The sequence below is a fragment of the Crotalus tigris genome, unplaced genomic scaffold (genome assembly GCF_016545835.1).
Source record: "Crotalus tigris isolate CLP2741 ecotype Arizona unplaced genomic scaffold, ASM1654583v1 scf7180000017582.600645, whole genome shotgun sequence".
NCBI lineage: Eukaryota > Metazoa > Chordata > Lepidosauria > Squamata > Viperidae > Crotalus > Crotalus tigris.
The window spans coordinates 1-287,542 of NW_024096492.1; the positions used below are offsets into that span (position 1 = coordinate 1).

Sequence of the window (287,542 nt, forward strand, 5' to 3'; positions counted from 1 at the left end):
ATTATATAAGTACTAAATATTTTCTAGAGAAGACATTGACTTTGAAGATAGAGTGAACTGTTTATTTCACACTGTGGTAGGAACCAAATTCTGGGTATTCACAGGGACCATTTTCAAAACAATGCCAGATACCACATCAATAATAGCAGCAACTTAATCATCGTCTTGAAGATTCTTGATCTTGTACTTATGACGTTCAATTTCTTTCTGCAGACGGTCTATTTCTTTCTTATGGTGACTTATTTCCTCTTCATGATGTTTTCTAAGATTTGCCAACTGTTCTCTCTCTTTCTCCCTGCAAAAATATTAGGATAATATATATTATTGTCATTTATTCAAACCTCAGCTAAAATATCATGAAAAATAATGGCACAATTATTCACTTCAAAATGCAGTCCTTACAGCATCTACTAAATGACTACCTCACAGGTTATCCCATTGCTAATCAGCAAATACATTAATATAAAGATGGCCTGGCTCATTTATAAAGGTAATAACATGATTTAAGTTATTTGCTATTGAATATTCCATCTTTCCTTTTACAAACTCAAGACTCATTTCACCCATTCCTCACAACTTGTTAATGCAAAACATTTTGTTTCAAGTTTGCTGTTCAAAATTCCATGAAATATTCTGCTTTAAGCGTAGAATTGCTTTTTCAACATATCAAGCATTCAGGGATTTAGCTAGGGGAATATTTGGCCAGATGGACCTGAAATGCAATAACTGGAGCATGAGGTGACCTCCAAATCTAACACTATAAATTTGTATGATTATCCTCTGAAACAGGGAGAAACAAATAGGAAATGTGGAGCTAAAGTAGTATGAATAGTTACAATCTTTCACTGCTTTCAGGTGTTTAAAGCAGTTCATGTGCATATTCTAGAGCAGGGGTAGGCAACCTTGGCTCTTTTATGACTCGTGGACTTCAACTCCCAGAATTCCTGAGTTGAAGTCCACAAGTCATAAAAGAGCCAAGGTTGCCTACCCTGTTCTAGAGTCTAGAATTTATCCTTAAAATAAATCCATACAAATAAATTGATATTATCTCCCATATTACAGACAGTAAGTATTAGGGATAAGATGCCTGCAATTTTTTTATAGCAGAAACCAGGTTCATAATTATTGAAATTTATGAATTTAGGTACCATTTAGTAATTACAGGAATAACTGGTTTTTTCCTCCGATGAGATGAAGTCAGTTTATATATCTCTTAATCCCAATTTTATCACAACTGTGAGATAGGGCTGACTGGAAGATGTTTGGTTCCAAATTAAAGTCCAGTGTCCCCTTGAGATAAATTATCAGTTGACTATCTGGACACATCCATATTTTCTTGGCAACATGGAATTAGTTTGCCTACTCTTTCTTTGCTGTTTCAGAGCTAATCCCTCTCACTTCACAGCCAAAGGAATATGACTATCTGCATATCACTATTACTAAAGGAAGACTTGACTTTGGGTCCAGCATCTTCTAACTTGCCTTGTCACCGAAAATATTTATATATGAGACTCTTGTGCAACGTGAGAGGGGAAAGACAGTTGTGGAAAAAGGAAGAGAGACCCAGGTTCGAATGTGTATCACACCAGGGAGACACGTGTTCAAATGTGCTATCAGTCACAGAAGAATCCTGAGTGAGTTTGGGCCACACATTCTCAGCCTTCCCCATACAATTCTTATTACTAAGAAAAAAAATCAGAAATGGAAAGGCAGTTCATACCATCTTGAATTTCTGAAGGAAAAGCAGGTCAGAAATTGAAAATATGTCACTAAATCTAAAAAAAAAGTCATTTACTAAATGAGTGAATTGCAGAATACCATAGATGAGGGTAAAACGGAAGCCCAATCAGTGTTTCAGCCTGTGTTTCTCAGGGTCTTATGTTCAACTCTAATCTATTTTTTTTGTTGTTCTGGCGTGGCATTCCACGGGTAAATCAACTTGCTCGCTAACTCGTGTTTAATGTAATGTGTGAATTCAGACATAACATACCTGAAGTAGCGTTCCTCCTCAGCCGCTTCCCGTTTTCCAAATGCGCCGCCAGCTTCACGGATGGATCCGCCTCCACCCCCGCCTTTTCCAGCACCTCTGCCGAGGTCACCCAGCTCAGGAGGGGAGGGAAAAAGGAGGCATACATTTTAGACGCTACCGCCTTTGCCTCCAGCACCAATTCAGACCCGCCCGCCTCCCCTTCTCAGCGAAGACCTCCCCGAGGCCCTACTGCACTGGAGGCTCTGCAGCCGAACCACCGATACCGACGCTACCTGATCGGAGCCCGAGCTCCAGGCCCGCTGCTGCTGGGGCAAAGCCATCGCTCCTCGCAACCCTGATCTGAAAATCGCACCAACAGCAGCCATCTCAGCTCTGTCCTTGGAAGTGGATGGGTGGGTGTGTCTGACTGCTGGAGGAAAAGGAGGGGCAAAGTGAAGCGAAGGCCAATCGGAGAAGAGGGAACGAACTAGGCCCAATCAGATCCATGCAGGAACTATAGAGGCCAATCGTTCACATTTTGAACTTCCGTCGTCTCAGGGAGCTCTTCTAGGCACGTTTGTATATGGAGAGGCGTGACTTAAAGGATCCGCCCCTATTCTTGGCTTTTCCGGGATACTTTTCTGACATTGACTGTAAACATAGAAATATGTAGCGTGTGGACTTAGACTTACCATGCTGGCTGAGGAATTCTGGGAGTTGAAGTCCACAAGTCATAAAAGGGCCAAGTTTGAAGACCCCTGTATTAAAGGATCTTAATCTTTCCTCGTTTTTGAACGATGAGAAAGATTGATTTCAATCTCTGAAAAATAATTAAATTAGGCTTGTGCGGTCTGCTTGCAAGGGATTGTCTTTTTGTTAGCAAGTCGATCTTTCCTCGTTTTGGGTCCTGGGAATTGAAGTCCACACAGCTAAAAGTGGATGAGGTTGAGAAACACTAGTGCGGAGGATAAAAGAAGAGAAAGGAGCTGACTATGGGTCAGCTTTTCTTGTTCCAAAAAAAGCAAAGAAAAATAAACCAGAAGTTTTGTTGTGCCTAAGCGAGCGGGAGTAGAACTACAGAACACAGTACCGGCTAAGACACAAGAAGGCCTCGGCGCTTTGGTCCTTTAATAGCCGCCCCGCCCTCCCGCTCGGAAAGGCAGATGTTGCGGGTCACGTGTCAGTGCCCATGCGGGATCGGTCCGGATCAGGTGGAAAGGGCGCGCGGCCGGTCACGTGGTACCAGAAATGGCGGCTCCGGGCGAGCGAGAGGCGGGCGGCGGCGCTGAGGAGGCGTTTCTCACCTTCTACACGGAGGTATCGCGAACCGGTCTCCGTCACTGCAGCGCGGAGGGACGCCTTGTTCTTCTGGCCCGGGTCACAGGGCTCGTGGCTGTAGTGGTTTCTTCCAGCCGGGTTGGGCTTCTCCCTTCCGGCCGATTGCTGAAGGTGCCGGTGCCTCGCGGTCCTTCTTGCCAGCTCGGCCGTTCTTTCCCCCTTCCTGGTCCCTTCGGATGGAGCGGGTGGGGAAGCGCTGCCTTGCGGGGGCGTTGGGTAAAGGAGCCCTTCTCGGCCTCTCGTGCAAGGCGCGGTATGTACCGGGGCCAAAGAAGCTAGCTTGTCACCTTTGAGGGCTTTTGCCTTCCTGCCACTCGTCGCCATTTGTTGCTCTGGCTGGGGCACATGGAAGCTGTAGTCCGAAGGGCGCTCGGGGCCGATCCCTGCGGTGGCTACAGTTGGCACGGAGCCTATTAATGGAAAACTAGCTAGAAAACGAGATGGGGCAGGGAGCCAAGGGAATTCCATCGCTTGAGTGTAGGAGAGGAACAGCACTGATTGCTAGCCAGTTTTCTTATTTTTCATCAAATTATTATGTGACTTATATGTGACTTAACATATTTAATTATTATTAAATATGTTAAGTCACATATATGTGATGACATGTTAACATTTGCTCTGCAATCACCTGTGCACTTATATGTCCTCAGGATTTGGGCCCAAACTACTGTGATTACAATGTTTTCAGTGGTTCCCAGCTGCAAAATTTCAAACTCCTAAGATTTTGGTCCTGATCTTCCTGCTCCTAAACTTATTCCTTTTCTATTTTCTGCTGATCCCTTACATATATTCTTTATTTTTGTTCATTTTTTCTTTCAAATCAAATCCCAGTTGATTGGTAATACAACTTTAGGATTTTGTTATAACTTTATCACTTCATCAATTGTTACAGCTATTAAAGAGAACAGTATCCAGGTTATTTGCTTTTGAGATATCTTCCCATTCTGTAAAATGGTGGGTTTTCAAATCTTGGACCGTTTGTATGGGGCTAAATGTAAATTTACCTAGTTGTTGCATTTTGCCCTATCTTGTTTGTGGTTATTTGTATAGTATCAAACATTATACCAAGTTCAACCAATGCTGCTTCTTAGAGCAGCTCTTTTCAACCTTTTCACCGATTGTACCACTTTTAGGATATGGCAATATTTGAGCAAGGTGTCAAAAACTTGATGACCAAAAAAACCCAAAACTGTTCAATGTTGCAATTGCACTGAAATGACATGACCATTTTTCAAACTTATGACTATTGCAGCATGCTCAGGGTCATGTGATTTATATTTGGATGCTTGGCAACTGATTCATATTTATGATGGTCACAGTGTCCCCTTTTGCAACCTTTTGACAAGCAAAGTCAATGGCAGGGTTGCTGGTGGCCAAGTGCTAAGGCAGGACTTCCCTCCCTCCCTCTTTCTCATTCCCATCTCCTTCTGAAGGAAGAATTTGAAACCCCCCCCCATATTTTCCCTCTTCCATATATTCATCAAACAAGGGAAAGCCTCCAGAGATAGAAAAGACAAGCAGCTGAGGGAACTAGCTTTAAAAGGTGCATTCCCCTTTAAGAATTAGCTACCAGCTAGAAAGGAAAGTTAAGGAGCCAGCAGCCAGCAGTTAAGGAAGAAAAAAAAATGTAGTAAGTACTGGCTGCTGGCTAAGTCAGCCTCCCCAAATGGCTCCATAAGTAAAGGAATGCTGCAGGCAAAATCAATTCAGGAGAAAAATACTTCAAAATCCCTTGCAGCAAAACTTACAGCTAACAATAGTAGAGCAATAGAATCTAACAGGAGACATCAGCCATCAGCCAAATAGAAATTGCCAAACACTCCTTAAGAACACAAAGCCCACATTGCACAAATCCCAGAACTTCAAAGTCACAAAAGAACATGGAGAATTCCACTCTCCATCTCTCTCCCTCCATGCCTCACCTCCAGCCGATGCTGCCTTTCTTCATTCCTCTCCCCCATTGCAAGTTTCTTACCTGTTTGTTGCTGCCACAGAAGTTGTAAATCAGCTCATGGCCGTCCTGCTTGATCTCCTCTCCCCCCCACCCTCCTCCTCCTTCTTCTTCTTCTTTCCCTTCAGTGCACCTAGAGCTGACTCCAGCTCCTCCCAAGGTTGCCTCTTTTTTTTTTCTCTCCCTCTCCCACCCAAACTGCCTCCTTTTATAGCCTCCCCTGTCTCCACCCCCTCTTCCTCCTTTCTCTTCTGGTGAGCTAGAAGTGAGCCTGAGGCTTTGCCTCGCCTCAGCCACTGCAGCTCCAGAGGACTTTCTCACAATTAAGTCCTGCGCTGGCTTGTTCCCTCCCCCACTACACTTGGTTGGGCAGGGCTGCATACCACCTGCCACGTGCTACTGTACCACAGGTGGGACATGTACCAGTGATTGAAAAGCCCTGTCTTAGAGAGCTTCAGAAGAGGAGAAGGGCACAATTGTAATAACCAACATTTTTTTTTATCCTGTTGCATATATAATATGTGGATTTGGGCATCAATAGGTGGTAGCAAAGAGTTATCTTTCTCTCTGCTGCCATCTAGTGATTCTCTGGTATAGAAAATGGCATCCTTATTGAAATATAAAATAAATTGAAAATGATGTGATCATGCACATAAGTGATATTATTTTGTTGTGTTTATTCAACAATTTAATTCAGTTGGGTTTATTCAGCATACTTAGTTCACTGAGTTGCTTTCAATGAAGTGTACATCATAATCTTCCCTAACAGTGTCTTCCAAATGTGTTGAGCAATAGTTCCTATTATTTTTAGCATTTTCCTGTGGAGTTTTAGGTGTTTATGTCAGTGTCCCCCCTAATCTAATTGACTTTAGCTCAGTTCACAAGATATATTGCCATAATTAATTGAGGCTTTTTGGATTAACCCAATTATTATTTGTATCCCATCTTTATTATCCAACAGATCTTCTGCCTCCTATTTTCCCTACAACAATTATCTGGTGCAATTCTGGTTATTAATCATGTGCTAATTTCTACAGGTAAAGCAAATCGAAAAGCGAGATTCTGTTTTAACTTCAAAAAATCAGATTGAAAGGCTTACCAGGCCTGGGTCCTCCTATTTTAATCTGAATCCCTTTGAGGTATGTTTAAATCTGTTTTCTTTATTCATTGTCCCACCACTGCAGGTTTTTTTGTATAGATCCTGTTACTTGAAAGAGATATGCAAACTAGCAGGGTTCATTCCTGGAACATTCTGGATATGTACCATTTGGCTTTGCACACAACAATTTATTTGCTTGTGTCATACCACTTGTGGTAAACTTTTATATTGGCATGTTAGTTGCTTGCTCTCATAGTGAATCATTTCATTAAAGTATTTGAGAATCCTCCAACGTTTTATTTTTGAACCTAAGGTTTACTCGTTCTTTTATACTACAAATGGCATCACTCTTGATCCCCTCTAGAAATGAGTCAATGAATTAATAAGAGGTAACCTAGTTATTTAGGCATTCACTCTAGATTTGAAGTACATTTTGCAGCAGAGTAAGAATTCAGCCCATCCGTTTAAATTCATACATGCATTTGTGTCTTCTTGATTCACTATTGGAATTTTAACAAGTGGCAGTATAAAACGGTGCTTTTCAGAGTGCCAAGAACCATATTTTCTGGTCCTTTACCCTTTTTGCTACTTTTCCATCTTCATCTTAGTGTTTGATAACCACTGAGCATGCCTAATTGTTGCTGGATGGTTTTAGAGATTACTCCCTGAAGAATTTCCCTACTGAAGGATTTTGGTTCTGTACTTTCTTGATGATCTTAAAGTTTCTGGAGCATGGAGATAACTCGTTTCATGAATAGTGCTGTTTGTGTGTTTTCTAGGTACTACCTTTATTCTGACTCTGTAAACCGCTTAGAGAGGGCTGTAAAGCACTCTGTAAACTTTAAGTGCTATTGCTACTTTTATTTTATTTTTTAAATGTCACTTTTGGACTTTTCCAGGTACTACAGTTGGATCCTGAAGTCACTGATGAAGAAATAAAGAAAAGATTCCGTCAGGTATATGGCTTCTATAGTTTGCTAAACATGGAGAGACCCTCTTGGCAGTTGTAGGGATCAATAAATTTATTTGAGAACTGCAGCTTACTGTTTCATTGAACATATGCAGCATGCAAACTTAAATTTACAAAGTGCTTTGTAACTCTATATAAACATTCATGTGTTTGGAGTTATCCCAATTGCTCTAATTTAAGGGATTAAATTGTTTCATTACTTTGAAAGACTAGTAGTCAATGCAGCATGACTATGCAGAAGGTTAGATAGATAAGCATCGGATATATAATAAAAGATGAAATCAAAGAATAATTCGCCAGGTTATGATTTGGCAAAGAATTATGTTTGGTAACTATGATGCAGAGTTTTGGTTTGTTTCTGTTGTATTTTTTATTGTGTATTTTATTCCCAGATATTCCCAGAGTAGCAACCAATTAGAGTGGCCTATAAATAAATATGCAATTCAATTCAATTCAATCTTTATTAAGGTCACAGACCAGCACAAAAATAAATATGCAAATTTTCTCCCTTCTCCTCATTCTGTTTCCCAAACAGTTAGCAATACTGTTCTGATAGCTTTCTTGAGGTATGACAAAATTTCCTCCAATCTAGAAACTTGTGTCTGAATTTGGATGTTTTGTACTGAAATCACAAATATGAGTACCTAAATACATTTTATAGCTTATGTTTTTTATCAGTGTTTTATCACTTTAAAATGTTTAATAAAGAGATTGTTAGAACATTCAGTATTATAATATTGAATAAATCACACATTTGTGTCCTTTAAGAAATTAATATGTCAATAACTCTGAATAGTACTTGCTACACTTCCCTGGCTATATAGCATTGAAGAAATTGGCTCAATGAGATTGAGGAATGTTTGTTTATTATAACTGGAAAGAAGGGCTTGGTTTATGTGATTATTTCATATATTTTGATATAAGTCCATGTTCTTTAATTATATAGTTATCCATATTGGTCCATCCTGACAAAAACCAAGATGATCCTGACAGAGCACAAAAAGCTTTTGAAGGTACTTCCCTGTTGTTTCTATGTTCAAGATTTCAGGCATTAGCAGTGTATCCAATAGGCAATTCTGATGTTAGCATGAAAAGATAAATTACATGTTGCCTTTTTTGCTAGATTCCTAAAAACAAATATGTCTTTATGTTTTCTCTAGTAGTATAGATTTTTCAAGTTGTATGAATGTGCTGATAGAAATGTTTGGTTTGTCAGCTGTCGACAAAGCATACAAGCTATTGTTGGACCAGGAGCAAAAGAAGAGAGCCTTGGATGTGATACAGGCTGGAAAAGAATATGTGGAGCACATTGTAAGTATCGCACATGGCAGCCAGCCTGTGATCCAAGGGGAGAGGTGTGAACTACAGCAGTTGGCATCTGTCTGTGTATTGCTTAGACTGAAAATTATATATGTTTAAATTATTCCAAAGCTTGCCTATATTTTAAGCAATTTGCGCCACAGCTTTGATGAAGATTAACTGTGATGATAAAGAGAAGGGGCGTTGTCTTACCTGAATGCCTTTTCCAGCATGACGATGGAGAATCCACAGATGGGTTGATCTTGCCTTTATGCCCTAGACCACAGGTCGGCAACCTGCGGCTCCGGAGCCGCATGCGGCTCTTTGAGCCTTCCCCTGTGGCTCCCAGCCTCCTCTGCCTTTGCAGAGAGAGACAGAGACAGAGAGAGGCAATTGCGCTTCCTTGCCTCTCTCTCTCTCTCTCTCTCTCTCTCTCTCTCTCTCTCTCTCTCTCTCTCTCTGTGTGTGTGTTTGTGTGTGTGTGTGTGTATGTAAAAGAGAGTGCACTCACAGTGTTCTCCGAGGAGCTGAAAAGCTCACTGGGCGGAGCTCCTCCCTTTGCTGCGTCTCTGCAGGAAGCAGGAAGGCTGACTCAGGAATTCTGGGAGTTGAAGTCCATGAGTCATAAAAGAGACGAGGTTGCTTACCCCTGAGCTTGTTGGACAACAGCTTGAAGCTTGCCAGGTGAGCAGCAGATGGGGGGGCGAGAAAGAGAGAGAGGGGGGGGAGGGGGGAGAGAGAGAGAGTGGGGGAAGAGGAGTGGCAGACCAAGGGCAGATAGAGAGGGAGGGAGGGAGAGACAGAGAGAGACCCTTTTGACATTTAAAAGGAAGATAACACTGCATATATCCTTTTTTTTACCTATGTGTGTATGTAATTTTATTCTCTTAAAGCATTCTCTTGATGATCATTGTTTTAATAGTATGGATATTCCCAAGAGCCATATTTTTACTTTTATTTTTAATGTGTGTGTGTGTGTGTGTGTGTGTGTGTATATATATATATATACACATACATACATACACACACACACACACACACACACACACACCTATAATAAAGGTAAAAAAGGATATATGCAGTGTTATCTTCATTTTAGATATCAAAAGGATTTTGCGGCTCCCGGTGTTTTTTTTTTTTCGTGGGAAACGGGTCCAAGTGGCTCTTTGAGTATTTTGGGTTGCCTACCCCTGCCCTAGACCACTAAGTCAATCAACCTTTGCCACACTTCTCTCCTTCCGGGTAGGATTCCCCAGTCACGACGAAGGCACAGCAGTTGATGATTGTACAATGTGGTGGTGTAAGGACCCACCCCACTTTGCATCTTAAGAAGATAGAACTCTTGGAATAGTTCTTCCAACAGACATCCTTTATTAAGAGAAAATGGTTGCAGGCGTTCTAGACAGGACTTGGGTTCCAAGCTCTCCCATTCAAGGTTTTAAGGGGTTCCCAGTAGCCCCACCCAATCACCCCCTTCTTCCAGCGACAGTCTCAGGCATTACACTCTCACCCCCTTTTCCTTACTGCCGACTGGAGGGAACCAGAGAAGGCAGAAATGGGGTTTTCTATAGTTGATAACTAGAGATGAAATATAATTGGATTCTGACATCTGGCTCAAATTCCCCTGACACAGGACCAGATGGACCCAAGGGGGGAATGGATTCTCCATCGTCATGCTGAGAAAAGGCGTTCAGGAAAGACAACGCCCCTTCTCCAGCATGACGAATGGAGAATCTACAGATGGGACATACCAAAGCCTCACTGTCACTATGAGTGGGAAGAAGTCTGGGCCTGTGTCCCACTATCTGTTACTGCCCTTTGGAGAACTCTCCTGCCAAATGAAGCGTCAACTGAGGCAAACTTATCTAGCTTATAATGCCTCACAAATGGGGAAGGCGACGGCCAAGTCACCGCCTTGCATATCTCTTTGATGGACGCCTGTGTCGCCCATGCCACCGAAGTTGCCGCACTGCGAGTGGAGTGTGCGGTGATTCCTCTTGGAACTGGCAAGGAGTGTGTCTGGTATGCCCTTGCTATGCAAGCCGTAATCCATCTGCCGATAGTAGAGGCAGTCACCTTCTGACCCAGTGAAGACGGGTGGAATGAAATGAATAGGGCTTCAGATTTGTGAAAGGAGGCAATTCGCTTAATATAGCGATGCAAGGCTCTACGAATGTCCAAGGTGTGCCACTTACGTTCCAAATCGTGGAACGGCTTAGGACAAAAATCCGGCAATACAAGCTCCTGTGTCCTGTGAAACAATGAGTTGATCTTGGGGACAAAGGAGGGGTCTAAGCGTAGGACCACCCTGTCGTTATGAAAGATACATAAGTTCTCTCTAATTGAGAGTGCTGCCAAATCCGAGATGCGCCTAGCCGATGTGACGGCTACTAGGAAGGCGACCTTGAAAGTCAAGAACCGTATAGTAGAGGTTCTAATGGGCTCAAATGAGGTAAAGTGAGAGCCTGTAAGACCTTGGACAGGTCCCAAGAGGGATATCTGTGAACCACGGGTGGTTTGCTGTTGATTGCTCCCCTGACAAAGGAACGCACCATGGGGTGTTGAGCCAAAGGCTCTGAGCTGCCATGTGTTGTGAGCACCGTGGACAGAGCAGCAACTTGTCTGCGGATAGTGTTGGGTGCTAAACCCCTCTTAAGTCTCTCCAGTAAATAATCCAAAATTCTTGGAATAGTAATTGTGGCTGGATCTAACTGTTGCCTCCCACACCAGTTACAGAAATTCTTCCATGTGGAATCATAAAGTCTATTTGTTGCCGGCCTCCTTGAAGCCTGAATCATGGTAATCACGTCTGATGAGTAGGACTCCTTTGCTAGGAGTCTCCTATCAAATGCCAGACAGAGCCACTGGGGCTCTGGGTGTTGTAGAACCCCCTGACTGAAGGAGATTCAATCTGGGGGTATCCTCCATGGAGGAGAGATTGAGAGACTTGGCCAGTGCAGAGCAACGAGTATCACCTCTGCCCATTCCTGCAGTATCTTCTGGAAACTAACTGGATCAGAGGGAGAGGAGGGAACATATACAGTGGCTCTCTGGGCCATGGGCTGCGGAGGGCATCTACCCTTTCTGCCCCTGGAGATGGGAACCAGGAGAAAAATCTTGGGAGCTGAGAATTTGCCGGGGTAGCAAACAAGTGCAGCGCTGGATGACTGAACCTCTCTGATATCTCCCTGAAGAGATCCGGGTGCAGGTGCCACTCGCAGTGGTCCACTGTTGCCCTGCTTAAGAAATCCGCTTGACGATTCGTCTCTCCCGAGATGTGCTCGGCCTTGAGAGATAAGAGGTTGGTCTCTGCCCAGGTTCTCAATAATTGAGCTTCGGCCATGAGGGACCTGGAGTGGGCACCCCCTTGCCTATTAATATGGGCTTTTGCCGCCATGTCTGTGAGGACTAGGACGTGTTGCCTCGCCACTGTGTTACAGAAGTGTCATAGAGCCAGATGTACAGCTCTGAGCTCCAACAGTTTATGTTGTGCTTCAGATCTGATTTGGACCACTGACCCTGGGCCAGCTTTGATTGCAGGTGCGCTCCCCAGTCGAACAAACTGGTATCCAATATTAGGATGAAACAGTTGGGCTCCTTGAATAAGGTTCCCCTGGACATCGCTGAGGAGGCCCACCACTGGAGGGATTTTAGGGTTTGTCACGGGACCCTTACCCTATGGTTGGAAGAACTGGTGCCTAGTCTCTGGAATGGGAGCAAGAACTATTATAGGGTTCTGAAGTGGAGTTGAGCCTAGGGAATTACTGCTATGCAGGATACCATCTTTCCTAGCAATTGAGAAAGAGTCGCTAGGGCAGTGGTTCTCAACCTTTTTAATGCCGCGACCCCCAACCGGTCGTAAGTCGAGGACTACTCAACTGGTGCAGCACCATTTGCAGAATGGGGCTTTTGGCGGGCTCAGCAGGGCAGAGACAGCCTGGACAATTCCAATTGGCTTTTGAAAGCCAATAGAATTAGACTCTATTCAAGAGAGTCTATTCTATTGGCTTTCAAAAGCCAATAGAACAGTGGTTCTCAACCTTTTAAACGCCGCGACCAGGAAGGATGGGAATGTGTAGGTAGGTCTCCGTCAGGTCGATGGACGTCAGGAAGTCCCCCTTCTGATGCCTGATAATATGGATTGGAACGTTTGCATCTTGAACTTCTTGTATGTCAAGTGGATATTTAATTTCTTTAAATCTAGGCTTGCCCTCCACCCTCCCGAGGCCTTTGGAACGATGAACAGAATGGAGTAAAAATCCCGTCCCTTCTGCCCTGCCGGTACCGGTTCTATGGCCTGGATCTCCAGGACAGATGTCAAATGTCCTCTTTCATGAGGCTTCTTTTGCCCAGATTCTTGGATGATGGGCAAGAAACGAAATGTCTTGGGGGCGTGGAGTTGAACTCTAGCGAGAGGCCGAATCTGATGGTATTGAGAACCCAGAGATCTGAAGTGGTGTTCTCCCATTTGTGTGCAAAGAGGGCCAACCTGCCCCCTTAGGGAAAGGCACCCTTGTCACTTGGACCGTCTAAAAAGACGGCCTCCCGCGCCTCGAAAGGGCCGCTAGGCCTGAAATTGCTGTCTGGACCTATCTCTGTTGCCAGATCTGTCGAATTGGCATTCTGGTCTGGGAGGATAAGGGTGGGAGTGATGAGTGAATTCCAACCCTGTGTCAGTTGAGCGAAAGAACTGCGTGCGGGCATAGGGGGTAATTCTCCTGTCTGCCCTCCTGACCAGATGGGACATGACTTTGCGCTTATCCTTGTTGTCAACTAGATAAGGGTTTAATGCCTCTCCAAATAACTGGCCTCCCATGTAAGGGGCTGAGGCCAACCGCCATTTGGACCTAGCATCTGCTCTCCACTGTCTGAGCCACATAAGTGGGAGAGGTAACATTAGATGCTAATGCCCAGGAGGAAAATCTGGCTGCATGCAATGAAGAATCCATCATGTATTCTGATGCAGCCACTATGTAAGGACCCACCCCACTTTGCATCTTAAGAAGACAGAACTCTTGGAATAATTCTTCCAACAGGAATCCTTTATTAAGAGAAAATGGTTGCAGGTGTTCTAGACAGGACTTGGGGTCCAAGCTCTCCCATTCGAGGTTTTAAGGGTTCCCCAGTAGTCCCACCCAATCACCCCCCTCTTCCAGTGACAGTTTCAGGCATCACAATCCCACCCCTTTTTTCCTTTCTGCCGGCTGGATGGAGACTTCAGATAAACTACATGAAAGGTAAATAGCCTCCTTTGTTATGATAAGGCCTTTTGATGCTATCCACATTCAAACCCTTTGAAGTTGTACCGAAGGAAGTGAGGGCCATAAAGCCCCTTTGTTCACCCCCCTCTCTTTCTTTATGACAGAATCCAGAGAGGGCAAAAATGGGGTTTTCTATAATTGATAACTGGAGATGAAGTATAATTGGATTCTGACATCCGCCCCCCCCCCCTTAAAAATAAGAGAGATCCACCTGAAAGAAAACAAAACAGGTATAAAAGTTAGTCAGGCTTGTTAGGATACTCTGTGTGAAACTTCTTCAATAGCTTCAGGGCTCTGACATGACGTTTATGGACCCACTCATTTTGTGAGGGAGGGAGGTGTTTCCAGGCAACTAGGTACTGAGTTGCTCCATGATATCTCCTAGAGTCAAGGATTTCCTTTATTTCAAAGTGTTGTTCGCCTTCCACCATGATTGGAGGTGGGGGGGGGGATTTTTGGCCGTAGAGGTGACTGATGCTCTCTTTTCAGCAAGCTGCAATGAAAAATTGGGTGTATTTGCCTGAGATTTTTGGGTAATTCTAATTCTACTGTTACTGGATTTATGATTCTTTTAATTGGAAAAGGTCCTATATATTTTGGTCCAAGTTTTTTTACAGGGCTGTAGGGACTTTAGGTATTTTGTAGATAAGTACACCATTTCTCCTATAATGAATGGTGTAGGCTCAACCCTTTTTTTTTAATTGAAAAATTTTTAAATTTTTTTTTTAAAAAAAGTTCCCTTCCCCCAACCCTCCCAACCCACCCCAACCCTCCCCCAACCTTCCCAGAGCTGAATACAGGCTTAATTAAAATTTAAAGGAGAAAATTTTAAACACAAATAAACCATATACAAATTTGGTTACAATAATTAAACAAATCATAAAATACTTTAACACCAATACTTAAAAAACAAAAAGAAAAAAAAGAAACAAGAAGAAGAAGAAAAAAGATCTTAAACTTTAAATATAAATTATTCAAAAACTAAATAATATTTTTATATCATACTTATATTGTATAAAATTTATCCATCTTTTCCATACCAAAAGGTACTTCTCTTGCGATTGATTTTTCAAAAAAGCCGAAATCTTTGCCATTTCCGCTAAATAGGAAACTTTAAGAAACCATTCTTGCAAAGTAGGCAAAGATTCCTTCTTCCAACATTGCCCTACTAACAACCTAGCCGTTGTAATTAAATTTAACATTAATATAGTTTCTTTACTATCACAGTTAGAAACAATACCCAACAAAAACAATTGTGGAGTAAATTTTATCCTTCTTTTAAAAATTCTTTGAATATTCCACCATATCTTAATCCAAAAAGCTTTTATATTTTTGCATAACCACCAAATATGATAATAAGTAGCATCCAAGCAACCACATCTCCACCATTTAGGCTGCAAGTTTGAATACATACGAGACATTTTTTGTGGATCAAGGTGCCATCTGTAAAACATTTTATAAAGGTTTTCCCGTAGGTTTTGGGCTTGTGTAAATTTAACATTCCTCACCCAAATAATCTCCCAAGTATCTAATGGAACCGGTTCATCAAAGTTTTGTGCCCATTTAACCATACAGTCTTTAACTAGTTCTGCTTCTGAATCCAGTTCCACTAACACCCCATAAATTCTTTTGATATGGGTTCGTCTTTGATCTTTTATTTGTTTTAACAAATTCTCATCCTCTCTAAGCAAACCCACCTTACAATCTATCTTCCACCTTTCCAATAATTGTCTATACTGAAACCGTGAAAAAATAATATTTTCTTGTGTTAAATCCTCCATGGATTTTAATTGCTAATTTTTACCATCCCATCTAAGTAATTGTATATAAGAAATACTATCCATCTTAACTCCTCTTCTTATCCCTTCTATCGCATGCCATGGAATAGCCCATAATGGAATTCTTGAATCACTTCTATAATATTTCTTCCAAATCCAAAGTAAGGAAGTTCTTAAAATATGAGACTTAAAACCCTGTCAACCTTCTTATTAAAAATTAAATAGACATGCCATCCAAAAAGTAAATCCCATCCCTCCAGGAGGAGTACATCTACATTTATTAAGTTAACCCAATCACTAATTAATGTTAACACCACAGCATCATAATACAATTTCAAATTCGGTACCTTGAGTCCACCGGCTCAACCCTTTTTTTATTGGCTTGTGCTTTGTATGCCTGCCTAGCTTCATCTAGTGCTTTTCTAACTATTGGCCAGGTGTTTTGTAATTTTTCCATCCATTCTTTCAGTGAAGGGATCGTTGGTTCGTTTGGGGTTAACTCTGGCATGGGGTTGAAACTTTGACGGTTGGCTATTTGAAAAGGAGTGTAACCTGTGCTGGAGTGGACTGCATTATTGTAGGCAACTTCTGCAAAAGGGAGTAAGTCCGCCCACTCAGTCTGCTGGAAACTAAGAAAACATCTTAAATATTGCTTAAGTACGGAGTTCATTTTTTCAGCCCCCCCATTTCCTTGAGGGTGGTGGCTAGATGTCAGTCCCTGAGTGGTTCCTAAGAGGGAGAAAAATTCCTTCCAAAATGCAGACGTAAATTGCACCCCCCTGTCAGAGATGATGCGTTGGGGTGCCCCATGCAATCTGTAAATGTGCTGGATGAAAAGTTTTGCTAAGGCTTTTGCAGTAGGAATCTTTTGGCAAGGGATAAAGTGCACCTGTTTGGAAAACAAGTCCATGACCGTCCAGACCACAGTATTCCCATTGCTTTCTGGCAATTCCACTATAAAATCGATGGCTATTTCTCTCCAGGGGGCTGAGGGACTTGCCACTGTTTGCAATAGTCCTGGCGATTTCCCTTGCAACCTCTTTGCAGTGGCACATTTTGGACAACTGGCTATATAACTTTTTATGTCCTTTTCCATGGATGGCCACCAAAATTGCCGTTTAATTAAATGTAAAGTTTTTACAAATACAAAATGCCCTGCTGATTTTGTGTCATGGCAAAGCTGCATGAAAGTGACTCTTTGAGTTGTTGGTATATATAATTTTTCCCCTACCCAAGGTAACCCGTCTCTCATTGTGCACACATTTTTGTTTTTCTGGAACCATTCATCTGTTTCCAAACTTTTTCTGAATTCAATTCCAGTTTGGCTGTCCAGTTGTGGTTTTAATTTGGCTTGGGTTCTTGTGGTTACTGGTGCTGCCAGTTGTGACTCTGCCATTATTGGTCTAGAGCACAGGTCGGCAACCTGCGGCTCCGGAACCGCATGCGGCTCTTTGAGCCTTCCCCCGTGGCTCCCAGCCTCCTCTGCCTTTGCAGAGAGAGACAGAGAGAGGCAATTGCGCTTCTCTCTCTCTCTCTCTCTCTGTGTGTGTGTGTGTGTCTGTGTCTGTGTAAAAGAGAGTGCACTCACAGTGTTCTCCGAGGAGCTGAAAAGCTTACTGGGCGGAGCTCCCCCCTTTGCTGCATCTCTGCAGGAAGCAGGAAGGGCAGGAGAGAGCTGGCTAGCCTAGCTAGGCTGACTCAGGAATTCTGGGAGTTGAAGTCCATGAGTCATAAAAGAGACGAGGTTGCTTGTTGGACAACAGCTTGAAGCTTGCCAGGTGAGCAGCAGATAGGAAGGGGGGGAGAAAGAGAGAGAAAGAGAGAGAGGGAGGGAGAGAGAGAGAGAGAGAGAGAGAGAGAGAGAGAGAGAGAGAGAGAGAGAGAGGAAAGAGAGAGAGAGAAAGAAGGAGAGCGGGGAAGAGGAGTGGCAGACCAAGGGCAGATAGAGAGGGAGGGAGAGAGAGAGACAGAGAGAGACCCTTTTGACATCTAAAATGAAGATAACACTGCATATATCCTATTTTACCTTTATTATGGGTGTGTGTGTGTTTGTGTGTGTTTGTGTATGTGTATGTATGTATACATACATATACATATATACACACACACATACATACACACACACATACATACACACACACAAACACACACACACACACAAACACACACACACCCATAATAAAGGTAAAAAAGGATATATGCAGTGTTATCTTCATTTTAGATATCAAAATGGTTTTGTGGCTCCCAGTGTTTTGTTTTTGGTGGGAAACGGGTCCAAGTGGCTCTTTAAGTGTTTTGGGTTGCCTACCCCTGGTCTAGAGTCTGTGGTTCGTGCGCTGTTATATTGAGGCATGCGAGATAGTGCATCTGCCAGGATGTTCTTTCTTCCTGGTAAATGTTTGAGCTTAAATTGGAACTGGTTAAAATGCTGGGACCAGCGGGCTTGTTTGGGATTGAGTTTCCTGGACGTTTTCAGGGCTTCCAAATTTTTGTGATCAGTCCACACCTGGAAGGGGATTTTGTTGCCTTCCAGGAACTGTCGCCACGTGAGTAATGCCCAACGTATCCCATAAGCCTCCTTCTCCCATACGGGCCAGCGCTGTTCTGTTTCCGTGAGTTTCTTGGATGTATATGCACAGGGTTGCAATACTCCATCATCATTTTCTTGTAAAATGATCATCCTCTGCACCAGCAAGCCACCCAAAAGCAACTTACCCAAAGAGGAACAGACAGCACTACGTAACCTGAAAGAAGACACCAGCATAATAATCCTACCAGCAGACAAGGGCAACGCCACGGTGGTTATGAACACATCTGACTACCAAACCAAATTAACCAACCTACTCCAAGACTCCACATACAAACCCCTAAATACAGATCCCACCACCTACCTGGAAAAAACCACCAGATCCAAAATAAAAGCCTCCCCCATTAGCGAAGAGATCCAGCAAAGAATCATTCCCAGAGAGAAATCATCCAGATGCCCCAAACTCTATGGTCTCCCCAAGATACACAAAGAAGGAACCCCACTCAGACCTATAGTCAGCTCCATAGGCTCACCTCTACAAAACCTAGCCAAATTTCTCGCCAAACAACTACAGCCCTATGCAGAATCCATCACCTCACACGTAAAAAACTCATTCCAGTTTATAGAGATCATAAAGAAACAAAACTTACAGCCCAGTGACCTACTAGTGAGCTTCGATGTCATATCCCTCTTCACCCAAGTGCCTATCAAAGAAGCCTTGACAGCTATTCAAAACAAATATAACCCCCCCAAACACATCTTAGATCTGACCAACCACTGCCTATCCAACACATACTTCATCTATAATGGACAAAAATACAAACAAACAGAAGGAGCACCCATGGGATCACCCCTCTCACCTGTCATTGCCAACCTCTACATGGAACACTTTGAAACCCAAGCTCTAGAAAAATCGGATCACAAACCCAAATTCTGGCTCAGATACGTAGACGACACCTTCATAATCTGGCCACATGGGAAAGAAAAACTGGACAACTTCGTCACACACCTCAACAGCCTACACCCCAAAATACAGTTCACCATGGAAACAGAAACTAACAACCAACTTCCCTTCCTGGATGTCTTAGTCTACAAGAAATCCAATGGCTCCCTAGGACACACCATCTACCAGAAGAAAACACACACAAACCGCTATCTGCACGCTCTCTCACACCACCACCCAGCACAGATCAACTCTGTAGCCAAGACACTCATCTCCAGAACAAAACGCTTAGCTGACGAACAACACCTAAAACCCGAACTACACACTCTCACCAATGTACTAACATCCAATGGATTCCATAGAAATAAGATTACAAACCTAATCCAAAAAGAAACCCCCACTAAAATCCAAGACAAAGAACAAGAAAACGGCAAAGCCCTCCTCCCATACATAAAAGGCACCACAGACAGAATCAGTAAGATCCTCCATAAACACAACATCAAAACAGCATTCTGCACAAACAGAAAAATATCCACCATCCTTAGAAACCCCAAAGATAAAATTGAATTAGAAAATCAAGGAGTATACGAAATCCCATGCACCACTTGTCCCACCACATACATCGGACAAACCAACAGAAGAATAAGTGCACGCATTGAAGAACATAAGAACTCAGTCAAAAAAGAGGAACCAACATCTTCCCTGGTCCAACACCTTAAAGCCACAGGACATGAAATTGACTTTAAAAATACCAGAACCATTGCCAAAAGTGAACATTTTAATAACAGAATAATCAGAGAAGCCATCGAGATAGAAAAACGCCCACACAGCATGAACAAGCGAGATGATACCTCCCGCCTACCAGCCATTTGGAAACCCGCCCTTATTGACAAACGACTCCCTAACACAAAAAATGATACCAGACCCACACTCACAAAAACCACACAGGATGTCACCACCACACATCCACGCAAAAAACAAACCCAAAGCCACACCGATGACGAGGCACGACCACAAACCAGAAGCCAGACCACAGCTGCATCATTAGCCACTTTAAACCCCTCCAATCCATACATGAAGCAAACTGACACCCTCCATGAAGAGGAGGCACGACCACGAACGCGAAGCCAAAAAATAGCAAGGCAGCCCAAAATCTTAAACCCCTCTGCAACTCAGACTAACCTGAGCACAACCAAACGGAACACTCCCCCAGCCAATCAGAGCACAGCCAAGCCCCTAACCATTCAGAACACACCTCCACCCAATCAGAACACAGCCAAGCTCCCACCCAATCAGTTCATACCCCCACTCGCAGTTAAAAGGAAGAAACAGCTAAGACCACACATTGCTGCTCAAAGCACGAAGCTGAAAACACCAGCCTGAAGATGACGAATGGGACTTCGTCGAAACGTCGCCAAGACACTTCCAATTTTACATGGGAGAAAACCCGAACGACCAAAGACCTACATACAAATACCCGCGAAAACCTCAGTATGTGTGTATGTGTATATATATATATATATATATATATATATATATATATATATATGTATGTATGTATGTATGTATGTATGTATGTATGTACGTACGTACGTACGTACGTACGTACGTACACACACACACACACACACACACACAGGTTAAAAAAAGGATATATGCAGTGTTATCTTCATTTTAGATGTCAAAAGGGTCTCTCTCTCTCTGTCTCTCTCCCTCCCTCTCTATCTGCCCTTGGTCTACCACTCCTCTTCCCCCACTCTCTTTCTTTCTCTCTCTCTCTCTCTCTCTCTCTCTCTCTCTCTCTCTCTCTCTCTCCTCTCTCTCTCTCTCTCCCTCCCTCTCTTTCTCTCTCTCTTTCTCCCCCCCCTCTCCTATCTGCTGCTCACCTGGCAAGCTTCAAGCTGTTGTCCAACAAGATCAGGGGTAGACAACCTCGTCTCTTTTATGACTCATGGACTTCAACTCCCAGAATTCCTGAGTCAGCCTAGCTGGGCTAGCTAGCTCTCTCCTGCCCTTCCTGCTTCCTGCTTCCTGCAGAGATGCAGCAAAGGGAGGAGCTCCGCCCAGTAAGCTTTTCAGCTCCTCGGAGAACATGTGAGTACACTCTCTTTTACACATACACACACACAGAGAGAGAGAGAGATTGAAGCAGGGAAGCGTAATTGCCTCTGTCTCTCTCTCTCTGCAAAGGCAGAGGAGGCTGGGAGCCACAGGGGAAGGCTCAAAGAGCCGCATGCGGCTCCGGAGCCGCAGGTTGCCGACCTGTGGCTTAGCTGAAGACTTTCCGGATTTGTTGATTGGGGATCTGTCTGGGTTGTGCTGGGGGGCTTTGGAGTGGCATTCTACAGCTCGATGCCCTTCTCTTCCGCACTTGAAACACCCCATTTGCTTCTTGGCTGTAGCCGATGATTTCACCGGTTTGTGTGTCAGCTCAGGCGGGGGGCTGCTCCATTGTTTTCCTCGGCGGTGTCTCTTCAATATGTCGATCTCTGCTTCCTCTGCCAAGATGTACCATTCCTCAAGTTGGTGTGGGTCCCCTCGGGGCAGGCAAGCATCATATAGATCATAATTTAGTCCGTCTTTGAAATGGCTAAGGAGGATGTCTTCTGGCCAATTCAGTTTGCTGGCAATGGCCCGGAATTCTTGTGTATATTCAGCCACCGGGCGTTTGCCTTGCCTCATTGTTTTTATCCTTTCACGGGCTTTGCGATCAGCCAGGGGGTCTTCAAATCGTCTTCTCAGAGAGGACATGAAACGGTTGAAGTTACTGAGTTCTGGGGCATTGGAGTCATGCAAGTTCACCACCCAATCTGCAGCCGGTCCATCCAGGGCAGATTGCACATCCGGATGCGGGCTTTGTCGCTGGGAATGTCCTGCCCGTATTCCTCCATGTAGCTGAGGACTTGGGTTAGGAAAAACCCCAAGCGTGTTGGCTCCCCTTTGAATTTCACCTCCAACGGTGGACGTCTTGGAATGGATCGGTGCCTCCGTTGTGGATGGTAGTGCCTTCCATTCAGATTGCCATCTGTGGTACGGTAGGGGGTGGGGACTACTGGATCAGCAGATGTCCCTGGGGTTGCAGGTTCCACGTCCCCCTCGGTGTCTCTCCCTTTGCAGCTCCAGGAGCTGGGCGGCCGTAGGGCTCAGGATTCTCCTCTCTTAGGGAGCTGAGAGTTCTCTCCATCAGGTCAATACTTTCTCTAGGATCCAGTCTGAGTACGGTGCCCAGCTTTCTCCCTCTTCACCTGCGTGCAGGGATTTCTCCATCTCCTGCTTCCATTCTGGTTGCTTGGTCCCCCGTCTCAGGGTCACCTTTCTTGATTCCTTTCCCCACTCACTTTTCTTTCCAACGCCCATTGACCAGCGAGGCTTGTGGTCCCGTGTCTCCACCACTTCTTCTCCTGAGGAATCTGACCTCTCGGATCCAACATCTGGCAAGGTTCCAATTGGGTCAGCGGCTCTCTTTCCAGGGAGTTTTCCCCCTTTCTTGCTCCATTGTCTGACATGGTAATTTTTTGCAAAATCCCCCGGCAAGGGTCTCCCTTCCAGGTGGATTAATTTTGCAAGTCCTGTCTAATGTAAGGACCCACCCCACTTTGCATCTTAAGAAGACAGAACTCTTGGAATAATTCTTCCAACAGGAATCCTTTATTAAGAGAAAATGGTTGCAGGCGTTCTAGACAGGACTTGGGGTTCAAGCTCTCCCATTCGAGGTTTTAAGGGGTTCCCCAGTAGTCCCACCCAATCACCCCCCTCTTCCAGTGACAGTTTCAGGCATCACAATCCCACCCCTTTTTTCCTTTCTGCCGACTGGATGGAGACTTCAGATAAAATACATGAAAGGTAAATAGCCTCCTTTGTATGATGAGGCCTTTTGGTGCTATCCACATTCAAACCCTTTGAAGTTGTACCGAAGGAAGTGAGGGCCATAAAGCCCCTTTGTTCACCCCCCTCTCTTTCTTTATGACAGAATCCAGAGAGGGCAGAAATGGGGTTTTCTATAATTGATAACTGGAGATGAAGTATAATTGGATCTGACACAGTAATTTGTTTAAGTCTTGGTGCATCCGTACCTCTTCTGGTGGGACCCTGGCCTGCAGTTGGCGAAGCCAGAGGAGTGAAGTTCTAGCGAGAAAGGAAGTAGATGCAGCTGCCTTTTTTGCCCATGCTGAGGCTTGATGGGTCCTGTGGAAATTAAGTTCTGCTTTTTTATCCTCTGATTTTAAAGCCTCCGCTATATCTCCAGATACAGTGAAGGAAGAAACCAACGGTGCTAAGGGCTCATCTACCATGGGGACTGCTAGCAACTCTGACAGTGCTGGGGCCACATTAAACAACTTTTTTGTCAATCCCCCCAGGGATGGAAAGGTACCAGGTGTCCCCCATTGTCTTTGTACTGTATTGAGGAAAGGGGGAGGACATGGAATGTCCTTCTGGGTAAAGGTTGGTTCTGAAAAAACCTGACTGGTATGTCCCTGGCTGGTAGAAGGTTCAGCTTGAGGAACCCCTTCAGACCCAATTTAAGCCATGCTCCTGGCCTTGTGATGTAGAGACTTAAAGAGGGCTGGATTAAACAGACCTATGAAAGGAGGGGGATCAGGGGATAAGTCCTCATCTTCTATTTCTCCAATGCCTGGTGCCTCCTGCTTGCTTCTTTTTCAGCAGCTTTAGAGGACCTTTTGTCAGAGATGGCTCTGGATCTGAGTTTCCCAGCAGCCTTCTGTTTGGCTGATCTGGATTTCTTGTGCCTGGGAGAACTACTGGAGGCACCTTGAGATGTCTGATTTGTAACTTTTATCTGCCATTGTAAATGAGTGATACCACAGTAATGGAAATCTGTATTTGTAACAGAGAGGTGATCCCAGCAGCAAGGAGCCAAGTTGTGGCTAAGGTGGTGGCAGCACAACCAACTTAATGGGATAGCCAGCGCACTCACAATCCTGATAGTGGCAGCCACGCCCTGAGCGTTTAGAAGTTGCTTGGACTGATTGAACACATCCGTAATGGCTGGGATGCTGGAGGCTGATGCTGTAGCCTGATTGCAATGCAGCTAGCTGCTGAGGAGCCTGAATCGAGAAGCAGCACTCTCTAAATACTGCTCTTAAATCCTGACCTTCAGTAAGTTGCTTCACTTAGTTGCTTTCAAAATGGTGGCTGCTATAAAACGAGCTCCTGCTCCGTCTGTGACCGAATTAGTAAATGCAGCCGTTGCTTCAATGTTCAGGCTAACAAGACCGCTGGCTGAAATTTGGCCGAATTGATCCTATTTAAGGCTAAACGGCCCTGCTGGAAAGGAGGGTCCCCCCCCCCCAATCCAGGAACAGCAAGGACAGCGCGCAAAATGGCACCCGCAATACCTCTGTCTGCTTGGGAACTATTAAGGCTTCAGCCAAAGCCTATAAAACGGTTTAAAACGGAGCGCTGAAATCAGCGCAGAGAAGGGAAGGGTACAACCTGAGAATCCAATGTGTAGTCTTTCTGCTAAAACCTAGAACCAACCTTCACCACATGTCTCTTGGGTTAAGACTAAGTCGTGACTGGGGATTCCTAGCCGGAAGGAGAGAGGCATGGCAAAGGTTGATTGACTTAGTCTCTAGGGCAGAAAGGCAAGATCAACCCATCTCTGGATTCTCCATTCGTCATGCTGGAGAACCACACATTGTAAAGAATAAGTTGTGAATGTTAATATCTGCTTCTAAACTTTTAGAATTCAGTGAATTTAGACTGGAAGATAGATGAAGGATTAATAAAGTAATTGGTCTAATAATGTAAACTTATTCAAAACTTTCTCTTAAAATTCTGCTAGAAAGAAATGGAGTTAGGAATGTCGAAGAAAATAAATACATTTTCAGAGTTGTAATATATTTCACACAAACTATTAATCTTGGAAGTTGCTTAAATGTTTATATATCTGTAGCTTCGCTTTAGCTTGCCTGTATCTTTTTGTTGGTGGTTTCCAGCAGGAAAGTGACTTATCAACATTGTTTACTTTCTTGCTATTCACATGGGAGAAATAAAGCTACTGGTCTTCTAGTGCTGCCTTGTTGCATTCCTTTTCAGTTTGTGGCAGATGTGTTTATTATCTTCCAAAGCCTTTAGTAATCCAAAGATATCCTTATAGGTGGAGGAGTGGGTTAAAACAATAAACAAATGAGAAACTGTCTGACACAGAGCTTGATGCTTTTTTACTTCAGGTTTCAAGTTGCATACTTGCATCATATGTAAGTATGAATATATGTATGGCAACAGGAGCAGTTGCTCCTCTTCCAGCGGCAGCATACACATCTGGATAGAATTAAGTTCCACCAAGAATCTTTTTTCCTTATAATACTGGGAAAGTGATCATGTAATGTATTTCTTTTTACAGGCATTCAGATCCTACTAACAAGTCAATAGATCAGCAAAAATTATGCTTATGAGAGTAGCAGTGCTTTGACCAACCCTTTTGCTGTTAGAATGTGCCAGCACAATACTGCACTATGAAGTTCTCACATGCTCTGCAGTTTATGTGTTCCTTACTCGTGAAATCTTTTTTAGGTAAAAGAGAAAAAGAAACAGTTAAAGAAAGAAGGCAAGTCAACCAATGTAGAAGAAGATGATTCAGAAGTAGTAAGTTGACCAGTTCATATTTCCAGGAATGACATGCACCTAGTCCTAGACAATACCTTCCTTTATTTGGATCAATATTGGCACCAACTTTTGAGGAGCTTTGGTTGATTCTAGACCCATAAATATATTTGCTATCCCCCTCTCTTGCATTCTTTGTATTATATTTGATTATGCATTTAGCTATCAGTGCCAAACTAGAACATGTTTATGTTCTTAACATTAATAATCCTGCAAATATTTATACAATATTTATATAACTTATTCTGGGATGCGCTAATGATATAATGTCCCAAACTTCTTGGATGAGAACAAGGAAAAAATGAAGTCCAGCTAACTTTTGGAAAAGCACCTTTGGGACAACTATGAGCTGGATGTTGAGATTCTCCATAGACATTTAGTGATATGATGGTTGGTGGCAGGTATACCATAAGGCAGGGCTCTTCACACTTGGCCCTTTTATGACTGGCTGAGGAGTTCTGGGAATTGAAATCCACAGGTCATAAAAGGGCCAAGTTTGAAGACCCCTGCCATAAGGGCATAGTGTGGTGCTCTAGAGTTACTCTAGCAGTTCCCAGTTGCTTCATGGTAGCTTGATTACATCTAGTATACAACCTCAAGCCCAGCCTCTGGATTAGTATTAGTTTATTGTGATGTGTTCCTGGAAGACAGCTGGTCTTTTTATCTAGGCTCAGGATTATGTTTTATTGAATTGTAGCTGAGCCTCAACATAAGTGCTAAATCTCTTGTTCCTTACAGTTCAAACAGGCAGTGTACAAACAGACAATGAAACTCTTCGCAGAGCTTGAAATTAAAAGGAAAGAAAGGGAAGCAAAGGAAATGCACGAAAGGTAGGGAGCAGTGCTGGATTCTTGCGGCTTGTATTGAAAACTGGGGCTAGACGTTCTGGTATACATAAAAGAGCTCGATTATTGACAGTGACAGAAGAATGCTTAAATGGAATTCTTACTTTATCGTTATGCTAAAACATAAACTTATACAGTGAAGTATCTGGGGAGGCAGTCTCTTACTGAGGCTTGGGGCTGTGAGGGAACAAGCTGTGAATGGCTTGGATTGGGGTCTGCTGTTGTTAAGTGATGCCATGTGACATTGTACTTTCGACTGCATCATTTAGTGATGGAAATTCTGGTCCCAATACCATAGTCAACTTATACTCACTTTGTAGCACATGTGAGAAATAATAATTCTTCCATGTCTAGGTTAAACTTTAAACTTCCTGACTTCATGGCAAGCAGTGAGATCAAATAGATACAAAGTGCCAGATAAACAAAATGACCATTTACAATAAGAGTAAATGTAGCACAGTGTTGTCAGCTCACAAAGATTGTGATCATCTATTGCAGATATGTCAAACACAAGGCCCGGGGGCTGGATGCGGCCTGCAAAGTGGTTTCATGTGGACCGCGAAGCCATCTCGGAAATAGTGAGGGAATGGCCACCGCTGCCTTGGCCCTGGCCCAGGCCGGCTGGGAGGGAGCCAATGTACAATTTTATGGTGGCCATCTATGCTGAAACGCATTCAGTCTTAGCTCCACAAGGCCATCTGGAAACAACGAGGAACCAGCCCCTGCCGCATCAGCCCTGCCTCTTGGGTGCATGCTGGGGAGGTGTCACCCTTTGTGAGGAATGAACAAATGCACCATCGCCTGGAAGTGGCCAGCAAATGGCCCTGGCCTACTTAACATATTTGGCTTGATGGGCTCCGGGGGAGGGGTTTCGGCAGGCAGCTCTCCTCACAGCGCTGAGGCTGAGCCAGGTGGCACGAATCTGTTGAGAAGTGCAATGCTGCCTAGCCCCCAGCCTGCCCAGTTTCAGCAGGCAGCAAGGTACAAAGCTGGCGAGCTTCACACTGCCTGGCTTAACCTTTCAGCACTGTGAGGAGAGTGCCCCGCTGCCTGCCGAGACCGGGCAGGCTGGGGGCTGGGCGTCGCCGTGCTTCTTTTTGGATTTGCACTGCCTGGCTCAGCCTCTTGGTGCTGTGAGGAGAGCACCCCACTGCCTGCCGAAACTGGACAGGCTTGGGGCTGGGTGGCATTGCGCAGGTAACGTTGACTCTCATGCTGCTCATGGCATCCCCTTCCTCAGAGCCCACCAAGTCAGATATGTGAAGTATGTGAGGGCCATGTGCTGGCCACTTCCAGGCGATGGTACATTTCTTCATTCCTCACGAAGGGTGACACCTCCCCAGTTGTGTTTCTTGCCTGTTTTTCTCCCTCCCTCATCTCAAATATTTTCCCACGACTCTATTCTTAGGAAGGAAGGAAGGAAAGGAGAGGGAGGGTCTGAGGGAAGTCCTGCCCTGCTGCCCTTTCACCATCCCCTTGCCCCCTCCTTCTGGCCTATTCTGGGGGTCTCCCATCCTATTGCCAAGGAAGCTTTGGATACAAAGCCGGGTCTCCTCCCATGGAGAGGGAATGGGCCTCCCTCTGACTTTGCCCTCGTACCCATCATGAACAATTTGGCTAAGGAGAGCAAGCACAGCAGTAGCAGCCTTGAGGAGGAGGTAAGTGCAGCTGGGTGCCCCCTTGGGGAAGTGGGGCTGGGCTTAGTGCCGCGGGTGCTCGAGGGCCAGGCTGGGCATTTGACCTCTGCTGACCCAGGGCTCCGGGCAGCCCATACCACCATCCAGCCCCCCCCCCCATGGCTTGAGAGGAACAGTGAGGCTCCTCCAGTGGACCATGGCTTGGCACTTGCCCTGGTCCCACCCCCTTCTGCCAGAGACTCTCAGATCTGCCCCACTCCTGCCCAGGCCCCCATAGGCACCATTAACGCGAACGATGTAGAGCTGGCCACGCCCACCCAGTAGGCCACACCCACTCCATCCACACCCACCCAGTAGGCCACACTCACCCGGCCCCCCAAGGGCAACCACAGTGCTGATGTGGCCCTCAATAAAATTGAGTTTGACACCCCTGACCTATTGCTAATACATTGTTGAATGGCAAGTGTAGTTGTACAGATTGTCAGGCAGTTTTGGGTATAGTATTGTGCCCCATGCATGCCATAGGTGTTTGGTAATACTCTTTACAGATTTCCTTCCTTTACTTTATTGTGGGCAAATTCTGTCTTAAGAAATTCCTTGAGGCTTAAGGTAATATAAGACTCTTTCATTTGTGTAATGCAACTTCCTTTAAGAAATAGAAACTTTCTTTGCAGCCCACTGAACAAGAGTTTGGAAATATATATTGAATTGTGGTCTCCTTTATAGCGCCTCCATAGCTACATGTTGAAAAATGTAGTAATGAAAGTTGAGGGAGGGATTGAATAGGAGGAAAATACTTCTGTTAAATGTGTTCACATTATAGTATCTAAATATTGGCTCCAGGGGGTGATTTATGTCTTTAGCCCTGGGAGGAGAGAATTCTTAGTTTCAGTTCTCCAAACCCTTGTTCTATGCTCTTCTTAAATTCTTAGTGCATCCTGTCTTTGGCCAAAACCAGCCAGGGAAGTCCAAAAAGCCATTATCTGCTAGCTAACATGACAGCTGTAATCTAAAACATAGGCACCAGATTGGAGAACACTAGATGAAATTGATTTGTGATCTCTTCTGCTCTGTCCAACAAACATAATGCTAACTTTTCCTCCATGGACTTTTGTCCTAGAAAGAGACAGAGAGAAGAGGAAATAGAAGCCCAGGAGAAAGCCAAGCGTGAGCGAGAGTGGCAGAAAAATTTTGAGGTAATTACAGCTGTGGAGCCTTTGGGGTTCCATTGGAGTTTCAGCAGTCTAATTTTAAAACATATATAGTAGTACCTTGTCGACAATTCATTCCAAAAGATATATTGAATACTAAACTCAATGGTTAGCGAGAAAGCCAGGTGACTTACCAGGTGACCTGCTATTTCGGCCAGAAGAAATAGCAAGTCACAAGGCAGCTGACAGCAGCAAGTTCTTCCTTGCCCGTGGACAACCGGGAGAAAGGCAAATGCTGGGAAAAGGTTTCTGCTTCAAAACACATTGAATACTGAATTCGAAGAGTTTTGAAGCAATCAAGTGCTAATATATGACTATATTTTATAAAAAGTATTACACTTTGCCTGAGTAAAATGTTTGGGATTAGGTGATTGGGGTTCCCAAAACATGGGAATCGTTAGGCATATTTTCAATCATGATCATGCATTGCCGGCTCACATCGGGAAGTGAGGATTGCTCATCCTTTGCGCAGTCAGCCACAAACATCCTGATTGCAAAAGCCATCTGTCTAGTAAGGAGTTGCCTTATACGGAGATGGGTGGCATAAAAATGTAACAAATAAATAAAAATAAAGGTAAAAGAAAAGCGGTATGTTCAGGAATTTAATGCAAAGCAGAAGCAGGTCCTGAATTAAGTAGCAATTTTCTTTCATACGCTGATAAAGATGAGAAAACTCAGCCATAAATGCAGTTGCAGAAATGCCAAATCACATACTTTGACTCAGCATGAATGCTCTTGGTATAACTGCCTGGCAATTTTTGCTGCAGCAGCAGTAGGAAGTGTCAAGTTAGTTCTTTATGGAAGGATCTTAACAGAAGCTTCTGCAGCTCTCTGGGGTCTATCTCCAGCTCACATTGAACATTTTGAACAACGTGCTGGAGGTCTAATGTATCCTAAACTCCTGTGAAAAAGCTTTAAAAAATTGGTTGTCAAGTCTGGTATGTAAAGAGCATGCGTATAAACTAATAGTACTCAGTTATTTCAATGGAGTGATTTAAACAGATGTGGAGAAAATGGGCATAGTACAAAAGTGATATTAATTGTCTCGGGGACTATTCATTTTGAGACAAGAGATCAAAAATAGCAATTTTGTTCTGGGGATATATGAATTTTCTTTCAACAAGCTTTTTACTAAGATAGAGACATCTCTTCACCTTCTTACATTATTTGTGGTTCATGAGGAGTACAAGTCGTCCTTGACTTACAACCATTTGTTTAGTGACCAAAGTTACACTACTGGAAAAAAATGAGTTATGACTGTTTTCACACGTAGGAAAGTTGTAGCATCCTCATGCTTGTGTGATCAAAATTTGGATGCTTGGCTACTGGTTCATATTTATGACGGTTGCAGTGTCCCGGGGTCATGTTATCACCTTTTACAACCTGACAAGCGAATTCAATGGGGAAGCCAGATTCACTTAACAACTGTGTTACTAACTTAACAATTGCAATGATTCACTTAATAACTGTAGCAAGAAAGTGGCTTAACAGCTGCCTCACTTAGGAATTTTGGGCTTAAAAGTTGAGAACTACCAGTACTTTTGAACCAGAGAAACGATACATGACACTAACACAGAGATTGGTTTTGGGTTACAGTCCCTCTATAGATTTATGCAAGTAGATATGTGATTGGGCACAAAGATATTTGCTTGGATAAGAAAACATGTACCTATGTAGTGAGATAAGAGGGGCAATTAGATGGCAACTATAATGGGGCGGGATTATAAAGATAATGATGTTTTCAAAAATAAAGAGGCAGTATTCCATGAAAGTAATTTTTCTCTAGAGAATTACTTTGTGTTGCTTTCACAGAGCTTTGCTTACCTCCCAATATTTTATCAATTTTCCTTAGCCTTCTAAATTTTTATGGCTGAACTGACAGTTTCCCTGGGGAAGCACTGTTGGTTTAGGGGCTTTTAATTGAAAACTCCCCGCCTCCCACCACATTCTTCATGCAGGGACATTTTCTGTTAGGATATTGAGAGGAAATGATAGCTGTATTCTCATTGTTGCTCTTCTTTTCCTGCTCATCGTCTTTGTATCCAGGAGAGTAGGGATGGACGCGTGGACAGTTGGAGGAACTTCCAGGCAAATACAAAAGGGAAGAAAGAGAAGAAAAATAGGACCTTTTTGAGACCACCCAAAGTGAAGATGGAGCAGCGTGAATAAGCTGGCTATTCTAGGCTCCTGTGGACACTTGTGTATTACCATGTTTAAGTCTCTCCTTGCTTTTCCAGTAGAATCTTTGTTTTCAGTTTGATTGATTGAATCTTGATCAGAATATTCTAACCTCTGCTTGATTCCCTGAGGTTCATGGCTGAATTTCCAGGCCAAACCTCCTGCTGCTTTTAGAATCCTTGGCTAACTTAGACACCACCATCACATATACCTGTAATCCCTGTAATTTAATGTTCTGTATTTCAAGGGTATTGCTGTTCAACTGCCATCAGGCCTATAGCTTGTGGAAGCATCCATTCAGTATTTCCAAAAGGCAGATACTGAAACTGGCCTAGTGGCTCTTCCTGCTCACCTCATCCAGCAGACCATTTTTCATCTCCTTTCACTTGCTCTGGTGAAGTCTGGAACCTAGAATTGAGTTGCCTAGCTAAGCTTCAAGAGGAGTTCTCAAGTCAGCTGCATGGAGCTGATGTTTTTCCCAGCTCTAATTTCCAACTGTAGTCCAGGATTGTAGCTTGGTGAGCAGACAGTCTGATTACTAGAACCACCCCCACCCTCTGTAAATAAAGAAATGAATATCTTGCATTGTATATTCAGTTAGTGGCAATGTTCTCTATGTAAAATAAATTTTTATCCAAAAACATTTCATGGCAGTGCTCAGTTATTCCAAAAACATGCAGTTCATCTTTCTGGTTGAAAGAAACATGTTTTCTCTGTATCTTGGCATTCATGTTTGTTTATTCGTGTCAGAAGCATCACAATTAAAATAAGGCATACCATATTACATAAAATTTAAAATACAAGATTGAAATATATACAAATTAAGCAGATCTTCTCCAGAAACTAGCAATATTGTGTTCTGTTGCACTGTGTTAATTATTAATTATTATGTAGGTTAATATTAATCTACATAATGAATTACAATCTTAAATTGAGACCTTTCAGATTGGAATTGCTGCCTTGTACGATAGCTTTAACTACATTATGTGCTAACTATAAATAAGCTTTTTAGTCTTTTTGATCTGTCGTCACAACACAGCAAATTAAGAATAATACATATTTGTTGGTTGATGCCCATTTTGGCATGTTTTCCAGCTGCTTTTGTGATGGCCTAGCAGTGAACCTTTCCTGGGGTTGCCACCTTTTTAAAAAATCCTTTTGTAAAATAAAAACCAGGGCAAACTAAGCTATCCTTACTCTGAATAAATTCTCAATCTCAGAGCCCTCCCCCCCCAATTCTGTGTCCAGAAGCTGTAATAGGATTAATTAGGATGAAGTTCCTATCTGAGTCTGGATGACACAAGAAACGAGATTTATAAAGTTTTATAAAGCAAAGACACAAAAGTATTACCTTAATTACAGTTTGGTCTATGGTCTGAGTTTATGTGATATGCCCAGTACAAGAACACTATTTGTTCATGTATCGCAAAGACGAGGCTTAATTCTCAAATGCTTATTCTAAAAATTGCTGTTCTAATGAGGAGGATATTATACTGCTTGAATATTGATGCTTTTCAGGATGAAAACAAAGTTTGCTGAAATCCTAGTTTCTGTCACACATCAAGCTCTTGATCACTAAGGCAAATGCTGAGAGTCACCCTCAGACCGACAATAGAACGCTAAAGCATATCTAAAAATTCTGCCAAATATTTATGAGCTTTTCATGCTTTCTTGGAACACTACAGATCTCTTGGCCACTAACCAACATGCCACAAGAGAGGCGGCTTTTGCAATCATCTGAAGTATCTAGAAGAGGCTGAAAGTTATATATGATTCATCCATTGCCATTTGGTAAACTTGAGGGATTTTCATTTTCTGCTAATATACTATGCAGCTACTTGCACATAAGATTTCAGAGGAAGATAATGAACTGGCTGATAATCTGAAGGAAGGAGTAGGAGGAATCCAATTGTACCCTTATTTTACATGGTAACTAGAAAAGTGGGTTTGTGTAATACCCTGGGCCACAAACCACAATAAGTCACATTTTAGTCAGATTTTGTGCAGTCCAGTCTCTGGTTCAGTGTCATAATAACACAGCTAAGGATGATGCTGTTTTTCCACACTGGTCTATCTAGGATAAATCAGATTTCAGTGGGGAGGGGTACCCGGGTTGCCATCAGCAGCTTTGCCAGTTATGCTTAGCTGTCCACCCGATTTGAATGGATTCAGAGTTATCAGCTTAAGCTGTGGTTTGGTTAATTCTGACTAAATCACAGCTGTTTGGATTTGCCCAACATGCTAAGCTGCAGTGTGCTCCCCACTGTCATTTTCATACCACATATAACTTTCTGAGAAGTTATAACTCGCTCTTCCCCTTCTTCGAGCCTTAATGAGCTTTCCTGTCCAACTCCTGGACCCTACCTGATTTTTCTCTGCACCATTTTGTCTTTTTATGCAATGTCCCCACTTTCCTTTTACAATATCACTTGCAAAAAGGCACACAGACAAAAGTTTGTTTTTTACAAGTTTGAAGAAAATCTTCTGTCACTTTGGGAAAATAAAACTCCTGTTTTTCTACTGACAGCAAAGTCAGCAATAGTTCAGCCTTTTGAAGTTTTCTTTACACAATCTAAAAGCAGCCTTAACAAGGTGATGAATTCAGCATACCTTATTGTATAGCAGAGGGTAGGTAAATTGGATCTTTCTGCATTGCTCCCAAGTGCAATAAAAGATCTGTAAACACTGAATTGCTCTGATCTTTTCCAAGCTACTACCTATTGAAAATATCTGTTTTTCCATATTTTTTTTCTAATTCTTAAATATCATTTTCCTCATGCAGCTGTATCAGAATTCATTTGGTACTTTCGAAAAAGATGTTACATCAACTGATTTTGTAGGTAGCTAAAAACTTGAGATTGTGGATATTTTGATGACCTCCATGGAGCCTTAAAATGCACTTCTTTTTGCTTTTCTCAGCAACAACACATCATTAATACAAGAACTTATGACTGAACCGTGTGCTCTCTGCTTCCCAAATGGGAAAGTACACTACAGAATTTAGTTTCCTTTGGTAGAAAAAGAATCAGGAACATAAAGTATAAATAAAGAGGGTTTTGTTCAAGGCAGAGAATCCCAGTTTTCCAAGCTTTAGCTAGCTTGTTTCTCTTCTCTCCAATTAACCAAACTGGAGAGAAATTTCCAATTTCTGAGGAGAAATTTCCTGACAGTTAGAACAATTAATGAGTGGAACAACCTGCTTCCAGGTTGTGAATGCTCCAACACTGGAATTTTTTAAGAAGAGACTGGACAGCCATTTGTCTCCCTAAACTGGGAGATCAAAAAATATCTCCCTACCAATCACACTGGGCCAATGTGGTAGATTATAATCCATAATCTTCAATTTAGAAGACTTCATTCTAAAGTGGATTGATTTGTGCTGATAATTACATGTGTTCGTGGCCAAACTTAGTTTATTCTATAAACAAATGAAACATGTTTAAGTACTCAGTAGGTTATTAAGATAGTTTTAATAATCAGGAAACTACTGTATATACAGTATGTCCAGGAAACAACCAGTAATTCTCCTTTTAAACAACAATTTCTCTAGCAAAAGATAGCTGAGAGCCAGCCTGTTTCCAAATTCAGAATGAACATATAATTTGATGATAACATAATAAACTGTTGATTGAGGTGGCATAAAAAAGTGTAGTCTAGCTTAAGCCATACAAATAATTTTCAACACATGAAAATTTGGATGGAAGCAACATCAGCCAAAACCCCAAGATTTTGGCATCCAGCCCAGTATTTCTGTGCATTCCAAGTTTCTCAAGTGACACAGATGGAATGTACAGTACTCAGAGGTCCCAAGCCTTAACCAGAAACTTATTAAAGTGTATTTGTTTAGAAGTCTGAGCTCACAAACTGGAAACTCTTTAAGTCAATTGAATATAACCAGAATGCTTATTGAGCAACTCACAATCATTTCTTCTTTTGCAGCATGGACACAATTTCACCAGTTGTCATGGGCACTTTATTAATCCTTTCGTGTGTAGCATATTCACGGGCAACTGTGGGGAAGAAGGTGAAGGGGAGCCAAATAATGACACATGTAATAATGACATCACTTAAATGTTGCTGTGTGTAATTGCATTGCTGAGTGATTGTCACGTCATTTTGCCTTCATCACAGTTTGCTATGCATATTGCCAGACACTGACGCCCTGATGCAAAGCCGTATCTAACATGTCACCACATGTATAGGGCCAGGCAGACATTCCCTAGGGAAATCTATTGTTGCTTCTAAATTTTGAGCCTTTCCCCAAAGAGCATGAAAAGGGGCATTGTCTTACTTGAACATGATGAATGGAGAATCCATGAATGGGTTAAATCAGCTCTCCTGCCCAATTAGACCAAATCAGCCAAGTTGCCACGCCCTGCTGGGCTGGGTCACGCCCTCAGTTTCGAAAAGGGCGAAGCAAATGACTGTACGATGTGTTGGCTCCCAGATCCCTGACACTGGACCTGACTGTGGACAAGGGATGGGGGTGGATTCTCCACTCATCATGCTGAGAAAAGGCGTTCAGGTAAGACAGTGCCCCTTCTCTAGCATGAAGAATGGAGAATCCATGAATGGGACTTACCAAAGCCCTCTAGTCCCTATGGGTGGGAAGCAGGCTGGGCCTGTGTCAGTGCCACCGGCACTACCTGCTGTAACATCCTTTGGCCAAAAGAGGCCTCTGCAGAAGCAAACTTATTGAGCTTGCAATACCACACAAAAGGGTAAGGTGAGGACCACGTCGCCGCTCTGCAAATATCCTGTATGGACGCTTGCGTTGCCCATGCAGCAGATGTAGTGGCACTACGGGTGGAGTGTGCTGTCAGATGACTTGGAACCAGCAAGAAGCGTGACTGATACACCTCTGCAATACAGGCCTTGATCCACCTGCCGATGGTGGTAGAAGAGACCTTCTGACCCTTAGAGGCGAGTTGGAATGAAACAAAAAGGGCTTCCAATCTGCGAAAGGCAGCTGTCCGTTTGATGTAATAATGCAATGCCCTGCGGACATCCACAGTATGCCATTGCTGTTCCAAATCATGAGACGGGTTAGGACAAAAGTCCGGTAACATGATTTCCTGTGACCTGTGAAACATGGTACTAATTTTAGGAATGAAAGATGGGTCCAACCACAGGACCACTCTGTCTTGGTGAAAGACGCATAAGTCGTCCCTGACAGAATGGGCTGCCAGCTCTCAGATGCACCTAGCCGAGGTCACCGCAACCAAGAAAGCCATCTTGAGAGACAAGGAGCGTAGGTTGCAAGTTCTGATGGGTTCGAAGGGTGACCCGGCAATAGCCTGTAGGACTCGCGATAACTCCCAAGTGGGATACCGATGAACTACGGGTGGTTTGCTGTTCGTGACCCCCTTAATAAAAGAACGTACCCTGGGGTGCTGGGCCAATGACATCGAGTTGTCACAAGTGAATACCGTGGAGAGAGCCGCCACCCGTCTGCGGATAGTGTTGGGCGCTAGGCCCTTGTCCACACCCTCCAACAGATATTCTAGGAGCCGTGGAATAGTCACCTCCGAGATGGCTAAGTGTTGACGCTCACACCAGTGGCAAAAAATTTTCCGTGTGGCATCGTAAATGCGATTCGTCACCGGCCTTTTGGCGGCCTGAATCATTGAAATAACCCGATGAATATGACCCCTGTGCTAAGAACCGGCGTTCAGATGCCAGACGGCTAACTGGAGCCACTGTGGATCTGGATTTTGTATGACTCCCTGTGATAGTGCTATCTGACCCAGAGGGATCCTCCACGGAGGAGCTATGGCGAGGCTCACAAGATCTGTGAACCATGGACGCCTTGGCCAGTGTGGGGCCACGAATATCACCTCCACTTGCTCTTTCCTGATGACTGCCGGAATCAGGGGGAGAAGGGGAAACACATACAATAGTACCCCCGGCCATGGGCTGCGAAGGGCATCCTCCCCTCTGCCCCTGGGGAGAGGAACCGAGAGAAAAACCGTGGAAGCTGTGAGTTTGTCAGAGAGGCGAACAGGTCGAGAATCAGTTGACTGAATCTCTGCGCGATCTCCCTGAAGAGATCCGGATGCAGACGCCATTCGGAATGGTCTATTGGCGAGCGGCTCAAGTAGCCCGCCTGCCGATTCGCCTTGCCCAAAATGTGCTCGGCTCTCAGGGAAAGGAGGTTCTGTTCTGCCCATGATCCCAACAACTGGGCCTCGGCCATGAAAGACCGAGATCGAGTACCGCCTTGCTGGTTGACATGAGCCTTTGCCGCCACATTGTCCATGAGAATGAGCACATGGCACCTTGCGACTGTGTCACGGAAGTGACGAAGGGCCAGATGTATAGCTCTGAGCTCCAACCAGTTGATGTTGTGCTTCAGGTCTAGCCTGGACCACCGGCCCTGAGACAACTGAGATTGGAGGTGCACTCCCCAGCCGAACAGACTGGCATCCGTGGTCAGGATTAGCCGGGCAGGTTCCCTGAAAAGGGACCCCTTGGCTAATGCTGGGGAGGTCAATCACTGGAGGGATTTTAGGGTCTGAGATGGAACCCATACCCTTTGTGTGGAAGAGCTTGTGCCCAGTCTTTGATGTGGAAGCAAGAACCATTGTAGGTGTCTGGAGTGAAGTCTGGCCCAAGGCACTATAGCAATGCAAGATATCATCTTTCCCAACAGTTGGGAAAGTAAGGCCAGTGCCATTACCCACTCCCTGCGAACCTTGAGGACCATGTCTCGAATGCTGTCCTGCTGTTCCCGGGATAGATAGACCTGGCAGAGGACAGTGTCTATCACCACGCCCAAGTGTAAGAGGCGGGTCAAAGGCCTCAGGTGACTCTTTCGGAAGTTGACCGAAAATCCGTGGTCTTGAAGCCTCTTTATAGTTAAGGCCAAATCCTCTTGGGCTGTCAGGGCAGAGGAAGACTGGATCAAAATGTCGTCCAGATAACATTGGACTCGGATTGGTAGCGATCTGAGACGTGCGGTGAGCACCGCCAGTACTTTGGTGAAAATCCTGGGAGCCGATGAGACGTTGAACGGCAGGGCCCTGTACTGATAATGGTTGTTGGAATAGCTGAACCTGAGAAATTGACGGTAGTTCGGATGGACGGGAATATGGAGGTACGCCTCCGTAAGGTCTATTGATGTCATATAATCCCCCCGTCGGACACTGGCCAGAATGGAATGAAGTGTTTGCATCTTGAATTTGCAATATGAGAGGTGGGAATTTGAGATCGAGTATTGCTCTCCAACCCCCCGAGGCCTTGGGAATCACTAATAGGATGAAATAAAATCCCTGTCTTAGTTGGCCTGTTGGCACCCTCTCTATGGCCCTTATACTTAAGAGATGCTGAATGGCCTCTTCCATGAGCCTTTTCTTTACTGGATTTCTCGACGGGGGACATGCAATAAAACGTCAAGAGGGTCTTGCTACGAACTCCAGAGACAGTCCTTCTTTGATGTTGTCTAGCACCCAAGCGTCCGTGGTCGTGGCCTCCCATTGGCGTATGAAGTGATTCAGTCTGCCGCCTATGGGAGGAGATGTTCCCGAGTCACTTTGATCTACGAAAAGGACTATCTCCCCTGCCCCAATAGGGCCACTTCCTCTGAGCCTGCTGTCTAGATCTGTACCGGGTCCCTGTACCCGGACCGGTCAAACGGACGGTCTGGCCCTGTGGGAAAGGCTGTGAGGAAGGCCCCTGATTGAAAGGAATGTCGGCATCCATAGAGGAAAAATCAATCTCCTGATCTTTTGGATAGGTGATAAAGTACCCTCTGTTTTTCCCTGTTTTCCACTAGGTAGGGGGAAAGGGCTTCTCCAAAAAGACGCCCACCCTGGTATGGAGTGGCAGCAACGCACCATTTATGCTTGGTGTCAGTTCTCCAACTCCTGAGCAGAATAAGTGCCGCGTGGTGACGTTGGAGGCTATTGCATGGGCCAAAAATCTGGCTGCCTAAAGGGACACGTCTGCCATATGCTCCAGAGCCGCCCGCAATTTGGTTAAGTCCTGATGGACTCTTACCTCTTCCGAGGACATTCTGGACTGGAGCTCATGGAGCCAAATCAAAGATATCCTGGCAAAAAATGAAGTTGAGGTAGATGCCCTAATAGCCGAAGCCTGGTATGTCCTACAGAGGGACACCTTGGATTTCCTGTCCTCGGCGTTCAACACCTCTGCCATGTTCCCAGGCACTTTGGAATCTGAAATGATGGGAATTAGAGATTCGTCCACGCCAGGCACTTCTAGTGCCTGATTCAGGGCTGATACTGTGTCCATCAACTTACGGTCAATCCCACTGGAGGAAAAGGTACCCAGTGAACCCCATTGCCCCTGGATTGAGTTCAAGAACATAGGAGGGCGAGGGATCTGTTGGTTCTTGACTACTGGTTCTGAAAACAATGGATCGGACTCCTGACTAGGTGCCTGATCCGGCTTCTGGTCAAGACCCATCTTGCCGTAGTACAGGCCTTACAAAGCAGAGACGGTAAGAATGAAGGGTTGAATAACCCCACAAGGGGAGGAGTCTCCGAGGGAGCTTCTTCATCGTCCAACTTCTGCATGAACATACCCCGCATACTCGGAAACCTCACTCTCACCTGAACAAAGGGGCGAGGTAGGATCCAGGTATCGATACTCACCTGACTGTGATGGACCCGGCGAAGCCATGGGAGACAGTGGTGCAAAGGTCGCCTCTGGCTTCCCCGTGGACGCCATTGCTTGTGCAACAGCCTGAGAAATCATGGCCTGCAGTTGGTCAGAGAAAGATGGTTGCTCTGCTGGTCTAATACCAGCCGTGGTGGGAGTAAACGTGGTCATTGGGATCTGTAACTGATCAGTAAAGGTCGGATTCTCTGTGGCTTCAGAAGCCTGTGGAAGGCCTAGAAGTCTCATGTCCTCTTGGAACAAGGAAAGGTGCTCTTGCCCATAACCAGGTGAAGAACCCTGGCCAGGGCCCTGTTCTGGGGACCATGCGGGTGCAGTAGGCTCAAACCGAGACTCACGAGTAGACGTTAGCGTAGCAGGGGTCACAGCGACCGTTTCCACTCATGCCCTTTTTTGAGCACGTGAAAATTGCCTCTCCAAGGCATGGTGAGTGTGGCTGGCCTGCTTCTTGGCTGCCTTGGAAGCTCTCCTTCCCATACTAACCTTATTTTTGTAGCTGCTTCCTAGTTGGAAGACTTATGCTTTGAGTAACTACCAGAGGTAGAAGCCTGTGGCTCAGTGTTATCTGCCATTTGAGAAACGAGATTTATTCCAGCGTAATGCTGAAGGGTCTGCAAGAGATGCACTATGTCCCACCGAAGTAGTCCTGGCCTGCATGTGGATCTGTGATCTCCGGCCCACTGGCAAGCTCGGAGTCACACTTAGCGATGGATGTCGCATGTCACTTAAGGAGATGAAGCAAATGCGAAAGAGCCACCGTGGAGCTCAAAGTTGCACTTAGTGACGGATCACATGCATCTCACTTAGTGGTGGCCTCACGATATCCAGCCTTGCCACTAGATGCAGACTATGGCAATCAGGCCCCAATGAATATTCCAGAACAATGGAAACGGTGATAAAGGATTACTGTTCCCTGTAATAGGCCTGAGTTGCTGTGTTGTTGCTCTGCCCGGAGCACTGGCCTACGATTACGTGGCGCGATTCAAAATGGCGGCTGCAACTCGGTCTTTAAAGGACAGAAAACTATCAGGGCAATTGTGCTTAAATTGGCCCCAAACGCCGTTTGAGGAAAACTGCCAAGCAAAAGAGATTCAAAGAGACCCCCCTGAAGCAAGGAAGGCCAAAAGAGAACTCCTGTTGGACGCCACGTGGCGCTTCAAAATGGCGGCCAGAACAATCCGGTAAGCAAACCTTATGGAAAAATCCCCTTAAACACAGTAAGAAAGCTTATTTAAGGATCCTAGGAACCAAAGCCTGATGTAGAAAAACAATTGTTTGTCGCGAGGTGCCCAAAACGAACAGCTGAGCTCCTCTTACCAGTCAGCCTTGCCAGAAAACAAAAGGAATAAAAGAAAAAAACCACCTGGGGCAGTGATGATCCCAGCGCTGATCGGATGGCCCCAAAAGGAGAAGGATCCATGAATGTAAGAAAATAACTCTACAACTGCCTGTATTCAAATTGCTAGGAGCCAAGTTAGCACGTCCTTCTTGGGCTGAGACCAAATCAAAACTGGGGGCATGACCCAGCCCAGAAGGGGGTGGTAACTTGGCTTATTTGGTCTAATTGGGTAGGAGAGCTGATTTAACCCATTCGTGGATTCTCCATTCTTCATGCTGGAGAACTGACGTCCCTCAGGTACTCTTTAAAACTAGATGGGAGAAAGAAAAAGTGAAGGAATATTAAATCCTACGACAGCTTCTGAATGAACTCAGGACCAAAACTGCTAAAAACAAAAGGAAGGAATACAAAGTCGATTTGTGTGATTTTATAAACACATATGTTTATAAAATTCTGGGTACTTTTTATGAAATTTTTGCTGATATCTGGACAGAAACATTAGTGATTCACGGATTTGTGAATGGATAAGGGGTAGACTATAACCTTTTAGGGGTGGATAAATGTTAAGTTAGTTTGTACTTGTTATGATTATCAGAAGTCATTTTTTTTTAAAAAATTCCTATTTCTCTGTTTCATTTCTCTTCCTTTTTTCTTTGCACTTTATAGTTAATTTTTCCTATTCTTTTCCCTCTTTGAGTTCAGTTTGTATTATATTTTATTATTGTTAAAACCTTAATAAAAATCCTTAATAAAACTTTTTTTAAAAAGATTTTCCAGAGGATCATGGCTGAGGAAGGATCTAGGAGGGTATATGTCTAACACGGCAGGATACCTGCCTTTCCTTAACTAGTTTGAATATGTTAGGTCTTTTTTCTTGTCTATCACATAATTGTAGATGAAATCAGTCATATTACAAACAGACCTGGTATTTATCTTTTCTAGACACTTGGGGATATTACTGATGGAATTGCAAGTGGAGGTTTTGAACATTTTGAGAAATAGCTTCTCAATTCTTAAAGCACCAATGGCTCTGTCCAAAGGCATTGTGCAACTCCTGGTGCCTCTGATCACATGTGAATAACACTAGCAACATAATGAAGTTGCAGCTCCCCCCCCAACCCCTCATCTCCTGACAACTTCTGCAATCTACATATGGCTACTTAGTTATAGGATAAGAATTTAAGCAAAATAAGAATGCAAAAAGTCATGCGTATCAGCACATAATGATTTGAAATGGATATTGTTAATTTCCATAGCTTGCTATGCTGAAGCAGCAGAATAACATTGGTTCTAGATCTGGAGGTGCTCCTGGGAAGAATAAGCCAGACAACTCTTCCTCGGTGCTAATGATGCAGATAATTTTGTTTCTCTCCCTAAAGCCCAAAGATAGAGATCTTTGAGCCTATCTGGAAGGTCACATCTTCTCCACCCATGCTATAAAAAGGCCCCTTCACAGAACTGTAATGCTAGCAAATCCCAATACCATATTGCCTTATTCCATGGATTCTGTTAAGAATTCTGATAAATTGACCAGTGAGTTATGAAAACACAAGCAGCTACTCACAAAGACAGCTAATAAATGAATTTGGATTGAATAAAAGTCAGAATTTATTGTAATTTCCAAGAAAGGAAATAAAAGTCATATTTCTGTAAACCAGCCCACACAGAGCAACAGATACTAAAAATATATAATTTCTCCTGAAAAGCATTTCTAGGAAGAGCAATGTTTATGTTAGGAATCTCTAGCCTTTTACTGTAGTTCATGAAAACTACTTCTGATTAGTGAAAAATATCTAGAGCTACTTAAGATTATATATTAATTAGACTAACAGATCTGGGCAACAAAAAACTAAAGGCCCACTGAATAGATACAAACAAATACAGAAAACCTTTTGCTACTATATAAAGTCATCTAGATATTTGCAGTCCAAACCTATTGAATGTATCTGATTAGTGTATTTTTTGCCCTTTTTTTGGACAAAGCTTCCTTATTACCTATAGTATCAGTTAGGCTAAATTGTAAAATACAACTCATTAGTACACATCAAAAAAACAACAACAATGAAATCCAGATAAGCTTTAAAACCACTATAAACAAGTCCCAAACATGATTTCTGCCTCCAGTCATGTCTTCCAGCCTCCAAATATTGAAACTGAACTGCTTTAACCAAAAAGCTTGGAATGCAAAAATTCTCTACTGAGAAGTTTATAACAAATCTTTTGTTTATACCATGCCCCCTTCTATGAAAAGAACTAGAAGAAAATTTCTTTGGGGCAGAAGATACAATTTCCATCCATCTCTTGTGGTAGAGTTGTTTACTTTTGACCCTGTGAGAGAAGGAGCGTTGGCTTACCTGAACGCCTCTTCTCAGCATGATGATGAAGAATCCACCAATGGGTTATTTCAGTCCTCCTGCCCAATCAGACTAAGTTGTCAAGTTGTCATGTCCCTCCTTGACTGGAACCTCCCAGTTTCACTGAAGGCGTAGCCAATGACAACAGTTTGATGTGATGACTCTCAGAGCAGGTATAAGGAAAAACAACCTCCTGGCACGGACCTAACTGATCTCTAGAGGGGAGGGCGTGGATTCTTCATCATCATGCTGAGAAGAGGCATTCAGGTAAGCCAATGCTCCTTCTCTCACAGGGTCAAAAGTAAATGATGACTGAGGAATCCACCAATGGGACTTACCAAAGCTCCTGCTGTCCCTACGGGAGGGAGTCAGTTGGGGCCTGTGATCCTGATGCTGGCACTACCTGTTGGAGGATTCATCTACCAAAGGAGGCCTCAGCCGAGGCAAATTTGTCCAAACGGTAATGCCTAATGAAAGGGGAGGGCAAAGACCATGTCGCCACCCTGCAAATGTCCTCTATGGATGCTTGCGTTGCCCACACCGCAGATGTGGCAGCACTGCGGGTGGAGTGTGCCGTCACATGACTAGGAACTGGCAGGGCAAGTGACACGTAAGCTCCTGCTATGCACGCTCTGATCCACCTGCCTATGGTTGAGGCGGATACCTTTTGCCCCATGGATGAAGGCTGAAAGGATACAAACAGGGCTTCAGACTTACGAAAGGCCGCCGTTTGATATAACAGCGCAAGCCTCTACATATGTCCAATGTGTGCCATTGCCATTCCAAATCATGTGACAGAATAACCTCCTGTGACCTATGAAACACTGTGTTAATCTTAGGGATAAAGGAGGGATCTAACCTAAAAACCACCCTGTCCTCGTGAAACGTGCACAGGTCCTTCCTGATAGATAAAGCGGCCAGTTCTGAGATATGTCTGGCAGAGGTAATGGCTATCAGGAAGGAAACCTTGAGTGACAGGTACCGCAGGGAACAAGTTCTAATGGGTTCAAAGGGTGGGGAATTTAGGGCCTGCAGAACCTGGGGCAGCTCCCAGGAGGGATACCTGTGGACCATGGGTGGTCTGCTATTGGTAACTCCTTTAAGAAAGGAGCGAACCAGAGGGTGCTAAGACAAGGACTCTGATGAGTCCCAGGAAAGCACTGTGGAAAGAGTCGCTACCTGTCTACGAATGGTGTTGGGTGCCAACCCCTTGTTGACGCCCTCCAACAAGTAGTGTAAGACCCTTGGTATGGTTACCTCAGAAAGAAGCAGGTGATTACTGTCGCACCAGTGGCAGAAGTTCCGCCAAGTCTGATCGTAAATGCGGTTAGTCGCTGATCTCCGGGCAGCCTGGATCATGTCAATCACCCCTGACGAATATGACTCCTGTGTCAGAGTGCGACGTTCAAGTGCCAAGCGGCCAACTGGAGCCATTGGGGGTCTGGATGTTCCAGATCCCCCTGCAATAACCATATGCGACTGTTGGGAATCCGCCATGGAGGTGAGGTGGAGAGGCTCACTAGGTCTGTGAACCACGGCCTTTTGGGCCAGTGAGGTACAATAAAGATTAACTCTGCCTGTTCCTCCAGGATCTTCCTGACAACTGCTGGAAGTAGAGGTAGCGGGGGAAAGGCATACAAAAGGCCTTGTGGCCATGGGCTGCGTAGCGTGTCCATCCCCTCCACTCCCCAAGAGGGGAAGCGTGAAAAGAATCTGGGAAGCTGGGCATTCTCCAGAGAGGCAAACAGGTCCACAATTGGATGGCCAAACCTGTCCGAGACCTCCTTGAAGATATCCAGGTATAATCTCCACTCCAAATGGTCCACTATCGACTTGCTGAGAAAGTCTGTCTGTCGATTCGCCTCTCCCGAGATGTGCTCGGACCTGATGGAAAGCAGGTTGCTCTCTGCCCAGGAGCCCAATGCCTGAGCCTCCGTAATGAGGGACCTGGATCAAGTGCCCCCTTGCCAGTTCACATGAGCTTTTGCAGCCACACTGTCCGTTAGGACCAGCACATGTTGACCCCTGATCACAGTTTGGAAGTGCTTGAGGGCCAGATGGATCGCCCTGAGCTCCAACCAATTTATGTTGTGCTTCAGGTCTGACTGTGACCACTGTCCCTGAGCCATCTGAGTTTGGAAGTGTGCACCCCAACTGAAGAGACTTGCGTCCGTGGTCACCAGTATACGGCGAGGCTCCTTGAAAAGAATCCCCTTGCGCAGGGCCGAAGATGTCCACCAGTCGAGAGAGAGGAGCACCTAGCGTGGGATCCGCACCAACTGGTTGGAGGAACTGGTGTGTCATCTCTGGTATGGGAGCAGGAACCATTGGAGGGTCCGGGCATTTAGTCAGGCCCACGGCACTATCGCTATGCTAGATATTAACTTCCCCAGGAGTTGGGAAAGCAGAGCTAGTGCTACTACCCTGTTCCTGCACACCCTGAGGACCAGATCTTGGATACTCATGCGTCGTTCTTCTGAGAGAAACACGTGACAAGAGTCCGTGTCTATCACCGCGCCCAGGTGTAACAGGCGGGTAGAGGGAGACGTCTGGCTCTTTTTGAAATTTATCAAGAACCCATGGTTCTGGAGAGTCCTGATAGCAAGGGCCAAATCCGAGTGGGCGGTTGTGATGGAATTTGATTGGATCAGTATGTCGTCCAGATAGTACTGGACGCGCACCGGGACCAATCTCAAGGGTGCTGCCAACACCGCCAGGATCTTGGTGAAGACCCTGTGGGTGGAGAAAAGACCGAATGGTAGGGCCCTGTACTGGAAGTGGCAGTTGAGATGACAAAACCGCAGAAATTTGCGATGCTCCGGGAGGATGGGGATGTGCAGATATGCCTCTGTGAGATCTATTGAGGTCATGAGATCTCCTTGCCTGACACTGCTTAAGATGGAATGCTCAAGATGGAATGGAGCATCTGCATTTTGAACTTCCGATACTGGAGATGAAGGTTCAAACCCTTGAGGTCGAGGATTGCTTTCCATCCCTCTGAGGATTTGGGGACTACAAATAGGATGGAGTAATACCCCTGTCCCACCTGGGTCAAGGGGACCTCCTCTATGGTTTTGATGTTTAGTAAATGTTGAATGGCGTCTTCCATGAGCCCTCTTTTTGTTGGGTTTCTCAGGGTTGGACAAGAGACAAAATGGTCTATGGGTGTGGATTTGAACTCCAGGGACAGGCCTTCCCTTATGGTGTGCAGAACCCAGGAGTCTGTGGTTGTGTTTTCCCATTGGCAGATGAAAAAGGTGAGTCTGCCACCAATGGGAGGGGTCCCCCCTAAGTCACTTGGTACGACGGAAGGGACAACCCCTCTGCCACGAAAGGAAGACTGGCTCTGATTCTGGTACCAGGACTGGTCCCTATAATTTGTCTTGTCAAATGGACGTTCAGTCTTGGGAGCTGAAGGCCTGTATGTTTGTCCTGTCTCTGCCGTGGCATCAGTCCGAAAGGACTGATGGCGGCCATAGGGGAGAAAGTGTCTGTTAGCTCTCCTTGTCAAATGAGAGATGACCTTTTGTTTCTGTTTGTTTTCTATGAGGTATGGAGTTAAGGCCATCCCAAATAGTCTGCCTCCCTTGAAAGGAGCAGTGGCCGCCTGCCACTTGTGTTTGCTTTCGGCCCTCCAATTTTTAAGCCAGAGCAGTCTCCGAGCGACTACACTGGAAGCCATTGCTCGGGCTGAGTGTTTTGCGGAGTATAAGGAGACAGCCACCATATACTCACTCATAGGTCGTTATAAGTTTGGTCAGGGTCCTGGTGTACTCTGACCTCCTCCAGTGGAATTCTGTCTTGTAGCTGTCTAAGCCAGGTAAGGGAAATTCTGGTGAAGAATGATGTGGAGGTTGCCACCTTCGTTGCCCATGCAGATGCCTGGTGAACTTTGCGTAATGCTAGTTCAGATTTCTTATCCTCCGTCTTAAGGGCGTCAGATACATCTGCTGGCAGACTGGCTGCTGAGAAAAGTGGAGCTAGGGATTCATCCACTTTGGGCACCTCCAATAAGTCCGACAAGTTTTGAGCCATGTCAACAATCTTGCGTTCAGCCGCTCCTTGGGATGGCTGAGCTGCTGGTGATTCCCATTGTCTCTGAATATTCTTCAGGAACAAGGGGGGGCAAGGTATTTGCAGACGCCGAACCACTGGTTCGGAGAACAGGGGATTTGTGTCTTGGCCGGTGGAGGCCTCTGGGGTGGGGACCAGGTCGGAGGTGAGCACCCGCTGCACAAGCCCTGCGCAGTAAGGAAGGAAAAAGAGAAGTATTGAAAAGCTCTGCCATGGGCTGGGAGTCTTGTGGAGGCTCCTCGCAATCCGACCACCGGTCTGCCTTCTCGATGTAATCCGAAACGCTGGAAGAATCGGATTCAGGTGAGTGGGATGGTGAAACCATGCCGGTACGATCGAGTGTAGGTTGTGATGAGGTAGTGGGTGCTGATGAGGGTGACGTTTGATGATGATGACTCGATGAGGCCATGGCTTGAAGAACCGCCTGCAATATCAATGATTGCAGCTGGTCGGAAAAGGATGGCTCTTGCGGAGGTCGAAGTCCCACAGCAGTGGATGTGAATGTTGCTGTGGGTGCCATGGAGGGGCCTGGCAGTTCGAGGTCCTCCCCAAAGAGGGGTTGCCCTCCCTGACCAAAGGTCAGAATCGAGACCTGCTGATGCTCATGCTCCGGTGACCATGCCCGCGATGAAGCAAGTAGTTGTGCTCCTGCCTTAGGAGCTGCAGGTGGAGGGAGTGGAGACGTATGTCCTTGCCCAGCTGACAAGCGTTGGGCCCGGGAGAATTGCTTCTCCAGGGCTCTGTGCGTGCAATCGGCCTACTTGTCGTTTGCCTTACTTGCCTTCCTGCCGTATTTGGATTTTGCTTTGGCCTTTCCCTTAGGCGCCTCTGGAACCGGATCAACTTGGCTAGATTGGTTGTCTGTGTCCAAAGGCAGTGGCTCAATGAGGTCTGCCATGGTGGTCGAGAAATGTCCCAGATGAGGCTCTGGAACTGGCTCACTCTGCAAGAGACATCAGTTGCCCCCTGTGGAGGGACTGACTGCACGTGAATTAGCATGAGCCGGCCCACTGGCTAAGCTGGACTCACGCTGGGCGCTTGAAGGCGCTCGTCACCAAGGCTAAGGACAATCCATATGCCCAGTCCTGTGGCCGAAGTGGTAACGAAATCACACGCGTCTCACAATAGTGGCAATGGTCAGGTCCTGGCAAGCAACCAGGTGCAGAGTGGCAGAGGCTAAGGTGAAGGAGTGTTAGGCAAGCAGGGCCTAATAACCTTTTTGCCAGCAAGCTGGCAAGGACCCACAAATCTTGTAATTGTAAATCTTATTTCAATTAGAGCAGTCTATTCAAACAGTCCTAGACTTATGACCAGAATTGAGTCCAAAATATATGTATTAGTTTTTAAAATTGGTGTGACTAGATTACACAAAATGGCACCTGCAACTGTGAGGCAATTCCAAAACGTTCCTTGAGGAGACTAATGCTTCGCAAAATGGCGGTCGTGTCCAGCCCTGGTCTGGTTTCGATGTATAAGAAAGCTCTCCAGTAAAATCTTATTGTCTTAAGGTCCCTTAAGCTAGGAGAGGCTGGTTGGGTCGCGCCTAACAGCTGTTAGGCACAACAGTGCTCATGGCGCCTTAGCAGGGCCTCCGTCTCTAAAAAGCAGCCGGAGAGAGGAAATTTAAGGCAGTTCTCTTCTCCCCCGCAGCGCTCATAATTTGCTGAAGGAGATTTCCTGGGCCGAAGGAGATTTCGGCAAAGGCTGAAGGGCCTCAAAATGGCGACGAGTGACGGAGCGTCGATGGAGGCAAGCAAACAGTAGAAGGCTGAGCGGCCTCAAAATGGCGGCCGTGAGAGATGGGACGTCGACGGAGGCAATCTCCGTGTGTCCCGACGATGGATTTCCCTGAAGGGACTGGGAAGGAGACTCAGCAGACTGCTGAGCTATATAGAGAGAAGGAATCCACCCCCCCCCCCAGTGACCTGAAAGGGGCCGGGAAGGTGACTCGGTTGGCTGCTGAGCTATAGGGAGAGGAAAACCACTCCCCAGAAATAGGGGAGAAAAATACTGTGTTTTTTCCCCCTTGTTCAAAGGAAATAGGGGACAGAAACCTCTGCAAGGGAAATACTCAGAGGCTGATAGCCTCTAATTCTCCAAATTGAAGAATCCACTAATGGGTGTTAACAGTTTCTAATAGTCTAACCTGCCTGAAGAATGAGTCTGAGAGTCAAGTTATTACGTTCTCATGGGCAAAAGACTAAGATGAAACTGGGAGGTTCCAGTCAAGGAGGGGCGTGGCAACTTGACAATTTAATCTGATTAGGGAATGGGGAACTGAAATAATCCATTGGTGGATTCTTCAGTCATCATGCTGGAGAACTAATTTTTATATTGGACTGCAAAAATCCAGAGGGCCATGTTGTTCAGACACTTCTGATTCTTCATGGCCCAGCTGACAAAATTTTGGCAGGACATACTATATGTCAGCAATTGTTCCTTTGAATCTTTGTAATCTTTTTTGATTCCCTTGGATTTTCCAGAGTATTTGAGTCTTCTCCAAATTATCCTTGCCCTTGAATTATATATCCAAAATATTTAAGCATAGCTGACATTAAGCATGATGACATTAGGTCTTCTTGTCTGGTTTTACTTCATCCAGTACTGCTCCAGTTCTCCTTCAGGTCCAGGGTTCCTAACAATTTTCTCCAGCAATGGGAAATTATCTCCATTTCTTTGAAAGATCCATTTTATCTGCTAATAAACTCTTTTATCTCACCCTATGAACCAATTATGTTATTTCCTGCTTGCTTACTTTCCCCTCTTCCCACTGTTCTGCCTTTAGGTAATTATAAACCCTAGACAACCAGGTTCCTAGCATTCAATTTATTTCCTTGCTTCTCATGGCAATTCCCTACCAGTTGCTTCTCATTTCCTGAACTTCGCTATATCTGCCCACCCTCCATTACACTAGTACTCACTTGTCTCAGACAGTAAATATTCAGGCTGCCACTCCTCTGGAGAATACCTAAGCTGGAGTTTCAGATGTTGGTTACCAGTTCTTTAACATTTGACAAACATTAGTACATGCAGAACGACAGCTAAGGTTTTTAAAGGCTGTGTAAATATATACATATCCATACAAATAAATAAAAGTCGACAGAATATAGCGCAAATTTCACAGAATCATTTTCTGCAACCAGATATTTTCCTCTGTATTTCTATTACGTGCACCGAGCTGGGAGATCAGGCTATTGACTGGATAAGCTATGTGGCAAAAATTAGGTTAAACTGTTTTATGAATTTGACTCATTCACCTAAGAGACCGACCACACCTTGCTCACTCATAACTTCTGCTTCCTGCTATTACTGTTGAGAAATAAGTTCAAATAATTGCAGAATGTATATATCATGCACGCGCGCGCGCGCGCGCACACACACACACACACAGACAGACATGCAACCTTTGGGATTTCCCAGCATTTCTGTGGCATGTGGTATTACAATGGACTCCTCCTTCCACAGACGTAATACAGTATGATAATCTTAGTGTTCTCCCAAAACTTTTTTCTCCAGAAGAGTAAAAATAATCAGTCAACACTTCTGAAGAAACCACACTGAAATAATCTGGACTTCCAGGACAGAAACATGAGAAGAAATTTACTTCATAGAGAAGAACCTCGTCTCCCATAATCTGCTAGGCTAGAGGGATTAATTTATAAACCACAGAGGTAAGTCCCTTTTAATTTTATTTTGGAACCGATCAGGATCTCTGTATTTCTTTGTATTTGCATCTCTTTGTATTTGCTCTCTGCTTGTTACATTGGCATATTTCAAATAATATGAGTGGAAGAAGCAGGGAAGGGGTGTAATGAAATGACACGCTTCACTCTTGGATGTCCCACCTCTGGCAAGTCATCAAGGCCAGCCCAATATACTTTGGTACCTGAAAGTTAGAGGAGATGGCATATTCCAGATTCAGAATCACATATTTTGGTAGAGTGATGGCACCTGAACCTCAGCAGGCGTGTGTTTTCCAGTATGAAAGGCAGAGCTGAGACGTTTGAGAGAAACAGCTGAGGGAAGCCTTACTTGTCTATTCTCCAGCCAACCTCTGCCAAGGGAGGCAGTGGCTTATTTACCCATCTCATAAGAGGGTCAACATTCAGCCCCATCCTATGGACCTCTCTAGCATAGACACCTGGATGTTAAGTTTTTCTTTGATTGGAAATGTTACATGCCACCCACTTTCTGCATAACTGGAATTGGCACTTATTATTCATTGATAACAAACACTCCCTATGTTAACGAAATAAATTAAATTACCATGCTGGCCCAATGCATGGGAGAAAAGCCAAATCCTTACAACTGTATAGTAAAACATCCATGACACATTTTCAGAAAAAACCCTAACCAAATATAATTTAAAGGCTTTGGGAAACAAATTATAACAATGAAGCAGCTGACTTCAGTGGCAATTAATCTCATAATATGGGCCTTGCCATGCACAAAGCCAACTTGGCTATGGATTTCAAGCCTTTCCTTAGTGGGATCCGTGAAATGTGTCATCCTAATGAGCTGAGACTGCAGGATAGATTGTATGGGAGCAGGTGATAAATGGCTTGGATCTATACTGTTAAATAAACCTTGAAATGCTATCCTTTCAAGGCTGCCTTTTGCTTGCTGTTTTCTTGTATTGATTATCCCCTTTTCTGATGTGCCTAATGGAATCATAACCTGGATTTTCACAATCTACTATCAATCTTTCTGCTCTTATGTTTGATGCTTTGTGACAGCACAAGCATGAAAAATATTCTGTGTAATGAAGTCATCAGTAGTTGCTATCACAAAACCAGACCAGAGTATCTGCCTTGTCCCTCTTTTAAGTTGAATCTTTTATGTCTCATTCATGATTGTCTGGAAGTTGGAGAATTCTCCAACAAGACAGAGAACCTAGCTTTCTTCCAAAGGTCTGCCTGTAGTCCTGGGATCTTTACCTGCGCATCCCCAAAAGGATGGATCAATTATTCATGTATAATGGAGGGGAGAAATGAAACCCTGCGTAAACTGTTAATATTTTCAAAAGGAAAAAAATCTAACTCTACTTGCATTCAATACTGGAAAGGACCTGATAAAGCCGCCTTGAAAGAGGGCTGGGTCATATCTCTGTTGCCTGCCAGGACAAATCAATGGTGCATTTCCCATTCATATGTGCAAAAAGTTCAATGGAAGGACCATGTGATTTGTGTGTGTGTAACATCAGTGATGGAATATGCCAAAAGTCATTAACCTAGCTTAGAGAGCACAGCCCTTTTTTCTAAGTAAATGCCATTTGAGGTGACTTCCTTCTTTTTGCCAAATGATAGGGCCATTCCTGATTTTCTATCAAGCTGAACCCAGGCAACTGTATTACACCCATTTTATTTTTTATACATCACGTAGCTGACATCATAGCTTTCTGTGCAAATAATTTTTAGATAAACTAATGTGGTATATGTTTTTTTTTTCTTCTGTTGAATTGTGTACAATTCTCGGAGACTGGCTGGGAAAGTCCCTGAAGTTTTCTTGGCAAGGTTTTTCAAAGGTGGTTTGCCATTGCCTCCTTTCTAGGGCTAAGAAAAAGTGATTGGCCAAAGGTCAACCAGCTGCCTTTGTGCTTAAGGTAGGACTACAACTCATGGTCTCCTAGTTCTGGCCTGATGTTTTAACAACTACATCTAAGCTGCTCTCATGATGCAATTAACAACTGCCAAAATGCACAAGATGAACAAGTCTACTATGATCCGACTAAGCCTTCGATGATTCAGAATTTAAATTCAGTTTTACACACTGCATTCATCTTAAATAAGTTAAAGCAAATCCAAACTCCGTTCAGTTTCACACATATCATACTCGTCAGTGCTGATCCCGTAGCTCCTTGGATCAGAAACATCAACTTCTACATTTACACCATTTAAATGTATTTTATTGCCCATTTCATTCCAGATGGGGATAAAATATATAATAAGTGCTGTCTTATAGCTTTTTGTAGCAAGTTATCTTCCTCTTAAACTTGCTCAACATTTCATCTGTTTGGCAATGAGGATGACACACACATGGTTTCTTCATTCCCAATGACTACGTAGATTTCCTGTGTTATTTTCAGTTGAGCCTGTAGAATTCAGCATGTCATGAAAATGCTTCAAGTAATAGCATGTAAGAGGCATCGTACCCACAGACTTGCCTTCTATTGATGGACATCGCTCATTACATTGTGGCCAAACCTTGGACTCATTCAAGAACATCCATCCTTGCTGTGGTAAGTGATGGGTGCTTTTACAGATGAAATTATTTAAGTGTGCTAGGACTGCACCCAGCTTTTGTAATCAAGGCTTTTTCATCCCAAATATTGAGACGAACTTTATAGAAATATGCATATTGCCAATGAATTGTTTGTAGAGAAATACTTCATCAGGGAGTTAGGCTCAATAATGAATATTTTAATAGAAATAATTATTCTGATCATGAAATAATAGATGCCACAAATAAGCTCAGTTGCAAATTTTAGAGATTCTTGGTCAATCTATACTCAGGAGAGCCATCCTTCCCTGCCTGCTGCCTTGTTTAGATTATACTCTTTCTGCATGGTCAGAATAACCATAGAAGAGAATGAGAAGAAGGCTATTGTTGTTCCTTCTAGCTTCAAATGATGCTAATTCACAAACAAATTGCCAGGAATCTCCAGGAACTGGCAGTGATTATGAGGATCTATGAGCCACAGTATATATCCAACGATTCCTATTTGGATACGTACCTATGGAAGTCCTTCTGATAAAATTCCTTTTGATTGGCTTCTCTGGCATCGGTGCTATCTTTCTCCAGAAAAAATTATCATAAACAGGGAGGTCAGCTATGAGTTATCCACCACTATGCTTATCCACAATGTCTTTGATAATCACATCGTAGACAGTTTTCAATGCAGCTTTTCAGGCATGCACCAAAACTGGTTGGCAAGAGTTGGGCAGGCAGAAATATGGAAGAATATTTAACAAAAGATTAATCAATATCCATAATATCCTACCAGGGCACTGTTACCTTAAATGGCAAGTGCTTCTGCACATTTGGTTTTTTAGTGTCAGTATATGACTGGTCTGTAAGGACAGAAGTAGATAGTTTGTAGTAACCTGGATTCTATACGGAAACCTTGAGTTCCCATGCCTTAAGTCCACCTTGCATTAAAAATAAACAACAAAAAATTGATTAGGCTTCCCATATTGTATTATAGGTTTGCACAGTGATCCAATTTATTATAAAGTTAATTTCATTTACACAACTTCTGTTGTCATGGCTTCAATTACTGTCTTTCTTTCAATTTAGCAAACAAGAAGTTGTTACTATGTTGCATCCTGTTAGCATTCAAAATATCTTATTTCCAGTATCAGGAAGTTGAAGAATCAAACAGACCAGGAAAGGGTATAACTGATTTTTTATATGAGTGGAAAATTGACAGTGGAATTATACTAAAAATAGAGAGTCTAATATCAATGAAATTATTATCCAGAATGTGGAATTACATTTTCACAAATTAAAAGAATTGTGCTGGATCATGCCCAGAGAAGGTAACTAGTGTTGTCACTTAGTTGTTGTAAATTCTGTGCATTCCTTTTTTACTTTTAAGTTATTATCATGTGGAAATCTACCGAGCAGAGCCTAGCGTAAAAGATATGTATTCAGAACTAAAGACTCCACACTCCAAAGCTTTTCATTCTGGAACTGAACAAGTACACAATTCTCCCTTAATAAACTCTGCCTCTGAATGATACTATTAATTTTAGTAGCATATTTGTTTTATTAGATTTATGCCCCATCTTTTTTTTTTACAACTTAAGGGAGCGTGTACATAATTCTTGTTTTTCCTGTCTTCCACACAATCAAAAGCTATAAGGAGATTAGGTTGAGAAAGTAACTGATTGGCAAAAAGTCACAAAGCTGACTTCAATGCCTACACAAGGACTAGAACTCATGGTCACCTGGTTTTGAATCCATCACCTTGGGTGAGAATTAATATTGGGAGGGGCTTGCAATTTCACTGCCTGGGCAGTTTGATCTTATAGTTTTGGATGTCAACCAAGTGGGGACCAATGCTCTAGAACAGAGGTCAGCAACCTTGACAACTTTAGGAATTCTGGGCGCTGAAGTCCACAAGTCTTAAAGTTGTCAAGGTTGCAAACTGCTGCTCTAGAACAGCTGTCCTGCCCTGGCCTATTGCAGACTATGGGAATCCATCATCTTTCCATCCGCTGCCACCAAAACTGATGATGTTCAGAACTAGAACCCAGCATGAGCAGAAAGGCATAAGGTTGGGAAAGGACGCCATAAGATCAAAAGACCACAAGAGTGAAAAGAGGATCTCTTTAGCTTGGGTAAAGACAAAGTGACCTAATATAGAAATTTTACAGCAAAAGATGCCAAGGGTTCTTGAATATAAAATGGCAGAACAAACATTCTTATGGTTTCTGTTTCACCCAGTCATCAAAAAGATGGTACAAAAAAATGCAGCCATGGGGAAAATAAACTAAAAATAAAAACTTGCCATGGAAAAGCCAGATAAGGGCACATACACCTCTATTTTCCATGTAGTTATATATTTCTTAAATATAAGAGCCACATTTTGATGAAGTACTGCATAAAAATTATCCCTTTACAAGATATTTCTTTACCACCAAACCTGTGAACATGTTAGAGCAGGGGTGTCAAACTGCTGGCCCGTGGGCCGGTTTCATCATACCGGAGCCGCGCCCACCCCATTGCTGGCAATGGCAAAAAAGCTCCGTGACATCACGTGACGTCACATGATGTCACGAGTTTGACATGCCTGTGTTAGAGTGACAAGTCCACAGACACCACTGAGAACTTCATAGCTGTGTTGAACAAAGGACATTAAAATCTTGAGTTCTAATGTATCACTTTAATGCATACCACTTTGCATCACTTCTCCCACAAATCAACGGAGAAGTGTAACTTCCAAGTGGTTTGTTGATGGTTAAATCTATTACCAAATGCAATCATTATTATCAAATAGTTTATACCATTTATACTAATGATAGTTCTGTTATTTAACTATCTGAAGTTATAATGCTGAGATGTGTGGTCATATACACTAAAACAAAAGTTTTCTAATTGGCTTAATCTATGTCAGGCCCCCCAAGACACATGGAGTTACGTCTGAGTAGTATTCTTTATTGTTCCTCATTTATAGACAAAATCTAGCTAAACTAAAGCAACTGCTGTATTTGCACAATGATATTCTACCAATAGAAGAAAAAAATAGGAATTGTTTACAAGATACAATGTAAGGGACTAAAACAGCAACTATGTAGCACAAGAGATGAAAGACTAGCAAAATGTATCTTAGAACAACAACTAGGTCAGAAAACATGATGCAAACTCTTTAATTACACAACATATAGTCAGACTTAACTATAGCTTCAATTGGGAAACTGTGAATATCCTACTAAACCAAGCCAAGTCCAGAAATACTAGATAATTCCTGGAAGCCTGACATTTAGACAAATCAGCCAACAACAGGCAGAGATAAACAACATCTATATGCCATTGAAAAGATACAATCAAAAAATCAAAAAAGAAACAAAAAGCCTCCTCACCAGCAATCAACACCCAGATAAGCAGAGATTAACAGCAAGATTAACATTTGAACAACAATTAAGAAGCAAACAATGCCCCAATCAAGGAACCACCAACTCAGACTAACAAGCTAACAATAGTAAACAACAACCTAATCAAAGAACACCGACTCCAACCCCATTCCCTTCTAGCACTGATGATATTACTTAGTTTGGTAATGAAACAACTGCAAAAAAACCACCAAGCATAGAGAGCACCAAGCAGCCCACAACTAGATATACTCTGGGAATCTGTAGGGAGGAGCCCTCTTAATTCTCTTTCTCTTGACCAAGCTCTCCATGCTTTGTGGCCTCTTTGCCCTCCGGAGTGCAGCACCTCCCTCTCAGGAGTCCAGACTTACCTTCCACCACAATTTGTTACTTTATTTCACCAGTCAACCTCAACAACAGACTGGGCCAAACTCATTGCTTCTCACTTGATATATAGCATCTTTCTATTCTTGTATCAATTTCTCTTCCTTTGGGGCTCAAAGAGGATGTCTAAATGTTCCTAACCACACATTTTTTTTCTGGTTTTTTTTTTTTGTTGTTGTTGTTTGTGATGATTTGGGAGAAATGCCAAATTTCTGCTGCCAACAGAAACTTCTCTCATTGGGAAATGAGAGATCAGCACAATACCTGGGGCATTTTACTACATGTAATAAAAGAAAAGTAAGCATTCCACCTATAATATGACTAGCAGCTGAGTTTCATTTCAACACTGCCAATGACTTACTAGAACTGAAAATAAGATTACTTTGGAGATGCAAACCAGGCTATTCAAGACAAACAGTCCCTTTCTTTCTGTTAATTCTCACTAATCATAAAGTCAAGAATCAAGTAGCGCCTTTTCTGTCTAACAAACTTTATTAAAAGGTATAATCTTTCTTGAGCTACAGCTTATTTCATCGGGGACATGGTGTGGCTAAATATGATTAAGGATTTAAATTGGATATATTTATCTATTAAATTTCTGTACCAGCTATCTCATCAATATTGGCTTATAATACAATAAAACGTTAAAAACCGCTAAAAATGAATTAAAATTAGAAAAATTGAGGAAGAGAAGTTAAAAGTTAAAAACCAAGATCATGGATGGCAATAATCACCACAGATCTTCTCTATCCCTGCAGCACCCCCAATATATCAGGCCCCTACTGGGGCCCCAGGTGAAGCAGCGGAACCAAATGGTTAGGCTCTTCTGGAAGGCCAGGAATGTAGTTGAGACGGAAAGGAAGGGAGACATAAGTTTGTTCTGCAGATGCAGTTATATATGAAACAGATTACAAGTGCCTGTTTGTTAAGGCCTTCTGAGAATGCCTGAAAATATTTTGATGTAAACTAGTTCAGCCACCTCTCCCACTTCACCCCAATTTCAATACTTCATCAGTCGCTCTATGCATCTGATAAAGTGCTCTGCGGGTCAGAAATACCTTTTAATAAAATCTGTACTAATAGAAGAGAGGATTTATAGCTCAGGGTTGAACTGTGGGGTCCTTGGTGCTCCCTGAGCTTGGCTGTTTTCTTGCAGACATTTCATTTACCAGCTACCAGTAGGTAAGGCAATGAAATGTCTGCAAGAAAACAATCAAACTAAGGGAGCACTAAGGACCCCACACAAAAAAAATGTTAGTTGAAAAAGGTGCTACCAGACTCCCTGTGATTTTTGACCACCACAGATTAACACATCTGTCTTCCTGCAATGTTCATAGCAGTCAATGATGCTTGGGAATACTTTCCTTAGGATGGTTCAGGTCAGAAATGGGCTGTTAGGTTCCACATCTTGGCAAATACCCATCCACACAATCTTTAACACTGGTTCTGAATATGTGTTATTAAATAGGGCTTATTCTCAAGTAGGACAGAATGGCTGCCCTTAGACTTAGTCAAGATACCTAATGGTTTTAGATTTTTTTTTTAAAAGCAAGAATAGTTTGAAAATTGAGAAAGGAAGCACAAAAAAATTTGCAATTATGTTCAACCTTGATTCATGTTGCCCAATTCCTTTTGTGGTTTATTAGAATTTCTCAAGAATACCTACAGATCCTTTTGTGGACAACTTAGTTTTTGTCTACACCAGTTTCACTTCCTTCTATATAGAATATTTGCAGATGTAACCAGAAAAATACAGCAAAAGATGTTTAGAAAATACCACTTGAAACTGTACTATAAGGAAGTTAAAAAGACACTAATTTGATAAAAGTTAAATAACTCTTTCTAATGTACTTATTTGCCTAGAAGGAGGAAGTGAGTAAAAAGAAAGCAGCAGAACATGATTATAATTGAAAAATTGCCCCAGGGAAGTCAAAAATCACCCTATTGCTAAATTTTCAAGACAAGAAAATATATAGCACAGAAAGTTTGGGGTTCTTTCTACTTAAAAGAAAAGCTAGGAAAAACTGAAGTCTTTGTATTTTCATGAAGTTATAAAATTCAATTCACAAACAAAAGGAAATGCTATCTGGTGAGTACTTAATTATAACAACTTTGAATGCTGTTGTAATCTTCATTGGCAAATGTTGCACAATATAGCTCAACTATCTGGAGATTTTTCTATTTTGAAGGGAGTTCATTTTACCCCTGTAGCTTGCAAGGTCTTCATAGCTAAAGCCATTTCCTATCCCTTTAAATGTCAGCATGCTATTTTTAGAAAGCTTGATATCCTTCAAGTTGTCTAATCTAAATTTATGAGAGTTATTCTTGCAGTTCAATGATGTATTAACATCTTGCCCAACAAGGTGGGTTTGGTGTCTATGTCACTAAGGCTTGATACCATCTTTTTAATTTTTGGTTAAAGTTAATTTTCTATCTAGTGGGTTTGGGCTCAATGGTAATCAGAGGTCACTTGAATTCAACCTAAGAAAATGCTATTGACAAACTTTATGCCTAAGACTCTTGAAGAGCTTTTGTCATTTAGATTGTAAAAGTGCCAGAAATATTTTTAAGCAGCATAGAATGGGACATGGATTTTCAAATCAATCTAAGTCTGTCTCTCAGCCATTTAGCTTGTGGTGTCTTTTCAAACGAATATGAGTCATCTTCTTGGCAGTAGCCTCTTTATTTCAGTCACTGACCAGCATAACATAACATTCAGGAGTAAAATTATAGCCATCCCATTGCGGTCACAGTTTTATCTATGTATTATAAGACTTGACTAAAACTTAGATAATTGGCACAAACTATAAAATCATGATACCAATACCATTAGGAAAGTATGTTTAAAGTTTCAAAACAGAAATTGTTTATATGATTTGGGTAAAACTATAGAACAGCTTTTGTCAGTTGTTGTACAATTGGTTTGTGTAGGTTAGAAAAAAAGTGAAGAAGGGGCATTGTCTTACCTGAACGCCTTTTCTCAGCATGATGATGTAGAATCCACCGGATGGGTTATTTCAGCCTTCCTGCCCAGATAGACTAGATCAGAACTTTGGCCACGCCTCCTTCAGGGTGCGCCTTCCCAGTTTTGACGAGGCGAAGCATCACTGACAAAGTCCGGCGCACTGGCTCCAAGTATCAATACACCTGCCTAAACTGCCTCAAGGGAGGGTGTGGATTCTACATCATCATGCTGAGAAAAGGCGTTCAGGTAAGACAACGCCCCTTCTCCAGCATGATGAGTGTAGAATCCACCGGATGGGACATATCAAAGCCGCTCATGTCCCAATAGGGGGGGGAAGTCTAGGCCTGGGTCTCCTGAGAAGAAACAACCTGCTGTAGGACCCGTCTGCCAAACGCAACGTCCGCCGCTGCAAGCCTATCTATTCTGTAATGCCTGACAAAAACAGAAGGAGAGGACCACGTCGCAGCCCTGCAAATCTCAACCGAAGCCTGCGTGTGCCAAGCAGCAGAAGCAGCAGCACTGCGAGTAGAATGGGCTGTAATGTGTGCAGGAACAGGAAGAGACTGAGACAGATAGGCCCTAGCAATGCATGCCCTTATCCATCTACCAATGGTCAAGAAGAAACCTTCTGACCCATGGCAGAGGGTCGAAAGGACACGCAAAGCCAAGGTCCGCTTGATATAGTGACACAGAGCCCTGCGTACGTCCAACTTATGCCACTGTCGTTCCCGACTATGAGAAGGATTTGGACAAAAATCAGGAAGAACTACCTCTTGGGACCTGTGAAACAAGGAATTGACCTTTGGAATGAAGGAAGGATCCAATCTGAGGACGACTCTGTCCTCGAAGAAGGTACAAAGATCACTTCTGACTGAAAGTGTAGCTAACTCCGATATTCTTCTAGCCGATGTTATGGCTATAAGGAATGCCACCTTCAAAGACAGGAAATGAAGAGAACAAGAACCTAGGGGTTCAAACGGAGGAGAGATCAGAGCCTGCAAGACCCTGGGCAGGTCCCATGACGGGTAGCGATGGACCGCGGGCAGTCTAGAGCTAACCGTCCCTTTAAGGAAAGCACTAACTGCTGGATATTGTGACAGAGAGACCGAGTTGTCACAGGTAAGGACCGTTGACAGGGCCGCTACCTGTCTGCGGATGGTACTGGGTAATAAACCTTTGTTCATACCTTCCAACAGATAATCCAGAATATTGGGGATTGTGACCGTGAGTAGATTGAGATTTTGTTTATTGCACCACATGCAGAAGTTCCTCCACGTGGCGTCATAAATCCTATTGGTCGAGGGGTGCCTAGAGGCTTGAATCATTGAGATTACCCCGGACGAATAGGATTGCCTGGTTAAACTTTCCCGCTCAAGTGCCAGGCGGCTAACTGGAGCCACTGTGGATCTGGATGTTGAAGGTTCCCCTGGCTGAGAGCCACCTGGTCTGGGGGAATCTTCCACGGTGGCGAGAGCGAAAGATCCACAAGGTCGGCAAACCACGGGCGCCTGGGCCAATGTGGAGCAATCAAGATTATCTCCGTCCCTTCTTGAATCAATTTGCGGTTGGTTGCCTGTAACAACAGAAGGGGAGGAAAGGCATACAGCAGGTCTCCCGGCCACTGGCACTGGAGGGCGTCTGTTCCCTCTGCTCCCCGTGTTGGGAACCTGGAGAAGAACCTGGGAAGCTGGGTGTTCGACGGTGAGGCAAAGAGATCCAGATACGGGCGACCAAACCTCATTGAGATCTCTCTGAACAGTGCCAGATCCAGTCACCACTCCGAGTGGTCCACTGTGACCCTGCTTAGGGAATCTGCCTGTCGATTTGCCTCCCCCGAGATATGTTCCACTCTGATTGACCCCAGATTGGTCTCTGCCCATAGACCTAGGTCCAGGGCCTCCTGCATGAGTGACCAGGACTGGGTGCCTCCCTGTTTGTTGACGTGGGCTTTGGCCGCCACATTGTCTGTCAAGACTAGCACGTACTGTCCCTTTACTAGGGAGGAAAACTGTTGGAGAGCTAAATGTATGGCCCTGAGCTCGAGCCAATTTATATTGTGAGCTCTGTCCGACCAGGACCACTGGCCCTGGGCCAGGTGGGTCTGGATGTGGGCGCCCCACCGAACAGACTGGAGTCTGTGGTCAGTGTGAGCCTGAGGGGCTCCTTGAAGATGGTCCCCTTGTTCATTGCAGACGAAGCCCACCATAGAAGGGATGACAGGATGTGATGGGGAACTCTGACCCTTTTGTTGGAAGAACTGAGGTTCTGTTTCTGAAAGAGGAGGAGGAACCACTGAAGACGTCTTGAGTGAAGCCTGGCCCATAGAACAATCCCCATGCAAGAAACCATCTTTCCCAAGAGTTGAGTTAGCTGTACCAGGGGCACTGTCTTGTCTCTCCGAATCTGATGTACCAGCTTTCAGATGCTGACCCAACATTCCTGTGAAAGATAGACCTTGCAAAGATCTGAATCTATGATCGCCCCAAGATGTAGGAAGCGCTTTGTGGGGCTCGTGTGACTCTTTTTGAAGTTCACGGAGAACCCGTGATCCTGAAGTGTCTGAATCGTGATTTCCAGATCTGACTGAGTCGACTGGAAGGAACTGGACTGCACTAGGATGTTGTCTAGGTAACATTGCACCCACACCAGCCTCAGACTGAGGTGGGCCGCCAAGACTGCCAGAATTTTTTTGAAGACCCTCGGTGCTGAGGACAGACCGAAGGGAAGAGCCCTGTATTGGTAGTGCCAGTGTGCATAGTAAAACCAAAGGAACCTGCGATGTTCTGGGAGAATGGGTATGTGAAGGTACGCCTCTGTGAGGTCTATGGATAAGAGGAAATCTCCTTTCCTGATACTGGCGAGAATGGACCTTAGGGTCTGTATCTTGAACCTCCTGTAGATTAAGAAGTAATTTAGACCCTTTAGATCCAGTATCGCCCTCCATCCTCCTGAGGCTTTGGGAACCACAAACAGGATGGAGTAAAACCCCTTTCCTTCCTGATCCCAGGGTACAGGTTCTATTGCTTTGATGTCCAATAGATGGGAGATGGCCGTGGATACCAATTGTGCTTTGTTTGTGTTTCTTGACACCAGACACTGAATGAAACGGTCGGGGGGAGGGGAATAGAACTCCAAGGTGAGACCGTACTTGACAGTTTCCCTTACCCAGGAGTCTGTGGTGGTCGTCTCCCAAATGTCGCTGAACAGTGCCAGACGACCCCAATGGGAGAGTCCTCCTTGGCATCACTTAGACGGCCTATACGGGCGACCTCCAGAGCCCCGGAAGGGTTGTTTAGATTGGAATTGGCCCTTGGCTCCAGTGTTTTGGCAGTCCTGTGAGCGATCCTGTCTGGGGGGAAAGGATCGTGAGCCTCTTGACTAATCCCAGGACTGCCCCGCCCGAAAGGGCTGCCTCCATTCCCATGAACCACTTGGATGAAAGGCCTGCCTACGGAACTCCTGTTGGGGCCGTCTGTCAGACCGTTTGGAGGGATGTGCCAGAATCTTACGTTTATCCTTGCCCTCAATAATGTGTGGCTCAAGGATTGGTCCGAACAACTGAGAACCGCTATATTTGGACTTGGATAAACGCCACTTTGATTTTAAATACGTTCTCCACTGTCTCAGCCATAGAAGCCTGCGAGAGGCCACAGTGGCTGCAATGGATCTAGCAGAATACCTGGTTGAGTGAAGGGAAGGTCTGCCACGTACTCTGAGGCGGCCACCAGCTTCCCTAGTGTATGATGTACACGGACCTGGTCAGGTGGAACAAGCGATTGAAGCTCATGAAGCCACATGATCGAAGCCCTGGCAAAGAAGGAGGATGCCTTTATCGCCCATGCCGAAGCCTGGTGCGCTCTGCGGAAGGAGAGTTCAAATTTCTTTTCCTCTGCCTTCAAGGCCTCAACCATATCTCCTGGAATAGCAGATGTGGAAAACAAAGAAGTAAGAGGGGTATCTACAGAAGGGACCTCCAATAGGGAGGCGAACGAAGAGGACACATTAAATAGTTTGTTTTCCGTACTACTAGGGGAGGGCAGAGTGGCCAAGGATGACCACTGCTTCTCCACCGTCATGCGGAAGACCTGTGGACAGGGAATCTGCTTGTCCTCCGCCACCTTTTCTGCAAACAGAGGATTAGATTCGTGACTAGCCGAGGTGGAAGGTCTCTCCTCTTGCACTGAAGTGAGGTTAACAGTGGTAATGGCCTTTAACAGTAAAGACCTAAAAAGAGAGGGATCAAAGAGCCCGGAGGTTGACGCCTGTTCAGGTACAGTCTCCTCATCCTCTGACATGGGTGTGTCAGCTATTTCCAGGTCCACAGACCCTTCATCCCCTAGCTGGGAAGAAGTCTCAGAAACCCCTGAACAGGAAACCGTGATGCCTGCTGCCTGAGAAGGAAGCATGGAAGGAGATGGTGGTGGTTGGAAAGACCGCTGTCCCCTAGAAGACGTGAATTGCATAAATGCATTGTGCATGAAAGACTGAAATTCAGTTGACCATCTATCTCCTTGTTCCTCGTAGCTGGCACCAGCCTCAGCTGGGACCAATGTGGCCTCAGGACCATGATGTGAAGATGATGAAGAGGAGCGAGGGGGACCAGCCTGCACAGTTTCCCCTTGAGGAGACCAAGCCCTTGGGACATCATGAGAAGTTGTGAATGGGAGCTCAGACGTGGGAGTGTCCAATGGAGCGGGGGAAACCACATTAGCCTCATTGGACCTGAGCCTTTGGGCTTTGGAAAATTCTCTTTCCAGTTCCAAATGTCTCCTCAAAGTGTCTTGCTCGAATGTTTGAGAGGGCTCCTTAGTAGAAAGATGTTTTGTCTTAGCCTTTTTCTTCCCCCCCGCGTCCAAATCAGTAGATCTGTGCTTTGCTTGTGCAGGGGGAATACCAGAGCCCTGTGGTGCCTGAGGCGATGGACTATCTGCCATTGTGGTCTAGATATTCCGAGTAGGAGATATCCAGAAGTGGGGGGGACCCAACATGCAGATCTGAATTGACAGAGATGGAAAACCAATCCTAGCTCTGCACAACAGCAATGGCAGGGACAGCCAGACAGCTTCCTAGAACTGTCTGTCTAGGCCAGTGAACAATGCCACTCTCAGGTGGTGTAAGCAATTTCCCTTTGCTCAACTCACACCAAAAGACAAAGATATGTGACAGAATCACCAAGTGATGAAACCAATAATCCTATATAGTTCAGGATCAAATCAGTGAATTGTATGGAACAAGCTGTAAACTTCCCCCCAGTTATAGGCCTGAAAACACAGGCCAGTAGAGAATAGGCAAGCCTCAAGCCCTTAAGAGGGACTTCTGTGCCAAAAACACACTCAAAATGGCAGTCGTGGCTAAAGCCACACTCAAGATGATGGCCGCCCACAATGACCCTCTCAAAATGGCGACCGCACCTTGCACATGCGGTCAAAATGGCGGCCGCGCCTGTTCCGAGCCTCCGAGAAGGCGAAAAACTCAGGAGGGAGGAATGGAAGGAATCAATCTCCCTGAGAGAGCAATAAACTCAAGGAAGAGCAGTTTTGTTAAAAGAAGCACTCTCCCCCCGGCTTTCTTTGAAAAAGAAAGAAACTTGCTGTTAGTTGCACAGCCTCCGCTGCGATCCGAGTCCTGCCGCCAAAAGGGAGCCTCGATGTGACGAGGCCAAAGAGGGAAGCCTCCAAACGGCCTGAGTCCCAGGCGACTCCGATTTTCAAGAACCAGCTGGTAGGCTGGTTCGCGCTCCGCTGTGTTGTATGATCAACAGAGGAAACACCCCCGCTCGGAGAAAGGGAGGCCCGCAGCCTTCTTCACAAGAGCCTAAAAGGCTCAAAGCCAGAAGGCCTCGTTGAATTTAGAACTCTGCCAATTCGGACCCAATTACACCAGTAAACAAGAGAAAAACTACATTTTAAATAATTAAAGGAAAATTTGACCTAATTAAATTAAAACAGTATAGAATAAATGCAAAAACTTAGCCTAGTTGAAGGAGCCAGAATATCTGCGCCTTGCTGAGCACGAGACTAAGTCAAAACTGGGAAGGCACATCTTGAAGGAGGTGTGGCCAAAGTTCTGACCTAGTCTATCTGGGCAGGAAGGCTGAAATAACCTATCCGGTGGATTCTACACTCATCATGCTGGAGAAGAGCTACACATTCAAGATGAAGCTCCTTGTTGACACATGTATTTTAGCCAGCCCTCAATGGAAGGGACTCTAAAACTCAGTCTTGACCATCTCCTGCAAATAGCTCACCTCTATTCTTAAGCATTTTATTACTAGAGGTTGAAGCCTGCTTTTGCCAGAGACACCATTGTAGGAATCAGTGCTCAGTCATTGCAGGGTGCAAATATGGCTGACTGCTTTTGCAGTGTTTATTGCCTTTTATAAAGGTATTCCAAATAGCATAAAGTAAGATGGCATCAGCATAGCAACAGCAGTTCTATTGGTGAAACCCCTTGCCAATCCTTAAGAATATACCAGCCAGGAGGCCCCAGCCAGGGAGCAGTTTCTACCACATCCTGTTGATGTAACCTGGCTGATATCATGTGAACCAGGTGATATCATGTACCAGCCTGGGGTAGTTTCCCACATTCCCATGGTGATGTGAATAGTGAGATCATGTAGAACAGTGTTTCTCAACCTTGACAATTTTAAGGCATGTGGACTTCAACTCCCAGAATTCCACAGCCAGCAATGCTGGCTGTGGAATTCTGGGAGTTGAAGTCCACATGCCTTAAAATTGTCGAGGTTGAGAAACACTGATGTAGAGAGAAGAGGCATGCAGGTGTTGGAAGGCAGTTTGCTGCTCGTGACCTCTACCTGGCCCCTATCTCTACACACCATGACTGGAAAGCCTTAAGCTGTGCTAACCTTTGCTTCACCCCAGGTTAGTCTTTTTGAATAAAAACTCAGATTCCTTCCCCTTTATTATATAGTTTCACTTCTTCCTCCTCCACTTATTTCCATCCCTTGCCAGAACTTGCAGGTAACTAATGCGGCTTGAGCTCCAGATTTTCACTGTTCTTAGGTAACCACAGAATCAAGTGAAAAAAAGTTAGAACACTAATACATAGTCTGCTGAAATATGAATGCCTTAATTTGCCACAGGTTCCCATAGACAAAAAAATCAGACAAACAAGAGATTAAGAAGCCTTAATCTGAAGAACCGTGTGGAAAAAAGTGAGAAACTTGTACTATAACCCCTTATGAGCTTTAGAAAACATTGCAAGGAGAAGGAAGGCATGTAATTTTCCGGTCATGAACCAGCTCTGTTCATTCTTATTCCATCCAGCCTTACCCTGAAAAAACTGAAGATATACAGATGATGAGAACCAAGCAAACCGAGCAAAAAGGAAGATCTTCTTTAAGATTGCTCACCTCTCCCTCTCTCAATTCCATTTTCTCCCCCCAGCTTTCTGCTTCAGATTAGGATGCGGATCTAACCATGCATCAACTTTAGACATTTAAGTGTAATTATTTTACTTAATAAGCTACAAAAAGCAAAAAGTCTGATTATGATCTATTTACTCGAACCAATGTAAAAAGTGGAGTATTCTGAATGCTTATAATGTGGTCACTTGAGAGAATGAAATGGTTGCTGGACGTAAATATCGAATAAATGCAGGATATTGGTATAGAGGTATTCCTAGAGTTGAAAACTGACTGTCAAGCCCAGCTGCTAAATTTGAGTTGCCAAAGGAGTAACTTTGGAGTACAATCTCCTGACAGACTAAAGTAGTTAAACATGGGAAGACATTCTCAGATTACAGGATTGGCTAAGGAAACCCACAATTACTAGAGAATCCCTGGAAAGGGGATTCCTAGAGGGTAAGGCAATGAACTGCCCCACAGTATGTGGTGTGAGTGAGGAAAGTGAGATTGTATTAAAGACCTAGCCAGCTCCAAGTTAGCTTTAAGAAATCCTGTCATTTTCTATTCTTACATTAACTATTTCCTTCTGTCATTTTATTTCCAGGATAAGAACACCATGACTACAATGATATCCAAACTTCGTGAAAATGGAAACTTTTCTGCACTTGTTAGCCAAACTATGACATGCCACGTGGATTCTGAATTCAGATATCTACTCTTTACTATCTACTACAGCATCATTTTCATTCTGGGCTTTGTAGCTAACACCTATGTGCTGTGGCTTTTCTGGCGGCTTTATGCTAAGAAGAAATTAAATGAAATAAAAATATTCATAGTCAATTTGACAACTGCTGACTTACTTTTCCTGGTTACATTGCCAATGTGGATTGTTTATTACAACTACAGAGGGAACTGGATCATGCCCAGCTTTCTGTGTAATATAGCTGGCTACTTATTTTTCGTCAATACATACTGCTCTGTGGCATTCCTGGGAGTGATAACATACAATCGTTACCAAGCTGTCACAAGGCCCATTTCAACGGTTCAATCCAGCACACGAAGAAGAGGAATTTATGTTACATTGGCTATTTGGATCCTAATAGGTGTTCCTTCCATCTACTTTTTAGTTGATGATGGCACAACCCCTGAGGGGCATGTGATTCGCTGTTTTGAGCGTTATGATACCACCACTAATACCACGCCTATTCTTGCCTTCCATGTGATTATTTGTGTTTGTTTCTTCATTGCTTTCCTGCTTGTCTTAGTATGTAATGCTTTCATTATCCGGACATTGCTTTCAAAAACAGTGCAAACTCGGAGGAGTGCCCGTGTCAGGCAACGGGCTCTTTGGTTGGTGACCACAGTTTTGACTGTCTTCACTGTCTGCTTTGTGCCTCACCACTTGGTGGATCTACCCTGGACTTTGATGGTTCTGAACAAGTGGGACATAAGCTGCCAAAGGAAAAAACTATTAAATGATATCCATCAGGCTACCCTTGTTTTTCTGGGTGCCAACTGTGTCCTGGATCCTATCATTTATTGTTTTCTCACAAAAAAATTCAGGAAACATCTTTCTGAAAATTTTAAAAACATAAAAGACAGTCGAAAATGCTCCAGGCAAACAACTGAGACTGGAATGGAAGGGATGGTACAGTTAGATGATTGTATTCCTGCATCCCCTAAACCTTAAAAATATTTTGAACGCAAGATGGAGGAAGATACTTCTGTAGCAGCAAAAAAGGCCAAAGAACATACATTTGGTTACAATTGGTTAAGTTAAAGGACAAACATATACTGCATGCAGATAAGGAAATACAATATGTCTCCTCACAAAAAGCAAAGATTATAAGCAGGAGCTTTGATTTGCTGCCCAAAAGCTAACTAAAGATGGCTATTGGGGCCCTCTTTTCATTCTTAAGGAAACGGACTGAACATCTAGGCTGAGACTTTCTGATTGAAAACTGTAAAGTGAAATGAAATGATAACTTTCTTACTGAAGAGCAACATTTACTTATTATCAGTGTCAAATAAAAGCTAATGCCTAGCAAGAATGCTTGGCAAATTAATTTAGGGCTGCATCCTGTGTTGTCCAAAAACAGCAAGAACTGAAGGCCACGTAACACAAATGCAAGATCTCTGAAAGGACATGCCATATCTCAAATGAGATGACTTTGGATATTGTTGTGAAGGTAAAGAATTTGTGAATCTCTTATTTGAAAGATAGATATTACATTGTTCCAGTTGTGCTATAATATAATCAGTATTTTTTTTTTCATCCTGAGGTACTTCTAAATTCTTGGGCATCATTTGGAATATCCTAGTGCCAATATCTAGGACAGGGCTATAGGATTCTTTTTCATCAAACATGCCATTCTCATGGGTATAATCTTTCTCTTGCTCTTTTGTCATTCCTTCAAATCAAGAAAGGCTGAGAGATACAAGCCAAAATTTATAAACTTACAACTTAACAGTCATGGATTAGCCAAAAATCCCTATGCAAATTTAGAAGTTGAGATAGGAAACAAGAAGACCTATCCTGAAACAAGCCTGGAGAATGAGAGAACCATTGCCTGTAGGTCCATCAGGAATGAATTCTCATTATTTTGTTTGCAATCATATCTATGGAAAAGTAAAATCTAAATTACAACCTTACATGAAATTAAGACTTCTGATATATTATGCCCATTTCAATATATTGTCCTTCTCCACATCTGTAACCTTCCACAATTTGACAGGCACACATCTGAGACAGGAGTGTCTTCTACACATGAAGGTTGTTCATGATTTAGAATGCTGACTATGCTAAGGGATCATTGGCTTTCTCAGGAAACCCAACTGTTGCCTAATATTTCATTACTATCTTTTGCTTTGTAATAGTCTAATCTTAAAATATTCAAAAATACAAGTGAGGGGTCCTTGGTGCTCTCTAAGCTTATTTTCTTGCAGAGGTTTCATTATCCTAACTAGGTAACATCATCAGTGCTAGTAAGGAGTGCTGTTTGCTGTTGGTTTATATTCTGATGTCTTGCCTGTCTGGGTGTGTGTGTGGGGGGGCGGTTTTAGGGATTCTTTGGTTGGGCTGTTTATTAATGGCTCTGTGGCAGTTTCTTGATTGGGGTATTGCTTACTTGATTGTTGGTCTGAAGGTGACTTTAGAGTTAATCTATGCCAGGGGTCTTCAAACTTGGCCTTTTTATGACTTGTGGACTTCAACTCCCAAAATTCCTCAGCCAGCATACCTGGCTGAGGAATTCTGGGAGTTGAAGTCCACAAGTCATAAAAGGGCTAAGTTTGAAGACCCCTGATCTATGCTGATCTGAGTGCTGATTACTGGTGGAAAAGTGCTGGAGTCTTTTTCTCTTTGGGGCTGGTTGATTGTCTCTTTTGCATAATCCATAGATGTTGTTAATGTCTATGTGTCTATTGATGGCTGATTTGTCAGAATGCAAAGCTTCTAGAAAAATACAAGTAATAAATGACAATTGTTTTATTCAATCTCTGAATTGACATATGACTTTTATAATGTTATGCAATGAAGGAGTATGGATCACTAATGAAAAACAGTGATGATGAAAAAGAGTTAGCCAATAAATACTGTCCATTTTTTTAGATAAAAACTTATCAGTAACTCCATTATTGTATTGAAGACTACAAAAGACAAGCATAGCCTAGTTAGTCCAGGAAGGGAAAAAAGACTGAAATGTATAGCTGGTAACACTTTTATTAGAAACACAATGGCCGAAAAGATTATCCAAATTTGAAGATCTCCAGGCTTCCAACAAAAGCCTTTTGGATCATATCTCTGGCAGAAAATTGGCTAAATAGATGACAGAGTTATGGACAGAGGGAGAAGGGTAGCAGAAGTTTACACTCAGCAGCACTAGATGACCAAGCTGAGCCCGAGGGAGGGGTCAAATGCATCATCAGTCTTGAGTCCCTTAGTGCCCACAAGAGATCTAAGTCCAGCCCACCATGAATTCCTTATCTACTGCCAAATTGCTTTAACCATTAGTAGTTCAAATTCTTGTAGAGAGCTTAAGCTTGCAATAAATCTTTATACCCATTTGAACTGTCTGGATCTCCTGATTTCTCTGGAGCTTGACAACAGCTATGGAATGATTCCCACCATCAATCTCTTTCTTTCTGTGCTTTTATTGTTTATTTATAATATAGACACTTAACATGTGAGGTTACCTCTAAGTATGTCTGGATTCTGCATTCCACTTGCCAGAAATGATCTCTACCTGAAATGCTGTGGGGAAAAAAGAATACACTTGTTATATTCATATCAAAAAGAGGGGATGCCAAACATTTGTTCTCAAATAGTTTAGGTTGGAACACCTGCGTTTTTAATTACTATCAACTCGAGATTTATTAAAAGCACATTAGAAGTTCTAATTGTGAAGCTCCTGCAGGTATATTATGTATTTGTTGTTTTAAAATAAGACTGCAACCTGGAGAACATTTATTGGTAATTATATTGAAGTGGAATAAAGTGGAATAAAGTAGAATAACATAGAATAAAATGAAAAATAAAGTAGAATAATAATAATGATGATGAAAAATCATTATTCAAGTAAAATGTCTAAAAATAATAATTTAACCTATACAAGTGGGAATGATGGTGATTGGGCTCTCATTTCCAACTTGGTAGGACATGTATGTTACTCAAGAAACAAAACAGAATCTTACATAGCAGTAGATGACCTCCTATGCACAGGGACATGGAAAAACGGTAAATGGTGGTCTGGAACCAACGAGACCACTGCTATGAATCGTTATGCCCTTACTAACATACCTGGGATGCCATATCTAAAAGACCCCACAAATACTAGTCTCCATTGGTTAGCCCCAGATGGAATGTACTGGATTTGCAGAAAAATGGCATACGGACAACTACCTAAGAACTGGTGTGGATTTTGTGTATTGGGAATAATTTGGCCAGGATTTTTCCTGTTACCATTAAAAACCAAATTCTTGGAGTCCCTATATATGATGAAGATGCCAATATAAGACAAAAAAGGGAACCAAGTGCATATACCCAATGCGCAGGAATCACTTGGCAAAAAAATGAATGGCCACCTTGCCGCATCATCCTAGTCTATGGCCCGGCTACTTGGGCTGAGGATGGAATGTATGGATACCGTACCCCTATTTATATGATCAACAGGATCATTGGGTTACAAGCGGTGGTAGAGTTAATCACCAATGAGACTGTGAAGGGACTAACTGAATTGGCCATAGAAAATGTGAAATCCAGAACATATATCATGCAAAATAGGTTAGCCCTGGACTATCTTTTGGCCAAAGAAGAAGGGGTATGTGGAAAATTCAACCTAGCAAACTGTTGCATCGAAATAGATGAAAGTGGAAAAGTATTGAAAGGCATAACAGACCAAATGATCAAGTTAGCACATGTTCCGGTGCAAACCTGGAACGGATTTAACTTGGAAGATGTATTTTCAGGATGGTGGCCATAGTCACCAGGCCTACAAACCATGAAACAATGTTAGCTTTATGGGAATATAAAATGGTACCTTCAAGAGATCCTGAATCAGAGGCAGAATAATGGAAGTTTAAGCTGGGGAAATAAAGTGGAATAAAGTAGAATAATTATGATGATGATGATGAAAAATTATTATTCAAGTAAAATGATGTGTCTGCATAATTCCTGGAAGAAAGCTGTTAGCAAAAGCTGTGTTAACAAAACGTGACTGACCTAATGCACATTGAGAAACACTGTATAAAGTAAAACTCTCTTCATTGTATGCCTGTGAGAAACTAACCGAATGATATACAATGTAGATTCCATGTGTGCTCCTTTGTTCCTGAGAAAGGGAGAGCTATAAAACTGTAGTTTGAACCCACCCCCTTTGTTCAGAATTTGCTGTTGTTAACTGGCTTCTGAACCTTGCGCAAATAAACTTCTCTGTTACACCCTTTGGAATTCGTAAAAGTCCTTTCGTTTTCCACAAGATTTATGGTGACTTCCCCGCTGGCACTTTTAGGAAGAGATATTTAACTTTCCAGACGGATTGCTCTGGTGGAGAGCCCCTCTCCTAAATGACTGCTCCAAGCCGGCTCCGTGGCCTTTGCCTGCGGGGAGACCTCGACGGGAGGAAAGGGAATTTATCCATCAGCGAAGAACTCCAGTCAAGGATCCGCCAAGGGTGACAGACAGGTCTTTAATCAACAAAGGAGTCTGGAACACCTGCAGGTAAGCATTGTAAAAGGGGAAACCTGATCCCTTTTGGATCAGAAGAGGGGACTGATCACCCCCTAGAAGACAAGGCGGCGTCCTTAAGTCTTCATAGGTAGGATTGTGTGGGTGGTTAAACCATCGCAGTTCCTGCAGAGTGACCGTTGGAACGTCCGGCCCTCCAGGTCGATGGTAGTGTGTTAGAGAAAGGAATGGGAAAGAAACAGTCAAAGAAGGGCATTGGCCAGGCGCCGCTTCAGTGCATGTTAGAAATTTTCAAAAAGGGTTTTTCTAGGGATTATGGAGACCCAAAACCAAATCCAGCCATGTTAAAAAGATTCTGTGAATCTGAATGGACTACCTTTGGCGTAGGGTGGCCTAAGGAGGGATCGGCGAATCCCGAACTCGTGGCACGGGTTCATCAAATTGTGACTGGAAATGGTCATTGGGACCAATACCTCTATATTAACCAGTGGCAGATCAATATTGCAGAAAGACCTCGATGGTTAGCAAAGTGTCAGATAGAATGTGCTAAGATATATTTGGCAAGCCAAAAGCCAAGCCTCAGACAAAAGCTAAGATTTTCAGCCAGGAAGACAGGGAGGAAATTGCCAGACCCCCTCCCTATGTTTCTAGAAGAGAAGAAGGGAGAATAAATCAGCAAATTCCACCCCATCTGGTTGAAAATGAAGCCCAACTTCAGCCAGAGGCTGGTGAGGAAAGAAAAATAAAAACAGATGGAACAATTCAAGAGAAAGATAAGGACTTGGATAACAATGAAAGCAAAACAACAGTTTCTAGCCGAACTAGAAGTAAAACAGGGGTGAAAAACAGAAGAAAATATAGCCCTTCTAAGAGAAGTTTTGGTCCTTGGACCAGACAACACCAATATTTCAATGCTCCAATATGTTCCCTTTACCACCACTGATTTACTTAATTGGAGACAGCACTTTGGATCATTTTCAGAAAAACCTCAAGAAATAACATTTATTCTCAAACATTATCCAGACCCATAACCTTTCCAGTGACGATATACAACAGCTTATCTCTACTTTACTGGATGTGGAAGGAAGAGAAAGATATAAATTAGGGAAATTGAAGGTACTTGCCAGACGACATCCAGAGGAAGGAGTTAATTATGAGACACACAGAAATACTGATGCTGTAGAACAAAGACTAGACTGGAATGCAAATAATGTCCAACACCAGACTTTGTTGCAAAGTTATCAGATGTTGTGTTTAGAAGCTTTGAGAAAAGCAGCCATCCGTCCAGTTAATTATGCTGCCGTAACTAATGTTTGGTAGGAAAGAATGAGTCTCCAACTGCTTTTCTCAGCCGACTGATAGAAGCTTATAAAATAAACACAGGTCTTGATATGGAGTTGGCTCAAAATTGCCCACTCCTAATTGAAAGATTTATTACCCAGAGTGCCCCGGACATAAAACAAAAGTTACAGCGGACAGAAGGGGCCTTAGGGAAGAATATAGCAGAGATTATGGAAATCGCTCAAAAGGTGTTCCGTAACCGTGACAAGGAGGAGGAACGCAAATCAGATCAGAAAAAGAAAGTTGAAATGTTAGCAGTGGCATTGGGAGGAATGTATATTGGACCCAACCAATGTGCCATCTGTAAACAGGAAGGACACTGGCAAAGGGAGTGCCCCCAGAGGAATGAACAACCCAGGGGACAATCTCGCCAGTGTGGAAGAGGAAGAGGATTTAGAGGGACATTCCAGAGAGGCAACAGGAAAAGCTTCAAAGGAAGAGGGCAACCAGCCTATCCCAGTCAGAAAGAGGAAAGAGAAGAAAACATGATCGGCTTAGCTGACACGGAATGGGAAGACTGAAGAGGACAGGGTTCTATAGCTCCACCCCCCAAGCCCATTGTTAAAATACGGGTGGGAGGACAGATTGTCCCGATGTTAGTTGACACGGGAGCCACCAGATCTGTCCTAAATAAATCTATTGGCAAGCAATCAAAGCAGACCATTCAAATTCAGGGAGTATCTGGAGAAACTCAAATCAGACCACTCCTGGAACCCCTAACATGCCAAATGGGACAAGGAGTTATTAAACATCAGTTTCTATACGCTCCAGAATGTCCCATTCCGTTATTAGGGAGAGATTTGCTTACTAAATTAAAAGCTACAATATCTTTTGACCATGGAAAACAATTAATGCAAGTGCGCCACCCAGTGGAAGAAATATGGCGCTTGATGATAATGACAGAGAAAGAAATAGGAAATTCTAATTGGCAGCAATTTAATGTTCCACTCTGTGGGCAGAGGATAATCCCCCTGGATTTGCAAAATATGCCACGCCCGTTATGGTGGAACTAAAGCCACAGGCATATCCTGTTAGGGTGCCTCAATGATACTGTACTCCAGAGGCTGCAATTGCCATTCAAGAATTAATCCAAAAATACTTGATAGCAAAAATCATTAGAAAAATTCAGTCACCCTGGAATACTGCAATTCTACCTGTTCGTAAGCCTGACGGACAGTGGAGACCAGCACAGGATCTCCGCCCCGTTAATAATTTGACCCTAACCCTACATGCAATTGTTTCTAATCCATATATTCTTTTGAGCACAATACCTGCATCTGCTAAATGGTTTTCAGTTGTAGACTTAAAGGATGCATTTTTCATCATACCCTTAGCTAAGAGTTGTCAGCCAATCTTTGCATTTGAATGGGCTAATCCAAAAACACAGGTTAAGACTCAATATATCTGGACTAGGCTACCACAAGGCTTTAAGAATTCACCAACATGCTTTGGTCAAGCTCTAGCCCAAGATCTTGCTTATTTAAAGTTAGTCAGACAAGAGGATAGTTGTCTTCAATATGTAGATGATGTTCTAGGTAACTGGCCAAAACAGGGAGGATTGCTTTGAAAACACATCCAGACTGCTCCAATTGTTACAAGACTGTGGTTACAGAGCATCCAAAAAGAAAGCACAATTAGCTCAAAAGACCGTAATGTATTTAGGCTATGAACTATCACAAGGACAAAGAACTTTGGGCCCCCAGAGAAAGCAAGCTGTGTTACAGATTCCCATCCCCCAAACAAAACAGGCAGTTAGAGCCTTTTTGGGAATTACAGGCTTCTGTAGAATTTGGATTCCTAACTTCGCTCTCACAACTAAACCGTTGTACCAAGTTTTAAGGGACCAGAAACAGAACCTCTTTTGTGACAACAGGAACAAACCCAAGCAATGAAACACCTACAACAGGCTCTAACCACAGCTTCAGCTATAGGACTACCTGATATATCTAAGCTGTTTTCACTTTATGTTGATGTGAGACAAAATGTAGCTTTAGGAGTCCTTACCCAAAAGCAGGGAAGTTGGAATCGCCCAGTCGCTTATCTGTCAAAGCTACTGGACATGGCTTCGTGAGGGTGGCCACAATGTTTAAAAATTCTAGCAGCAGTTATGCTGTTACTGCAGGAGGCAAACAAGTTAACCTTTTCAGCTCCGGTGGTTGTTTATACTAGTCATGCCCTGCAGACAATCATTGATAATAAGGGACATTTATGGATCAGCAATCAAAGGATGCATAAGATACAGGCTCTTTTATTAGAAAATCCTCAAGTTACACTGCAACAATGCTCAACTCTCAATCCAGCCACTCTAATGCCAACACCTGATTCAACTATGCCTGTACATAACGGTATGCAAACAATAGAACTACAATATTCTTGCAGACCTGACCTTGCGGACCAACCCTTGCATAATCCAGAGTTTCAATGGTTTACTGATGGATCCAGCTTTATGGATCAAGGATTTAGATACTCTGGTTACGCAATAGTTTCTCAAACTGCTACTGTCGAGTCAGCACAATTGCCTAGTCAAGCAAGTGCACAATTTGCAGAATTGTATGCCTTAACCAGAGCATTAGAAATAGCTGCAGGAATGACTTTAAATGTATATACAGATAGTAAATATGCATTTTTGACTATCCACGCACATGCAGTAATCTACAAAGAGAGAGGATATTTGGACTCCACAGGCAAGATTATCCAATATGCAACTTTAATTAAAAGACTTATTAAGGCAGCACAATTGCCATCTAAAGTTGCAATCATTCATTGTCCTGGACATCAAAAAGACTCAAGCCTTATTACTCAGGGCAATAGGAAGGCAGACAAAGAAGCCAAAAGAGCTGCATTAGAAGGTCCCCCTCTACAATCAGATGTCACAAGGTTCATGTATTTAGACACTTACTTAGAACAACTTGAACCTACATATACGAAAGAGGAAAGCCAAAAATTGCAACAGGATGTACAAGCCAAACTAGTTAAAGGCTGGTACACCCTACCCGATGGACGCATTGCTGTTCCTTTGGCGCTTGCCCGCCCCCTTAATTTTCAAGCCCATAAGCAACATCATTTGAGAAAAACTGCATTATTACAGCAACTTAAACGATTTTTCTATCTTCCCTTTGCTTCTCCGCTAACAGCACAAGTATGTTCTCAATGTTCCTTTTGTGCCCAAACCAATGCACGCCAAGGACCAGTAATACTGCCTGGCCGACAACCAATCGCTTATTTTCCAATGGACTATGTCATTGTTGATTTTACTGATATGCCCAGAAGCAAGAAATATGTAGCCTTGTTAGTTATAATCGATACCTATTCAGGATGGATTGAGGCCTTTCAAACTGCAAATAAGAAAGCTATACAGGTTGCCAGAATATTTCTTAAAGAAATTATTCCTAGATTTGGTTGCCCTTCTAGGATTTCATCAGATAATGGCCCTGAATTTGTACACCAAATCAATCAGGCTTTAGCCCAGGCACTAGGAATTAAGTGGAGATTTCATTGTGCTTTTCACCCTCAATCGGCTGCTAGGGTGGAACGTGCTAATCGCACAATTAAAACACTTATTACCAAATTTTGTTTGGAAACTCATCTCCATTGGCCAGATGTTTTGCCTATGATTTTGTATGCAATCAGACTGGCCCCCCACACTAAATTACAACTTAGTCCTTATGAGCTCATGTTTGGCCGTCCTCCTTGCTTATTTAAACCTGACAGTCAAGGCTGGCCGGACTTGGCTCATAAGCGGGGAATAGATCAACAGAAATTGTTACATCAGTTACAGCTTCATAATTTAGCTGTTTCAAATTTGCGCCATTATACGATGGAACAACAACCCTCTCCAGTGGTCATGGCAACAAATGGGTTCAAACCAGGAGATAGAGTGTGGGTAAAGCACTGGAAATCAGATCCCTTTAGCCCAAGATGGAAAGGACCGTATACTGTTGTCATGTGTTCTTCTTTGGCAGTGAAAACCTTGGAAGGAAAGTCCTGGATCCACTGGAGTAGAGTGAAAGCAGCTGTACCTACAGATCCAGTAACTTACAAGGTGGACAAGACTGACAAACCTTTGCTGTTGAAATTTACAAGAAATACAGCAACGGGTTCCCAACACACGGTGTGAACAACAACCTTGCTGAGACACCCCGGAAGCTGTCTCTCTATGCACGGTGGAAGATATGAGGATTCTACAGCTCGTAATATTTGTTAGTTATTTAATATGCACACACATTCCTACACAAATCAGTGCAATGGCTACACGAGAGGTCATAATGCAGAAACCCTCTAATAAAAAATTATTGAGTAGCACACACAAAGAAAGAACAAAAACACAGTGAAACCAAGGTTGTCAAAACTGTATCAAGACTACAAAACAAGGAAACCAGATAACCAAGACTTTGATTTATCATACAGTAAAACCAGAAGGGTGCCAAGATAGTTCCCCTGACTCTTGTACATACAATAGAATTACATATAGAGTTTGTAGATAAGGGGTCCAAGATCAGTGTTACAACCCAAAGTCTGATCCTGATCGTTGGGCCTTACAAATCAAAACACATAGAACAAGAAGTAGCTATAAGGACCAGGCACTATTAGGGATCTCCCAATGGAAATCCAACCCACACTCTAGTTTTAGCGTCACTTTTGATGTTTGCAAAGCAGCTAATTATTGGGCTCCAATATATGATTACGGAGGGATTAGTCATAGTCACAGCTATATCCCAAACCATAAGTACTTGTGCCCACCAGATGGATGTGCCGTCAAATGTAAGTGGTGGTCATGTATTAAGTGGCATACCCAAGACCCAAAGGAGATAGACCACATCTTGTTTGAAAAGAATGAAACAAAAGCAGATTCCTGTGGAACGGATAACTGTAATTTGATGACTCTCACAGTTAAGAATGGCAGTTGGTTCCTGGAACAAGATAGATGGGAAAGAAAGAAATGGAAGTTTGGGATAGGAATAGATACCAAAGGCTACAACCCAATGTCAGAAATAGAAGTCAAAATTATAACTGCAACCAAAAGACCAGAACAAAAATCATTATTTTCGTCATATTATGAGGAAATGGAGAACCTACATATTCCTGAAGTACCTAGACATGTAAACAACACCTTTGTTAAGTTAGCAGCAGACATTGCCCATACTTTAGGCGTGTCTAACTGTTTTGTGTGTGGTAGAACAAACATGGCAGAAAGATGGCCATGGGAGGCACAAGAGTTAAATTATACCAACATACTAGAAATGTCTAAAAATAATAATTTAACCTATACAAGTAGGAAAGATGGTGATTGAGCTCTCACTTCCAACTTGGTAGGACATGTATGTTACTCAAGAAACAAAACAGAATCTTCCATAGCAGTAGGTGACCTCCTATGCACAGGGACATGGGAAAACGGTAAATGGTGGTCTGGAACCAACAAGACCACTGCTATGGATCGTTATGCCCTTACTAACATACCTGGGATGCCATATCTAAAAGACCCCACAAATACTAGTCTCCGTTGGTTAGCCCCAGATGGAATGTACTGGATTTGCAGAAAAATGGCATACGGACAACTACCTAAGAACTGGTGTGGATTTTGTGTATTGGGAATAATTTGGCCAGGATTTTTCCTGTTACCATTAAAAACTAAGCAAATTCTTGGAGTCCCTATATATGATGAAGATGGCAATATAAGACAAAAAGGGGAACCAAGTGCATACACCCAATGCGCAGGAATCACTTGGCAAAAAAATGAATGGCCACCTTGCCGCATCATCCTAGTCTATGGCCCGGCTACTTGGGCTGAGGATGGAATGTATGGATAACGTACCCCTATTTATATGATCAACAGGATCATTAGGTTACAAGCGGTGGTAGAGTTAATCACCAATTAGACTGTGAAGGGACTAACTGAATTGGCCATAGAAAATGTGAAATCCAGAACATATATCATGCAAAATAGGTTAGCCCTGGACTATCTTTTGGCCAAAGAAGAAGGGGTATGTGGAAAATTCAACCTAGCAAACTGTTGCATCAAAATAGATGAAAGTGGAAAAGTATTGAAAGGCATAACAGACCAAATGATCAAGTTAGCACATGTTCCGGTGCAAACCTGGAACGGATTTAACTTGGAAGATGTATTTTCAGGATGGTGGCCATAGTCACCAGGCCTACAAACCATCATAGTTATAGCAGTCTTGTTAATTCTAGAATGTATTTTGATTCCTTGCTTATTCCCCTGTCTTATAGCCATGATTCAGAGGATCTCAGAAAGTACAGCCCAATTAACTGCAAAACATGAAACAATGTTAGCTTTATGGGAATATAAAATGGTACCTTCAAGAGATCCTGAATCAGAGGCAGAATAATGGAAGTTTAAGCTGGAAAACTTCTAAATGGGGGAATAAAGTGGAATAAAGTAGAATAATAATAATGATGATGATGATGAAAAATCATTATTCAAGTAAAATGATGTGTCTGCATAATTCCTGGAAGAAAGCTGTTAGCAAAAGCTGTGTTAACAAAACGTGACTGACCTAATGCACATTGAGAAACACTGTATAAAGTAAAACTCTCTTCATTGTATGCCTGTGAGAAACTAACCGAATGATATACAATGTAGATTCCATGTGTGCTCCTTTGTTCCTGCGAAAGGCAGAGCTATAAAACTGTAGTTTGAACCCACCCCCTTTGTTCAGAATTTGCTGTTGTTAACTGGCTTCTGAACCTTGCGCAAATAAACTTCTCTGTTACACCCTTTGGAATTTGTAAAAATCCTTTCATTTTCCACAAGAATATGGCACTGAAATAATTGTTATCTAAATAAAACAAAAGAGAACGGCAACAGTTTAACATAGCAGAAATGTTTCACTGAATTCAGTGGAACTTATCTCTGTCAACAGGTCAACTTGCCTAAAATTTTAAATGTAACTGGATATGTTAGGCTTTACTAATCTTAGTGCCGACATGGATTTCTATCACCCTAAACTAAACCCAATCATACATTGTCAAATGTATGAAACCCAATTAATTATGACTTTAATTTGATAAATACCATGTATATTCTGTATTTTTTTGTATCAGAGGTTAATTGTCTTAAAAATTAATTTGCTGGGGTTGAGTAAGAAGAGTTCTTACTCTTTTTACTCAATGTGTAAATATAATTTAAACTATATGGAAAATATTTTACTTACAAGTTAGATCTGGCACAAATTTGAGCTATAATAATCTGGACAACTATTAGAATGCAACGAAGAAATACAAAAAGTTGTATTCTCAACTAACGGTCGTTTTAATTTTTGAAGCCCATTAAAACATGTGGGCTGCAGCAGTATATTTATGTACATCCACCTCACTAGGGTTGTTAAATAGCTACGAAGTGGGGGAGGGGGCTTTGCCCGAACGCAGCCAATTCTATTATCCGCTCTGTTCCCGCACACCTTTCATCAGGACAGCTCAAAATTAGCAGCTGCGTTTGTAAAATACGCTATGCGCCATTACAGTAGCGTTAACTCTGTTTTTTGTGGTTTTACCATGTGGTGCAAATCCAACCTGTTGAGTTAGTTTATGATTCAATGTACAAGATCGGGCAAACTTAATGGAGCCTATTTTTGCTCCCAAAAGGAGGCTGGCGACCTCTACAGGCAGAGAAAAGTAATTACGCTAGGGCCGCACTTGTAAGGAGCAAAGGCAGCAAGAATCCCATCAGCCGCGTTTTATGTTTACCTACTAGTTCAATGGCAAAAAGAAAAAGGCGCGGCCGCTCCTCGCCGCACAGCCCAATCTTTGTGCCTTCCCTCACCCTCCTTCCCAGACATTTTGAATCACGAGTAGGGAACCTAGGCGGCGATGGCGGCTACCGACGGCAAACACCCCGACCAATCCTATCCCGCGCCACCTTTACCGTCACTTCCGGCAAGGAGCTTCCGCTTCCGGGTCTCAACCCAGCGGAGGCTTGCCGAAAGTGGTTCTTTTCCGTTCTCTTTCTTTTACTTGTGTGTGTGGGGGGGGTGTTGTCCTGTCTGGGAACTCAGCCCGTCGCCGGTCCCGCTCTTGTCGCCACCAAGTCCACCATGTCACCTGTCGCCAAGGCCGTCTCCGCAAACTTCTCCTCACGGTGAGAGAAAAAGAAGTTTTCCCCGCCCTTAGCTTTCCCCTTCTCTCGCGCGATCGGCGTGGGGGCCGGTGGGCGTGGCCTGGGGAGCGGTTGCCGCAGCCTCGCCCCCCAGACGCTGTTTGCCACCCCGCATCGGTGAATGGGGAAAGGGAGAAGAGAGGGCAGTTGGGCGGGGCTTGCCTTCTGCCACACCCGGATAGGAGGCGGCGGAGCGCGTCACAGGACGTGCCCGCAACCTGTGGAACTCACCGCCACGTGATGCGGTGACCCTTCTGATACCCTCACCCTCCCCGGTTTTGACGGCTTTAAAAGAGAAGTCTAATGCAGGGAGGAAGAAAAGGTCTGTTTGAGATTGTTTTTTCTTTAAGTGAAAGCCTGGACTTACAGGGTATGTTAGCCTAACAGGGTTACTTAATTTGTGGTATGTTTTTATGATAGGTTTGCCAAGGGGCAAGCCGAGGCTACCCCCTTTGAGGAGCTCATCCCGATCTTTAAATTTATTTTTTTCCGAGAGCGCTTGGTCAGATTTGCCCTTTTATAGGTTCTGATATTCTCGATCTTCTAGAAGATTTCATTAACTGAAACGTGATTTTGGGCTAGCAAGGTCTTGGGCAATAAAATAAGGTACTTTTCTTTCTCTACAAATAATAAATCGGCTGTAGTGACTTCTGAGTCTCAGCACAAGTAATAAAAGAACTTAGTGTATTACAGAGTTGTTACTTCTTAAATCAAAATAACGAGTTAAAACACGTTGGACCTGTAGCGTTGTCATGACTTTTTAATTTATGTTCTTTTATCTTTGGCCATTCACCTTACTGCCCTGATCTTTAAGGAACTGAAATCAGAAAATGTCTGATGTGTGGTGAAGACATCCTTGTGTAGTGAAGACAGGTGCAATATAAATATCTGAACTGCAAGCGAGCCAACTATGGTTTGGCTAAAAAATTAGATTGAGAAAAGCATTATCCTGGTGATCATGGTTAGGTGTTCCCCTGTAATATATGTTGTGTTTACATGGTGAAATGAATCCTGGTTTGCTCAGTTCATTTAATTTTCTAGTATCCTTTCACTTGTAATTTACACAATAATAAAATTGGATTACAGTCCTTTACACAGTTAGGAGTCTCTCTTAATGTAGTGGGATTTTCTTTTGTGAAGATGAATAGAAGATTACATTGTACTGTAGATGGCTTATTATACTTTGTTTACATAATAAAATGTTTAAAAACAAGATTACAAGAAAATTCTAATTTTCTACATTGAAAGAAATTATCTACTCTGTTTTGATCTTTTGGGTTGTTAATTTTGATTGCTGAATTCCAAATAAGGTGTCTCCTTCATGTTTATATGATATTTAAGCCAGAGCAGTAGATTAATGCAATATACTAAACCTGCTCTGGAAAGCAAAAGAAAAAAAAGATAAATAAAAGATAAAACTAGATTTGAAATTCATCTATTGTATAGTATTTTTGGTTCAGATTTCATAAAAGTAGCTTCGCTATTTCTAGGAATAAAGTCATTTGACTTTATACTTACAGCTCTTTCTGTACAAAAATATCTTTAGAAAACTGGAAATTGGCATGAAGTGGGAAAGCAGACTTTTTATATTTGCTATTCGTTTTGACTTGAAGCTTTTAGATGAGTGGGTTACTGTCTTACTAACTTCAAAAATATTTTATGGTGTACATTGATTCAATGAAATTTCTCAGTAATGTTGGAATAAGAAACACATATTTGGCAATTGAAAATTTGAAAATATTACCAGCTTGTTTATGGCAAACACTAACACATTTTTTCTACATCTTTGATGTAGAAAATTTTAGCATGAGACTATTTCTAATTATAAGGTAAACAAGAATGAAAATGTGAATAACTGTGAACTTTTTGCCATCACATTGAAGTAATATCTTAATTTTCAGGCCAAAGGATGGATGGCTGAGAATACACATTAATTTTCAGGCATCTGTTTTTAATCTTATTTTAATTAGAATTTTCTCACTAAAAAAGCGATAACACTGTAATTAGGTTGTTATTGGGGAATAAATCCCATTAATCTTGGTGAGTCATGCTTAATAATCTTTAAGGTTTGGGTTGGGTTTGTTTTGAATTGTGGTATTTTGGGGGGAAGGTTTAAGAATTCTAGACTAGAGGGATATGTTTACATCAGCTAAAATTGATGTGCTGTTGATAGTTTTATACAAAACATGATATAAATTAACTCTTTAAAGCATTCACGAATTAAAATTTAAAACCAGATTGTTGGTAAATAAATTCAATGCATTTTGGATAGTATTGTTTATAAATTCTCCTAATACAGTGGTATATTGCTGATAAGGAAACTTACAATCCTGCTGGCAGTACACAAGTACTATTAAGTGAAATGTATAAATTAATAAGAAATGTATAAATTAATAAATGTATAAATTAATAAGATTTTTAACAGATATGCTTTTTGGTTGTAATTTTTCTGTGGGGAGTCAGGGCAAGCCGAAATCTTCTTTTGATTATATATCTTTCTTTTTGCTTTTATTATAATAAACGTTTGTAGGTCATCAGCTGAGGTTTGTGAAAGGAGTAAAAAAGCTTTTATTGCGAAACCTTAATTTTGAAAGTGTTTCCAAGCAGGTTCACTTAATAATCATTACCTTTTTTTAGGCATCAGGTAAAAATATTTTTCCCCTCTTAAATATTTTTGGACACTGCATTATAATAATTTTCTCAGGTATTGAAAATAGGAATTGTAATAATATCACATTTGCTTATAGCTGTTAAACATATTTATTATATTGGTATTGTAGTGTTTTGTTACATTTTCAACTTCAATTTTCTTGAAAAAGGATGTCATAGAAATAAAATATTTTGACATTAAATTTCACTTCAGCAACTCTGTTTTTTCCATAAGTTGAATCATGGGTTAGTTGTAATTAGAGAGTACCTATTGGAAGACCCATTGATTTAAGTGCTTTTGTGCTAAAGGTATTTGGATCTCAATCCAACCCATTGTTTTGTTTACTGTGTGGAGATTGGGACTTTTTCTCCTTACCAAGTTGTTTCTTTTAAAGGGATTCACCATCATAGTCATAGCTTGGTCTGGACTCTGGAATCATCAATTTCAGTAAAGTAAATAGATAGAGGACAAAGAATAGGTCTATCAAAATGTCATTTTACTACCTCATTAAATTAGTTGAAATAGCAAAGACAAATTTATGCAGATAAGACCAAGTAAATATATTAGTTTGTCTCTATGATATATATAAACAGCCAGCTTGGTATTGTCTGGCATTTCTTCTATCAAGGACATCGTATCATGGAAAAAGCACTGTTCGCCTGATGGCTATGTTATACCATGATGAGTTCAGTTCTGTAATTCTTATTATGTTGTGATTTTTAATCTGAAGAGGAGAGATTCCCTGTATGCTAGAACATTTGGAGGTGAATATTTTATTTGTTATTCTATTTTTCAAATAGAAAAAATAGTGACATTTGTATTTCTCCTCAAGGTCATGTTTGTATTCTAAAATACCTGTTAAATAAACACACAAACATTTACATAAAAACAAGTTTTCCAAACTCTTTCATTTTCATTTGTTTGTATTTCATCTGTGGCTTGTATTTCTTTAATCTTCCAATGCTTTAATTTTTTATTAGCAAAAAATTTTATTATTTAAAATATCAGTAAAAAGAAAGAAAAAAAGAATAGTGACTTGAAATCCAAGTAACAAAAGAAATGCACCATCAGATGCGCCCTCACTTGCATTGTTGTATCTGCTGTAGCTTGCGGCTTAATGGAAAATCCTTGCTTTTCCCCATATGTTAGTATAGTCCAAGGGTAGGCAACCTTGACTCTTTTATGACTCGTGGACTTTAACTCCCAGAATTCCTGAGCCAGCCAAGGTTGCCTACCCCTGGTATAGTCTCTATATTAGTAAAGCCAACATATGTTTATAAAATTGGAATATTAAATGGCTAGAGGCATTGATAGCAAAAACAATAAGCAGTTCCCCAAATACATAAAACATGGATATTGTCTGTTACAGGTTTTGAAGGCAGGAGAGAAAGACACCCATTCTTCACATTGGAGCACTTTTGAAAAAGCTCACCGCCATGGAAGAGGTACAAGATTTAGCAGAACAGCCAGTGAGTATACAAAAGAAACAACAAAAGGGAAGAAAAAAAGGGCTTTCTCTTTCTATGGAATTTTCTAGAGAATAGCTCGTGCATCTTATTTTGTTTGCGGGTGTAAAAAAACAAAGGAATGCAGCACAGATATACTTGATTGAAATATAAAGTGGCTTGCTAATATTTCAATATGTAAAACTAGTTATCTATTTCAGACATGTCAAACACAAGGCCTGCAGGCTGGATGCGGCCCAGGGAGGGCCCAGATTCCCCCCCCCTCCCAGAAATGGCAAGGGACCGGCCCACAGCAAGTGCTCGGGCTGGTGGTGTGCAGCAGCAGCTCATTTACTTTAGCCCGCCCCTTCCCTCCCAGCTTAACCCTGTCATGCCCGGCCATGCCCCACTTTTCTGGGCTTCTCGTGTGGCTCTGCTTTGCCAGACCAGAAAGGGTGAGAAGGAAGAGAAAGCAAGAAGGGTTTCTCTCTCTCTCTCTGTGTGTGTGTGTGTGTGTGTGTGTGAGGGAGAGAGACACACACAGAGAGAGAGCCAGGAGTGGAAGAGGAGGAGGAGGAAGCCAAGGTGTTACAAAAAAGGAGAGCTTTCTCTATTCTTCCATCCCTTCTCTTTTTTTTTTAACTTCCTCCCACTCTGTTCAGGTGCAGCTGAGGAAAAGGATGAGGAGGAGAAAACAGGAAGGGTGTGTGTGTGTGTGTGTGTGTGTGAATGACAGAGAGAGAGAGAGAGAGAGAGAGAGAGAGAGCGCCAGGAGGGGAAGAGGAGGAGGAAGCGGAGGTTTTACAAAAAAGGAGAGCTTCCACCTTTCTCCCCCCTCCTTCTCTTTTTTATTCGTGTGTGTGTGTGTGTGTGTGTGTGTGTGTGTGTGTGTGTGTGTGTGTGTGAGAGAGAGAGAGAGAGAGAGAGAGAGAGAGAGAGAGAGAGAGAGAGCGCAGGAGTTGCAGAGTAAGCACACTTACAAAAAAGGGATCTCTGTCTCTCATACACATACACAGAAACTTGGTGTGCAGGCAGGCGAGAGAGCAAACTTGAAGATTAGCTTTGTGATCTATTCTTGCCTCCTCCCCTCCCTAAAATCCAGGCAATAATAAAACTCTTTGGATTGAATGGGAAGTTAGGAATTGGTGTGAGTTGAAATTAAAAGGCCGAGTCAACTCCCCCCCCCCATTGTTTTGTCGGAGACAAAAATACTTCCCTTCATCTGCTCTTTTATAATTTAATCCAGCCTTACCCGAACTAATATATTTTGGGTGTCATGGACCACAGTTCCCATCATCCTGTGGCTATATTGGTTAGAAATGCAATGCCTTATTTTCTCTGCAGTATGCGCCTAGGAGGCAGTAGGTCTGTGGGATTTAGATGTATTTAAACATTTGTTTCTTCTGCCTAATTTATTAAATCAACATCTAGTTTGAAATTAAAAGTTTCTGAGAAATCCAGGGTGGTTTACAAGAAAACTCTCAAAGACAGCTATTGTAAAGCATCACTAGCACTGCTTAAAACAATATTAAAAGTGTGTATTTTAGGAAAGAAAAATACTAGTAGTAATTTACTTAGTGCTGTTTGACCATAAACTGTGTTGTTGTTTTACATATGCCTGGCTGAATGGTGTGTTTGAAGTTGCCTCTAAACGGGGGAGGCTGCACTGTTCATATTTTCCTTGGGAGAAAATTCTATAATGGGGATGCTTTCTGTGAGAAGGCTGTGCTTGTGGGCACTGTTCTATAAACCAAACCAAGGGGACCATCTGGTCTACATGGATAGTAAACATAGATGATTAGGGGTCTGGAGGCTAAAACGTATGACAGATGTTTGTGGGAATTGGGTATGTCTAGCTTAGTGAAAAGGACTAGGTGTAGTGACATGATAGCAGTGTTCCAATATTTGATGGGCTGCCACAGAGAAGAAGGGATCAACCTATTTTCCAAAGCATCAGATGGCAAATACAGTAATAGATGGAAACTAATCAAAAAGAAAACCAGCCTAGAACTAAGGACTTGTGAAAACAACTAACCAGTGAAAAGGCTTGCCTTCAGAAGTTGTGGATGCTCCATCACTGGAGGCTTTTAAGTAGAGATTGGATATTCCATTGTCTGGAATGGTATACGTCCCCTGCTTGAGCAGGAGCTTGGACTAAAGACCTCAAAGGTCTCTTCCAACTCTTATTCTATGAGAGAAGGGCTGCCAACCTCTCCCCCTCCCCCCCGTCCCTTCCTGGGCACAGAGGGAAGGAAGGAGGGGAGGGAAACAGGAAGAAAGTAAGGGAAGGAAGGAAGGAGATGGGAATGAAAAGGAGAGAGGCAGAGAAGAAGGGGAGGGAGGAAGGAAGGAAAGAAGGAAAGAAAGAAGGAAGGAAGGAAAGGAAGAAAGAGAAAGAAAGAAAGGAGAGAAGGGAGGAAGAAAGGAAGGAAAGAGATTGGAATAAGAGGGAAGGGGGGAGGGTCTGAGGGAAGTCCTGCTTTAGCACTTGGCCACCAGCAGCCCTGTTGCCCTTTTGCCTTCCCCTGGTGGTCTCCCATCCTATTGCTGAGGATGCTTTGGTTACAAAGCCAGGTTTCCTCGCATGGAGAGGGAGTGGGCCTCCCTCTGACCCACACACTTTGTCCTCCTGCACCCACCATGAGCAACCTGGCCAAGGAGAGTGAGCATAGCAGCAGCAGCATTGAGGAGGAGGAGGAGGAGGTAAGTGCAGCTGGGCGCCCCCTCAAGGAAATGCGGCTAGGCTAGGCAGGGATGTGGGGTCCTGGTGCCGTGGGAGCTCAAGGGCCAGGCTGGGTGCTTGACCTCTGCTGCCCAGGGCTCTGGGCAGTCCATGCCACTGTCCAGGGGCCCCTGCACAGCCTGAGGCTCAGTGAGGCTCCTCCAGTGGACCATGCCCCCTGTTCCACCCACTCTTCCCCACCTTCGGATGTGCCCCAGTCCTGCCCAGGCCCGCACAGGTGCCCCTCACCTGAATGACATGGAACTGGCCACGCCCATCCAGTAGGCCACGCCCATGCCAGCTACACCCACCCAGCCCCCCCAATGGCAATCACGATGCTGATGCGGCCCTCAATGAAATTGTTTGACACCCCTGATCTGTTTGATGCCATAATTTGAATTTCTCAGTATTCTAAATCTCTGCCAACCTCAGTAAAATATTTGGATGAAATCAATAAAACCCTAACAATTCAATGCAAATTCTATACTTTTGTGTTTTGACTGTTCTTTGTAATGTCTTTGGCAACATATTTAACTATGAAAAATGGAGAATAAATTTTCTAAATAAGTAATGTTTCTATTTATTCCTGTCCATTGGCCTTAATAAATGATGATGATAAATTAAGATGCCTTAGGTTAACAAGCAACCATTTCATCTAAAATGCCGGTGAAAAACCATTTTTATAATTAAAATTTGCATAGTAATTGGTAATAGCAACGCAATCATCCCAGTAAAGAGTCCCTAGGAAGAACAGGAAATGTATAGCAAACACATTTTAACTTTTTGTATTTCACCTCAAATCCCCCTTACAACAAACAAATCTTTATCCAACTCTAAAAGGAAGAAGCAGTGGACCTGAAATATTTTGGAAGCAAGTAGGTGCATAGCTGTGCTTCTTTCCACCAATCACAAAATAGATCTTTGCAGCATTAATAGATGCTTCTTCAGTTAAAGGCTGGATGGGAGTTTTTCTTATTTTGAGTTTATCACTATAAAGTAAAAACCTACTTTGCAACAACTCATCATCATGGCCATATGAATATAAATGCAAGCACAGGGTTTTTTGAGACCATATTTAGCATATGGTGGAATATTGCTTTTGTTTAAGAATCAGTTAGAAATAATGGGAGAAAATGGTCCTTAGCTGCAGCCTATCAAAATAAAAATAGACCTGCAAATCTTAATCTTTCTGTCCAGACAGATTCAGAAAAAAACAAAGAAAGCTTTGACTTTATTGAACATTGTGAAATTCTGGTTTCCCATTATGAGAGTGAGCCATGACAAAACTTGGATATGTGTATTCTCTTTATTCCCTCCCTGGAGAAAAAAACCTTTGATTTTATACAAGCAGTGTTTTCCATGAAACTAGACTTCGTTAATTGTGATTTGTGCAAACTGATCAGTAAGAATATGCCTGGTTAGACTTTGGCTTCTCCTTGCTAATGTGTACAAATATTGCTGAGAATTAAATTTAAAAATAGAAACTGTCTGTCCCTTTATATTCAGGAAAAAAGAAGAGTATAGGAATGAGAGAAGTGTGTAGACCTAAACATTGCTGTCATAAATCCTCCTTCCTGTTAATATTTGAACTCAGATTTTCTGACTTATACTGTTGTTCATAGAGTTTTTATTTGCTATCACATTGACTAACGTCATATAATACTTGCCTCTGCAGATAAAAAAGGCCAAGATGCAGGAATCAGGAGAACAACTATTAAGGTGTGCAATTCTTGAATTAAAAAAGAAATTAAACAAACCTCATCTAATTTTTGTGGCTTTCTGTACTTTTTTTCAAAAAAATGAAAAATTAGATTTGCAATGTATTTTCTTATTTCTTTTATTTAATATGGACTGGACATGTCCATTAATTCTTATCGTCATCTTTAGCTCTATAAAGTTGGTCACTTCTGTTGATATTTCACTGAGGATGAGGGATTGAGAAAAGATTTGAGCCTTTTCACGTTGAATTTTAAATTTCATTTATTATCTATGCCTAAATTTCATTTAATATCAAGATTAATTAAAGGTAATGCTGAATAAACCATAACTTGAACTATCTTATTTGTTTAACCAGTTCTGCTAGCAGGAGGAACTAATCAGAAAAATTGAAAAACGATCTTATGATTATTTCAGAATTTTAAAGAATTTTGGCTAAAAGATACTTATAAATGTGAATATTGCACATAGTTTTAAGACAGTTAGCCTATGTTTAGGATGATAACAATATTTAATTGATGTGACAAAGATTAAAAAGTACTTCATTGTTTGACTTCATTTTTCAGGCAAGTGAGCAGCACAGACAGTAATGATCAAAAGCCCGAATCCTCAAGTCTTGCTTCAAACTTGTCTATATCCAGTCAAAGTAAGTGATTTCTTTATTTTCCAACTTGATTAGGAGAAGTATTAGGAATTTGGCACCTGAATTATGTCTGTAACACGGTCCTTTTATTTGATTGTTTGATTTGGTATCATTTACCTCCAGGGCAATGTTGGACAGCTTACAATATAATAAAAAGAATAAACAATACAATAAAAAGCAAAGCATATAACAGAAGAATCAGACTAAAAGAGGGGACACCTTTACAGTTGTCATGGATTTACAATTTTTTCAACTATATTGCTAAGCTAGGTTTTTAAAGTCATCTTCCTGCAATCCTTAATATTTAAAAACTTCAAATTTCAAAGTGGGAGCATGAGTAAGCATACCCCATGTATCCCGTGCACCAGAATGCATATTAAATCTGTGCAAAGTGTCCTGAATTTGCTGGGGTGATGAGATTTCCACTGCAGAGGCAGCTTGACTCTTTGTTGAAGTAAAGATGCCTCTTCTAGTCTTCTTCCACTCACCTTAAAGCCAGAAGAATCTTTTGTGCAAGTTTTGGACATGTCATTTCAGTTCTTGGCATGCATATATTAACTTGGAGAAATATGTTCACCACCACAGATCACCAAAGCTTTGGATGAGCTATGCCAAACGAGATGAACAGACACCTACCACAAAACTTAACTAAAAATTTGCATGGCAGAGAGAGAAAAGTAATATGGAAGTTTTGATCTTAGAAATAGTGCAAACTATTTAAACATTTGAAGAATGTTTTGCCTGAGCCTTCATTATACGTTTCTTTTGAACTTTTGCACAGACCTAGTGTCAATTACAGTTAAACACAGCCATACACATTAATGTCATGGTTAAATAGTGTTAAAAGTGTTAAATAACTTTTAAGGTCATTTTTAAATATTGTATTTTGCAGTCATGCCATGCACTGACTACATCTCAAGGTCATCAAATGACTATACCTCACAGATGTATTCTGCAAAGTAAGTTGAATTAAGTTGTTTGTTTCTTCACAATGTCGCAGCAGGAATCTTACTGGGTGTTTGGTTCATGTAGATGTTTAATTATATAATAATACAACTTTTTTTTTCTTACTTCGATGGCATCTTTGTGCATAGGTCCCAAAAGGAACTGTCAGGAGCGAGTGGCTCTGTTCTTTGAAGCCTCTCCAGCTTTTCTGACTAGTTGGGAATATTTGGTCTAACAATTACAGTGCCCCTTCATGACCTATCCCTCTCTTGCATGTACATACACCCAAGACTGAGCAATCTTCTAATAAATATTTCTTAGCTGGTATCAGTCTGTAATTTGGACTGCATGGAGCTTGGGATGGCACAGAACATAGAAAGCTTCACCATTCTGTGCACAGCCCAGAAGGAAGGCAGAGCATTCAGCAATAAATTTAGGAGGTGACATGTTATTAGTTGTCTCTGGGTTCTCTGGCAGCAGTGATGTTACCCAAATCTGCTACAGTTTCCTTCCTTATTAAGGGATCAAGTGTTGACACTATTGAAAGGAAAAGAAGGTAAGGTGATTGCAGCCCTTCTTTGCTCTTTACACAGCTGCTGTTTTAATATTATTGGGATACTATTGAGTTGCAAGATGAGAGTTTCCCACATCAACATGGTGTTTTTCTTTTGCTTTTTACATAGACCATATGCACATGTCCTTTCTGTACCTGTTTCTGAAACGATGGCCTCTTATTCTGGGCAGACTCAATATCAAACACTACCACAGTCCCAGACATACGCAGTTTATCCCCAGACAACCCAAGCCTACGGACTACCTCCTTTTGGTAAGGTTGGCCAGGATCTCTACAGGGCCTTGCAGTCATCTGAGATGTTTGCTCTTATGTGTAAGGTGCACCCTCTAAAGTGCTTTACATAACAGTATTACAAATAGGTATGTTTTGATTATGTATAAGTTGAGAACATGCATTTTGTATAACTTGTGAAACAGGTAGTCTTCGACTTACAACCACAATTGAGCCCCAAATTTCCATTGCTCAGTGAATAATTTGTTAAGTGAGCTTTGTCCCATTTTATGACCTTTCTTGCTACGGTTCTTAAGTGAATCGCTGCCGTTAAGTTGGTACTACAGTTAAGTGAATCTGGCTTCCCCATTGACTTTGCTTGTCCGAAGTTTGCGAAAGAGGATCACTTGATCCCAGGACATTGCAACCGTCATAAATACAAGTCAATTGTCAGGCATCTGAATTTTGATCTTGTGACTATGGGGATTCCGCAATGGTCATAAGTGTGAAATACATTCATAAGTCCCCTTTTTCAATGCTGTTGTAACTTTGAATGGTCACTAAATGAACTGTTGTAAGTCAAGGACTACCTGTACCTCAGACGTCTTCTGTGTAAGCTGCCCAGAGTCCCTTAGGGACACTTGAGAGGGCAGCAAATAAATAAATGGATGTCTGAACCCAGCCACAATTGTCAATAGATGCTGGGAATAGAAGAAACTTACATAGCAACAGTACTCAGACTTATATACTGCTTCATAATGCTTTATAGCACTCTTTAAGCAGTTTACAGAGTCAGCATATTGCACCAACAATCTGGGTTCTCATTTTACCAACTTTAGAAGGATGGAAGATTAAGCTGGTCAGGATCGAACTGCTGGCTGTGGCCAGAGTTAGCTTGCAATATTGCATTCTAACCACTGCGCCACCATGGCTCTCAGGAAGATTGCAGTAGAGAAATGGGTCCTGTTGCATTTTATGTGATAGAGCATAAATTGGCCAATTTAATGTCTTCTGATTTGCTTTATTCTGAGGACTGTACTCTTTGGTGTACTCATGTATGCATAAGTATCATATACTCATCTCTAATGTATCATGCAACAGTAATTATCAACTGAGTGAATTTAGAATCTCTCCCTCCTGTTCTTTTCCCCAAGCAATTTTAGAAAGAGGCAGCTGTCTGGTAAAATCACCCAACTGAGTCACTATGGCTTGCTGTAGGGCAAACACAATAATCCAGAGGCATTGAGCTTAGGAGGAGCCTGGTCAGCAGTGCCTGCTCAATCCTCTTTTCTCAGGAAGGCTTGGGAATTAACCTTATCGCATCTCTTCTGATTTATTGTCTAGCTTTCCTTTTTCTTCTTCCTTGGCCCTGCTGCTTCACTCCCTTCCCCGCTTCTCCAGGCTTAGACCTCAGACTTGCACATGCAAATTTAACAGCTCTCTACCTGTAAGCCGGGCGTTTGTGTCATTTGTTCACCTCGGTGAAAAGAATTTGGTGGCCTGGCTGACCACAGCCAGTTTTGTTTATAATGGGTGCAATTTATCTGATTCAGGTGCACTGTGGCCAGGTATGAAACCTGAAAGTGGTTTAATTCAGACTCCATCTCCAAGTCAGCACAGTGTTCTTACCTGCACTACAGGGTTAACCACAAGCCAATCCAGCCCAGCACATTATTCTTACCCTATTCAAGGTAAAGGTCGGCATGGTTTTTACTTACGTACCTCTTCCTGTAACCTGGTCAAGAAGCCACAAAGGGGCCAGCACGTTTTCATCTCTGTTTTGTGCATGCTTCTCTTTGCTTGGCAAGCTCTGCTTCTGCCACCTCTCTTGCTCACCGTTTGCCTGCCTCTCTGCTCTACCAGGTGAATTTTACCACGCTCTGCTTTCGAAACCCTCATAGAAATGGGGAGAAACCATCTGGGTATGGGTCACGTGCATGTATACAATTGGCTAAAAAACAATGGTGATAATAATGTCCTTATTCAGCATGCAGTGTTTGCCGTGTGCTTAGGTTTACAAGAAAAGCATAAAGGTTAGCTTTATCAACCTGCAGTAACTTGATTTCTCAACAATAAGGATCTGCAAATCACTTCTTAATCAACATTAAAATCCATCAGAAGTTTTCAAAGTTGCAATAGAACTATTCAGATCCTTTACTCAACCTGCCATTAAAATTAAGCTGCAAGGAATAGAATGTTCTTTTGGTTTCTAATAGGCAATTTTCATTAAAAGAAGAAAAACCTCAGCTTGTTGAATGGGCTGAATACGATTCAGAAATACGTGATGGTACATTGCATTTAAAAATACAACATAGACAGTAAGTGACTCTAGCTATCATTGAGCAGATCTCTTTGACTAATTGCAAGCAGGGTGAAAACAGGAGAAGGAAAAACTGGAGTGTTTTCCAGACAGATTCTGTGACGTGGCATTAAAAAAGAAATAAGCAACTCTGAACATTTGATACCCCACAGAAGTAGGAAGGAAATGCAATCAGACTGCTGCAGTATATCTTACCCGAAAGGAGCATCCCTAAGTGGATTATGTCACTTTGTGGAATGACAGGAACAACAATGTGTGTGTGTGCGTGTTTGTTTTTCATTAGTTGATTAAGAATTGTAAGTTTCAAGATACCAATGGGATATAGCTTTGATGACATAAAGTAATTTTATATTGCATTGAAGTATGTCATCCACTTTAAGAATTAAATCATTTATTTTAAAGTTCTCTTGAAGGCTGCAGGCAGCTGTTGTTTGGGGTAAAGAGGCAGTTTCACTTCAGTACTGAATTTCTTGACAAAGAGACGGTTCTTCTATTTGTTTATTGTATCTGATTTAGAGTAGGCCATCTATAAGTGCTTTTGGTTTCAGTGGATTTAAGCTTGCCAACCTCTGGCTTGGATCTGGAATGGAACAAATTAACCTATCTGTTGTGTGTTGCAATTGTTAATAATCAGCATGATATGTCACCTGGAACAACATGTGGTAGTGTGTCTTTGTACCCTAATGAGGGTTCTCTTCATACTATTCTCTCAGCTGTCTTCCAGGTTCCATTTTTTTCCCACCTGATACTTACGATTATTAAGCAACTTAGGTTTCCTAAGGCTATTTCTGATTGGGTGCCCTGTTAATTTATTTTGGGATAGTAGTTCTGAAAGGACTTACTCATAGAGTGTCATCACCTGCCTGTTTTCAATGGCCGTCTTTTTAGTTCTAACCCTCTTAGAAGCAGGCTGAATGGTAATAATGTTGATCCAAGCAAAATCAGACTTGAAATCATTAGGACAAGTTTGTAACGCAACTGATTGCAGCTTCAAGTACCAGTGCAATCCTATACATACTTTCCAAACTGATGCCGCCTTCTACATAGTTTGGACTTAAAGCTCCACCATTCTTTAGCAAATATGTCACCTGACATTTAGCAAAGATTGCAAAAGATTTCCATTGATGTCTGTTCAGAGGTAGTTTTCACTGACTTATATAACACTCATTCTTAGATTAACTTGCATAAATTTATACATTTAAATTACACAGTTTAATAGAACTAATTGCTTATGCTGTGGTTTCATGGTATGTATTTGTGAGAAGAACAAATTACATTCATGTAGCATTTTTTTAAGTAAATCCAAAAGGCATTTAATTATTTTGAGAAGGAAGAACAGCTGCATGGTTATGTCTCAGTGGGACATGGTCATTTTGTCTGATGTTTCTGTGAATTCCTTTCATGAAGAGAGACATAGTTCGAACTAAAAGATCCTGGAAATGTTTCATTTTCCTTCTGTTAGGTAGTTTTAACAATCCTCTGCATTTTAATGACATGGATTAATACACAGTCTTCTTCTGAACTTCTTACAGCTTCAAGTTCCAATGCCAACTCAATTTCCACTTCCTCGCCTGCTGTCAATATTTCAGCTGCCACCGCCAGCATCTCTCAACAGGTATATAATCCTCCTGTATAAGTTAGCCTGTTCATTGTAATGTATTTTATTCCATGCTCCAATATATTTAGCAACTGGATGATATGTGACAAATAATAATCTGATTTTATGAAATGTGTAAGTATCCCATCTGAGACACATATCTCGCTGTCTTTTCCTGTGTTATTTGTTACAATGCTGACCAGTTCAGACTTTCAGGAAAAAAAAAGAACCAAGAAGCATTAGCTTGATTCCGGAATGGAACAACTTGCCGTGGCCAATGTGCCATAAGACAACTTACCACGGCTATCTCAGACCATGGGCCAGCTTGCTGTGGGACAATTCAACAATTCAATTTAAGTATTTAACAAAATTTTAAAAAAATATTTTAATTTTTGTCACTCACATTTCATTTTGTCCCTCTTTTTGCCTCCCTTCTTTAATGATTCTCTTCCACCATTTCTTTGATATTAGTGCAAATCTTGTCCCATGGCGAGTTGTCCCGTGGCAAGTTGGCCATAGCCCGCCTGATTCAGCCTTAAGTGTTGTAATTCTGATTTTTTGTTTGTTCGTTTGTTTATTTTGGCTTAGCTGTCAATTATATTTAATATCAGCTAGTTCCCACATCCTTGCTAGGCATAAAAGTTGTTGTCCAATATACCTAAGGAGCAATAGGATGGTAAATATAATATTTACAGAACAAAATAAAGTTTGTTAGGTCAGTGACCACTGCAAAGATAAGGTTTAAATATGTAACAGAGTTCCTCTGAGAAGTGAGTTCACTTTAGAATTACACTATCTAGCTCCAGATGACCTGTTTAAAAGCAACATGGAGTTTTATACAGTCCCTGTGTGGATCACCTAGCCAACCTTGTCTGAATTCCAAAAAACGCTAAGCATGGTTGGCTCTGATAAGTATTTGATTGGGCTATCATCAAGAAATCCCAGGTCTGTAGCTATGGTTTAAAAATTCCTGAAAGAAGGCAGTTATACATCACATCCATATAGTATTTCTTATGTCTGCCTTATAGGGTAGACTACACTAAGAAACTAAGGGCATATAGGTCTAAAACCACTTTTATTAGAATAGCTGTAGTAATAGAATCTTGCAAGTCTGAATGTGCTTCCCTCCTCCTTCATTTTATCTAACTTGCCATCATCCTATATAGGCTGTTGAGAGTTGTAATTGCCATAGCTGGAATGCAACAAGACAGAGAAGACTATCTAATACAAACTGGTTTTAAGATTCTTTTAGCACTTGACAACTGCGTATTTTCCACCATTCTTTGCCCTCTTTCAGTTCTTATTTTTTTCTTAAAGGAGTATCCTACTTACACCATCCTTGGCCAAAGTCAGTACCAGCCGTATTATCCCAGTTCAAGTTTTGGCGTGATAGCAGCAGCAGACAGCAGCACAGAGACCAACACATTAACATCTGCCACATATCCTTCGGAAAAATCAAATGCCATGGTGCCTTCCCAGACGGTGCAGAGACATTCCTCTGGTAAACTCATGGGGGAAGATGGATTTGTAAATGCTTTTTAGATCAGTATTTCTTAACCTCAGAAACCTTTAAGATGTGTGGACTTCAAATTCCAGAATTCCCCCAGCCAATATGCTGGAGCTAAAGGATGGCGGGAGGATGTAAGGCCTCAACTATATATTAAATTGTACCACAGAAGTGCATTTATGTTGATCCTAGCAACGCCTATTCCTTTTATTGACAATCTGTAACTGAACCAGGTAGAAAAGTTCTCCTATCAAGAGGACCCCTCAAATTGAGAGAATAGATTGAATTTCCCATTGAGTTACCCAGCAAGAATGTAACTCAAGTTCTGATTTGTGCTGATTCAAAGTTAGCGCTGCTTCCAATCATTCTGTTACCCAGCTGCCCCATTAGGATAGATTATTTTAGTGTTCATTGCAGATTTGTTCCACTATCTGGAATAAATGGGTTGTCATCTCCGCTCATCCTGAAGTCCAGATCATTAAACCTTCTAGATGCTACTCTGCAATATTGCAAGATAGCATTTTAGAAAAGGAAGGGGTGGGTGTACTCTTAAGGAAAGGCATTGCACTGTTAGAGCAAAAACTGGAAAATGCTGCAGATGCCAAAGCTGGACAGTGAGGCAGATGCCTCCTTAGGTGGCATCTCATTCTAAGAACACTTTCCCTATGGAGAGTCTTGATGCTTTTTCTGGATTTTTCCTATGGCGCATGGTTAGAATGCAGTATTGCAGGTAAACCCTGCCCACTTCCAGGAGTTCAATCCTGACCAGCTCAAAGTTTACTCAGCCTTCCATCCTTCCAAGGTCAGTAAAATGAGGACCCAGATTGTTGGGGGCAACATGCTGACTCTCTAAACCCTCTTAGAGAGAGCTGTAAAGTATTGTGAAGCAATATATGTGCTATTGCTAACATGTCTTTAAAACTTTCATTTTATGCTTTCATTAATTTCAAGGCCCTTTTTATTATCTTTTTGCTGTTTTACATGCTTACTTGCCTGTGTTCTTTCATTTTCTTTATTAATTTTTATTTAAAGATTGTTAATTTGAATTATGTAAGCTGAACTGGAATACGGTATTGAAGGCACAAGATACATAAAAATTGCTGTTCTTTTTCTTCTAGGTGATCCATCTACCAGTCCATCATTGCCAAGAGCGACTGCAAGTAAACATGTAGATGAGCAATCTAGAAGAAACATGACTGCAAAAAACAGAGGCAAGAGGAAAGCAGACGCTTCTTCACCGCAGGACAATGAGCTTGAAGTTTGTGTTTGCCATTTTTCTCCCTTTCTTTCTTTCTTTCTTTCTTTCTTTCTTTCTTTCTTTCTTTCTTTCTTTCTTCCTTCCTTCCTTCCTTCCTTCCTTCCTTCCTTCCTTCCTCCCTCCCTCCCTCCCTCCCTCCCTCCCTCTCTCTCTCTCTCCTTGGAAATTTGAATTAATGGAAAGATATTAAAGTTAGGCAATTGTACTCTGCGAATCTAATGGGGAAATTGGTCTGTTTAACTTTCTCTTTATTACTATAAAACATGAAAAATTAGCTAAGCTAAATAGGACTTCAAATTGAAACATGAGATCACTACTTGAGTATGAACATCAAATGAAGTATTGTGATACAAAAAGGATTTGAAAATTCTGGATAAGGATGAGGGCGACACCTGTTGAATAAGGAATGCCAGGAACCCAGTTTCTTTTCCTCAAAACAGGGACCATCAATCAACAGGTGTCACATTGCAGTCTAGACAGTAGAACTGATGTATATTTGTCTCAATCTCTTCAGAGGTTCATCTTCATTTCTGAAGTTCATAATCTAGTCGTCCCCTCCCCCCAAAAATCCAGTTTCCTCCTACAGAGTCAGATGTAATTTGGTAGTGATGTATACCAGAAACAAATGCTTTCCCCTGTCAAAAGTTAAGACTCTTATAATCTTTTAACTCTTATAACTCTTTTAACTCTTATAAGACTCTCATAACTCTTATAACCTTTTAACAGCATGTGGTTTTGTTTTGTTTTTACAATAGCCAGAACAGGATAGGGGTGTTTTTGAGGCACTTGAGGGTGGGTGGACAACCAACCACCACCAAAATTAACTTATTTCATTTCTGCTTCCTTCCTCAGAGAGTATTTCTGTGGGACTTGGATGAGACCATCATAATATTTCATTCTCTTCTGACAGGCTCATATGCCCAAAAATACGGGAAGGTATTGATTTTTTGCTGCTGTTGTATTTACTATAAAATGTGTAGATGATTTCATCTACTGTCTAGGTTAAGCCATCAAAAGGATAAGATTGGAAGTTGACGTTGAAACATCTTAAAGTTGGGAAAGTTGGGAAACATAGATCTCGAGAAATGACCAATGCTATATTCCCCCCAAAGGAAAAGTTAGCACCTGGGATCTAGATCAAGGGAGGGCTTCTTTAGGAGGTGTGATACTAGTACCTCCTTCAAGGGTACCTCGTGGTGGTGCATGATAGCATCTTTTTAGGTTGGAACAAAGAATTTTAAATCATTTTTCCTTCTCTTTAAAGTTTTGACTATATTCCCATGCATGTGTATATTTCTGACTTCCATATACAGCAGCCTATCTTAGAATGCCAGAAAATAGCAGTAGAGTTTTTATGATGTATGCAAACCTGAAAGGTTCCATCCAAAAGTATCTGCAGGGAGGAAGGAGGGGGGAAAAGTCAAGGTGGGGGGGGGTAGGCAATCAAAGCCCCACCCTTTTTTGTATCACAATAAATGGAAAAAATTGAGGGCTTTGATTGGATGATTGTAGTCACCACCTTGCCTTCTTTTACCCCATCCCCATCGGACATTACTGGTTCTATCCTTAAGAGCTGCCTAAAAGTATTTTTATGTATAGTAGTCCTTGACTTACGATCGTTTTTCAGATTTATGACCATTGCAGCATCCCAAGAGACATGATCAAAATTTGGAAGCTTGGCAATTGACTCGTATTTATGATGGTTACAGTGTCCCAGGGACATCTGATCACTTTTTGCAACCTTCTGACAAGCAAAGTCAATGGGGGAGCCCGATTCTCTTAACAACCGTGTTACTAACTGAACAACTGAAGTGTTTCACTTAACAACAAGAAAAGTCATAAAATGGAGCAGAACTCACTTAACTGTCTTGCTTAGCAGTGGAAATTTTGGGCTCAATTGCTGTTGCAAATTGAGGACTACCTGTACATTAATAAAAATAAAACAAGTAATTCACCTGATAACACTTGTATTTGCTGCAAGCTTCTATGAATGTATTTTTTGCATTAGAATGTCTGATGTCTTGTGAATTTTTTAATATCATCCCTTCAGAAAGACTTTCTGTTCTAACTTTTAGGATCCCAGTTTAGTTGTTGGCTTTGGTTTGACAATGGAAGAAATGATTTTTGAAGTGGCTGACACACACTTGTTTTTCAATGACTTGGAGGTAGGCAAATTCTGACTTTACATATCTTGGAATGTCATAATTGCAAGTCTGAACTTCCAAATTAGTCAATTAAGATTAACAGTAGGAGATCTATGTTCTTTCAATATTAGTTTCGTTTTTTGATAGCATTGTAATCAGTGGATTAATAGCACCCTCTTTTTTATTAGAGATGAAAAAAGCATTAAACTCAGATCTGCATCAGTCCTCTAAATTGCTTTAAAGCAAGGGTGTCAAACTGCTGGCCCATGGGCCGGATGTGACACATGGAAGCCACGCCCACCCCATTGCCGGCAATAGCAAACGTCGCGAGTTTGACATGTCTCTTTTAAAGTATAATTTTGAGGAGTATCATGGCTTATTGTTTTATCATTGATCATGTTATCTTTAAATGAGCATAGAGATCAAACAGAAGTCTTCCATTATCTGAAAGATTTACATTAGGACTGCAATCCACAGAGACAAAACTGGCTAGGTAGGAATTCTAATCATTAAGCAGGCAACTGATTAGGGAAGAGTGCATTGAATGTTATTGCTAGTTAGCAGAGATCATGATTGGGCATCATAGATTTCTTCCTATCTTTTCATTACAGGAATGTGATCAAGTACATGTAGAAGATGTTGCATCAGATGACAATGGCCAGGATTTAAGGTGTGGATCTCAGGGATTAAAAGGGACAATATTGATATTCAGGGATTAAAAGGGACAATATTGATATTCGTGTGTGTGTGTGTGTGTGTGTGTGTGTGTATGTATATGTTTTCTGAGGTTTTCGCGGGTGTTTGTATGTAGGTCTTTGGTTGTTCGGGTTTTCTCCCGCGTAAAATTGGAAGTGTCTTGGCGACGTTTCGACGAAGTCCCATTCGTCATCTTCAGGCTGGTGCTTCAGGCTGGTGCTTCGAAGCACGAAGCTGAAAGCACCAGCCTGAAGATGACGAATGGGACTTCGTCGAAACGTCGCCAAGACACTTCCAATTTAAAAACAAAATGGTGATTCCTGGGTAGATTCATGTTAAATAATAAAATATACGAACACCAGGAAATTATAAAATTATAAAAAGTTTTAATAGAATAAAACCAAGCTTTCACTGGCAACTGCCAGCATCATCAGGGTAGCGCCCAGTCGATGGGAGAAGCTATTTATAAATGTGGCACTCTTTGCGCCCGGCTTCTTGACCTCGTCATAGGTCCCAGCCAATCCATCTGCGTTTTGATCGTAGTTTCTGTATTGCAAGCTGTAATTTCCTCACTTTCTTTGCTTGTGCCGATACCACAACTCTTCCTCCCTTCTTCATATAACCGTAAATCGGGGGGACCCTTTAATTCTACGTAGTTAAATGTGCACTGTCTGTGTTTATGTTGTTTATTCTCCTCATCCTCCCTCTTAGTATTCCCTATCTTCGTTCTCCTCCCCCTATCTCTCTGTTTACGATCCTCCTTCACAACTATATCCTCATTGTTCGTCTCTGTAGCCCAGGATTCCATTGTGTTCGTATCATCCTGTTTCCCGATCTCTCGTATCGCTCTGTTAACTCCCCTTTCTATTTTTTCTTCAACGGGGGTAATTTTAACATCCTCCCCAGAATTCGTGGCACCCACAAGTTGGTTGTTAACCCCTTCTCCCGAGGGGGCTGTCCCCTCACTGCTGTTTATACATTCGTCCATTACTTGGGGGTGTGCAACCCTCCTTAAAGGGAGAGAGGCAGGGTCCTTGCGATCATGATTTGCACCTCCTTGTACATTCCTACGGGGGTTCGTTCCTCTCAAATGTCTGTGGGAGCGTGTAGAGGCTCTAAGATTGTAACAAACAGCCTCCCCATCTTCCCGTAGTTCTCCTACATTCCCAAGACGAGAGCAATTCAATAGGGAAATGTCGTGGGCGGAGTTAGTTGCAGAGTCGCTGGTGGAGTTGCACGTGACATTCCGGTCATTCAATTCATGGTTGTTTAGTAGTCTGGAGTCCGTACAAGATCGCTTCTTTGCCAAACTCCTCGCTGTTCCTGGGGAGACCCTCAATTCATCGGCAGTTGGCTCTTGGTTGTCAATACGCTCCTGCGCCTATGGGAGATATGTTTCCGCAGGCGGAGAGTTACTCAGCTGCTGGTTATTCCCTATCCGGGCATTTCCAAGGCTCGTCTCCTCCATCAACCCTCTTTGCTGAAGGCACGTTATAATATTACGTTGTTTTCCTCCGGAGGAACGGTCACGCATTGCCCATGCTCTTAATGTTACGTGTGCTGGGCATAGGTCCACATGTCGGTTGATGGATTCCTCGTTGGAGAGCCAAGCTTCTTTAAGGAGCCGGCCCCCCTTCGTGTTTTCACTGGCCATCACCTGCACGTTATTAAAATTGAACCTATGCCCAGATTCCAGCATATGCGCTCTGATTTGGGAATATTGATCACCTCTCCTTACCGCCAACCTGGAATGCCCTGGAATGTGAAGTATGTTTTTAGACATACTTCTAATAAATTTATAAGGTCTTGAGGCCAAAGATGGTCCTGCTGATAACCTGAACCCTTTTGCTCAAGAAGATCTTTTATCGTCTTGATGGCCAGATCTTGTGGGATAGAGGTGAAGAGGGAGACGATGTCGAAAGACACCATCACCTCATCATCCTCTATCCTCAGAGACCTGATCCTATTAAGGAATTCCTCAGCAGATTTAACGGTAGTAGAACTACCTTCAACCAAATGACTGATGCGATTGCTCAGCCATTTGGCAAGGCCTGAGATCGGAGTATCCCTAAATGCCACAATAGGGCGAAGGGGGACACTCTTCACCTCTATCCCACAAGATCTGGCCATCAAGACGATAAAAGATCTTCTTGAGCAAAAGGGTTCATGCTATCAGCAGGACCATCTTCGGCCTCAAGACCTTATAAATTTATTAGAAGTATGTCTAAAAACATACTTCACATTCCAGGGTTTGAACAGGTTAAGGGCACTCCCATGGGGTCACCGATCTCCAGCATCATAGCGGAGGCAGTGTTGCAGCAATTGGAGCACGTAGCGATAGCCCAGTGTTGTCCTAAATTCTGGGCTCGCTACGTAGACGATACATTTGTCATCATTAAGAGGAGCCAAAAAGCTGGCTTTGTGGGCATGCTTAACTCGGTGTGCGTGGATTTGCAGTTTACGGAAGAAAGAAGAGCACCAGGGTGAGTTGGCATTTCTTGATGTCCTGGTCCATCGCCAACCTAATGGAACCCTGAGGACCAGGGTCTATCACAGACAGAATTCTGCACTATGACAGCAACCATCCAGTAGCCCACAAGGCCAGCTGCATTAGAACACTCTTCAAGAGAGTAGGCTCCCACTGCAACACTGCTAAGGCTAGGATGGAGGAAAAGAAACACCTTTTTAAGGTGTGCAGGCACAATGGCTACCCCATGAAGTTCACCAGGCGCCATGGACTACCATCCAGACCCCCCCTCCCCGTTAGGTCTCAAATAGAAGAACATACATCACAGAGACTTCGCATTGCTCTCCCTTACATTAGCAACGTCTCAGAAGCCACGGCTAGGTTATTAGCACCCTATGACGTGAGAGTGGCTAAAAACAAAATATATGAATGTTGAATGTTTACAAATTGAAATACTGTTCTTTAGTATGAACTTTGGATTTTCTTATTGAAAAGGGAAAGAAAGTTAGCAGAATAACCATGAGCATTCAGCAACATTTAATTCCTCCTTGTGAATAAGGGTGTTTTAGAGCCTCAAAGCACTTGATTGACAGACCAAGGCAATTCTTGCATACAAGGAATTCAGCAGGATGCTAAAAATAGAAATGGTGTTCAACAAGCTAGGGCATCCTCTGAAAGAAGGGCAAGCGATCTAGAATCTTTAAACAATAACTATTAAAATCCAGATTGTGAGGTACATGTAACCCAAAGGCTTCCTTTTCTATTCCAGCAATTACAATTTTTCCACTGATGGCTTCAGCGGTTCAGGAAGTAATGCCAATCATGGTTCAACAGGAGTCCAGGGAGGAGTAGATTGGATGAGGAAGCTGGCATTTCGCTACCGGAAAGTACGCGAGGTCTATGATAAATACAAAAACAATGTTGTGGGTGAGTATCAGCAGGTTTCTTATACTGTTTCTACAGGAGGCGAGACTCTTCTATTAAAAATTATTAAGCTTCTGGAAAGAACCAGAATCAGCCATCCATCCAATAGTGTCTTTGTTGTTCATTAGCCATTTGGCCATATCAAAATACAAAATATAAAACATAGAACATTAATAAGACAGAAATGGAATAAAAGAAACAGATTAAATAAAAAGAATAAAATAAAAAAATGCAAATTTTATGTCAGTATATCACCCCGTACTACAGTTTATCCCAATCAGACCCACCTATGCAGATTTCAGCTGAACTGTTTTATTCAAATAGAGCCATCCATCCAATTTTGGCAGAATTGGAGCAGGACTTCAATAATGTTTTGAAAGGTTATTAGCATTGGGGTAATTGCATTAAAATGTTCACACTTGACATACACAGTCTTCTGGAATGCAACCAAGGGCTATATCATAACCTTGGTGTAACATGCTTCTCCTTGAGATGATGTTCTAGAAACATGAAATATAAATAAATAAGATAAAGATCTTTCCCAGCACAGTTCTCTTCAGTTTTTTCATTGAATACACTCCCAGTGTACCCCCAGTGGCCTTGCTGGCTATAGAATTCTGGGAATCGAAGTTCACACATCACAGATCTGTCCAGGAAATTCCATTTTTTGTGAAGTGCCGTCAGAGGGTTTACTTTCACACAGAGCTTTTTAACCACACCAAAGCTATCCTCTTCTTAATCAATGTTATTTTTCTCCCTGTGATAAAAATATATCCCCCACTTCCACCATTATCTCTATTCATATGTCATGAATTTGTGAAAGTCATTTCACAAATAATTTTTTTTAAAGAAGGGTAAGGCTGATGGTAATAGGAGATATTTTATAAGCATCTGTTTATGAATTTGACTTGGTTTTGACTTATTGCAGAAAGACAATTTGGAAATGAAAATCTTTAAAAAAATGGTCTTAGTATATGAAAATTGTATTTTCTGCTGTTTTCATGAAGACATCTCCAAATTGGAAAAAAAATCCCAATTTATTGAATGCAGAAATCACAAAGTTGGTCCCTGACACTAATGACATTTCTATTTCTTGATCAACTTCATTTGTTTTTTTTTCCCTCTAGCTCTCCTCAGTTCTGAAAAAAAAGAAGCACTACAGCGTTTAAGGGAAGATATAGAAGCGTTAACAGATTCTTGGTTGGGAACAGCGTTAAAATCCCTCCTGCTCATTCAGTCCAGGTACAAAAATGAGAATCTATTGTAGCAGAATAGTTTTGGTATAGTACCTGCTGCCACATTTGTGGGAGATGAAGTGTCTCATAAACAGCATAGTGTTAGAAGTGTCCAACCTGAATCCTAAAGAGATGGTCAGGTCTCACTGGAGAACCTTATAACTGGGCACCCAAACTTAAAGGTCACATATGAATAAGATAAGTCAGAATTGTTTAGAATGTTTATATAACCGTGGATGACCTTGTGGTGATACACTCTTTGTTCTTCTTGCCAGTAGAATTCTGGAATAAGTATTCTGCTCTTGTAAGCCAACTATGGTTTGTTCATAGCTTATTAAGAGCAAGCCAGATTCCAGGTTTGCATACAACATTGTCTAAATTTGTCAAACGTCTAGGCCAATGGTCTTCAAACTTGGCCCTTTTATGACTTGTGGACTTCAACTCCCAGAATTCCTCAGCCAGCGTGCCTGGCTGAGGAATTTTGGGAGTTGAAGTCCACAAGTCATAAAAGGGCCAAGTTTGAAGACCCCTGCTCCAAGCTTTGCAGGAGAAGCAATATATTCATCTGCTATTCATTCATGATTAAAAATTCTCAAATACTGGCCTCCTGCCATGACTAATTGTGGCCATTGCTGCAGAGGAGATTTAAATTGAGCTTCCTTTTCTGTTATTCTTTTCCCAATGCATCTAGTCTTCAGTTTGTAGATTTTTTTCTTTGTCGTTTGTGTAATAGGTCTTTTACAAATAAAAGCAAAAATACATGTCCCACATATATCTTTTTTTCCTCCCTCTTGTTTTTCCTCCAGAAAAAATTGTGTGAATGTACTGATAACAACCACTCAGCTAGTGCCAGCTCTGGCCAAAGTCCTGCTGTATGGACTTGGTGAAGTGTTCCCCATTGAGAATATTTATAGCGCTACAAAAATAGGTAAGTGAATTACATCAAATTCCTCTGGGTGGTGTTAGGAATTCCCATTGAATGCAAACTGAATATGAAAAGAAAGAAAGAAAAGAAAGAAAGATTGAGAGAGAAACCATCACAGTCAAGTATTTCTTTGTTTTAATCACAAGGAAAGTGTGTCTCTTCCTGGCAGGTAAAGAGAGCTGTTTTGAACGAATTATCTCTCGATTTGGAAAGAAAGTGACCTATGTGGTGATTGGAGATGGCCGTGATGAAGAATTGGCAGCCAAACAGGTGACTGTGGGCTTCATTCTTTTTCCCCTCTTAGCACCCAGGATGGTCTATTGTCTGTTTCTGCTAGCTCTTTGACTGCAGCTTCTGCTTCAGAGCTATCTAGTGCCTTGGCCACCCCTCACCCGGGCACATCCATAGATCTGAAAACACCTTCATGACTGACGGGCTGTTAACCTTTGCTTTCTTGGGTGACTCCAACCCTCGGAAAATACAGTATTACATTTGTCCATATTAGTCAGCCCCATTCAGATTACGGGCGTGTATTCTTGCTGCACGAAGACAGCTGAGTGTGGTGGCTAAAATGTTGGGCTTGGTTGGGGAAACCCAAATTCAAGTCTCCATGGACCAAGTAGCTAACATTGTGCTAGGCATACTCTCTCGGTCTAATTTATTTCACCGGGTTCATATGCACTAAAAATGAGCAGAGAATCTTGAGTTCCTAGAAGGACGGTGAAATGTTGTTGTTGTTGTAAGTAGTAGAAGTAGTAGTAGTAATAATAATAATAATAAAGTTGGAAGGGACCTTGGAGGTCATTCAGTCCAACCCCCTGCCCAGGCAGGAAACCCTACACTATTTCGGACAAATGGCTGTCCAGTCTCTTCTTAAAAACTTCCAGTGTTGGAGCATTCACCGCTTCTGGAGGCAGGTTGTTCCATTGGTTAATTATTCTAACTGTCAGGAAGTTTCTCCTTAGTTCTAGGTTGCTTCTCTCCTTCATTAGTTTCCATCCATTGCTTCTTGTCCTGCCTTCAGGTGCTTTGGAGAATAGCTTGACTCCCTCTTCTTTGGGACAGCCCCTGAGATATTGGAACACTGCTATCATGTCCCCCCTCGTCCTTCTCTTCATTAAACTAGACATACCCAATTCCATACCCCATTCCTCATATGTTTTAGCCTCCGGTCCCCTAATCGTCTTTGTTGCTCTTCTCTGTACTCAATGCGATAAATAACGAAAGGATAAGCCAGGGGTCAGCAACTTAAAAGGGTGAAAGAGCCACTTGGACCTGTTTCCCTCACAAAAGAAAAAACTGGGAGCCACAAAATGCGCACACACATAACGGGGCTTGATTGAAGAGTGGAGCCTAAGGCGACACATGCACCGGTCCTGCCCCTGTCCAGCTGTGGTATGGACGGCTCTGCCGTCCTGGCTTCTCCTCCCCTCGGAAAAGATTGCTCTCCCTCCTTTGTTGAAGCGGGAGCGGGGTGGCTTCCCTTGGGCATGGCGGGGCTGCTGGAGGCTGAGGCCCCCAAAGGCGTAGACCAGGCTATCTTCCATAGCGGCGGGAAGGCGACCGTGGGAGCAACAGCCTGCTCATCTCCCCCGGCGGTGGCGGTGGCAATTGCAGAGCCATCTGGTGGTGTTTACACGGCCCTTCATCCACATGACTGAGATAGGCAGCGCTGCCCCGCCCCACCCCGCCCTCATTTCCCCGGAGCAGAATTGGGGCCGCACCAAAGTTGCCGGCTGAAAGTGGTGCCTTGGATTACCCAAGGACGGCGCTTTGGAGAAAGGCCGGAGCGCGGCACCCTTGCCAGAGAACTAGAGTCAGCCCCACTAACTAACATGTGAACCCCATGCTAAGAACAGCCCTGCCTAAACTGAGCTCAATCGGACAGGAAAGTTCCAATCCGATGGATGCTCCTGCGAAGTCAGCTCGGTCATTGGGATCAGTGGGCTTGGTGCCACCCACCCAGTTCAGTGGGCTTGGTGCCACCCACCCAGCTATTAATCCAGGACCAGGCAGCGATTGGCTTGCAATCGGTTGAACAAAACAGGTGGATAGGATTGCAGCCAACGATAGTAGGACGTTAGAGCTGCCAACTCTGGTCTCCACCCGGGCGGGCGGGCAGAACCCCAAAACCTTTCACGTTCGTTTGCAAAGAGAAGACACCGGTGGCGCATGGCCCGGGGGGGGGGGGGGAAACGGCTCCAGAGGGAGGCAGCCACGCAGCCAGAAGCTGGCGGTCCCAGCGGAGCGGCACGGAAGACCTACTGGTTGGTGTGGGAGGCTCCAGCGTTGCCGGTGAGCAAGGCCTGGCATCTGCAGCCCAGTTGCGTACCCCAACAACCAGCTGGACCAGCTTTCACTGCTTCTTTGCAAACGAACGCAAAAGGTTTCAGGGTTTTGCTCTCCTGCCCGCCCGGATGGAGACCCTGCGCCTCCCCTTCTCCTGCGGCCGGGGAAAGAGGGCCGGCCCCGAGTCTGTCCTGGAGGACTTTTTAGGCCCCGGATACCCCCCCCCACGCCCTCCCCCGTCAGCCCAGGGCCAGGCACTGCGGCTCTGCAACAGGAGGGAACCCTCCGGACCTTCGGTTTTCCTGGCTTGCCAGCAAGGCTTGCAAACTCAGCTCTTGCCAGGGAAGCAGCACCTTTTGGGACGGGCTGTAAGCAATTGCACGCTTCGGGGAAGAAGCACGGAGGCCTGTAAGCAGGCAGGCAGGCAGACGCTGGGCAGCACGAACTAAGCCGCAGCAGGAGGGACGTGGGGCCTTGGCTTGTTGCTTATCAAGACCGTGCTCAGTTCATGCTGCCCAGCGCCTTGTTCCGCCGCCGCTCAGGCCCTTTTGCCACTTGAAGCACGCCACATTAGCTGGCACTGCAGGGGATGGTCCCACAGCAACGCTGACAGTCCGGGCCGTGTGCCACCGGTGTCTCCAGTCCCAAGCCGCGAGCCGCAGGAAATATCCGGGCCCAAATTGTCTGCTGCAAGGACACCCCGCTCACGGCAGCGCCGCCAAACTGCCTTCTATACCACTGGCGTCCCCGGGCTGGAGCAGTGAAAGCCGGTCCAGCTGGTCGTTGGGGTGCGGAACCGGGCCATGGACGCCAGACCTTGCTCACTGGCAATGCTGGAGCTTTTCACGCCGACCGGTAGGTCTTCTGTGCCACTCCGCTCGGACCGCCGTCTTCTGGCTACAGGGCTGCCTCCCTCCAGAGCTGTCTTTCTCCCCCCCCCCTCCCGTCTATGTTGAGCCCATGGCGAACAGTGTCCCACAAACCAAAGAAGTTGAAAAAATCAATTCAAACTTCTTTCGTGAGAAGTTTGAATTGATTGGTTCAACTTTTTTAGTCCTTTTTGTTTTTGGCACTGGGAGACGGCTGAAAGAGCCACATGTGGCTCCGGAGCTGTGGGTTGCTGACCCGTGGGATAGGTAGTCTGAGATCTAGAAGTTTTGTGTCCCCCCTCCCCCGAACCTTTCTTCCCCTCAACATTGGAAGTCCTTGTCAGGCTCCAAAAACTAAGAAAGACACAGTGAGGTTCTTTGAGCAATTTCCTTTACTACAACAAAAGAGAATATTTGTATCTCAGGGTTGAACTGTGGGGTCCTTGGTGCTCTCTGAGTTCGGTGGTTTTCTTTTCCCAACTAGGTAACATTATCAGTGCCCTAATAATTCCTTGATTGTTCCCCACCTATGGACAAAAATCTTGCCAAACTAAAGCAGATTAGTTGCACCATTAAATACTGAGATCTACTAGGAAGGAGCTGCCTTAACTCTTCCTTCCTAAGCTTCACTGTCACTTGCTACTCTGGAATGCATTCCTTCCATCCTGGGAATCCAAAGTACATTACACCACATTCCTCCAGCAACAGTTGCTGCAAATTGTAGTGCAACTTCCCAAACATTCCAAAGTCCCCCCCCCCAAAGAGAAAAAAACCTGGGCTTGCCCACATGCAGAATTTGTTACCACCGTGCCCCTTTATGCAGAAAAAGCCTTAATTGTACCTCTTCCTTTGCACCCCAACTTGTCCCCTTTGCCAGAGTAAGTCCCATTTCTCACAATATGGTCTCTCTTCTTTTGCAGCACAACATGCCATTCTGGAGAATCACAAATCATGCAGATCTGGTGTCCCTTCACCAGGCCCTCGAATTAGACTTTCTGTGAGGACCTGGGCACAAAGCAGCTTGGCCCTGCTCTCAACAGTCACCTCGTGGTCTAAACAGGAACCAGTCTGGGTACTTTCTCTTTCATCCAGACAAAGAAATGCAGCCAGTGGAAGTGTAAAGCAGGAGGTTCTTCCCCCATCGCTGCTTTCCTGGGAGAGCCGACAAAGCCTTGGCAATGCAGCTCTGGTGCTCGAATGGTTCTCTTGTGTTTTTTTGGCAAAGGGAACTGGGAAACTTCCAGGTGCAGAATCTCCAGCAGCAGCAAAGGTCTTTCTCCCTGTGTAGCCCTCAGTGGTATTATACTAAAGAAGAGAAAAGCAGTAGAGTTTTGTAGAATACTTTTGCCCCCTGCAGACTTCTTTCAAGCTGTTAAATTGGAAAGGAAGGCAAATGGATTGTTTTTATTTAATCCTTTTTTTCTTTTTTTACAGAAAGGGGTCCAGACATGTCTCCCTTCTTGCAAAGCTCAGAAATAGAACTGTTTATATGTTAGGAAAAAAATAATAAAATAAGATGTTTGGAAGATGGGGATCTTCTCTTTCTTAGTAAGCCAGGGACCGAAAATATCCAACTGTTCCCTTGAGGCACCATGGCTGTCCCCCAATTCTTTTTCTAGCAAATACCCCCACTTGACTAGCACATGGCAGATTTTTTTAAGTAAGGAGGACAAGATGCTAGAATCTAATTGTGTCATGCCATCCCTCTTTTCAGCAACAGCATAATTGGGTAATAAGAAAGCTCCTTTTCTTAGATCCAGGATGACAGCCTGCCAGTCCAGGAGTCCTCTTCAGATGCCAACTTTCCATGCGCCAAGGATAGTGTCCTTTTTTGTTCCGATTTCTTGTACTGCAATTTTTGTGAAGCAAGGATTTGGCCAGAACAAGGTACCTAATGGAAGTCACCATTAGGTTACTAAATGGCAGACAAGAACAGTGGCTACTTGCTAGTGTTGTGATTCCTTTTGATGCAAGAGAATGGTAGCCATTGATGGGGCACGTGGTGGGCTGCAACCTGAGTGGTTAGAAAAAAGGTTCCTGTTTTCTTGCTCGAGACACCCAGCCTCCTTGTCCTTGTCCTTTACAAGTCCTTTAAAAGACAGTCTAGCAGTATTTTGTTGGATGCAAATGTGTTCTCCCTCCCAGATCCCCCCCTCAGATGCAGAATAGAATGAGCCTCTGTTCTGTTGAATCGCGTTCCTGCAGATTTTTATTTCTCAGCAAAAGTGAGGAAGTCATTTGCCTTGAAGGGCCCTTGGTTGACTTTGGAAATAACTCTTGTGCCTTAACTTCTTCCCAGAGTCCTGGAAATGTCGACTGTTGCATGGAAGAGAGAGTGTAAGCCTGCATCTCTTCCGTGTTGAAAATTAATCTTTTGATTCTATTTTTTTAAGCACTCTCAGTCAACGTAGCCAGTGAACGTTGAGCCACCAAGAAACTGACTCAGAGGGGTTTTTTTCCCTAGAAAAAAGCCCCTTGTCAGTCCCTTGTCAGGTTTCGAAAACACCTTTGGCCATGTGGGAAGCTTTTGGCATCAGGTTCTGATTTTTGTAATGCCTCCTGTCCAATATACATGAGCTGATTTGTTTCCTAAACCACTCAGGGCGATGGTACATTTTCTGTATTAACTTTTATAAAAAAGTCGATTCAGCTCTTGCACCACTGAATTTGCTGGCTGCTTTTCTCTTGGGGCTTCATAGAGTTTGGAAACCAGTGTGTTGCCACCTTCCATCCCACTGTTTAGCTTTCAAGCACGCCTATTTTTTTTTCTAATGCAAAGGTGGATGGACATGCATCATCTTAAGTACGTGAGAAGCTGGCATCTCCCACCAAGTGTGAGAAATAGGCTGCAACTGCAATTGCATACCCTAAGCAAAAGTAAGTTACAGTTGCTGATTCTCCCTCAGGATCCTGTCAACGTCCTGGTGTCAGCTGTGCTTATAATAGTGATTGAAGGGCATTAATGGCTATCTAGATTCCTTCAATATCATGTTCTATGTAATGGCAACTGTCCTGTGAACTGGAAAAAAAATAAAGTCTTTTATTTTCTATACAATCCCTCAATTGTTTTTTCCTCCTTTTCCTGGAAATTCTACCCAGAATTGCTGCCAAGTTTGGATAGCTGGGGGATCGTGATTTCTCCCAAATAAGTGAAGATCAGAAATTCTTGCTGATCTACTAAAAATCATCAGGCTCTATCAGTCCACATGTCTTTTGCCCTAGGGCTTATTTAAGGTGTTCTCTATATAAGACAGAAGATAAGTCTAAATCTCTTACTTTTCTTAAGTGGTGTCAGTGGGATCTTGGGCTTTACAGTTGGTTCTGCCCTTAAACTCCCCAGCAAAAGTTGCCATGTAATTTAAACGTGACTGAACTGAGTGAAATGCAACTGCTTTTATTTCTTTTTACTTTTGCTTTCAAATATGTTCTTTGCAATAAGTATAGGTATCAAAAGCTAGATGGATGTGTGATTTTCTTTTTAGCTGAATGCCACACAAGAATTGGATGCTGATTCTGAAACAAGGCTCTAGATTTTACTTCGTTTCCAAATAAACTTGGCCAGCTTGATCACATTTGTTTAAAAATGACATTAAGGCTCTGGTAACACCAGCAATGAGTGACCTACGGCTTTTCAAATGTGGTTCACAGTAGTTCCTGCCAAAGTGGCCAATTATGCCAACTGCTCAGAATTCAGTATTGCTTCCCCATGCTTCTAGATCATCAATCTCAACTAAGGTTCACTGAATATATCTAATATACTTAAATCATGAAATCTCATATGATTGAACCACAACAACAGGTAAGAATAATCTTGCTTTTCAGACCTTTTGATGGCTTCATGCACTAGCCCACAAAGAAGTGACTGGATTTTGAGCATTACATTCTATCACAGGGGTGTCAAACTGCCAGCCCATGGGCCGGACACGTCACATGGAAGCCGCCCCACCCCATTGCCGGCAATGGCAAAATCGGCCCGATACGTTGCGCGATGTCACGTGACGTCATGAGTTTGACATGCCTGTTCTATCAGGACCCTCAGCAGTCACCTGTAGTCATTTGTTTTGGATTTGCACTTTAACTGACAGATCTGAAAAGTCACACTGAGCATAGTAAGGCAGTTTTCTTAGGCAGCTTATGGTAGAGGCCATGCTAATAAACCCATTAGCTGACAATTTGGCCTGTTATATTGGAGCAAAATTTACCAGTTCTATGAACTTTATAGAACATGGTCATATTCTCTTACTTGCTAATTGTTTTAGCAGCCCTTCACACACTTGAAGACAAAAAGGACTCACATCCCATCTTGAAGTTGGAAGCTTACCTAATTTCTCTTTAAAACTTAATGGCACTCTGGTGCCAACCAACATAGTGCACATAAAAATGGACAACATATTTAGTTACTATTGTTTTCTAGATAGATGTAAACCTTTATCTAACCCAGGGGTATCAAACTGCTGGCCCGCGGGCTGGATGCATTCTAACAAAACCGTGCCCACCCCTTGCCAGCAATGGAAAAAAAGTTGTGATAGGTCGCAACACGTCACGTGACATTGTGAGTATGACACTCCTGATCTAACCCCTTGCAGGTGCTGCTCAAATAGCACAGACGAACAGGAACTGAAATACTTTATTCAGTCTAAACATTTCAGAAGCGGCAATAAATTAACAATTGCACTGAATTCACACTGAATTTGGCATTACTATATATGAAACTTCATAAACTGGGATACAGTTTAGTGAAAGAAGGGAGAGAGGTTACGACTAATATACCGGTATCTACTCTCTGAAGTGAAAAGCAAGTGGGGTTTTGAATTTTTTTTAAATGCCTATGTGTACTAAATCCTTTCCTAGTGCTTTGCTATTCCTTCCACTCCAACTTGAAATCTTCCGTTGGAGGCTTGAATAAACTGAATATGCACATCTCTGCCATGCATATTTTGTTGATTCCAATCAATCTAAATCAGGGATGTCAAACTGCCAGCCCACGGGCTGGATGTGTCATGGCCAAAGCGCGCCCACCCCATGCCGGCAATGGAAAAAGTCGCAATATGTCACGACACGTCATGTGACATTGCGAGTTTGACACCCTTGATCTAAATCATTGTGAAAACCTTAAGTAACACTGACTTTTTAAAATTAGCCACATAAGGCATAGGAAGAGAGCCAAATCCAGAAAGAAGTGTTAGGCAGGTTTTCCAAGTTTCCCTTCAAGATAAACTTGGGAATTGGAACAAGGACTGTCCTCTCAAAACTGTTGAAGTATAAACTATTTGGGCACAGGTGACCAAAATCAAGTAGAACAGAGGGGAAGGGCTGAAGCTACTCTCGCTAGTTCAGATGTTGTATTAAAACCAAGTCAAACCTAATGTCTTCCAGGTGTTTTGGAATTCTATTCCATCAGTCCCTGCATCAAAACATAGATGAACTACCAGGTGTATGAATTTCCTCATCTCAATGAGATAGGAAAAGTCTCATCACCATGAGCACTACACCAAATTCTAAACTACAGTTCATCTTCATAGTGGTAGGTTAAAGTCAGTTTATAGCTTATGCTTTAAGGATTTTGTGTTTTTCCGGATAAACTATGACACCCATAGAAACCTTGTATAGTTTCATAGTTCAGATACTATGACAAGAACTAGTTAAAAGTAGAAGTGACAGTTTGGAACTGTCTGATGGGCACATCAAAGAAAAGGGGAAGCATGTGACAAGAGCCATTTCAACTGATTTTTCCTGGTGAAGCATATTATCAGAACACAGGCAGGTGGGCAGACAAGTACAGTGAAGTAAGGCCTGAATTTAAGATTAAAGGTGTGATGTCTGAAAAGTGCACCAGAACTTTTTGCAATCCACAATAAGGTGCAAGTCACAGAATCCAGAATTAGAGACATCAAAAGCAATAATGATATACGTATGGAACATCTGAACTTGCTAACTAGCATTCTTCGCCTTAGGCCCTGTTTAGCCATATCTGCTGATGTTGCTTCATATCTTTCACCCCTCTGCTAAAGATTCTCTTCAAGAGGACAAATAGATCTCCTTGATCTAGTGACTTCCAAATCAAGTGAATAGGAATATGTGAAGGTCTGCAGGAAACAAATCCCCCCCAAAAAATCAGGGAAAACATACTAATGGTTTTTCTTACTGTTTTCCCCCATACATCTCTTAACTTGATGCCACTTATATATCGTCCAACATATCAGTTGAGAAGCAGCAGCTGAAAAGGTAGCAGAAAAAGCTGACAAGAGCATTTTGCTGTAAGTGAACTAAGGTGCAATCAGGCTAAGTTGGTAACATCTATCTTGTGCTTAAAAACATTCCTTCCTAGCTTATTTGGTTTAGCTTATGTGCGTAATCCTGGAAGAAATATAGGCAAGGTTTCAATAGGTAAACTGGTATAAATGTTTTCTGAATCTAATCCAACTAAAGTCTTGTCTTGGTTGCCCTGGGCATAAAGGCTCATAGATACATATCACTGACAGTCCCAGTCCTTTGGTACTGAGTCTCTTCTGCCAAAGAGCCAGCAAAGAAGTTCTGAGAGAGTCTATACGTCCGATGGTTGATGACGGGTTCTATAACCATTTGCTGGAGCACAACAGCATCTCCATTCCTGTCTACTTCATCGTAATCCATAAGGGGTACAGTTTTCATAGTGGGGTGAAAACACTTGTAGTAGATGCATTTCAAGAAAATGCCAAGGGCATAACAGACCAGGGCAGCCAGGAGTGCAGGACACACTTGGGAATCCCAGCTTGAGGGAATTCTGTACCACAACCACGAGACAACAAGGATGACGCTATCCACAAAAAAGAAAGTGTGGTAAATAGTTGAGCGGTGGTGCGTTTTCCCCTCGGCCACATTGAACCAGCAAAAATAGAGGATAACAGCTACTGTAGCTCGATAAAACCACTCAAAGGTGGCATTTTCCATTAGGTCTGTCCCTTGCAAGGAGACCCAGAGAAACATGACCAACCAGATGCCTAGGAAATGGAGGAAAACGTAGCCTGAGAAGACTACTGCAAAGAGCGCCAACGAGAGAATGCGAGGACACATCAATAGGAAGTTCCACAGGAAGTAGAGGACTGAAGACAGGAAGGCCAACTTGTGTTTGTCCCGCAGGAAGCTGCGCAGGGTCTGGTGGTAATCCAAGAGGGCCCAAGTGATACACAGAAAAGATGTGCAAATCCCGAGTACTGCAAGGAAAACAAGGGAGAAGGAAGTGGAAACAGGGATCAGGTTAAGGAAGAACCGCCCCCGTTGCAAACATCATAGTATAGATGCTGAAGCGGGCAGCAAAATCTACCCTTGTAACTCAGGAATCTCAATTATTTAAATTACTATCATTTCTAGTGAGTTCCCTATTTTTCGCTCTGTTATGCAATCTTCTACATCCTGACAGTAAAATCAAGGAAAAACATACATGTAGTCCTTGATTCAGGTCTGATTCCTTGATGACAATTTGAAGATTCAATCTTAATATTAAGATCTATATTGTTTTGTTATTTTGTGTGGGGATGTATGTATGTATGGATTTTGATTTGATTTTGAATGTCTGTTTCCAATTTATTGAACAAATTAATAAAGTTTAACTTGATGTTATTTCTCCACATTGTTTTTATATGTCTACAAATCTTGGGTTCCCAAGAGGCTGAAGATCTGGGCCACAAAAATGCTGACATCCAATGCTGGATTTTATTTATTTATTTATTTATTTATTTGATAAATTTTATTTATCAAATTTCTACACTGCCCTTCTCACCTACATGACTGAGTGGTTTACAAATAAAACGGATACTGCAAATAGCAGACATTTATGCCGGCAGAAGCTCACATTCCTCCAAAACTAGCCCCTCCCAATTGGCACTCACCTTGAAATACCTCAGCCTGGTTGGTGTGTAGAATGATGTAGATCACCAGGATGAGCTGAGGTGCACTTTCCAGAAAGGTCTCAAAGAGGCGCAAGAGACTGACATCATGTGACAGGAAAATGGCAAAGGCCTGATGAGTTGCTGTTGCATCTTCCATCTTCCATGCCTGGAAACCCACCCTCAGGACACAGAGACACCTGAACAAGGCAACACAGAAGTGTCTAAGGAAAGATTTGAAATTAGGAAAGCATGCAATGGGAACATTTCTCAAACAACAGCCCTAGGGGATTTATTTACAGTTAGTCCTTGACTTACAACCATATGTTGAGTGACTGAAGTTACAATGGAACTGAAAAAAAAAAGATGACTTATGACTAGTCCTCACATTTATAACTACTGCGGTATCTCCATAGTCACATGATCAAATTTCAGGCATTTATAACTGGCATGTGTTTACAATGGCTGCAGCATCCCAGGGTTACGTGATCATTATTTCCAGCTAGTTTCCGACAAGCAAAGTCAATAGGGGAAGCCTGACTCATTTAACAACTGAGTGATTCACTTAACTGCAGCAATTTGCTTAATCATTCCAAAAAAAGGTTGTCAAATTATGTGGAACTCATTTAACAACCACCTTGCTTAGTAACAGAAATTCTGATACTCAACTGTGGTTGCAAATCAAGGATTGTTTTGCGTAGGGCTGCCACAGTGAGCCTGGCTGGTCAAAAACATCCAGCAACCAGTACTTTCTCTAAGATGTTGGAGTATACAACAAAACATTTTAATAGGAGATAAGGATCCCTAAAAGCAATACTTAACAGGCTTCACCTTTTTTCTCCTTCCAGGAAATATGCAAGATAATGTAATTGACCAGACAATTAAATTCATTCTTAATGCAGCCATTATGGCTTCCTTAGCTTAACCCAGTAGGCTAATTTGTGTTTATCTACTTTGGCCAAATTCTTGTCAGCCCATCACTGCAACTTATGACTCAAGCCTGCGTCCATCTAAACCAGTGGTTCTCAACCTGTGGGTCGGGACCCCATTTGGGGTCAAACGACCATTTCACGGGGGTCGCCAAACAACACAGTCTGCCATTTCCCCCCCTTTTCCTTAGCTGTGCTACTCCCTTTTATTCTTTTGGCTTTTGAAAGCCAATAGAATAGACTCTCTTGAATAGAGTCTAATTCTATTGGCTTTCAAAAGCCAATAGGAATTGTCCAGGCTGTCTCTGCCCTGCTGAGCCCGCCAAAAGTCCCATTCTGCAAACGGTGCTGCACCAGTTGAGTAGTCCTCGACTTACAACCGGTTGAGTAGTCCTTGACTTACGACCGGTTGGGGGTCGCGGCATTAAAAAGGTTGAGAACCACTGATCTAAACAAAGCCAACAAAGTTACTTGAGAGTCTGATGCATGATGTGAACTCTGGCATTTGGATAAAAGGAATTTAGTCAGGTTGGCAGGGTGTGATAGAAACACTTGTTTGTTTAGATATGTTGTGTAAAATACCCTAGGAGAAGAGTGTGCTGTGTGCAACCGCCTGGGTCAATGAACAGAAGCATCCCTGCTACTCTTACCTGTACAGGTAGCCGAGCTGTAGGAGATGGAGCAGCTTCGAAGTCCCGGGGGATGGCTGGGAGAGGCCCTCTTTATCGGAGTCACTCCGGAACCAAGCCCAGCTAAAGAACTGGGTCGTCAGGGAGGAGAGCAGCAGCAGCCCCAACACCAGCCCGCCCCAGGGCAAGTGGCCGGCTCGAAGGTAGCTGGCAGCCACCCATACATCGGCCACCAAGTCCAGCAGGAAGGCGAGGGTACCCACCAGGGCAAAGGCCAGGTCCAGAAAGCGAAAAGGGGGCGGCTGGGGAAGGCTGCAGCCAGGAGTGCAGCCGGTCCTAGCCATGGTCCCGGTGGACGGCAGGGAAAGGGCCTCGAGGGGCCAAAAACCTCGGAGGAGGCCCCGCCGGGCGGACGGGGCGGGGCGCCCGCTTGGGCTCCTCCGCAGCAGCCTCGCCTTCCGCGGGTTGTTGGGAGGAGGGAAGCTCCGCTTAGCGCCGCTGCTGTCTAGAAAAGCGTAAACTAGGAAACTTCGCCGGGATTCCCCCTCAGATTCCTTCCTTCGGGCTCCCTTCGAAGCGGCTCTTCCTCCGGGCTTGCAAACGCCCCTTCCCCGCCCCTGGACGGACCACTCCCGTCTCTTTTCGCGGAGAGCCGGTCCGCTTCCGCCCCGCTATCTCCCGGGCCTGGAGGGAGCGAGGAAAGCGGGGCGTCTCCTCGACGGCGGCGGCTGGGGAGGCTCTCGGAGCAGGACGCCCGGGGCGCTGCGTGGCCTCCCCGCCTTGCCTCTCCCGCCGCCGGGCCTGCTTTCCCCGGAGGAGAGGCGGGACCCAGTGGGGAGAAAGCGCAACCCGCGACCCGCCCGGCTCGGAAGCGGGCTTCCCTTCTCGGCTGGAAGGAACAGGCCAAGACGGTAGCCCTCCATCCTCCGTCTGTTGACCCCGAGACGGGTTGCTGGGACCGTCTTGAAAGAGAGGCGTCGAGCAAGGCTGGGTCGACACCTTTCACACGTCGGCTGAAAATCCCGGGATTGCGTTTGCAAGATACGCCAAACTTGGCAGATGGGTTTTCTTTTTGTTTTGCATTGAAGCAGGTGATTTTTTTTCCCCTTTGAGGCAGTTTTTTTGCATCTGGAGCTGTGGTACAAAAGATGGCGGGAATATCTTCGATTCAGGCTCCAGCCTTGTGATATCACGCGCCTTCTTGCAAGGTGACAGAGACGCCCATAGTCCACTCTTTCCTCTTTGATCTGTACAAAGAAGGCTGTGCCAAGTGTTAATGTAAGACTTCATACCCATTAAGCCCCCCCCTCCAGTTTATTCAGTTAAGAGTTGAGTGGCTATAAAACAGAGCTAAGAAATCACGACAGAAAAGTTTGAGTTCCCAGCAAAAAAAAACACGGATAAGGTAAATTCCAGACCTTGCTAAATGCTTTCTCATGCACTCTGGTATATTTATTCCCCTTTTCATGGGTTGAGTAATACTGTAAAATGCCTAATTTAGAATTGTTGCAAGACCAATGACTCTCATGACTCTTTAATTGTTTTCAATTTCTACATTCTGAATTCTTTAACTATTTTGAATCATGCAGTTCCACACGTACTGGAATTAAAAAGTTAATTTCCTCAACTCTTGTTTCCTTTTTATCAGCACTCAAAAGCCCAAGTTAAACACGTTCAAGGCTAAAATCCATTGAAGACATCATTGGAGTTAATAAGTTGTCAGAAAAATATGCCTTGAACTGCACTGTAATTATGGGGTTTTCTATGGAGAACATATCATGTTTTAGACTATATTTATATGAAAATTTCAAAGGTTCACAAATCTCAAAGCACCACTGTAGTTCCCACATACATTAGTTGAAAAGATTTAAGGATTATTTACTTTGGAGCATTGGTATGTCTCCTCATCTCAGTTTTTATATTACAACTTTTTCTATAATTGAACAGTCAAAGTGACTGGAATCTAAACACAAGTAATTTCTTCTGCCCTACATCTAAATATTATCTTCAGGTTCCAGGAAATCTTGCCTTTTGCTTTGTCTCTGTGAAAACCTGAAAAAACGTTAAACAATAGCTGTGAAATGGCTGATCCTGATTCAGCCTTTAGGTTCCTCTATTCCATGTAGAATATTAAAGTCTTTATTATTTACCCTAAGCCATTTAAGTTCTATTAAGTCAACAAACCTCGTTTGTGTGTGTGTGTGTGTGTGTGTTGCTAAAGTTAAAAGCTTGTCTGCTCCAGCCACTATAAGGAAAATTGATCCATGGGTCCTTTAATAATAGTTGTAAAACAACACACCAGATCCAAAAAAATGTCAGAATGGCTTACCAGATATGAAAATCTGGACATAATACCATGCTGTGTTGTAAGCAGAAAGATTAATAGTTTTGAATGTGCACTTTTATTTCTCTGTACAAGGTCTGCCTTTCTACTGAGGTGAAATTCTGTGTCACAACACATCACAAGTGTACCCTTACTGCTTTTATGGCATTGTAGACATGAGATAAAATAAGAAATGAAACAACTGAAGCATTGAAAGTTACTCTATGCGCTTGGACACTATTGGGTTTTTTTCTTAGAACAGTTAATTAGAAGCCACCTCTCCTTGCCCACATATTTTTCCATTGCCTATTTCCTTTAAAATATGTGTGAATTTGGATTAGCATTATGTTCACACTGCACTTAAAATACTTTTTTTCATTATAGTTTGTTAAGTAAGCTCCTATAGCTGGGTTCACAAACACAGTGGATGAGATCACACCCAATACATTGTACTAAATCAAAACCAAACCAAATCAACCACATTTTTATATTTGCTAATGTGGACTTTTGAATGTTATCTACTACTTGGGTCACAGGTGGCTTACAGCTCTAAAAATATAACAGTCTGCAACCTAAAACCAACCATATTGCAGAGCTGCTAAGTGGACTTCTCAGTAAAAGCTCTTTAGAAGAGCACGTTTACTTCCTTCCTAAAAGTTAACAAGGTTCTATATAAGGAAAATTCCCCCTCAATTTTGGGCAGTAAAAACCCAAACAGTTGAAGAATGTTTTGAAATTTTACTGAATCTCTGATTCTAGGGTGCCCTCAGTAAAAGATAAAAATTTCCGGTCAAACAATTGTGTTGGTTTACACATATTACATTTTTCTACACATTTTATGCAACTGAAGACATTGGCATAAATAATAATTCTACTAAGTTTTCAGTTGAACCTGTTTCACTGAATCCAGTTCTTTATAGCCTCTAGATATCAAATCAAGAATTCCACAATGTCATTTACTCAGCCTAGAGTGGAGATATAAAATTGGTATCAGTGTATTGATACCAGCAATTTCATGTGGGTGTTAAAGAGAAGTCCATGCTCTGGGACAGTCCATCAGAACCTCTCCTCTTTCACTAACATCAGTTGGAAGTACCCTTTTATGATGCTGCTATTCTTATATTAGAAACTTTGTCACTTAAGTGTTTGGTTTTTCCAAGGGAAACCTTGCACCCTCCCAATGCAAGAAAAATAATAACTTTGAAATGATGATGATGATGTTTACGAGTTTGCAGTTCAAAAATTCATCAGAAATGGATGGTCTAAATTCTCAGGATGATGGCACCGGAAACCCTATACCATTTCAGACAAATGGTTGTCCAATCTCTTCTTAAAAACTTCCAGTGTTGGAGCATTCACAACTTCTGAAGGCAAGTTGTTCCACTGATTAATTGTTCTAAGAGTCAGGAAATGTCTCCTTAGTTCTAGGTTGCTTCTCTCCTTGATTAGTTTCCATTCTATGTTTCTTCTTTACTCTTGTGGAATCCACGTAGTGTTATTTGTGGCCCAGCTTGCTCAAGACATTCAAGAAACCTAAAGTAATGAGACCTATTGTGGGGCAAAATAAGAAAATGTCCAGAATTGGTGTTGCAGCTGCAGCGCTTCTGGCTGTAACACATTGACTGTATCTTTCAAAGTCAACTTCTCTGATAGCACAGATGTGATCTGTCTGGCAGCTGTCATCGCAGAATGTGTTATCGTACTGAACTGAATTATATCGGTAGTACTTCTGGAGCTGGCTTTCATCTTTCATAAGCTTCTCCATAAGCAGATGCATGGAGCGAACAGAACCATCTGGGATCTGGTATGCCTCTGTCAGGCTGTATTCTTTCTTCCACTCTGGAGTACCCATGTTAGCGTGGGTGAGATTTAAATAGTAAGTTACTATATCCTAAAAAAGGAACAGAAAACATTTGGAAGAAATACTAAGAAATCTATGCTAAAGCTGATCAGAGCGAGCTACAGGTTTGAGCTGCAGAAATTCAGATAACTATGCAATAGCAAAAAAATACAGAGAACTCAACTCTTTGGTCCCATCTACTGGAGATTTAGATTTTTGCAGCCTGATGTGGTAAACTTAATAATGATGAAGATATGTAAGTAGGAGAAGAGCAGGCGGAACTGGGGACAGAATTAAACACATCATCAGCTTAGAGTCATTGCGTTCCCACAAGTGCTCCAAGTCCAACCCCTCCTGAATTCTTAACTGGAACCAATTTGTGCTGAACTTTAGTTGATCAGATTCTTGCATATAAGCTTAAATAAACCCTCTATGCTACAACCCAACTGGTGGTCCTGATTCTTTGCGCCTGACAGATAGCCATTATATTTCCTTTGCCCTCTTGTCAAGGCAGCTGAAAAGGAGATCCAAGCGACTCTCCACCTTTCTTCATTTCATTTTCCTGTGCTGCAGCAATCAGGACATGACTGGGTTCTCCATGGTAAGATGCTATGTCAGCCAAGTAAACTAAAATTGCATTTCAGGATTTTTTGAATTGGGCCCTAATCCTTCTGACAGTCAGCAGGATCCTCATGACTATTGCTCAGCTCTCTAGTCTACAGCATCTTCCCTGTCCTTTCCCAAGGCTGTCAATATGAATAGGACTCAAGTCAGTCACAGTAGACCAGCTCAATAGAGACCAGCTAGAAATTTCTAGTGGGCAAAATAATTTGCCCTCAGTGGCTACACGGATCACCTCTGGGTCAAGTGCCCTAATTTCTTGGAGACAAATATAAATGGAATTCTCTTTCTACCTTCACGAGCAGAGTCTCACGGTCATATTTAAAAACACGGATGCCAGGGTTGTTGGCTCCATTCTGCACACCTGGCAAGGTTGTTTTCCAAGGTGTAACTGCTGGAGCTAAAAATATGACACTGATTGGGGAATCTGAAAGAGAAAACAAACTACACCAGGAATTTTATCACATACACACACATACACACACACATTTTATTTTGAGGACAGATTGATGTTGTCAGTTCCATGCCAGACCATAACAGGATATAATCCATGATGGAGCAAGGAGTAATATGCAGACTGGAATAGTGGCATTCAAGTCCCAATAATGTGTCAATTGACAGGTAAGACAAGGAACTGCCTTTGGCAATGCAAAACTTGCAATCATTTTTGGGCCACCCTCTCTATCTTAAATGGGTAGGGATTGGAAAATAACGCACCCATTCAATTATGGCCCTCCTTTTGTGAAATATACTAATTGCTGGTGGATTTTGGCACAGAGCTCATCCCTGGGCAAATATTATTTTATTTGCCTAGGCTTTTTTTGGCCGCTAATGTAACTGGAATTTTTGTTGAATAACAAAATAACAGAGTTGGAAGGGACCTTGGAGGTCTTCTAGTCCAACCCCCTGCGCAAACAGGAGACCTGGCCTATACCATTTCAGACTCTCCACTCTCTTTTTTTAAAGAGACTTTTTTTAAACTATATTTCTAAATTGTATGACGTTTTTGTCCACTTGTCAGGTTCTGGAAGACACATGACATCGTTAGTCAGTTGCCAGGTTTTCAGCAGGATCCAGTCCTGATAGTTGCCTTCCTGTAAAGTACGTTTGCCCCACAATCCTGTTGCTCTACAGACTGGAAGACCTTCAGAGAATTCCAGGGGACGTACCTGTGTTATCATAGAACATTCTAAAGCTATCTGTATGGTGATGCCCAAAAAATTGTGCTGCAATTACAGCATGATGTTTCTGAATGATTTCTGTATATCTTTGGTTGAAGTGTTTTCGGAACCAGGGTTTGCCTCGTTTCTTTTCAAAGACACCAGGAGGAACATGTCCAATAATATAGACCTGGGATAGATCAGACAAGGGATAGTTGAGGGGGGGGGGAGGGAAATGACACATTAAAGACTGAGATACAGTTTCCTAGCCTTCCTCTCCCAGGATCATCAGCTAGCCTGATCAATGCTTTGGAGGGGGTGACCAAACCCAGGGCTGGCTCCAAATTTCTGCTTTTCCCAATATCCTCTCTCAAGCTATGTTCTCTCATCCTATATAGACCTGGAACTCCTGTTATAGAAATCTTAAGTAATTAATCTACAATTAATTTGGTTCAATCTGAATAGGTTTGAAACAAACTCTTCTCCTAAACTGCACAAGGAAGTTGGACTTAGGCCCTTTGCTGATATTACAATCTATGATTCTTACTCTCTTTGGCTAGATTCATACATACCACACTATGTCGTAAAGTGATTTAATATATTTATAAAATGTTTATCCAGTTTTTATTATTAGAAATCAAACCATGCTTATGGCTTAGCATGTACTGTAAACCCAACTAATTATAGTTTAAACTATGGTCTGTGACGTAACTACATATGTATCCTTTGATTCCCTCTTGAAATCATGACATTACTGAAATGTGTTGACATTCCAGAGGTATACCTATGGCAATAGTGTCATACTGCTGAATGTATTTTTGCAACTGAGTTGAGACATTATCCTAATTATAATTATCTGTTCCAAAAAGGGTTAGAAGTATTGTTTAAAACAAGGAAATTAGGCAGCTGAAAGAAACCTTTTCTCCTGTTTCTGATGCCTTGGTCAACAGAGTTTGCAGCCACTGGAATTGGCCTCCTGGATCCTCCAGACTCACGGACCGATTATTACTTTCATAGTACAGATTGGTGTTGAGGACAATTATACGCCTTCTTGGTCCAAGACCAGGCAACAATTGACTGTAAAAAGCACCTGCAAAACAGTGAATAGGTCAGTTTGGATCAGAAAATGTATGGTAGGAAGCAACTAAGTTGATCATCTGGATTCTTTGAATGGGCTACTAATTCCAGTTCATTTTTTATAGCCCCTTATATAGATTCAGAGGAAAGCATTTGTGTATGGGGGGGAGTCAACTGCATTTCAGTACTGCCTCTCAGGGCCAATTTAAAATGCTACAACACAATCTACCATCACATACCTGTTCTGAACTTCTGTATGGAGGGCTCTTCAAGCCAGGGGTGCCATAGTTCTGCTGTTACATTGTAGATCTTGTTCTCCTCAACTGGAAGCTGATTTTTGGGGTGGAAGTCATGGTTGCCCATTGCTGGATAGACCTGAGTATCTGAAGGAAGCAGGAAAGAACACAGCTTGGTAGAGAATAGTATAAGAAAGCAAGCCGCTTTGTCTCTGAACACAGTAAAGCTGGCTGTGAAAGAAATGTCCCACAGTAGGGAGAAGCGAATCACACTAAGCCATGTTTTGTCTTAGCCATCCTAGATTGATTTGATGCTAAGCCACAAGCATAAATTTTTACACGCAAATCTGAATGGTAGAGTTTACAAAGAGGTCACATTATAGTTTCCTACAATCCTTTTTCCATCAAAATCTGAACAGGGGTACCAGAGATGGTATTCCTAGGCACAGAGTAATCACAGTGTAACTTTTTGCTGAAACTATATTAATTTACAAAATGTGGACCTAGACAGGAGAATCACCAAACAAGGAGGTAAAACTATAGATTGAAATTAACCAGGAAGGTACTTTAATTTTATCAGATGGTAAATTTACATACTTATGGAGCTGAGCATATGGAAAGCCAAAGCAAAAAGGATTCTGAACTATAGTGAACCTAGTCTATATCTCAAGTGTATCTCAACCTTGATCACTTTAAGATGTGTGGACTTCAACTCCCAGAATTCCTTAACCAGCATGTTGGCTGGAGAATTCTGGGAGTTGAAGTTTACACATCTTAAAAGTGGTTAAGGTTGAAAAACACTGCTATATCTGGAAAATCAAACAACCATAAGAACCCATAGCTAGGATTTCATATGCTGTCTGCACCAAGTCACACTATTTCCCCCTAAAGAAATATATCGGCATATGTAAATTCTTCCCATTATCCTGAAATAGGAACATATTTCTTGGAGAAACCTGAGAGAAGAGTATATACAATCTTGTCTATACTTGCTGCTGCTTACGCAACATATTCTCAGTAATCTTCAAAGACAAACATTCTGTTATTTTTCTTGCACAATCTGAAACCTGTATGATGGCTAGAACTTTTGAAATTTGCAGCCCCAAAACATTTGGAATAAGCAGAATGGTAAGGTTATTCTGCTCCTGCTGCTTAGTACTAATTTAGACTATGAGATTTTTCTTTCCAAAAGTTGCATGTTACATCTAACTTTCTGAACTTGAAAACCTTTGGAACCTTATATAATCTTATTTTCGGGACACTGAAGACCACATGAAAGCAAAATACATATGATTTAATTTAATTAATCAGGAATATAGAATTGGCTAGTAAGCAATCATGTTTCTGTTGCACATAATACATTAAAACCAGATGGGATAAAAATCAATCTCTTCATTATTGTAATATTTTTTCATTCAATTTTTCTATTAAGGTGATATCCAACATATTTGCAACCCTGTGGAAATATTCAAATCCTTCTGTTTTCTAAGATCTTGCTGCTACTTGACTGGCTACAGCTAGCAAAAAAAAAAACATAAATTTGTATTTTTAATATTCTAAACATCATCTCAGTTTAATAATAATAACCTAAACATCTGGCTGTGCAACCAACCATAAAATGGCAATTTAATAAAAACTTTGCACCAGAACACTTGAAGAACTTCACCAAACCATCACATGTGTACCCTTTTCTCTCTGTTTTTTTCCCAGTACATAGGTCTTATATTAAATGTATCATGTAACTTTTATACAAAATGTAAAATGCTGCATTTTGTTGTGGTCTTTCACAGGACTTAGCTTGTTATTGCCCACTTATTCTACTATTTTGTACCTGGAAAGACATGTCTGATTAGGTTAGTAAGCTTTTTTATTATTTCCAACACTGTTTCATCTCCCAGCTTTTCATCTGGCACATGAGGAGTATCATCTCTAGAAAAGAGCAAAAACACATTCCAGTAAACCCCACAGATACTAAGCATACACCTAGATAAGCTACATATAAGAAAGAATAAAATAAGTGTACATCCCAGGTCTCAACTGTGATTGAAATTAGCCTAACAGGTTACTAGGCTAAGAGGCAGGGAGACAAAAGGGATAGAAATCTACAAAGACATACAGTAGATGTAGGTATTCCAATCATCTGTTTTATTCTCAACCTCATTAAAAAAATTTCTTCCATCACAGGCAACATGCAGCTATGGGTGGCATATAAATTTAATAAATAGAAAAGCTATCTCTCTTGAACTAACATATTCACATATTTGCATGGGAATCCTGAATGGTTATCATATTCAAGTAAATTGTTAAGCAATGAATGAACAGCTATTCTTGAATGGTTAACCAACTAAGGGGTTAAATAAAAGATTGTTTTGTTGTTTACTACATGGCATAGGACTCATGCTTTTTTTTTTTTTACCCAGTCCAAAGAATAAAGTCTGGATCAGGAAGAATCTTCTTCATGGCATAAATAGAAGAGTTGATAAGAATCCAGGGAGAGTCACACAAGTAATCACCCCAGGTTCCTGCACTGATCACTGGCTGAGTGCCAGCAGATGGACACACCTTCAAGGGATCGGAGGACTTTTGATACTCTGGGTCAAGATGAAGGTCTGAGATATGCCAGAAGGAACCTGCATCAGCAGACAGAAAATTCACAATAAAATAGTTCAATATTTGTTTCAGTTTTTGTATTCCCCAGAACCAATGGTCCTCATTGCAGACAGCAAAATGTCTAGGACTGTTCCTGTGTAATTGCAAGCTTGTCCCATGCTTGTCAAGCCCACTCTGCAAAATTATTCTTGTCTTAAACTAACTTTTTTTTCTTGGATTTTGAGTGGTGTGCCTGAGCCGCCCTCCAAAAATTAAGTAGCACCATAGTCAAGGAATGGATGGGGTAAGGACGATCCTCGACTTGATTTACAGTATGTGTGGTTCAAATGAGTTCAATGGACTGAGTTAATTATAAACACAGATCAGCCCCTTAAAACGAAGACACATGTCCAAAGGGAGTCTCTGCATACCAAATATAAAACATAAAACAAGTAGAAAATATTAGTGTTTGCAACTAAATCTTTAAAAGGGTCAGTTTTGCCAATTAATGGCACTTGCAACAGCACAGAGCCAGTTTCTCTTCATCTGATCTGCCAGAAGAAAGGATACAACTAAAAGCAAATCAATTAAACAATGAATATGATTACTTCTGTGTAATGTTCCTCTTCTGTCATATTAAAACAACGATTTAGTGGCAACTCTTGAAGAAGCTCCTAGGGTGGTGCCCATATCCTGTTCTAGTGTTGCCTCCTAAAACTTATCATCAAATAGCTATTCTTTAAACAATTTTCCCAATTAAAAAAATCCCTGGAAAATACCTGAAGTGGCAATTACATTTCTGCAATGCATCAACAGCAATAGAATCTTCCAAAAGTCCATTTTGGTTTCTTGGCCAACAAGCACCGCAGATCTGCTTTCTCTTCTGTAGGTGTAGCTGTGGCAATCCGTCAGCCTTTTTACTCTCCTCCCCTATATCTTTGACTGACGGCTTACTGGAAGAACCAACTTGGCATCAAAACTTGGCATCTCTTCCAGCTTAGCAGAATTCTTAGAAAATGTTTTAGCAGTGCATTATTTGAAGGAAGGAGCTGAGGTTGTAGGGTGTGTCAAATTTTATATTGCAGTATTTGCAAGCCTTCAATCTGTTACTAAGGTCTTTGTCATTTGACAAACTCTTTGCTGACATAGCAGGATGGAAAAGTTTGTTTTCTGGCAGAGAAGCTTTGGTAGGTGGGGAGAGGCAGGTGAATATTCAGGTTCTCTTGCCAAAAATTAATCAAGCAGCCCAGATTGATTTAACTTGTTTAGAAGAAAATCTCTCTTTTGGCTGCTGGATCAAAATAAGATTTCTAGTGTTACAATTCTGTTATTCCACCCTGAGCCATTTTAAAATAGAGGTGCTACGAACACCAGTAATAAATATTGATTTTGCTTGTTTGTTTGTTTGTTTATCTATTTTGAACATACCTAATACTCCTTCCTCCTCCTATTTTCCCCACAATTTTGTAGATTTGGCGTAGAAGCTAGACATGCTCTGATCAAATTAATTCCATTAAATTTTACTTTTGAACTTTATATAGTCCCTTCAAAATTGAGTTGGGCAATGAATAGATGAATTCAGGAGTTCACGGTTGGCCTGTAGTCCATCACATCTGGAGGAAACCAAGTTGGGAGGTGATTTCTAAGTCTTGTTCAACAGTTTACTTGTTTATCCAAAATCTTCCCTAAAGTGCCATTTGCAACTGACTTTCTGAAATGTAAAACTTGATTGCATTTTTTTTCTGGCTTTTTCCAAAGCATGGCTTGCAGCTGTCCACTTATCCTGGCACATTTGTATCTTTATTTCAACAAAAAGATCAGTGCAGGAATGCTTCAGAGGCCTTACTGACAGGGAAAGATGCAGTTCTAATCCTCATATCTGGAAAAATAGCTAAGGGGTATATTAAAAAAAACAGGTGCTAAAAATAGATGTTTTGTGCTGAAACCTTTTCAGACCTTTGAAATGCTGAGGTAAAAAGAAAAGTGTCTGGAAAGTTGGGAAGGACCAGGAAGTTTCTACAAATTTGTGTAGAATATGGATGGCAGATCCTCTTTTTTTTAATAGAAAATAAAGTTGAGGCATTCCCCAATTTTATATTTAAAAAACGTGTTTCATTAATTACCGGTTTCAGCCAGTAAGCTTCACAGCAGACCTTCATATCCTCATATAAATAAACAAAAGAATGCAGAGCTTATCTGACTCTAAAAAGGGATAAAACCTTTAATTAATGAAACTAAAGTGCTGCGGTTCTGCAGATACTTTCGCTTTTCGAAAAAGGTATGGTCAAATGCCAGGAAAATTGATAGCCACGACAGAAGGGTATGTTTCCCAGTAATAAATAAAATTTCCCAAATAAAGTCTTATAGGAACTTCAGCTTCTTTCATATTTTAAGAAAATAGCCCATCTGTCCTGGCTGGGGGATACAAAAAGCTGAAGAAACCACACATCCATAAAGAAATCGCTTACTTAAAGCCGAAGTAATTCACTTAGTAAAGTCCCCAACTTCCCCAGAAATACAATTCCCAGAATATCAACTCTTTTGTGTACCTGCTGAGAATTCTGGGAATTGTAGTTGCGGAACTACAGTATTTTCCATACGCCATTGTAGCCTCTCTCTCTCTCTCTCTCTCGGGCGGCTTTTCTGCCCCTCTCCAGACCCGCTCCTCAAAAGTCCCGCCCCTTTCGGTTTCCCCATCAATCCATTGGTTGGGAGAAAAGGAGGCGGTGGGAAAAGCGGGTAGTAGTGACAATAGGTGGCCTATCCCGAGCGCCCGTGCTTGCGCGCGTGTCGGAAAAAACGCGCGAGGGCGAAAGCGAGCTGTTCGTGGGTGGGGAGGAAAGCCGGAGTTCGGCGCGGAGTCTTTCCAGGCGTGGGGCCTCCAATTTCTGCAGCATGTGGTCTGGTCACGGTGAGGGCGGATAGCGGGTTCTTGTATGCGAGAATTCGGAAGGTCTTCCCCTCTTCCTCTTTGGCGGCAGTGTGGGAGCAACTCCCATCACCCACAGCCTGTACGGCTATGCCTCATGGGAGCTATACTCTATTTTTTTTCTTCTTTCGTGTGTCGCCATGATTACAATAGCCACGATGACATTTATTTATTCGTTGTATATTGCCGCCCATCTCCTATATGTGATCCTAGGTGGCTTACAGTAAAATAAAATTTAAAAATATGCATAAAATAAAATACAGCCTCCAGGCATTATTATAGCATTGTATAAATGATGAGATTAAGTAATAGGGTCATATCTGGCAGAAATACCCAAGCTGTCTCAATTTTCTTCCCCTGCAGACTGTCATGACTCTCGTGATATTTTTAGTTTTGGTTTTATTTTAATATTTAATGAAGAAAAAAGTAACAGAATATATTTCTATGCACTTTTGCTGCTTTGAAAGAATTCAGAGACTTAAAAATGCAAAGAAAAATGTTTTTTTCATATTTTTTCTATTTTTTCCAGGAGGTTATGACAGCAATTATGGCAACTATACACAATCACCTGGAGGATTTACATCGCCTTCTGCAACCCAAGGCGAAAGAAAATCAGTATGTACTTATTTATATCCAATTTATTTTCTGAAAAACTGACAGTAAAAGAATTATAGTGTAAAAATTTCATCTTTGCAGAGGTCAAGATCACAAAACATCGTTCCCTGTACAGTATCACAACTATTTTCAGCTGAACAAGTGGATGATGTTTTTAGGGTCCGTGAAGTTGAACTTTCACAGGTAATTTTCAAAACTGCCTTTACTATGTTTACATTTTATTATAGATTTATTATATTTATTCAGTTTGTATGACTGCCCATCACAAAAAATGACTCTGGGTGGCAAACAGTATTAAAATAAATTAAAAACATAATTCCATTCATGAATACAAAAATTAAAATACACAGCAGCTGAGAAGATATCCCAGCAGAGCCGGGAGTCACTATCCTTCATGCACTTGGGGTCCCAGGCCTGGGCAAAGAACCCATGAAAGGCCAGTAGGGTCTAATTTCCAGAAGAAGAATGTTCCACAGGGTGAGTGCTGTGGTAGAAAAAGCAAATTTCCTGGGTCCCGCCAATCTGCATTTCTTGGCCAGAGGGATATGGAACTTGCCCATCCTGTCAGATCCAGATAGGATGAATAGAAACAATTAGGGAAAGACAGTCCCTAAAGTAACCTGTTCCCAGGCCATGAAAGGCTTTAAAGGTGACAGACAGCACCTTGAATTGCATCAGAAGCACAACTGCAGCCGACACAGCTCACAAAATAGTGCCGTTACATGCACCGAGCAACTGGCACCATTTACTATCCATGCAGTCACATTGCATATCATTTGAAGCTTCCGAACATTATTCCAGATTTTAGTTCTGCCAAGATTCCTATACAAAGGTTTTATTTAAATGTTTCCTCTGTGGCATGACAAATTTTCATTTGATTGTGCCAAATCATGATCCATTCATGGTACATACATTTGTGTGGTTAATTAAATATAAGGATTAGTAGAAAGAGCCATCTTACAATCTATTTATTGAGATTTGCTTCTGTTTCATCATACAGGTTATTATTGTGGGCATAATCAGGCATGCTGAAAAAGCTCCAACAAATATTCTCTACAAAGTGGATGACATGACTGCAGCCCCAATGGATGTGAGGCAGTGGGTCGACACTGATGTAAATATCACGTAGGCATCAGTAGACATGAAAAGAGATAGTATAATGTGGCAGCTATAGAACTGAGGAAGCTCATGTTCAAATCCATACTCATTTTAGAATAATAAAATAAAAGGGAGAGCCACAAATGCTACTTGACTTATTTGGAAGGAATGTGGATTCTAAATGTAATACGTTTATTACAGAGTTTGCAATTTGCTTTCACTTAGCTTTGGTAATACAGTGGGGTAAAGTAAGGTAATGGAATCCTGGAATTCTAGGTTGAGTTGCATTACTTTGTAAAACATTGCTGACAAATGCCAAGAAATCATTGTCTCTTTTATTCAAGGAGGAGGGGAGTGAAAATGTGGTTGTTCCACCAGGAACCTATGTGAAAGTAGCTGGTCATCTGCGATCTTTCCAGGTAAGAGCCATGGAACTGAAACATTTGAAAATGAGAATTGCCACATAATACTGGATAATTCTGTTTTAGCAAAAGTACTGAATTAATTTTGAGCTCCCCCAACTAAAGACATTTAAGTGCTGTCTTCTAAAATCCTCTTGTTATATCTGTGAATGTCAGATGAGAAGATAGCAAATAGGTTTGTGCTTGTGACATATTTAATTTGGCAAGAGTATTCCTTGACTATTGAGAATCTGTTTGTTTAAGACATTTTTCTTTGATTTTGAGAAAGTAAAAATGTGTTTACAGTCCGATAGTTATGTTACTTTCCTTTTTTCACCATTAAAATAAATTAGCTATATCTTAAGCTAAATTATTGCTTATTATTTTAGAACTTAATTACTAGACAAGTTTTCTTTCTTTGTCATTTTGGAAATATTGCTGTTGTTTGCCTGACAAGGAAACTAGTTTGGTTTACAGCAGGGGTCTTCAAACTTGGCCCTTTTATGACGTGGCCTTCAACTCCCAGAATTCCTCAGCCACGCCTCAATTAATGCAAACCAAAGCTTGGTAGGTTGTGTGAGCCAGAGCACAATATAGCTAGAAAAATACAATGTATTTTAAAAAAATAATTACAAACAGTGAATTGGACTCATAAGTTCCTAAGCGTGAGAATAGGAAAGAAGTTAAGTAAGCATGGGTAAAAGCAAAACTGTTTTTAGAAGTAAAAGAATAATGTCTTACAGAAAAGACATTGGTCACCTCTGAAAAATTCAGTTAGCATTCTAAGCTAAGTATTATATAGGAATTTATTGTTTTACATTGTGAAAATAAAATGATTTTATTTTCTTAGATTATAATGTTAATAAACTTAATAATCAGGTCTCTTTTCTAAAAAAAAAACCAAAAAACTTGTTGGCAGAACTAGGAAATTACTGGTAATTTTGCCAACTTGTTAAAATGAGCATCATTGGCTGTTAGAAAAATTAACATTGCTATGGGGTCAGTAGAAAATTTTTAAACGTAGATACACTGTGTCAAGTTCATTAGAAATATTATTGAAGATGACAAAAATGTATAAAATTAAAGTATTCTTGCAATACTTTATTACTTAGAATCCTTAAAGAACAGAAACGTAAAAGACAAACCTAAATTTTTAGAAGAGTCTAAAAGGAGTGAATATTTAATAAGACCATGCACACTATTAAAAAAATATTCTTGGCCTTCGTTTTTTTTTTTTTTTTTTTTTTTAAAACACAATGAATGTGCTGGTATTCTTATATGAAAAAGCTTGTTTTTCCCTGTTATGTGAATATTTGGAATTTGTTTTGAAAAGTATATCTCTTGACCGCCATTGGCAAAAAATGTTTAATCTTCTTTTAAAATTCCAGAACAAAAAGAGCCTGGTTGCATTCAAGATTATGCCCCTGGAAGATATGAATGAATTTACTACACATCTGCTTGAAGTTGTCAACGCACACATGGTCCTCAGAAAAAGTAACACGGTATATGAGGAAGTAAAACACACTTTAATTCAGCCTTTCCTGACCTAGTCACATATGCCTAGGCCAGGGGTAGGCAACCTTGGCTCTTTTATGACTCATGGACTTCAATAGCTGGTTCAAGAATTCTGGCTTGCCATCCTAGAAGAAGCAGTCTTAATATATTGAGATGGTTCCAGGTCGTGGAAAGGGACAAACTGATTGAAAGTTGTAGAGAGCTTTAACAAATGGCATTGTTTCAGGTGGCTAGAGCCCAATTTCTATTTTACACATGCAGAAATATACATAATTACCATTTTTCTTTGACTTTTAGCCCCAATCTTCAAAGATACCTCAGTCCTTTGGTGTATTTGAGACAAGCAGTATGTCAAATGCCGGAGGAAATGATTCCTTGACAATGCATGGTCTTACACCACACCAGAGTCAGGTATGTCAGTTACCAGGTCACAAATGAAGGCAAATGTACATGTCGCAAAATCAAATCTGGGTCGGTCACTGGGACCAGAGGTTTACTCTTCTGGGCTTTTGGACTCGTGCTGGAGCCCATCTTCAGAGAACTTCTCTCTACTGGAATATGTGTTTTGGGCTATTCTGTGAGTCGTGTTTATGTAGTGTCTTCCTGGTTGATTGGTACATTGATGGCTGGCGATTGGCTATTGTTTCCTTATGCTGCCAAGCTCTTGGCTCCTAAGTACCTGATAAGCTGGTGGTAAATCAGCACTCCTGTTGACTGACAAGAGGCCCGTTTCCCAGGCTTTAATCATTTCCCTGTCTATCTTTGTACCTGTACGGCCAACAATCTTAGTAGCTGCAAAATTAAATGTGTGTCCTTGTTTATTGCAATGTGAGGCTACCAATGAGTTTGGGTCTCCTCTGACCGCTCAGTTGTGTTCTTGCAATCTAGTGGTTAGCTTCCTCTAGTTACCAGGCCAATTCTGAGCTTGGCAGCAAAAGTAAAACTCCATACAGCTGAAGAAAGACTTTTCATTTTTATATCACTGCATGTTTCCACTCTAGAAGGTTGAAAACAGAAACTTGTGTATTGATGTAACATTGCTGTTGTATAACTAATATGGCTTTTTTGTTGTTAAAAACACTTATATTAGATCTATTCTGCATTTGCCTTTGAATAACTGTGAACTCTTGCTTTTTGAAGGTTCTGAATTTAATTAAAAGCTGCATGACAACTGAAGGAATAAGTCTTCATGATCTGAAATCTCAGTTGCATAATATTAATCTACAAACGCTCAAGTACGTAACAGAATGGGAAACTAGGCTTTTGACATACTGGGCTGTTGGTGTTCCTATACCGAAAGGAAGGCATATTGATTCCTTTCAAACCTGAAATCTACACCTTTGGTAGAGGGTCCAAATCAAAATTAATTTATAAGGATAAGGATAATGTACACTAAGCAATTTCCTTTTACATTCTTAACCCTTTTGTATTTTATGTTTGGTTCTTTCAAAGCACTTTTCAGCATCATATTCTCTCTTTTGGTAATCTATGTTTTGTTAATACTGTACACGAAAGAAAATGCCAGGTCATCCAGGGGAATTCTGGATATTTTTCTTATATGCTTTGTGTTTTGGTCAGAGTTTTTAGATTTTGCCAGGTTTAGATGTGAGACAAGGAATTTGTCTTATAATGACTTTGACTTTATTTTGGTTGGTAGCATCTACTGTGGCAATTTTAAACTATATTCTGATTGGGTTTGTATGTTTCATATGATTTTTTTTCTTGTTATATTGTATATAAAATGTATATTGATCTATGCTGTTCTTTAGTTACAATAAAGTTTAAATTTTAAATTTTACTGAAGAAATTATTTTTCCCTTCCTTCCATTTAGGAAAGCTGTTGAGTTTCTTAGCAGTGAGGGACATATATATTCCACTATTGATGATGAACATTTCAAGTCTACAGATGCTGACTAAGTTCTGACTGATTTATAATAATCCAATTTTTTATAAGATCCAAGACTGTTTTGCCTGATTTAAGTCTCAAAGTATTTCTTGATGATGACACATAAGACTGAATGGGACATGGGCACATATCTAGAACAGATGCCTCTATCCAGCTGTTTTGTGGAGAGGGGGAATGCCATGGTTTAAGACTCTTTGTGCCTTTTTCTGTTAATGGAATCCTTTAAAAAAAGTAGTTTATTTGCAGTAGATATTCAGTCTACAATGATTTACATTTCACAGAAACTCTGGAATGTCAAGATGTTTTAACTTTGCTCCAGCTTCTGTTTTCTTCTAAATATGCAATTTTGTACACCAGAACCCCCATAACTTTGTATAATTATACTATGCAGTCTTGTACAATATTGGGTTTTTGCCTAGCTCAGAGATCATACTTACATAATTATGTAATTTAATTTTAGGATGGATTCTTTCACTGCAAATAGTAGGTTAAGATTTATTCTTAGTTTAACAATTTTATTTTAAATTCAGGAGCAGAATTAACACATATACTGGAATCTGATTTGATTATTCATACAGAAATGTAACAAGCACATACAGGGACATAAATGTAGATTACATACTCAAATTCTGGCTGAGAATGTAAAGATTTTTGAAAGTTAAGATGAAAATGCTAACATCTAATACATGTAAAAATATAATAAAATCTTGCTGTTCTGAAAATATCCTTGTGTGATAAGTCTCAAAATATGTTAAAAGAATAATATAAAAGCTTGGTTAGAATTGCAAGACCAAAATGCCATCATTTCAGCTCCAGGGATTCAATGATAGTTATTAATTTCTTATGGTTATACCTTTCAAAACTCAAGTTCTCTGATTGCTTCTCACTGAAATTAAAGTCTTCCTAATTGTCAAAAATTGGAAGGTAGATTTTTTTTAAAAAATTAAATTCTATGGTTTTTCAGAACACTATTTCTTAGATTTAAAACCTGCCTTTCCTCCATGAATTCAAACAACATATTTACCTGTCCTCTCCCCCACCCCATGTCCTCAACAACCACCCCATGAGGAAAATTGAACTGAATGCTTCGTCCCAAGTCACCTGGTGAGTTTCCATGAATGAAAGTGTATCTTCCTGTCGAACTCAATATTTGAACCTTTATTGTGATGGAATGTGTAGTAAGGAGATGGGTTCCAAGGACGGAGAGTGTGCATTCCAGAGTAGAAAGGCAACAGTTCAGATATAATGTGTGAGAGGAGGCTGAAGATAGACCCTCCCTAATAATTCACAGAATATATGGTAGATACAGATAGACTGCAGTCTGGCAAGATTCTGCCTATAGGTGTGGAAACAATAAAATACTTGGGAATGTGTGTTCATGTGCCATTTTTGGTTTCAGACATGGAAATTATGTAGGACTGTCTACATGCATCTCAGTTGTTCAGACCGAGAGCTTTTGCAGCTGTGTAAAGTATCTTGGGTTGGCCCAGATTTTAAATAATTTCTCTGCTAATACTTTTGCATTCTACCACTCTTCTGGTTTGCCCTTGTCCTTTATCTTTAGAAGGGAAGATTCCCCCCCCCCAAAAAAAATTCCCATGGTATTGAATTACTTTACCAACAGCCTTATCAACAAAAATTGGTATCCCATTTGTAAAAAGTATTGTTTTCTACCCTTTATGAACTACCATTGTCATTTTGAAGCAAGACGTAACTTTTTCACATCTGGCACACAAGTACTTCTCCATACATGACATCTGTTCTAATTACATATCACCAAAACACTTGGATGCAGAATACCAAAAGACATCAATTTTACCAGTAAGAGGAAATCAAATATGACCTTGTCTCCTCGGTTTATTCTGGCTGGTAGGGCTCCTGCACGAATATTCTAGTAGAATATATCCCAAGACGAGATGCAGATGTTCTAAAGTACGGCAGGAAAAGATTAATCCAAGAAAGGATTTAATCCAAAATAATCCTTTCTAGACTTCCTAGAAAATACTGCTATGAGGATCCGTGTAGCGTTTACGTTCTGACAAAACGATTCATCAATACTATGGCCCATTTCTTTAATATAACTTTTCAGTACAACCACTTAGAATACTGCATATAATTCATGTGTCTAAATATGAACTATAATGGTATTACAGACCTGAAAAACCTGGCAAATGATTAAAAGAATGTAACAGCTTTTTTTCAAGGAACTAAAGAACTGGTACTCTTTAAGAAAAATAATAAAGAGTGGACAGTAGGCGAGAGAAGTATAAATTCATCATATTACTAAAAATGTGGGCATTGTACTTCTATAATCCTGAAGCTAAACGTAAAGAGAAGATGCCATTTTTGCACAAACAGATGAAACTAGTGAGCGCTATCAATGTAATTTAAAGACAGGCTTGAACAATCCATGGAGTTTCCAGTCATGTCTTGATGGCTTTAATCAATCCTCAGAATTAATAATAGGTAGTCCTTGTTTAGTGACCACAACTGCAATTGGCAACGTAATCACTAAGTGAAGCAGTCACCAAGTGAAACCATGACTCTGCCTATGAACTTACTTTATAGCTTTCCTTTTACACATCAGTAAAGGTCATAAATGCAAGGATTGGTTGTAAAGTTACTTACTCATCATGTCATAAATGATTGTTAAACAAGGACTACCTGTATGCATTCAATATCAGTGACAAAGAACAGCGTGGGACTACCACCATTATATTCCACTTGAAAGCTTCCTAGAAGCATTAGTGAAACAGAGTGTAATCCCATAAAACACTTTCATATTCCTTTTATGATTTTAAAAACATTGTACACTGCTTTAAATATTCTCATTAAAGAAAGAGCAAGGTTAAAAAATATTAAATAAAACGGAATGGAAATTAGGCAGGGTAGTTTTTACCATGAAATCTGAAAATACAAATTAACTCTCCATTTGGCAAAACAGTCATTTAATTTACAGTGTAATAAATGTTACAGATAAAAAGCTCAACAGTGTGAAAAGGCCTATTACACAAATGTACAAATGTCTGTACAGAGCCCCACACACTTAATCCCTCCCCTCCCTGCCCCAATTTCAGCCAAGCTTGGCTTCAAAGAACTGAAAAGACAAGTTTGTACTATCCCAAGGAAGTCAGGGCCAATGCCAGCGCACAGTAAACTCCCAGATGTGTTTTGCAAGAACCAACTACTTTTTCTTAAATCTTACTTTAAAATCAAGCAAGGGAAAGTTCAAGTATTTTAAATTCATCGCAACTTGAGCAGGTACCCTCACAAATTAAAAAATCATTCCACAGCTTTGGGAAAATTAATAATCCAGAGAGATAAAATTGCAAATGAAATGAGAGGATTTGGAGTATAGGACATAAAGTTCATTAGTCATTAGCAATTTTTTCCAAGAATTATGTTACCTAACATAATTTTTTAAAATTGCATTTTTAAGAAGCCTAACATAGAAAATGAAACAGAAAATCAGATAGTGGAGAAGTATTCATCTGCTTATATGATATAATCCAATATACCACTGGGAGGGGGAGGGGAAGCAGTTGTTCAGGTTGGGCAGAGACAACTACAAAGAATTATTTGGCCCATTTTGCAGGAAGATGCAGTTTTGGATAACTGCAAAGTTTTTAAAATGACAACAATCTTCTATCTTAGCTCACTCAATTTTAATAAATATCACCAATTTTAATTGGGGAAAGAAAGTGATACGGTTAATTTCTCCAGTGAAATCTATTGGACAAAGTGCTTGAACACATGACACCTGCCCATTATTGTGCTACAAAGGATTGTGAAGTGCCTCTAAATACCCAGAATCAAGAACAGTGATGATCAATAGCTTGCAGCCTAAGAGTCTAGAACATCATATGGGATAATATTCCTCCAATTTAATAGCTATTTGGGGATACATTCATACATTGAAATCAATGGCAATGTCTTGCTCCAAATATTTGGAACAGGAATGAATATATTTAGTTTTGTTTAGTTAAAAAGAAATTAATTATAGAATGATGGAGCTGAGTTTAAACAATGATTTTTAAAAAATGCAGTTTGATGTGAGAACTTGGCTGACCATTCTTGGGCTCAACTTCAGGGTTACCCCATTGAGGAACTGCTTGGGGAAACAGCATTAATCTTAATTAATTAATATGGTATCTGAAAATCATACAAAATTATTGCTAAATATTTTTACTTCCTGATCCATCAACATAGTTAAATGTGGCTATTGGGTAATTCTTGTTCTGTTAAGGACTGGTCATAAAATCTAAGTTTTACTAAATCTGAAATGGTCATAATCTTTTCCCAGTGGTTCCAATCAAGAATGTCAAAAAGCAATTACTTCCATGACCATTTCATTTGGTTTGCAGCCATCAAAATGATGGTAGTTTACCTTGCAAATGCAAAGGGTTCTACCTGTACTAAAAGCACTTCATAATCCTGAGATACAAAGCAAAACATGGTATTTGATTTATATGAAAACTATTACTGACGTGCTTGTCAAAATACTATGTAAGTGTCAAGAACATCTGCTGGGGCTGGGTTTCTTTTGAGACCAGTTGACCCAAAAGAAAAGAAAAAGAACTGTGACACTATCAGCAGAAAACCACCTGCCATTTCTACATTTGCAACATATACACAAGGGCAGTGCCCCTTAAATGCATGAGTAATGCCAGAATAAAAGTAACTGGGCAACTGTAATGTCTGGGTAAATGAAAAAGAATCTGCCAGGTAATGTGGTTCCACAGGCAGTGAGAGAGATATTTTTGCATTTCATTTCTTAGACACCTTTTGAACTCTTCTGAAGGTTGGTTGTGTAAGGAAGTCACAAAACCCCACAAAACCCGATATGACCCCAGTCTGAGAGTTGTGGCTGCACTTGTTCAGTTCCCCCTTGCCTGCCTGGCTTCTGCCTCCCGGAACAGACTCAGATTGGCTCTTCAGATCAAGAGAGAAGGGGTTGGCTTCTTGCCTGGCCAAGCTTCTTTTGCGTATTTCTTTTTCTTGGGCTCATTCACAACTTCAGGATTGAAGACGGCAGGGTTGGGAGATGGGTTCATGGCAACAGTGGAGGGGGCAACTGGAGTCAAGTCCACGTCTGGGGCAAGATTAGGATAGGGCATTGGTAACCCCCCAATGAGCGCTGTGCCGTGAATGGTGTGGGTCTGGGCACCTGCCTCATTGTGGGTGGGAGGCAGGCCTCCATACAGTCCTCCACTATAAGGAAAGTTCTGCATGCGACGTGTTGCAGCCTCATCTACAGCCAGGGAGCCAGAATTGTCCATCCGCTTCTTCTGTCAAGAAACAAAACACCTGGAATTAAAGTATGGCCCAAATACAAAGACATTTAGTAGAATCTGTGCTTTTGTGAGGAGGTGGATCCCCAGGAGGGAGGGGGTACATGCCAGAGGAATAAGAGGCTACTCAGCCCAGATATCATATATAAGAGGATGAAGACAGCCCCCCCCCCAAATAGTTCACAAAGTATACTGTAGATCAGGAATATCCAAACTTGGCAACTTTAAGACTTGTGGACTCTCATGGCTGGCTGGGGAATTCTGGGATTTGAAGTCCACAAATCTTAAAAATTGCTAGGATTGGACACCCCCCTCTGTAAATGCAAATAGGAGAGTCTTCAGTCTAGCAATATTTTGTCTATAGGTGTGAACAATAAGGAACTCAGCTCGGAAGAATTAACACATTATTCTTGGTTTTGGGCCTGACAACTTTTCACTTTAAAATACCAACTCCTCATTGTTAGCAGGGTTAAAAACAGAATTAGGTCATGAATTTCAGTTCCCTCCACTTTCCATTTTTATCAAGTCAAATCTAAACCTATTCTCTCACAGTTGTAACCTAGCAGCTAAAACCTCACACAGAACTATTTTAATTCACAGCTGAGAATTTGGTTCTCCATGAATCTATTTCTTCTTTAAAGTTAGTTAATCCTGTGTTCAGTGCTGCGTGGGTAGAGCTTAATTTTTGACTATTACTGAAGAAATACTTCTTAATTTGTACGTCAAAGCAAGCTGTGAGCCACGGAAATGAATCTTGATTAAAATGTCTTCCTGGCTATGCAGAAAAGGAAGGGAGAATGAGGGCAACGATCTTTGTTTCTGCAGTCTAGTAACCAAGAAAAATGGTTGTTATATAAAATGGAATTCAGAAGCTTTTCATCTGGATGATTTTTATATTATATTTGTTATTTCAATAAAAGATTGCTCATGAATTCAATTCTTTTTCTGTTCTATCAAAATTTAATCTTATTTCTTTACATATTGTTGGCAAAAATTAAATCTAATCTAATTGGCAACATAGTCCACTGGGAAAAATGTAGTTAGGATCAAATGCAAGTTCTAATACTGACAGTATATTTGTTCTGATTTAGCAGTAATAAGAACCAAAGTGTTTAGTTTAGGCCCATATTATTTTAATAAAGTAAAGAGCCATGTCAGCTTTATGTTTCTCAATCCAGTTACATACCTTCACTGGAACTACTGCAGTCTGTACCATGTTTCTGAAACGTCCAACAGAAGGGTCCACGTCCTCTATAGGAGTACAAGAGATTGAGGTATTAATAGTTAATCATAAATGAAATCTCAGGAGTATATTTAGCACTGAAGGAATTTAATACAAATCTTTTCAAAAGGAAAAGCATTACCATTATCTTCTTTAGGAAAATATCTATATATTGATAGATGCTTACACGCAAGTAACAAGGCAGGCAACTTTCTTTAGGAACAATATATAGTTCCACAGGGATTGGTGATGTGGTACCCTCCAGATGATTTGCACTATAATTGCAACTCTTGATCATGATAGTCAGAAGGGATGAGTTGTAATTCTAACCATCAGAAGGGAACTGGGCTGCTTATTCCTGGCCCACATTACTCACCTGGGTTAATAATTTCATCATCATCACTGAATGTTACTCTTGAGTTCTTTCGTTTTCTTTTTGGTCTTTGGATATCCAAATTCCCTTCTTCTATTGTCAGTGTGGAAATCCTCTTATTATGGGCCGTATTGAACTCTGTCAGGTTCTAAGATGTCAAAGAGAAAGATTGCTATTGCAGGACAGATTAAAGGATTAACAGTTTGTGGGGGGATAAAAACTGCTATAATTTCCTACTCTGTTGTGGCAGTGATCTTATGACATTTCTGGGACAGAACTTGATCCTTTTGTGGGGTTTACTGGGGGGGGGGGGGAAGAGGCATTATAAACCTTGGGGGGAAAATATCCTGGCCAAACTTTTGGGGAGAATATTGGAGTTTAGAATATGGGAAAGCTTTAGGAATCCATTCTGTTTCTTAAAATCTGTCACCAAAGTGTAATTTTGAAAAAGTCAGCCCCTTTTTTTATAGGGAGTACCACTTCATTTAAACCCTAATAAAGAGGAAACTTCAATAGGGAATTAGAGCAAACTTGAGCCAGCTCTGCACGTTGGCTGAGGAATTTTGGGAGTTGAAGTCCACAAGTCATAAAAGGGCCAAGTCTGAAGACCCCTGGCTTAGACCAATAAAGAAGATATATATCCCCAACTAAAACAAGCAACTAGAATGTGGTTGGAAGAATTTGGTCACTATTACTTTTCTCTTCCCTGGGGCAACAATAGCAAATTTGTCACATAGGAACCTCTCTCCCCACTTTTAAGAATAGCACAGTTCTACTCAGGTGCTAGTGCCAATCACCGTTCAAGCCAAAAGGTCTCTGTTCCCTTCACAAACTAGATGTGCAACATGGGTACCACAATACAGGTAAAACACGGTGCTCACATCTAACTCTGTTTCTTCCTCTGGCAGACCAAGCAAGCCCTTGAGTTCATCGTCTTCGCTGGTCATTTTCTCATCTCCTTTCACCGCTGAGGGCAATGTCTGAGGCTTTTCTCTCAGGGTGTAGGCCCGCGTGGAGGCACCAAAGGAAACCGTGGAATCAATGGGAATCTGTTGTGGCTTATGAGGCTCCAAACGAATATGGCCTAAAAACGTGCCGTGTGCTATGCATTTTAGAATAAGGAGGAGAGGAAAAGCAACAAATACTAATCATGTTACTAAAATATTACTTAAACCATAGTCCCTTTTCTAAATTTCAGCGTGTTCCTCCCTCTTAAGCAGTGCACTGTACTATTGAAACAGTTGCACACCCATTGTTTATCAACTTACTGCTGTTGAGATCTATAAGAAAAACTCTCTTCAGATGTTTATGGTAGACCAAAGCAGCATGGACCCTAGAGCATGACTGGTGATCTATGGTAAAGTCGCACAGGTCGGGGTTTCTCCCAAAGAGATAATATTTCTTCTCATCGATGATCAGTTTCTATGACAAGATATCAAAGACAAATGGGTGGATTTTTTTTTATTGGTGTGGGAGGGGAAGCCTATACTTTCTTAAAATCATGGGCCTGGGTATAAAAAAGGGGAGAACCTCATTATGCCATGAGAAGAAAAGGCAACCCAAAAGACTAGCAACTGAAAAATGTGCCACTTATGGATAAGCCAATCCTTAAAATTTTCATGTTTTAATTTTCAGATTGGCTTAGCCACAGGTGGCCAGTTTTCACTGTATTTTAGTTAAAAATTTGAAGGTTGGCTTATCCGCAAGTATGTATGGATTCTTAAAAAAAATTATACTGCCAGATTACAATGGAATTGGGACTAGAATTTCCATTGCTAAGCTACGTGGTTATAAAGCATGACATCGTACGACCTCATTGCTTAGTAATGATAATCCTGGCAATCCCAGTTGCCACTGTAACTCTAGGACTACACCGGTCATTAGTCAAGGACCTGGTATGACCATGATGTAGGAAGGGGCAGAAATCCCAGGCAAGTAAGCCAGTGGGTGAGACCTTCAGTTAAGAGCTACAGGAGGGCGGATGCACTATGGAATATGGGTGGCTGGGAAGATGCTGCAGGCAAGTGCTATGGAGCCCAGGTGTGTCAGTGAAGCAGGAGCAACTTGCAACCTCTGCTGGCTTCTTCACTGACTTCTCTTGTGTCTATCTGTCAGGGAATTTCGCAAATGGCAATCACATCATCATAACTTTTGCTGGTGGTCAAGTCCTTGAATTGTGATTGCATGACTGTAGGGATGCTGTGATGGACTGGTTGTAAGGTCCTCTCGTTCAGCACCATTAAAAATGTGAACAATTGTTAAATGAGCAGTCGTAACCCAAGGACCGTATGTTTGTGTCCATGTGCGTGTGTGTAGGCAGTCCTTGCTTAATGATCACAATTGGGACTGGTAACTCGATGCGATTGCTAAGTGAAAGATCATGCGACCATGATAGATTTCTGTCAATTCTCATTTGGTTGTTAAGCAAGTTACCATGGGTTGTTAAAAGAGACATCATTGACTGTGACTTGAGATGTTCCAGGCTGTGACTCGGCTTGTTGGAAGCCAGTTGTAAAGCATGTTATCGATCACATGTCTCTGGGGAGGCTGAACAGCCATAAATGTGAGGAGTGGCTATAAAGTTACTTTTTCAGCAGTGTTGTAACTTCAAACAGTTGTTAAACAGGGGAGCCATTAAGCAAGATCTAGCTCAGGGATAGGGAACCTTGGTTCTTTTATGACTTGTGGACTTCAATACCCAGAATTCCTGAACCAGCCATGCTGACTCAGGAATTCTGGGAGTTGAAGTCCACAAGTCATAAAAGAGCCAAGGTTCCCTACCCCTGGTCTAGCTGTATTTGCAGATAAGGCAATCCATGAATAAATCAAACCCAATTTTGGGAGTGTATTTTGGAATTTAAAATTCTTAATTTATCTGCAAATAGATAAGGTAATTAATCAATATACAAATTTATTAATGCCACATGACACTGCTTTTCAGCACGGGACAATTTCTACTATCTAAATGACAATGGTACCTGCAAAAAAAAAAAAAATCAACTAACATAATTGAGCAGCTCTAGAAACAAATATAATAAGGAAACAAACTGATTGGGAAAGCAGAAACGCTAATAATTATTTTGCCATTCTTAAAGGCATCAACCACTAAAATCTCATTTGTGCCTCTGAGTTATAACCCGGTGTGATTCTCCACACATAGAGCTTAATCACTTCATGGCTTAACTTTGATGTTGCACTTTTTAGACCCAGCCAATCACTAGTTACACCTTTGAACTCTAAATGAGAACTAAGGCACAGATGGCTTGGTTAGTATCAAGTGCTTAAGAAGAAGCGAAATAGCACCATAATTTATAGTTACACATTGATAATAGATTCTGCTTAAGAAGTGTTCCATCCCACTTTTGGGATATTTGGACAAACCAGAGAGAGTTGTCAGAAAGTGCATGAGTCATTTGCTCAGTCCTTATACTACTCCCTTCTTTCTTTCTTGTCACACTGCAATTAAACCAGGAATGATTCAATTAATTGTAGCTTTCAATTACATCCAAATACAGATTCTTAAAGTAGTGGCAACCAAGGTTTTCTGGTTTGGAAGAGATACAGTGTTGCAATAGAGAATGAACAATATAAGAATGAAATGCCCAAACACTGTCTAACCAAAGACATGAATCCTGAAAATCTGAAATCCTGCAAAAAAACAGATTTCTGCATAAAAATAATCTGGATCCAAACAGTGATCCAAATTATTAAAACAATAAAAGATATGGGTGCACATTCACACCTAATAGTATAAAAGGATCATTATCTTTGAGTACTTGGATGCAAATAGTCAGATACCAGTCCAATAGAAAGAAATTCAGATGGCTTGCTAAAAATAGCCAAGACAAACTGAAACTAAAATAAAAAATTAGATATTCAGCCTTTCTTTTTGCCTGTGATAAGTGCTATAGCTATCCAATGCTGTATGTCACCTGGCTCATATTTAAATTTTCTGCATCTATTTTCATACCTCAATAAGTTTGTCTCCTTTGACTACATCCAAGTGCAACCCTGGTGGAGGTTTTCCTGCCCTAGGAAACAAAAACAAGAAAAATATTTTGTTTAAGAATACTTAAAGTAGTCATTGGAATCTCTGAAGTTATCAACAGATATAAAATGACCACAAATTGCTCTGACAGGGAAAACCTGAACTTGGGCACAAAAAGTCAATTATGCTCAGCACTGATCCAAACATTTAGTTTAACTGAGCATTCGTGAGTACGTTTTAGATATATAACAAATTATGAATCAATGGCCTTAAGATGGTTGCCTCAAAAGGGGACTGAAAATTCATTAACTTGGGCCTACAAATCATCAAACCTCCAGTTCATTGGGAATATGATTCCAGTTGTTTGGAAACAAAACTGGTATGTCCTATTTATGGATTTCCTGGAAGCATCTGGAAGACCACTGTGAGAAACAGCATGAATCAGAATGATTACTTTGCCTTTTGGCGACAGCATCTACTTGGAGAGATTATTTATTTATTGAATTCAGCATATCAGGAAACAAATTTATCTACAAATACAGTCTTACATATTTCTGTGATGTATAGGATTATATGCTTGATTTAGAGAGGATGTGGCTGGGAGACAAAACTACATAACATGACTACATAACTACATAACATCTCCTGCTCAGATTTTGCCTCTGCTACAAAGTATTTTAACTTTTATGCTCTCCCAAATCTGCTACAAAACGAAAATTAACAGCTAAAACTGTTAATATATGTTAAGCTTTTTGAGCACTCAACATTTCAAATGCTTATTGCAGTTATTTTTGGATGCACATAGTTACCACTACATAAAAAGACACAATCTCCAAGGCTGGCGTCAGAGTCCCTGTTGTGTTCTGTCCTTAGTTAAGGTCAAAACAATGGGTATGATATAAATGATTGTTTTGGTACAATATAGACTTTTTATCTTTGAAACAACAATCTCTCACTCTCTCTAAAAGACCTTGGTGGATATTGTATTACAATCCTTGAGCACATTTGCATTTTTAAGGCACATTTTGACAACTCTTCAACTGCTGCTTTAATCTCACTTTCACATTTTTTTTCTGTAAAGTCTAGCAAGTACACAGGGAAGACTATGATGGAAAAATTTAATAATTATTATTTAAATCACCTAAGTGACACATTCGATAGCCTTCACTATTGTTATTAAAATGCAAAACCTTGCTAGCAAGCTGAAACTCAAATAACCTTTCTACTTGACAACTACTTTGATCTAAGGAATACATATTTGTATATTCCAGACTTCAGTCACTACTCTGTCCATTATTCAGATTTTTACAACTGAGGCAAGATTTGTATCCAAATTAAAACAACCCCAAATGAATGTCCATGCTGCCTAAAGCAATTTCCCTGCCACAACCTCATTTTGTAGGTTTATATGTAGGACTTCAGTAACATACCTAGGATGAAAGTATATTCTGATTTCTCCCAGGCTCAGAAATTTTACAGAAAAACTTATGTCATTTGTCCATATTCAGCAGCCCTGTCTCTCTCATTTCACAAAGACCGTTCAGTAGCCACACAGCCTGCCCTTATCCATCATAGCGGGTCCTATACTGAACTTCTTCGCCATCCCTATTCTGAGGCACATCAATAAGCAGTAAGTCCTCTGCTTATGACCAGAGGCATCCTTTGAGGTGGAAATATGTGTTCTGCCTAAGCTAAAAGCACTCTTTCCCTCCCTTCCATCCCAAGTATTTCACATACGAAGCACGAGACTGCAACGCTCAAAGGACCAGTCCTGAGGATTCCCCTCAATCGGTTCTCCCTTCCAGGGGCTGCTACCCCCCCTCCCCGGGCCCGCTCCCCTCTTTTAGGATGCTGCTCCGCCTCCCAAGAAAAAGCAGTCCCCCTTGCACAGCAAATCGTTTCCCCGCTCTCCAACGGCACACGCCCCCACCCTCACCAGGTCGGACAGTCAAAGAGTGGGAGGCTACCGCCGCCGCCACCGGCACAGTTTGCGTTCGCCGCCATCTTGTGACTGCCCCCATTCAGCTGGGCGCAGGGCACGCCGGGAAGCTGGAAGACCTGGCGGGAGGGCTGCGATCCCAGCATGCATCTCGCCCAAGCGGGCAGCGGGGAGGAGAGGGGAGAGGCAAGCCGCAGAGGATGAAACGTATCCTATCTAAGCGCGAGCGCGGCGTTCGGGGTGACGTCACAACGACGCTCCTTTAAAGAGCGGGAACGCAGAGCCGTGGGGGAGGGAGGAGGCCATTTTATACTCGGGTATTTTGAGCTGGCGGGTTGAGCTTGCTTCTTGTTTGGACAGAAGTCCACGCACCTTTTCCTGCAATCTGTGGCGGTGTTGTTGTTTTTTCCCTTTCGGGCATTTTTTTCTTTAAAAACCTGCAGCTGTTCATTATTACATTATACTTACACGAGAAACGTGTACGTCACAAAGCGTCCCACGGCGCTCTTGCTTTTAAAATCGCCAGCCCGTTTGAGGGGCGGCGAGAGCCTGGCTGAGGTCTCGGCTGATTTTGGAGGAGAAGCAGAGCAACGGGCAGCTGGCAAGCCTTGCTCGTCCTTTCAAGAGATTTGAGCTATTGGAGTTGAGCCGGATGCTGCCGAGTTAATTTTAGAAATGTTGATCCGTTAGTCCTGTGGTCTGTCTGTATTGGGCTGAATTCATGCAATGTCCTAGAACTAATAGCTGCATTTTCACGGTAGTACAAAAAACCATGTTTCAAATATTACAAAGACCATCTTGTGTGGCCCTCAGATTGATTTTAACTTGGTTTGTATTTTGTGCCCTAATATGTTAACGTACCCTGGAAACGAAGTCCGTAACCAGGTTAAACGTGAGTGCAGCCACTATCGCATACTTGGATGAATTCTCAAGGTTGTAAATTCAGGATATTTACAAGATAGCTACACTTTGTCTGAAGAGCTATTGCAAACAATCCAATTTAAACTCATCCCCCTGTACGGCACAACTACAGTACCATGCACTCGTGTTGTATGATGTGCATATAATATGCATGTATTTCCACACTTTGTGTGCCTTGGAGTTCTTGGCTTCTGGCAAATACTGAAGATAGGTCCTTGAATTTTCCATAGCAAGCTTTTTCAGAAGTGGTTGGTCATTGCCTTCCTAGCTGGTTTCTTACCTAAGGCCTAGAGAACCACCCCAGTACTTTTAACCATTATGCTGACTTTCGTTTGCACACTTGGCAAAAACAAGTCTTCTGGTGAATGTATCTTTGATCAGTCTCATTGTCTTCTGACACAGATACATTTACTAACAGCAAAATTCTGTAGTTTTCAATTATCAATTATTTTCTGGTAATTTAGGCTCTCTTGAAAGGAAGATGGGCCACCAAGGTTATCAGAATTGCACTGATATTTAATTTGAAGTATTAAACTTGTAGAACTTCAATTGTGCAGGAAAAAACCCACAGTACCTCCACAAATGAATTTTTCATCTTTTTATAAATACAAATTTGTATCAAAACCATTCTAGCATTCAGTAGTGTTCTTTTTTTTTTTATCCTGCTTCTAGCTCCCAATAGTCAGAATTTATATATAGGTAATCCCTGATGTATGTCCACAACTGAGTCCAAAATTTCTGTTGCTAAGTGAGACAGTTAAAGTGAGTTTTGCCCCATTTTATGATCTCTCTTGACACAGTTGCTAAGTAAAGTCACTGCAGTTGTTAAGCTAGTAACACTTGTTACGTGAATCTGGCTTCCTCATTGATTTTGCTTGTCACAAAAGGTGATAGCATGACCCGGGACACTGCAGTCAACATAAATATGAACCAGTTGCCAAGCATCTGAATTTTGATTATGTGACCCTGGAGATGCAACAGTCATAGGTATGAAAAATGGTTGTAAGTCATTTTTCAGTGCTATTATAATTTTAATCATTAAATGAATGGCTGTAAGTCAAGGATTACCTATATTTTAGATATTACTCCCATAGAGGTAAAATTATCTCAGCAGGTAAAATTATCATCTGAAATAAAAATTGAGTTGAATTTCGTAACAAATAGGGTAAGACACCTCACTATTACTCCAGATATAATCTTCATTCACAATGACTTCTACAGGGAGAATCTGTAGCAGCAAACCCACAAAAGTTGTGCATTATAAAACCTTATTAGGACATAAGCTTTCATGAATTGAAGATGCTGTTCAGAGGCATGAAACATAAATCTTCAACTGATAAGTAACATATGAAGACCCTTTGGAATGGACTATAAAGAACAAAAGTCATACTGTAATATTTTTTTCCTAACAATACCATCTTGGCCTTCAAATGGAAGCCAAATATTTTCTCAACAATTTAAAGCCAATTTAAATCTTTCAGGAAATTTCTGCTAAAAAGAGATGTCAAATATCTAAAAATGTTTATTGATACTTAAATGGATGGAATGATAGTGCAAAGAAAGATGTGCAACTAAGGGCATCATTCTTCACGCAACTTCACAGTTTAGTCATTTAAATATGTAAAATGTGTGAAGTAATAAATAGATGTCAGGAGAAAAACATTCTCTACTTGTATACAGAATGTAACCAAGTCAACATTTTAGGCTTTCCATGCCCATTTTCTTTTAAGAGTATCTATCCAAATAAGTCACCCAGAAATTTCACATAAAATACAAGTTCTGAGCAAATTAAGACACCTAAATCAGGCATAAAGTGGAACCCATGGGTTTCCATAGACACAGAATAGTGAATCTTAGACTGGCATGCTTCTAATCCTCCTTTGATACAAAAGGTTTAAAGCTTCCTTTTACTATTAACACTTTTCCTAAACTGTCCCAATATAGAATTTTTTTTTTTCCAATCCAAGTAGGGTACCAGCAGGTCAGGATTAAACTATACATTTAAATATAAGAGGAAATTAGAAGTCATTCTTCTCACTATATGCAAAGGAGGACAGAAGTCACACCAGCCTCAAGTATGCTGCAATCTTCTTTCATTAAATTTTGTTTTTCTAGTACATTTGACTGCAATATGTGCAGACTGCCTAGGAAGGAAATTGGTACTCCCAACTAGAAACCTTTTGGACAGACATATTTACCAAAATCCTAAAAGAAAAGATGCATAACTTTCTATTATCTTTCCATTTCAGACTCTCTGGAAACTTTTTACTGCTATAGTATTTAATGCACATGCTAGTGGTACAAAGTTGGGAAGAGACAGTAGGATGGGCCATTTCCAATGACACCTTCATTAAAAAAACATCTGGACATATTATTAAGCAATTGATAGTCAACACAAAAATGAAGCAGAGAGAAACAGGACTTTAAATACAAATGCCTTCAGACTAATCATTACCAAATGAGTTTCTGAAAAGAACTGGCTTCAGTATGTCTCATATTAGCTATGCTATGTTTGGGGAAATTGAGATGTTCTCTCTTCCCAAGTTGAAAAACTCTTCTTTGTCTGCTACAGAAGGTCCTATTTTTTTCTCCAGCCCACTGGGCTACACTCAAAGCAGCTTCCAGACATATACAACAGAAATCAGGAATTGTTGTTTCAAACAACTTTGGCAGTTTCCTAAAGGGTGATGCGCATTGCTTGGGATTTTGTACTTAGGAGTTATTATATGAGTCACTTATAAAAGCAGTACACATTAAAAAAGAGTTAGATCTGTAGTGCTTAACGGCAATTAATAAGCTACTCTAGATGACTGATCACATCTTTCAATACTTGGGACAGGAATATTCGGGAAAACAAAACGAAGCCCTGCACAAGTTTAGTTACATAAAATAAATTAACATGTACTGTCTTCATGGTTCACTAAATCCAAGAGCTAGTTATCTTCATGTTAGTTTTTATATTATAATTACTAATGGAAAATCAGTTTGTGTTCCATCTCACCTCAATCTCCTCATTTCTTAAGCTTGTCTCATGGCAGAAATATTGTGTATCTAATTGCACAGAGATACTTCATTTTTGTACTTGCAAAATGATTATTACCAAGATTAAACAAGCTAAAGCCAGGCCAGAAATTAGGATGCAGATCTTCTTGCGTGATTTCTTCTGTTTAAAAACAAACAAAAAACAATAGGGTATACTATAGAGGAAAGAGTTATACAAGAGAAGCAAAATTCAGCTCCAATTTTAGGATTAGAATTACAGTGAAAACCATCCAACATAATTTAAAAACTTGAGTAACTGGACAGTGGAATGCATTGGATAAAGCACTTTTTTTAAACTTCACTTTTTAAAAACTTCAAATAAAACAAGTTTTGAACAGCGATTGATTTGAAACTATTATTCAGAAAAGAAGCATTTTATTCTGTGCAATGTTTGGGTATCTTATCAGCACTAGCACTGATAATGTTACCTAGTTTGGGTAATAGAATATCTGCAAGAAAACAACCAAGCTCAGAGAGCAACAAGGACCCCTCATTTCAACCCTGAGCTACAAATATTCTCCTCTACTTTTAAAAAGCATGCCGTATCTTGGAGGGTGGGAAGCAACAGTTAGATCTCCCAAGACTAATGCATGTGGTTAAGGCTAAACATACAGTTGGGAAATGATCAGAGCTGAGTCAACAGAGGGGTGGCAAGCAGAAGATTAGCTGCTTGTATCCTTTCATGCCTCTCAATCTGCCCTAAGATGTGAACAGTTAAAGGGACTGGAATGGAAAGCTATATATTTCTCATCATTTTGGATTGGAAAACATTCAAAATCAAAATAGAAAGAGAGAATCTCTGAAATCCCAACTATGCTGCCCCTACTTGTAATTTTGAAAGACTTTGGGGCTGTACAAAGGTTACCTGATAATAAGCAGCTCTCTGCAACTGATCATTGGCATTTTCCACATGGACTTCTGCATTTTCTACATTTGCTTCTATGCTATCTATAGAGAAAAAGAACATCCACTTTAAAAAAAAAAAAAAACCACAACCATTACCTCTATATGATGCATTCTTCCTAAAGTTAAACCAGTTTATATATGCTGTATAAAGTTATTTCAGCATGAAATTAGCAGTGTGGCATACTCTTTTGCTGTACTAATCTGCGGATCAATAATTATTAGTCTAGTTCCCAAGCCTGGAGATGAGACCTGGAGATCCAATCGAGTCTAGTCCTTTATATGCTTATACCAAATAGACGGAATCTTGCCAAACTAAAGCTATAACTTTCTAAGCTACTAGATAAACCTATTATATAGTTTGCAGCCAAGTAAATACCACTGTTAACATACCAATCATGTCTCCCTGATCATGGATCATCATAGCCAAATCTTTAAAAATCTGATTCACATCCAAGATATCTGCCTGAAAGGGAAGTATGCAAGAAATTACTGCATTTTGTATTTATATTTTATATTATTCCAGTTATTAGGCCAAATAATTATTCCAATTGCATTTATTTTTTTTCTAAATAACAACCTAGTATGACTTATCTCTAAAGTCTCAATGTCCATACTACACCTACAGAAAGAGGCTTTTGGGAACAGCTATTTGTTGCCCTGTATTACCACTGTTGCTGAATCTTTGGATTTACTCTCCCGATTCATTCTTTAAAATGAAATTTCATTTTCGATTGTGTGCCACAAGCACTAGATCATCTTCCAGTCTTAGAAGAATACTTGGGTTTATGTGTCTGGTTCATCTACTCCAATCTCTTCCCTTTCTACTACATCCTCCTCCTGTTTAATAACTGATTGTAAAAGCGCAACCCACATTTTGCAAAATCATACACTTTGTCTGTTTATCTTTTAAGAAGATACACCAAAATATCAATGTGCTGCACTTTGCAGCATTTTTCCCAAATAACAATTAGAAGCTTTATGAATGGTATAAAGATTCATATCAATTCATCAAATACTATCAATGTTGCACATTTTGCTCTTATTCGAGATTGCCTGGAAAGGTCATGTTCGTATCCCAGATCCCCAGTGAGACATCTATGTATTCACAGATAATGTGCCTCGTGCCTATCAAGTTCTTTGTACCACCTGATTTTAAGTTAAAAAAAAATTATGAAAAACTGACATGCTGCAATGTAAAGAGCCAGCCTCAGGCATCTTCTTAATTTCCATGAATGCCTTTAACCCTCTAAGTTTTCTAATAAAAACAAAGTGATGGATATCTCTAATCTAGAGCAGAGGTCCCCAACCTTTGGGCACCAGGGACCGGTTCCGTGGAAAGAGGTTTTTCCGCAGACTGGAGGGTGCATGGTTTTGTGTGCTGTCTGCATTCCGCGGATGGGGCTTTGCTTGTTTGTGCGGACCGGTTTCTGGCATGCCATGGCCCGGTACTGGTCCATGGACTGGGGGTTGGGAACCCCTAATCTAGAGTTTTAGTTTGAATTGTGTTTATCTGCCTAGAAAAGAACTTAGGTATATAGACATAACAAGAAACATCCTACAGAAGGCAGAACTGAAGGAGATGGCAGTTTGTATTAAGGTAAATAGAGGCTTTTCATTTAGACATATTTTGCATAGCAACTATTTTACAAATGGACAAGGCTGTCCATCCCAATCATTCTCCAAGGTGTTCTCAAAATTCCAACAGTGGTTATCAAACCAAAAAGGCCTTTTGTACAGTATTAGATAAATATCCTAGGATGTAAACGAAGAGCATAGACATGGCTTTTGATAAAGAGAGGCCTTTGACCTTTTTAATGTATTTTTTAAAAACATTGCATCTAGCTAAATCTATCAGCTACTTACTTCCAATTGCCTAATGGCAGTTTCCCTCTCCTTGATTAATTCAAGATCTTGTTCTGTTATAGCTACATCTTCTTCTTGAGCCTGCATCTGATCCCATTCTTCATTGCTGAAGGGGGAAAAAATGGACAATCCACTCTTCTTGTATTCCCAGGAGATCAGGAAAAGGTTACCCAAATACTTTTTGGATTTACTGATTCACATTCCTTAGCTGTGGAAAGTATTCAGTGGTCTTCATTCAACACCAAAGGAACTGAGAATGCAGTATCTTTTAAAATATAAACTGGGGAGAAATAGTTATAAATGGTTCTCTGTGTATTGAAACATTTTCACATGAGGCAAGCTAAAGTTACATATTTTATGACAAACTCCTGGCAACTGGCATTCCTTTTTTTCTATCCCCAAGCTCAAATGGATCACAATTCTTCAAATGATCATTTCCAAAAACCTGGGCTGGAAGTTTCACATCAGATTTTTGAAAGTTGAATTCCAAAATGTTTGGAGAATTCAGGAAAGAGCTGATGTATTAACCCAATGCATGGTGCAATTTAAATAATCTTGTTTATATTTCAAGACCAACCAAGCACAGTGTTCTTTAGATATGTCAGCTTCCAATTAATTATCTAATTCTGAATCAGGATTTTAGTGGATCTAAGTTTTAACATGGATTGGTGTATGTTGTATATTTAAAAAGGAAATGAAGGGATAGACGTTCAGGAATTTTATAGTGAATTTACATTTAGTGAATTTATATTTAAATTCAAGATTTGAGGAGAGCTGTGTGTTTCCCAAAACAATGTTACCACTTTTTCTTTGACAGGCATACCCATATTTTGTTTCTGTTACCCTTGAAATGTGAAAGATCATTTTTATGAACAATAGCTTCAGTATCTGAAAACTGTCATCTGGATACCTAGACTTTAATTTTGCAGACATGTCATGCTAAAAACCTGGCCACTATTTATACGCAATATGACAAACTAGATCCAGACATTTGACTGTTTTATTGGCATTCTCCCCACTTTCCAATTCCTTTTTTTTTTTTTTGCTTCCTGGTTTACTATAAGAGGTTTACTCAATTAGAATGCCAGAAATATTTGACCACAAACTATCATTTACTTCTAAACCTGAACCAGAGACTATGATTCAATCTGGATTTCTGATTCTGGTTTGGATAATGGTAGGAAACCTTATTTGGCTGTTCCAGAGCAATACTGTCTGCTAACCAGGATTTCAATAAGAAAATTGGGAGTGCACAAGAGTACAAAACCTGAGGAACATCCTGATAGCTAAACAATTATTTGGGTCCAATATCTGAATTCAGCCACTATTTCTGAATAACCTGTGATGCAGGCACATCAGATTTATTTTTTAATTGAATGTGCATTAGGAAGGTTTTTGGAATTGAAGAAGCAAGGTGATAGATATCAGAAAGCAGTTAAGCATTACCTGTCAAATGAGACCAACTGCTCTTCCCTGCGTCTTTCATCTCCCTGGAAAGAAACAATTCTAGATCAGCCAAAACTTTACTCTGGGAGTATATGATGTAGCAATTTCTGGCCTAATTAACAGGCCTTTTTTTACAAGTCATGGACTTCACAGACATATCCAAGGCAAAATTAGTTTTTTCATTTAAAAGAGTACTAATTAAGCAACATAGACTGTTAATAAAATTGAACTGAAATAGAATTGAACTAAACAGGAAGGGACAAATATCTTACCAAGTCATTATGTCTGCAACCGAATGATAATTATTCCTGTGCCCCTTTGAATCAGTCTACCTAATTTAGTCTGCTGGGTGCCAAAAGAGGGGGAAAGGAATTATGCCATTCAAGGTCACTGCTCAGACTTGTATTTTTTTCTATTCATCAATATGTTCATCAGTTGGACATCGTTGGTCTCTCGCCTCAAGTAACAACTGAACTCTCATTTTCCCCATCCAAATTACATAAGACTGGCATAGTGTTGTATAACAGCTTTGCTATGAGAAGACTGAAAGATAGCTACTGTCCTATGTATGGACCTTCTAGTAGGGGAACACAGCTATTGTATATCCTTAACCAAAGATTGGAACTCTCCTCCTCTCTGGGATGGTCGTCCACTTCCAACAAGTGTCCAGCTTCAGGAGGGATGCACATGGACAGTGAGGGAGGAAGAAGACATTCACTTAGCCAGATCAGCTGAAGTAACTGTGGCAATCAATGGGATGACAGATATCGCATCCACATTGCCTTCACATCCTAGCTACTGTCCTGACAGAGAAAGGGTAAAGCAGGGGTCTTCAAACTTGGCCCTTTTATGACTTGTGGACTTAAACTGCCAGAATTCCTCAGCCAGCATGCCTGGCTGAGGAATTCTGGGAGCTGAAGTCCACAAGTTATAAAAGAGCCAAGTTTGAAGACCCCTGGTGTAAAGCAACCTCCTTCCCTTATTTTTTTCAAGTGGGTAACGGAACATATATAAAGCCCAGATGTTTTTCAGAATTTTCCTTGTTAAGAAGTAGAACCATCTATAATACGACTTTAGAATAAACAGGGTAGAGGATGTGAAGCTAGAAGAAAGGAACATAAGAATCTTCAGGTTAATAAGACACCTTGCCATCTTCAAAACATTTGGAGAAAAAAACCCTAAATTATTCCTTTGTGGACTATTTGGCTAACAACTTACAGAGAAACGAGAGCCAGCTCTTGCCCTGGCAACAGTTTCCTTTTCTTTCTCTGAAACTCTTCTCTGCACTGCTTGGAAATTATTTAAGGCTGCAGAAAAGTCGTTCATTAAACGCTCCTTCTGAAGTTTCTGCTGGCGCTGGAAAAGAAGAATTTTATCTGTGGTTGTAAAAGCAAACTCACCAGCTTCAAAGAAATATTCATACTTTATTTCTAGCTCTTACTGGATATTTTTGCAACTTTCAACATATATGACTTTTAAGAAAAGATTGGACAACCATTTATCCAGTATGGTATAGAGTCTACTGCTTGAGCAGGGGTTGGATAAAAGACCTCCAAAGCCCTTTCCAACTCTGTTATTCTGACTGATCCAGACCACTTTTATCCACTGTTTTATTAAAAGGATATTAAGATTTCTTGTTCGGCCATGACTGGGAATTTGGAAACAGAGAATCAGTATAAAGACTTAGGATCTCCTTTCCTCTTTCTCTTGAGTCAGCTCCATCCAAACTGGGCTATGATCCGTCAGTGATCTAGGAAAAATCTTTACATTCTTTACTTTATTATACAAATCCGTAGTAATCAAAAAAAAGTCAATTCTTGAAAAGTCAAGGATCAAAGACAAACCCATATCAAGAGAATTTATGGGGTATTAGTTGAAATGGACTCAGAAACGGAATTAATTAAAGATTGTATGATTAGATGGGCGCAGAATTTTGGTGTCCCAGTCTCATTGGACATTTGGGAAACCATTTGGGTGAGAAATGTCAAATTTACACAAGCACAGAACCTTAGGGAGAATTTTTATAAAATGTTTTATAGATGGCACCTTGATCCACAAAAAATGTCTCTTATGTACCCTGACGTGCAACCCAAATGTTGGAGATGTGGTTATAAGGATGCTTCCTATTATCATATTTGGTGGTCATGCAGAGAGATAAAAGCATTTTGGATCAAAATATGGTGGAATATCCAGAGAATTTTTAGAAGGAGGGTAAAATTTACTCCGCAATTATTTTTGTTAGGCATTGTTACAGATTGTGATACAAAGGAGGTTGTATTGATGTTAAATTTGATTACAGCCGCTAGGCTGTTAGTAGGACAATATTGGAAGAAGGAATCTTTGCCTACATTGCAGGAATGGTTTCTTAAAGTAGCTTATCTGGCGGAAATGGCAAAGATTTCGGCTTTCTTAAAGCAACAAACGCAAGAGAAGTTCCTTGCTGTTTGGGACAAATGGATAAAATTTATACAATTTAGATTGGGTATACAAAAATATCACATAGCTTTTTTATAAGTTTTATTTTTATATATATATATAGATATTTTTTTATATATATATATAAATATAAATTTTTTAATTTAATTTTTTATTTTTATTTCTTAATTTTTAATTAAGCCTATATTCTGCTCTGGGAAGCTCAGGGGGGGGAAGGGAGGGTTTTTGTGAGGGGTGGGGGATGGGTTTTTTTTTTATATATATATGTAATGTTTAGTTTCTTTTTTGTATATGTTGTCTTTTGTTTTGTATTGTTTTTGTTTTTTTGTAAAATTTATAAAACTTTCAATAAAAAAAAAAAAAAAAGACTTAGGGTGTGGGCCCAGGTTAATGTCCATTCACAGTGAAAACCCAGGGAATAACTGGTTTAGTCCCTCTCAGCCCAACCTCTTACTCCCAAGAGAGTTACTGGGGGTAAAATATTCGTATTCTGGGTATAATGTTGCTTTGAGCAACATAATAATTGCAACAATAGGAGAAGCAGAGGTCCAATACATCCACCAAACCAGAGTGAAAGGGTAATTTACACCTATTTAATACACCAGCAGGCACTGAAAATTATATGCACATACTATTAATCTTCATTATTACAGAAGATTGAATGAGAAATTATTCCTCAACTCCAAAACGCTACTTATACCTTCTTCACACTAAGAACTAGCATGTGCAAAATATGTAAGTCAGTCTATAAATGCCCTCTGCCCCCAGATCCATGCCACCAAGTAAAGGAAGCACTGCCATTCCAGATGACTGAATATAACATTAAGGCATGGTCCACACATCATCATGTTAATTTATGATGTGTTATGCTTGATTGTGGCTTATTATGTTTTGCAAACTCAACCACTGTTGTTTGTAAACCATAGCTTATTGTGACATTGCAAACATCTAATTAAATCATGATTAAAAAGCAATAGTTTAATGTGATCAGCAAACCTGTTCAATTTTCTCCCAATACATGAATACCACAGATAAACCCACAAACCTGTTCTGAGGAAGATAAGGGCAATGGAAGGGAGCCTAGCTCCTTCAGGTATTCATTAGTCTCTTTGGCAAGCCGGTTTGCTGTATGTTGCAACTGTTGTCTAGGAACAAAAACACATTTCAGTTTCATTCTGGCAAGTCTTATGTTCTAGTTCCAGTTCCTTTTAACTTTTGCCAATTATAGTGCCATCTATTTGGTGATTTGAACTGGATTATTTAATTATTGGCTCAAACTGTTCTCCTTGCCCAATTCCAGAGCAATTAAACTTTGCTTTTCATATTAAAAGAACTCACTTAGAGATCCATCCTGCTTTCAAAACCCAGGCTATCAGATTCAGCAGCTTGGTTTTTGTTCAGAGTTGTTTTTTCCTTGAACATTTCCCCCCCCCCATCTGACAATTTTATAAAGACTTGATTCACAGTGTCGCCATTCAATCTGACTTAGACAGCACTCCATAAGAGCCGAGGTGGCGCAGCAGTTAGAGTGCAGTACTGCAGGCCACTTTAGCTGACTGTGTTCAGCAGGTCAGTGGTTCAAATCTCACCGGCTCAAGGTTGACTCAGCCTTCCATCCTTCCGGGGTAGGTAAAATGAGGATCCAGATTGTTGGGGGCAATGTAAATATATATATACATTGCTTACTGGTGTACACCGCTTAGAGAGTGCTTGCACTTAAAGCGGTATATAAGTCTCATAAATAAATAAATAAATAAATAAATAACAAAACAAACACACAGAACTGCTTGTTGTTATTTAGTGGTGAAAAAAATGCTTTGAATGTGAAAGTTATTTAAAGCTTATGTCCAAGCCTATTCTTAGAATTGCTGTAACTCTATTATGAACAGATGGAACAGGAATTTTTTTTGCTCATAAAGCGGTGATTTGGTAGGCTATCCCATTTCATTTTCTTTACTCTCTAGTTTCTTGCTTTCTGGCAATTAATTGTTTTTTTTTTTTAATTCAGCTCTTGGGGGAAAAATGGGGTCTGATTTCCTTTTAGCTTCTTGTAACAAGGGATTTTTGTTCATAGGAAAAAAAATTTGCTTAGCTTCTAGAACTTGGGCATTTTTAAATCCACACAATACTGTGACAAATCAGTTAGAATCATCAATATCATGAATGCTATGATACAAAATTATCCAGTTCCTATTAAAATCTATGTATCTGCTCTTTTTACTTACCTCGTTCACATTCAAGCTAAGCTACCCACAAATCACTTTTTTTCTTAACCCATTTGTGTTGGAAATTATTTACAGTATTAAATTATTTTATTCTTTGAATTTGTTAGACCTCAAAGTTAAGATATCCAAAATTAATCTGAGTACCTGATTAGCCCTCAGGCCCTGCATACCTCAAAATGCTACTCAGATCATACTTACAAGTTTTCCTGCAGTTTGGTAGAATCCTGCTTGGTTCCCAACTGATTCATCAAATTCTTTATTTGAGAAGCTGTAAAAAAAATAATAACATCATTTGGCATGTACAGGTAGTCCTCAACTTACAACCAAAATTTCTGTTGTTAGGTGACACATTTGTTAAGTGAGTTTTGCCCCATTATATGACCTTTCTTGCCACAGTTGTTAAGTGAATCACTATAGTTGATAAGTTAGTAACCCGGTTGTGAAGTGAATTTGGCTTCCCCATTGACTTTGCTTGTCAGGAGGTCACATGACCCTGGGACACTGCAATCAGCATAAATACGTTGCCAAGCATCTGAATTTTGATCACGTGACCACAGGGATGCTGCAACAGTCGTAACTATGAAAATTGTTACAAGTTCCTTTTTTCAGTGCCATTATACCTTTGAACGGTTGAATTGTTGTAAGTGAAGGACTACCTGTTATGTTCCCCACTGAGTTATGAGAAGATGAGAGAGTATAAATTATTGGGTGTAACACAAACTCTATGAGTAATTCAAGTGTGCTATTAAACTCAGACTACAGTCATAAATTGCAACAATGAAGAAAGTTTTTAACTTGACTGCCTTAAACAACAGACTGTTAACTTCAAATTCTAGATTCTTATAATCCTACCTCTCCCCCTGCAAACACTTTGTCAATGACTATGAAGTCATCAGAAATCAAGCTAGACTAAAAAAAATGATTTTTTCACTTGCAGGACACAAAGAATAAACCAATCAGTCACAGTGATCTTAAATCTGGGAAGGATAGAGGGATTGGACAAATAAATGGAACTGTTGGTTCCAAATTAATAGCTACATATCCCTCAACTTCACTGACTCTATTTATCTATCTCTGCAGCTGTTCTAGTCCCAAAACAGGTATGCAGCTGTTTTATTCAGTCCCTGTTGAATAAGGGACCCATGCAATGCTCACAACTTCTTTCAACAAAATTATAACGAGTAGATGGATTTAGCCCAAAACAAGGCTTAAATACAATCAGAGACTATCAAGATACCAATCTGGCACCACTGAGTCACATGCTCAGAGGAGACTATAATTTTCCATTTATAAAATGAGAAACCAAAACAAAAAACAATCCACTAAAACTCCTTGCAGTCAACAGAACAGGGATTGTTTAGAGTTCTTGTCCATTAAAGTGAAACTGAAAATAATTTTTTGTGCCTGATTTATGCTATTCTGTATACTTTTGTGGAACAGCAATTCATCTAGTTCATGCTACTCTGGGCACTTTACAAACAGCAATTCCAGCAACATCAACATATTTGACCTTAAGTCATTGGGAAGGCTGCTGTCAAAATTCTTTCATCTATTTACAAATTATTGTTTAAATATATTGATGTGAGAAGAGGCTAAATAAAAAAAAATCCATCAAGGAAGTGCCAGTGAGATTGCTAGTCAGTAAACATATGTACTTTATTACTAAAAAAACCCTTCATTTATTGAAAAGTGAACTCCTGGGATTATTTTTTGGCAAATATCTACAGGTGTTCTGTAAATACATTTTAAAAATATTGATTCCAATCCTAAATCAATAATCTCAGAAGATCTGTTGGAGATTAGATCCCTACAAAAATGAAGACACTCTCTGATGAAGAAGCCAATGATGTGATTTATAAACTTAAAGTAAAAGCACAGTCCAGCTGCAGGCACATTGTGGCCTGGCTATGTTGCATACAAAGCCTCAGTCCATTGATCTCTAAAGTTTGCACAAACAGGACAGACAATTCAAGCCTATGTTGATTCCTCAGCAGGCTGCAGGCTGTGCCAGCAGGAGATCATCTCTCATGTGGGCATGAATTGGGGAAAGTTATGGAGCTATTTCCTGAATGCTTTTTGTGGTCTCTGTTGCTAGCTACAAGCCCAAAATGGAACCACGAGGGTCTATTACTTAAGTTAGATTTGCCCAGATTGCTGACCACTCCTTGTAATGCTATACAAAGAGTCTGGATATCTTTGCACAAAAAAAGTTTGGTGTAGTATTGACTTTGTTGGCAAGAAAATGGGGAACTCTTGAGTTTCAGTAGTCCCTTGGGCATGAAAGCTAGCTGGATGACTTTGTGCCAATCACTGTCTCTCAGTCCTATGTACCTTACAGGGGTTGATGTGGGGAAAATAGGAGGTGGGAGCAGATATTTCATTCTCTAAAAACTAGATATAATCATCAGGGCTGGTAGGAAATGAGATTTGTTCTTAATTTATATTCTAATGGCTTGCCCTGTCAATGTTGATGGGAGTGGTTTTGGTGCAGATGTATATTTAGTGTGTTATTTTATTTTCTATTGAAAAACTATTTGACTCGCTTAAATTTTTACATCACACTATATCACACTAAAACTATAGACAACTTTCTTAAATAACCCAATCTAGAGAACAATGTAGGCAAAAATGGTGATAGATATCATCAGGGCTTTTTTTTTTTTGTCATAGAACACCCAGAACAGAGTTCCGGCACCTTTTTTGGATGGAACCTTGTAGGGTAGGCAAGGCGGGTATGATGTGTGTGAGTTCCTGCACCTTTTTTTTTTTTTTTTACAAAAAAAGCACTGGATATCATTATTATTGTTAATGAGGACAAACAGTCTTCTAAAACGTTGCATGCAAATAGAGATCATGCCTAGACTCTTAGACTTTGGAACTGCTTGCCACTTTATTTCTGATCCCAATTCGTAAGGTTCAGGATTTAACCTTTTAAATATATAGTTTCTTTAAACGTTAGGAGATCGCGTGGATTTTACAAATGAAAACGCGGTACAAATAAAGAGGTTAGCGAGAGGGGAGGGGGATAAGAAAGGGGAGTATTTCTAAAGGATTTTTTTTTTTTTTTGCCGGGGGAGGGATAATCCAGGAGATGGTAGGAGTATGTGGGTCAAAGAGATCAAAAGCATCACTCACTGCATTGTGCCAGGCGCTGTATATTGGTGCTGCAGATCTGGATAATGGTGCTGAAATCTCGAGGCGGAAGCCCCCCAGGCCGGTAAGTCTCTAACTGTCCGTACGACATGGTTATCTCTAAAGCCCGGGGAAGAGAAAAAAAACCTAGAAACCACAAGAAAAAAAAACCCAACCGAGAATGATAAAATATCCTATTGATCTGTCAAAGCGAGACCCTGCCGACGCCTCCACAACTGCGCACGCGCATCAGGCAGGCCCGACCCTTCCCCCCTTTTTTTCTCACGCAGGCGCACAGTAGAAGCCTAATCAGGACAGCCTACCTCCGCCTTCCTTCTCACTCGAGGAAGCGGTAGCTGGTTGGATGAGCCGAGAGAAAGCAAGGGGGCTGTACGCATGCGCCCCCTAGCCGCGAACGCTCAGGCTTGGTTTAACCGCCATTATCTGAAAGCGAGACTCGGTGTCATGGCAACCGGGGGTAGCTTGGTGTTGCTGTTTAAAGGAGGCCGTTGTGATGATTTCCCCAGAGATAGTGGCGTGGTATCTACTCACTCTGGACCTGAACTGGGCTCGGTCAGGTTGCAGCTGGAATACTGGCGATAATGTACACGCTGAATTAAATGGGACGGACTCTTCAATAAAGCTGCCTTGGATTAAAGCGAAATAACCGATGTATCAATAACAATATTACTGCGTTTCCAGGTATGGTTTCCAGATACGTGATCCTAGGATTACATCGTGGATGTTATTCTGCGACGACTCACTAGAGGTTAATGCCTGGAGGTCAGTGGCCTTTTTATAGGTACGTGGGGATTAAGCACATCGTCAAAAATTTGGGGCAACCTTTAGATGGCAGCAGCAGCAGCCAGGATTATGGGTCTCTTGGCTGCCAGTCATTAGCCAACGCGATCTTGCAGTCTCATAAAAATGCCCCTTGTAAAAATTATCCTTGGAAATGGGTCAAAAGGTGACAGCCCACTAATATTGAATACCATTACCAATAGTCTAGTAGTAGTTAAGGCACCAGACTAGAAACCAGGAGTGGGAGTTCTAGTCCTACTTTAGGCATAAAAGCTGGCTTGGTGACTTTGGGCCAGTCACTCTCTCTCAACCCAACCCACCTCACAGGATTGTTGTGGGAAAAATAGGAGGCAAGAAGATGAAGTATGTTCGCCATCTTGAGTTATTTATAAAAATAATAAAGGCAGAATAAAAAAAAATCTAGCTCCACCTTAGGTGACCTTGGGCCAGTCACTTTTTCTCAGCTCTAGGAAGACTGTAAGGGCAAAGCACTTCTTAAATCTTGCCAAGAAAACTGTCCAGGCAGTCACCAGGAGTCAACACTGATTTGAAGACACACACATACACACACACACACTTTATACCAAGAACAAGGTGGATGGATGAACTCAACAACAATGGGGCTGGGTGCACCATGGGAAGACCAGAAGAATGAGATTGGGGGCTGATTCTCATGAAGAATATTTGTTTGGACAATCCAGTTTGAAATAATGTTGAATATAAAAATAATGTTAATGTTTTCAATTAAGGACTATACTCTGTTCAAAATGCTGGTGGTCTTTACATCCTCTAGGATCTAGACTCTCCTACATCATTTGGTTCAATTATCTGAGTTGTGGTGGGTGAATAGAGACTGTTCATGGGGAGACCATACCAAAATATGATCTCACATATTCTCTGTGTCTAACAACAAACAAGGAAAGCTAGAGTGTTATGCTGGCAGAAGGTAAATATTTAATACAGATTCACACATCAAACAGAACCATAATACAGTGGCTTGTTTAGATTTATACAGCATAATGAGACATGTTCACATGTCATTTTAAAGTATTATTTGCAGACAGGTTATGGATTGTAGAAACTAAGCTAAAATCAAAGAAGCTACAGTATATAGTACGGTAAGACTAAGTGTATTTAGTGAACTAGGCCACAGTGGTTGTAAACAAGATTTATAGCTCAGTGTTATGTATGATGGGCTGAAGACACTCCCTCTGCCTTTTAACTTTGCAATTGTTCCTTTTAACTTTGTTTTTAACTACAGCTTTTTATCATTTTAAAGTTTTATTTGTAAATTGCCCAGAGACATGCAAGTGTAAGTATAGAAATTTGAAAGACAAATAATCACAATGAACCAGCCTATAATGATTTGTTCATTAAACCATGTCTGAAACAATTTCTGACAGAATAATTATTTTAAAGTCAATAACACTATTGATATATTCTGATTCAGTCCTGGAATTTTCTACATTTGAGCCCATCCCAGCTAATCAATTAATCATAAAGAAATAAAAGTGTCAACTGGTAAAGGTTAGAAGTTGCAATTTGAATATCAGGACTCCAATTGGAGGGTGTAAATCTCATAAATCCCTGAGATTTCGGGGAAGTATCTGGAAAATATCAGACACCAGGGGGCATCAGTGCACAGTAAATGTTTTGAATTGCACACAGTTTATATAAATATTCTTAGCCAAATATTCTTAAGGCTATGTTGAAACTTCAGGCTTCCTTTGTTTATCAGCTGTTCAAGTTGCAGAATACCAGGAGCTGGTCAAGGGCATGTGCCAATAACATGTTTGCTCTATAAACTGCTACCCACAAGCCACAAATGAACAAACTCAACTTTCAGTTTTCTTCTTCTAAGAAGTTTATAATACCATAGTGGAGATCCAGCTACTGCTACCTCCATTATCGTCCTTTGTCATTCAAAAGTTCAGCCTAAAATCTTTCTTGGTTTATATCTGGGTGCTGATTACATACTGTATGAGAAAAATGTCTTTAAATACATTTGAAGGTTTGGCCAAAACATTATATAACAAAAGCACTTTCCATGTGAGTTTTTCTTACTGTAAAATGCAGAGACAAGAAAATAGTTCTTTTCTGTTATACCTGTTCTTTAAGGGCACAGATGACTTTTGTTCATAAAACAAAATGATTTCCAGAGCAATCTTATCCATCTTACTGTAGAAATCTTTTCTTATGGATGTTTCTGAAAGCTGACAGTTCAGAAAGGCTGTTAAAACTCCTGGCTTTAGATGAATGAGGTTAAGCAAACATTACTTTTTTTTTTTTTACTTGCTGTATGAAGCCATAGTTTGCTTTAACCAGAATTTTTTGAGCAACTATGGGGGTTTGTTTTGCACATTATTCAAAAGCCATCAGCTGTGGATTATAAATTGCAGTAGCTGGATTCACATATCATCCTAAGCCAAAATCAAATAAATGGTATCTTTGTTGATCAGGCTATGTACATCTATTGTTCTTTTCATTTATTAGATTACCTTAGTATTTGAGTAATAACATCAGTTTTATGAGGTTGTTTTATAGTATAATTAGTCCAGATCTCTCAAGATGAGGTGAGCTGTAAATGAGAGCAAACAAGTGCTGTCATCTGATTTGAAGGCATATGAGTCAATTCATTAATTGTTAAATCTTCAATTACATGGTTTGATGTAGAAAGGATACAATACTCCTCTATTGATGCAGCAACAATTATCTCTTATTTACTTTCAGCAAATGAGTAAATTGCATCATTCTGAAAGAATTGTTTTTAGGTGATGCACACTTGAACAGCAGTTTTATCTCTGTTTCTTTTGTAGAGTTGTTTACTATCTGCAGTTTAAATGTATTAGTGATCAAAACTGTATAAATTGTCAAAAATTTTGCTTCCCAACTAATCCAGCATGACAACAGTGCAATCCTAGGTGTGTTTACTCAGAGGTCACCCAGTGAATTCAGTAAGTTAGATTTATTCCTAGTGTGTCTAATATTGATTTATTCAGCAAAGGTGGGGTTCCTGTAGTCTTCTAGATGTTGCTAGAGTCAGTATCCAATTATCGTTGTCACTGACCAGAAGTAATGGAAGCTGGAGTCTAATAACCTTTGGACGGCTGCAGCACTATAATCATTGGCTAAGGTCACATGACATACTGAATTGCAAGCTAACTAGAATGCATATTTGTATGAAAATGTATATTTATCTAAGAGTACTTTTAACCCAGCTAAATCCTGAAGTACTCTGGGTAATGTATTAACTGTAATGCAAATCAATTCCATGTGGTCTCTTTATGATTTAGTGTTTGTGTGAAATGGGAGTAAACCATGATTATATTATTATATTAAGTACTGAACATTACTGTGTGAATGCTGCCAGTTTTGATTCAAAACAGTAATCTGGTAATCTTAGTGCTAAGATGTGACATTCACCTTGGTATCCCATCTATGTTCTCATTGCCAAAATTGTATTTCGTCATCAAGGACATTTGGTTTCAATCCATATATTTATGACTATGGTCTTTGATAAATATTAGTGCCAAAACAAATGTTTGAAGAACTACTCAGAGCACTGAATGTTTATATGAGAATTTGACCTGAAGATTGTATCTAATAATTCATAGCACAGTCTTCTGTTATGTATTCAGAAAGCTTCTATGTAGCCTTCCCTATCCTGGTATTTTCAAGTTTCTGTTGGAAGTAAAATTCCAATTCCATGCATAATGGCAATGATGAATGATTGTGAACCAATTCATTTGGATGACATCAATGTGCATTCAGCCATATGGTACTATAGGAGCATAATGGATGATTAATAAAGGTTGGTGTTTTTATTGAAAACTAATTGCCCATTCATATTGTGGTGTATCATCCAATGTTATGCATAAAATGCAGTCTAAAATGTAATATTGTAGCAGTATAATAATTTTTGAAGTCTTAGCTACTCTGCTTTCAAATTTTTAATTTTTATTAACCAAATAAAGATAGTTTCTTACATTAACACAATATCTTGTATGTTTTCTAATCTCACTATTCAGTGGAGTTTTATTCTGTTACATTTACCTAGGATTGTAACCTTGGCAGAGAAGTAGAGGATAAAAAAAGAAAATATAAATAGCAAGGGATGTTTCTAGGTAAATGTGTATATATTCACCCAGCCCACTTATATGCTATTTTCTGATGATTCACAAGGCAGTTTGCATAAATATAATGGATCCAGTTGTTTAAACAGCAATACAATTAAAAATGTAGGTGATAGTTAAAAGAATCTCAGTGTAAAAATAACAATGCAGGGCAACATCTGTTAACTGTCAAGGGCTGTCAGGAGGAGAATAACATTTGCATTAATTCACATTATGGCTTAATGTAAACTAAACCACATATGTAAACCCTGTAAATTAATGATAAGCACTCACAGGAATTGCCTGTCCAACTGCAGCAAAAGTACCTTCTGTATCAGCTCTGTAGGAACCAAGTGTTTAGGGTTCCAGCTCTTCCTTGTCCAAAGATAAGAATAGACTATCTTGTACCTGATTGCAAATAACCATTCCCTCGAAATTCAAAAATAAAAAATCTCCTGTTTTTCAGAACATTTTCAAACACACAAAACATCTGGCATATGAAATGAAGACAACCCTGGTGGTAGTGAATGGAGGCCCCAACATCTGTTAAAGCGCATAAATACAATGCTTTTGAACTTAAAGGCTAGAGCAGACTCTCTCCTTTTTTATTGTTTTATTATTCAACTCAAAATGCTCTTGATTCACAATGTTCAGAGAGCTAAGCGGAAAGTGCCTTTTCCTGAACCTGGTTATTTATATACCAGAACTGGCTGCTGCTAATTCAGGGGATCAGAATATTGCTTGCAAGAAAACAAACGCTTCCCTCTCCACTTCCACCATTGCACCATGTTGTCATTTATACACTCAAGGATGTTTCACACCAAGAGTGGAAAAACTGGCTGCTTATAATTTGCTGCAAGCATTCAGATAACAAAAGCATTCATGTTTTTAAGGAATTTAACGAGCTCCAATAGACTATCTAATTTGTCTTCTAAACCCCTCTCTGCCTTGCAGTCAATGTGGCTTCTAAAATCACAAATATGTATATGTTCCATTTTGAGGGTTCTTTTGTTTTTTGCTAGTGTGATTTAAAAGGGGTTAAACTATGGCTTAGTGCAGAGTGGGAACCCAGCCTGTTAAATGCAGAGCCAATTCTGATAAATGCTAAGTGCAAGAATTGGATTGTTACAAAATTGTTCCTGCTAACCTGAGCTATGTTGTAAGGATCACAGTTATTCAGCAGTTGGAGCAAATGTTCACAGGTTTCCTGCAATTAAAAATGGTTGAATCTCAGCTTTGTGGCCATAAATGCAGGTGACTTTCAAACAAGACTTTAAAAATGGACCTTAGAGCATCTATTATTTACTATTCATTATTGCATTGTGACCTCTGAAACCAAAGTCTTTAACTGTCTAGAGGAGTTACAGTTCAGCTGCACTTGATGTTGCAAGAGAAATGTGTAGTAGAAAGATGAGGAGGTCAGGGCTGGTAGGTAGAAAGAATCAATGGCACAACAGGAACAATTTATTTTCAGTTACTCCCCCCCTCCCCCCATGCATGACAGAATTGAGCTGTTCCAATTTTGTTCATGTCTATTATGAACAGAATTGAGCTGTTCCAGTTTTGTTCATGTCTATTTTTGTTCATATCTTATCATGGACTGAAAGCCTTTTGGGGAAGATACTGTGACATTTCCATATTCTGTCCAGTGCAGAGCAACATGTTAGCACTCTAAAGAATATTAAGCAGCAGGTGCTAGTTATGGTGGCGGAAGAGGCATTCCTGATGTCCTCCCAAGTCTTTGCACATAAGATTTTCCTTCAAAAGCTTGTATGAGAAAGAGAAAGTGATCTAGAGGTCAAAGTGTTAGATTAGGATTTGGAAAACCCAGGTCCACTAAGTGACTTTAAGCCAGTTGCTCACTGTCAGCCCAGCCTACTTCAGAAGAAGTTTGCTGTAAAGATAAAATGGAAAGTTGTAGCAGGCCACCTTGAGCTCCTGAAGAGAAGGAATAAACATCTAAAAATACAATACAAATGTAATATATGTATATTTCCATTCACCCAGGACACTTTGATGCCACCAGATTGTTAGTGACAATTTGAGATTAGCATTTTAATTCATCCCTAAGTTCTGGAACCTGATACTTGTAGGTATTAGCCAAAGGCAAACATCTATTGGGACTATAAATCACAGGTTTATCCATAGTTTATTTTATAAAATGTGATTGGCTTGGTTCACACAAAGTCCAAAGATAAACCATATTATGGCTTAGTACATTAAATCCACAATAATTGGAGTCAACGTAGAACAGTTAAGGAAATGACTATACAGTGTAGTTAAAGGCAAAGAGGATACTTTTGACCCATGATCCAGAATAGACAAGAAAATATATAAAGGCCTCCTAGTTTACTTAATGCTGATCAGAGGAAAAGCCTTATGGTTCTTATTTAATCTGATCAGAGGAAAAGCTATGGTTTATTGAAATATGGTATTTCAATGGCTAAACCAGAATATCCTGAATAATAGTTTCTTTATCAAATGGCTTAGACTGGCTAAACCTAAACCATATTGTAACTTTGTGCCATGTATGCATACACTTTCACAAAAATGGTTGTACAGATTAGAAGGGGGGAAAAAAAGAATCCAATCCTGATTAGAGGAACAAATTCTTCCTATCTGTTGCACTATACTATTGAATGGAATTACTTGCATCCATTCTGTTTCCTAAATATAAGTACATGGTATTCCTTAATCTTCCTAATGTGGCCAATTAAACTCCCCACCTCTAGTCATGGCTGTCAATGTTCTTATGAAAGCTTGATTCAACAACTTGAAAGTCTCTTTGGCATTTAAAATGAAAACAGGAAGAGAACAGTTGTCTATTTTTTTCTTGCTGGATTGTCACTGATGCAATACAACAGAGTTGCTGGCTGTATTTCTATATTTGGAACCACATCTTCCTCTGTGTTGTAAGATTCATCAACCATGTAGGAGGACCCTTTGGATTCCTCAGTGAAACATGTTTTATTCATTTTCCTGACTTCTTCATTAGAAGAGGATGTAGTACACAGGATTTTTCCAGCCCTACTAGTATACCTTTTCTTATCCTTTGGCAGCCTAATGTGTAAAAGTTTTCAAATTCATGTTCAAATCCTAAAATATCCAGAGTAGAAAAAAAAATTCCTGCAGTTGCGTTAACATAATAGGCTAAGCTGTGATTTCTTGAACAACTCACATAGCAGCTCACTCTCCAGCATTAACATCCTGTGGAAGATGCAAGAGAAATGACAAAATGTGCATTGTGAGGTGATAAATGTCGTTTTTCATTGTTGCAGTTACTACCAAATAGCTGAGTTCTTATAACATTGTATTGACAGTATTGGGTTAGACAGACCATTGGCTTAAATTTAAGATAAGAGAAGTTCTGTTCCTTTTTTCCATTTCCCAGTTTTTGCACTTTCGAAGTTTTAAGGCTTAGAAAAACAAGGTATATATTGAAAAAAATAAAACAAAAATAACCTTATTAACCGAATTGACTCAGCCTGCTGACCTGTGGTTAACTTAATTATGATTGGTTGAACTGCATTTGCCTGAGCAGTAAAGTAAAACCCAAACTACATCATGGTGAAGCATAATGTGTGAAGTTACATGCTATTGATCTATTCACGTGATATACTAATCCTTTTTGTTTGGGGAAGAGGGTCACATGCATTTCCTTCTTAATCTCCTAAACTATACAGCCTTTCAACAAAGATCTATGACTTACATGAGGCTAAGCATGTTATTTTTATGTAGAACTGTCACCATTTCTTCATTGATTGGCTTCTCTAAATTACTGGCTCATCCTTTCATATCCTGGAAGGTCTGCTTAGGGTCTTGCCCCTCATGAAATAAAGATGGTGGGCTAGAAGATAGGCTTCTCAGTGGTGGACCTTACATTGAAAAATACTGTACACTGCCTCTGAAGGTAGCTTGGTTACATTGCTCAAGTCTTCTAGCATGCTCATTTAAACTTCTTTAATAATGTTTTTGATAATCTTAAGGCCAGAGTGTTTACATTACATTGATACACATTTGGAAATGAAACAAATTTTCTAGTTGACAGGAACTGGAATTTGAAACCCATGGCAAGCCTTGATTTTAAATTCTGAAAACTTTATTACTCACTGTTTAACCATATGGCTGCTGTCTTCTTAATCCAGTGGTTCCCAACCTTTTCTATACCCCGCATCCATAGAACACTTCTGATATATTCTTGCACCCCTTATAAAAGTTTGAAATAATGGCAATGAATTATTCATATACACTATAATTTTGAAAACCCAAGTTTTCGCACCCCCTGGAATATCATCTCACACCCCCAGGGGGTGTGACCACCCCTGGCTGGGAACCCCTCTCTTAATCATTTGAAATTATTTCAGTATACAGATGGGGATATTCTGTAAGCAGAAATCCACATACAATCTGTTTCCAAAGAGAATATTATAGCAAATAGTTCAATTTGGGCATGCTGCATATGGCTGAAACTAGTCTTTTGAAATACCTGTACCTGGCCAATTCTTAACATTAGCGTGATTACTTAATGCATTATTGATATAGAATATAAAGCCATTTATTCTTTGCCCTAAGAACATTTTTCTCCCTTTTCATGCTGTAATTACTGGGATATTTTATGTAACAACACTGGAATATGGAAGCAGATGAATTTTAAAATGGCATTTGCTAGTATTTCTTAAAAGGTGAAAAATCTGTTTACATTTTTCCCATTATTACTCTATGACAGGGGTGTCAAACTCAATTTCATTGAGGGCCACATCAGCATTGCAGTTGCCCTCGGGGGGGTGTGTGGCCAGGGTGGATGCGGCCTACTGGGTGGGCGTGGATGGAGTGGATGTGGCCTACTGGGTGGGTGTGGTTTCAGCAGGCAGCGGGGCACTCTCCTCACAGCACCGAGAGGTTGAGCCGGGCAGTGTGAAGCTCGCCAACTTTGCACCTTGCTGCCTGCTGAAACTGGGCAGGCTGGGAACTAGGCAGCATTGCACTTCTCATCAGATTCGCGCCACCCAGCTCAGCTCTCGGTGCTGTGAGGAGAGCGCCCCGCTGCCTGCTGAAACCGGGCAGGCTGGGAGCTAGGCGTCCTCGCGTTTCTTTTGGGATTTGCGCCGCCTGGCTCAGCCTCTTGGTGCTGTGAGGAGAGCGCCCTGCTGCCTGCCAAAACCCCTCCCCCAGAGCCCATCAAGCTGAATATGTGAAGTAGGCGAGGGCCATTTGCTGGCCACTTCCAGGTGATGGTGCATTTCTTCATTCCTCACAAAGGGTGACACCTCCCTAGCATGCACCCAGGGGGTGGGGCTGACGTGGCAGGGGCTGGTTCCTCGCTGTTTCCAGACAGCCTTGTGGAGCTAAGACTGAATGTGTTTCAGCATAGATGGCCACCACCAAATTGTACATTGGCTCCCGGCCGGCCTGGGTCAGGGCCAAGGCAGCGGGGGCTGTTCCCTCACTGTTTCCAGGATGGCTTCGTGGGCCACATGAAACCACTTCACGGGCTGCATCCAGCCCCCGGGCCTTGTGTTTGACATGTCTGCTCTATGATTTGTAATTCACCCGAATGGGCCAAGTTAACCAACTACAGTATTGTTAAATTATATATAACACTGTTGAGCTATATAGGTGGTATTATACACTTTACAGTAGTATTATTTGCTAATCTATCAGAATTCTGTTCCAAGGTAACCATCTCATTTAGAGATAGGAAATGTTGGTCCATAAATACTGTCACCTATATATGAGATGCAATAAATCCACTTGGTATATATTTTGCACTTTTCTGTCTACTCCTTGCTATTATTCTAACATGCTTTTGCACGTAGCACTTTTGAAGAGTTCTGTTCATTACATTTTGGGAGGGCTTACGAAGTTGTGTAAATATATAGTCAGTCAGCCAGCACAAACTTTTAATCTATGGTTTCGATATCTTTTTCAGAGAACATATATAGATCAAATTGTGTGTCTTTGTGTTACCAACAGTATAACAACACAAATCCCTTGATCTGAAAATTAAGCATTAAAGTCCAACGAACAGTTGATAGCCATCAAAGCAATAAGGGTCCTATTTATGTGATGCTGCTGTGGACCTGGAGAGAAAAGTACACACACACACACACACACACACACACACATCATGGACAGAACTCTTGAGAAGTGCTAAGTGGAGGTGCTCATTAGAATGATAACAAGCGTTCATTCCATCATAAATGGTAGTCTGAAGCCATACTGAATTTTGTACCGTATTCCTCAGCGCTGTTTAGACTTGTTCATCCCAGTTTTTCTGTTGGGACCTGGAGGAGATTGCCCAAGCTGAGCCAACAGGATTGAACCCTAGCAACAACTGAAAATAAAATGCCTTCCAACAGAGCAAGTTATTTGGAAAGCTGTGTCGATTACAAATCGTGCAACTTGCAAAACGTTGTGTGCTTTCTAAGACAGATGGGATTATTTCCTGATTGTCCAGTTATCCTGGAATAACTTGAGTTCCATCTAGGTAGATCTCACTTGCAAGTGTGTGTATATGAGAAAGTGAGAACATATAGAGCTGATAGTGCAAATATGCTATAACAGTATATTTCACAATGTTTCACTGCGAAATAAAATCATGGCCAGCTGGTTTAGAAAGAATATAGTAACCCCACTGTCCTAAAAAGGTTTTAGGGCCACTTTGGAGACATTTGATTTCATTTGTGCTTGAGAGGATGGAGTTGAAATCAGACTGAAGTTAAGAACATATTAACAACTCTCCTGGATCGGAGCAGTGCCTTGTTTTTAATAATGACCTCTCAGATGCCTCATGGAAGGAAGACAACAGGATACAGTAAATGCATAGAGCCAGTGCCAGAATTTCTGCCTAGTAAGGTGTTAGACAGACCTTCATAGTCTAATACTGAGGTCCTTGTTCTTCAGCGTCTCCTCTATCTTTGACTGCCTGATCCTTTAATGCAGTGGTTCTCAACCTTTTTAATGCCGTGACCCCCAGCCGGTCGTAAGTCGAGGACTAAACTGGTCGTAAGTCAAGGATTACCCAACCGGTCGTAAGTCAAGGACTTTCCCTGCCCGGGAGCGCCACACATGCGTGGTGCTGCCCCCTGCGCTGGCCGAGGTGTAGCTGGCAAGCGGCAGAGACGGCGCAGGCCGACCACCAGGTGGGCCACCAGCTGGCCCAGCCCAAGGGAGGTAAGGCACCCGCCGGAAAAGGGGAAAAAATGGCGGACAGCCTTGCTTGGCGACCCCCGTGAAATGGTCGATCGACCCCAAATGGGGTCACGACCCATAGGATAAGAACCGCTGCTTTAATGGAAGATAATAGAGATCTGTGGCTTTCTGCATGCAAAGCAGATGATCTTCTCTCCCAAAGATAAATAGTGCAACTTTTTCCCACCCAAGAAGACTTAATTTCTGCAATTCAGAGACCAACTGCCAAGCGATCCATCCGAAAGATAGCAAGAAAGAGAGGTCTATCAAGATAAACCACCTTTGCTAAAAAGAGGTAGGATACTTAGCATAAGCATCTGCCCAGTTTAGGATTATAGTTTGTATTACACAGCAAGAGGAGGGTTCAAGTACTATAATTTAACTGTTATGCAGACAATTGTGATCTATTCAATAAAGCTCAGTTCAGTAAACTACAGCTTAATACTTTGAACCTGCGTTTTGCAATGTGGCTTGGTTCCAAAAAAGAAAATGATGGATCTTCTTCCTACCCTCCACCCCCACTAACTCTGAAGCATATTAGTAGTAAACATTTGCTATGTCAACAATTTTGCATCTCTCCAGAGATTAGAAGGGATGACTGTGAAAACAGGCAGAGATGGCGCATGGGAAATCAATCTGGGAGCAAGCTGTTTGGCCTGGAGGAGAGCTCCAGTTTGCATACCTGACAGTAACTAAAGCAACTCAGTCTCTGTTTATGTGAAAGAGGAGCAGAGATAATCCTCTCAATGAGCAATTGTTCCAGGCCAAGGAGCACATGAAGTGGCCTTTTGTCATTAGTGTTTCCTGTTGTTATGCAGCAGGCAGGAGTCTGTGTATCTTGACTGGTAGCCAACAACAAAGAGAAGATGCCAAGCACAAAACAGTGTGTAGTTGCTTGCCATTATTTTTAAGGCAGAAAGGAGATTGCAAAGTCATACATTAACAAAAACATTCTGTGTCCTGGAGAAACCAGGATCTGGTTCTATCTGCTTTTTGATCCCATGGCTTACTCCTAAAATTAATCAATGAACAATGCCCTGTTTCATATACCATGGTAAGCTGGACTTTAATTGCAGTTTAACAAATTAAGTCAAAATTGGATAAATTTACCCAGCAAAATTCAAGCCTAAACTCTGCTTGACAAACAAAAAATTGATACAAGCAAACTACTTTATAGCTCATCTTAAGCCTGGCAATTTTTCTGTGTGAGCTGAGCAACAGTGCCTGTTTTTCATGGAGAGGAATCCAGGTTTAGACTTCAGTGGTATTTTATTTTTGTTTTGAAATGAGTGAATAACCAAGGATATTGCACCAAAGCACACCGTGTTTAAAACTATTGTAAGCCAGACTGTTTGGTTTCAGACATCACACTAGGCCTAAAGCCTAATTTCCAAATCAGGATAGATTTATACAATTCATAAAGGAAACAAGCAAAAAATAAAGAACTTACTCTATTGTATGAACCAGGTTGGAGTCTAAAAAGCAGACTGCATTCATACTACATCATAATAGTTTGCTTGGTTTTGACTAATTCAACAGGAATCAGATTTAGTCTTTGGTAAATTTTCTTTTTCTGAGTCCAGGTAAGCACAGTTTAAAAAACTACATCAACATCCCAAACTCTCTTCCCCTGATATTAACTACAACTTTCCTTAAAGTTATATTAATATTCTTCCTTTGTAATCACCTCCATCTCAGGTGCCATTAAGTTTTCAATCATTAATAATTCTAACTGTTTACCAAAGAGAATGTAGGCAGCAATAAGCACTACCATCTGGGTTCACACTCATAAAAAAACATGGTTTTCTGAGTACATCTCCATTGGCTGGGAAGTTTAAGGGGCTTAACTGAGATGGGGGAAAGGTAGGGTTTTTTTTATAGAATCTTCTAAAAATCTAAGGCATGCATTTAACTTTTATAAATCCACTTCCCTAAACATGGAATCCATTTTTTTCTGGTTGACTTTACTCCAGGGATTTGGGAAACCACAAAGTGAGAGCTGCAAGGAATTTTACTAAGCAACAACAGACTGGTTTTACACATATTAAACTATATAAACCAAAGGTTGCAACTACAGTGGTGGAGTTTTCACTACATTAATTAGTTTGATTTTGGATGACCTTTAGGGCACATCCATTAAGGTTTTGGCAACATAATGGAAGTAATTTGCTATGACTTTCTCCCAGGATTTTTTTTTCTAATTTCCCAGTCATGTCCTGTTAGTTTTTTGTGGTTTCTCATCCAATAATTAATCAAGTTTGATTTTTTAAAGATTAGGCATAGTGCCAAAGCTGTTTACTCTGAGCACAAATGCCTCCAAAAATCCAATCAATTACTTAATAGCAATATTTCCATCTGGAAAGATCAAGGATTTTGGTCATTATCAGAAGACACCAGAAGCTAGATTTTTAAGCAAGTCACTAAGATTGTGGTAGCAATCATGGAAAGCATCAGTAATCTGATACGTTATGATCAAACAGACACAGGTGAAGATAAGTTTCCTAAGCTGCCATTCAACAGGTATATTCAACTGCAACTTTTAGAGCTTCCAGGCCGATCTCGACACATTAGGGAACCTAAGGCTGACCTTAGTTTATACTGATTGCTTCAGTTTCCTATTCTCATTTAAAATAGCAGTAACATCTGTGGTTTACATGTACAACCACTTAACTCAGGTTTAATTGCCCCAAATGCTTCTTTATGAGCTGCGCAAAGTCAGAATATACTCGGGGCACCTATCCCGAAGTTTCCTACACCAGTCTTTCCCACTTGGTTCTCCCCAGATATTAAGGATTTTACCCCCACCACACTATGGGAATTGTAGTCCATCTGGAAGTCTGAATAGCTTCCCTACTTATAAGTATTTTCCAGGGCATCTACACCTTCTTCTGCACTTACCAAGTATTTTAGCTTGTGGCTTGTTTAGATTTGGTTTAGTCTATTGAACCCAACAATGGTGCTTTATAGCTACCATTTTGTACAAACCCACCCTATGGCTTGTTAAAATTAAGATTAAACAAAGCATGGTTTAAACCACGTGCAAAACCAGGCTTATCTCAGAGGCAATTGAAAAGGAGACTGAAAAAGGCGGAAGGATTTGAGGATGTCAAGTACTTACCGAAATAGCAGGCATCTGGGAGGATGAGACAGAGCAATTTAAAAAGTATAACATGTTAGACCTTTCGCCCATACTTAATTGCAAGTTCAGGAATATTTTCTTACATAGATATTTTAATTAAGACACAAACCCAAGGAAGGATCTTAAATTTGAGGGTTTAGCTTTTATTTGGAGAAAAACAAAATCATCTGTACATTTTCACTTCATTAATCAACAGATGTGTGCCTGCAAACAGAAGGATCCTTAGCAAATCTCCACTCTACTGAACTTTCTGAATTTGAAAATAAAAATAAAATTGCTATCCACATCATTTTTTGAGAAACAAAATCAAAACTTAAAAAAAAAAATCAAGCCCCCAGAAGCAACAAGCCATTTTTTCATTCAAACAAAATATTCTTGCTCTTTAATTAGAGATAACAAAAATTATGGAGGGACATGCACTTCAGTGTCTTGTTTAGCCCTTCTCAGTGATTTCAGAAGGTAACATTGAGCCCTTCCAAATAAATAGAAATACAACAAAGGTTTCTTTTTCCCTTTGAAAAATTAAAAATATACACAATTACATGGTTATTTTATTTGGTTTCAAGAGGCAGAAAAAGCTAGAGAGCAGCTTATAGCTCATGTTTGTAGCAGCCTATCAAGAAATGCTAATCAGTTGGTCTTCCCCATCAGAAGTGACCTAACCTTGAAGATTTGTCATTTGAACACATGTGCCAGCTATCTCCCAGAAACTCCTGCCAGCTTAATACAAAACAAAGGAATGCAATTACAAGAGGGGAAAAAAGAACAGAACCAAAAACCCCAACCTGAGGCCAGTGTTATTTTCAAGTAAAAAAAAGGAGAGATGGTTGCAGACTTCACAGTACTGAAGGGCAATAAGGCAGGAGAAACAGTGAAGAGTATCTCCCAGCCATTCATGTTTCAGGAAAAAGGTTAAAAATCCATTATCACTACCCCTGAAGGAAAGGGGTTTATGGAAACAGCTTGTTCTGCATCAGAGAAGGATACAGCAGAACAGTTCTCAGCCTCTTTGAAACCCACCCCTCTTATTGTTTGTAGTCCAAATGCAGAATAGTTTTGAAGGGACAGGCTTTCTTTCCTGAATGGCTGAAGTTCTACAACTGTTATTCATTTCCCATCTGCAGAAGCCTTTCAACCACCCTCTCTGCAAGAACAGCACAAGAAAAAGCCATTCTCTCCCTTGTGAGAAGCAGCAAGGCAGTGCAAGGGGAGGAAAAAAGTAAAAAAAAAAGCCTCTGGTGATTGTCTTTATTGTTTTTCAAGCAACTGGCAAAGATAATCTGGGCAACGTATCTACAGGAGAAAATGAGAATGCTGGAGGCAGGCGTGTATCACAATCAGGCCACAAGAAAAACAGGCCTGTTTCCCAGGCAGAGCTGCTCAGCAGCTGATTGCGCTGGGCTGCTGTTTGTTAACGAAGTCTGAGAAGAAGTCAAACTCATTCTGTCCCAGAAAAAGTTCTGGCAGCTCCTGAATGCGGTCCAAGCCCAGCTCCATAACCAAAGAAGTCAAGACCTCCTCATCAATAAGATCCGTGTCCATAACATTCAAGGTCAAAGCAGGGGAGGGCAGATGCTGCATGCCCGAGTGCTGTCCCGGGCCCATCCTGTATTGCTGTGCACCTGGTCCAACAGGGCCAGCAGTCATGCCTAGGAGAGGATGGCCCTGATATTGTGTGTTGAGTTTCTGCAAGTGCATACTTGCCATAAGTTGCTGGGTACCCACAGGTCCCATGTACTGTTGCGGTTGACTTGGATTGTTGAACATCACTGTGTTTGGCATCTGGTGGTGACCCATCTGTCCGTTAATGCTTGGCCTTTGCCTCATTCCTCCATCCATAGCAGGGCCTCCATACTGCATCATCTGATGGTTGGGAGGAAGCGTCCTTAGCACATGCTGCTGTCCGTGTTGCGGTGGGGCTTGCATCCCATTCATGCCTATCCGGTAGTTCTGCATCCCATTCATGCCATGGCTCATTGACATCATCATGTGATCAGCCATCACAAACAGGGCACTGCAAGACAAAGAGTTCAGGTTAGAAGGTTGGCTTAATAACTCACTGCTATGAATTCTAAAGGCTCTGCTGGTAGCAATTGGGCTTTGGAAGTCAAAGAAAGAAGGAATGATTCAGCTCCCTTGCTGACATTCTAACTAGTTGATCAGGTTATTTTTCAGATGGGAAAACAGCTGTCCTCAATGCCAATATATCAAAGACAACACCAGTGCAATGTGACCTTCCAATGAGGAATGTCACAATGTCAGCCTCATCATAGGAGTCAAACCAAAAGCTCCACAGGAAGATCAGAGCTACATTTTAGTCTGATAATTTTATTGAGATAGATATCAGACTCTTGAAAGTCTGATTGTGCGGTACCTTAACTCTAGCAATTTCTTAATATCGCTTCCCAGCACTCAAAGAATGCATCAGCACCTTTTGTCAAGGTCATGGCTGGCTCATGAATTCTGGGAGTTGACGTCCACGAGGAGCCAAGGTTGCCTACACCCATCTAGACAAGCTATCCTGCATAGTCCATTTATTTGATATTGTCTACTACCCCTGCTTAACTTGACATCTTCCAGACACGTTGAGGTTGCACGTCGCTAAATTCTATACACGTTTGATAACCACTACATCATAGGAGCAAGACTGAGAGGCATTTCCCAAGTACTTTAGACTGAATTCCTCCCTAACTCTATTCAGAGATTTGATCTAAGAGTCTTAACATAAAAATACCTATGCCACTACCAAGCTAAAGACTCCTGGAAACCTTTTCTTGCTATTTTTTCTAGAAATTCAAGGGACCACAAAGTGTCTGCCCAACTGGCCCCAAATTATTCAGTGGACTTTACAGCTGAGTTAGATTTAAAAATCTTTGCTTCTGAATCTATCGATTAAGATTGGGGGACTGAAAGCCGAAAAGTAACTGCAGCTCTGGACAGCTGCAGAAGTTTCTCCAAGCAATGGGCCAGAGCTAATTCAATGAAGCAAAGAGAGGCACGCATACATATAATTCCAGCCTTTCTTGTCCACAGTGGCAGCAGATGGTAGGGACTCCTCCCTGCCCCCTCAGTCCATGTGGCAGAGAGAAAACTGGAGTAGGAAATTACAATGAGACTTATAGTCCAATGTTTTAGCTCAAAGAAGACATTCAGGGCTCAACATCCCACTTTCCACAGGGCATGAATGATTTTGAGAAGCCCTTAGAATAACTTGCATCCCATTACTATTCCCCTTTCAGACATTTAATTTGGAGAAATACTGCTTTTGAGCAGAGGCATCACACAATCCGAACAGCAAACCACATTTTGATCTAAAGTGCTAGCTGAACTCAGAAAACCAGGTGAGTAACTATGATTCAGTTAACTGGGAATAAATGCATCAGGCAAAAGTACTATAGAAATGACATCAATTTACCATGGAGTGTCCTTCAATTAATCTGTCAGTTAGTCTTCACAATGGTTACTATTAGGTATTATGTTCTCATACAGGTTCTTATACTAATCCATTTCTGGGTTTGCATCATATAGTACATTAACAGCTGGTAGAAGATGCTACAGCCCCCTCTCTGCCCCAAGTCAAGATTAAAATTAATCATAGTGCACTGCTGCATTTAATTCCAAATTGTTTTTAAATCATCTGTACCAGCATGTTGCTGATTAAATCTGTAGCCGTAAACACTTCTCCTGCCCCAAAGTGGGTACAATTTTCAAGCTGGCTAAGAGCAACCATGACCCACTGTGTGTGTGTGTGTGTGTGTGTGTGAGTGAGAGAGAGAGGGGGGGAGGGAGGGAGAGGTGCCTTCCAGCGTCTTGAGTCTACTTTTATATAATATTTACACAATACACTTAAGTTGCAAAGTGATTTGCTCAGACTCAGCAAATGGGGTGAACCACACTGAGCATACTCAGTGAACCATGCAGGACCTTCTCTATTTTTGTCATGACTCTTATGGAAATCATTGCACTTATTCCTTCACGGAGTATTAGCTGTAAAGACAGCAGCAACTTGTTTGCTGGCCCTCTTTTGAGCTTAAGCCGACCAGACATTTAAAAAGGCGTGTTCATCCAACAATGATTCGATAAAAGTTTGGCATTTAATTTCCTTGGTGATTTTGTGATGCCCCCTAGAGGCAGGGCAGGGTGCTGCCGGGGGCGGCGGCGATTGCCGTTCGTAGCAGCTGAAATGAACATTCAGCCAGGCGCTCAAGGCTGGAGAGTTCGGCTCCGCTTTCGTTTCCTCCGCCGCCCCCCTTGGCGGTTCCTTCCCCTCTCTTCTCAGCCTGCCACAAACAAGCGAGCCCCAATCCGCACATCTAATTGATACATGCAGTGGCTCCTTTGTAAAAATACCAACGAAACTGCAAGTCAGGGACGTATTTCGCGTTCGCGTTTCTCCCGGCCAGCACTTCCCCCTAGACCCAGCTTCTCCGAACAGGGTGGCGGCGCTTTGGTGCTCCGAGCGCCCTTCTCCTGGTTCTACCCCTTCGGCAACCGCCACCCCTTCCCCCTTCCCTCCGCCCCGGTGAGGTAGCTCCCGCTCCGGCACATTCCGCCAGCACAAAGATCAGCACTTCGCGAACACGCGTTTAACCCTTCCCTCCCGGCGCCCGAGTCAGACAATGCAGCCTGCCTGCCGAGTGCTCGGTGCAAATCTGAGAGGCCGGCAGGGCGAGAGAGACCGTCACCGTCGCCGATTCTTAGGCAAAGGCTTCCCCGGCCATGTCATTTCTGGCGCGCGGTTTAGCCCAAAGACGCCCCCTCGGGAACGTACCCCAAAGGTGGCGATTCGAAGGGGGGGGGGCTGCACAAGGCGCGAAGCAGGAGTCCGCTCGACGGAACAAAAGCAGCCCTGGCTGCGGCGTCCGCTCCGCTCTCTGCCTTCTCACGCTTCTCTGCCGCTCGCCCTCGAGTTGGCCGGCCTGTCCGCTGTTTGCAAAGGCGTCCCCAACTCCGGACGCATCAATCCCGACCGGCCGCCCCTTCCCCACACAAGCCTCCACAATTCCTCAGTGTATCTCACCAGTAGGGTAAACTTCAGCTCTCCTTATATAGCCAGGCAAGGAGGGCGGAGAGTTTAGCCGCGCCCCCTCCATTTCTAATTGGTAAGAGGTCTTCCGAAAGCGTCCTCCCCCCCACCGCGGAACGAGGGAATTCGGGCCCAATGTGAAGTCTCGGGGTCCCGCCCACCTGTTTTTCTTTCGTAGCCGAAGATAGAGACTTGTAACGCGACGGCCGGGTCTGCCGCAGGTTGACACCACTTCTTCTCCAACCGACTTTCCTTCCTTCCTTCCTTCCTTCCTTCCTTCCTTCCTTCCTCGTGTGCGCCTCCTCCATCTGTATGCAAACAAACGAGGGCAAGATTTAGCCCCCTTTTCTCCTCTGCCACCGATTGGTGGAAGGAGAGGCGTTCTCCAGAGGAGGCGCGCCTGCTGATGTTCCTATCTCTACGGGGCTCCTTGGGGTGGGGGTGATGGAGAGGGATGGGGGCGCCGAACCACTTTTCCCACCGGGAATCCTCGCGGGCGGTTGGCTTTCGGCGCCCATCATCCTGTAACTGGCGAGAAGATAGGTGCCCCTAATACCCCCGTTTTCCTTGTTCTCCAAATATTCCACGTGTCTGTAATGATACTGGAAGTTTGTTTAGGAATCCTGATTGACTTGAGCATTTCAGGGGCATGCATACATACAGATGATTTTTTTTATTCTTGCATATTTATACTCTCCCTCTTTTATTTTAAGAGAAAAGTCTCAGATATAGGCCTTTTTGCTCTTCTTGTCCCTAGTAAAGAATCTTGCTGGATCAAAACACCAGGCACCATATATTTCTGAGGGAAGCTTGCAAACCAGGCAACACTTGGCCATGTTGCTAGACCTCAGCATCTGCTTTTCAGTGGTAGATAGCCCTTCTATACTGAGACTTTGTTAATCATTGATAGAGCTGTCTATAGTCTTTTAAATGTATTTGGTTTCATAGTTGCTTTCTTTTTTTAAAAAAAAATCTTATATTACCATTTTCATTGTCATATCTGGTACCCTGTTATAATAGAGAATCAGTGTAAAAGTCAGACTTTTACAAAAATTAAATTTTAAAGTTCATTTTTTAAAAAAGAAAAGCTTTCTAGATTAGACCACCTAGAGTCCCTCTTTGAGAGAGATAGGTGGTTCAAAAATGTGAAAAATGAATACATAGAAAATCTGCCTCACCTGGAGGATGAAGACTTTGCTGCTTGAAGCTGTTCTTGTAAATCTTCCAGTCTGAGCTACCATCATCAATGGCCACAAAGGTTGGAGGAACTTTTGGACACCCAAAGGCAGGATGAGAAGCTTATAACTTTCCCCTAGTGTTGATTTGACCCTCCAGAGCTGCTTGTGCATAGAGAAGTTTTTACAACCTTGTCCCAGGGGCAGAAAACATGTTTTGCTGTGCAACTGAGATCTGTGCAGAGAAGATGAGGGCAGTCTGTATGAGGAAAATGAAATAGTGGAGTACATTAGAGGAGCAAAAGTAAAGAAGTGTTTTGGGGTAATTGAAAGTTTAGCCCATTTGACACAAGCAGGCTGTGGAATGCAAATTACAGTCTTTTATCAGATCATGAAGTGTTATCTTCAGCAACAGAGACAGTAGAAGGGAGAGACTGAGGCCAAAGGCAAATGAAAAGGAAAGATCAAGCAAATCAGACCAGTGTTTTTCAAACTTGGCAACTTTAAGATAACGTGGACCTCAATTCTCAGAAGTCCTCAGCCAGCAAAATTCTGCCAGTTGAAGACCACACATCTTAAAGTTGCCAAAATACTGAATTAGACCTTGAAAAAATGTTCAGTATTAACTCTCTACCTTGTCGTTAATAACAACATTCAATTATTGAGCAATGCTGAATTAATTGTCATAGAGAATAGAGAATCATTATCACTATTGAGGCACAAATGAATGGAACTTCTGGAGAAAACTTAAGGATGGTTACTTATACAAGAATTCACTAATCTCCCATCAGGGATGCTACATATGAATAAGGGTGGGTCCTATGTAAGTGCACATTAACTCAGTATTGTTGATCCACTAACTGTGTGATCCACTAACAAGGATTGGGGTGCTTACTTTAGATATATTTAAGGTCTAATTGAATTCTCAGTTTGCGATTCTTATCTGTCCCATTACTTCCTAGTTAGCAATCTACCATGCTACTGAGGATACAGTTATAATGCACTGCTTCCAAGGGATTCTACACACCCACAACCAAATTGCACATCAATTTTCTCTAATCCTCATTGCTCATGCCAGCTAGGAAACCATTTATGTTATGATTTGGGAAGGATAATTTATGTCTTTGGTTAGTTTCTTTTTTTTTTTTAAGTACTATACAAGAAGGCTCCTTGGTTTTGTTACAACCTGGGCCATTCTTCTCTAATTTGCTGAATCCTGGACATTTTGGATTGCAATTCCCACCATCCTTGACTCTCGGTCATGTTGGCTGGGGCTCAGGAGAGTTGTAACTGAAAACATTTGGAAGGTAGCAAAAGAGGAAAGGCTGATTTAAATATCCCAATCACTCTCTGGACATTTTGAATTGGAGAAGACTGTCCTTTCAAAGTAGCTCAAAGGGGTGATAACCTCTGAAGCTATTTTCCTCCTTTTGAGGCTCAAGTCAAAAAGCTACAAATTGTAGAATAAATATTCCCTTTAAAGAGTGAGAATATAATCAAAAATATCCCCACTCATTCATTTTAGGGAAGGATGCACGGGGAAAGCCATATGCAAATATTCTAAGAAATTCTCCATCATTCTTATATTGCAGGAGAAAAGGGGGAACTGTTTTGTCAAAGGAAGGAAAAACTGAAATAGACCACTCCCAAGTTAATGCAACCGATGCAAAGGGGGCCTGGTGAAGCAAAAATAACTCTTTTGTTCCTCTTTCCTATGCTAACCCTTAAACAAAAAAAGGACATGACATAGAGGCTTCCCCAGAGTAGATCATTTCTGATCTCAGCTTGTCATCTGTCATTGAGCTCTTTACATCATTGAACTCTCTATATTGAATTCTATACATCAGACATGTCAAACCCAAGGCCCGGGGGCCGGATGTGGCCTGCCAAATGGTTTCATGTGGCCTGCGAAGCCATCCTGGAAACAGTGAGAGAACGGCCCCCACTGCCTTGGCCCTGGCCCAGGCCAGCCGGGAGCCAATGTACAATTTTGTGGTGGCCATCTATGCTGAAACACATTCAGTCTTAGCTCCACAAGGCCGCCTGGAAACAGTGAGGAACCAGCCCCTGCCGCGTCGGCCCCGCCCCCTGGGTGCATGCTGGGAGGTGTCACCCTTTGTGAGGAATGAAGAAATGCACCATGCCTTGGCGCTTGCTCTGCTCCCACCCCCCTTCTGCCAGAGACCCTCAGATCTGTCCCACTTCTGCCCAGACTCCCACAGCCACCTTTGACGCGAACGATGTAGAGCTGGCCATTCTCACCCAGTAGGCCACACCCACTCCACCCATACCCACCCAGTAGGCCACGCCCACCCTGGCCACACCCACTGACCCCCCCCCCGAAGGCAACCACAATGCTGATGCAGCCCCCAATGAAATTGAGTTTCACACCCCTGCTATACATTAACCAATGACTTAACAAACAGTAGTCCAAAATTACGATGGCCTTGGGAAAAGTGAGTTATGACTGCCACACCACTCTTGTGCTCAGGTGATTCCTTTTTCTGGCGCTTGGCAACTGGCTCACATTTATGACCAGATGTAGTGACTGCAATCATGTGATCACAAATTGTGACCTTTTTTTCCCCAATTTCTGGAAAAAAAACACCCACTAGGGAAGACAGATTTACTTAATGACTATATGATTCACAATGATTGCTGATATAAAATTGAGTCCAACTTGACTTACAACTACAAGGACGATGGAAATCCCAGTCCCAGTTGCAGTTGGGAACACAACAGTCAATCTTGGGTAAACCTGATGCCATCCTTGGGCAATTCACAAAGCTCTGCTTGAACATGTTGGGCCTCCTGATTGGCATCTGGGTGCTGTCTCATGAAACTCCAAAGAACCTCCTCTCCACCACTGTCTGGCGGGGGCTCACCCTTCAGCTGAGAGCTGTCCTTTGCTCCTGCTAAATTTTGCTTTGGATGGCCTTGTGAAGCAAAATTTGATCTGAGCTCTGTGGACCTCAAGAGAGCCGGTAAATGAGGAAAAATAAGGACGGGGGGGGGGGGGATTTGTGCAATGCAATTCTAAATTTTAAATGCAATGCAATTTAAAGGCAGGCCTGATGATAATGAAACGGAGCACATTGGATAAAAACATATCATAGTGAGCCTGGATCGTTAGGCTGTAATGCCTGCTACTGTAGTACTTAGGGAATACTTGCTTATGGAAACTCACCAGAAAACAAGTATCACAATGCCATGTAAACAGAATGAGGCTTTGCTCTGAAGATTGCTGCTTGTTGATTCTCAACCTGAGGGCTATTCACATGTAATGTCATGGATGTGTGAAGTGTCCAGGGATGCTTTTGATCCAGCTTGAATGATATATAGCAGTGATTCTCAACCTTTTCTTCATCACAGACTCCCTTTAAATACCTTTTGTGGCCATGGACCACAGAGATTTAACTCAAGATTTAAATCAGAATATTTCTTCAAGCGTTTGTGGACCTCAGGGGTCTGCAGACCACAGGTTGGAAACCACTATTACATAGAATGGACCACAGCAGCCAGTGGGGATTTGTTTTGTCAGATCCAGGCAATCTCATTGGCTTAGCATTAAATGCAACCAAATCTCAATTAAGTCAAAAAGGTTCTTCATTTGGGTGGGGACATGCAGGGGTGGGGTGGGGGTGGGAGGGGATTTTTCTGCTGCTTCTTAACAGGACCCCCTGTGCTAGGAAGACTTTTTGCTGGAAATCAAATTAGTCTTCTGATTCAAGGGCATCCATTGGGAAAGTCAAAAAGTCAAAATGGCATCTACAGCGCATATATATATATATATATATATATATATATATATATATATATATATATATATATATATATGTGTGTGTGTGTGTGTGTGTGTGCTTTTTTTTTTTTTTTTTTAAACGTGCCGGAACTCACACACATCATACAACCCGCCTTGCCTACCCTACAAGGTTCCATCCAAAAAAGGTGCTGGAACTCCGACAAAAAAAGCCCTGGTATGTGTGTGTGTGTGTGTGTATGTGTGTGTGTGTATGTCTGTATAAATTTTTTTATGATATATATATATATTATAGTGTTGATTGCTGTATGGCTTTTGATAACAGTTTACATTCAGGTATTATTCTAAAAAAATAATTAAATTTAGACCAGCCCCAGAAGTAGGGGAAGCAGATGACACAGCCTGATCTCAGCACTGAATGCAAACAAAAGCAAAACGTACTAGAAGTGAGGATGGGGTTGGAAAATGTGTGGGGAGGTAACCACATGGGCCAGAAAATAATCTATAAATATAAATCCCGGAGAGATGGGAAATTGTGACCTCATGCTGTTGTCATGCAACCCGGTTCCCTGAGGGTGCTGTTTGTAAAAGAGCATTGAAGCTGGTCTATAGAGAGAGCTGAATATATTGTGCACTATGAACACAAAGGAAATAAAGGGTGAAGTACAGTGCTAAGGCAGAAGTTTTGAAAAGATGCCTCCTTAAACTGCTGTGTTAGAAAAGTTGCAAGGGTTGAGTTTCACTTGGTTGGAATATTCTGTTCCCCCCCTCCTTTATTGTTATGAAGCTAAATGCTTTCCCCTTTTTTATCTCTGCAAATAAAAGCACACATGCTTTTTTATTTTCATTCCAAGAAGAAGTAATCTCCCTTCCAGCCTTCTGGCCAGTGAGAACAAAATGTACTGGGAAGCAGGCACCTGCCACTTATTTACCCCTCATCAGTTTATTAAAATTTAACTTAGCTGATAATCATGTAGTACACTGAAATATAAACACATCAGGCTCCTGTTTCAATCCTGATTGCTTTGCATTGACTTAGGAGGGCCTTGGCGGCTGACTGTGCAGCGCAGTTCCAAGCATGCTCATCTGGAAGTAACCTGGCCTGTATTTAACAGGACTGCTCCTCTTAAATATATTTAGAAGGCCAAAAATTGTTGAGCCAAAGCCTGAGAATGATGGGGGGGGGGGAATCCATCCCTTGGGAGCAGAGTGCATCTGTGCTGTTCAGAAATGTCCCTCTGGATTGCCCATTTCATCTGCATGGAGAGGCTTCCTTCATGGTTTCTGCACCCACAGGCTTAAGGACAGCAGAGAGGCAGGGTCTTTACCTCCTATAGGATTGGCAGAAGAAGCTTTCAGTTCATGTTTTAGCTAAATCTGGGTTGCTATTTAACATGAGCTGTGAACTTTGCAAGTTTTTGTTTTTCAAACATTCTCAGGAGGCTGGAGACTTTTTTTTTTTTTCAAATTACAGGTAGTCCTTGATTTACAACAGTTCATTTAGTGACCATTCACTAAATGAAATGGTATAGGGTTTTCTGCCTGAGCAAGGGATTGGACTAGAAGATCTCCAAATTCCCTTCCAACTCTATTATTATTATTGTTGTTGTCGTCATTATCGTTATCATTATTTACAACAAAACTGGAAAAAAAAGTGACTAAAGACCGTTTTCCACATGGTCAAAATTTAGCCACTTGGTAACTTATAGTTGTAATGTTTCCTGGGGTCATGTGATCCCCTTTTGCGACCTTCTGACAAGCGAAGTCAATGGGGAAGCCAAGTTCATTTAACAATCTTGTCTGAAAATGTCTCCGGAGGGAGTTATGGATGCCTTCCCTTGGATTTGAATGGTAATATGATTGTTTAGTAGAAGATAAGACTTGGGTATTGCTAAATAATTTCAAAAATACTATGTACCACCTATCACAGTGATGGCGAACCTTTTAGAGACCGAGTGCCCAAACTGCAACCCAAAATCCACTTATGCATTGTCGGGTGCCGCGTGGGTGTGGCCCATTGGGTGGGTGTGGCTGCGGTGGTAACAGCAGACTGGGTGGGACTAAAAAGTTCAGTCAATTCCAACTTTGCAAGATTTTTTTTTTCCCGCGAGAAGTTGAAATTGACTGATTGAACCTTTTTTTTTTTTTGCACACAGCAGCGGAGGCCTAAAGCGAAAAGATAAAACCCAGCTGAAGGCCTAGGACAGGGGCGACGGCGCATGTGCCCACAGAGAGGGCTCTGAGTGCCGCCTCTGGCACCTGTGCCATAGGTTCGCCACCACTGACCTATCAGAATTGTACTGAATTCTATTTGTCTCTGGAAACAATTTTATTCCCAATTAGATTGAAAACTGGTAAAAAAAAATGCAGGAGAACTTTTATAAATAGCACTTTGGGATATATCACCATGAGACATTATAGAATAGTGCTTTGTAACCTTGGCAAGTTTAAGAGGTGTGAACTGCAACTCCCAGAATTCCATAGCCAGCATGCTGAGTGGGGAATTCTGGGACCTGAAGTCCACACCTCTTAAACTTGCCAAAGCGGGAAAACACTGCCATAGAAGGATGGGATCCTACAGGAATGTCTTAGCCATCTGTACTCCAGAAATGTTTGCCCTTGACCTCTGACTCCATTTTTGGCAGATGCCCCTGTTTACATTGGGCCTGTCCTGGCAGGTGGATGGGATGGGTGAACTGAGAAGTAGATTTTGATTTTCCAAAAAGACGATGACTAAGACAATTAATTGTTTAATGGTATGACGATTGTTTTTGTTCTTGGAATGTCAGCAAGCGCTTGCTGGCATTGACAGGAATAACACTGTTATGTACATAAGTGATGGAATGCATGGATGTGTGCTCACACCCTTGACTGCCTTATTATTCCTCAGTAGGTCCATATGGTGGAAAGTTCCTCTCTGTCTTTCATGGCAACTTGGAATCATGTTAGGGAAGAGTTAATTGATAAATGTTATGGGTTGAGTTCGCCATCCTTCCTTCTCAAAGTTGATCTTGGCTCGCTGAGAACTAAGAAACAAAGGAAACCTTCAAGCAGATGTTTGTCCTCCAATAGTTCAGCAAAGAGTATTATTACAGGTAGTCCTCGACTTACGACCACAATTGAACCCAACATTCCTGTTGCTAAGTGACACACTTGTTAAGTGAATGTTACCCCATTTTACCACCTTTCTTGCCACAGTTGTTAAGCAAATCACTGCGGTTGCTGAGTTAATAACACAGTGCTTAAGTGAATCTGGCTTTTCCATGGCCTTTATTTGTCGGAAAGTCGCAAGAGGTGATCACATGACCTCCAGGACATTGCAACCATCATAGATATGTACCATTTGCTAGGCATCCAAATTTTGATCACGTGACCATGGGGATGCTACAATGGTCGTAAGTGTGAAAAGCAGTCATAAGTCTCTTTTTTTCAGTTGCTGTTGTAACTTTGGTCACTAAATTAAATGTTGTAAATCAAGGACTAGATATCCTTGCATAAAAATATGGCCACCTTTCGGTAATATCCATTGTGTCCTTGCTGCTGACACTTGTTCTCCTTTGGGGGGACAATCACAAGAGCTGACCAGAGGGAGAAAGTTGTTAGTACTTCCTTTTCATTGTGATTCTGCTTGCCTGCTTGGAGAGGATGGGCAAACAGTAGCAAGAAGTCGGAGCAGCAAGATGAGGGACTCAGGAAGTGACAGTACTAACCTCCCCAGTGAAGTGTTGGTATCCGCATATGCTCCATAGCATCTCACTTTGACATTGCCATTTGGGGTCCCATCAGAGTCCATATAGCTTAAACCTGGGTGATCAACCTAGAGCCCTAGGGCTGCAGATGGATTCAGTTTTGTTCACAGACTCATAAAGGTAGTCCTTGATTTAACAACCATTCATTTAGTGACCATTTAGTGAGCACTGGTGGGATTCAAATATGTGAACAACCGGTTCTCTGTGTGGATGCTACTTCCGGAAGTCCATTCTGGGCCTCATTTTGAGACTACACCACCCCCTTCCAAGCATGATGCAAATATGATACAAGGAGTCAGTTTACTCTATTGCTTAAGGCGACTGACTAGAAAGCTGGGGGTTGTGAGTTCAGGTCCCAACTTAGCCTGGAAAACCAACTGGGTGACCTTGGGCCAGTCCCTCTTTCTCAGCCCAACCCACTGCACAAGGTTGTTGTGAAGAAAATAGGAAGAGGAAGGTGTGTCGGATGTATTCACTACCTTGGGTCATTTTTAAAACAATAAAGACAGGATACATATAAGTAAATGAATATTCTGCCCACTTTGCCTTTGTTTTCCTCCCACATCTGCCTTTGTCCTTTCCAAAGAGCAAAGAGTAGCCATCAAAAAGATGTTTATTCTTGCAAAACTATAGAGCTGATCAGGAGTGTCCTGGCATGGCTGGAACATCCTGGGAGGTAAACATTTTCAGGGCTAAACTCCACACTTACATAATGTGGCAGCTTGCCAAGGGGCAGGTAGAAGGCCTCCTTTCTGCCCAGGTGGATAGATAAGGTCACCTCCTATTGACTCACGGGAGAATTATGTGACTTGCCCAGAGTCACACGTGAGAAAGTCAGGAAGTGGGAATTGCTGGCTTTTCAAGCCTCTTGTGCCACCCTTCAAATGCCATGGACTTCAACTCTGCCATAACCCAACCCTCATGGCCTTGTGTGGCTCAAGGATTATGAGGCTTCAGAGCCTACCCTTCTCAAAAGTAGCCCATCTGGGAAGACTCATTGATGGCCTCTCATTATCCAAATGGACCATCTGAATAATAAAAAAAGAAAGATCTACAAAACAATTTTTTTATTTAATTGGTTTGGGGTTGCAGAGAGAGAGAGAGAGAGAGAGAGAGAGAGAGAGAGAGAGAGAGAGAGAGAGTACCCAGGTTGGTCCTGAAAGTGATTGATAAGGTTGTCTATGTAACCTTTCAGAAAACCCACATACAAAGGACATAAACAGCTCTTCTCCTGTATCATCGGTGCCCATCCTTCAGTGGGGCTGATGGCTGTTTGAAACTTTTCCTCCCTCACTCTGTTGTTGGCCCACAAGGGATTCAAGTAGCTCAAGAAAGTGCAAACTTCCTGAATTTTTTCGCTTGTATTTACTTTCTACTTGGCCTTTTTTTTAAAAAAAATTTTTGTGGTCTGCTGCACTGACTAGGTTTCCTGCTAGGCTTCCTGCTCAGTGTTTGCTTTTAATTAAAAGGGAGAAGAAGCCGTTGATGGGAGCCCTGCGTCCAGTGGATGCCTTGGCTGGACAGAGCAGCCATTTTGGATCCTATCTTGGCTCCCCCCTGCCGCATTTGTCTGCAGAAGGGCTTGTAATTAGTTGCTTTTGCTGATAGTTGGTATTTTCTGGAGGTAAATGTCCCTAGGAATCTCTTGTACAGTCTAATTAAGCAGCTCTCCCCCATGAGCAAAATGCCAAAAGTCCGTCATACTTGCCTGGATGTGGTACAAGGTCAAGTTAGAACTGGGACATATCATGTCAAGCAAAGAACTGAGAAAGTGGCACTTTTGTTTATTTTTTATTTATTTACCAACTTCACTATTTTTTTTAAATAAATAACTCAAGGTAGCGAACATTCCTAATGCTCTTTTTTCTTCCTACTTTCCCCAACAACAATCCTGTGAGGTGGGTTGGACTAAGAGAGAGTGACTGGCTTTTATACTTAAGGTAGGACTAAAACTCATGATCTTCTGGTTTCTAGCCTAATACTTTAACCAATAGACCAAAGTTACTGGCTGTCCAGCTATCACTGAACTAAACCTACCAGCATGTTTCATTATTGGTCACCTATAACTTCTTCTGGTAGGAGTTGTAGTTTAGTAATCTCTGGAGAACCTCAGGTTGCCCAGCCCTGGTCAAGCAAGCATGATAGAAGCAGGATGATAGAAGACAAAGCCATGAATTACATCAGGATTGGCAAAACATGTGGACTTCAATTCCCAGAATTCCAAGACTAGCATAGCTAGCTGGGGAATTCTGGGAGTTCATAGAATCATAGAGGTGTTCTAGTCCAACCCCTTATCCAAAGGAGGAGTCCTTATACCATCCCAGGCAAAGAGTTGTCCAGTTTTTTCTTGAAAACGTCCAGTGATGGAACATCCACAATTCCAGGAGGCCAATGATCTCACTGTGGGTTGACTATTCACATATCAAGGTTGGGAAACCTGCATTATATGATCCGGTGTGGATGTTTCTGCTGGTCTGAGGTCTCCAGGTAGGGTGCAGATCTGTGCCACCACCCTGTTTGTCAGTTGCTAACAGGGGCAAAGCCTGCCTGAGAAGATTAAGGTGCTCATTAGGGGCACCCACACATGTTTCTGGAAGTTTTACCTTTAGTTTTTTTCTACCCCAGTTTTCTACTCCTGATGCCTCCTCTTCAGGCTAGTTTATTCTTGCCTTCCTTTTTCCTTTTTTTCCCTCTCCTCCTCCTCCTCCTCCTCCTCCTCCTCCTCCTCCTCCTCCTCCTCCTCCTCCTCCTCCTCCTCCTCCTCCTCCTCCTCCTCCTCCTCCTCCTGGAGTTGTTTTTCTATTTTCTTTTCACTTAAGCTTTAAAAGAATGTGTGTCCTTTGAAAGTGTGCTGAAGGTTACATGAAAATAAGGCAAGGGCCCAGTGGTGGGATTCAAATATGTGAACAACTGGTTCTCTATGTGGATACGCTTCTGGAAGTTCATTCTGGGGCTGGACAACAAAAAATTAGCTACCGGTTCTGCCAAAGTGGTGGAAACAGGCTGAATCCCACCACTGCAAGGGTCCCATTCCTTTTGCTATATATAAAATCCTGTGCCTGAATATATGAGAGAGAGAGAGAGAGAGAGAGAAGATCTATGCATTGTTCAAGTGCGGAAGAGATATAACAGGAGTCCCTTTGACCAAAACATTTTGCAAGTTTCCTATCTCTAATCATCGACCTTCTCCAAAGACTCAGCCTTCTCCCACTGCCAGAACTTGTCAGTCAGAGCACATCCGCTGCTGTGTCATGGTAGAATCTGTCTGGCAAGCTTCTTGAGATGCCTTAGTAACAGGAGGGTGGATCTTCTTTTATGCTCAAATATATTATTAGTAGTAGTAGTAGTATTTTTGGTTTGGTTTTTTTTTTTTTTTTTAAAAAAGCATACATTTCATGTGTCCTCACTGGGTGGAGGTGCCCATTAGAGGGCGAAGACCGGATGGGTTGAGCCAGCGGCTCATATGCAGGATCTGCGTTTCACATGTTACCTTGTGCACGGTTGAGCTTTGGATCAGCCCAAGCCAATGTTGCTTCCTCTTGAACCTGGGCAGGCAGGGCAGAGGCATCAGCAGGAGCTGATGTTTTCATCAGAATCTCTAGACCAGTGGGGCACAGTGGTGACGGAAATGCCATGCTTTTTGTACTGCGCAGATTGTCTTGAGGGATGTAGCAATGGAGTGGGCCTTGCACAATGATGACACAATGCTCCTTTCATCATTGAACCCCCCCGTCCTCTGGAGATACCTCGGAATGGAATGGAATGGAATAGAATAGAATTTTTGCGTTAGGAGTTGTTCTTGCTATTTTGGAAGTAGAAGATTATTACCGTGTTTTCCCCAAAATAAGACTGGGTCTTATATTAATTTTTACTCCAAAAGACTCATTAGGAGTTATTTTCCAGTTAGGTCTTATTTTCAGGGAAATACGATACTAAATGCATCTGTCTTGCTGACAATCTTAATTTAATGGGGCTTATTTTTGGGGTGGGGCTTATATTACGAGGGTCCTGAAAAATCATGTTAAGTCTTATTTTCCAGTTGGGTCTTATTTTCAGGGAAACACGGTATTACTGGTAGTCCTTGACTTACAACTATTTGTTTAGTGACTGTTCAAAGTTATAAGGGCACTGAAAAAAAGTGACTGGTTTTCTGCATCCCATGGTCACATAATCAGAATTCAGGTGCTTGGCAATTGGCATGCCTTTATAATGGTTGCAGCATCCCAGGGTCATGTGATCGCTATTTGCAACCTTTCCAGTTGGCTTGCAATAGACAAAGTCAATGTGGGAAGCTGGATTGGCTTAATAACTGCATGATTCACTTAACAAGTGCAACAGTTCGCTTAACAACTGTGGCAAAAAGGTCATAAAACCAGACATAGCTCAGTTAACCACTGCTTTGCTTAGCAATGGAATGTCTGATCACAATTGTGGTTGCAAGTTGAGAGAATTTAACAACAACAGCAACAATAATAATAAAGTTGGAAAGGACCTTGGAGGTCATCTAGTCCAACCCCCTGTTCAGGCAGGAAACCCTATACCATTTCAGACAAATGGCTGTCCAGTCTCTTCTTAAAAACTTCTAGTGTTGGAGCACTCACAAGTTCTGGAGGCAGGTTGTTCCACTGATTAATTGTCCTAACTGTCAGGAAATTTCTCCTTAGTTCCAGGTTGTTTCTCTCCTTGGTTAGTTTCCATCCGTTGCTTCTTGTCCTGCCTTCAGGTCCAGTTTTTTTATGGTAAGATCATCTGTTCGATGGTCTGTAGTTTCCCCAGCTTAAATCTCAAAGGAGATTTTCCTGAAGGAACTATTCCCAGCAGCCCTTCATAGTGAAAAGTATAAGCCGCCAGAGAGGCTGCAGATTAATGGAGAGATGTTAACAGTTAGCCAGCCACCAGAAACTCCCAAGTGTAAGTCAGCCCAAAACACCACCATGAGAAATTGGAAAGAAATTATCTAGACTAGAGCCCTGAATATAAGACAGAAAAACATAGAAAACACATAGAAAAAGCCTGCAGGGAAGAAAACTTTTGTTACATTTACATGCCAGATTTGGGGACATTAATTCCCCTCAAAGCATTAACTCGAAGAAAAGAATGATGGAAGACCTTGAAAGCAAAATCCTTTGCAATATACAGCCCCCCCCCCCCCAGCTACTCTGCACTGAACGCAGAAGGCATGAAGTGGAGCCCTTTTGCAGGTATCTTCTCTTGAGTTGCTTTGGCTGGCTACATGTTCCTTGTTCCTCAGCCTGGGCCTGGGATGGGTAGCTGTAAGTGTGACTCAGGGCCAGTTGGAGGTTTTCCATCAAGAGGTCACAAAGACCTGTTTGACAGGTTCCTATTTTTTTTTTTTTTTGTTGTTACACATTAGCATGGTGCACCTGAGAAAGAACAGAGGTGTCAGGAATCTGTTGTCACTGCAAAGGGAAAAAAGTTTTTTTTTTTTAAATAAATAAATGGTTTGTTAACATTACACAATTCAGTCCCCCTTTTTTGTGTCTGCTTGAATAGAGAGACTGTCAATAAGACCAGCTGCCACTCCTGGGTCCCCTCTTGGCAACTGGCAAATCCAAACACCTTTGCAGTACAACAAAGAAACATACAGAAAGCAAGGACTGTAGCTCTCCTTTGGCAGGATACAGTGCAAAATTCCCTGTTCCTGTTCTTCACTGAAATAACTCGGGAGCCATATGAATGGCTTCGTTTTAGCTCTTCATGGGATGCTAACTCAGATAGAACGGTTTAATCCATAAAACTGGGTATGAATGGAACTGTGAATAATTAGAACAGTGTGCAAACCTGGGCATGAAGATTTCAGCCACCATTTTTCAGCTTGCCTGAGGGCAGCATTAAAATGCCCATCTGGCTACCATCATAACTTCAGGCTGAGGATGATGGGGAGGATAATCCAACACATCCCAAATGGCAATGGGCCATGGCAGATCTTGTGAAGCTACATTTTCAAAGCCTCTTCATATTATACTTCTGATGTGAGACTTCACATATCTTGTTTGTTTGCCTAGGAAACTAAGCCGTCCATTTTTCTCACCCCTATAATGTTTTGATTCAGAATATGTTTTCCAAAGGTTCTAGTGCTGGATGTGATGCACAAAATCTTCTCTTAAAAACAGTAGCCGGGAATGGGTCACTTATTTCTGTCTTGATGTTCTTTATTTAACAGATAATGTTGCTAGATTCCAGGCAGGATTTGTTTAATTTTAATTTTAATCTTGTATTTTATTTTTTAAATGTTATGTGATATAATATGCCTTATTTCAACTGTGATGCTTCTGACACAAATAACAAAACTTAACAAATCAAATTCAAATTTATTTATGACAGCCCTGATAGAAATAAAATATTGAATAAAAGACGTGTTACATCCTTTTCTATATATGGGTGTATTTGTGTACAAGAGATAAACAATAAGTATAAAGGAGTTATAAAAATATAATGGAATCTAAAAATAATTAAGCACAAGTTACTAAAATAAATCCAAATAAAACACTATTATAAGAAGTTCTGATCCTAAATAACTGTATGGCATATCATACAAATGGTAGCCCAGAACTGGGTGACTTAAGAGATTATTTCTGATTCCTTGTCTGAGAATAGTACATTAAATAGAAATCACATTCCCTATTTGGAAATTTCTTCAAGACAGGATATATAAAGCTCTGTCTAGAGTCCTTATATAGGGAGTTGTACAATAGCATATGGCTTAGAGTTTCTATTGAACCATCATCATATGGATTTAACAAATCTGGAAATGGCAGCCTTATAAAACAGCAGATAGTTTTAGCTCTCCACTGAAACAATAAACATTGAAGGATATGATTGGTTTCTACTGTAATGTTTAGAACAATGTTTCTCAACCTGGGTAACTTTAAGATGTGTGGACTTCAACTCCCATATAAATATATCTAAAAACCAGCGGCTGGGGATACACATATACACACACACATCCCCAGCTGGCTGGTTTTTATAATAGCATTAAACACTTGGGCCAGATGATAGAATCATGAGTTGCAAGCGGTGTTAAGAATTCCCAATTGTCTATTAATTGTTTAAACTGTTTTCATTTTTTTTAAAGGTTATTCCACCCAGAATCTCATTTATGTGAGTTTGGCTGCCACCTACATGGTTTGAAGCATCAAAATGTAACAGGTGGGACATGAATGTAAGAACTCCTTCTGGGCTTAAAGAGGTCCTTCTCTCCCCCACTTTCACTTTTGTTAAAATCAGCAGGGACAAGGACATTGGCACTAAGGAAGGAACAATGGTGGGAACAGGAACCCTGATATATTAACCCACAGTTGGTGAAGTCACAATTCAGAGAATTTCTGGCCCTGACAATTTTTTGAAATGTAGGAAGTTGTAGGGGAAATTTGGTTCTCTCCCCAAAATTCAAAAACTGCACATACTGACATTTCCCTACTCACAGTAAACAGCAATAACTCTGCCTGAAGCATATTTGTGGTGAGATTGCATGACTCTCTCAGGAAAAGGGTTTGGTCTGTGCTTTTTTTGAAATTTCACCAGCAGAAGATTTAAACTACTTTGCATCCTTTGTTTAAGGGATCTGAACATATGCCCCACTGTAGGAAAGAAGGAGCATGCCATCATAGCAACAGCAACACAAAATAAGAAGAAGAATTGGAGAAGATCAGAAAGTATCAAGATCTGAAGATCGAAAGATTATGGCATAAACTGGCTGTGGTGATCCCAGTGATTACTGGAACTCTGGGCGTCATATTAAAAAATCTTGGATGGCACTTAGAAAATCTTCACATTAACAACATTTCCATCTGTCAATAGCAAAGGGCCAAACTGCTCAGATCTGTATGTAATGAATACTATGTCAATATATTATGACATCCTAGGTTCTTGGGGAAAACTCAATGTGTATGAAGGCCAGTGCCCACTGGCAGCTGTGACTTGACATTGTTGTGAACTGATGTTAATAATACTTTTATCTTAGATTCTTGGGAAGAATCTGATAATCCAAAATATCAGCTCCTCTCAGAGTTATGGCAGACTTCTATAATTTGGGGTTGATATCTACTAATTGAAAAGAATATTTGTACTCAGGGTTAAACTGAGGGGGTTCTTGAGGCTTTTTGAGGTTGGTGATTGTTTTGCAGATGTTTCGTTATAAAACTAAGTAACATCATCAGTGCCGATGACGTTACTTAGTTTGGTAATAAAATGTTTGCAAGAAAACCAACAAGCTCAGAAAGCACCAAGGTATCCATATAATATTTTGTTGGTCATGTTGACTGAAGTTTATAGAAGTCTAACATGGCTTTCCCCACTCCCCCCATTTGCCTTCCAGATGTCTGGACTCTAGATTTTGTTTTCCAGAATTTTCAAAAGTGCCTGGGTAATTCTGGGCGATGATATCCTGATGTTTGCAGGAGATATTGGAATTGAGATAGGCATCAAGTTGGAAGAGGCTGATCTGCAACTGATGAAAATACAGCAGCTAATTGGTTAAATAGCGCAAGGTTCAGAGACAATATAATTCTTGTACTGAAAGATCTGCACTGGTTGCCAATTGTCTACTGGGCACAATTTAAGTTATATGGCTTGGTGCCTGGATATCCTCACAATTGCCAGATACAACTGGATTCAACCTGTCCAAAGTAACCCTCCCACAAGTAAATGTTGGGAGTGTCCCATTTCCAGGAAGCAGATGGGCCCAAATTCCAAAGATGGTGGTTCTCCATGATGGCCCAAGTCCTCTGGCATGGCTTCTCCCTGGAGGTGACATTGGCTTCATTGAAAATAGACTTCCAGAAGCCAATTAAAACCATCTGGTTCATGTAAAAAAAGGAAAAGGTCCTTAATTAATTCCTAGCAATTTATAGAACCAAACCCATAAATACAGATTAAATACATCTTACATCTGGTCCAGCTTGGTATATGGACTCTGAGTCATGATGTTTACTGTTGGTAAGTGTCATGAAAGTCAAGATAATTGTGACTATATAATAGAAGTCCCACCCCATTTTTTCCTGCATATTCTGATGCTGCCGGCCTTTTCAGGTACTCCAAATAAGGAATGCAAAGCATAAGTAAATGAATCTTGCAAGTCTGAAAGCACCTCTCCCCTCTCCTGAAAACTAGGGAGGTCCTTTCTGGTACCACAGCCAACTCACCATGGGACAATTCAACAATTCAATTTAATTATTTAAAATAATTAAAAATTAATTTTTGTCATTCACATTTCATTTTGTCCCTTCTTTTGCATCTTTTCTTTAATGATTCTATTTCACCTTTTTTTTTTGATATTAGTGTAACTCTTGTCCTGTGGCAAGTTGGTTGCAGCAAGTTGGCCACGGCGAGTTGTCCTAGGCCCCTTCCTGAGATGCTTCTTTCACCCCCCACCCTCCACCCCCCACCCCCATTCCTCCTGCGGGCTGAGATATCTCTCTTCAGACTATTGAGTAGACTGTGGCTTTTCCTCTTGTCCCCCCAAGGTCATTCTCTTAGGGATGCATGTTAAAAAAGAGGTGTCCTTCAATTAACTATTTTGACTTTTTGACACACACCCCCCCCCAGAGTACCTTATCCTCAGTTCAGGTTTCAAGGCTTGAAAACCCGCATATATCTCCTTTTTAGCTGTTGTCAGTTTCCTTTGATATTTTTTTTTCTTTCCTTATATACGTCCTTACAAAGTCTGGGCTAATACTTGACAGTCACGATGAGTCAAGGATGGGAAATATGATAAAGCAAGCTGCAGTCAGTGCTGCTCACTGATATGGCTGCTGCGAGCACAGAGGGACCAAAACTATTTCGTGTGGTTTAGGTCTGAAAAGAAGAGAAAAAGGAAATGCAAGAGGATGACTCTCATAGAAATAATTCTGACTGAGATCAGAGCTGGGTTTTGTCTGTCAAATGAGTTTGTGGCAAAGGTGAAGCTACAATATTCACCACCCACTTAGCAGGAATGCAGCAATTTGGAATTAAAATCTACTGGTAAATCTCTATGTTACTAGAAAATTGGTTCCTGGTTGGCTTTTGGATATAATTGGAGAAGCTGGTAGTCTACAGAGAACTAGGAAAATGATACCAATAGAAGAGAATATCTTTTGCTCAGGGTCGAAATGTGGACTTCTCGGTGCTGCTCTGAGCTGGCTGTTTCCTTGCAGACGTTTCATTACCCTACTAGGTAACATCATCAGTGCTGGAAGGGACTGCAGTTTGCTCTCTGCTCTTTGTGCTCATAAGGAAAATTATCTTAATGGAGACATGCAAGCTCTGCTACCAAAGCAAGGAGGAGTGAAATTTATCTGAAGTCTACAACTGACAGAAAATATTCAGAAATGGCTCAGACAGATACCTCCCCAAGTCACAGGCACAAGTGAGGACTTTTGTTATTTCTTTGATTGGCATCCTTATTACCTTCTTGCCAAACCTCTCTAAAGATATATTTTGCTGCTGGAGACATAATAGCTAATGACATGTCCTCCTCCTCTCTGTATCAAGTGACACATGGCTCAAGGCCAGTTAATCTGGTATCCTGGGCAGACAATTCCACAAAGTTCTCTCCTCTCCCATGGAATAAAACTGTCTCCAGAATAAATCCCAATGGCCAACCATTTGCTGCTTTTTCATGGTCTGCAGTATCCTTTTAAAAAATGCAAAAGATGGGTGTGCTGGAGAGAGAGGGGGGGAGGGAGAGAGGGAGAGGGAGGGAGAGAGGGAGAGGGAGGGAGGGAGAGGGAGAGAGAAAGAAAAGGGAGACACAGAGGGAGGGAGGGGGAGAGAGAGAGAGAGAGAGAGAGAGAGAGAGAGAGAGACCGACCCAAGAGGGCCATATGCTTCAGACCGTATTTTGTAGAGAGAAATAAAACAAGATTCAAATGAAAACTGAAAATGCTCTATAAGGAAATGAGAGACTTATGTTCAGGCTACATAAGTGGTTTAACAAAGGGCTGTACAAATGAGGCACCAGAGCTCCTCTAAAGACAATCTGTGTTTCCATTCAACCTTGCTAAGAAATACAGATTCCACAGTACAAGCATAAGCAGTCAATCTCTGGACCAGAAGGCACATCTGGAATTTTGAGAGCAACCTGTCTTAATAAAGTCTCATAAAATAGCAAAAAAAAAAAAAAAAAAAAAGAGATCATCATCAACTTACAACCATTGGTTTAGCGATCATTTGAAGTTACAACGGCACTGAAAAAAGTGACTTTTGACCGTTTTTCACACTTGCCGCATCCCCATGGTCACGTGATCGAACTTCAAATGTTTGGCAACTATTCATGATGTTTGCAGCGTCCTAGAGTCATGTGATCACCTTTTGTGACCTTCCGACAAGCAAAGTTAGTGAAGAAGCCATGTTACTAACTTAACAATGGCAGCGGCTCACTTAATCACTGTGACAAGAAAGGTCATAAAATGGGGCAAAACTCATTTAACCGCTGTCTTGCTTAGCAACAGAAATTTTGGGCTCAATTGTGGTCTTACGCCCAGGACCATCTGTCACAGTGAGCGGCTATATAAATAGTAATAGTAGTAAAGTTGGAAGGGACCTTGGAGGTCATCTAGTCCAACCCCCTGCTCAGGCAGGAAACCCTCATTCATTCATTCATAAATCAAATCAGTGTTTTTTGAACTTGACAACCTGAAGATGCGTGGACTTCAATTTCCAGAATTCTCCAGCCAGGAGAATGGAGAGGTAAATCAATTAAATCATCTGTGAGAGGTAGTTGCCCAGCTTCTTCTTAAAAACTTTCAGAGTTGGAAAACCTACACTATCCCAAGGTAAATTGTTCTGCTGTTCAGAAAGTTTTTCATTATATTTAAATGAAATCTAGATAGTTGTAATTTATATCTACTCATCTGTTTGTTTTCTGGCCCAAAGGTCCTGTTTTCAAAGCCCTGACTTGTAATTCACCATCATTCTTCAGTCTTTATGTAATTTTTTAGGTAATAATTTTTATGTATAAAATTACTCTGCATAAAAATTATACTGCTGGTTGGTGCTGTGCTGCACTCAATTTCGTCTTTATTCTTAATTAAAATAACTTTTTAAAACATTTTAAATATGGGTGGGTGGGCAGCCTAGTTGTTGAGCTCTGCCATAAATGATGTTTCTTGCCCCTCCATGTTTGTGTTTCATCCTGAAAAAAAGAGTATCTGTTCAAGTTTCCCAACATCTCACTCTGTGTCATGAAACAGCTAGTATCACCTTCTGAATCAGCCAAAGAGGACTTTTTTAAAAAACGGAAGTATTCTTCTTTTAAGTAGCTTTTTTTTCTTGGCCCTTTGCCTCCCCTGAAGCATCATAAGTTCTTCCCATTTTGGAAACTGAAAAGATTGTTTCTAGACAGTCAATACTTCCACATCAAGCATATACTACAGGTCATCCTCCATTTACAGCAGTTCATTAAGTGACAGTTCATAATTACCGTGGCATTAAAAAAAGTGACTTGTGACCATTTTTCACACTTATGACCATTGCAGCATTCCCCTGGGTCATGTGATCAAAATTCAGATGCTTGGCAACTGGTTCCTATTGGTGACGGTTGCAGTGCATGTGCAGTGCATGGGGGTCACAGGATCACCCTTTGCGACCTTCTGACAAGCAAAGTCAAAGGGGAAGCCAGATTCACTTAACAAGCATGTTGACAACTGCAGTGATTCACTTAACAACTGTGGAGAGAAAGGTTGTAAAATGGGGCAAAACTCACTTAACAACTGTCTTGCTTAGCAACAGAAATTTTGGGTTCAGTTGAGGACTATCTGTATAACTGAAGGCTTACTCTACTTCAGTTCTGCCCAACTTGGCATCTTCCAGATGTTTTGGGACAGCAGTCCCCAGAATTCCTTCTTAGCATGATCTTTTGGCCTTTGATATGGTGGCTGGGGAATTCTGGGAGTTGGCAAATTGGGGAAGATTGCTTAACTGTAATGAATTAGAAGAACACAATCACTTTGGTTCTGCATTATCCTTTAAAACTGCACTGATTCTCCTCTTAATTAGCCAATTTTCAGTGGCAAGGTCAAATGGAGCAATTCCCCCCCTTCAGATAATAGTACTTTTATTTATTTGACATCCACCAAGGATGTGACCAATGGCATGGTGCCAAGATAGGTAGTCATTCAGAAAATAAGTCATAAGCATTCAAATCACTGTGCTTTTTTAAAAAAAAATGTGCAGTGCAATTTTCATTTGTAATCTGAGCACATTTTGCTTGATTTTGTGAAAATAATTAATCACAATAATTGTATGTTGGCTTTCTCCTCCAGAAGTGACAGGCTGAACAGCTGATGATGTTTTAAAAAAATGATCAAGGTAGTTTTAAGAAAGGTAAAAGTCACCAATTAAATAAAATACAATCAAAAAGAAAAATTACAATAAAGGATTAAAATAGCAATTTGGTTAAACTCATAGATACATCTATGTGGCTCCCTTGATAGCCAAAGATAAAATACGTAAACCTAAGGACCGAAAAGCTTGCAGAAATAAATACAATCTCTAATTGGTTCCAGAACTCCCATTGAGAATTATCTTAATCTCTCTTGTAATCCTGATACAGTAATTCCTGGTTCTAATCATAGCAGGAATCAGATAACTTTTTTGGTGTTGAAAGTAGGCTAAATATTGGGCCTTGCAGGGTAGAAAAATGAAATCTGATTTTTATTCTCATTGCATATGTTAGTAGTTCTTCTTTCTATATTTAGATATTTTTCCAATGATTTTCTTCTTGTGATTCTTTCCTTATATGTTTTGTAGTATTTAAGAATCTTTTTCTCTCATGTTTTAATTTTTATTTAGATGGTTTAGAATAGTCCCCCTCCTTTATTTAGTTTATTAATTTGTATAATGTGCTAAGTTTTTTTCTTCTAAAGCTGTGTTTGTCATACTTGGCAACTTTAAGATGTGTGGACTTCAAGTCCCAGCTGGGGAATTCTGAGAATTGAAGTCCACCTCTTAAAGACCCCGAGTTTGAAAAACACTGTTCTAAATTATATAGCCTTTTTGCAGTGGTAATAGAGTTACATAATGCCTTTTAAGCAATGTTAACTGTAATGTTAAAAAAAACTCAATTTCATTTTTTCTTTAAAAAAGGCCAATGATACTTATTTTTTCTAACATCTACAAATCCAAAAAGCTCACCCAAAATAACAGAATGTCTCATGTGATAACCTCATGATTGGATGACCCATTCCTAAGCAGTCCTCTGAGGTGTATTTTTTCCCTTTTGTTTCCATTTTAAATTGTAGCTTTTGCTAGAAGAAAGTGGCATGATCCTGATTAAAATAACTCAGGAATAGCTGAGATCAGTCTAGCTGTCTGTCAGTCTGTCCATCCATCCATCCGTGCATCCATGCATCCATCATCTGTCTGTCTGTCTGTCTGTCTGTCTGCCTGCCTGCCTGCCTGCCTGCCTACCTACCTACCTACCTACCTACCTACCTACCTACCTATCTATATCTAATCTCCACTTTCTATAGAGGGATTATTGAAGGCATCCTGTCGTATTGTATTACTGTGTGGTTTGGAGGTTTCAGACAGGAAGGCTGTGCAGAGAGTAGTGAGGACAGCAGAAAATATTATTGGAAGTTCACTTCCTTCTATCCAGGACATGGCATAGAAACGATGCTTGACCAGGGTCCGCAATATTGTCTGGGATGCTACACATCCTTTCCTTGATTGGTTTTCTTTGTTACCTTCTTGGGTGGGAGGGTGGAGGCTTCATGGTATCTGAGGCCGTTAGATTCTGTAATAGCTTTGTACCATATAATATCAACCTTGTTAACTCCCAAGAGTTTTTTCCCCGCTATGTATTCTAAATGGTCTGTGATTAATATATATATTATACACATATGTGTGTATATCAGTGGTTCTCAACCTTTTTAATGCCGCGACCCCCAACCAGTCGTAAGTCGAGGACTACTCAACCGGTCGTAAGTCGAGGACTACTCAACTGGTGCAGCACCGTTTGCAGAATGGGACTTTTGGCGGGCTCAGCAGGGCAGAGACAGCCTGGACAATTCCTATGGCTTTTGAAAGCCAATAGAATTAGACTCTATTCAAGAGAGTCTATTCTATTGGCTTTCAAAAGCCAATAGAATAAAAGGGAGTAGCACAGCTAAGGAAAAGGGGAAAAAAAATGGCGGACTGCGTTGTTTGGCGACCCCCGGGAAATGGTCGTTCGACCCCAAATGGGGTCCCGACCTACAGGTTGAGAACCACTGATATAGAATATAAAGCCATTTATTCTTTGCTCTAAGAACATTTTTCTCCCTTTTCATGCTGTAATTACTGGGATATTTTATGTAACAACACTGGAATATGGAAGCAGATGAATTTTAAAATGGCATTTGCTAGTATTTCTTAAAAGGTGAAAAATCTGTTTACATTTTTCCCATTATTACTCTATGACAGGGGTGTCAAACTCAATTTCATTGAGGGCCACATCAGCATTGCAGTTGCCCTCGGGGGGGGGGCAGGGGTGTGTGGCCAGGGTGGGTGCGGCCTATTGGGTGGGCGTGGATGGAGTGGATGTGGCCTACTGGGTGGGTGTGGTTTCAGCAGGCAGCGGGGCACTCTCCTCACAGCACCGAGAAGTTGAGCCGGGCAGTGTGAAGCTCGCCAACTTTGCACCTTGCTGCCTGCTGAAACTGGGCAGGCTGGGAGCTAGGCAGCATTGCACTTCTCATCAGATTCACGCCACCCAGCTCAGCTCTCGGTGCTGTGAGGAGAGCGCCCCGCTGCCTGCTGAAACCAGGCAGGCTGGGAGCTAGGCGTCCTCGCGTTTCTTTTGGGATTTGCGCCGCCTGGCTCAGCCTCTTGGTGCTGTGAGGAGAGCGCCCTGCTGCCTGCCAAAACCCCTCCCCCAGAGCCCATCAAGCTGAATATGTGAAGTAGGCGAGGGCCATTTGCTGGCCACTTCCAGGTGATGGTGCATTTCTTCATTCCTCACAAAGGGTGACACCTCCCTAGCATGCACCCAGGGGGTGGGGCTGACGTGGCAGGGGCTGGTTCCTCGCTGTTTCCAGACAGCCTTGTGGAGCTAAGACTGAATGTGTTTCAGCATAGATGGCCACCACCAAATTGTTCATTGGCTCCTGGCGGACTGCGTTGTTTGGCAACCCCCGTGAAATGGTCGTTCGACCCCAAATGGGGTCCCGACCCACAGGTTGAGGACCACTGGTGTATATAAATATACATATACATACATATGTGTATGTATATGTATGTAATATATGTATATGTATGTATATATACACACACATATATACACACATATATACACTACACACACACACACACACACACACACACACATATATATAGAGAGAGGGGGGGGCAGGGAGGATATCAGAATTTCATTTTTTCATGTGTCCCAATGTGTCCACAGAAAAAAGTGACAATAAAATTTATCTTATCTTATAACTCTTCTGGCTCAGTGTCCTCATAACTCCAACCCTGATTTAGGAGATATTCTCCTTTCTTCTGGCAAAAAATGGGGGGGGGCACGGGAAACAGCAGCTCTAACACTATTTTTCTGTTACTGAAAGGGCTAAGCCTTTCCTCTATCAAGTCCTGACAGCTCTCCTATCAGTTTTGTGGGTGTCTGTGTGTGTTTACGTGTGTAGGGTGAGGCAGATAGGCTGAAAGAAGGCTCCTGAAATAATTTCATGGAGGAGAAGAAGTTGCAGGAACTGCTGACTCATCAAATTCCCTTATAAATCATTACCAAAATATACACATGTTGAGACAGGAAATTGTCATCCTTGGAGCATCCTTCATTAAAAATACCTGGCTCCCAGCCAAAGAAGGAAGCTCTCAGTTCCCCCCTACTTGGCTGTGGGGCTTGCAAAACTAACTTGGGCTATAGAACTAGAGAGGATTGGAAGCAGTTGCCACCCCTGAGTTTCTTAGGACCATGAACTAAGAAGAACAACAACAAGGAGATAGGAAAAAGAAGGCACACCATTTGGGCACTGCAACAAAAGAGCGCACTACAGGTAGTTGTCGACTCCCAAGGCTACATGTACTCCAAATTGTTTCTGGCAGTTCTTCCACCCCTCCCATTTCCACTTACCGTACTAAAAATCAGCAACATCATTTCTTGCTTTTCTGCAATGATCCGTAAAATTCTTAGGAAAATCCTAGGGAAAAAAATCTTGCGTAAACTAGGTTTCGTGGCATGCCCCTCCCCTGACTGTCTAGAAACTCAGCAGAAAAATAGAACTCAGGGCCTCTTTCAAGCTCCCTCAAGGGTTCTATTGCTTCCTTCTTATACATACAATAGTTGGGATTGTTTTGGCTGAAGGATAAAGCTGCAAAGATGAAAACTGAGATTTATATGTAACATCCTGGATTGACTGGGAAATCAAAAAAAATCACCTCTGTGAAAAGATAACAAACTATTCCCATATTATTGCCAAGAAAACTATTAAGCTTCTATGTACTTTGACTTGCAAGCAGGGTGGCATGCATTCCTATGGGACGAAAAATATAAAATACACAGATACCTTCAAAGACACATAGTTAGGAATGCATTGCTACAGACTTGGGAAAAAATAAAACAAAAACATTATATAAGAATTCCAATGTGGCTATCCCCAACAGAAGCTCTGAAACATCCAAACCTACTGGATATAAATAAGATAATTAGATACAAGGAATTAGTAAATGAACAGGGAAATATGAAAACAAAACAAGAATTGGAACAAGATATAGGCAGAGAGATTGACTGGTGGACATTTACACAAATTCAATCTAAATATACAGAGGACAAAAAATTATATGAAATACAAAAAGAGCCGCAAAAATTGGATAAAAGTATACATGGAACAGAAATAAAATTAATTAGCAATTTATACAAATACCTATTGAGATATAAAATGGAAGACGAGGTTGTCAAAGACACAATGATTAGATGGGCAAAATTTTTTGGATATAATATAGAATTGGAGAAATGGGAAAAAATATGGGAAATAAGCATAAAATTGACTATGTCAGTGGCATTCAAGGAAAACCAGTTGAAGATGTTTTACAGATGGCATCTTCCACCAGCAAAGCTTGCCAAGATGTTCCAGAACAATTTGCCAACATGTTGGAAATGTAAAAAAGTACATGGAACATATTATCATTTATGGTGGACATGCCCAGTTGCGAAAAAATACTGGACTAAAATAAGAAGATGGATCGAAGAAATAATAGACCAACCCGTAGATTGGAAACCAGAGATCTTTTTGCTGGGTATTTTAAACAGAAAATATAGTAAAGAAATACACTACTTAATTCTACATATAACAACGGCAGCAAGAATAGCATACGCACAGTTCTGGAAAAATGAGAATATACCATCAGAGGAAGAAGTGATAGAACAATCCTGGATTGTGCTGAGATGGACAAATTAACAAAAGAGATAAAAGAAAAGGAAGACACAAAGTACTATCTAATATGGAAAAAGTGGTATGACTGGTTGGAGACTAGAAATAATAGAGGAGAATAAATGTGGAAAGGTCGAAAATGGAAAATGTGTGTATAATAATGTATAGTAATAATAATATGTATTATTATTAGTATGAAGTATAGTATGAAGGAAGAAAAATGTAAATAAGAAACAATGGGGCAACAAGGACAAATATTCTAAAGAAGAATAAGGGGGGGAAATGTAAATAATAGAAGATTACCGTTACGAAATCGCTGTTAAAAAAAGGGAGGAGTATACACTGTGTGTGTATGTGTGTTATGTTTTGTTTCGTTGGTTTAAAAATAATAATAAAAAAAACAAGCTTCTATGTACTTATCAGGCCTTGAGCTCAACTGGGTGTCATTACCATTTAAATAGAATGTGATAGCAAGTGGTATTGATGCCTTTAACAAGTTACAATTTGTTACCATTAAACTTATCTGGAATCTGCTGCCTTTCCCCTCCCTTTCTAGCCGCCTGGTGGGGTGACTCTGCTCTCCAGAAAGATGGTTCTCTGGCTATTGTAGCAATACTATGTTTTCTGTTCTAGTTAAGGGAGCCACAAATGCAAAGGGGGGGGGGAGAGAAATCCCAAGAACCCACCCACCTACACTGAGCAATGCATTGCCACTCTGGAAAAACTGAATCTTCTCGAAATGGAATCATCTGCCTGGCTTTAGATATTAGATAATCTTTATTGTTATTTTTTACTGTGGGCACAACGGCACACATTGAAAATGAAATTTAGTTGCTTGCTCCCAAAGTGTACACATACATAACACACTTTTAAACATACTATATACAACATATAGCTTCAATTGCAAAGGGATTCTGTGCAGATATACCAAGAAGCACATCACAGCCTCTGAAGTTTGCTGACATTAGCAAAATAACTGACACCCTTTTTGACTGCAGGCAGGGAGGGGGTGGTGTTAGTTTGGAAATGGTTTAGACAGCTCATCTCCTCCATATGAGGTTCTCTGGGTTGGTCCAGCAGAAGAGAAGTGAAGGGGAGGGCAACCATTGTCTTCCAATCTCATCAAAGAAGCAACCTTTCAAATGCTTAACATTCCTCAGCTCCAATGGGGCCTCCGGCTGATTGTCTTTCCCTGTTTACAAAACAACAGGAGAAGGGTGTATGCCCCAAAGAGAGGAATGTGCTTGTTTGCTCATCTCCTGGTCTTCAGTAGTGTGCTTATCTAGGCACGTCCACCAAGAGTTGCTTCCTAGTCCAAGAGTCCAGACAAAGGGAAGGATTGAGGAGACTCACCAAGATGAGCTGGAGAGCTATCATCATCTCCCATTGTTGCTCATCAACACAGATGCTACCTAAGATTCTAGAGGTAGTAAATAACAATCAGGACAAGGAGCCATTGAGGGACTCATCCACTTAACAACTTTCCAACCTGCTCTTTCTGCAGACCATGGAATGCCATAACCCAGCTGGTTTTCATGCCTAAGGCGGGACTGGAATTCCCAGTCTCTTGATGATTGGTCCAAAGTCACCCAGCCAGCTTTCATACCTAAGGTGGAACTAGAACTCCCAGTCTTCTGGTTTCCAGGCCAGCACCTTCACCAATACACCAAACTGGCTTAAAAGGTAATTCCTGAGTGAGAGTATTTTCATTTCTGCTTCAACGCTAGAAGACATTCCATGCCATTTTAGAAGCTTTTGGAATAAATGTGTTTTTACACCTGTATTTAGAAATATCTATTCAACCAAGCTGACAGTTAGTTTAGTGGGTGACAATTATGGCCTGCAATCTCATTGTCAAGTCTTACCTTACTGATTGGCTTATTTTATACAATTGCATTTCTGTGGTGTTTGTTAAAGTGTGCGTTTAAAGCAGTGATTCCCTTAACAAATGTGAGAGAATTAGGGAGGTTTCTTCTTGTGTTGCTTCCAAATGTTATCTGGATATTTAGGACTTAAAATTGTTTCAGGGCTTTTACTTCAGCAACAGTTCCTGCACTTCTCTATCACAATCATTTTTCTGACTCTATACAACCAACAAAGAACTGAAGCAAAACTTCCAGGAACTTTTGAGGAACTGCAGAAGCCTGACTTTCTGATGCTGGTTCTGAACCAGCTTTTGTTTCTGCTGGTTTGTTATTTTTTAAAAAATAACTTCAGCAAGTTAGCTAACAAGTCACTAAGATACCTGGGTTGAATTAGCTGAGAAGGTCAGTTGCAGATGTTTATCCATGAAATCAGGGATGGTCTGATGGGTTTCTTTGTCCATGTTACTCTTCCACCTTTTACCAAGTCTCTGCTCCACAAGGAAGTGGCCTTTAAATCATGCCAGAAACATTGAGTAATATGGCCTGTAAAAATGAACAGGTTGCCTATTAGTATTTAGGCATACAGTACTTTTGACCTTGTTTGGATATTGCTACACTTGTCTTTTATTTTGCAGAGACTTCAAATTTGAAGCTTTGGCTCAGGCCCAAAATGTCTGAGGCAAACAGTATATAAACCATCCTCCTGGAAAACTACTGGGAATACTGTCTTGGGTGAGTTTTCTTGTGTTACATGAACATTGGGGAGATGTTCTTGGAAACAGGGTTTGAACTTAGTTCTTGCATCAAAAGCTTGGTCTCATGTTGGATCAGAAATTAAATCTGATTTTACTCTTTTATCCGGATGTGGAAATAAATTGTAAGACTGCAGCAGAAAGCAATGTGAAGAGAAGAAGCAGAGGATTTTCCTTGTTTGTTATATGACATTTTTCCTTTTCCCTCACCATCTTTTTTTCCTTTTGGGATATGTATTTCAGAAAGTAAGCTTATGGGCAATGTCTGTCTTCTTTTATTGATTGAAGAAAATCCTTTAGAGATGTTTTGGCTAAAGATGTAGATTCAATTATTTCCTACTAAAATAAATAATTGCATGCTTACAAAGAGAATAGTTCCAATTTAAGTATGACAGTTAAGAGAATTTACATGCAGAGATAAAGCATTTGGAGGGAAATGACATAGTTAACAGCTGTACTTAGAAAAGTCACTATCTTAAAGACTAAAAATAATTTGCAGATTACTGTGAAGAGAATGCACAAATACCAGAAATTATCAGAATTGACCTGAAATAGGCAGAACAACCCACCTCTGCATGGTTTAGCCCATTCCATCTGCACTTAACCTATGCCTAATCATTTCAAAGCTATGTAACTCTTTATATAAAATATAGAATACATGCAAAGTTTGCATTAAAGTGGTGAAATGGCTTGTCAGCACAACTTAAAAAAAAAAAAAATCAAAAGCTTGTAGTCCTCCAGATCTCTGCTCAAGAATCTCCTAGCATTTTTCAGTCTTGGATCTGCTGATGAGGCCTCTTGGGAGTTGTAGTGCACAATTTCTGTAGGCTCACAGGTTCCCACCCTGAGCATGTGCATTAATAGGGACTTTAAACTTGTACCTTGGCTAGGCTGAATCTGAATATTAGAACACGGTACACTATGTGCAAAAACAAATCAGTAAAATCCAGGCACATGAAAAAGTAGCTTGACAGGGTGAAGGCTAAACTTGTCTCCTCCCTAATGGGCTAGTTTTCTATCCACAGGTATACATTCTAAAGGCAGATCCACAGGTGAACATTTCAGGGAGGCAGTTCAGAAGGCCCTGGAGTTCTTCCATGCATGTCAGCTTTTTGGCCTAAGTCCAAACATCTTCAGTACAGATGAAAATGAGAAGATCCTGCAGCAGAAATGCTAGTCCAATAGGACTTCTGCATAAACTTGCTGATTCTTGCCATTTTTTTTTTTAGGTCCAAAGGTTGAGTTCAGCTCCGCTGTTCTGTAAACGTGTCAGATTGCACGGAATTTGGCAGTCTGTATTCCTGGGGGGGGGGGGGTGTTGAGCAAAGGCGGTGGTGGAAAGTCACACTGGGGAGTGCAGTTAGAGGCAAATGGTTCCATCCCTGTGAAAGGAGCCTCCCAGTTGGCTGTCGCCACTTTCCCTTCAAAGAAAGGGATGGTTCTGTAGTCTTTCAGGTGAAAATGGAAATCACCATTTGAGAAACATGGCTTGGACAGATTAATCTGCCTCATAGAAGAGGGGGTCAATCTATTCTCCAAAGCACTTGAAGGCAGGACAAGAAACAATGGATAGAAACTAAGAAGAACTAAGAACTAGAACTAAGGAGAAATTTCCTGACAGAACAATTCATCAGAGAAATGGCTTGCCTTTAGAAATTGTGGGTGCTCCAACACTGGAGGTTTTCAAGAAGATAACAGACAACCATTTGTCTGAAATGGCATAGGGTCTCCTGCAGGGGGTTGGACTAGAAGATCTCCAAGGTCCCTTCCAACTCTGTTATTCTGTTATTTCTTCTGAGTAGGGTTGATTAAATGACTATTAAGAAATTGGGTCTATTAATCCCATGATACTGGTGTGTTGGGAGGTGGAGTGGCCCTGTGTTTATTCCCTAAAGGAGGAAAGACCAGTTCATAAAGGCACTGTTCTTGCATAACTCCATCAGGGTAGTATTTTTGAATCTTTATACCTGGAGAGATGGAAGCCTCTTTTAAAAATAGCAATTGTTTCCAAATATCAGTCAATCCCCATGTGATAACCATAAAAGAATGTGGAAATGACCTTGAAAATGGAATGGATAAACCATTAAGGGAAGAAAAATGACAACTCTGTCCTGGGAATGTAAGAGGGACGAGAAGGAAACTCAAAATAAACCCACTTTGATTCTCTTTAGTATAAGATAGGACAGAGAAAAATTCTGGTAGACTTCTAAGTTTCTATTTGTCCTATAGCAAATAAAATGCCAAGCCTGGAAACCACACAGTGTCTGTTTTCTTGTCCAACTTAGATGGCTGACAATAACTAGCTGCAAACCTGGGTCTTCTTTAATCCTCTTTTTTCTCATTTTTAATTTCGAAGGGAATCCTGAAGGCAATATTCTGCATTTGCATAACACACATGCTCCTGATTAATCAACAATTTTCTGGCTTTGCATGTCACCTTAAATCACAAAGTAATCATGGGCTGGATTTACAGAACACGCACTAAGTTGAAAGGTGGTTGGTTAATTGTAACCCAATCTGTCAATTAACCACAAATGGGATAGTTGTTGGTGGTTTGGGTGAAGTCCAGGGTCTGTGGAAGATCAAAAGTTAAAGATACACTTCATAACTCAGCTTAAGAGAGGACCTTTCCTCAAATAATCCAGTGAGAACTGAGCATGTTCAGTGACCCAGAACATTGCTTCCTCCTATGGTGAGAGGGGCAAGAAGGTGAGAAGGAATCAGGTCCAAGAAGATGAGTTTGGCCTCAAGAGATTGTTGGACATTGTACTTGTAAAAATACAACCAATATCTGGAATTCAAGGCAGGAAAGCTTGATTGGAAAAGGTGATTTCTAACCCAAAGTCTGAGAAGCTGCCTCTCTTTTCTTTTGGCAGACAGCCAGATCATTAGGCAATGCTCATTTGTTAAATCTTTGCTGATTATAACACAAAGTACCTCAGTTGGGTAGGTTAATATTTGGCAGATACAGTAGGAATTTTTACAAAATTGTGCCTTTCTCAGCAAGACTTTTTTTTAATGGGGCTGAAGAAGAGAAATAGTAGCAATCAGCAAGAAAGACCCCCTGATAGGGTGGGGTGGGACTTGAAAGCATCTCACCCCAAAGCTGGCTGTTGACAAGGCTTCCCTTAATTTCCTTCTGTGCAAATAGAGTCCCTTTAACAGAGCAGATGGTCAGATACGGTGGTGATTGAAACCCATGTAAATAATCAACACAGGCCTGGCTGAATAGAAAGAAACTACCCACAGACAATTGAAGAAGAATCTTTCAGTCCTCTGAACCAGCTTGTTCCCCACATGGAGCACTGCCTGCAATTAAACTTTAAGGGAACTATAGATTGTGAAGTGCAGTCACAAAGTCCATCATATAGCCCAGGGGTCCCCAACCCCCAGTGCATGGACTGGTACTGGGCCGTGGCATGCCAGCAACCGGTCCGCACAAACAAGCAAAGCCCCATCCACCAAATGCAGGCAGCACACAAAACCACGCCCCCTCCAGTCCATGGAAAAATCTCTTTCCACAGAACCTGTCCGTGGTGCCCAAAAGGTTGGGGACTTCTGTTATAGCCCAATCATATACAGCTAGTCCTTGACTTATAACCATTTGTTTAGTGACCATTCAGAATTATGATGGCCCTGAAAAAAGTGACTTATGACTGTTTTTCATACTTATGATCAATGTAGCACCACGGGATCAATACCTGGCAACTGGCATGTATTTCTGAGAGTTGCACTGTCCCGCAATCATGTGATCACCATTTGTGACCTTCCCAGTTGGTTTCCAACCAGCAAAGTCAACGAGGAAAACTGGTTTCTCTTAAGGACCCCATGATTTACTTAACAACTGCAATGGGTTCCTTAACAACGGGGGCAAAAAAGTTCACAAAATGGGGCACAAGTCACCTAACAACTGTTTTACTTAGCAATGGAAATATTGGACTCCATAATTTGAGTACTACCTGTGGCCCATTTTGCAGCCACAATTTGGTTGCCCAACTAATTTTCAGCAGTAACTTTTTAAAATATATAAAGCCAGGTCTGCTTTAGAGCAGATAATGAGTTCCATGAAGCGGTTGCATTACTGAAATTTTTACAATTCGAAATTCTAAATAGAATAGAATAGAATAGAATAGAATAGAATAGAATAGAATAGAATAGAGCTGGAAGGGACTTTGGAGGTCTTCTAGTCCAACAGGAGAACCTATACTGTTCTGTTTTCGATGTAAAGGCATTGAGATGAGGCAGGAGTAACAACAGTCTTCTCTTTATTCAGATCACAACAGAACCAATACCAATACACTGATTCCTCTTATACCCCTTTTCAGGGACAGTGTCAGCCAATCAATGCAATGGATTCTCCCGCCTTGTGCATGCACAATAGGTTGGAGACAGCCTGTCTGGTCCCGGGCATCCAAGTGGTCTGCCCGGGCCACTTTGCAACTTCCTGCACCTGCTGAGTCACTCAACAGGCCCAGGACATAACACCCCTCCCCTCTTATTTCAAAACATAATACTTAATATTTTACAATACTACAAATCTAATATCTTGTCAATCCTTCAACCATAACACAGTAATACTTACTATTTTGCGTTACTATAAATCAACATTTGTCTTTTGAGCATGTTCTGATTTCTAAGTACCCTTAACGCCTGCCCACCTACTGACAGGAGTCTTACATAGTCCTGTAAGTGCTTGGGTGGACCTCTGGCTCGCTCTGACCTTCTTGGAGCAGTTGTGACTGCCTGGCCTGCAAGCTTGCCTGCCAGGCCCGGCAGACCAGGACTTTGATGCCCCTGTTGTGATTCCGTGCCAGCCTGTGCTCACAACAGCTGAGTCTGAGGAATCTGATGAGGAGGTGGAGGAGGCATTTGAAGGGCCATCAGGGGCAGAGGGAGGCTCTGATGAATTACAGGACTCAGTTTGATGCAGAGTCTGGGCCCTCCAGTCGTGTTCCTGATGAAGCTCAGCTGTGTGAGGAGCATGAGTCAGACCCGGAAGACCCACACCTCATGGACTTGCTAATTGACGCCCGCACACGTCGTCAATTAGTGAGAGTAAATCAACAGCAGTCAATGAGGCACCTCCAGAGTAAAAAGAAAAGGCAATGAGAGGCAATGCCTTGGGACTGCTCAATAAAGAGAGGAGATGTGGGTGGTGATGGTTGCTGAAGGCAATCATTTGCAAAGTGCTTCTTGGAATCCTGGTTTGTTCGTCTTGCTTGTGACTTCTCTGTTTGTCTTGCTTGTGACTACTCGTCTGTTTGCATTGTGTTTCCTTTGGACTTGAGTTTTGCTGTTTGTGTTTTGGACTATTTGACAGGTTTGTCAACCATATTAAAAGAGTTTTGTTTTGTTGTAAAGTCTCCAGCCTATTGCATCAGCAGGGGTTTGGTCCTTGTGCCTTTAACAAGGACAGCAATAGGCTGGGATAGAACAGTTTTGCCTTCAGCCACACTCTCTACTATCATGGAGCAGCTACATGCTGAGAACATCCAGCTCTCCCAGCAGCTGGCTTTGTTATCTGCTCAAGTTTCTCAGCTATCTGCCCAGGTTACTGCTGCTCCATTACCACCCAGGAGAAAATGCCAAGTGGCGAGACCGGACAAATTTGATGGCAACCCGGACATGTTTCCTGTGTTCATGGGACAATGCCACTTGTACATTAGTGTCAAAGCAGAGGATTTCCCCACTGACCGGGATATAGTGGGGTTTATGATAAGCCTGCTTTCTGGTTCTGCAGCTTGTTGGGGTACACCCTTGTTAGCCCAATGTAGCCCATTGCTGGACAACTTTGTGGGGTTTTGTGATCACATGCGGTTGATGTATGAGGACCCCATCAAGACTCAGACAACTACCCGGCATTTGAAAGCCCTGAGGCAAGGCCGACGCCCCCTGCAGGGCTATATCAGTGAATTTTGGCTGCTTAGCCAGGATTCAGCCTGGAATGAGGCTGCGCTCATGGACGCTTTCCAAGATGGCTTGTCGGAGGAGATGTTGGATGAGTTGGCCCGTGTTGAGCTTTCCCCGGACCTTAATGGGCTCATTCATCTCTGCCTGAGGATTGACGCCCGGCTGTAGCAGCGAAGGAGTCGCCGTGCTACCCCAGAGAGCCATAAGCCCCCCATTGTGAGTGCGACCCTGGTCCAGAGGGAGGAGCCAATGGAGTTAGGTGCTGCCAGACCTTGTCTATCAGTGGCAGAGATGAACAGGCGACATTCAGGGGGGTTGTGTTTTTATTGTGGGGACCCTGGACATTTGGCTGCTTTCTGCCCCAAGAAGTGACGAGGGGCATCTGTGATGGAGCTGGTCCCAAGACTGCCCCTGGCTTCCCTATTGGGAAACGGGCCATGCCCTACCTAAAAGGCCTTTTGGGTCGGGTGTCCCGCAACTCTGAATCACGTCCTTCTGATGCTGCCCACGGACCCCCAAAACATCTGATCTTGGAGGCGCACCTGCTTCTTCCTATGTTGCCCAAGGGGATTCCTGTCCATGTGTTGATTGATTCTGGGGCCACTACGAACTTTATGGACACAGCATTTGTCGCTAAATGGACGATTCCCCAATGCCCGGTGGATCCGCCGATGTTAGTAGAGACCATTGATGGTCGAGTGCTTCTGTCTGGGCCAATTAAGGCCATCACACAACTGCTATGTATGGCCATCAGTAATCATGAGGAGGCCATTCAGTTTTATATCACCTCCGACCTGCATTTTCCCATGGTCTTGGGAATGGCGTGGCTCCGGGCGCATGACCCCCAGATCTATTGGTCTCAGAACTTGGTCACCTTTCCAAGCCTGCAGTGTGTGGACCACACCCGCCACATCTGTGCCAGTCAGGTAGAGGGGCCCACGGGGGTCTCCCTACCCTCTGAATTGGCAGAGTATGCTGATGTGTTCAGCGAGACTGAGGTGGATCGATTACCCCTGCACAGGCCTTATGACTGCCCCATTGACTTAGTCTCTAACGCGCCTCTCCCAGTGGGGCGTTTGTATTCCATGTCGGACCCCGAGTTGGCTGCATTGAGGGACTTTTTGGACAAGAATTTGGCTCGGGGGTTTATTCGGCCCTCGTCCTCACAGTATCTGCACCCGTACTCTTCGTCAAGAAGAAGTCTGGTGAATTGCAGCTTTGCTGCGATTATTGGAAATTAAATGCCATCACAGTGCACAACCGATACCCACTGCCCCTCATTCCTGAACTCTTGGATTGGCTCCGTGAGGCCAAAATCTTCACAAAACTGGACTTGCGCGGAGCTTACAACCTTGTCAGAGTTCGGTCGGGTGATGAGTGGAAGACAGCATTTGGTACTCGGTACAGGCACTTCGAATACACGGTGATGCCCTTTGGCCTGACCAATGCCCCTGCTGTTTTCCAACACTTTATGAATGACATTTTCCAGGACTTGTTAGATCAGTTTGTGGTGATTTACCTGGATGACATCCTGATCTATTCCCTATCGCAAGAGGAGCACCATTGGCATCTCCGTCAGGTCTTGCAGTGGCTTCGAGAACATCAGCTATATGCTAAATTAGAGAAATGCCAGTTCTACCAGACGACTATTGAGTTCCTGGGTCACCGCATTTCTCCTGAGGGCATCGCCATGGACCTGAGTAAGGTGGAGTCTTTGCAGAGTTGGCAACCACCACGTCGTGTGAAGGATGTCCAGCGATTTCTTGGGTTCGCCAACTATTACCGGACTTTCATCCCCGGATTTGCTACCATGACAGCTCCCCTTACTCGGCTCCTGCAGAAAAAGACTCGGTTTCAGTGGGGACGCTCCAGAACAACGGGCTTTCCAGGCTTTGAAGGAAGCCTTCATGAAGGAGCCCATCCTGAAGCATCCTGACCCACAACGGCCATTTGTTATGGAGATGGATGCCTCCAACATTGCCATTGGGGCGGTGTTACGCCAGGCAATGATGCCTGGTGGTGCCCTCTTCCCTTGCGCGTACTATTCACGGAAATTGAATCTGGCGGAGTGCAACTATACCATCTGGGAGAAGGAGCTATTGGCCATTAAAGTGGCATTTGAGACCTGGAGGCATCATCTGGAAGGGGCGCGGCATCAAATCAAGGTCCGAATGGACCATAAGAATTTAGAAAACCTGCAGACCACTCGGAAATTGAACCAACGCCAGATCCAATGGTCTCTCTTCTTTGCAAGGTTCAATTTCCGGGTGACGTACATACCGAGCGGTCACAATCAAAGAGCGGATGCTCTGTCCAGGAAGCCCGAATATTCCCAAGCAGAAGACAAGCTTCTGCCCAGGACAGTGCTCCCTATTGAATCTTTTGCTGCGGTGAGGGAGCCAATAGATGTACGGGCTCGGATTCGGGAGGCCCAGCAGCAGGATGGGTGGGTGGCTCAGCAAAAGGAGGAGGTTGGGCCCAATTCACCATAGACAATTGTGGATAGACTCCTCCACTATCATGATCGGCTCTATGTGCCTGGAGGCCCGCTCAGAGGACTCATCCTCAGCCAGTGTCACGATAATCCAGCAGCAGGGCATTTTGGCCTGTTCAAGACCCTGAATTTGGTATCCCGTACCTTCTGGTGGCCCCGAATCCAACATGACGTTCAGACCTACGTCTCATCGTGTATTTCCTGTAGGCAAGCCAAGTCAGCGACAGGGGCCCCACCCGGACTACTGCAACCCTTGCCGACACCCAAAAGACCCTGGGGAGTGGTGTCCATGGGTTTTTTGACGGACTTACCCCCGTCTTCTGGATTCACGATGGTATTCGTGGTGGTTGACATGTTGACCAAGATGGCGCATTTCATTCCATGCCGTGGCTTACCGTCTGCCCACGCCACTGCTCGCATATTCATCCAGCAGGTGTTCTGTCTGCATGGTCTTCCTGATAAGGTTGTGTCTGATAGAGGGGCCCAGTTCACAGCCCATTTCTGGCAGGAGTTGATACAGGCGTTGGATGTCAAGATCTGCCTTCGTCTGCGCATCATCCCCAAACCGACGGAGGGACCGAGAAGGTCATTGGAATCCTGGAGCAATATCTGCGCTGCTATGTCAATCAGCAGCAGAACAATTGGGTAGACTATCTGGCGGTGGCTGAGTTTGCGTTCAATAACTCCCAGCACACCTCCACGCAGATGACACCGTTCTTAGCAAATGTGGGCTATCACCCTCGGTTTTTCCTTAGTTCCCCAATAGATGCACCAGAACCACCAGCAAACGACTACCTGGCAGAGTTACAGGTGATCCATCGATTGGTGCAACGACAATTGGAAAAAGCCAAGGCTGACTACAAATGGTTTGCTGATCGGTCAAGGCAGGATACGCCTCCACTATTGGTGGGAGATTGGGTATGGCTGTCCACCAGGAATCTACCATCAACCCGGCCAACCAAGAAATTAGACCACTGATATGTCAGACCGTTCCCAATCAAGGCTGTCATCAATCCGGTCGCCTATCGCTTAACTCTGCCACGTTCCATGCGGGTACATCTGGTCTTTCACCGTTCTCTGTTGGTCTCTGAGCAACCGGTGTGTCCGCTCCGCCGAGCCGAACCACCCCCACTGGAACAACGTGATAGAGACAGTGCCCCCGAATATAAGGTTGCCAGCATTCGGGACTCCCGTTGGGTGAAAGGACGCTTCCAGTACCTGATTGAATGGAAAGGCTATGGACTGGAGGAGTTCACCTGGGAGGATGCGTCTACCGTTCATGCTCCTGCCTTGGTAACCGCCTTTCATGAACAATTCCCATCCCAACCGCATCCAGATCGGCAGACCCGGGGGAAGGGTCCTGCAGTGCAGGATAGTGTTGTGATTCCGTGCCAGCCTCTGCTCACAACAGCTGAGTCTGAGGAATCTGAGGAGGAGGTGGAGGAGGCATTTGAAGGGCCATCAGGGGCAGAGGGAGGCTCTGATGAATTACGGGACTCACAGTTTGATGCAGAGTCTGGGCCCTCCAGTCGTGTTCCTGATGAAGCTCAGCTGTGTGAGGAGCATGAGTCAGACCCGGAAGACCCACACCTCATGGACTTGCTAATTGACGCCCGCACACGTCGTCAATTAGTGAGAGTAAATCAACAGCAGTCAATGAGGCACCTCCAGAGTAAAAAGAAAAGGCAATGAGAGGCAATGCCTTGGGACTGCTCAATAAAGAGAGGAGGTGTGGGTGGTGATGGTTGCTGAAGGCAATCATTTGCAAAGTGCTTCTTGGAATCCTGGTTTGTTCATCTTGCTTGTAACTACTCGTCTGTTTGCATTGTGTTTCCTTTGGACTTGAGTTTTGCTGCTTGTGTTTTGAACTATTTGACAGGTTTGTCAACCATATTAAAAGAGTTTTGTTTTGTTGTAAAGTCTCCAGCCTATTGCATCAGCAGGGGTTTGGTCCTTGTGCCTTTAACAAGGACGGCAATAGGCTGGGATAGAACAGCCCCCTAGATTCAGGCAACCCTCCATCATGCTGACTGGCCAGATCCTGTAAACCCAGGCCAGAGTTCCTTGGTGTGGTGGAATTCCCCAAGTCCACAATGGACCCCTCTTGGGAGCACTGTCCTGTGAGCTCAAGGCCAGCAGATGGAGTGGCCTGAAAAACCGGTTGCGAGCAATGTCCCATGGACCCGGTGTCTATGCCAGAATCAGGAGCCACCCCATTGGCAAAACCCCCTACTGGTGCCTGTGAAGTTCCGCTTTTGTGGAGAGACTGTGGTCCTCCCCCCCCCCCGAGAGCAGGGTCAGGTGTGGAAGGGTGGCTGGGAAGCCTCCAGCACAGTTGGTCGATGTGGCGACGTAACACATGACCATCTTCCAAGGCCAGTTCATAAGACAGCGGCCCAATGACCTGGACCCAGAGATGTCCAGGTCCATAGTTCCTTGCCCAGACTGTCCACCTGTAGTCTCCTAGTTGCCCGCGGCTATGACACCTGTGAAGCCACCCGGTCTGGGTGCAACCTGTCCAGTTTTGTAATGAGTCTGCGACCCCAGTGGAGTTCAGCTGGGCTCTTGCCAGTAGCTGTGCAAGGTGTGGTGCGGTGGCAAAGGAGAAAGTCAGCTAACCTGTGATGCCAACTGCCATGAGTGATCCTCTTTAAAGCATCTTTGGTTGTGCGCGCCATACGCTCAGCTTGACTGTTGGACGCAGGATGAAACGGTGCTGATGTGGCATGATGGATCATGTTGGCCTGTAGAAAAGCCTGAAACTCAGAAGAAGTGAATTGGGGTCTGTTGTCAGAGACAAGGACATCTGGAAGCCCATGAGAGGTGAAGATCCTTCTCAACACCTGGATGGTCCTGGCAGTAGTAGTGGAGGAGACTGGAATGACCTCTAGCCACTTGGAATGGTTGTCCACAAGGAGAAGGAAGAATTGCCCCTGAATGAGGCCAGCGTAGTCGATACGGATCCTCGACCAAGGGGCATGTGTCAACTCCCACCTATGTACAGGAGCCTGAGGCATTTCAGGCCTAGACTGTTGGCAAACAGTACACCCGTGGACCTGGGTCTCAATCTCATTATCAAGCCCAGGCCACCAAAGATGGCTGCGCACATGCGCCTTCATCCGGACTATACCTGGATGTCCCTCATGCAGAGAGCAAGACTCTAGTCCTCAATGAGGTTGGGATCACTACCCTACTACCCCAGAGGACACAACCCTTGAAGGTGGATAGCTCGTGCTTCCTCTTCCAGAAACTCTGGAACTCTGTGCCAGGACATGTGTCAGGCCACCCTGACAGCACCCATGTCAGCACGCATGTTAGCATGTGATTGGTGGCTGTTTCTGCAGCCACATCCCTAGCATTAAGGGGAGACTCAGGCAACTCCTGAATGGAAAGTATGTGGTGAGCTGGAGCAAGATCTGACTCCACTAGCTGTAGAGGTAATCTGCTGAGGCCATCTGCATGGCCCATTTCTTTGCCCGGTTTGTGAACCAGTGTGTAGTCATATGCAAAAAGGAAAATTGACCATCTCAGCATTCTAGGAGAGATGATGTGTGGGGTTTGCTTGTTGGTTGTAAACAACACCAGCAGTGGCTTATGGTCTGTAAAGACCATGAATTGGCGGCCATATAAAAGTCATGGAACTTTTTTATGCCAGCCACTATGGCCAAGGCTTCTCTGTCAATCTGTGCGTAATTATGCTCAGCAGATGACAGAGTCCTAGAATAGTAGGCTACAGGGACTGTGTCCCATCAGCCTTTAAGTGACTTAACACAGCCCCAATCCCATAAGGGGATGCATCAGAGACTATGCACACACAGGCAATCACTCATTGAAATGCGCTAGAACCGTATTTGAAGATAGCAAAGCCTTGACCTCTGCAAAACTCCTTTCGTGGACTTTTGTCCACTGCCATGGAGGCTGTTTATCTAAGAGCCGGTGTAACGGCTCAGTCACTGCAGCGTTGTGAGGGAGGAATGAATGGTAAAAGTTTAACAGTCCCAGAAAAGCCTGATGTTCGCTTTTGGACTTGGGACTTGGGGCCTGCTGAATTGCTTTGAGCTTGGATTCAGCAGGATGGATGCCTTCAGCATCAATACGGAACCCCAGAAACTCTATGGAAGTGACTCCAATTTTACATTTTTCTTGCTTTAGCTTTAGCCCTGCTTGGCGGAAACGCAGCAAGACGGCCCTAAGCCTGTCAGCCAGATTTTTGGATGATTCCCCAGCAATGAGGACATCATCAAAGTAAGGGCAAACTCCTGGAATATTGCAGAGCGTTTGCTCCATCACGCTTTGGAAAATGCCAGGGGCTACATTAACCCCGAACTGCAGCCTCTTAACCTTAGACGCTCCCCAGTGCATTACAATTGTTTGGGCCTCTGCTGTTGCCTCATCAACTGATAGTTGTTGATAGGCCTGAGCCAAGTCAAGCTTGGTGAAGACTCGGCCCCCTTTGAGGAATGACAGAATGTGGCTCCCACTAGCACCGGGTATGAGTTCTGCTGCAATGCTTTGTTAAGTGTACACTTATAGTCTGCACAAATGCGGATTTCTCCATTGGCCTTCAGTGGCATAATTATGGAGGTTTCCCATGGACTACTGTCCACGGGTTCAAGAATACCCTGCTGAAGCAGCTTGTCCAGCTCTGCATTAATTTCATTCTTCAACGCGAAGGGCATCTAATGGGGCTTAATCCTAATGGCGACAGATGGGTCTAAACATAAAGCAATGGGAGGCCCCTTGTACGAGCCAAGCTCTGAACTGAACACATCAGCAAACTCCTTGCAAACTCCTGCAAGTCCTGTCGTTTGCAAACTGTGCAGTCCAGTCACTTGAATCCCAAGGGCCTCGAACCAATCGAGTCCAATAAGACTCGTGCGGTCACACCCAACCACAACTACATCTAACAACCCTTTGAAGTTCCTACGCTGCACCTTGAGAGTTGCCTCCCCCTTCATGCTGACTCAGGAATTCTGGAAGTCAGTAAGAATTAAATTTGACGGCCTGAGTTTAACTCGTAGGCCGATTCTACAACAAATCTTCTTGAAAGTATCCTGAGATATGATCGATAGAGCGGACCCTGGGTTTAACTCTATCGAAAGGGGAACCCCCTGCAATTTGATGTCAATGTGAAGCTTCTTCCTCAGAGGTCTATGGGCCCCTGTTTTAAAAATGCTTCTATGGGACGCGCAAAAGCCCACCCTGTTCTGGCTGGGACCCTGGTACCTTTCTGAAGCAATTCTTCCGAAGGCCAGTCTTTCTGGCGACCCAAACAGATGGTGGCAATGTGGCCTTGCCTGCCACATGCCCAGCAAATAGCGGAGTGGAAACAGCAATCGGACCGCTTGTGGTGTCCTCCACATTCAAAACACCGAGGGAATGTAGTTGCCTTGTCTTTGCGCTCTTGAGGCCTCCGCTGGCTGCTGCAAACGGTCAACCTCCATCTCAGGATCCTGTTCGGATACTTCTCGAGTGACCTCTTGATGGACAGAGACCAAAGCTGGAGGGTTCTTGACGAGCCACAAAGCCTTCACAGTGCTGGCCGCTGCTTCTTCGGCTGAAATTTCTCTCAAAGCATCTTGGAAAGAGATCTTTGCGAAGATCTTCTGTTGCAGTTCATAAATTCTCAGTCCACAAACTAAATGATCCCGAAGTCTCTCTTCCAGGTCCTTGAATTTGCATGGCCTAGCTGCTTGTCGTAACTCAGCAATAAAGTCCGCAGCAAACTCACCATGCAATCACTGAAAGCTTCGGTTCAAAGTGTTCTCGCAACATCCTCTTCTGTTCAGCATAAGCGATGGATTCAAGTGGTGCTGGGGCGACCAGATTCTCAGCAATATCGAAAGTCTCTTGCCCACAGACACACAGTAGCATAGCAGCTTTAAGACCGTCCTCCTGAACTTGGTTTACCCAAAAGTAAGAACTCCAACAGGCCACGTAAGAACTCCAACATTCTGGATGAGCTGTGTCGAACTCCGACAGATGGTCTAGCTTGGACACTGTTACTTCCTGGCGGCCTCGTCATGCCTTGTGCTGCAAGGCTTGAGAAGGGTCCCTTTTTCCGAGCTCTCCTCCAGCGTTCTCATACTGGCAGGCAGAGTCGCACTCTCCAGACGCCGAACTTCCCAGCGCTTCAGGCCTTCCATTGTGAGTCAGCCTATCTTCTTTTCATTGTTTCCCTTGCAGCAGATCCCATCCTCATTGGCAATGTTCTGTTTTCGATGTAAAGGCATTGAGATGAGGCAGGAGTAACAACAGTCTTTTCTTTATTCAAATCACAACAAAACCAATACAAAATGGCGCGGATTCCTCTTATACCCCTTTTCAGGGACAGTGTCAGCCAATCAATGCAATGGATTCTCCCGCCTTGCACATGCGCAATAGGCTGGAGACAGGCTGTCTGGTCCCAGCATCTACGTGGTCTGTCCGGGCCTCTCTGTAGCTTCCTGCACCTGCTGAGTCACTCAGCAGGCCCAGGACATAAGATATACTATCTCAGACAGGTGGTTGTCTAGTTTCTTCTTAAAAGTCTCCAGTGATGGAGCACCCATGATTTTTGGAGGTAAGCTGTTCAACTGGTTGATTGTCCTCACTGTCAGGAAGTTTCTCCTTAATTCCAAGTTGCTTCTCTCTTTGATCAGTTTCCAGCCCTTATTTCTTGTCCTTTCCTCTGGTGAACAACCTGGCCCCCTCTGCCTTGTGGCAGCCCCTCAGATACTGGAACACTGCTATCATGTCTCCCCTATTTCTTCTTTTGTTTAGACTAGCCCAGTGGTGGCGAACCTATGGCATGCGTGGCAGAGGTGGCACTCAGAGCCCTCTCTGTTGGCATGAGCACCACCGCCATCAGCAGGTCCATCAGGCCACCACTGCCACCCAGAGCGGGAGCCCCTCCCAGCACAAAGGAGACAAAGTGGCCGACTAGCAAGCTCAAGTAGAGGTGGTAGAGCAGAGGTCACCAACCATTGTTGGACTGGAAGAAAAGGGAGGGGGAAGTATTTTGCACTGCAAATGGGGCAGGGCTAGTGCCTGCATGATACTCAAATAGCCCTGCCCCGTTCTTGCATGATGCAGTGCCTTGCATCTGTACCCCTTGGTGTGGCGGCGGCCGATTTTCTGCCTTGCAGCACGGTGGCCCATTTTTGTGGCCCCAGTTTTTGCATGCCAGAAACAGAACTCAGAGGTGCCTCCCTGCACCCCCTGAGAGCACCACAATGCTGATGCGGCCCTGGCACTTTGCGATAAATAAATGGGTTTGGGGTTGCTGTTTGGGCACTCGATCTCTAAAAGGTTCGCCATCACTGTACTAGCCAAACCCAAGTGCCGCAGCTGGTCTTCGTATATTTTGGCCTCCAGGCTTTTGATCATCTTAGTTGCTTTTCTCTAAATTTTTTCCAAACTCTCAACATCTTTTTTGTGATATGGTGACCAAAATTGACTGCAGTATTCCAGGTGTGGTCTTACTAGGGCAGTGGTTCTCAACCTGTGGGTCAGGACCCCATTTGGGGTCGAACGACCATTTCACAGGGGTTGCCAAACAAGGCTGTCCGCCATTTTTCCCCCCTTTTCTTTGGCCACACCCCTGGCACCCGGTGATGTATAAGTGGTTGGGGGTCACCACAACATGGGGAACTGTATTATGGGGTCGTGGCATTAGAAAGGTTGAGAACCACTGTACTAGGGCTTTGTAAAGTGGTACTAGTACTTCGTGTGATCTTGATTCTATGCCTCTGTTTATACAACTTTATGTAACATTGGTTCCAGCTTGACAGAAATAGGTAATGAATTCTGTAACAATAAGCCTCTTATGTATTTATTTATTTTTGCACTTTTGTTATTATTTGAAGAAATCTTCCTCTGGTCCATTTTGTAAAGGGCTCTTCTCAAAATGATTAAAACAAAAATTAACATATGGTAGGTAGCAGCACATGCCCATGCAAAGATAAACAAGTAAGGCACGGTGCAGCTTCTAGAACCCTAATGACAGGTCACTAACCTCAACCCAACATGCCCCACCTCACAAAAACTGAATTTGGTTCAAGTTAAATACAACCTGGTATCGTACAGTTTCCGCTACTGGTAAGTCCTGCTTACCAGCTGATGTCAACGCTGCTAACATTGGATGTTTTTGCTTTGACAACACTTAGAGATGCAACCATTTTCTTCTTATGTTTTACTTTTAGAGTTAGATGATGCTGGGGGGGGGGAAGGAATGTGCATGAGAGTAGATGGACATAATAATACTGGGCTTAGTGTGTGAACCAAGGTTAATGAAATAAGAGACAATAAGAATTGGCGGACTGGAGAAATGGAGGGACAGCCTGCATTTCAAACTAATTGGAGAATGTGATTTATGACTGTTAATTGGAGGAGGGAATTGTGCTTTGATACTATGTGTTCAGGGGAGGGGAATCCAATTTTTGGCTTGGACTGTGTTTGTGTTAGTGCCTATGCCATGCTTCTCTAATAAAGATTCTTTAAGGTAAACAATTCCTCAAAGTTCTTTGAAGAGTTTCATCTGTCGGAACCATGACAGCTGCCTTGTGCAGTGACCATTCAAAGTTAGGACAGTGCTGAAAAAAATAACTTTGTGGCCAGATTGCACATTTACAACCTTCACAGCTTCCTTCAGTCACCTGATTGCCATTGTAGACAGTATGCATTGTCTTGTGCCTTTCTCTCTGTCTTTTTCCCTTTGTCCAAGACCAGAGAGAGATTGAAGATTCACTTTGGATTTGTGTCACTCTTCTGAATTGATATCCAAAGCCCTCCTGAGCATCCAAATCAGTTTAGAAGCAGGTCAACTTGCTGATTTTATTTCATTAAGATGTCTTTGCATCAAACAGCTGAATAGAAATCTTCACATTTCAGTTAAAAAGTTACCACACAAACCATTGCATTGAATAACTCGGGATTTACTTCTGAATTAAATATCCATTTATACAAAGCTCATAGTCTTGAAAGTGTCACACACCTCCTTTTTATTATTTTACCAACAAATTAAAGGTTGTGCAAATTATGGATTGCATTTGTTAAAAGAGTGATTTTCTCATACTCCTAAATCCACAATTTTGTATCCTGCACTTACTATTTCTGAGCTCGGCTCCCTATGGGAATTAATAACCCAAGTAATGTGCACACCCAGAGCTCTGTTTCCCCACACTGTGAAATGCACATTTAAAAAAGAATCAATGTGTGACTGCAAATTCCCAGCGCATGAATGTTTCATGCTTGGTCTTGCTAGAACCTGATTATGCAGTTGTTTTAAATAAACACATTTCATCATTAATGAGCCCTGGGCATATTTAGGGAAGTGGTCCAATATGTAACGAGGCAAGGAGAAGCAAGTTTTGGGGGAAGAAAGTAATACAGGTAGTCCTTGACTTACAATCATTCCTTTAGTGACAGCATTGAAAAAAGTCATTTATCATCGCTTTTCACACTTAATGACCATTGCATATTTTGCAACCGTTATATTTTGCAAAAATTTAAAACAATGTCACTCTTCTCGTTATTTCTTGTTTGCTAAAAAAATAACGGGTTCTTTCTTGAAAAATACTTTATTTATGTTAACATGGAAAAGGTCCAATGTTCTTTTCTACACAATTCAATTAATAAATATTCTGTGAATGCTTTAATTCTGGTTTTCAGTATGGTAAATATTAATAAATATAGCCCATGCCAACAAAAGCTCTTTGGGGGCCTTGCATAATTTTTAAAAGTGGGAGGGGTCCTGAGAGGAAAAGCCTTTAAAAACTACTGCTCTAGTTGTACTCAAGACAACTCATGAAATTACAGAACTGGATAAGAATCCCAAAATGCAAAACATAAACTCCAGAAGCAGTAAGAACGAAGAGAAGATCCACAAACATGGCCAGTTTAACAAACAATGCAAAGGTTTACCAAGACAAGGCACACTGTATTTGGAAACATTTATTTGGAAACAATGGAAGGGAGCTTGCCGCTTATAAAGGTTTTGTAATCATTGTTGACCCAAAGGTGTGGGTGTAGAGAGGCACACGCCTGCCACACTTTGCCAAAAAGAAAAACAGTATTGTGCATTGAAAAGATACCAGTGAAGATTCAACTGCAGCCTAATTCGGTTAACAGTTCTTGAACTAGAGCTGGTTCTCACTATTTGAAGAGTGGGCTACAGTAATCCTCAATTTACAGCCATTCATTTAGCAACTATTCAAAGTCAAAACGGCATTGAAAACAGTGACTTATGATTGGTCCTCATACACTGTTGCAACTTCCCCATGGTCACATGATTAAAACTTGGCTGCTTGACAACCAGGGTCATGTGATCACCATTTGAAACCTTCCCAGCCAGCTCCCACAAGAAAGTTAATGGGGGAAGCTGGATTTACTTAACGACCATGTAATTCACTTAACAATTGTGGTGATTCACTTAACCAATGTGGCAAAAAGTCATAAAATCGTGTGTGACTCACTTAACTACCACCTTGCTTAGCAAGATGAAATTTCCAATTGTAGTCATTAATTGAGGATTGCCTATATTTTGATATTTTTTTAAGTACTAATGAACCTTAAAAGCTCTTAACTATTGTTAGCTCCTGGACAGAAGACCACTTCCTAACAAAAAAGCTGTAGGTATAGTCAGTGGTGGGATTCAAATATGTGAACAACCAGTTCTCTGTGTGGATGCTGCTTCCGGAAGTCCATTCTGGGCCTGAGCAACAAAAAATTTGCTACGGGTTTTGCTGAAGTGGTGCGAACTGGCTGAATCCCATCACTGGGTACAGTGGCCATCAGGTGTCTGGAGAATATGGTCAAAAAGTCAGGATAGTGACCAGGATTGAGGTTCTGCCTGTTTTAGATCAGTCATTTTGCTCTTTCAACCTCACCATGTGGACATCCCTGATGACCAAGTATCCGTTTTGACAATTGACAATCTATTAAAGGCTACCTTGTTGGAAGGTATCATCACAAGGCCGTGTCTAGTCAGTTAAGAAATTAAGGAAGGTTTGTCTTGGGTAGAATTCAGATAGGAGACCGTCTGGGAATGCCAGCAACAGTAAATTACACCAGGGGGATGTTGCTGGACATCCGAAAGAAAGCAAGGGCAAATAATTTCCATACAATCATGGTGATGATGTTGTCAGCATGTAGATGTCTAAGCTCAAGTTGAGCTTCACTCAAGATGTCATCACTAGGGATTGCAAATATTGACTGCAAGAGTCTAGATACCCATTAAATGGTAGCAAGATGTTTGTCTGAATCAATTTTTCCCTACTTTGGTAAGTTCCAGGTATATGGATTTCAACTCCCAGAATTCTCAACAATGGCCATACTGGCTGTAGAATTCTGAGAACAGAAGTCCACACACCTTGTGATTGCCAGGTTTGGTAAACACTGGTGTGGACTCTTCATTTCTGCTTAAAGAGTTGCCCAGTATATGGCTAGTGTAAAAAATCCTAAAAAGAATAGGAAGGAGGAAGTTTCTGATCAACATTAATGTGAGCTTAGGACAAAAATGTGGGCCAAGACCGAAGCAAAACTGGATTAAATGGAATCCCATTTTAGTGACATTTAATCCCTTTAATTAAATACCCTAAGTCATATGATTGCGCCTTATGCATTTAAATGTTTCTTCCTTTTGGCATTCTAAAAATCTAAAGTCACTCACCACATTTGGAGAGGCTTCCTGGCTGAAGTTTTTTGGATATTATATGCAACCTTGAGGATTCAAGTTGATCTCAAGGTGATCTATTTATGTAACTATCCATATGAATGAGCACATCCATGGGGTACCATAAGCCATCATATGGTCTGTTTGTTTGAACAAGGCATTAACATCTTCTTTGAAGCTGGCCTTTCTTGTTTTTCTAAGAAATGCCAGGTTTTGTTTAAATCTTTTTCATAGAAGAAGAGCTTCTGAATGGGGGCAATTGTGTGTATGTGATAACCTTGAGATCTGGGGGGCGGGGATCATCTGCTATGTCTGAAAATGTGCAAGCAAACATCTGGTGAGGAGCAAGACACCTTTTGCCTGGGAGAAGTGGGACAAATGTTTGTCTTTTCCGTGGCAGCTTCTGTAGCTGAGAAGGTGTAAGGTGTCACGGAGGACCAGCGTTGTTTCCAGGAGAGAAGAAAGAAGAGGGACTAAACTGATTTCCATAAATATTTGAGCAAGGCTGAATTATTTATGACCCTTCAGCTATACAACAGAGGTGATGGGCGGGTGGCAATTGAAGGAGGGGTAAAGGGAGGTGAATTTTCTAGATGATTTCATTTAAAAATAAGACCCTACACACACACACACACACACACACACACACAATGTGTGGATTCCAATCCATGTCAAGTCTTGCCTGCCTGTAATCTGGAAGTCAGTCCCTTTCCCACACGGCTTCCTCTCCTATTTCTCTCTCTCTAGTTCTCTTTTTCTCTGTGTTCACTTCTTGGGCTTTGTCTGTCTTAATCTGCCAGCCCTCTGAAAGGGTGGCATAAGATGCCCCTTGGATTCTACCCCCTCCTGTAATTGGAAGCCTTTATCATTCAGATGAAGGCAAGAGGCAAAAAGCCGGAGAAAGAAAATAGAAAAAAGAAGAGAGAATAGGATCTCTTCCTTTGCTTTGCAAATGACAGGATGTGGGCAAGAGACAGGAGGGGCTCCCCAGGTCTGGATGAACCTGCCCATTCCTTGTTATGAGGAAGGAGTTGTCCCAGATGGGAGGAAACATGAGGTCTCCAGCAAAACATTGCTACATAAAAGGCTATCTTGACAACCTCCTACCCCTCTTTGTTGAATATTCCATTCTCCATGGGAATCTCTGTGCTCTCTGAGCTTGGTTGTTTTCTTGCAAACATTTCACTACCCAACTAGGCAACATCATCAGTGCTAGAAAGGAATGTGCTTGCTCTCTGTTTATATATAAATGGCTTAACCTGGCAGTGTTGGTAAGAGTGTACTTGGTAGTTCCTTTATTGGGGTGCTGCTTACTGCTTAAATTTGGTCTGGAATTAATCCTGGTGTTCTAATTTGTTCAATTGTATCTCACTGTAGGGAGAACAACACCCACCCACCCAATTTCTTCTAACATCACTTTTATTATTTTTACAAATAACTCAAGGCAGCCAACCCATCCAACATACCTCCCCCTTCCTATTTTGCCCTCAACAACAACCATGTGAGACGAGTTGGGCTGAGACAGTGTGACTGGACCAAAGCCATCCAGCCAGCTTTCATGGCTAAGGCAGAACTTGAACCCACAGTCTGCCTCTGTCTAGCCTGGTACTTTAAGTACTAGACCAAATTGGGTCTCTGGTTCCGTTCCATTCCATTCTCATTTGTATCTACATACTCCTTCATTTCATATCCTTGCCTCCACCTTATCATAAGGCTGTAAGACATCCTAGAAAATAAGATTATTGCTTTGGTTTCTAGGACATGGATGCTTAGCCACCAGTCCCACCTATATGTAGTTCAGTTGCCATTTTTGTGAGAGTGTCGTGTCCTCAGCATCTTTAGATGCCCAGCAGGCCACAACGTTGCAGATCTTTGGCAACTTTGTAAATACCTGACAGGATGGAAGATAAAATCAGAACCCCTTGATCTTGTTTTGAAAAACAAATTGCGACACTTTTGAAGCAAGGCTTCAGCATGGAATGTAACAACTTTCCTGGGAATGGATCTCCACCAGCAAGTGTGAAGACATCTGGCTGGTTGCTTTTAGCCTGGAGGGGAGCAAGTCACACCTCTATGCAATGTTGGAAGGACTGTTTGGGTGGCATATCCTTAAGTTTTCCGTGGGATAATGATTAGCCTAGTTAAGTTATCCTAAAAAGGCTACCATCACAATAAGGGGCTGCCACAAAGAAGAGGAGATCAACCTATTCTCCAAAGCTCCTGAAGGCAAGCCAAAAAGCCATGGATGGAAATTAATCAAAGAGAGAACCAACCCAGAACTAAGGAGAAATTTCCAGGCAATTAGAACAATTAATCAGTGAAACAACCTGCCTCCAGAAGTTGTGGGTGCTCCAACACTGAAAGTTTTAAAGAAGAGACTGGACAGCCATTTGTCTGAAATGGTACTATAGGGTTTCCTGCTTGAGCAGGGGGTTAGACTAGAAGACCTCCAAGGTCTCTTCCAATTCTGTTATTCTGTTATTTTATTACTCAGGCCCTGGTTTACCCTATATCTCCCTCCTTCTGAAGGGTCAACAGCATTGTAGAAGAGGAACTGGGGCAGTTATTCATCAGAGCTTATTTAGATAAATAAAACACTAGGAAAAAGTGTTGTTACACACATTAGCTTGGGAAAAATGTGCCTTTTTTGTGTGCAGTGAACCTTTGGAGTTTGCCACGTCAATCTCACACTTTCCCTAATTTTCTCTGAAACTGTCAATGATTGCACCAAAGAATTTAGGAAGACAAATCTTTAACCCTTTTCTTGACTCTTTTATGTCATTCTAAACTTAGGAGATACTGAGATTGCTGAGAAACAAAACAATCTAGAGGACTCAAATCACTGTATTGAAATAATTTTAATTCAGTGACTGTTAGCACTGCAACCTGCTTTAATTTGGTGTCAGATGGTGCTACGTATTCCCTCCCATTTCTCATTCAGTCTGATAGAAGGCTTTTAATTTCAGAATTTATTTAAAAAAAACCCAGGAATCTGTTAGGACCGTTTCTAACAGGTTTTATCAAAAGTGCACACATTTCTATTTGTGTTGTTCTTTTGCTACCATAGAGTACCATGGCTTTCTTCCTGCAATTTGGTCCAAAGGAGCCAAGAATTTTGGAGAAAATCTTAGGTTCTCCTGCTTAAGCGGGGGGGGGGGGGCTGGGGGCTGGAGTAGAAGACGTCAAAGGTCTATTCTATTCTATTCTATTCTATTCTATTCTATTCTATTCTATTCTATTCTATTCTATTCTATTCCATTCCATTCCATTCTATTCTATTCTATAGAAAATCATATGTGTGGTCTTTGGGAGTATTTATGTATGCCAGTACCCCATCTTTCATTAGGCAATTGTTTCTCCAGCAGTCTGCAGAATTGGAGGATTTTCAGATTGCAAAGTGTGGGCAACAAGGAAAGTTATAGAACAAAGAGTTGTTGTAATTGTAGACCATAATGCCAACAGTAGCATTCTCTGCCATCTCCAACAATAAATAAGTTTCAAAACCCTCCAAACAAAATTGAAAACAATTGGAGACCAAGAGATATGGAAAATTTTTAGGGGGTAGGGGAAAAATACTGCACCTGAGAGCAAATTTTGGAAGTGTGAAATAGGTCTATAGGTAGCTTTGTTTCCTTGTGTGTTTTTTCCCTCAATCAGAATTTGTGGAAAAACTATTCTTTTGCAATTAGGTTGGGGTGTATCAACCTTTTGGCTAACAAGGAAACTGGAAACCATTTCATTTGAATTTAACTACATGGCAGCCCAGGGAAATGCAAAATAATGGCTCTTTTAAATTCTCAGTTTGTTATCAGTTACAAATTGCTACAATAATCCAATTTGGGATTCAAAAGCAAAGTAAAAGGACCCCTTCCCTCCCTCCTCTTCCCTCCCTCCCTCCTTTTTTAAAAAAAGAATATGCATTCTGAGCAGGCTCTGTTTGCAGATTACCTTACTACACCAACACCCTGTAAGTGCCAAAACAACCTCAGAGCCTTTTCCCCAAGTGGCCTTTGAAGGAGCTGGAATGAAATCCTTGTTTTCAAGAGGAAGTGTGCTCCTTTGGGCAACCATTCTTTTTGGTTTTCCAGCATTGTTGTTTTGAGGGAGGTAACACCAGTGAGGGGAGGTGGAGCGAGGATTCCCAAGTAATAAAAAAAGTCAGATTACACAACCCAGGGCAAAGTCTTTCTCCAAAGGCCCTTCCTCTCTTCTGCTGTCCTTTGCCTGCCATTCTGATGGAGAAGTAGCAAGTTGCATCCAGAGAGAGGTGCAGGTAGTCCTTGACTTATAACAGTTCATTTAGTGACTGTTCAAAGTTACAACGGCACTAAAAAAAGTGACTAATGACCACTTTTCACAGTTACAACCTTTGCAGCATCCTTGTGATCCTGTGATTAAAACTGGGATGCTTGGCAATACGTTCATATTTATGACGGTTGCAGTATCCCAAGGTCATGTGATCTGCTTTTTGTGACCTTCTCACAAGCAAAGTCAAAGGGGAAGCCACATTCACTTAACGATCGGGTTACTAACTTATCAATTGCAGTGATTCATTTAACAAGAATCACTGAAAGGTCATAATTTTGGCAAGAAAGGTCGTAAAATGGGCCAAAATTCACTTAACAAAAGTGTTGCTTAGGAACAGAAATGTTGGGCTCAATTGTGGTCTTAAATCGAGGACTACGCATATTGCTAACCAAAACTACAACACTGAATGAGCTCTTCTGCTAAAAAAAAATGTTTTGGAATAAGAAACAATCCTCTCTCCCCCTCCCCCCCCCGCATTTTCCCTTTCTCTTTCCCCAGATACTTTTGAGGACAGCAAAGAAGCTGGCAGGATCACTTCTCAGTTTGCTTGCCGTGTGCTGGCTGAGTCCGTCCTTTAGGGAAAGGCATCTGTTGAACATGAGACTCTCAGGAAGGAGACAGATGGCATTTTATTGCCTGACTGCAGTTCAAATTCCTTTTATTTTTCTGGAAGGTTGTGAACATGCAGGTGAGTTCTGAGCAGGGAGGCAGGCACGTGCTCCATTGTTTGATGTGATCAGAAGGCAAGGTGCCCATTACTGCTACTTCTGATCACCTAGGGCAGTGGTTCTCAACCTTCCTAATGCCGCGACCCTTTAATACAGTTCCTAATGTTATGGTGACCCCCAACCATAAAAGTATTTTCGTTGCTACTTCATAACTGTAATTTTGCTACTGTTATGAATTGTAATGTAAATATCTGATATGCAGGATGTATTTTCATTGTTATGAATTGAACATAATTAAAGCATAGTGATTAATCACAAAAACAATATGTAATTATATATTGTGAAATATTTATTTCTAATTACAAATAAATGAAATTTTGTCTTGAAGCATGGGTGCTTCCCCTATGGCTCTGAAGGGAGACCTGACCTTTTCTCTTCTTTAAATGAGCCCTTGAAGTTGTCTGAATAGGTTAAGCATGACCTGTGAAAAATTAATATGATTGTGTATGGGGGGGAGTGCTTATGGGGTGGGAGAAAATAAGGATTAGTTGAGGTGATACTCAAGGGGAGCTATACTTGTAGACATTTGTTGTCCATGTGTGTGATGTGGCCCACACAATTTGCCTCTTCAGCCTGAGCCACTGCCCATTTTTCTACCTCCAGCTGAAATTCACTGAGGGTGTGAAAGAGGACCCCTGTCCTTCCAGGACAATTGATCCTAATGACCTTCAGAGCTTCTCTCTCTGAAGAAGGCAGAAGGGAAACCTTGGCTCTTTTATGACTCCTCGACTTCAACTCCCAGAATTCCTGAGCCAGCATAGCTCAGTTCTGGAGCTGTGCCTGCCAGAATCTTAGAGATTTTTGGAAGGAGGTCTTGTCCACTGAGGCAGAGGCAGCAGAAGGGAAATCCATTCCTTCCTCCCACCCCACTGCTGGTTCCACTGAGCAATAATCAACTGCTTTTGGTGCAGCAGCCAGGGCAGGAAGAATGGGGGGGGGGCACTACTGCAGCAACTGCAAGAAAAGGCCCCTTGGAGCTTCCTGATTCCACACTAGGAGCAGATTCATTTTGCCCCCCCCCTTCCCGACTTTCCAGAGGCACACAAGGAAACAGAGAAAAGGTAGGCAGGAGGGGAAAGGGAAACACATGCTGCAGACCAAAACATCCACCCAAAGCAGCTTTCATCTCCAAAGCCCCTCCTCCCTTTGATCTCTTCCCTTTTCACTGCCTGGACCAGTTTTCCTTCTCCCACCTGTAATGAAATGGCGCTCCCTTCCCCTGCATCCCACAAATAGGAAGACATCAAGGGGGGGGGGGAGGATGAGGGATCGAGCAGCAGGAATCAAAAAGTATGTGCTGTCTTAAGGAGGGCTGCAGGGATCTCAGAGGAGGAGAGGACAAGGGGGGGGGGAAATCAGCTGCTGTGGGAAGAGAGGAAAAAGCTACTATACTTTTATGCCCGCCACATAAGTAGGAACAAAGGTCCCACATTTATCATTAGTGTGATCTATCACTGGGAATTTAGGGGATCTAATGCAAACTTCCAATTGTGTGAGGATGGGTTATCTGGGAGCTCAGTTAACTCCTGTGCAGCAACTGCCACCAACTTACTTCTCAGAGTTGTGATATAAGAATAATAAAAACAGCTACGCTCTTCATTAGGTTTTGCATTATCATGGGTGGACTGTTTTTGCATGGGGATTGTGTTTTATTTTTTCCTAATGTAGGACACCTTTGACATCATAGGAAAGCAAGGGCATTATCTTTTAGCAATGGAGATGTCCTGAGCAGCTTTTTCTGGGAAGTGAACAAACATACCACCATCCCTCCCCCACTCCGGAGCATGAGGAGACTGCTCCTTCCTTTTATAAACCGCCCGCCTTAACATAAAGCTTGCCGGGCTTCTTGCAAGCTCAGTTGCATCTGCGTGCCTGCTTGCAAGATCTCGAAGCTTGGTTTTCTTCCTCCACAGCAGAAGAGTCAGGGAAGTTTCCTAGCTGTCCAGCTATCCATCTGCCCACGGAGGAGCAGTGGCTTCATAGGCCCACCCATCCCCCCTTTGAGCTGAGCGTCAGTTTTATAACCTGCCATCTGCCTCAAAGCACTTCTCCATCTCGAGGAGGCAGAGGTAGCAGTCTGCCAGGTGGATGCCTTCTTCTTCTTCTTCCTCTCCCTCTCCCTGAAATGACAAGAGTAGGACACTGCTGGCTGGATCACCCTGCAGGGGAAAGCAGGGCTCTTTCTCTGAAAGGCACTTTAGCCACCTGAGGCTCCTGGTGGCAACACAGCAGACAACCTCTACCCCGAAGCACTCCAGAGCCAGGCCAGCATCCGTGAGCTCCAGAAGCAGCACCCAAACACAGCTTCGCCCTCGCTGGGCCAGATCCTTCCCTGCTCGGGCTTTCCTCTGCCTCCTGCTCCCCTCGCCTGGAGATGGATAGAGGAGCGGTGTCTCAATTCCTAAGACCATCGGAAATATGTGTTTTCTGATGATCTTAGGCGGCCCTTGTGAAAGTGTCACTCGACCCCCAAAAGGGTCGCGACCCACAGGTTGAGAACCGCTGACCTAGGGTGATGTAAGGATCCACCCCACTTTGCATCTTAAGAAGACAGAACTCTTGGAATATTTCTTCCAACAGGCATCTTTATTAAGAGAAAATGGTTGTAGGCGTTCTAGACAGGACCTGGGGCCCAAGTCCTCCCATTCAAGGTTTTAAGTGGTCTCAAGCAGCCCCCCCACCCCACCATCCTTCCAGCGACAATCCCAGGCATTACATTTCCACCCCCTTTTTCCTCATGGCCGGTGGAAGGGAGACTTCAGAAAGGAGTATATGAAAGGTGATGGGCCCTATTGTTATGGTTAGTCCTTTTGGTGATATCCACATTCAGTCCCTTTGAAGTTGTAACGAAGGAAGTGAGAGCCATAAAACCCCTTTGCTCATCCCCCTTCCCCTTCGTAGTATGACAGAATCCAGAGAGGGCAGAAATGGGGTTTTCCATAGTCGATAACTAGAGATGAAATATAATTGGATTCTGACATCCTGCCCCCTTAAAAATAAGATAGATCCACCTGAGAAGAAATCAAAACAGGTATAAAAGTTAGTCTGGCTTCTTAGGATACTGTGTGAAACTTCTTTAATAGCTTTGGGGCTCTGACATGACGTTTATGGACCCACTCGTTTTGTGAGGCAGGAAGGTGTTTCCACGCTACTAGATACTGAGTTGCTCCATGATATCTCCTAGAATCTAGGATTTCCTTTATCTCGAAGTGTTGTTCGCCCTCCACCATGATTGGAGGTGGTGGTGGTGGGATTTTTGGCCATAACGGTGACTGATGTTCTCTTTTCAGCAAGCTGCAATGAAAAACTGTATTTGCCTGAGATTTTTGGGTAATTCTAATTCTACTGTTACTGGGTTTATGATTCTTTTAATTGGAAAAGGCCCTATATATTTTGGTCCAATTTTTTTCACAGTTGTAGGGACTTTAGGTATTTTGTAGATAAGTACACCATTTCTCCTATAATGAATGGTGTAGGCTCAACTCTTTTTTTATCAGCTTGTGCTTTGCATGCCTGCCTAGCTTCATCTAGTGCTTTTCTAACTATTGGCCAGGTGTTTTGTAATTGTTCCATCCATTCTTTCAGTGATGGGATCGCCGGTTCATTTGGGGTTAGCTCTGGCATGGGGTTGAAACTTTGACCAGTAGCTATTTGAAAGAGAGTGTATCCTGTGCTGGAGTGGACTGCATTATTGTAGGCAACTTTTGCAAAAGGGAGTATGTCCGCCCAATCAGTCTGCTGGAAATTAAGAAAACATCTTAAATATTGCTCAAGTACTGAGTTCATTTTTTCAGTCCCCCCCCCATTTCCTTGTGATGGCTAGATGTCAGTCCCTGAGTGGTCCCTAAAAGGGATAAAAATTCCTTCCAAAATGCAGACGTAAATTGCACTCCCCTATCAGAGATGATGCGTTGGGGTGCCCCATGCAATCTGTAAATGTGCTGGACGAAAAGTTTTGCTAAGACTTTTGTGGTGGGAATCTTTTGGCAAGGGATAAAGTGCACCTGTTTGGAAAACAAGTCCGTGACCATCCAGACAACAGTATTCCCATTGCTTTCTGGTAATTCCACTATAAAATCCATGGCTATTTCCCTCCAGGGGGCTGAGGGATTTGCCACTGTTTGTAACAGTCTGGGCGATTTCCCTTGCAACCTCTTTGCAGTTGCACACTTTGGGCAGCTGGCCGCATAACTTTCTATGTCCTTTTTTATGGATGGCCACCAAAATTGCCGTTTAATTAAGTGTAATGTTTTTACAAATCCAAAATGCCCTGCTGATTTTGTGTCGTGGCAAAGCTGCATGAATGTGACTCTTTGGGTTGTTGGTATATATAACTTTTCCCCCACCCAAGGTAGCCCGTCTATCATGGTGCACACATGTTTATTTTTCTGGAACCATTCATCTGTTTCCAAACTTTTCTGGAATTAAATTCTGGTTTGGCTGCCCAGCTGTGGTTTTAATTTAGCTTGGGCTCTAGTGGTTACTGGTGCTGCCAGTTGTGATTCTACCATCATCAGCTTAGAGTCGGTGGCTCGCATGCTGTTATATTGGGGTATGCGAGATACTGCATCTGCCAGGAAGTTCTTTCCCCCCCAGCAAATACTTGAGTATAAATTGGAACTGGTGAAAATGCTGGGACCAGCGAGGTTGCTTGGGGTTGAGCTTCCTGGTGTTTTCAGGGCTTCCAAATTTTTGTGGTCTGTCCATACCTGGAAAGGGATTTTGTTGCCTTCAAGGAACTGGTGCCACATGAGTAATGACCAACGTATCCCGTATGCCTCTTTCTCCCACACAGGCCAGCGCTGTTCCATTTCGGTGAGTTTCTTGGATGTATATGCACAGGGTTGCAATACCCCTTCATCATTTTCTTGTAATAGTACAGCCCCCACTGCCACATCACTTGCATCCGCCTGTATTACGAAGGGCTTATCCATGTCTGGATGCCTCAGTACTGGTTCGGCAGAAAAAAGTATCTTTAATCTCTCAAACGCTGCTTGGCACTCCATTGTCCATGTTAGTGGCTGGCTAGGTTTTACTGAGGATGCTCCCTTCGTTTTTAGTAAGTTTGTGAGGGTCAGGGCTATCTGGGCAAATGAGGGGATGAATTGGCAGTAAAAGTTTGTGAAGCCCAGGAAACTTTGCAGTTGCTTCCTTGTGTGGTGTGGTGCCCATTCTAATACTGCTCTGACCTTCTCTGGGTCCATTTCAATGCCCTGGGGGGATATGCAATAACCTAGGTAGTCTATCCTTTCCTGGTGGAATTTGCATTTCGAGAGTTTGGCATATAGGTGGGCGGCTCGCAGTTTCTTTAAAACCACTCTGACTAGGTTGACATGTTCCTCCTTTGATTCGGTGAAGATAAGAATGTCATCTAAGTAAACCAGGACCCCCTTAAATAGGTGCTCCTTTAGAACGTCATTGATTAATTGCATAAATACTGTGGGGTCCCCTTGTAATCCAAATGGCAAGACTTTGAATTGGTAGCACCCCATTGGGCAGTTAAATACGGTTTTCCATTCATCCCCTTCCTTAATTCTCATGTGATAGTAAGCTTCCCTTAGGTCTAGTTTAGAAAAAAGTTTACCTTTTGAGAGGTGTGACAACATGTCCTTCATGAGGGGCAGAGGGTATAGGTTGCTTTCACTGATTGTATTCAGGGCCCTATACTCCACGCATAAGCATAAAAAGCCATCCTTCTTCTCTCTAAAGAGGACTGGGGCAGCCACTTTAGGCTTGGCTGGCTCAATGAACCCTCTCTCTAGGTTTTTTTTTTAATGAATCATTCCATTTTCTCCTTCTCCTTTGGGCTCATGGAATATAATCTGGGCTTTGGGAGTTTTGCCCCAGGCTTGAATTCAATGGCACAGTCTGTGGGTCGGGGGGGGGGGAGCTCATCCACCCTCTCCTCACTGAAAACTTCAGCAAGGTCTTGGTATTCCTCTGGTATTTCGGGTAGTCCCTTTTCCTCTCCCATGGATGCTTTTTCTGTTCTTGATTTTGGTAGCCCCTCTTGGGATTTTAAGTCCCTAGGGTCCCCCTTTGGGAATTTGATTTCTGCCGTCCTCCAATTCACCCAGGGGTTCCATTTTTTTAACCATTCCATCCCTAGGATCATCGGGCATTCCATGCCTGGGGTCACCACAAACGTTATGTCTTCCTCATGTTTGCCCAGGGAGAGGTGTATTGGTAAGGTGGCTAGGGTAGCTGGCACCCCCCCTGCTATGGATCCATCTAACTGGCCAAATGAGATTGGTTGTTCCAGTCTTCTTGATGGAATGCCCAGATTCCCCACTAGTGTCGGGCTAATGAGGCAGCGGGTGCAGCCAGAGTCTATTAAGGCTTTCACCTTCATGGCTTCGGGCATGGGGGGAATTAATATAGTCACTGTCTTGAGGATGGGTGCGATGCGTCCACTTACCAGGGGTTCACCCTCCGAGCTGTCATCTGAGGTGTCCACCAGCCCTGCGGTGTAGGCTGGAGTTCTTTCCCCCTGATGAGCAGAGGTGGGGGATTCCACAGCCTCCATCATTCTCATGGCAGGTTCTTTTGGCTTAGCTGGAGACTTTCTGGATTTGCTGGCTGGTGATCTGTCTGGATTATGCTGGGGGGCTTTTGAATGGCATTCTACAGCCTGATGCCCTTCTCTCCCGCACTTGCTTCTTGGCCATAGCCAATGGTTTCACTAGTTCACGTGTCAATTCAGGCGGTGAGCGGCTTTATTGTTTTCTTCGGCGGTGCCTCTTCAGTATGTCGATTTCTGCTTCCTCTGCCAAGACATATCATTCATCAAGTTGGTGTGGGTCCCCTCGGGGCAGGCAAGTATCATATAGGTCATAATTTAGTCTGTCTTTGAAATGGCTAAGGAGGATGTCTTCCGGCCAGTTCAGTTTGCTGGCAATGGCCCAGAATTCTTGTATATATTTTCGGCTACCGGGCGTTTGCCTTGCCTCATTGTTTTTATCCTTTCTTGGGCTTTGCGATCAGCCAGGTGGTCCTCAAATTGCCTTCTCAGAGAGGACATGAAATGGTTGAAGTTGTTGAGCTCTGGGGCACTGGAGTCATGCACATTCACCACCTAATCTGCGGCCGGCCCGTCCAGGGCAGATTGCACGATCCGGATACAGGCTTTGTCGCTGGGGATGTGCCGCCTGTATTCCTCCATGTAGCTGAGGACTTGGGTTAGGAAAAACCCCAAGCGTGTCAGCTCCCCCTTGAATCTCACATCCAGCGGCGGGAGTCTTTGAATGGATCGGTGCCTTCGTTGTCGGTGGTAGTTTCTTCCATCTAGATCGCCGTCTGCGGGTCAGCGGGGAGTGGGGACTACTGGATCAGCAGATGTCCCCAGGGCTGCAGGTTCCACTTCCTCCTCGGTGTCTCTCCCTTTGCGGCTCCAGGAGCTGGGGTGGCCGTAGGGCTCAGAATTCTCTTCTCCTAGGGAGCTGAGGGTTCTCTTCATCAGATCGATAGCTTTCTCTAGGATCCAGCCCGAGTACGGTGCCCAGCTCCCTTCCTCTTCACTTGCATGCAGGGATTTCTCCATCTCCTGCTTCCATTCTGATTGGTTGCCCCCCCGTCTCAGGGTCACCTTTCTTGATTTCTTTTCCCACTCGCCTTTCTTTCCAATGCCCATTGACATCGAGGCTTGTGGTCCCATGTCTCCACCACCTCTTCTCCTGAGGAATCTGACCTCTCAGATCCCAACATCTGGCAGGGTTTCAGTCGAGGCAGCGGCTCCCTTTCCAGGGAGTTTTCTCCATTCCCTGCTCCGTCGTCTGACATGGTAATTTTTGCAAAGTCCCCCGGCAAGGTTCTCCCTTCCAGGTGGACTAATTCTGCAGATCCTGTCTAATGTAAGGACCCACCCCACTTTGCATCTTAAGAAGACAGAACTCTTGGAATATTTCTTCCAACAGGCATCCTTTATTAAGAGAAAATGGTTTCAGGCGTTCTAGACAGGACCTGGGGCCCAAGTCCTCCCATTCAAGGTTTTAAGTAGTCCCAAGCAGTTCCCCCACCCCACTGTCCTTCCAGCGACAATCCCAGGTGTTACATTTCCACCCCCTTTTTCCTCATGGCCAGCGGAAGGGAGACTTCAGAGAGGAGTCCATGAAAGGTGATGGGTCCTATTGTTATGGTTAGTCCTTTTGGTGATATCCACATTCAGTCCTTTTGAAGTTGTAACAAAGGAAGTGAGAGTCATAAAACTCCTTTGCTCATCCCACTTCCCCTTCATAGTATGACAGAATCCAGAGAGGGCAGAAATGGGGTTTTCCATAGTCGATAACTAGAGATGAAATATAATTGGATTCTGACAGGTGAGTAAGAATTTCATCTAGGTGACCAATCAAACAATATAGCAATATGGTCAAAAATTGGAGGTCATGGCAGTATGATCAAAGGCCCATCTCATCTGAAAGCACACCCATTTTGAGTTTTTTTACATGTATTCAGTGGTGGGATTCAGCCAATTCGCAGCACTTCGGCAGAACCAGTAGCTATTTTTTTGTTGCCCATGCCCAGAATGGACTTCAGGAAGCGGCATCCAAACAGAGAACCAGTTGTTCACATATTTGAATCCCACCACTGCACGTACCCCCAGAACAGTGCTGATTACTTTCGATATTAGACTTTGTTTTGGCCACTATCATGCCTCATCAATTATCCAAAGTATGTTACCTTTCCTGTTTTCAGTCCATATTCATATTTTCTTGTTGTTTTGTTCTGGCATAGGGAGCAAAAGATGACATTTCTGCTTAACGATGACATTTGTGTACAATGGCTTCCTATTCATACTGGAAGGGCACCTTCCTTCTTTTACAGTCATCTGACTTGGCAGGCATCAATAGGCGAATAAGTGGCAAATACCATCGTTTAAACTCTGTGCTGTTCCCCCCCCCCTTTTGATCTGTTCAGGTTTTAGCATTACAAGAAAGGAGCATTTCTCCCTATTTTTCTTCATTAACTCCAGCTTTCATGATCTCCTTGAGTCAAATTTTGTTTTTCACAGTTAATAATCTTAAACCTGGAATGGGCATTTTCCTATGGTTGAAAATGGATTTTTTTTCAACTTCTGTTCTGAGAATTGCAATGACATCATGAGAACAGTTAAAACTGGAATTTGGGGTGTGTGTATTTTGTGTTGCTTTCTGATGGGAACGTAGAATATAGAATATCAGAGTTGGAAGGGACCCGGAGGTCTAATAGTCCAATCTCCTGCTCAAGTCAAATGGGGATTGACTTTCCCCCAATAAAATGGATGTGTTGTTGGAGCTTAAAAATTTAAAAATATGTGTTATAAAATGTCTCTGCTGTAATTAGGCAGCATGCCATTGAATTTCTAGAACCATAGTAAGATGTTGGAGCCTGTTCAAGATTGGGATTGATTCAAAGAAGGAAACTTTGGACTATAGATTGCTCACCCTTGTCCTTAAAGGTGTACTTTGTCTTTCTAAGATAAGTGTATCTCTTAATAATTCAGGATACAGTGCTATTGTCAGACTAAACGAGGGGTCTGCAACCTTGACAACTTTAAGACTGGTGGACTTCAGCTTCCAGAATTCCTCAGCCAGCTTAAAGTTGTCAAGGTTGCAGACCCCTGGACTAATCCAAGTGTTTTGAACAGTAACTGTGCAATGCTGCACCTATTTACCCAGAACTAGTACGTTGGGATTTACTCTATGAAAAATATTGATATGATTGCACTCTAAATTCTAGGAATGAATGCAATCTCAGTAGTTTTTATAGAACCAGTAGTGTTTACAAGATTTACTTTGTAGGTGTTCAAGAGAAGCAGTAACAAACTATGTGCTGTTGCCCAGTTCTTCCTCCTTTTTTCCTTTGCACAGGGTGAAACGGAGCCACCTAAAAATAGCTCAGCAAGCTAACTCATAACAAACTGTTGAGTTAAGTCATATGTATTTCCATTGTACAGGAAGGTAAGACTGAGGTGCTGATATGGGCTGGGCTAGATGGGCCATAAAACCACTTCCAATGCTGTGATCTCATGATTTACATTAGGCTGATATTCAAGGAAAAATTTCCATTTAGTTCCATTTTCTCTGAACAATGTCCTGATTAGCAACTGTCAGATTTGGGATTTAATTGTATCAAGGATGTACCTAGACTGTCGGTGAGAATCCTAGATGCAGTTTCCTCATGAATTTAGGACTTGCTTATTAACTGACTCTTCGTTGTCTGGTGCCTTCAGATGTGTCCTGGAAACCCCAGCCATCATGGTAGTAGAAATTATACCTGTCACAATTTCACTCCTTCTGAAGAGCATCAGGTTGGCAATAGGCTTTTAAAGTACGTGGTATAAGTAACAGGAGAAATAATAAATCTTGTTTGTTGTGTCCTGAGCCTGCAAAAGCAGGCTTGGGATGTTGCATTGGTTCCAGGCATTCCAAAAGCTGCCCGGGACCAGACAGAGCGGCGCCAGCCTTGTGTGCATGTGCAAGGCGTGAAAACGCTCTGTTCTCATTGGCTGACATTGTCCCGGTTTCTGGCCATATAAAAAGGCCTGCATGCCTTTTGTTTGTGTTTGGGTGTTGTTAGAAGAAGAATAAAGAGCTGTTTAACATCACCATGTGTCTTCATCATTCTCACGCGAACGAAGTACTTAACATTGGCGATGAAGGTGAGATCCTTTGCAAGCTGAAGAAAAAGCTTTAAGGTCTTACCAAGGAAGTCCTGAAGAGGGGAAAACGGCGTCTGAATCAGCGTCCCAGCCTGCCAGTATAGCATCGCTGGAGGGCGAGCTTGGCTAAAGGACCAAGTTCACAGTTGCAGAGGAGTGAGTGGTGAAGGTCGTAATAGTATGATGGTGAAGATTGGCCGTTTGTCTGATTTTGATGTCTCACATCCAGAGAGATGGAATTCCTACGTTGCAAGGATGGAGAATTACTTCAGAGTAAATCAAATTAGAGAAGATGGCTTGAAGGCTGCAACTCTTTTGTGTGTCTGTGGACAGGAAGCTTTTGAAATCGCAGAGAATCTGGTGGCCTCTGCACCTCTGGAGTCAGTAACATATACTGACTTGAAGAAAATGTTAAAGGAACACTTCCAGCCAAAGTTATCTGTTATTGCTTGGAGCACGCGTTCGAGCAGAGAGACCAGAGGCCGGGTAAATCTGCTGAGGATTTTATTGCGGCCTTAAGGCAAGCAGCCAGACCTTGTGAGTTCAAGGATCTGGAAGAGAGGCTATGAGATTGCTTTGTATGCGGTTTAAGGAACAGAGACTTACAACAGAAGATTTTTGCAAAAGAAGATGTCTCTTTCCAAGACGCGCTACGAGAGGTGACAGCTGAGGAAGCAGCAGGCGGGGCTGTGAAGGCTTTACGGCTCACCAAGAACCCTCCAGACACCGTCCATCAAGATGATGCTCGAGAAGGATAGGAAACGGATCCCGAAGAAGAGGTGGATAGGCTTCACCAGCCAGCTGAAAAGAGGCAGAAGGAACGTTCGGACAAGGCCGCAGCATCTCTTCTATGCTTCGGGTGCGGAGGACGCCACAAGCGAGCTGATTGCCAGTTCCACTCTGCCATTTGCAGAGCGTGTGGCAGGCAAGGCCACATCGCATCTGTCTGTTTGGGTCGCCAGAAGGTCCAACCTTGTGAAGAATTGCATCTGAAAGGTACCAGGGTCCCCAGCCAACATAGGGTGGGTTTCTATGCGTTGTGCAGGAGTATTTTGAGGACAGGAACACATAAGCCCCTTAAGAAGAAACTGTCCATTAACATAAGGTTGCAAGGGGTTCCCTTATCCATGGAGTTGGACACTGGGTCCGCTCTCTCCATTATTTCTACTAACACATTCAAAAGGATATGCAGCAGCAGTGGCCTTCGAGTTAAACTCAGGCCATTGAATCTAATACTTACAGATTTTCAGAATTCTATGGTGTGTGTTAAGGGGGAGGCCACCCTTTGAGTACAGCATAAGGATTTTGAGGGTCCCCTAGATGTGGTGGTTGTTGGGGGTGAACGTACGAGTCTTATTGGACTTGATTGGTTCGATGCTCTGGGAATCCAGGTAACTGGGCTGCACCATTTGCAAATGTTGAGCCTTGCAGAAGTCTGCAAGGAGTTTGCAGATGTGTTTAGTTCAGAGCTAGGATCCTACAAGGGGCCTCCAATTTCACTACGGTTAGACCCAACCATCACGCCCATCAGGGTTAAGCCTAGGAGGGTACCTTTTGCCCTCAAAGGCAAGATTGATGCTGAGCTGGACAAATTGTTCCAGCAGGGCATTCTAGAACCTGTGGATTCAAGTCCATGGGAAACCCCCATAGTAACGCCTCTAAAGGCTAATGGGGACATATGTATATGTGCAGACTACAAGTGCACACTGAATAAGGCGCTGCAACAGCACGCTTATCCAGTGCCTGTGGTAAGTCACATTCTGGCCTCCCTTAAGGGGGGGGGCACATATTTGTGAAGCTTGACCTGGCACAGGCCTAAAAACAGCTACCTGTTGATGAGGCAGCTGCAGAGGCCCAGACTATTGTAACTCACAGGGGGGCCTTCAAGGTCAAGAGATTGCAATTTGGGGTAAATTTAGCTCCTGGCATATTCCAAAGTGTCATGGAGAGCACACTTAGGGGTATTCCTGGGGTCTGTCCCTACTTTGATAATGTCCTCATTGCTGGGGAGTCATCTCAAAATTTAGCAGAGAGATTAAGGGCTGTCTTGCTTCATTTTCGAAAAGCAGGCCTTAAACTAAAGAAGGATAAATGTAAGATTGGAGTCACTTCTACTGACTTCTTAGGATTCAGGATAGATGCTCAAGGCATTCAACCTGGTGAAACTAAATTGCAAGCTATCCAGCAGGCCCCAAGCCCTAAGTCTAAGAGTGAGCTGTAAGCCTTCTTGGGGCTATTAAATTTTCACCATGCATTTCTCCCACATACAGCTGCAGTGGCAGAGCCATTACACAGGCTCTTAGACAAGCAGGCTCCTTGGCAGTGGACTAAAGTCCATGACAAGAGTTTCAATGAGGTGAAGGCTTTGTTCACTTCTAATGTTGTTTTAGTGCATTTCAATGAGCAAATGCCTGTTTGCATCGCATGCGATGCATCTTCTTATGGGGTGGGAGCAGTACTTAGCCATCTGAAGGCTGATGGGACACAGGTCCTTATGGCTTATTATTCAAGAACTCTGTCTTCTGCAGAGCGAAATTACATTCAAATTGACAGAGAAGCCTTGGCCATAGTGGCTGGCATTAAGAAATTTCATGATTTTTTATATGGCCGCCATTTCACAATCTTTACTAACCATAAGCCTCTGCTGGGTTTGTTTACCACTAACAAACAGACCCCACATATCATTTCTCCTCGTATGCTGAGATGGTCCATTTTCCTGTCAGCATATGACTATACTTTAGTTCACAAACCAGGAAAAGAAATGGGTCATGCAGGTGGCCTGAGCAGACTACCACTGAACCAATTAGAGCCAGATACTGCTCCAGCCATTAATATTCTGTCCATTCAGGAGTTGCCTGAGTCTCCCCTCAATGCTAGGGAAGAAACTGCAGAAACTGCCACTGATCAGATGCTTACACATGTGCTGACATGGGTGTTGTCAGGATGGCCTGACAAGTGCCCAGATACTGAGTTCCAAAGCTTCTGGCACAAGAAGCATGAGTTTTCCACTTTCAAGGGTTGCCTGTTATGGGGTAGCAGGGTAGTGATCCCAGCCTTATTGAGGTCTAGATCTCTCTGCATGAGGGACATCCTGGTATAGTCAGGATGAAAGTGCTTGCACTCAGCCATCTTTGGTGGCCTGGGCTCGATAAAGCCATCGAGGCCCAGGTGCACGGGTGCCAAGTGTGCCAACAATCCCAGCCTGAAATGCCTCAGGCCCCAGTACATAGGTGGGAGGAAATTCAAACCCCATGGTCTAGGGTGCATATAGATTATGCTGGGCCCTTTCAGGGGCAATTCTTCCTGGTTGTTGTTGATAGCCATTCCAAATGGCTAGAGGTTGTTCCTGTTTCCTCCACTACTACTGCCAGGACCATCCAGGTGTTGAGAGGAATTTTTGCATTATATGGTCTTCCAGATGTTCTGGTTTCAGATAATGGCCCTCAATTTACCTCTTCTGAGTTCCAGGCGTTTCTTCAGGCCAACCTGATCCGCCATGCAACTTCAGCTTCCTTCCATCCATCCTCCAACAGACTGGCAGAGAGGATGGTGCGAACTACCAAAGATGCCCTCAAGAAACTGACTTATGGTAACTGGCATCACAGGTTAGCAGATTTCCTTCTTGCACACTGCACCACACCATGCACAGCCACAGGAAAAGCCCTGCTGAACTCCGCTGGGGTCGCCGCCTCATCACTAAACTGGACAGGCTGCACCTTGACTGGGTGGCTTCACAGGTGTCACAACCGCGGGCACCTAGGAGACTCCAGGTGCGTGATCTGGTTAGGGCAAGAAACTATGGGCCTGGTCATCTCTGGGTCACAGCTGTGGTCTGCAAGGTCTCTGGGCCGTTGTCATACAAAGTTGCCTTGGGAGAGGGCCGCATTCTTCGCAGACACATAGACCAACTGCGTTGGAGACTGGACTCTCACCCTTTCACTCGTGGCTATGCTCTGAGGGGGGAGGAGGACCATAACATACATTCTGGGTCACAGTTTCCCAGGCCGAACAGGCCATCACCAGCTGCTACTGAGGCTATTTGGGATTCATCCCAAGATTCTGCAAGTGCTCCTAACAGGAATTCATGGGATAGGGGGTCATCCCATACATCCATAATCACTCCAGACAGGGAGACTGACCGGGGGTATCCACACAAATCACAAGCAGCAAGAGAAAAAGAATTCCATCAGGGGCACTTGCCAAATTCCGCAATTGCTCCCAAAAGGAGGTCACCAGCAAGGGGGGTTGCCATGGAGGTGACTCCTGGCTCTGGCACCCCAGGCATGTGCTTGGGGGCCACAGAGTATTGGGGCACTTCCTCTACCCAGTCCTCTCCATCTGCTGGCCTTGGGCTCAAGGGACAGTGTTTCCAAGAGGAGTCCTTTGTGGACTCGGGGAATGCCACCCCTCCATGGTATGCTGGCCTGGACTTAGAGGGTCCAGCCAGCCAGCAGCGGGGCAAGTCAACCGGGTATTTGGAGCAGCAAAGTCCTGGCCTGCCTAGCCAGGTAGGCGAGCAGGTAGGCCAGGCACCCTCACCGGGATCACCTGGCAATTTAGGGCAGCAATGCCCTGGCTTGCCTAGCCTGGTAGGCAAGCAGGTGGGCCAGGCAATCTCTCCGGCCCTTAGAAGGTTGCAGTGAGCCAAGTGCCCACCCAAACATCTGAGAGACTTTGTGAAGTTGCTGTCAAATCATGATGGTTCTGTTCAGGAGGCCCCTGAATAACGGGAGTAACTCGTGGTAGATTATTTTGTATTATTTTTTTGATTTCGGATACATTTATTGTATTAATAAAGTTTGAAGGGGTTTTGCCTGAGGGCAGACTTGAGTATTCCACACTCCTTGCATTTGATTAATGAAACTGTATAACACTCTTCCCAATGTATGCCGTACATGTGTGTGCGCAAGTATGTTCCATCTAAGGCGGAGGGGTGTTGTGTCCTGAGCCTGCAAAAGCGGGCTCGGGACGTTGCAATGGTCCCAGGCTTGCAGAAGCTGCCTGGGATCAGACTGAGTGGCACTGGCTTTGCGCACATGCGCAAGGCGTGAAAAGTGCCTGATGATGTTGCCATTATATCCGGGGACCTGGGAATATAAAAGGAGGCCTGCGTGCCTTTGCTCGTTGTTGTTGACTGGAAGCATAATAAAGGGTTGTTATACAGCAATGTGTCCTCTTCCTTCACCTTCACTTCAAGGACTTAACACTGGTGATGAAGGTGGGATTTTTCAGGAAGCTATAAGACTCACCCAAAAGAAGCCCTGAAAGGTGAAAAACGGCGTTAAAATCAGCATCCATCCTGTCGCTGGAGGGTGAGTTTGGCTGAAAGACCCTTTCCCTGAAGAAGCGAGTGGTGAAGCACAAGCTACAATGGCGAAGATTGGCTGCTTGTCAGAATTCAACGTTGCACACCCGGAAAGATGGGAATCATACGTCGCGAGGGTGGAGAACTATTTCAGAGTCAACCAAATTCATGAAGATGGGCTGAAGGCTGCTACATTGTTGTGTGTATGCGGACAAGAGACTTTTGAGATTGCTGAAAATCCAGTGGCTCCTGCTTCTCTGGAAGGTGTAATGTATACGGATTTAAAGAAGCTTCTAAAGGAACATTTCCAGCCCAAGTTGTCCGTCATTGCATGGAGGCACACATTTGAACAAAGGGATCAGAAGGCAGGAGAATCTGCTAAAGACTTTATTGCAGCCTTGAGATGAACAGCCAGACCGTATGAGTTTAAAGACTTAGAAGAAAGGCTGTGTGACCATTTTGTATGCGGGTTAAGGAATAGAGACTTACAGCAAAGATCTTCGCTAAGGAAGATGTCTCTTTCCAAGATGCTCTGCGAGAGGTTACAGCAGAGGAAGCAGTAGGAGGGGCAGTCAAGAATGTGCGGCCCAACAGAAGCTCTCTAGAGACCGTCGCCATCCACCAAGAGAACGTGAGAGAAGAGTCGGAAGAAGTTCCTGAAGATGAGGTGGACAAGCTTTACCAGGCAGCCAGAAGGAGATAGAAGGAATGCACAGAAAAGGCTTCAACGGCCCTGCAATGCTTCGGGTGTGGAGGACGCCACAAATGAGCTGACTGCCGGTTCCGTTCCGCCATTTGCAGGGCATGCAGTAGACAAGGCCACATTGCATCCGTCTGTTTGGGTTGTCAGAAGGTACAGCCTAGAGAAGAATTGCATCTGAAAAGTACCAGGGTCCCCAGCCAAAATAGGGTGGGTTTCTGCGCAACACGCAGAAGTGTTCTAAGGACAGGCACACATAAACTCTTGAAGAAGAAACTATTCCTTAAAGTAAGGTTGCAGGGGGTCCCTTTATCCATGGAATTGGACACTGGGTCCACTCTTTCCATAATTTCTCTCAACACATTCAGGAAGATTTGTAGCAGCAGTGGCCTTCGAGTTAAACTCAGGCCATCCAACGTGATACTTACTGACTTTCAGAATTCTAAGGTGTGTGTTAAGGGGGAGGCCACACTTTAGGTACAGTACAAGGATTTTGAGGATCCCTTAGATGTGTTGGTTGTTGGGGGTGAATGCACGAGTCTCATTGGACTCGATTGGTTTGAGGCTCTGGAAATCCAGGTCATGGGGCTGCACCATTTGCAAACATTAAGTCTTGCAGAAGTCTGCAAGGAATTTGCAGATGTGTTTAGTTCTGAGCTTGGAACCTATAAGGGGCCTCCAGTTTCATTACGATTAGATCCTTCCATAACACTCATTAGGGTCAAGCCTAGGAGGGTAACTTTTGCCCTCAAAGGCAAGATTGATGCTGAACTGGACAAATTGCTCCAGCAGGGCATCTTGGAACCTGTAGATTCTAGTCCTTGGGAAACTCCCATAGTAACGCCTCTTAAGGCTAATGGGGACATACGTATTTGTGCAGATTACAAGTGCATACTAAACAAGGCACTACAGCAACATGCTTATCCAGTACCTGTAGTAAGTCACATTCTGGCTTCCCTAAAAGGGGGGCGCATTTTTGTGAAACTTGACCTGGCACAGGCCTATCAACAGTTGCCTGTTGATGAAGCAGCTGCTGAAGCTCAAACAATTGTGACCCATAGAGGGGCTTTTAAGGTAAAAAGATTGCAATTTGGGGTGAATGTAGCCACTGGCATATTCCAAAGTATCATGGAAAACACATTGAGGAGTATTCCTGGAGTCTGTCCATATTTTGATGATGTCCTCATTGCAGGGGTATCATCCCAAAACTTGGCAGAGAGATTAAGGGCTGTCTTACTTAATTTTAGAAGAGCAGGCCTTAAGTTAAAAAAAGACAAGTGTAAGATAGGAGTCAATTCTACTGACTTTTTGGGATTCAGGATAGATGCTCAAGGCATTCACCCTTCTGATGCTAAATTAAAGGTCATTCAGCAGGCCCCAAGCCCTAAGGGCGAACTTCAAGCCTTTTGGGGCCTTTTGAACTTCTACCATGCATTTCTGCCACATAAAGCTGCTATAGCTGAGCCTTTGCATAGGCTCTTAGACAAACAAGCCTGTTGGCAGTGGACTAAGGTCCATGAAAAAAGTTTTCAATGAGGTTAAAGCCTTGCTTACGTCTAATGCTGTACTAGCTCACTTCAATGAGCAACTGCCTGTTTGCATTGCCTGCGATGTTTCTCCTTATGGAGTAGGGGCTGTCCTTAGCCATCTGATGGCTGATGGGACACAGGTCCCTGTGGTTTATTATTCCAGAACCCTGTCTTCTGCTGAGTGAAATTACGCTCAGATTTACAGGGAAGCACTGGCCATTGTGGCTGGCATTAGGAAGTTTCATAATTTCATATACGGCCGCCATTTCACAGTCTACACTGACCATAAGCCACTGCTGGGGTTGTTTACCACAACCAAACAGACCCCACATATACTTTCTCCTCGTATGCTGAGATGGTCCATTTTCTTGTCAGCGTATGACTACACGCTGATTCACAAACCTGGAAAGGAAATGGGCCATGCTGATGGCCTAAGTAGATTACCCCTGCCAGTCTTGGAGCCTGACCCTGCTCCAGTAGTTAATATTCTGTCCTTTCAAGAATTGCCTGAGTCTCCCCTCAATGCTAGGGATGTGGCTGCAGAAACTGCCACTGATCACACACTTACACGCGTGTTGTCATGGGTGTTGTCAGGTTGGCCTGACAAGTGCCCTGATACTGAGTTCCAAAGTTTCTGGCATAAGAGGCATGAGTTGTCTACTTTCAAGGGTTGCCTTTTATGGGGAAGTAGGGTAGTAATCCCTGCCTCATTGAGGTCTAGAATCTTAATCTCTCTACATGAGGGACACCCTGGTATAGTCAGGATGAAAGTGCTTGCGTGCAGCCATTTGTGGTGGCCTGGCCTTGATAAAGCCATCGAGGCCCAGGTACATGTGTGCCAACAGTCCCGGCCTGAAATGCCTCAGGCCCCAGTTCATAGGTGGGAGGAAACCCTAACACCATGATCTAAGGTACATATTGATTATGCTGGGCCCTTTCAGGGGCAATTCTTCCTGGTTGTTGTTGATAGCCATTCCAAGTGGCTAGAGGTTGTTCCTGTGACCTCCACTACTACTGCCAAGACTGTCCAGGTGCTGAGAGGTATTTTTGCAGCTCATGGCCTTCCAGATGTTCTGGTTTCAGATAACGGTCCTCAATGTAATGTGGAATAATAAACAATCACTAGAATAATGATGTGTCTGCATAATTACTGGAATAATGCTGTGTTAGTAGTATGTGACTAACCTAATGAGCATTACACTTGGATACAATGTATGTAGCAAACTTTTTCCATTGTATACCCGTGAGAAACGAACTTAATGTATTACAATGTGTATTTCAATGTGTATTCCTTTGTTCCTGAGAAAAGGGAAGTATAAAACTGAAGTCTGAACCCGCCCTCGGGGTTCAGAATTGCTTGTTGTACTGCTTCTGAACCTGCGCAATAAATCTCTCTGCTAAAACCCTCTGGAATTCGTAAGAGTCCTTTCATTTTCCACAAGAAATTCACTTCTTCTGAATTCCAGGTTTTTCTTCAAGCCAACCTGATCCGCCATGCAACTTTGGCTCCTTTCCACCCATCCACCAACGGGATGGCTGAGCGTATGGTGTGCACCACCAAGGATGTCCTCAAGAGACTGACTTACGGTGACTGGTATCACAGGTTAGCAGACTTTCTTCTTGCACACCGCACCACACCTTGCACATCCACTGGGAAGAGTCCTGCTGAACTCCGCTGGGGTTGCCGGCTTATTACTAAGCTGGACAGACTGCATCCTGACCAGGTGACGTCTCAGGTGCCACATCCACGAGCACCAAAGTGCCTTCATGTGGGTGATCTGGTCTGGACTTGGAACTACGGGCCTGGTCATCTCTGGGTACCAGCTGTGGTCTGCAATGTCTTGGGACCTTTGTCCTATGAAGTGTCCTTGGCTGACAGCCGCGTTATTTGGCGGCACATAGATCAGCTGCATGCGAGGCTGGATCTATACCCTTCCGCTCCTGGCTATGAACTGGGGGGGGGGAGTGCTCCCAAGAAGGGTCCATTGTGGATCCGGGGACTACCACCCCTTCAAGGGATGTTGGGTTGAGCGCAGAAGGCACAGCCAACCAACAGATGGGCAAATCAACCAGGTACTCAGGGCAGCAAAGCCCTGACCTACTGAGCCTGGCAAGCGAACAGATAGGTCAGGCAATAATACCAGGGTCTCCTGAGGCAAGCGGGCAGCAATGTCCTGGCTCACCTAGCCTAGCGGGCAAAGGAAAGGAACCAGCAAACTCCCCAGACTGAGGAGGTCGCAAAGGGTCAAGTGCCCTCCCAAATATCTTTCAGACTTTGTGAAGTTGCTGACCAGCTACCAGGGGTATTAACCTTAAGATTATCAGTTACTATTGTATTTTGTTTTACTTATGATTTTAAGTATTTTAGTTGACATAATCAGGATAGGAATTGTGGGTGGTGGCAATCTCAGGCACTCCCTTCCATGCTTGACTGTCAGGATTGTTCCAAGCTAGGGGGGAGGGGTGTTGTGTCCTGAGCCTGCAAATGCAGGCTCGGGACGTTGCAATGGTCCCGGGTTTGAAGAAGCTGCTCGGGACCAGACTGAGTGGCGCTGGCTTTGCGTGCATGCGCAAGGCGTGAAAAGTGCCTGATGATGTTGCCATTATGTCCGGGGACCTGGGCATATAAAAGGAGGCCTGCGTGCCTTTGCTCGTTATTGGAGTTTTGACTGGAAGCACAATAAAGGGTTGTTATACAGCAATGTGTCCTCTTCCTTCGCCTTCGCTTCAAGGACTTAACACCAGACATTCCAAAAGCTGGCCGGGACCAGACAGAATGGTGCCAGCCTTGTGCGCATGCGCAAGGCGCAAAAATGCTCTGTTCACATTGGCTGACATTGTCCGGGTTTCTGGCGATATAAAAAGGCCTGTGTGCCTTTTGTTTGTATTCAGGTGTTGTTAGAAGAAGAATAAAGAGCTGTTTAACGTCGCCATGTGTCTTCATCATTCGCACGCAAACGAAGTACTTAACACTGTTGAACTTACACCAAGATTTTTTTCTGCAGTCAGAAATTCTGAAGTCCAGGGTTTGTATCCTTTTGCAGCCAGATTCAGGTTCCAAGATCTCTTTGCTCTAGAACAGTGTTTCTCAACCTTGGTAATTTTAAACTTTGTGCACTAATTCCCAGAATTCTCCAGCTAGCACTCTAGCTAGAAACTGCTCCAAAATCAGCTCAGAAACTAGTGTTTTGCCTTGTTTATGCCAGCTGAGAAGGGCCCTAGGCTGGCCTCTTGCAGTGAGTTGTTTCGGCAAATAGAAAGTTAGAAAAGATTTTAATTATTATTTATTTTATTTTATTTCAGAGTGATAAGGCTGCCCAGCTCAAACTATCTCATTCTTTCTCAATCCAAAACATTTCCATTTGGCTACTCTCCCATTTTTAAGCTCCTGTTTCTTTCAGGATTGCTCTTATTGGCCTTTTTCACACAACACACTAAGCCAAATTTTGTTCAGCCATTGTTTGTTAATCAAGAATTGCTGATTTTTCACAGCACTATGTTGTGTTGGAAGCGATATGATAAATTTGCCTTGTTGCCTGGTTCTGACATTTGGTTACAGGAAGTTCTTGACTTACGACCAACTGATCCCCAAATTTCCGTTGCTAAGCAAAGTAGTTGTTAAATGAGTTTTGTCCCATTTTACAACTTTTTTGCCACAGTTGTTAAGTGAAGCATGTGATTGTTAAGAGAATTTGGCTTCTCCCTTTGATTTTGCTTGCTCAGAAGCAAAACACACACCAGTTGCCAAGTGCCTGAATTTTGCTCATGTGAGCATCGAGATGCTGCAACAGGCATGTGAAAAACGGTCATAACTCACTTTTTTCAGTGCTGTTGTAACTAAATGAGGACTACCTGTATTATTATATGATTTTGTATATTTGTTACTTGGTTGTGTCCTGGGAGCTGCCCAGAGTCAGGTGGACTTGGGTGACATCTAAATTGAATAAAATAATAATAAAAATAACAGCTTAGTTTATTATGCAAATCTAACCATGAGGGTCTTTTTTCGAGCAAACCCAGATGAGCCAACCAGGGTTTTGCAGGATGTGGGAACACCTTCTTTCTAGCATGTCTGTTGTTGGAGAAGCCAGCAAGTCAAAGAGTGGGATTGCCACAGGAGGCACCTGCTAGTTTGCTTTTGATTAATGAGCATAATGGAAACCCTCTCCATAGCCCGTCATCCTTCTTCTCCTTGTTCCCCGCTCTCCCCCTCCATGTAGTCATATTATCTCTTTGAAGCACATTTTTATGCAAATGGATTTGGCGTTCTTTTCACCAGGCACAAAACAAACCCAGACGGAGAACTTGACTGGGCTTTATATGGAGCTTGCCTCAGCTGCTTCAGTCCAGAGGCAGAAGTGTGTCTCTGAACAAAGGAATATGGTAATTGCGAGCTGGAGGGATTGCTGGAAGGTGGGGTTGGGGGAGAAGGAGAGGAAGGAGGAGGAAAGAGGCAAGGATGGGTGCTTGACGATGAGCAGCAGTTTTGGAAGAGTAAGTTGTCCTCCAGGCTTCCTAGATAGCACAGCAGCAGCAGGAGGACACCATGGCTATCTGAACTAGGATTATCTATGTTCTAGCCAAAGAGTTGGCCATGAATTTTCTGCAAGAGCTACTATTCCATCCACCCTTCTTGGGGGACTGGGATTAAGGCTACCCTATCTGCAATATACAAGATGGCTCAGCTGTTAAAGATGCCAAAGTTGTTAGTTGGAAAGCTGACAGCCCAGATTTGAGACCCGAGCATTGCACAACGAGATAAGCTCCCATTACTTGCCCCAGCTCTTGCCCACTAACAGTTTGAAAGCATGCAAATGCGAGTAGAGCAATAGGTACCACTTCAGTGGGAAAGTAACAACATTCCGTGTGCCTTGGCGTAAGTCATGATCATGGAAGTATCTTCAGACAACACTGGCTCCCTCGGCTAAGAAACAGAGATGAGCATCGCCCCCTAGAGTCGGAAACAACTGGAAAGGGGAAATTGGAGTGTCATTTTGTGGCTCCCAAAGTCATCTGTGAATTTTTAAGATATGCTGCCCTCTGTGTATAAAATTTCCAACTTTTCTCTTCTACTTATAAAGAAAAACTTTTTCATAGCAGGTCACTTCTCTTGACTTAAAAATACAAAATGTAACTGAAAAGATCTCTGTAGAATTATAATTAGCCAAAACAGTAATCTAAAAATAATCCTCCCAGCCCTATAGAACAAATCCCAGCCCTATAGAACAAAAATAATCCTCCCAGCCCTATAGAACAGATGGACCTGTTTAAAAACAATTTTAAAAACCAACATCGAAAATGCAATTACATTATTGGTCTGTTAATCCAAAACAGAGTTTGAGGTCTCATTCTCATTTTTTTTCTCTCTTTATACAAAGCATAATATTTTCCTAGTTTTGAAAAAGCCATTCAGAGATACCATCCTTCTCTCTTCTAAGGAGCGATTATGTTTTAGAAATTGAAACTGTTACAGATAAGCCATCTTTGAGCTACATATATACATCCCAAACACTTAGGAGAGTTTTCTTCATGTAATCAATCCTGTTTCTTTGGTATCAGCTGGGTATCCACAGAGATGCTATTACAAGGGTTTTCAAACTTTGCCTTTTTATGACTTGTGGACTTTAACTCCCAGAATTCCTCAGCCAGGCACGCTGGCTGAGGAATTCTGGGAGTTGAAGTCCATAAGTCATAAAAGGGCCAAGTTTGAAGGCCCCTATGCTATTAAGACACATGGGTTCTTGTTTCTTCACCGTCTTAGTTGTTTAGCTGTGTTTGTGATAGCCATTTGTTCCCTGCAGAAGAAGGAAAAGAGGTAATGTGTTACTAGAAGAGGCAAAAGTGACATTAATCTGATTACAAATTACATATGATGACACAGGGGATGACAGCCCAAACACCTCCCAAATATTGCTAGAAATAGCATGCAATGACTCAATGACCCAAATTTAGCTAGAAATCTTGTGAGATCAAAAGTTCTTACAAGATGTTGGTGCTCTCACAAGTCTTGTTCAAGAACACTGAAGATCTTGTCCTCAGATAAGTCATCATATATTCATGAGAGATCTCGAAATCTTTGCAAGATAATCTTTGGGGAGGCTGCAAATTCCATTTTGGCTGAGAAAGAAGCCTCTTCTCTGCTGCCAAGAAATCTCCATTGGATGTGTATAAAAAAAAGTACTTAGAGCGAGTAGCAAACAAGCATCAAACTTTGATTATGGTCACAGTCAAAATTTCTGTGTAAAACATCAAAAAACAAAATGTAATAAGCTAAAATATTAAAATGGAAGAACCTAGCTAATTGCCTCCTGACATGGAACAATCAATCAGAACTTAATTATATCCCAGAGTTTCCTTTCAACAATTATAACTGAAAAGTTATTTTGCTACATTTTTTTTTGAGATTTCTACAGATATGCCAGATGATAGAAAGCATTCTTTTCCACAATACATTTGGAAGATTTACCAGAAGGAGTGAAATCAAGTTAGAGCATCACGTTTGGTAAAATAGACAGCTCAGCAGAAGCTGGAATGTTGATCGAACACCTGACTCCTGTCCTGGGAGGCAAAGTTGCTATCCCTCCATTCTAGAACTCTTGATAGAGAGAGTACAAGTAGTTCTTAACTTACAACCATTCATTTAGTGACTGTTCAAAGTTAAAATGGCACTGAAAAAAAGTGACTTATAACCGTTTTCCACCCAACCATTGCAACACCCCCCCACGGTCATGTGATCAAAAGTCAAACACTTGGCAACTGACCCATATTTATGATGAGTTACAGTGTCCTCGGGTCATGTGATCACCTTTTGTGACCTTCTGACAAGCAAGGTCAACGGGGAAGCCAGATTCATTTTACAACCATGTTACTAACTTAACCGCAGTGATTCAATTAACAGTGGGAAGAAAGGTCGTAAAATGGGGCTAAATGTACTTAACAACTGTCTTGCCTAGCAACAGAAATGTTGAGCTAAATTGTGGTTGTAACTTGAGAACTACCTATAAAAGCTCTTCTACCAGGCTTGGAGAGAACATTGTATAAATACTTAGGAATGCATAAAACCCAGATCCAACAATTAGTGTTACAGTGGTAAGAAATTTTACTTGTCTCTTCTAAACTCAGATCCAGAATCCGTTCCTTGATCTCTTGTAAAACCCTGTCAACCTAGTATTATCAAAGACTAGATGATCCATGATTAGTTGGGTCATCATTTCAGAGATACTTCCTTAAACCAACAGAGGTTGTACTAACAATCCACAATTAATCAAATCTGAAGCTATGGGTTTTTTCCCATGAGGAGACAAACTTGTCAATAAGAATTGACTCGGAGAGAGATCTGTCCCCCAGAATTAATTTTAATTGGTATCTCAATCCTCAGATCCTCATATGAGCCTCTGTAGATATGTAATATAGCTCCATGTTCAAGCTTGTATTTGAAATCCAGGGAAGGACACCAAGCACAACTCTTAAAATCCTAGTTTGAAGTACCGAACCTCCATATATATATTTTTTGCATCTTCATAGATACAAACTGGTGCATCATAAAGTATTAAGCTCAGCACATTGGCCCTGGAAAGCATAACTGCAGCAGGGACAGCGTCATTTCCATGGTGGTTGGCAAATTAATGATTACATAGACGTTTTTTATGCAAAAGATGAAATCTTTTTCTTGGTGCTTCCAGATATTAGAGATTGAAACAATTTCTAAAAATTTAAAGATGCTTCATTTGCTCAATCTGATTGCCATTGATTTTCCCCTAAGGGGGGACTTTAATGCATCGTTTTGTGAATACAGCCACTTCTCTCCTCCCTCACATCCAGATATTCAAGTCCCTGCAGTTTTCTTGGCAAGCTTTCAGAAGTGGCTTGCCATTGCCTCCTTCTTAGGGCTGGGAAAGAGTGACTGGCCCAAGGTTACCCAGATAACTTTGTGCCTAAGTGGGACTAGAAACTCACAGACTGAACTCACGGTGTCCTGGTTTCTAGCCTAGTGCCTTAATTCCTACCCCAAATGGGTCTCTACTTTTCTCTTACTATAATTAATTTCTACTTTTTCTTTTCTACAACAAGCATCTAAGGCAGGAGTGTCGAACTGCTGGCCTGTGGGCCAGTTGCATCATATGGAGGCTGCGCCCACCCCAGCTCCAGCAATGCAAGAAAAGTCATGATATGTTGCGACACGTCTCGTGATGCGGTGAGTTTGACACCCGTAATCTAAGGCTTATAAATTCCCTTGAAGACCAACAAGTGCTGGGGAGAGGATGACTGCATTAACCACTTAAAACAAAATAAATATTGAGGGTTTTTTTTGGTAGAATTAGGGGATGAATTTCCTTCCCCCCCCCCAAGGACTAAATTAGGGAGTTGATATAAAGATTAAATAAAAGGTGGGGCAAAGTGCAATTTTGTTTAATTCCCCTTATGGTGGGGCTTGAATCTGAAGGATCTCTATTTCATTCTCTTTCTTACTTCCATAATATATTTAGATTGTTTAGGCTGCACTCGGTACATTTAAACCCTGGTTAAAAGTATCTTGTTAGAGCAGCAAGAATAATTTCCAGTTGCTAACATATCCCTCCTTAAGTAATCCAATATGTCTCCTTGTCACCTTTTGCAGACAGATGCTTATTTCTGTGTATCTTTTCTTTCTTTCTTTCTTTCTTTCTTTCTTTCTTTCTTTCTTTCTTTCTTTCTTTCTTTCTTTCTTTCTTTCTCTCTCTCTCTCTCTCTCTCTCTCTCTCTTTCTCTTTCTTTCTTTCTTTCTTTCTTTCTTTCTTTCTTTCTTTCTTTCTTTTCTCTCTCTCTCTCTTGCTTTCAGAGAACAAAACTGGGGTATGAGCTGCTTAGCATTCAAGCTGAACTCCCACTTTGCTGTTGGCCAATTGCGATGCCCCTTATTCCTGATGGATAACTGAGTGAGCAGGTGAGCCTTTTCTCCCATAAATTCCTGCTCGGGGTGTACTTAAAATTCTGTTTCCATGGAGACTCATTCTTCCAGTTTTGAAAATTCCACTTTCTGCCCAAACTGATGCCAAGGAAACCTAGTCACTTCCCTGCATATTGGAAATCAGTGCAAAAGGGATTGAGAGCAGAGGGGGAAATGCAAACTTTGATGCATTTGTGATTTCCAAGAATTGCATTATACCACGTGTGGGCAACTTCCTCACAGGTCTCTTTACAACCTCTGGACTTCAACTCCCAGAATTTCTGTGCCAGCATGACTAACCGGAATTCTGGGAGTTGAAGTCCACAGATTGTAAAAGGGCCATATTTGCCCACCCCTGCTTTACACAATGCAGCATATGGCTCATTTCTCCTGACTAAGTTGTTCCCTGGATTGAGTCATTCTCAATAGCCCCTGAGTTGTTCTTCAGAGCTATTAGTCTCCACAAAAGGGGGCAGGTGGGCCCCCAAACTACATATCTGTGTCTTTTTGATCACTGGGATGGCAGGGGATAGTTCTCAAAGAAAAGGATAAAATATCTTTTTCAAAAATAAAGCAACGGCGGCTTCAGCCATTCATCGTTTTGAGGAAGGAGAACACCATCTGCCATTTTTAATAATAGGCAGCCTGTTTATAAGTATGAGTTCTGACTTAAGCTGGATTTAGAGCTGCCTGCAACTGCACCTAGAAGTTCTAGAAGTTCCTATATCCCTACACTGTGAATGGGTTGATATGGAGGTTGCAGACAGGCTGACATGCACACCTCCCAAATCCCAACTGCGCATCATACGGAAGTGAGTGTCATGATTGGTTGATCCAACTTCCTGTTGGGAGAATTTCTTGTTTGAGCCTCCCCTAGCAAGAATGAACATTCACAGATGTATGAATGCAACAGCTATGCAACCGAGTCTGAATGACAAGAGCATACATTCCCTCCAATGACGGACAAGTCTAATCCAGCCGTTCAATATAAATTCAGGTTCAAGACAGGAAGGGAACATAATTATGAAAGGTTGTGGGTTAGGGTACAGAGAGACTTGAAGAATTGGGAAAAGTTGCAATTATCCCTCATGGGAAGAATTGCAGTGATAAAAATGAATATTCTACCCAAGTTTCTCTTTTTGTTCCAAATGATACCGATTTTGAAGAATGAGATCAATTTAACTGAGTGGCAGAAAGGCCTTAATAAATTTATTTGGGCAGGGAAAAAGCCAAGGTTAAGTTTAAAATTATGCAAGATTTCCGTGAGAGGGGAGGACTCAAGGTGCCGAATTTGAAATTATATTATGATGCGGTGGTTTTAACATTAGTTAGTGACTGGTAAATTTGACAAATTCTGATATACTTCACTTAGAGGGATGGAATTTACTTTTTGGGTGGCATGCCTATTTAATATTTAATAAAAAAATGGATTGGGCTTTTAAATCTCATATCTTAAGAATTTCTTTACTTAGGGTTTGGAGAAAATATTATAAAAGTGATTTCAAAGTACCATTATGGGCTATACCTTGGCATGCAATAGAAGGAATAAAAAGAGGGGTTAAAATGGATATGGTGTCCTATAGACAGTTACTTAAATGGGATGGACAAAACTGGCAGTTAAAATCACGGGAAGAGTTAGCACAAGAAAATATTATTTATTCTTGGTTCCAATATAGGCAATTATTAGACAGATGGAAGATGGACTGTAAGGTGGGTTTTCTCAGAGAAGATGAAAATCTTATTAAGCAAGTGAAGGATCAAAGACAAACCCACATTAAGAGGATTTATGGGGTTTTAGTTGAATTGGATTCAGAAACGGAACTAATTAAAGATTGTATGATTAGATGGGCGCAGAATTTTGGTGAGCCAGTTCCATTGGACACCTGGGAAACTATTTGGGTGAGAAATGTCAAATTTACACAAGCACAGAACTTAAGGGAGAATTTTTATAAAATGTTTTATAGATGGCACCTTGATCCACAAAAAATGTCTTTTATGTACCCTGACTTACAACCTAAATGTTGGAGATGTGGTTGTATGGACGCTACTTATTATCATATTTGGTGGTCGTGCAGAGAGATAAAAGCATTCTGGATTAAGATATGGTGGAATATCCAGAGAATTTTTAAAAGGAGGGTAAAATTTACTCCACAATTATTTTTGTTAGGTATAGTTATTGATTGTGATACAAAGGAGGTTATATTGATGTTAAATTTGATTACAGCTGCGAGGCTGTTAGTAGGACAATATTGGAAGAAGGAATCTTTGCCTACATTGCAGGAATGGTTTCTTAAAGTGTCTCATTTGGCGGAAATGGCAAAGATTTCGGCTTTCTTAAAGGGTCAAACGCAAGAGAAATTCCTTGCTGTTTGGGATAAATGGATAAAATTCATACAATTTAAATTTGATATAAAAATACTATATAGTTTTTTCATAATTTTTAACTTTATATATATATATATATATTTTCTATTTTATATTCTTTTTTTTATATAAATATAATTTTTTTTTAACTTTTTAAAATTAAGCCTATATTCTGCTCTGGGAGGCCCTGGGGGGGGGAAGGGGGGGTTTGGGTAGGGGTGGGGGAAGGGGGGTTTTGTTGGGTAATGTTTGTTTTTATTTGTATATGTTGTTTTTTGTTTTTGTATTGTCTTTTATTTTTTGTAAAATTTATAAAACTTTTTAATAAAAAAAAAAAAAAAAAAGAAAGCTAGATAGAGAACAGGCCTATCAGTTTGTTTTAAAGAACACTGAAGGCTTTACTCTTTACTGGCTACAATTTGCATGAAATAATACTCTTAAGGAATGTTATTTATACATACTAGTTAACTGTGTACAAAAATGTTTATCATAATAAAATGTATTAAAAATGTACATGAACTTTCAAAAAAAAAAAAAAAAGACAGGAAGGGAACTTGTTCTTAATCTGGAATCGGCCTGTATTTGGGATATACATAGAACTGAGAGCCCACAAAGTGCGAGGTCATAAAATAATACAAATGGTTATATAAAGATCAAGCCCCTGACTCTGGGCTTATTGTATGGTTATTGTAACTGGTCTTAAAAAGTAACTGAATGACCATTGGTTTGGTAGCCAAGAGTTAAAGATTTGTATACTTTTATATTTGTATACTTTGCCACCCTGAGACTGGATTTTTGCAGCACAGAGAAGGGAGACCTAGGAGATTAATGATCAACTAGCAAATCTACAAACCCTCTCTAGTGGCAAAGCCCCAAAGGGTCATGTAGGTGCCTGGGTCTAAGAAAACAAAAATAAAAACGTGAGGCTGCATTTTCCATGCATTAAAGTGAATGCTTCCAGCAAGAAACATAAAAAAGAAAGCTGTACAGACATAAACTGAAACTTTAAAAATAGCAAAGCAAAAACAAAGCAGTTGGTCCTAGAGTTTCATGCAGACTTAAATATACCACACAGGATGGAGGCTTTCAGATCTGACTGGGTTCAAACATCATGCTAAGATATCATGGTGTTGTTTCTGACTAGCTTATTACAGGTAGTCCTAAACTTACAATCCTTTGTTTAGCAATCATCCAGAGTTACAATGGCACTGAAAAAAGTGATTCATGACTGGTCCTTGCACTTACAAGTCATAGCATCTCAATGGTCCATGATCAAAATCCAGGCGCTTGGTAATACACATGTATTTAAGATTATTGCACCATCCCAGGGTCATATAATCACCATTTATGATCTTTCCAGCCTACTTCTGACAAGCAAGGTCAATGGGGGTGAAGCCTGGCCCAAAAGCAGTAACTGTATATATCAGGGGTGCTCAAATCTGGCCACTTTAAGACTTGTGGACTTCAACTCCCAGATCAGGGAATTCTGCCAGTTGAAGTTCACAAGTCTTAAAGTGGCCAAGTTTGAGAACCCCTGATATATATATGCAACCATAGCTTTTAGCAAAATGCATATAAAATTGCAAGAATCTGTATCAGTTCAGTACAAGGGATCTTGGAGTTCTTCTAGTCCAATCCCCTGTTCAGGTAGGAAACCCTTCAGACAAATGGATGTCCAATCTCTTCTTAAAAACTTCCAGTTTTGGAGCATTCACAACTTCTGCAGGCAAGTCATTCCACTGATTAATTGCTTTCACTGTCAGGAAATTTCTCCTTAGTTCTAGGTTGCTTCTGTCCTTGATTAGCTTTCATCCATCGCTTCTTGTCCTGCCTTCAAGTGCTTTGGAGAATAGGTTGAGCCCCTCTTCTTTGTGGCAACCTCTGAGATATTGGGACACTGCTAGAAACACTGAAAGAAAATAGCCTTTTCTTTCAAAAGAGCATAAACCTTTGTTCATAAGAGACCTATGTAAGACTTGATAAATGCTGAGAAGCTCCAGTCAGGCATTAAGGAGGTAAATGCCTCTTCAGGACCCAAGTAGCTGGTCAAAACAGCTATGGAGGACAGTTCACAGTGACCCCAAATGAGTGGGTGTCTCTTACATAGCCTAAAGTACACCACAATATCCAGTCACTACCCGCCCCTGACTGTGTCATCACCAACATGGTCAGTGAAGCTAAATTGCTTTCACTGCAAAAAAATGTTGTCAGGAGAAATGGAAAAGCAATATTTGAAAAGTGGAACTAGCTGAAAATGTCTTAAGTTGACTTGACTGTGGGCTGGGGACGAGATAAAAGCACCATCATGATGACATGGCATAAAACTCTGGTTCCTAGAGTATGTTTGAGCTGAAGTTATGGAATAAGCACAAAGATTTCCTTTAGCCTCATCTTTGCAGGTTTCTTCAGGCTTTTGTCTGGGCCAATATTGGGAGATATTCTCAAACAAGATCCCAGAACTGTTTATTTATTATGCAAGTTCTGCAAGATGTTGCGTTTTTCATATTAGAGCCTATTTTTCTTGCATGAAGTTCACAGGCTAGGTTCCCCACACCAACGTAACCTGATTGCTCAACCCATTTTCTGAGTTTTTACAACATCATAAGCAACTGTCCTAATTGGGTCGTGTGAATGCAATCATTCTGTCCTTGGCTCAGATTTGCATGCAATCAGGTGGTTGCATCATAGAGTCTGCCAACTTATTTGGTAGCAAATCAGGTCATTGGCACAGCTGAGACCAGGGGTGGGCAACCTCATGATCATGAGCTATTGTGGACCTCTGTTCCCCATAATCCTCCATCAATGTGAATAGAGGCAAGGGTCAGTCCCAAACATCTAGTGTACACTTGTTGCTCGCTTCTGATTTGTACACGCTGACTGGTGGCAGTCAGTCAACTATAGGAATCCTCCTGGACTCTTCCTGGGGATGTTAAGGATGGAATTTGAGACCTTCTGCAGGGAAAAGAGAGGCTCTGCTGCGGAACATGCTCCACAGTGGTTTTTCCTGCAAGTTTGCATTGCATCCCAGATCAGTTTAAGTGCAGGAACAAACTTGCACAACAGGACCTTCCTCTCTCTTGCTTACGATATCAGCGAGAGTCCTTCTTGCTTTCTCATATCTCAGGGTAAAAATTCCAGGAAACTAATCTTTGTTTCTGAGTTTGAGATGGACTTGTGTCTCACTGGGGGGAAAGATATAAATAACCCTCTTCCTGGTTTGAGTATTGTTTTGCAATTTAAGATGTACCAGAGAGCAGAAAAAAACAACAACAACCAACAACAACCAAACCCTGACTCACAGCTGGGACTTTCAAAAAGCCATTTCTAGCTAGTGAAAAGGAACTTAGCACAGAGCTGAGCACAGAATGAGCAGTGCAACCTGAAAGAAACTCTGTAACCCTGAATCTGTTGGATAGAATTAACATCAGCATGTTGGTTGGGTAATCAGGAATTTAATTTCTTCCCGTTTTGCAATTATTTACATAGAATGCACATAAGGGCATGGCTGTAAGATACAAATAGTCCTTGGCTGATGACCACAATTGAGCCCAAAATTTCTGTTGCTAAGTGAGACATTTGTTAAGTGAGTTTTGCCCTATTTTACAACCTTTCTTGCCACAATTGTTAAATGAATCGATGCAGTTGTTAAGTTAGTAAGGTTACAAAAGAAGTCTCAAAAGGTAAATCATATGACACTGGGACACTGCAACCATCATAAATATGAGTCTCTTACCAAGCATCTCAATTTTGATCACATGACTGTGGGAATGCTACAACGGCTGTAAATGTGAAAATGATCTTGTCACTTTTTTCAATGCCGTTGTAACTTTGTACAGTCACTAAACAAACTGTTGTAAGTCAAGGACTACCTGTACGTTCTGTGAGCTGATTTGTACATGCAGACAGCTGCAGTTTGCTTGCCCATATTTTATTAAAAGAAATACAATTAGTTGAGTTCAAACATCAAGCAGACCCAGCCTTCCAAGGATGTGAATCTCAACACATCACCCAGAATCCTCAATAATAGCTTTGAGTTAGTCTTCACATTTGGAAAGTGTCTAGATAGGCGAAGGCTTGATCTATTGATCTATCATTTCCAGATGTGAAGACCAATTTCCAGAATCTGAGTGGCTTACATAATTACCGATAATTAACTAAACTATGGCTTTGTGTGATCCTCTTTATCTTATAATAACAGATTTTTTAAAAAATTCTCTATGTACCCTATATACATCTGGCCAAATTCAGAAGAGACTTATAGAAGACCAGTTTATTTGGTCAGTATTTTGAATAAATCAGACTGAAGAACTGTGTCTCCCCACAGAACTCAGAAACCACCCCACCCAGTTGGATCATCACCTCATCTACAGAGAATCTTGCTTGTCCAGATACTTAAATGCAGTTCCTAGACACCAAAGGACTGCCTGCTCCTATTTTATCAGAACAATGAGCTGTAGTTTTTAGGATTATGCTGCACTTTAGGCTGTAGATTGTGCCATGGGAAGGCTTTGCCCTAAAAACCAGCCTAAAAGCAAATATAAAGACATAGGTGAGAAGGAGCATGGAACTTTCACCTCTCTGTACTGGGCAGCTAAACTGGTTCAGCTACTTTGTCATCAGAACAGAACCAACAAGTTCTCCATTGTTTTGAGCTCATTAGAAGGGGTGTTTCAACTATATAAAAGATTCTTCTCTGTCACCATGGTTCTTTCTCAATGATGATTAAGAAAGTATTGTGTGGGTTTTGTTTCTCTTTTTCTTAACCTAATTACATGAGCATACTCCATACATGTAAACAATTAAATGAATATTTCCTAAAGATGCTTCCAGGCACCCAGCGATCATAGTATAGGTATGCAGATGTCCCAAAGCATGCAATCTGTAGAGTCAGTTCTGCCTCAGTTCATCCTAGTGGAGATACAAGAGATATAGTCACAGTTACAGACAACCATGTGACCATAGATTTTTCCTTCCATCTCTTCTATCACAATCCTCATAGATAAATGCTCATAAAATAATAGAGTTAGAAGGGACCTTGGAGGTCTTCTAATCCAGCTCCCTGCTCAAGCAGGAGACCCTGTACTATTTCTGATAAATGGCTGTCCAGTCTTTTTTTCAAAGCCTCCGAAGATGGAGCACCCACAACTTCTGAAGGCAAGCTCTTCGATTGCTCTCACCATTAGGAAATTCCTCCTTAGTTCTAGGTTGGTTCTTTCTTTGGTTAGTTTCCATCCATCATTTCTTGTTTTGCCTTTTGGTGCTTTGGAAAATACGTTGACTCACTCTTCTTTATGGCAACCCCTTAGATATTGGAACACTGCTATCATGTCTCCCACAGTCTTCTTTTCATTAGACTAGACATACCCAATTCCATTATTGTGTCTTCTGAATCTCTGAGGAGCATCAAGAGAAGGATACATTCTTCATCGGGAAGTCCCAACACAGAAGATACAGTTTTCATGGCCTCCTTTTCTGCAATGTTATCCATGCAATTTTGATTAGTTGATTACTGCATGTGTCATCAAAGTGTTGGCTCTTAGCAACCACATTATCTCCATGATGATTTGTCCCTAACCTGGTCTTTCAGGACTTCCAAGAACGCACCTATTGCCACTGGAACTGACTCTATCTTCCTCGCTGTTGGTCATCCCCTTCTTCTCTTCCCTTCCCAGCATTAGAGCCTTCTCTAAGATCTTTGCATAATGTATCTGCATAAACCTTGTTTAAATAAGCACAGCTCAGTCAACAACCACATGAACTTTTTGGAAAAGGTCTTGAATTGGAACCATTAAATTTGTTCCAATTTGTCCTAGACTGACGTTTGCCCATATTCTTCTAATGTGTCCATATAAAGGTTCAAAAAGTCAAGATGGCAACTGCAACCTTTGGTGTATGGACAGACCTGCTCCTTTTAAAAGTGTGATACAATGCATGTAAAAGAATAACATTTTTGACCCCCTCCAATAGACACTCCTGATTATAATCATTTTCTCCAAACACATATGTCAGTCCTTCCAGGTAAGCTAGGTCAGGAAACAGACTCCACAAATGGGAACAGAACTATTTTTATTGCTATAGAATGATATACCAGCCAGCAAGGTTGAATACTCAGGAATTCTGGGAGTTGAAGTCCACAAATCTTAAAGATGCCAATGTTGAGAAACACTGAGTAATAGCCTGGATGTATTTTCCCTTCCCTTCCTCTATTCCAGTGAATTAAGATGGAGCCCAGCTGAGCATCTTGGTTTTTTTTTCTAGTGCAAAAGCAGTGTTTCTCAACGTTAGTTTTAAGATGTGTGGACTTCAATTCCCAGAATTCCCCAGTGGTACTGGTCCAAGTCTTTAATCCTTGCATTGCATTATTTTCTCTTTCAGTTAATATGACCTAAAAGAAACTACTGGATAACATGTAGTAGCTTTGAATAATGTTCCAGAAGCTAAAGGGACAATCTTCTTTTCTCCTCTCCTAAAGATTTTTTTTTGGGGGGGGGGCCTTTATTTATTTCAACAGAAAAGAAAAAGCAATAAAGAGGAACAAATATTACATATACAAGAGTTTTACATACAAACACAAAGTTTGATACTAGAGTTTCAATAACAGATGCCCATATTTCATTATAATTGTCTCACTGTGTTAGAACTTGGGATCATGCATTAAATGTAGAGAAATTTGAGAGCCATAATAGGAATTAACTGTGGAATGTGCTAGCATCAAAGGTCGTGATGGCTACTAAATTAGAATGCTTTAAAAGGGGACTGGAAAAATTGATGGGAATTGAACTACCACTGGTTACTAGAATAGAATAACAGAGTTGGAAGGGACCTTGTAGGTCACCTAGGTCATCTTAAGGGTTTTGCTCTATCTTCTGATCATGGGCAACAACTCTTAAATATCAGCTTTACAGCAAGATAATTTCCCTCCTGTGATATTTGTGAGCTTCTTGAATTGGCCCCATATAATTGGTCTTATATTGTGTTAACATAATATATAGCATGAACTGCTTCAGAGAGTTTTCTTCTGGATATCTGCCTCCAAAGAATGCTCAAATCTCTAGGGAATCCCCAAACACTGAAATCATATTCAGAAACCTGTAGGAGGAGCAGGGGAAGAGAAACAGGGGAAATTCCCTGGAAACTAGGGGGGAAAACACCAGACTCTTTATCCTTAGGGTCAATATTTGGACGATGGATGTAGGTCAATATTTAGATGATGGTTATTTGCTGGGAAGTTGCCCAACATGTTTATTATGATAGATCCAGGGTCAAAAACAGTTGTTTTATCTATTTCCCACCCAGTTCTCTATACAAGGAGATAGAATATCATAGAATAACAGAATTGGAAGGGATGTTGGAGGTCATCTAGTCCAACCCCCTGCTTGAGGAGGAGACCCTCTACCATTTCAGACAAATAGCTGTCCAGTCTCTTCTTAAAAGCCTCCAGTGATGGGGTATCCACAACTTCTGAAGGCAACCCATTCCACGGGTTCAAACATCACTCTAGTTCAGGGTCCAAACCAGAGGGCCACTAACCAGGGCCAAATCTCAAGTAGGCAAGAGTGCCCTTTTTGTTTTTTAGGAATTTGGGTTAGGGTCTTCATGTGATATGTCTACTTTAGAGTTTAAATTGTAATTTTTATCTGTCTTGCCCTCTTCAAAATGGTAGGAAGCTATATTGTTTGAATTCGGCGACAGCAGCGCCCGGCTAGCAGCGAAGGGAAGTGACCTGGAGGACCGTCTCGCGCGCCTGAACTTCGCTGCATGGAAACCATAGAGAAACCATAGAGAAGCCCAATGTAAGTGGAAGTTACAGTTTTCTGGAGCGAAGCATTCTTTCTGAGAGAAGAAGAGAGAAGAGGTGAGGCGGAAGGCGCCCCCTGTAGCCTCGGAGCCAGCTCGCCCGCCAGGGATTAACATTACTGTTGTGCGCTGCTGTTTTAAAGAGAGACGCAAGGCAAACTCGCCAAGGCCGACGCCGACGCCGCCATCGCTGCGCCGGAACTGAGGACAGGCGAGGTCTAGAGCCGGGCTAGCAGTGGCGTTCAGTGGCGTTCGGGCCTGTCGGCGAGTTCGGAGAGGAAGCCGGGCTCGGGCGGGGCAAGCGGCGGGGCTGCCAGGTGGCTTCCCAGGCGGAGGAAGACTTTTCGGCCTTCGCCGGGGAGAAGGGCGGGGCGCACCTCGTCTGGGGCTCTCCCAGCTGCCGCTGCCCCGCCTTACCCTGCCCAGCCCAGCCCAGCTCAGCCCAGCATTTTTTACCCTCATGGCTTCCTTCCCATTGAAGCTTGATCTGGTTAGCCAGTTTTCTAACTGGGTTTGTGCAGGGCTTTTGTCTGCCGCCTCGGCTGCTTCGCTGTGCCTGGAGGCCGCCACTGCCTCATCCCCGCTGCCCGGCATATCCCGCGTCCCACGTGGCGGTGACCCACAGCCCGACTTTCTGCCGCTGGAGAGTGCCGGCCTGCTCCACCAGCAGCCACAACCTCCCCCGTGGCGGCAGGCTTCGCCGCAGCAACCCGCCTGGGCACTTTGGCCCAGCGTTCAGCCAACCCTCGCTGCCCCGTGTGTGGCTTCCTTTTCCTTCTCCGCTATCATCGCCGCCGCCGCCTCGTTGTTTTCTTCAGGCTCCACGGCGGGGCCTTCTCCAGTGAGCTGGGCTCCCCGTGTGACTTTGCCCGTTGCCTTGGCAGCAATTGCCACCGTTGCGGTGACGGCCAGCAACAACTTGGAGAAGTTGACCCAGCTCTTCGAGGAGCATAAGGCCAAGTACGGTCTGCCCCAAGACAAGTACCTAATGATCACCTAGCCGGCCACATTGGACCAGCCTGGGACACAGAGGGGAAATACTAATTTTTAGAGAATGTTTGTTGCGGGTGTGAGTATGCATGTAGATGAATGATGGCCCTGTTATGTATAAATTTTATTATTGTATTTAGGGCGTATGAATGTGAACATTTTTATTTTCTATGTATATAAATTGAGTGTGAATGTGTATTGAGTGTTTGGGGTATGAGAATGGTGGAGTCAGGGGTGGAGCCTGGTACCCCCTCTGCTGAGTACAATAGCAAAAGTAGGGGGGGCAGGACTTACCCTTGGGCTTGGTCTGTATGGAAAGCGAGTCCGGTCAGGAAGGGAGAAGGCTGGTGAGGGTGGGGGTACTCCGGGGAGGGGAGAAGGTCGGAGCATCCCGGTCATGACTGGGATGGGCAGATATGGCGGGAGCCGAGGGGCAGGCCATCTTTGGGGAACGAGGACTCGCTATGTTAGAGCGATTCCTTGTTCCGGCCCCTCAAAAGGCTCATCCTGTAGTACTGGTGACAGGGGAGTACAGGGCCCTAATTGTAGGCTGCTGTTGCTTAATGCCAGGTCCGTTGTCAGCAAAGCCCCCCTTGTCCGTGATTTAATATTGGACAGCGGGGCGGACCTGGCATGTATAACCGAAACCTGGCTGGGCCCTGAGGGGGGTGTTTCCCTCTCGGAGATGTGCCCGGACGGGTTTGTGGTGCTTCATCAGCCTCGACATCAGGGCAGGGGTGGGGGAGTGGCAGTCATCGCTCGGAAGTCCTTGAGCCCTCGTGGGATTCCTGCCCCGGAGGTTGTTGGGTGTGAGTCCCTCCTATTGAAGTTGGGTTCACGGGTTCAGTTGGGCTTGCTGCTGATGTACCTACCTCCCAGCTGCATTGCAACAGCCCTGCCTGCGTTGCTGGAGTCAGTAGCCGGGTTGGCGGTGGAGTTCCCCAGACTTATAGTACTGGGGGACTTTAACCTACCATCACTCGGCGATCGCTCAGAGGCGGCGCAGGAGTTCATGGCTTCCATGGCAACCATGGACCTGACCCAGGTAATTCAGGATCCAACTCATAGGGGTGGTCACACACTCGACCTTGTGTTTCTCTCGGGGCAATGGAGACATGATCTGGAATTAAGGGGAATAGAGATCTCGCCCTTGTCATGGACAGATCATTTCCTATTGAGGCTGGACTTCAGAGCATCACTCCCCCATCGCAGGGAGAGGGAACCGACTAGGTGGTTCCGCCCCAGGCGCCTAATGGACCCAGATCGGTTCCAGGAGGAGCTTGGGGAAATACCTGACTCCCTTGTCCACAACTCGTCCGGGTCCCTGGTTGCAGCCTGGAATGAGGCGGTGTCCGGGGCCCTGGATCGAATTGCGCCTTTGCGACCTCTCTGTGGTGGTGGTCCCCGGAGGGCGCCTTGGTTTACTGAGGAGCTCTGGGAGATGAAGCGCCACAAGAGACGTCTAGAGCGACGTTGGAGGGCCAGTAACTCTGAATCTGACCGATCACTATTAAGAGCCTATCTTAGGACTTATTTAGTGGCGATAAGAGCGGCAAAGCGTGTTCACTTTTCCGCACTTATTGCGTCCGCAGAATCTCGCCCGGCCACCTTGTTTAGGGTGACCCACTCCCTTCTTAAAGTGGAGGAGGCAGAGGAACCCTTGCAGGGGAGAGCTGAGGAGTTTGTTCAGTTTCTTTCGGACAAAATCGCTCAGATTCAGACGGACCTGGACTCTGACTGGGCAGTGCCAGCCGAGTTGCCAGGGGCTGGTCTTAGTCATATTATCTGGAGCGAGTTTGAGCCTGTGACCCCTGATGAAGTGGACAAGGCCGTGAGGGCAATGAATGCCGCCACCTGTTTATTGGACCCGTGCCCCTCCTGGCTGGTTTCGCCAGTAGGGAGGTGACACGAGGCTGGCTCCAGGCGATAATCAATGCTTCCTTGATGGAGGGGTCTTTCCCGCAACCTTTAAAGGAAGCGGTGGTGAGGCCCCTCCTCAAGAAGCCTTCCCTGGACCCAGCTGTTTTGAAGAACTTTCGTCCCGTCTCCAGCCTCCCCTTTGTGGGGAAGGTTGTAGAGAAGGTGGTAGCATCTCAATTCTTGCGATCCTTGGATGAAACCAATTATCTGGACCCTTTTCAACCTGGTTTCAGGCCCAGCTACAGCACTGAGACTGCTTTGGTCGCACTGACCGATGACCTCTGGCGAGCCCGGGATAGGGGTCATTCCTCTATCCTGGTGCTTCTTGACCTCTCAGCGGCTTTCGATACCATCGACCATGGTATCCTTCTGCGTCGTCTCGGAGAGGTGGGGGTGGGCGGCACCGTATTGCGGTGGTTCTCCTCCTACCTCTCTGACAGATCACAGTCAGTGTTGGCGGGTGGACAGAGATCGACCCCTAGGCGATCATGGGGTGCCTCAGGGCTCGGTCCTGTCCCCCCACCTTTTTAACATCTACATGAAACCGCTGGGTGAGATCATTCGGCAACACGGGGTGAGGTATCATCAGTACGCGGATGATACCCAATTATATATCTCCACCCCGTGTCCTTTCAGTGAAGCAGTCGACGTGATGTGCCGGTGCCTGGAAGATGTGAGGGTCTGGATGGGGGTGAACAGGCTTAGACTCAACCCTGACAAGACCGAGTGGCTCTGGGTCTTTTCCTCCCAAAGGCCAACTGGATAGTCCATCTTTAGTCCTGGGGGGGGCAAATTTACCTCCCTCAGTGCAGGCACGCAACTTGGGTGTCCTCCTGGACTCACAGCTAAATCTGGAACAACATCTATCGGCTGTGGCCAGGGGGACCTTTGCACAGGTTCGCCTAGTGCACCAGTTGCGGCCTTATTTGGACCGGGAGGCTTTACTCACAGTCACTCATGCCCTTGTCACCTCAAGACTGGATTACTGTAACGCGCTCTACATGGGGCTACCCTTGAAGAGCGTTCGGAGGCTGCAGTTGGTTCAGAACGCAGCCGCGAGAGCGATTGTGGGCGCGCCAAGGTACGCCCACGTGTCACCTATCCTCCGCGAGCTGCACTGGCTTCCTGTGGGTCTCCGGACGCAATTCAAGGTGTTGGTTATCACCTTTAAAGCCCTTCATGGCATAGGGCCAGGTTACTTACAGGACCGCATTCTGCCGCACAGCTCCCAGGGACCGGTGAGGTCCCATAGATTGGGCCTCCTTCAGGTCCCGTTGGCCAGACAATGTTGGCTGGCGGGCCCTCGGGGAAGGGCCTTTTCTGTGGTGGCTCCGACCTGGTGGAATCAACTTCCCCCCGAGGTTCGAACTACTCCCACCCTGCCGGCCTTTAGAAGGCCGTTAAAACCCTCCTGTTCCGGCAGGCCTGGGGCTGATGTCCCTGGGGGGCCGGGATATGATCGGACTCGCGGTATGACTGCTTTATTTTATTGTTTTATCATTGTTTTAACTTTGTACGCCGCCCTGAGTCCTTTGGGATTGGGCGGCATATAAACACTGAAAATAAATAAATAAATAAATAAATAAATAAATAAATAAATATTGTTGATTTTCAGCAAATCTGAGGACCACAAAAAGTGGACTTCAGGGTCCTGTTCCATCCGTAGGCTCCAGATTGCTCACTCTGCACTAAACCATGTTTTATTAAATGAACCAGAACTGGCTAGGTTTAGACATGGTGTGAAGCCACAAGCTGACCAGTCTTTCACTGGCTAATGTTTTCTGCAGCCTCCATGGCTTGCACACCTCAAATCCCAAGGAAAGACAAAAACTTTGCTTTTTGCTGTCATGGCGCTGCTCTCCCTTCTCAGCACAGAGTCTTGCTTTTCAAAATTGTTTGGATATAATAAAGTGAATGAGTTAGAACAAGCAATGGAACATGAAACAAATAAGTCAAGAAAAGAGTGGAAATGATTTGAATGAATCCTGCTTAAAAAGATTGTTCCTTTTAATGTTCACAGACCACATAAAACCTGCCAACTTATTAGAACTACCAGCATATATATACTTCACTATTTCTACAAGCTTCCCCGGCTGAACTGAAATCAAAATTTAATTTTCCTAATAGGGAAAACAATTGCAACTTGAGACATGAATTCAGGGTTACAGCTTTCTGTTTCACCAGGCCTTCTAACTGAAGTATTTGAATTTAAACAGGTGTGCAGTTAAAAGTACAGGAGTCCTGCTGCTAAAAAAAATTTTTTTTTTACAACTCTAGAATTAAAACTTAACACCTCTTGCTTTGAAATGGACCTCTGGAAGAAGCAAGGGATGGCTTATTATGGTCTTCATTTCTTTCATTCTTATGAAAAATCCCAACCTTTCCCCCCCCCCCCAACTCATCTACTAATTTCCCCACTCTTTACACAACATTTATTCGGTTGCTACTCGTGATTGCCAGTAATGTTATTTTTAGCTAAGCAGGCAGAGCTGACAACAGAAATATGTAGATGAACAGATAGGAAGGAACTGGGACTTGAAAACATTTATGAAGTTTGCAGGCTATAATGACTCTTAAGCAGCCAGTCTAAAGCTCTATTTTTAGAGCTGCCAGCTTTTTTCTTTTTTTAAAAAAATCCAGCCCTATTCTTTGCTTTTAATATCAACTGAACTTAGATAGGTAGCAGGTGAGAAATAATGCAT

The 287,542-nt window shown here is 42.3% G+C and overlaps 10 protein-coding genes, 2 long non-coding RNA genes and 1 other non-coding gene across 26 annotated transcripts; 5 read left to right on the top strand and 8 right to left on the bottom strand.

The window, feature by feature from the left end:
* Positions 1 to 40: 40 nt before the first annotated feature.
* ATP5IF1 (ATP synthase inhibitory factor subunit 1) lies at positions 41 to 2,399 on the bottom strand. The gene is made up of 3 exons (XM_039360764.1): positions 2,263 to 2,399; positions 1,991 to 2,103; positions 41 to 295 (listed from the first exon to the last, which is right to left on the bottom strand). Exons 1-3 carry the CDS (start codon positions 2,353 to 2,355, stop codon positions 154 to 156), a joined length of 348 nt encoding a protein of 115 aa, XP_039216698.1. The 5' UTR covers positions 2,356 to 2,399; the 3' UTR covers positions 41 to 153.
* Positions 2,400 to 3,137: 738 nt separating this feature from the next.
* DNAJC8 (DnaJ heat shock protein family (Hsp40) member C8) lies at positions 3,138 to 32,276 on the top strand. Its single transcript, XM_039360752.1, has 9 exons — positions 3,138 to 3,286; positions 6,296 to 6,397; positions 7,257 to 7,313; positions 8,274 to 8,340; positions 8,544 to 8,638; positions 25,673 to 25,744; positions 26,501 to 26,592; positions 29,365 to 29,440; positions 31,502 to 32,276. The coding sequence occupies exons 1-9, from the start codon at positions 3,218 to 3,220 to the stop codon at positions 31,622 to 31,624; spliced, it is 753 nt and encodes a 250-aa protein (XP_039216686.1). The 5' UTR covers positions 3,138 to 3,217; the 3' UTR covers positions 31,625 to 32,276.
* Positions 32,277 to 35,655: 3,379 nt separating this feature from the next.
* On the top strand, positions 35,656 to 71,354 carry PTAFR (platelet activating factor receptor). 3 transcript variants are annotated; one of them, XM_039360711.1, is made up of 4 exons: positions 35,656 to 36,158; positions 51,557 to 51,711; positions 54,126 to 54,278; positions 68,953 to 71,354. In XM_039360711.1, exons 3-4 carry the CDS (start codon positions 54,213 to 54,215, stop codon positions 70,036 to 70,038), a joined length of 1,152 nt encoding a protein of 383 aa, XP_039216645.1. In that variant the 5' UTR covers positions 35,656 to 36,158; positions 51,557 to 51,711; positions 54,126 to 54,212; the 3' UTR covers positions 70,039 to 71,354. The 3 variants fall into 3 exon arrangements, with proteins under 3 accessions (XP_039216645.1, XP_039216651.1, XP_039216660.1); XM_039360717.1 differs by lacking the exons at positions 35,656 to 36,158; positions 54,126 to 54,278 and having other exon boundaries at positions 51,423 to 51,711; XM_039360726.1 differs by lacking the exons at positions 35,656 to 36,158; positions 51,557 to 51,711; positions 54,126 to 54,278 and adding an exon at positions 59,288 to 60,106.
* A 12,426-nt stretch (positions 71,355 to 83,780) lies between these two features.
* EYA3 (EYA transcriptional coactivator and phosphatase 3) lies at positions 83,781 to 116,180 on the top strand. Of its 3 annotated transcripts, none has more exons than XM_039360566.1 (18): positions 83,781 to 83,971; positions 88,009 to 88,108; positions 92,482 to 92,525; positions 93,089 to 93,168; positions 94,058 to 94,124; positions 94,794 to 94,936; positions 96,448 to 96,585; positions 98,747 to 98,829; positions 100,129 to 100,312; positions 101,437 to 101,576; positions 102,429 to 102,512; positions 103,652 to 103,741; positions 104,332 to 104,390; positions 107,653 to 107,810; positions 108,935 to 109,049; positions 109,849 to 109,970; positions 110,137 to 110,237; positions 114,046 to 116,180. In XM_039360566.1, the coding sequence occupies exons 2-18, from the start codon at positions 88,076 to 88,078 to the stop codon at positions 114,124 to 114,126; spliced, it is 1,722 nt and encodes a 573-aa protein (XP_039216500.1). In that variant the 5' UTR covers positions 83,781 to 83,971; positions 88,009 to 88,075; the 3' UTR covers positions 114,127 to 116,180. The 3 variants fall into 3 exon arrangements, with proteins under 3 accessions (XP_039216500.1, XP_039216515.1, XP_039216506.1); XM_039360572.1 differs by lacking the exon at positions 83,781 to 83,971 and adding an exon at positions 84,094 to 84,311; XM_039360581.1 differs by lacking the exon at positions 96,448 to 96,585 and having other exon boundaries at positions 83,783 to 83,971.
* A 1,558-nt stretch (positions 116,181 to 117,738) lies between these two features.
* On the bottom strand, positions 117,739 to 124,795 carry XKR8 (XK related 8). 2 transcript variants are annotated; one of them, XM_039360654.1, is made up of 3 exons: positions 122,570 to 124,795; positions 120,994 to 121,190; positions 117,739 to 120,318 (listed from the first exon to the last, which is right to left on the bottom strand). In XM_039360654.1, the coding sequence occupies exons 1-3, from the start codon at positions 122,890 to 122,892 to the stop codon at positions 119,585 to 119,587; spliced, it is 1,254 nt and encodes a 417-aa protein (XP_039216588.1). In that variant the 5' UTR covers positions 122,893 to 124,795; the 3' UTR covers positions 117,739 to 119,584. The 2 variants fall into 2 exon arrangements, with proteins under 2 accessions (XP_039216588.1, XP_039216578.1); XM_039360644.1 differs by having other exon boundaries at positions 120,994 to 121,214.
* Positions 124,796 to 125,594: 799 nt separating this feature from the next.
* Positions 125,595 to 135,033, bottom strand: SMPDL3B (sphingomyelin phosphodiesterase acid like 3B). 5 transcript variants are annotated; one of them, XM_039360593.1, is made up of 9 exons: positions 134,944 to 135,024; positions 133,190 to 133,347; positions 132,222 to 132,435; positions 131,637 to 131,734; positions 129,809 to 129,952; positions 129,410 to 129,582; positions 128,502 to 128,682; positions 127,626 to 127,759; positions 125,595 to 126,762 (listed from the first exon to the last, which is right to left on the bottom strand). In XM_039360593.1, the coding sequence occupies exons 1-9, from the start codon at positions 134,997 to 134,999 to the stop codon at positions 126,367 to 126,369; spliced, it is 1,554 nt and encodes a 517-aa protein (XP_039216527.1). In that variant the 5' UTR covers positions 135,000 to 135,024; the 3' UTR covers positions 125,595 to 126,366. The 5 variants fall into 5 exon arrangements, with proteins under 5 accessions (XP_039216527.1, XP_039216538.1, XP_039216566.1 ...); XM_039360604.1 differs by lacking the exon at positions 133,190 to 133,347 and having other exon boundaries at positions 134,944 to 135,033; XM_039360632.1 differs by lacking the exon at positions 133,190 to 133,347 and having other exon boundaries at positions 132,368 to 132,435; positions 134,944 to 134,975.
* A 108-nt stretch (positions 135,034 to 135,141) lies between these two features.
* Positions 135,142 to 141,582, top strand: RPA2 (replication protein A2). The gene is made up of 9 exons (XM_039360738.1): positions 135,142 to 135,305; positions 135,853 to 135,938; positions 136,020 to 136,121; positions 136,939 to 137,052; positions 137,381 to 137,455; positions 138,826 to 138,939; positions 139,250 to 139,363; positions 140,093 to 140,187; positions 140,785 to 141,582. The coding sequence occupies exons 1-9, from the start codon at positions 135,290 to 135,292 to the stop codon at positions 140,867 to 140,869; spliced, it is 801 nt and encodes a 266-aa protein (XP_039216672.1). The 5' UTR covers positions 135,142 to 135,289; the 3' UTR covers positions 140,870 to 141,582.
* Positions 141,583 to 145,640: 4,058 nt separating this feature from the next.
* On the bottom strand, positions 145,641 to 154,835 carry PPP1R8 (protein phosphatase 1 regulatory subunit 8). 4 transcript variants are annotated; one of them, XM_039360676.1, is made up of 7 exons: positions 153,669 to 154,835; positions 151,715 to 151,775; positions 149,013 to 149,166; positions 148,626 to 148,888; positions 147,748 to 147,892; positions 147,336 to 147,400; positions 145,641 to 146,143 (listed from the first exon to the last, which is right to left on the bottom strand). In XM_039360676.1, the coding sequence occupies exons 1-7, from the start codon at positions 153,815 to 153,817 to the stop codon at positions 145,793 to 145,795; spliced, it is 1,188 nt and encodes a 395-aa protein (XP_039216610.1). In that variant the 5' UTR covers positions 153,818 to 154,835; the 3' UTR covers positions 145,641 to 145,792. The 4 variants fall into 4 exon arrangements, with proteins under 4 accessions (XP_039216610.1, XP_039216601.1, XP_039216621.1 ...); XM_039360667.1 differs by having other exon boundaries at positions 145,641 to 146,146; positions 153,669 to 154,824; XM_039360687.1 differs by having other exon boundaries at positions 145,641 to 146,146; positions 148,626 to 148,846; positions 153,669 to 154,802.
* LOC120315896 lies at positions 150,860 to 151,027 on the bottom strand. Its single transcript, XR_005558812.1, has one exon.
* A 1,261-nt stretch (positions 154,836 to 156,096) lies between the features above and the next one.
* Positions 156,097 to 169,754, bottom strand: STX12 (syntaxin 12). The gene is made up of 9 exons (XM_039360777.1): positions 169,646 to 169,754; positions 166,709 to 166,778; positions 165,331 to 165,430; positions 163,068 to 163,205; positions 161,850 to 161,893; positions 160,404 to 160,509; positions 158,931 to 159,003; positions 158,500 to 158,582; positions 156,097 to 157,755 (listed from the first exon to the last, which is right to left on the bottom strand). Exons 1-9 carry the CDS (start codon positions 169,752 to 169,754, stop codon positions 157,663 to 157,665), a joined length of 816 nt encoding a protein of 271 aa, XP_039216711.1. The 3' UTR covers positions 156,097 to 157,662.
* A 15,253-nt stretch (positions 169,755 to 185,007) lies between these two features.
* Positions 185,008 to 190,219, bottom strand: LOC120315821 (cbp/p300-interacting transactivator 3-like). Of its 2 annotated transcripts, none has more exons than XM_039360794.1 (2): positions 190,073 to 190,219; positions 185,008 to 186,899 (listed from the first exon to the last, which is right to left on the bottom strand). In XM_039360794.1, exon 2 carries the CDS (start codon positions 186,884 to 186,886, stop codon positions 186,266 to 186,268), a length of 621 nt encoding a protein of 206 aa, XP_039216728.1. In that variant the 5' UTR covers positions 186,887 to 186,899; positions 190,073 to 190,219; the 3' UTR covers positions 185,008 to 186,265. The 2 variants fall into 2 exon arrangements, with proteins under 2 accessions (XP_039216728.1, XP_039216723.1); XM_039360789.1 differs by lacking the exon at positions 190,073 to 190,219 and adding an exon at positions 189,657 to 189,914.
* A 13,003-nt stretch (positions 190,220 to 203,222) lies between these two features.
* On the top strand, positions 203,223 to 221,206 carry LOC120315838. The gene is made up of 4 exons (XR_005558795.1): positions 203,223 to 205,765; positions 218,468 to 218,646; positions 219,464 to 219,560; positions 220,606 to 221,206. It is a non-coding gene; the product is annotated as an uncharacterized LOC120315838 (long non-coding RNA).
* Positions 204,908 to 208,314, bottom strand: LOC120315833. Its single transcript, XR_005558794.1, has 2 exons — positions 208,168 to 208,314; positions 204,908 to 207,414 (listed from the first exon to the last, which is right to left on the bottom strand). It is a non-coding gene; the product is annotated as an uncharacterized LOC120315833 (long non-coding RNA).
* Positions 221,207 to 287,542: the final 66,336 nt, after the last annotated feature.

Coding starts and splice junctions, on each gene's coding strand:
- SMPDL3B (XM_039360593.1), bottom strand. CDS start 134,999: ATGGCGTATGGAAAATACTGTAGTTCCGCAACTACAATTCCCAGAATT. Junction 133,348..134,943: donor ATTCCCAGAATTCTCAGCAG/GTACACAAAAGA, acceptor TGGTTCTTCCAG/TAAGCCGTCAGTCAAAGATA. Junction 127,760..128,501: donor AATGTTCTATGATAACACAG/GTACGTCCCCTG, acceptor TTTCTCTTTCAG/ATTCCCCAATCAGTGTCATA.
- RPA2 (XM_039360738.1), top strand. Junction 135,939..136,019: donor CCCAAGGCGAAAGAAAATCA/GTATGTACTTAT, acceptor TCATCTTTGCAG/AGGTCAAGATCACAAAACAT. Junction 136,122..136,938: donor GTGAAGTTGAACTTTCACAG/GTAATTTTCAAA, acceptor TTCATCATACAG/GTTATTATTGTGGGCATAAT.
- PTAFR (XM_039360711.1), top strand. CDS start 54,213: ATGGACATCGCTCATTACATTGTGGCCAAACCTTGGACTCATTCAAGA. Junction 54,279..68,952: donor GAACATCCATCCTTGCTGTG/GTAAGTGATGGG, acceptor TTTTATTTCCAG/GATAAGAACACCATGACTAC.
- PPP1R8 (XM_039360667.1), bottom strand. CDS start 153,817: ATGCTGGGATCGCAGCCCTCCCGCCAGGTCTTCCAGCTTCCCGGCGTG. Junction 151,776..153,668: donor CTCTTTGACTGTCCGACCTG/GTGAGGGTGGGG, acceptor TTTGTTTCCTAG/GGCAGGAAAACCTCCACCAG. Junction 147,893..148,625: donor AGGAAGAAACAGAGTTAGAT/GTGAGCACCGTG, acceptor TTGACATCTTAG/AACCTGACAGAGTTCAATAC.
- STX12 (XM_039360777.1), bottom strand. CDS start 169,754: ATGTCGTACGGACAGTTAGAGACTTACCGGCCTGGGGGGCTTCCGCCT. Junction 163,206..165,330: donor CCTTATCTTCCTCAGAACAG/GTTTGTGGGTTT, acceptor CTTCTTTTCCAG/CGCCAGCAGAAACTTCAGAA. Junction 158,583..158,930: donor TGATCAGGGAGACATGATTG/GTATGTTAACAG, acceptor TTTTCTCTATAG/ATAGCATAGAAGCAAATGTA.
- LOC120315821 (XM_039360794.1), bottom strand. CDS start 186,886: ATGGCTGATCACATGATGATGTCAATGAGCCATGGCATGAATGGGATG.
- ATP5IF1 (XM_039360764.1), bottom strand. CDS start 2,355: ATGGCTGCTGTTGGTGCGATTTTCAGATCAGGGTTGCGAGGAGCGATG. Junction 2,104..2,262: donor GGAGCTCGGGCTCCGATCAG/GTAGCGTCGGTA, acceptor TCCCCTCCTGAG/CTGGGTGACCTCGGCAGAGG. Junction 296..1,990: donor GAGGAGGAACGCTACTTCAG/GTATGTTATGTC, acceptor ATATTTTTGCAG/GGAGAAAGAGAGAGAACAGT.
- DNAJC8 (XM_039360752.1), top strand. CDS start 3,218: ATGGCGGCTCCGGGCGAGCGAGAGGCGGGCGGCGGCGCTGAGGAGGCG. Junction 7,314..8,273: donor TAAAGAAAAGATTCCGTCAG/GTATATGGCTTC, acceptor TTAATTATATAG/TTATCCATATTGGTCCATCC. Junction 26,593..29,364: donor GCAAAGGAAATGCACGAAAG/GTAGGGAGCAGT, acceptor CTTTTGTCCTAG/AAAGAGACAGAGAGAAGAGG.
- EYA3 (XM_039360566.1), top strand. CDS start 88,076: ATGGAAGAGGTACAAGATTTAGCAGAACAGCCA. Junction 88,109..92,481: donor AAGATTTAGCAGAACAGCCA/GTGAGTATACAA, acceptor TTGCCTCTGCAG/ATAAAAAAGGCCAAGATGCA. Junction 96,586..98,746: donor TTATTCTTACCCTATTCAAG/GTAAAGGTCGGC, acceptor AACTTCTTACAG/CTTCAAGTTCCAATGCCAAC.
- XKR8 (XM_039360644.1), bottom strand. CDS start 122,892: ATGGCTAGGACCGGCTGCACTCCTGGCTGCAGCCTTCCCCAGCCGCCC. Junction 121,215..122,569: donor CAGCTCGGCTACCTGTACAG/GTAAGAGTAGCA, acceptor ATCTTTCCTTAG/ACACTTCTGTGTTGCCTTGT. Junction 120,319..120,993: donor CCAGGCTGAGGTATTTCAAG/GTGAGTGCCAAT, acceptor TTTTCCTTGCAG/TACTCGGGATTTGCACATCT.